This window comes from Stegodyphus dumicola, chromosome 10, assembly GCF_044657685.1.
Source record: "Stegodyphus dumicola isolate Sdum_Otavi_A_Nest chromosome 10, ASM4465768v1".
Classification (NCBI taxonomy): domain Eukaryota; kingdom Metazoa; phylum Arthropoda; class Arachnida; order Araneae; family Eresidae; genus Stegodyphus; species Stegodyphus dumicola.
The window spans coordinates 164,485,000-164,691,239 of NC_140777.1; the positions used below are offsets into that span (position 1 = coordinate 164,485,000).

General features: G+C 33.4%; 2 protein-coding genes across 5 annotated transcripts; one reads left to right on the forward strand and one right to left on the reverse strand.

Moving 5' to 3' along the window:
- Positions 1-1,380: 1,380 nt before the first annotated feature.
- On the forward strand, positions 1,381-107,468 carry LOC118197776 (LETM1 domain-containing protein 1). 2 transcript variants are annotated; one of them, XM_085825805.1, is made up of 9 exons: positions 1,381-2,035; positions 13,501-13,664; positions 22,148-22,260; positions 22,377-22,459; positions 48,253-48,439; positions 55,276-55,377; positions 59,038-59,181; positions 103,895-103,991; positions 107,257-107,468. In XM_085825805.1, exons 1-9 carry the CDS (start codon positions 1,998-2,000, stop codon positions 107,334-107,336), a joined length of 1,008 nt encoding a protein of 335 aa, XP_085681931.1. In that variant the 5' UTR covers positions 1,381-1,997; the 3' UTR covers positions 107,337-107,468. The 2 variants fall into 2 exon arrangements, with proteins under 2 accessions (XP_085681931.1, XP_085681932.1); XM_085825806.1 differs by lacking the exons at positions 103,895-103,991; positions 107,257-107,468 and adding an exon at positions 66,714-69,745.
- A 2,620-nt stretch (positions 107,469-110,088) lies between these two features.
- LOC118205696 (uncharacterized) lies at positions 110,089-202,738 on the reverse strand. Of its 3 annotated transcripts, none has more exons than XM_085825808.1 (9): positions 202,641-202,738; positions 184,490-184,547; positions 181,519-181,599; positions 178,577-178,627; positions 161,481-161,528; positions 136,535-136,663; positions 136,342-136,397; positions 130,852-131,073; positions 110,089-110,967 (listed from the first exon to the last, which is right to left on the reverse strand). In XM_085825808.1, exons 1-9 carry the CDS (start codon positions 202,641-202,643, stop codon positions 110,929-110,931), a joined length of 687 nt encoding a protein of 228 aa, XP_085681934.1. In that variant the 5' UTR covers positions 202,644-202,738; the 3' UTR covers positions 110,089-110,928. The 3 variants fall into 3 exon arrangements, with proteins under 3 accessions (XP_085681934.1, XP_085681936.1, XP_085681935.1); XM_085825810.1 differs by having other exon boundaries at positions 110,962-111,080; XM_085825809.1 differs by lacking the exon at positions 110,089-110,967 and adding an exon at positions 122,290-122,470.
- Positions 202,739-206,240: the final 3,502 nt, after the last annotated feature.

The window sequence follows — 206,240 nt, forward strand, 5'->3', positions numbered from 1 at the left end:
TAGATGATTTAGAGGTAAATGTTTTTGGATATTTTATTTATTTTATATGTGAAAATGTTCATATTTGAAAAGGGTAAATACTTTTTCGCGATCAGGTAATTTCATATATGTTCTTTTTACCGGGTTTAAAGATTGAGAAAATTGTCATGTATTTTTGTGAAATTTTTTTAATTTATGAGAAAAAAGCAGTGTACATGGATATAGTGAAGAGTGTGCGCAATGCCATTTTTGTGCAATTCTGGGATGTTTTTTTAGGTAAAAATAAGTCGACGTGTACATGGTTTAGTGATATTTTAATTAAATGATAGTTATTTTGTGAATTTTATGTTTGTAGGAATTTGGTATACGTTTAAGTTGAAGTAAACGTGCATGGAAATAATTTAAATATTTGACACTAAGTATTTGTAATGCTTGCGGTATGAATTCATTGGTGACGTGTATAATGTAATAGATGATTTAGAGGTAAAAGTTTTTGGATATTTTATTTATTTTATATGTGGAAATGTTCATATTTGGAAAGGGTGAATACTTTTTCGCGATCAGGTAATTTCATATATGTTCTTTTTACCGGGTTTAAAGATTGAGAAAATTGTCATGTATTTTCGTGAAATTTTTCTAATTTATGAGAAAAAAGCAGTGTACATGGATATAGTGAAGAGTGTGCGCAATGCCATTTTTGTGCAATTCTGGGATGTTTTTTTAAGTAAAAATAAGTCGGCGTGTACATGGTTTATGTGTATGTGATATTTTGAAAAACGCGTAAGGAGTATGGTATTGTGCACTTTTTCCCAATTTTGCAGTGAATATTTGTCATGATTAAGCAGTTTTGTTAGATAAAATTTCTAGCATAAGTGTAATTCGGCGAGTAGATTGTTGGAAGAAGTGTTTAGTAGATAAAAAGAAAAGAAACATGTCTTTACTTCGTGAAGAAAAAATGGCGGCGGGGAAAAAAAAATAGAGGGTTGCTGTAGGAGAGTTGGTCGCCAAATTTTCGCCAAAAAAACGCCAAGTTACCATAATGTAAAGATCAACTAAAATTTCTTTTAAACATTTACTCTTTTCAAAAACGAGGTGGAAATGATCAAAATCAAAACTATTTAAATGTAATTCTTTCTAAATATCAAAATGATTACAGAATATATATACTTGGGAAGTAATACAGAAAAACTGTATTTTCATAGTATTTAAAAAACTAAATGCAGATCATAACTAATAACAAATTAAATAATAACAACAATTCAAAATTTTTCCTTTTTTTGCAAAATATGACTAGAAAGCATCAGAACTATAATCTATAACGATATACAAATATGATATATATGTTAAATAGCATAAAAATTTGAAGAAAGTTATAACTTTTGAAATGTCTCTTACCATTGTCGCACATAATGATGCTCCAAAAAGAATGAAATACGTTATTTTTTGAAATTAAAAATTTTAAATGATAAATGAAGCACATTACTTTCATTTTCATATACAAATGACCGAAAGTTTAGATAAGATTAAACAGGAAATGATTGCGACAATAGACATCAATACAAAATTTTAAAGATAAGATGCCTTATGAAGATCCAGCATGCAGAATCTAAACAGTAAAATATTCGTAACACTTAACAGTAAAATATTCGCAAACTCAGCAAATTTCAAACTTCATTTTCATATAAAATTATCAATAATTATCCTTCAAAAATATCCAATGATGTATTTTTTTAGCTAATAAATGTTATCCCACGCTCACCCTTGTAATTTGACATTGACTACGACCGCGTAATTTAAAAAAAAACTGTGTGTACGTCTTATGCAATACAAGGCATGTTTTGCATCGTGAAATATTGCATATTTTTGGTCCTAAGATTTCGTGAACAATCCTGAGCAAAGCTTTGCTTTTATGTTAAACTAGTATGTTAGGATTTTGTGTATGAGATTTACCATACACGGCTTTTGCAATGGACATATAGCTAATAACTATGACCGCCTAATTTGAAAGAACTGAAACTATGAATATGCAATACAGATCGCTTATTACTAGTTTACGGTATGTTAAATGAAATTTATTTTAAATGGTCATTATCAGTGGAGATCATTTTGATAATCGATTATGTACTTTGTAGAATGAAGTGATTATTGGTTTGAGTAAAATTTGAATGACTAATTTCTCGTTTGTGTCTTTAAAAATTGCCTTTCTAAATTGACAGATGTCAACATTATTTAATATTAAAGCTTTCAGAAATGAAACTATCAGAATAGTGATTCAAATATGCTCTGAAAAATGTTAGGTGAAAGAAACGCATGCACTGCAGACTTAATTAATTTAATAAAATTTGCTTTTCATCGTTTATAATTGCATTAGCAGAGAATAAAATAAGGGAGAACAATTTCAGGATGCATGAAACTTTTTTAAATTGAATCTAGAATTTCAGATTTTTTTGTATTTACTGTTATGTTTCTCTTATATATTTATTGTTACATTTTGCTTATATTTATTCAGAAAAATCTGAAATTAAAATTTATTTAAAAATTTTAAATATTTTTGGCTTATTTGATTTATTCTTTCATAATAGTAATAATTTGCCTAGAGCTTTAAGTTAAATTCAAGACTTTTCTCCAGCTCATGTAAATCCCTTATAAAGCAAGCATGCATCCTCACAAATTAAAAATTATTGTGCTTCCTGATTATCAGCTTCAACTTGCTGACTCCCAAGAAGTCAGCAAGTTGCTGGCAGCTAATTTTTTGCTAATCTAATATGTGAAAGGCAATAGCCATTTCTTAACTGGCAATTCACTAAGAATTCCATAAAAGAGAAATTAACCAGTAAACTTTAAGAAAAGCTTAAAACATGCGTAATGATAATGATAAAACACTTAGCTTAGCTTTATCACACATGATAAAACACTTAGCTTATTCAAGATATTTGTATGTAATTTTTTTGCATTGTTCTTTCCATGAACATTGTGATATGCTTTCACGTTGAAAAAGTATCAAAGAATTGCACAAATTTGGCATTGCTCATGTTGTTTTTCTTCCCATGTACACAGCAACCTACTTAAAAAAACATAAGTTAAATGCACAAACTTAACATTGCACACTGAACCATAGAAGTAATTATAACAATCTATGGTTGTAATTGGGAATAATTCCATGGTCTTACGCTTCATTGCTGAATGATGTATATTCTTTTATTCAACAATAAATAGAGCAAATAGCTGTTGTAAATGAGATACAGCTATCTTCAAACCAATTTCCAATCTACGTTCTAATATTTCGGTTACAGTCAAAAGTCTTTAATCCTGACACGTTGGGACTTCGGTGATTCCGGATTATCAGTTTTTCCCGATTATAGATCATCAGTTTAAATGTGGTAAGATGGTATGCAGAAATTATAAAATTAAAAATATGAAACCATAATTTATGAAATAAAGAGCTATTATGATCAAAGGGTATCAAAATTTACAAAAAAAAAAGCTTAATATTTATTTGTATTTTGTTTTTACAGTTTTTCACATTATATTTCCATAGTATCTGATCACTTATAAGGGTAAAAATATATTTCAGGTATTGGTAAAATCCTAGTATACGGTGCAGCCTTGGCGCGATTTTGAAAATTATTGCCAACACCAAAAATGATTCAACGTCTATATATATATACTATATACACTATATACATAGTACAGTCAAAAGTCGTTAATTCGGACACCCATAATCCGGAATAATCTATAATCCGGACTTCAAAGCTACAAACTTTCTGCGCATGCGTCGCGTTGACCTTTACCTTTACGGCTGCGAATATGCATGTGCGCGTGCGCAAAATACGTTTACGAATGCGTGTTTAATGTGTAACGGATGGTATAAGCTAAACTAAAATTATCTAATTCATTAATGTTGCAAATTGCATTGTTCCTTAATATTCAAATTGGGTTCGGCTTATTATTTTTTGCAGACTGTTAGAGCAATTTTATAAAAGTAAACTTGAACTTTCGATTATGTCAAATAGAATTTCTGATATATATTTACTAATATGTAAAGGATCTACAAAGCGAAAGTATGTTTCGCTGTGCGTTAAACAAAAAGTGGAATTGCTGCAAAAAATGGATAAAGGCATATCCTTTGTTTATCTAAACTTTAATGTTTGTTTATCTTTAATGCTGCGGCGCGCAATGAATTGGAAGTTGATCGGTCAGCACTATCCTTATCTTCAGGGCAGATGTTTTTATTTTATTTGGCTTATAATTCCTTACTAAATGTAGTATTTCATCTCGATGTACTCCGTCTTTTATATGATTTAAATCAAATCCCTCGTCACTATAATTCGCTTCCGATAACGAAGAAAGTGACAGAGGTTATTGAAAACAAAAAAATTTCGATTGACAAATTAGTCGGTATTCTCGACACAGCAATTATGGGACTTGAACAGCGGAACTTTGTAACTGAACAAGAAATTATGTCTATTTATAGAATTAAAGAGAATGTATTATCACTTAAAAAACGAAGCAACTTAAACAACTTACATTGAAAGAAATGTTTAATAAAGTAAACAAATAAATATTAAGCTTTTTGTAAATTTTGATATCCTTTAGATCATAACTGTTCTTTATTTCATAAATTACGGTTTCATATTTTTTATTTTATAATTTCTGCATGCCATCTTACCAGATTTAAACTGATGATCTATAATCTGGAAAAATCGATAATCCGGAATCGCCGAAGTCCCGACGAGTCCGGATTAACGACTTTTGACTGTATATAGTATGTATAACTATATATATTCTTTGAATGACCCGTTTACTACTCATTGTGTATGTCGCGTTTTTACTGCTCATCGTAAAATCGCCAAAAGTAGCCAAATCCTGTGTGCACCGGATACTAGGATTAAACCCAGGTATTTTTTGGTGTCATTCCTGTTTACGTCCAACGCCCTCCCCAGTAAAATGGCATCCAAAACATAATGCAATGAAATATAATTTTAAAAAATACATAATCTCAATAAATTGCTTTTTAAATCAAATAAGGAAATAACACAAGAATGGAAATAGATGTTATCTAATCTATGGAGTACAGAAAGGAAATACAGTCAAAAGTCTTTAATCCTGACACGTTGGGACTTCGGTGATTCCGGATTATCATTTTTTCCCGATTATAGATCATCAGTTTAAATGTGGTAAGATGGTATGCAGAAATTATAAAATTAAAAATATGAAACCATAATTTATGAAATAAAGAGCTATTATGATCAAAGGGTATCAAAATTTACAAAAAAAAAGCTTAATATTTATTTGTTTACTTTATTAAACATTTCTTTCAATGCGCGCATGCATAAAGCATACATTGTGCATAGTCGAAATTAGAAAATTGCAACCAGAAAACTATTTGATGTGTATTTGTGATATTTATAATGACGAGGAATTTGATTTAAATCATATCAAAGTACATCGAGATGAAATACTACATTTAGTAAGAAATTATAAGCCTAATAAAATAAAAAGATCTGCCCTGAAGATAAGGATAGATCAACTTCCAGTTCATTGCACGCCACAATGCCCCCCTCCCTGCCTGCAGAGCAGCGTGAAATTGATAAACAGATTTCGGAATGGTTAGAGAAACAAAGAATATGCCTTTATCCATTTTTTGCTGGAATTTCACTTTTTGTTTGATGGACATCAAAACATGCTTTCGCTTTGTAGATCCTTTGGCAGCACCAAAATAGGAAATTCTATTTGACATAATCGAAAATTCAAGCTTTTATAAATTTGCTCTAACAGTCTGCAAAAAACAATAAGCCGGATCCAATTAGAAGATTAAGGAACAACGCAATCTGCAACATTAACTGAAGTGGATAATTAGATAATTTTTGCTTAGCTTATACCATCCGTTATACAATTAATGCACATGTGTAAACATATTATGCGCATGCGTAAAGGTATTATGTGCATGTGTAGGTGCATTATGTGTTTGTGTATGTGCAGAAAGTTTGTAGCTTTGAGGTCCGAATTATGGACGTCCGGATTAAAGACTTTTGACTGAATCCACTTACCTTATTTAAAAATTTCTGTTTCTTTGATATTTGTGACACACTGAATTCCTTAACAGCATACAAAAACTATTTAAAATTATCTAAACTAGAATTTATACTGCCATCACCACATAAATTCACAAAAGTAAAAATGAAAAATATCCTCCATATTGCCGGACTGTTGGTGGCATTTTGTTCAAATCCCTTTTTATTACACCCTACGTACCTTCAATAGTGTTGATATGAGTTCTAGTTTCCAAATGCTTAAATCTCACTGTGCTGCTTACCGAGAAGTGAACGTAGCTATTTAAATCTTCATTTACACACCAATCAGTCAATCAATGCTTTCTAGCCCATTCGTTCTAAAGCATACAGAAACTTCAGGTTAATCATACCACCAGCAGGCATTTTATGGTGTAAAGCACAAAATAAGCAACGTACTTCCTAATCAACATCCAACGCATAAATAAGCCCTTACAAATATTTTCCCAACAGTCTAAATCACCGCAATCATACATTACAACCAATCACATCATAATATGGTTTCCATAACATTCAACGTAAAATACTAAGGTTACCATAAATGAAACAACAACTTGGCAGTAATCCAATGGGTACTCTAAAATATAGACTAACTCTCTTAAGACGTACAACTTCACAGACTGCACATTTTTGCATTCTGAACTGTTAGACAAAACACCATAATTCGAAGAAATGCAGTACTTTCGTTTTCATCAACCAGCAAATTCCATAGTCCCATAACATTTGGTTACAGAGGAAAAAAAAATTACCAAATGCAGTTAATCAGAAAAATTACCATTGAATTGGGGGGGGGAGGTGGAAATCTGCATGTATTGAAAATTGTCTGCTGCATGCTTGCACATACCTGGGTTGCAACATGAATATATTTTAGCAGTCTTATGGGTTGCCACATAATTGTTTTGACAATGTAGTGCATAATCCCGGGAATATGTTTCAGTGCTGCAGGTAATCGGAAAGAATCTAAATTATCTGTTTCTTCTGTCATTCTGTGAAATAAATGCAAAACAATTTTAAATAGATATTTGATTTTTTGGAGAGAAACTTCTACAGTTAATTAATAAATTGGCTTTGTGCATCAGGTGCATAAATTCCCTGCAGCTGTTTTCCTTAATGAAAAAAGAATCATGGTGTAGGTCTTTCTTTAAAGTGAAGTCTTCCATTTCGTGCTAAAATTCAGTTGCATTAACACTTAAAAATTTATGTTGCATGGGAAATATAAAAAGAGTACTGAAATCCTTCACCTTGCATTTTCACACTGCAGTTTTATACACTGTTTAGAAACATGGTATATTTTCTCAAAGAAATGCATTAAATAAAATAAGAAATATAAATGGCTAAAGTGAAGTATTGGATGCATGTCAAATTTGGCGATTTCTTTGTTAATAAGGATTTTAATCTAGTAGCCTTACTTTTATTGTTAGATTATGATATTCTCCTAGCAGCTTTAATTTATTTATTTTTCATTTCTTTGATAACTCAAATGAGTGGGATATTTCTCTTACATTCACATCTATTTTGATTGCTATTTGTCATTTTTAAATGATTTTAATGGTAAAGCAGAATCTCTCTTCTATTTTCATTACTTTGGAGGTTTATCTGTTTTGGGGCATTGAGGATCAAAACCAGTGCACAGTGCCGAGTTTATGCAATTCTCCGATTTTTTTTTTTTTTTTAACAAAAACAGATTGTTGCCTTTCTTAAACGAGAAAAGTCTGAATTTAGTAGTAAAATTGTATGCATTTCAGAGCAACTGTTGAATTACCAATGCACAAAATAATGTATTAAAAATCTTTGATTTGTGTCAGATTCTTTTTAAATGCACATAACGTTTTCCAAACAAAATTTAAACGCCAGTCTAAGATTTAAATTTTATCTCATTTTACAAGCACTATTATCATTATTTTACTTATTTAGAAAAAGTTTTAATTTACAAAAATCCTATACATCTATTTAGAATAGTCAATGTTCATGTTTGGATAAAAATTCCAATATTTTCATCTAGTAACTGGTCATTTGCCGATTACATAAACTTCATGTTTAAGTATCTTTAACAATGCATATTTTGATATTTTCAAAAGCAAAAACATAGTATTTCGATTTATCCAAATGTGAATATTTGTTTAATAGTTCCATATAATAACGTTATTCAGCACGTTGTTAAATAAATTTGTTCAGCTACATTATACTGAATTTTATGAGGGGAAAAATACTGTTATAGAAATGAGCAATACCTTAGCTATTTAGGCATACAAACCGCAATGGACGAAGAATGTACTAGCAGCTAACATGATTTGAATAAATAGGAATATAAAGTGGTCAAAGGTCATCCAAGTTATTCTCTGAATTTCAAAGTTATCGGTCTATATTTTATTACACGATTATTCACGCTCAGATTTTTAGAAACTAGGAATAAATTAAAAATTGGAATTCTGCGTAACCAAGTTAAATAATTATAATACAATAAGTTTATTTACTTTTCCATTCTGATACGTTTTAGGCTAGGAATGCGAAAAGTTCCCACATATGATTTATTTGGAGTGCAATTTAGAGAGTAGAATGAATAACTTTCTTTAATTTTGTTTGGTTTACTTGATAATAACAAAGCGCACGAAAGTTATCTGCCTAAGAGAAGGGTTCTCTTCATGGAGGGCTTCCTAAGGAAAACTCGCTCGTCACCACGTTATATAGGGAGAAAACCACGAAAAGCTGCTTTGCTAGGAATCGAACCCAGATTTAACAACCAGTATTCAGCAACTTAACCGCTTGGCTGCTTTTAAGTTTCCATAAGCTTTACACGTAATTCTGATTAATATAACTACGATGAGTAAAAATCCTTTCTAAGATATCCATCCATGTTTCAACCATGGAGGTAAGAAGTAAGAAGGAGTCGCCCTAAACAAGTTTCTCCGTACCCTGCTCTGAAGCACTGGCGATCCCTACGTGGTGACCAAAACATTGGGTCATTTACCATTGAGTTCTATGGGATTTGACGCGTTCGGGTGTAAATATTTTGTAATTAGATCGCAAATATACATATAAATGTATATATTTTCTTTTTCTACAACACTTCAGAGTCCTAAGTATGTGAAAACAACATATTTTTAAACAACATTTCATTCTGAATGGAATTAAATGCTATACTTTTCACAGGACAGTTTTCTCAGAATGGTTTAATTTGAATGAAATATTTTCACAAGTTTTTGTTAATTACATTAGAAAACAAAATTAAGGTAATTCGATTTTATTCGGTTAAGGTACAAAAATTAAGATCAAAGTTTATTGTATTATTAATATTAAAATTATGCATTATTTCTTTTCTATTTATAGAGCTTCTTCCTAAAGTACTTTCTTAAATATGACATGATTTTTTGGCTTCTTTTAAATCGAAAAATGTAAGTCAATTTATAATTAATGCTCTATTCGGTTCATTTTAAATTAGAGAATTATTAGGAAAATAGTATTTGACTTTCTCTGAACATTTCTGAAAGGGAATAAAATAAGTTTTTTTTTTTTTTTTTTTTTTTTTTTTTTTTTAAGTATTATTTAAAACTTGTAACTGAGTTATTATAAAATGTAAAGGGAATAATTCTTTTAATTATACTTATCAGATTTTTTTTTTTTTTTTTACCCTTCATTTCAACAATACATATTCCAAAACTCTTTATTACGTTCTTAAGTGCGCATCTCATAGCATTTGCTTTACAATACCTTTTAACAGATTGCTTTCCAATACGAACAATTCTTGCTTAAATAGTTTTATAACGTATTTGTCAACAGGATTTCAATTTATGTTTACAATTCAATATTAAGGTTATTATATATTTAGATAACATTTATAATCATTATAAATTAGATACATTTAATCATTAGATTTCTTCACAGTACTATCACAGTTGTTTATAAGTGAATAAATTCTTCATTTCAAATACATTTATAAATAATTTAATGAATATTTAAGTATTTTGTCAAAGGCAGATACATGCTTTTTGCAAGCACATGCATAAATACCCATACATATTTCCTATTTATCATTTCCGGCATGTGCAAATCTTTAATTTCTGTGCATTCACTATATTTTTCGTGTAGAGTAATTTACACTAATTTAGCATACACCCGAAAGTTTTACATAAAAAATATATATGAATATAATTTGAATGAAAATTATAAGTATTATTTTTAATACCCACTCAAAGGTCAGTTTTTCTTCAAAATTCCTCCACGATGGCATCTCTCTCTTTAGGCAGATAGCCCTTGCATACGTTACTCTATTTAATAAAAACTTAATCTGACCTATGTGCCTAATTACAAATATTTTAACATACGTAATTTTATATTTACATTTAGCCATCAAGTTTCAAACTTTTCAAATCTTCTAGAAAATAAATTTTGGCAGATCTCTTTTTAGCAATTTTCTTAAAATCTATATTTTTTTAGTGCAACAGCTTAGAATTTTATAAAACAAATTCATAATCAAAATCGCTGTTGTTAGTTATCGAAAAATAACCAAGATGTGATTTTTGCGTAAATGTCAGTAAACTATACAAATTGCTATTATCCATCACACTATGAATGTTTCTTTCATGCGAGAGTGTCCCTTTTTCGATTTCTATGGAACTGTCGTGTGTCGAAATACCATCAGAATTTTGTCAAGCAAGCTTCTGAATGTAAACAAAAAACACCCCGTCTGGTGACCCAAGCTTCAAAGCAGTGCTTCACTTCTAGCACGGAATGGCCCCTCCTCCCTTTCCTACCTCCATGGTTTCAACCAACCCACCAGCAGTCGAGTGGTAAAGACGCTGAACACTGGTACTTCCGTCCGAGGTTTGAATCCCGCGAACGGGCTGGCTGCATGGACATTTTCGTGATTTTCCCCATGTGTAATGTGTACACGAGCCAGTTTCCCTTGGAAAGTCCTCCACGAAGACATCCCTCCCTTTAGGTAGATAACCCTCCATTTAGGGAGATAGCCTAAGGTCCCTCCCTTTAGGTAGCTTTGCCGTAATTGAATAATCCTAATCCAGCCATGTTTCTAGTTAATTTTTGGTATTCTGTGGAGGTGATCACCCTAGAAAGATGATGTTCAGTGCAAGCGTTTGTTTATACCTTTAGAAATGCTGGTCACTTTTGGAAATGATCGTCTTAGGGAGATGGTCGCCAATCATTTTTGGGCTACTAGATGGTCCGGCTCTGAGTGGCTCACGCATTGGTGCATTGTAAAATGCATTAAATCTTCTCTAAGATGATCATCCACGTTTTTTATTATTTTGGTCTTTGGTGGAAGTGGTCGTCTTAAAGAGATAATGCTCGGTGCAAGTGAATTTCTACTCTGGGAAATTCTTTTGGAAAAGGTCGCCATAAAAGGGTTCATAGTATATTAAATGTTTAAATCCAGATCACATGGTTATAGGATCCATTTTAATTAGATTTTAAAATTTTAATAAAATAAAAACTCTGAAAGGTTTCAGATTTTAAATTATGTCCAAAGGGACCATTTTTATAACATTTTGTGGGCTACCTTTACTTATTAAATATCATGTTCTTTGCACTTAAACCATAAAATTCAGTTCAAGAGCAGTATTGCAAAATAATTTTAAATTGAGCATATTTTTAGAATTTCCGATACACAGTTTCACGCGCTGGAGATAAAATTTTTTTTTTCTGTACAACGTTGCCATTGCTCGCTTTGAAATTCTTGAGTTTGTTAATCAAAAATTCATTAAAGTTTTACAATATGAAATCTATAAGAAAACAGATTCCATAGATACATATGAAATCTATAAGAAAACAGATTCCAAATTTCAAATTTGGGCTTTCAGTTGCTCGTATTCACAGTAGGATTACAACATTCAAAATTGGATGGCTCTAGGTACTGTTGTTTTATCACAATGCGAGAAATATACATACATATATGCAGATTCTTCATTATTTAATTTCTTCAAATACAGGGTGATACTATTTGGTGGCAACAGTTTGAAAAGTGAAACGGACATTCAGAGTGATTCGACGCAAAATCGCAAAATGGAAACAAAAGTTGATCAGGGACAAAGCCCCTTTGGACTAATAATTTTGAAATAAACCTCTTAATTTTTAATAACTGTGATATTCTTGTTTTTAAACTTAAGTGCAAAATTAAACAATTGTTTCCTGTGAAGATATGTTACTTTTAATTAAAATCAAATGAGAAAAAAAATTATGGGAAAATTAATTAGCTAAAAAATTTAGTTCTTATCTCAAACCGTAACTTGAAATTGCATCTACAACTGTTTCTTATACCAAGGCTCAGATGAATTCGTTTTCTGTTATGTGTCAATCAATGTTTCACTAAACCGCAGCTTAAGGCTATAACTACATGCAGTGCGAGGAGAGCAATTACTAATGACCTGACAATGACAGACACTGAACAACACGCCTTCCCTCGCTGTCTTCTATCGCAAAAGTTTCCCCCGCTTCCTTTATTTTTAACCTTAACGGAGAAACCAGCAGCTAACAAATCTTCCTGCTTCTAACTCGCACATGTTTTCGGTAATCCGAAGTTATGTTTGTTGAGATAAAACTTTTATCACACAGCTTGGCGATCTTTCTAAACATGCCTTATATTTCCCATTACAAGGACTGGGGGACTTATTTTCTGTCTCTAATTTTCCAGTGTCTTTCTTTCTGTTTCTTATTTTCTGGGTGACATTTTTTCCTACAACCGGAGAACAACAGTGGCAAAAAAATCACAGAAGAAATTTCTCAAAAAAGGTTGCTGCTTTTTTTAAGAATCATATCAACTTAAATAACTTATTTAATTATTATAATCTGTATTTTACATAACTAAAGTGTGTTTTCTTGTAGTATGTTAATGTTTTGTTGATGTAAGATAAATATTCATAGTTTGGCGATCTTTTTAAAAAAAGTCAGCAAAACCTCTTACTTGCAACCAGTAAATAACTGTTAACATTGATATTAAATTTCTGATATTAAACTGTTATTATTGATATTGATATTAAATTGCTGAACTTTCTTGTTAAAGTGGCTCTACATGTGTTTTAATGAAATTTAATGAAAACTTTTTGCAGGATTCTTTTTTCGGGTAATTTAAAAGTAAAGCAAAAGATACTTTAATTCAGGGGTCCCCAACCTTTTTGTCCCTAAGAGCACATGCTAGAATATCTGTTGAGAGGCGGGTACCATTTATATTTTCGAGGTGAATTTATAGTTGAGTAGAGAAAAAGAGATCAGTCGCATTTCATTTTGTGCTGTCATCTGTGTTGAATGCAATTTCTATTTTATTAAAAATGAGAAATCTTTCACATAGAATTTTATTAAAAACAAATATTTTTATTGTGATCGCATAGCAACGGCTACATGTTAAATTATCGGCGAGAGCCATGGTGCCTGCGGACATAGGGTTGGGAACTTCTGCTTTAATTAAAAGCATTATAATCACGTATCTCTTATATTACAGACCATACTGCAAACAGGCTACTCCTGGAAGTCGTTATGTAAAGCCTTTGTCTGGTCTTAAAGAATATCTTGTTCAGAAATGCTTTGCATTTATTGATGGCTATGAAAGAATACTTGAAACCAAGTTTCCAAGTGCCTTCAAAATTTACCAAATTTTTTCTGTTGGTGAGAAAAGTTTTCAGTATTGTTGCTCAAAAAAAATCTCCAAAACCTTATTGGCAAAATGTTTGATTAATGGCTCATAAATATAGCCATGTGAAATATACAGTAATTTGGCAAAATATCATGAGTAATGTGAATTGAAAGTATTCATTTTAGAAATTTGTTATTCTAATTATTGTAGATATTTTTAGTTTTTGCTTTAATCTGTTAACTGGGTATGACGAAATTTTTCGTCATATCCAGTTAAAAATTTCGGAAGACTCTTTCAATGGATATGACGAAATGTTTTGTCATGCTGGGAAGACTATTTCAGTGGGTATGATGAAATGTTTTGTATTTCGACATACCCACTGAAATTTTTTTATTATTATTATTTTTTATTATTACACAATATTTCGCATTTGAAATAGTCTTCCCAGCATGATGAAATGTTTCGTCATGCTGGGAAGACTATTTCAGTGGGTATGACAAAATTTTTGTCATGCTGGGAAGACTATTTCAATGGGCATGACGAAATTTTTCTTACATTTTTTTTGCGATCTGTCACTTTACCGTTGTTCAAGAAAAATCAATCAATGGAAACACTTGTCCGCTCATAAATTGTGATAACACTCCTAATTTGCACAACTTAATTTCATTTTAGTCTGCATTTCAGTATTTTACATATTAGTAATAACTTGTTGATTTGAGTAATTGTTAGTTTTTTATAAATATGGCTAAAAATTATTGTGAAGCAGAAAATATTTTTGAATTGTCTGATATTTTTTAATTGTCTGAGGATGAAATATTGCCCGGGAGGTTTGGTAAATGACGTCGAATTCTAAGAATAAGTACCAGTTCGGAAGAGAGCAATAACGACTTCTTTACTGATGGTCCGGACATTGAATCAAAGGATGATGATGTTATAGACCAAAATACTCAACTGACATCAGCTGAATGGAAATGTGAAAGAATATTGCGATTGTCTTTCCCGTTTTTATCTCAATCTAGACCTACCTTTGAAGGACCTGAAGAAAAGGATTGCCTTTTTTAGTTCGAGAAATTTATCGATGAGAATTTTGTAGAACTTATTGTGGAACAATCAAACAAATACGCCGGACAGTTTTTTGAAAAAATACTTCCATGAAACCGCGTTCAAGATGTCTCTCGTGGGTTGACACAGATGACCGAGAGATGAGAGTATTTATTTTTTTACTAATTTTGCAATGAATAATAGGAAAACCTTCTTATCAGCTTTATTTCACAAAGCGAGAAAGTCTGGAGACTCCATTTTTTTTATAAAACTATGTCAGAAAAAAGATTCCAACTGTTAGTAAAATTTTTACATTTTAGCGATAACAATGCTTTTGACCTAAAAGTGTGCAACAAAAAAAACCTACAAAATCGATTCCATTTTGAACTATTTGAGAAACAAATTCAAGGTGTTATACGTACCAGATAAGGAAATATCTGTAGATGAGGCTCTTTTGCTATTGAAAGGAATACTGTCTTGGAAACAGTACATTCCATCGAAAAGAAGTCGATTTGGTGTTAAATTGTATAAGATATGTGAAAGTAAATCCGGATACATAAGTGATTTCATTATATATACAGGTAAAGACACGCAGTATGGACAGGAAGAACAGGGACCAAATCTTATTGTTCTTCAGTTGTGCCACGATTTGTTGGATAAGGGATATATGCTGTATCTCGATAATTGGTATACTAGTACTGATCTAGCTGAGAAGATGTGCAGAAGAAAAACCGATGTTGTAGGAACAATGTGAAAAAATAGAAAGGGAATACCATCTGATATCAAAAATTGTGTTTTGAAAAAAGATGAACATATTGCTAGGTACAGAGGCAAAATAATGATTATGAAGTGGAAAGATGAAAAGGATGTAATTATAGTGAGTACTATCCACGACAATAAATTTGTAGAAATAGAAAAACGAAGGAAAATGATATTAAAACAGGAAGTTATCGCTGACTACAACAAAAATATGGGAGGAGTTGATCTTGCTAACGGACAAATGAAAACTTATGAAATCGCTAGAAACCAAGTAAAAAAGTATTACTATAAGATATTTTTTCATGCACTAGACATGGTGTGTTTGAATGCATATCTTTTATGCAAGAAAGATGGCGGTCACCTAGATAGGCTTTATTTCCTTATCGAAACTGTAGAAAAAGGTGTTGAAAAATATAGAGACGGATCGAAGTTGCCATCTACTAGTACAGGACGATCATCTTTGACACCAAAACCATCTCGACTCTTTGAAAGACATTTTGCAGACTATATACCATCCGACTCTTCAAGAGTAAATGTAACGAGGAGATGCAAATTATGCTATTCCAAAGGTCTTAGGAAAGAATCGAGATTTTAGTGTCCCGACTGCAGTGTTGCTTTGTGTATGCTGCATTGCTTTAGGGAATATCATACGAAATAATTGTTTAAATTCGTTCAATTAATTTGTTTTTACGGATTAAAAATATTTAATTTTAATATTTAATATCATTAAATATTTTAAAACGATTTTCTTTTATTTATTCCTTGCGATGTGCTGAAATTACTGCAAAGGAAAAAGTCCCCATTGTGAAACGATTTTACTGAAAGCTTACTCCCCAGTTAACGGATTAACCTCCAAACTGCCCAAATGATTGCCTTTTTCTAAAAGTCCAAATTTACCCCAAATTAATTTTTAAAAAAGGTATTTTCCTAGTCATTTTTCTAAAATGCCTCTACTGTTTTATCCCTTCATTATTTTTCTTCAAGTGTACATCCTTAATAATAGTTTGGATACATTTCAAGATGTATTACATGTAGTTATTTAGAAATGTCAGCAAAAATATTCTTGAACATCTATATTGTCTATGGAGTAAAAAGTGTGAAATCCAGATCTCCAGATCACCTGAAAAAAATAATAATAATAATTTTTAAAAATACAAATAAAAAACCTACTAAAGGCTAGGAATATGAAGAATATAATAATTAAAAGAAGCAGATGTGCCATAAATGTGATTTTTCTCCTGATGGACTGAGATGCCTCCATGTCACTTTCAAACACCTACTTGCTAGGAAATCACACAGTGGCCAATGATAATACATTGATTGATGTTGACTGCAATAACTCTTTTGGCCCTTGAGTGATTGTGGGAGAATGGCATTTTTCTGTCTGATCTAAATGATGCAGAATAATAACTGAAGAAGACTTGTCATCATATTAGATTAAATCTGATGATCTAAAATCCAAAACCATGATGATTCTAGAACTCTGACTTTTCTGTATACTGCCTATATGACTGCAATATATTTTAAGAAAACTATTTTATTTGGGTACTTTTTAGTTATTGGAACTGGATTCAGAAATGTGTGTATGTATGTAAGAACGTACGTGTGGCACACACTTGTTTGCAAATGCATACATACACACATTTCTGAATCTGCTTCCAACAACTGAAATGTACGTTTTCTTTTTTAAATTAATATGTAGTAAAAAAAGCTAATGAAATGTAGTAAAAGATAACATCATAATAAAGTTACATTTTTAATTGCTAATGAAGTGGAATGTTTTTGCTTTCCTAATTATATCTTTATAAAGCTGAAACAAGTTTTGTGGCTTTTAACATGTTGAATATTTTAAGGAGAAATTAGGTAAATATTACTTGAATATTTAAAACAAACATATGTTTTTAAGTTTACAAATAATAGTAACAATTGAAATTCTGTTTTCTTATCGCAGTGACTTTTATTATAATAAACTTTCAGGGGCTAACGAAAAAGGATACTCTGTGAAATAGTTGTTGTGTAGAATATTTGTTTAAAATCAGCAGAAAATACTTTGTCAAAATATTATTCCATTTAAATTTTAAATAATAAAAATTTCATAACTTAGGTAAGCATAAATAACTTTTGTAACGATATATGTCATGAATAAAACATTTTTGTGCCAAAGTAAGGATCATTATTGCTCTTTCTGATAATGCATAATTTGAGATTCGCTGTAAATGCATTAAAAAAGGGCTGGGACAAATCACACTTAAATTTGTTTCTCTAAACTGTTTAAAAAAGAAAGAAAAGGAAATACTGATCACTTAAAAATCTCCTGTTTTATTTTATTCACGTATTTGTAAATGCCATTAATTATAATGTAATTTTGCTTACTGATGGGTTATTATCTTGAGAGAAAAAGTGGCATTATATTAATGGAAAATTAGTTGATCAGTACTTTCTATCAATCCTGGCACTGGGCTTTTTGCTGCCCAGTGCAAACACTTCAGTTCCTTACAAATTTTGCCATCCCTAAATACTGCCACCTGGTGTGGCTGAAGCTGTTGCACATGCTCTGACACTGGCTCTGTTTCTTATGAATCATTATATCAAAGCATCATTAAATTAGTATTCATATAAATGTAATTTGACTGTAATGTGTTTTGTTTTTCAATTATGAAAATGTAAATTGTATCTTAGCATATAGTTTGAGAATTAGCGGTAGCAAATTTTGTGTAATATTAAATACAGGGTGTTGCCGCTCAGTCAGTATAGTGGTCAGGGAAACTGACTACGATGCCGAAGGGCCTGGGTTCAAATCCTGGAGAAGGCATGGTGGTAACTGTCCATCCCTTCATAGGAAAGGCGATGGTGGCCCACCTATTAAGTGCCTCCATAATAAAGAGACCACCAGATCTGGCCTTGTATAGATTAATGGACTGGGTTACATTTGTAATTGTTCGCTATCTGCCATTAGGGAAAAAAAAAAAAATGCAGGGTGTTTCAAAAGGAATCATCTGATTTTAAAAAATATTAACTGTTCAGCTTTTAAGCCGCTTTGATCAAATAATGTATAGGTAGAAAGAGGAAGTTTCATGCAGTTGGCGACAGGTAGTGGTAACACTTTTCCTTTGCCAGCCACTTCAATGTTTTTGTAGGTGGGGGACTGCCCAAAAGAATTCATTTTGCGTTCTATGCTTCATGAAAGGGAGGTCTGTAACAACTGTTCAGTTTGATTTTTGTCATCAATACCCTGGTGTTCAACAAACCTACCACTCAGAGCATACAGTGATGATATAAACAGTTCTAGACCTAGGCTGTCTGTGTAAAAGGAGATCACCTGACCATTCCCATGTGTCAGACAAAAGTGTGAAGTGCATGTGACTGAATTTCATATGTAGTCCACTCATCATGCTGGTAAGGAACTTATTCCTACAACATCTTTCTGGCATCTTTTGTGGCAATGTTTGTTTCAAACCATACAGGATTCAGTTGCTGTAAGCTCTTTATATGGTGACAAAGAAATGCATGTAAAGTTTTGTGAATTATCCTTCAGAATGTCTCTTAAGATGACAATATTTTAACAGACTTCATATTAAGTGATGAGGCTACTTTTCATCTAAGTAGCAAGGTCAACTGTCACAGCATTAGAATATGAAGTATAGAGGAGCTATATCAAGTTGTATAACACGAGAGAGAGGTGCCAAAAGTTAAAATTTTTTGTGCTATGTCTAAAAAAATGTTGCATGTTCCTTTTTTTCCCCACAGATGTCATTCTTGTGAGTCACGTATCTCAGTATGCTTGAAAACTGGCTTTCGCCACTGTTAGAAACTATTTCAGATAACTTCATTTTCCAGCAGGACAGGGAATCATGACACTGAAGATTCAACATTTGAGAATTTTTGAATAATCACATTCCTTAATGATGGATCAGTCATTCGAGATCTGATCATTCAATTAAACACCACTGACTTCCAAGATCATTGTACTTTTCAGTTTAAGATTTCTTCTTGCAGCAGTTTATAAAAGACTTCGTTTAGACTATGTACCTCCAGTTTCAGCTACATTATCCGAACTGAAGATAACCATAACAGCCGCGGAAGCAGTGGATGCAAATATGCTCGCAAAAGTTTGAGACAAATTTGATTACCATATAGACATATGTTATGCCTCCAAAGATGGAATATAATGAGCATCTTTAATTTGGCTGTAAAAACCAGCTTTGAACTATTGAGACACTCCCAGGCCTTTCCCTTAGCGTCATTTGATAAGTAGGAGGCATTCTAATTTAATAAGAATTTTTCAGAATAAAAAGTCATATGGCTATTACTGCTTTGCAGAATAGTCATTCCCTTCTTTGCCAGGATATCGGCTCTTTCATTTCCCTTGGTGTCACAGTGAGCAGGAATCCACTGCAAGACAATTGTATCGGCTAGAGTGTTAAGAATCTTCCTACATTTGTAAATTCATTTGGAAGAACAAAATTTATTGTTGGAGATTGCCTGCAAAGCGGCTTTGCTATCGGACCAAATAACAACCTGAGGAAAATTACTTCTCTGAGTACTTAATTGGTTCAGAGAAATTAATATAGCCTTAACTTCACCATCAAAACTGGTAATATCTCTTCCCACTGCCTTATAGAACACAATATGATTACAATTACAACAAAATGGTTTACCGCTTTAGGGGCAAAGCATAACTGTTTTTTTAATTTGTTTTCCCAACTCTTTTTCCCATCTCTTTTGAGAGCAGTGCTGTTGATAAAGTTATTAAAATAGTTATGCTTTGCCACAGAAATTTTTCTTCTTAACAGTACAATGCTTTTCTGCAATCTTGAATATTGGCAGTGTCTTTGATTTCCTACACTAGACAACGAGCCCTTATAGATTGTTTTTTAAAATTTTCCAGCTGACGTGTCTAGAAGGGCTTAAATCTTTTTATTTTGCCTCTTGGGATCCACTTTTTTGCTGATTATGCAATAGTGGAAAAAAACAAGAGATGGCAGCATGAATATTTTTATCTCTACTGTGATCAAAATTGCGAAGATTATGTTCCAGATCATTTTTATAATTCTTCCAATTTGTCTTAATGTTCCACTTGCTCTTAATATTTCCATTGCTTAAATTTTGGGTTTGTTTCTTCTGCATATGGATGTATTTGTAATGATCATTCGATAGCCTGAGCCAGGATTATACAAGACATTTCTAAAAGTGTTCAGAGCCATGTTTTGAGATACAGTGACTAAATCAGGTTTAATTTGAGTTCCATTATAGCATAAATAAGAGGCAGAATCTCCTGTAAGATAATTAAGTCCTAATTTATCAAAGTTTAAAAGATCCTTCATGACTGTGCCTGTGGCATTACTGTCATTATAGCTCCATCTTTTACTGTGTGCATTACACTCTCCAGTGTGACAGCATTTTGTAGGGAAGGAAATGAAGCTAAAATTAAACTTCTTATTGCCTGGAGAGCTATAGCATGTAAAGACAGTAAAGGCATTGTTGTTTTTCCAGTCATTAAGTTTGGTTAATTCAGCTCAGATACTCTAATGACAAAAAGAAGAGGTTAGGTTTTGCCTTATGCCTATCAGGATTCTAATGGCAATTCTTTTTGATTTTGGCAGAAGATGCAAATAAAAACCAGGGAATGAGTATCTACATAAATCACCAAAGAACGGGTTAACTTCGAGAATGATAAATAAGTCAAGATCTTGAGAATGAATGGCATTCATAATCTGGGTCTTTGTATTCTGGGAAAAAGTCACCTTCATTCCCATGCAAGATTCACAGCCCATTCTTTCCCATAATGTAATACAATCCAAATGCTGAAAAGAACAAGGAAGTAAGACAACGCTACAACAAATGTAGTGTTAACCAGGATGCACCATGAGGAGGCCTGTCTTGTTACACCCCTTAAAACAGATGTATAAAAGTATGTTTATTAAACCAGTTTTATCTCTGGCATTATTTATCGGCTTTGGGAAAGGCACTGATCTCCCGTTTGGTACTTCCCTATTTTGAGGATTAGCCATCCCATATTATAAACTTTCAGTTTTTTTTTTTTTTTTCTTTTTGGTTTGTTTGTTTGTTTTTTGTTTTGTTTGTTTGTTTTAGAAATAAAGGAAGAATCTGATACAGTTATAAAATTGATTAATACTTAGATTTTTCAAATGTAAATTGAACATTATATTTCTTCAGTTACTTCACTGAAAACTGTTTGTTTTGGCATTTTTATTAGCTTTTTGTACTCATGATAGATATCTTTACATACATGTTGACTTTATCAAGAAAAATATAAATAAATACATGAGTATTCTAAAACTAAAATTTGGTGATCATTGTTTTCTTAATTGTTAATATCAAAAATACTAATAATTAAGATCTTTATATCTGAGATTAGTAATTCAGTTTTTCTTAGCATTTAATGTTAGCTGTTTAAGACAAATGAAAGCAATATAAGTTTAAAGTAGTTTAAATGAAAAATTGTTGAAGTAATGTTGAATAGGAAAATTGTGAGTAAATTATCTGTTAATTAAATCCTTTTATTTACATTAATTATTCACATATTTCATTATTTGATCTATAATTTAATTGCATTGTAAAATAAAAAATATCAAACGTATTTCTTAATGCATATCTTTCCATGAAACTAATTATTGAAGAAAATTTTAGTTCCTGATAAAATTATTTCCTTAAAACTCAACATTTTAATTTACTATATATTATGTTTTTCAAGGTACAAAATGCTTATACACTGACATCAAGGAGTATATTCGAATCTCATCTGCTTTGAACAGTGGTAGATCTGTTAGAGATTTACAACGAAAAGAGCTTGAAACCTATTTTCAAGTAAGTGGTTTTATGTTTTTAAACTTCTGTATATATTGAATTTTGATTATTTATTGGTTCAATATAAAATGGTAATAATTAAAAAAACTAAGGAATATAGATATATCCTATTGTAGGTTCCTAAAGATTTGGTGAAAGTTGGCCCAGTATTACTTCTTGCTGCTCTTCCATTTGCCAATTATGTTATTTTGCCTGTGATGTAAGTATAGAATTTTATAGTTATCAAAGACACTGATTGCCTTCACTTTGTGCATTGTATTAAAATTATATTTGTTGACATTATATTTTCTTTAAATTTATGTCTGCATGAACATAAGATTTTAAATAACATTTCAATTATCAAGTAGTACCTCTTTATGTATAACAAAAAGTCTGTTGTGATCATTATTTCATTCTAAATTTTTGAATGTACCATATGAAAGTTCACATAAATGAAGTGGAAATTTTATGCTGAATCCATTTTTATGCAGTTTGTTGATTAGGTTAAAAAAATAACTGCTTATCTTTTTCCATCTTGTCTAATTTCAACCTCTATTTTGAATTAATGTGCATTTTTTATATTTTAAAATTAAGTCTACTAAATGTGTGGTTTTTAAAATAGTAGTTAAATCTGTTTTATTTAAAGTCCAAATTATATTGTTTATATTTTTTAAAGTTTTTATTTTTTAAACCTACACCAGACCTAGGCATTACCATAAGTCTGTGACAGGCAGCTCAATACAATTCAGAAACATTAAAAGAAGTACAGTTATTTTTTACAGCATTAGCCTTTGCCATATCAGTAAGTCCAGAACAAGTGTCCAAATGGTCATCGCATATGTCATTAATATCACATAATGGGCAAGATGGAGAGTCTGCTAAACCAAATCTGCGTAGGTGTTTCATGAGGTAGTCATGTCCAGTTTTTAATCTACTAGGTTGGTAGTTAGCAGTTTTTAATCTAGTAGGTTAGTCCATGAGGTAGTTGTTCAGTTTGGCAACACTGACAGGTCTAGGTACGTCGCAAGGAATGGAATTATCCATTAGGGAACCCCAAATCATCCTCTTCACAGGGTTCCCATTCTTCTCTCGAAGATGAGCTCAACATCTGGTTTCAATGATTCTCTTAGCACTGTGATAGCAAACAGGAGGAAACTATATCCAGCCTTGGCTAGAGTATCAGCTAACTCATTACCCGTGATTCTACAATGACTTGGGATTTACTGCAGAGTAATATTGCAACCATTATTTATTAGAGAATTTTTCACAAGCTGACAATTTAGAGCAGACCCATTGTTTGAAAGTATGACTGAAGAAATTGTTTTAATGATGGCCTGTGAATCAATAAATATCACAATGTTCTGATCATCTCTTTTACTGATTTAGTCAAGGCCATTTGGACAGCAGCCACTTCATCATCATAGTCGGTACAATTTGCACCAATAGCTCCACTTATATGTGCCAAGAGTTAACCCATGCACCAGCATTACTATTAGCACCTATAGCAGAACCATCGGTGTACACATGCAACCAGTGTGTTGTTGAAATCTTTCTCCAATAGTGCCCAAAGCAACAATTTTCAGTTCTGTGTCAGTGTAGGATTTTTTACTGGCTAGCAGAACCAAGTCTAAATTATAACTTGCGTAGTTCAAATGTCTTAGAAACGCGCCAGTCTCAAGTAGTGGCTGTCTGTTAAAAGAAGGGATATTAAAAAAAAAAAAAAAGTTCATTTGTCACATGTAAAAAGGTAGGTTTAACCTACTCTCTGCAGGATTGTACATCTTCCAGAAATCACCACACCTCATCAATCCAATGAGACCAATTTGAGAGCCCTTATTTTTCTTCGACAAGTCAGAGGTTCAATATCTGTTTGCAATTGTATGGCCTGGATAGGCATTGAAGTATATTGTTTATAAATAGTATTTCATATAGAATATTCTTTTATATATATTGTATTCTTTTTGAAATTGCAAGAATGTGTAATTTTTTTTTAATATTGTTGTGTGTGAGGTATGGATTCTCAGATCCTTTTAAATAATCATTTGGATAAGTAATAAGAAATTTATAAGTTATTACAACAAGTCAAATCTTACATCAAAATAAGTAACTGTAAAAAGCTAAAGAAGAGAGAACATGAATACAGTACAAAGTCCAAAATCCGGACTCGTTGGGATTTCGGCGATTCCGGATTTGGGATTTTTCTGAATATTAGATCATCAATTTAAATCCTTTAAGAATTAAAAAGATGAAATCGTAATTTATGAAATAAAGAACAATTATGATGTTAAGGGTATCAAATTTACAAAAAAAGAGCTTAATATTTATTTGTTTACTTTATTAAACATTTCTTTCAGTGTAAGTTGTTTTAAGTTGCTTCCACAAAAAATTCAAAAAGTTCCTTTTTCCTATATCATATGTAGTTGACTTTCCAATGCCATACTCTTTGCATAATTTTGAGATGAATATGCTTTTATCCATTTTTTTTTGCAGCAATTCCAATTTTTTTTTTTAATGAACATCGAAACATGGTTTCGCTTTGTAGATCCTTGGCAGCTCCAGCTTTTTTTGACATAATCGAAAGTTCAAGCTTATTTTTATAAAATTGCCGTAATAATAACAGTATGCAAAAAATAATAAGGTGAATCAAATTAGAAGATTAGGGAGCAGCACAGTCTGCTACATTAACTAAAATGCCTTAGCATCATCAGTAAAGATAATTTTAGTCTAGCTTAATAGCGTCCATTATACATTATTGGCTATGTATCATAAGATTAGCAATGAAAGCCAAGTGGTTTCGCTAAATAGTGTCTTGCTCCTATTGCGTACTGAATTAAGCCTGAATTGTATTAGTTTAGTTTATTTATTTATTTCTTGCACATGCTTAAAACTAATCTGAGTCCTGAATAAACTCCCACATATACCTAAGGCTTTATCTAGGGCCGGTGTTAGATACCGCCTGGTGCAGTCTCTATGGCTCCTAAATTCTGCTACAAAGCACCTTCCTAAGTTCTAAATTTTCACCGCTTCTAAACTTTGGATCCCAGTGCTTTCCCTAAATCATAAAAAACTTCTCATTCCTTAAATTTGGTGCTCGGTGCTTCCCCAAATTCCAAAAATTTTGTCTTCCCTAAATTCTGCCGTCCGATGCCGACATATTCTGCTGCCGCTTCTAGGTTTATGATGAATAACATATCAGTTATTTTTAATTAAAATAGCACTAAATATAATCTTTTGGCCTATGAGTTTCATTAACAAAATTTATTTTTAGCATATGAAAAGAAATTTTTGTTGAATTTTTCATCGTCAACATTTCTTAGAGCACTTAAAAATCTATAATCATCGCCAAGCGTAATGTTAGTATAAAAGGTTGCCATACTCTTGTTATTCAATTACTAATATAAAAAAAAGTTTAGACATCACTGCATGAGTTATTACTGAAGCTGTCATGTATTAATAAACATGAGGCGATGAAAGTAAAATATAATAAATAATTACTCACCAAGTCAGTGTCAGGGATATAAAATAGGTGAATGTTTCGGTTTGTTAAAAAAGAAGAATCATGTGTCATCACGCATAGAAGGTATTGTTAAAATACATTTTATCTTAACTGAGATGAAGGAAGTTAATTTTACAATAATTTTTAGTTGTTTTCTTGAAATTTACTGTAAATTTAAAATTAATAAAATCAAGAACAAAATCTTTTAAAATAGAAACCTTGTTAAACTTCTTGGAGGAAATGCTAAAGTTGAAATAATTGTTAGTAAATGTGTATAAAAGTTTCAAAAGATTTTTGGTAAAGCTGTATTCAATAAATTGTTGAACTGTGTTTGAAGTTTGTTAATATCTGAAGAAGGAATATTACTGTTTTTCTTTCTACCTCATCTTTTTGCTGTGATGGTCTTTTTCCTGAAAATTTTAACCTAGCTATTTGTTGTACTGTTAAATTCCATTTGTTTTAATTTAAGAAGATATATGTGAAGTCCATAAAGATAGAGTGTTTTATGTTTTAGAATGTGATTCTTTAAAAAATCTGTTTTGCAGATTAGGAATAATATCCAAAATTTTAATTGTAATATTATTTAAATAATTAAAATGTTCCAACTCTGCTGTGGCTTGCAATAAACTAGATTTATGCCGTGGTTGTAAAAGTTTCTTATTATATGATCTGTGATTATTAATCCTCAAATTGAGGTTGTTTTAGTCTAACTGATATATTTTAAACTACACATATTTCAGGTAAATATAGTTAAACATTTTTCAAAGAGACTTTTTGAATTGTGAAAGGGTTAGTTGGTGTGGCATTAAATCAACAAGTAAGGCATTTGGAATTGTTACATTCCTATATTTCAAAAGAGTGTAAATGAGCCCAAGGCTGCTTCACAAACTTTTATTTCTCATATGAAATTTATTTTTATTTGCAAGAGTTTAATATTAATTTAATCTTAAGTAATTTCAAAAATCATGACCTGTTGAGTAATGATTTATTTGCATAAATTACATTGTTTCCAATTATCTCAGTTGTGTTAATATTAGATGTTTGTTTTGAAAGTCATAATTACCTTTAAAAAATTTTTATGTATCTAAACCTTTTTGTTTACAATATTTCTATATATTTGTCATTCTAGAAATTTATGTGCTCATGTGAATCATAAATAGTCACCACCCTATTTCTCTTTTCATTATAATATTTATCTCCTTTTTCACAGTCTTAATGTAAATAAATTTTAAAAAATTGCACTTAATACATAAAATATTCATACATTCTGCATGAATGCAAGCAATATTAAACCTACTCTTATATATATATATATGTGTGTGTGTGTGTGTGTGTGTGTGTGTTTTGACAGCATTAACAGTATATTAATAATGTAATATCATAATATGGTGAATACTCACCTTAAAGTTTCTTCTACCATTTCTATAAATGAGTTCACAAATGGTGAATATCTTCTTTGCTGAAAGCTCAACTTCATCAGAATTCATAACAATGATCTAATACAGTCAAAAGTCGTTAATCCGGACTCGTTGGGACTTCGGCGATTCCGGATTATCAATTTTTCCGGATTATAGATCATCAGTTTAAATCTGGTAAGATGGCATGCAGAAATTATAAAATTAAAAATATGAAACCATAATTTATGAAATAAAGAACAATTATGATCTAAAAGGTATCAAAATTTACAAAAAAAAGCTTAATATTTATTTGTTTACTTTATTAAACATTTCTTTCAATGTAAGTTGTTTAAGTTGCTTCATTTTTTATGTGATAATACATTCTCTTTAATTCTATAAACAGACATAATTTCTTGTTCAGTTACAAAGTTCCGCTGTTCAAGTCCTATAATTGCTGTGTCTACCGACTAATTTGTCAATTGAAATTTTTTCGTTTTCAATAACCTCTGTTACTTTCTTTGCTATCGGAAGCAAATTATAATGATGAGGAATTTGATTTAAATCATATCAAAGATGGAGTACATCGAGATGAAATACTACATTTAGTAAGGAATTATAAGCCAAATAAAATAAAAACATCTGCCCTGAAGATAAAAATAGTGCTGACAGATCAACTTCCAATTCATTGCGCGCCGCGGCGTTAAAGATAAACAAATGTTAAAGTTTAGATAAACAAAGGATATTCCTTTATCCATTTTTTGCAGCAATTCCACATTTTGTTTAATGAACTTCGAAATATACTTTCGCTTTGTAGATCCTTTACATAATAATAAATATATATCAGAAATTCTATTTGACATAATCGAAAGTTCAAGCTTACTTTTATAAAATTGCTCTAACAGTCTGCAAAAAATAATAAGCCGGATCCAATTCGAAGATTAAGGAACAACACAATCTGCAACATTAACTGAAATAGATAATTAGATAATTTTAGCTTAGCTTATACCATCCGTTATACATTAAACGCGCACTCGTAAACGTATTTTGCGCACACGCACAAGCATATTCGCAGCTGTAAAGGTCTTACGTGCATGCGTCAAAGCAACGCATGCGCAGAAAGTTTGTAGCTTTGAGTTCCGGATTATGGGTGTCCGAATTAATGACTTTTGACTGTATTTTGAAGACATTTAATAAAGCATTAAAGTTACAAGTAGACCATTTTACAGACAATATTGTGCATAGAAAATATATGCAGCTAAAAGTCAAAATATAAACTTTGAGTCTATTATAGTCACAGTTACAGAGGTAAGAGAACATTTGTGATATTCTCTTTTTGAAATTCAGAGATTTATAATTGAAGCTCAAGAATATTCAGGATTACAGGTTCATTCATTGTCTTTTTTTTCAATTAATCAAATAGTTATTTTTTTAATCTCATTGACAAGGCATTCAGGATTACTAGGAGCATTTGCGAAAGGAGTTGTACTGCGGTCACTGGTCACTATATCAGGATCTTTCTTCTTTTAACTATCTGTCATTGTCTTTGACTTCTTACAGATATCATTTCTGGACAGGTTTCAAATAAGTCGCATGTTTGGCCTTGGCTTCTGCCACATGTACTTCCCATCATTACCACCATCGGTGAATTTTAAAAGCCTTGGCTAAACACCAGTTTTTTTTTTCCTTTGTATGTTATCATCTCAAAGAAGGACATTATCCCTTTCCTCTAAACTGTATTCCTTTGCAGTCTTGTTATGTTCTCTTAACTGTCCTAAATATTCAGTTCTAAATCATTTTTTGAGTTGTTCTCTAATTCTTTGTCTATAAGCATAATGCTTATTTAGCATTGTATGAATAGACTAGATCTAAGTCTGGAATTCCCACTTCTTTTATTTCTTGAAAAAACATTATAGAAGTTAAGAGTAATTTTCAGCATTGAAGAGTCTGTGTCTCTTCAATGCTTTCACATTTCCTACAGGTCTTTCACATTTCCTAAAACAGTTCTAAGTATGTTTTTTAACATACCTATTAGATGTTCCCAAAAGCCACCCCATCAGGTTGCTGATGGCAGGTTGAATTTCCAAGTATTACTCTTAAACACTGTGAATTCCTGCAGTCTGGAGTAGTCAACTCATTTTAATTCATTAGCTGTTCCCACCAAGTTTGTTCCATTGTCGGAACATTAGGATTGTTTCCATTGTCAGGTAGCATTAAGATGACTTCTTTTCACGATAAATCCCCTCAATGCTAGAATGAAACTGTATGTGCACAATGATGTTCCTAGTTCTATGTGAATATTTTAATAATTAGATCCATTTCTTAAAAATAGGAGACCACAAAAATCCATTCTTATGACTATTTTTTCAGTATTAAAAATTAAAGATTCTCGAACGTGATCTTGTGGTAAAAATCCTGCAGATATATATTCACTTGTTTTACATTGTACTTTTTTCAAACAGAACCATGGTTTTAAAAGTTTTCTTATTCTGCAATATCAAATAATTTCTCAACACTGACATTAAATACTGTACAGCAGAATGTCCCAGTTCTTATTGTTTTCACATTATTAAACTTTTAACAATGTGATGTTCAGAAAGTAATGCTACACGAAGTGTAAAATTTTCATCTTTTTGCATATAAACCTCTGTCTTCACTCTTGATAATCCTTCTGCATCTTTAACCCACGAGAACGCACGTCGGGTCATACAGGCCCGGGCGAATATTCAATGGGTTGCAAAACCTCTCCTGTTTTGTGAAAATTGTTGAATCTACCACTACCTGCTTCCAAGAACACCCTCTTTCCTTTGCATAGAAGCTCATACATCTCGAAACTCATATTTTTCTATAAATTGGAAAACAGCGCGGACAATGTTGTTATGAGACTTGTCGCAACTATTTTCAACACAGGAAGAAACCTCACTGTTGACAACAACTGGTATGCGAGTGTTGGTCTAGCTAAAGACATTCTAGGAAAAAATATTACTCTTGTTGGAAGGATAAGAAAAAATAAAGGATAAATACCAAAGGAATTCACTTGCTCCAGAAAAGGAGAATTGCATTCAACTCTCTTCAGATTTCTGAAACATATGACTTTAGTGTCATATACCCCCAAAAAGAATAAATCTGTGCTTTTATTATCAACTATACATAATGATGATGCTATAGATCCTTCATCTGCTGATGTCAAAAAACCTAAAATTATCACTTTTTACAACCTGACAAAAGGTATAGTGGATGTAGTAGACGAAATGTAGGCCCTTATATTCTACAGCTAGTATTAGCAACAGATGGCCGATGGTTATATTTTTAGTATGTTAAATATGGCTGCTATCAGTGCTCATGTCTTATTATTGTTAACTGATAAACCCGCAGAAAAGTACTGTAAAAAAGGCACTTTTTGAAGGATCTTGCATTAAAACTTCTAAAGGAACATAGCGAGAAAACAGAAGCATTCAATCTAATATTCCTAGGAGCTTGCAAATGGAATTAAACAGAACGCATCCAGAACAAGTTGAGGGACCTCCATGTAAAAGATTAAAATCTGCTGCAAGAAAAAGATGTCATATATATCCCACTGTAAAGAACAGAAAATCTAAACCATCATGCACAAAATGTGAAAAAATGTTTGCGGGGAGCATAACTCCATAGTGTATAAAATATATATCAGCCAATAAATATATATCAGCATCGAGTTTGTAGATTCATATCTAACTATTTTTTTAGTATTAAAAGTTTAAATGCATTAACACTAGAACAGCCGAATTTCAGACTAACCGAAAACCGCCATTGGGGGTCAATTTGACCCTCATGAGAAATGTAAGTAGAAACACAGTAAATGATTGAAATGACCACATAAAAGAGTTTTTAGAGGTTTTTATTTATTTTTTATACTTTAGAATTTTTTTTTTTTCATGCAATTAGCACAAATTAGCACATATCTTGCAATGTAAGATTACAAAAGCAAAAACAAAATCTTTAAAAAACAAACAAAAGATACAAATGCAAAAAGAGAAAACTAGAACATAGCAAAAAACTACAAAAAATATAAATTGGGAATAAACACGCAAAGTTTTCCAAAGTTTGTTGTACATTACCGCAGGTGATACAATATAAACGCTTGACAGAGACATCAACACATTTACCACAAATTGGTTTCTGGCACCCCTCACAGCTGACAACAGTCTTGTTTTGTCCCTTGCAACTTTAAAATGCACATTTCTTTCCTTTAAGTGTCTGTATTTGAGCAATTGGGGGGGGGGCATCTGTTGTGTATTGCACCAACTCGTAGTTCTTCCATGAGTGCAAGAATAAATTCTCGACGGGAAATAGAGGTGCCCAAGGATTCTTTGAATATAATCCAAGCATTGAGTTCAGCAATGTCAAGGACGTTGTAAAAAACATGTACAGGCCACCTGCGACTTCCACTACTTGTACTATATTTCTTCAGCATATGATCTGCGACATCAATGCCACATTGTGTACTGTTGTAGTAAGTGACAGTGCTCGGATTTTTCTGTATGCTGTCGTCAACAAACACATTACTGTGCATCGTGCTCAGAATCATGACATTCTTTTTGCTCTTGCACCTATATATTGTGAGTGTTTTGTCTCCATTTTTCAGTGCAAAAGATGAATATTGTGCAGAAGAAGTGTCACGAGCAATGGGGGTAATTCTCGCTTATTCAGAAGCATCGTCTCCACAATTGTGGTTTATTTCGCAGAAAGTTCATCTGCAAGTTTCACAGAAGTAAAACAATTGTCGTTTGTGACATTGAGTCCGGAGTTTAGATGTGGTTGCAGTAATTTGAGAACTACACTTTCCTCAAGTTGTAAATTAGTTGGTCGTTCTTCATCCTTGCCCAGATAAGGATAACCATTCAAAACATATTTGGATTTTACATCAGTTGCTAGCCAGAATTTGATGCCAAACTTGTCTGGTTTATTCGCCATATACTGAATAAATCTACATCTTGATTAACAAGGCAACAATTGTTCATCAACGGTTATTTCTGGTCCAGGATTATAGCATAAATAACAGTTTTCCATTAGCTTGTACCAGGTTACAGAAGCGAGAGCAAATTTGTTAGTGGCGAGACGATCAGCTCTGGTGCTTCGGACATCGAATCTGAGATACCGCATTATTTCATGGAACTGATTGCATGACATTGTTTCTTTGAACACAGGTGGTCCTCAATTCTTGTTCCACAAATCATCTGCACAAAGTTTTGAATGGCCTAGTGCTCCTAGTGTCGTTTTTCTTATGAGGGTCAAAATGACCCCAGTTGGCTGTTTTAGGTATATCTGCGATTATTTTTTTAAATAATTAACGTAGAAATATGAAAAAGTGACATAGTATACTTGGAAACATTTTAGAAAAAGTAAAAAAATATCAGCTTCGAAGCTCAGCCGTATGTTACAAAAAACGCGTAAAATTGGAAAAAAAGGTCAAAATGACCCCAACGGCGCTTCTAGTGTTAATTCATTAATTTAGTTACCTACTTCAACTACTCAATTATCTTACCTTATTCTGTTATCTTATTCAACATTATATGTGATTTAAAGATTTAAAGAAGATTTTTCTAAATATTAATTCAATGTTTTCAAATATATAACCTTTCTTGATTTTTTATGAATCGTGGTACACAAAATATATTACTGGTTCAATGATAAGTTGCATTAATTAAAGAAAAGTATGCACAGGCCAATGCACATTCTCGCATTACTGTTAGGACACGTGTGTTGCCGGGTTAATTGTTGATAAAGATTTTAGTCATCTTTCTCAAGTGAAACGTCTTCTTGAACTTTCTTTTAAATCTTTTCTGCTTTCTGAGTGTCACCTCCTGCTAATAGCCCTTGGTTGCATAACATGACCAGGGCTATTAGCAGGAGGTCCTGTTAAGTCATCTGGTATTGATGACCTGTTAAGTCATCAATACCAGATGACTTAACAGGTCATTTGATATTCTTGAAGAATCTGTCAATCTGTGCTGTAATTTCTTATATGAAGAAATTCGATAGAAAGTCTGTTTTCTCTTCATTTATAAAGGATACTATAATCTTCCTTTCTGAATTAGTAGTTTTTTCATTTGGTATCAGTTTGAAATTTGGTCATTCACCTCTTGAATATTTTAGCCAGATAGGACCTTCCTATGATTTGCCTTTAACTAGTTTTTTTCAGTAAAGATCCTCGAGATGGAAGATTGGCTAGATTTTGTACTCCTGGTATACAATTCCATTGATCAGTAGATATGAAACTTCTAATTTGTCACTCTATTAGAAACAAATGCTACCCAATCATCCTTCTTCTTAATTCAGTATAGAGCATCCATTGAATCAGACCAGAAGAAATTTTCTATATTATCTCATTTCAAATCCTTTCTAAAGCCCCGTTCCCATGCAACACTTCTTGGCACAACTGCCATTGGCAAGAGGAGAAAATAAAAGACATGAAAGAGTTTCGTCTTTAAGACCCATTCAGAAGACCACCCTCTTCCTTCCCTTTACACCTAAGCCTCTGTGAACAATCACGTCTCCAAACTGGCAGATTTCTAATACTGTTTACACATTTTTAACGTTGTTTACTGTTGTTAATTTTGTAATCTGTACTTTCGCAACGGGTACCTGAACTTTCGTAATGGTTCCTGAAAAATATATGCTTTTTAATTATTATTATTTTATAAGTTGTTATTTAGTTCACTCCATTTGCTTGTCGCTATGGTTAAAAGATGGTCATCGATTTTTAAACTGCTTCCCGATAAGATATAGAACTCAAATTTTGTACATACACTGCTTGTGGATGTGATGTCATGCTTTTGATTTTTAGAGGATTAGATTTTTTTCAAATTTAAAGTTGAAGCGATTTTTTACAAATATTAACAAATAAATTGAGAATCTCAGAATGTTATAGTTTGCACCATAACACACTGTGGAGGAAAAAAAAATAAATGAAAGTTTTAGCATAATTTTTTTTAAAAATATTTTGAGAGAATTTTTGAAAATCGTTCATATTTTAGACTTTCTGACGCCCATTAATTTTAAAATTTCATATCTAAAAATATATCGATTACAAACTTCCGACATTTTCACAGCTAATAAAACAAACTTTTCGCATTTTAAAAAAAATTATAAAGGAAATTAATTGGATGACTTTTTTACTTTTTTGAAAGATATGCAATGAAGCAGAATGGTAAACATTGGTTCTTCTTGGGCATCAATTCAAAACACCGGTTTCAAAGTAATAATCTCATTTTACCACACTATTTTTATGACATTATTTATGCTAGATAAGTTGTTATTGTTGCCAGTTGTTAGTTCAGCGTGAGGTTGGAGATACTTCTGAGTTAACTTTCTCTTAAGATGCGTTTTGCATTCCGTTGTGTTTAACGTTCTTATTAGATTGAAGCATAACTACTGATTATACTTAGTGATATTCTAAACACTTGTACGAGTATTTCTGTGAAAAATTTCAGAACTTTGAAGTGTTTCTGTTGATAAAATAAATTTAATTAAGCTATCATCGGATTTGAGTGCAATGACAATCATTTACGAACTATTATCAATCTAAATCATAAAAACAACCTTGTATTTAGCGTAATTATATTGAAACACTCAATCGATTTCGAGGGCAGCTAAAGGTCCCTCCTCATCAGGAGAAAGAAATACATAGAAAGAAGAAAAATAAAGGGTAGGAAGTCACAGAAACACGTGGCCCTTATCAGCACTGCACGTGGTTATAAACCAGATTTTTAATCAGAGTTACACTGGCTGCCTACTTTTACTGAGCCAGGCTATCTAATCAAACGTGTAATACAAAGGAGAAGAAAAATTAGTGAAGTTAAAATTAAGGAGCGAGGAGCAACTGCTCCTTCACGCTGAAAATCTGAACTTCGAATAATGGAAAGCAACCACTGAATGGATTTTTATACCCTCTGGTAGTATCTTATGAGATCAAACGCGAGGAGGTAACGCCATCTATCGGCAAAAATAACTGAATTAAGATAGTAGAATTTTAAAGGCATTAGGAAGGACTGGATTGGACTTCAAATCATTAACTAAACCTGCTAAATCTTTGTGAATATGAAAATCCTCAAGAAAATCCAATTCACCTATGGAAGAAGCCTTTTGGATAATTTTTGCAGACCCGAAGTCAAAATTATGGTTGAATGTCCAACTATGATATGCTATTGAAGACTTGTTAATTTCGCCTTTTCTGACATAAGATTCATGTTCCTTGATACGAAACTTCAATGCTCTTTTTGTTTGGCCAATATATCTTAAACCACACTGACACGATATACTATAAATTCCCCAAGAATTCAAGACAGAAACACAATCTTTTAGAATCGAAGGGTGAATTTTATTAATAGGGAGAAACCAACTTGAAAATTGAATTTCTGGAGAATCCGTGCAATTTTATAGCTAACAGAAGGATAAAATGGAAGCACGACAAGCTCATTAATATTATTTCTAACAGTGGAATGTCTTCTTTGATGGGAATCTGAAAAATTTTAGCGGCTTTTAGCTGCCCTCGAAATCAATTGAGTGTTTCAATATAATTACGCTAAATACAAGGTTGTTTTTACGATTTTGATTGTCACATTAGTGTGTTTCTCTTCTAGTCTATTATCAATCTATTACAAACCCGTACGCATGCAACAATATTATAATTAATTAATGTATTAAAATTGTTTTGAACATGTTTTACAAAACAAAAAACAGGTAAAGAAAAATTCTGCTTGCGTTTTATGAGATTTTGCAATTTTTCTGGCAACATAAGGTTTTAAAAAAAGGTTTGTAATTTATGTTTATATTTGCCAATTGAATAAATAGCACTAGGTTTGATTTATATATATATGTGTGTATATTGAAATTCAGTAATAAAATTTTAAAGATTTGAAATGATTAAATGTCTATTTAGACAGTTTGTATTCTTTAAACTGCAAATGCAAACTGAGAAACCTTTTGCATTTTTTTTAGTAAATCCTTTTACTTAAAATCCTAAAACATGTACAGGTATGGACTAAATTTTTTATTATTTTTACTGCTTATTTAAAATTATATACTTTATAGAAACAAAGGTGGGTTTTGAAAAATACTGAAAGGAAAAATTATTTGAAATGAAAATGTGACTGAGATCATATTTTTTTAAAGATTTTATATAAAAGTGTATTTTTATTTTTTTCTCAGGAACTAATTCATTAATTGCAAAATCATTCCTTGAAGTTATTGAGAACACTCTAATAAATACAATAAAAACACTGGGAGGAGACATTGAAAATTGTAGGAGAAGAAAGATATTTTAATTGTAAAATTTTTCTTCAAAAATTTAAATTAAAATAAATTACTAGCAAAAACTTTTTTTTCAGCTTAAAATTATTTTGTCTCACAAAACCATTTAAAAATATTCATAAAAAGTAGATGAAAATACTTAAATTTAAAAAATAATAATTCAAAAGGTACCGAATCCCTTGTCGCGTTGAAGCCAATATGCACTTGTCTTAACTTAGTTTTAATTTGAACGATATTTCTGGAATACCTTGCATCAGATAACCTTGTCTGAATTTGTCTATAATTTCTGTATCTTGTACAGTTAGTTCTATCTAATTTTTCTAACATCTATCAGCGCTATTGTTTCGCTGACAGTCCAGCGAGCAGTAACTAAAATTAAGTGAACCGTGCAGTATAGTACGGGAAATCTCCCCGTTTGCCCTGCTCCCGAGAGGTAAGGAACATTCAACCAAGTTTTACCTCCAATTCGGCGAGGCAGTTAATGCTTGTCGCATGTGAACGGGACACGTTGGAAGAACCGGTTTTCGCTACCGGTCGAACCTGCTCTTGTGAACGGGGCTTAACAGTGTTAGCTAACCTAGCAGCGATATTGTCAGCAAGTAATTCTAACTAGCTTATACTTTCATTTTTAAGATGAAGTACTTTAAATCTTGCTTGCACTAGTTGACAAGTTACTGTATTTCTTGTTTCCACCCTACAAGACTTTAAGATTCTAACATTCCCATGGCAATAACATTGGAATTAATGTGAAGAGCAGCTGAAACTTATGAGATCAAAAATTGCATGAACCAAAGAGAGGATCTTTCTATTAGTTATTGGAATTGTTTCTTCATCAGTGAATACCTTTAAGTCAATTGAAATGTATCATTGTGCACATTATTCCAAAACAGTCGTAAAACTGGAATGTCTTTTCCTTTGCGATCATTCCATAGGTCGGGTCGGCAACCTTTTGAGTCAGAAGAGTCAAAAATTAGAATTTACAAAATTTCAGAATCAGTACCTAATCCTCATTAATCGATTCAGAACGATTTTTAAATGTTTTTCTTTTTAAAAATAAATAATATTTGCGTATTGAACTAAAGAGCTGCAGCTTTATCAGGTTCAATGTTTCTTCTAACTTTCTTCGGAAACATACAATGACCTGACTAGAACAGAGAGCTTACTAAAGCTATGTTCACTAATTGTAGTAAGTGGACAGGATACAGACGAAGGGTATACAAAACCCTTTATTTTTTTCTTTATATACAATGACTTCCGTACTTCGGAATACAATGACCCTCCACTCGGGGTCTAACTTAAAAGATATCAAAATAAAACTAAACTCTAATTTAACTTTAGAATAAGATTGGCCTTATAATAACAGAAAGCGTATGTAGCACAGAGACTGTGAACACTACAATACGTTTAATTTATCAAGAGGATTAAAACCTCTGGCCTGGAAGGCAAAGTAGCAACTGCGTAACTTCTAAGGTAAGCGGCCTGCTTCGAACTCACGGCTTCCTCTCTTCTGCTTGGCAAAAAGGCCACACTTAAATACTTGGCGTTCGCCAGACAACTTTGCATAAAACTCCTTCACGCTTATAATTCTGGCCGGAAGTAGAAAATAAGAAGTGATAGTAAAGATTTAAAATAAAATAAACGTTAGTAAAACTTAAGATCCTTACATACTTCCCGCCAGAGTTAATTAATTTGAAACTGAGGTCTAAAACGACCTTGTTGAAAACTTTTAGCTCTAGAAACTAACGCGAGACCAACCTTTTACAAACATAACTTAGCTAGAAACTAGAAAATTTTAAAAGAAAGAAATTTGTTACAATAGCAGCTCCCGGAATATACAACAATCTTTTTTCTTTTTCATCTGTACTGCATCAAAACAGGAGCTTTATTCAATTCTGGTTCCTTCCAGAGATCTGGAAGGAAAACTAGTTTAATGAAATGTTACAGAATGACATTGTAAATAACATATAGAATATACTTTTCTTAACATTCTTATTTCATTCATGACTATTTTAATTATCTCTCCCCGTGCTCTCTGACATGTGTTGTAAAAACACCAAACACGAATGTGTTTCTGTCTATGTGTTCAACACTTCCTCCTACAATCAAAACACTAATGTGTTAAAATTCAACATACGAGACCTCTTAACACACCCTAATTTCAACTCTAGACCCTGAGGTACTATTCTGAAAGTGGCTAACTCTAAAGTGTAGCGTCAGAGAGCCTAACTACATCATTCAACCTTTAACACATATTCACCATGATTTAATCTTTACAGTCACACGAATAACAAATTTTTTAACATTACTTTCACTTTTACCATATCACGGTATTTCTAAACATTCAAAATAACAGTTCACATGTATACAAGAACATATCAAGATGCCGTTAATTTTACACATTTGAAAACATACATTAGTAGTACATTGTTAACTTCTATTCTTTTCAAAGCAAGTGCCAATTCTTTCTACATTGAAATAATAGTACATTTCAAAAAGTCTTTCAGACTAAAACTTCTTTCTTGTTAGAATGTTTTAAATAAAATTTATACAATAACTTTTTACAATATTTAAGTCTTTATACAACGCTATTATACATCAACTTTAGTTTTACGCGCGAGTAATTGAAAAACATAATAAGAAAATCGGTCACAACTCATTTCTCGCCCTTTTGGCGATAAAGGTAGACCTCGCATGAGGTAAAACTTCTTCAAATCTGCCACTTGCAGTAAGAATGAAAGATTAACTTAAGTTTGTAAAGTAACACAAAATTTTACTTATCTTTGTAATATTCAGACATCCTTTTCTGGGCCCAGTCTTTAAAGGTGCTGCAAACCGTAGCTTGGTTGATCCTCCTTCTTGTACGGGCTCGCCCTTCAGTGCTTTCCTCTGGAAGCTTCCGTTTTTCACCACTACGGCCACCCTTGAACATCTTCCTTCTGTCCTCTGCTTGTGGTCTTGGCCGTTTGAAGGCAGCTGGTCTTGGTGGAACCGGGAAACTTCTGTCGTGATCCTGCTTGGACCTCGTTGTTGGCCGTTCAAATTTTTCTTGTACTTTTTCCTCCGCCGCTGATGGCCCTTCCGCAGTTCGGCGACTTTTGCTGCGGAGAGTTCTGTCGGATGAGTCAATCTTCCGTTTCACAGCCGGGTTATAGTTGCCGTCCTTTCTCCCGGTCTTTTCCACATACGTCATCCTTCTCCCTTCTTCATTCTGGGGGTGTTCGTGAACTCTGTTTTTTGGACGGTGGAACGACTTCTTTTTCTTTGTACCTTCAATTTTTCCGCGGGGCAATTTTCTTTTCACTTGCTTCTGTCTCTCATTGGCTTGCCCTTGTACTTGTCGTTTTCCCACCTCTGGAACTTGTACCTGCGGTGTCTGCCGTACCGGATCCTGCAAAAGATCTGAAAAGATTTGCATTTTATTACGGTCATAGAATGGTTTTATCTGGTCAATGTTTGCGGAACAGGTTTCGCCATTTCTTGCCTTTAATACTACAACAGCGTGAGTTATTTTTTCTATAACATATGGTCCTTCAAAGCGTGGGAAAAATTTGGCAGTTTTATCTTCTGGTGCTGAAGAAAGTGAATGCTTAATTTTTAGTACTTCATCCCCTACTTTATAAGTTACTCCCCGTCGTTTCAAATCATAATAGAGCTTCTGTTTTCTTTGTGCTACTTCCGTATTCTTCTTTGCTTCCTTAATTAGTTTTTCTATATCACCCATTTTAAATTCTGGGGCTCTTTGTTGCACATAAAATAATTTATCTAACGGTGTTATAATCTTTCTGCCTAGAAATAACTCAGCAGGAGTTTTGCCCGTTGTATCATGTTTTGCGGTCCTAAGGGCGAAAGCAAATTCATTGACATAGTTATCCCAGCTTTTATGAAAATTTTTAACATAACTACGGATAATTTTCACTATATTTCTGTTGACCCGTTCCGCTATATTTGATTGCGGCCGATACGGGACCATTTTTAAATGACGTATGCCCAGTTTTTGGCACATGTCTTCAAATATATTACTTACAAATTGAGGACCATTATCCGATATAACTTTTAGGGGCGCCCCGTATTTTAAAATATATTTATTTAAAATAGAATCGGTAACTAATTTCGCGGAGGCTCGTTTTAAGGGAACAATTTCGGTCCATTTACTAAAATGATCAACTATAACAAGGAGATAGCGACTTTTGTTTAACTGACTTTTTGGGAAAGGGCCCAATAAATCGATACCGATTATTTCATTTGGAAATTCGGATTTAATACTATTTAGAAACCCGGCCGGGCGGAAATTAATATAATTAACGGCTTGACATGTTGGGCAGGACTGGACATACGCCCTTGTTAACTTTTGCAGTTCAGGAAAGTAGACTGCCTCGCGTACGCGTTGAGTAGTTTTTCGAATACCAGCATGAGAAGCTAAAGGGCTGTCATGGAGCTCTTGCAGGATATTTAATCTAAGACTAGCTGGGATAACAGGTCGAAATTCGTTGTTGGAATTCGTAGTTTTTGTATAAAATAATAGACCATCTATTAGTTCGTAATGGGCCGCCCTATTTCTTATCGCCACAATATCTTGGTGGCTAAAATTTTCAGGATCCTTCAAATACTCATAAATACTTCCAAACTCAGGATCCTTACCCAGTTCGGTTATTACAGTTTCTCGGGAATTTATTGTACACGCTGTCAGCATTGCAACTTTTACGGTATTACCCTGTTCGTCTAATTTAATTCGTGACAGGGCATCTGCTACGATATTTTCCTTTCCGGGGGTATGCTTGATTACCAGATTATATTCTTGCAGCTTGAGTGCCCATCTTATTAACCTTGGGGATAAATTTTTTCCAGAGTACAATCTAGTTACCGCCGCATGATCAGAATATACTGTTATCGGCGCCTTTCCAAAATAGACTCGGAACTTTTGCACTGCTAACAGAACTGCAAGTGCCTCTCTCTCGGTCGCGGAATAGTTTCTTTGTGTTTGATTTAAAGTTCGGCTAAAAAATGCTACTGGCTGCTGATTTTGCGAAAGTACCGCTCCTACCGCATAATCCGAAGCATCCGCTGAAATTTCTAAATTTTCATCCTTTTCAGGAAATTTCAACACAGGGGCTTGCGTTAATGCTTGTTTTAATTTTTCGAAAGCACTATTGGCTTCGGCCGTCCACGAGAATCTTGCCTTTTTCCTTTTTAATTTTAACAATGGCTCAGCGATAGCCGCAAAATCTTTTATAAAGGACCTATAATATGAACAAAGTCCTAGAAAAGAAGAGAGCTTCTTTGCCGTGTTTGGAGTCGGATACTTTTGTACAGCGATTATTTTTGATTCATCTGTCTCGATCCCTTTTTGCGATATTTTGTAACCTAAATATTTTAATTCAGGGGCTGCAAATTTGCATTTTTCGACATTAACTTTTAGACCGGCCTCATTTAATAAAGAAAACACCTGTCTTAAATCCTGTACATGTTGGTCTAGATTATCACTAGTAATAATGATATCGTCTAAATAGATAAATGTGGACTTTCCGAGAACAGGTCTTAACACAATGTCCATGCATCGCTGAAATGTTGCTGGGGCGCCTGAAAGGCCAAACGGCATTCGCAAAAATGCATAAGTGCCAGACTTGGTTATAAAAGCAGTCTTAGGCACGTCCTCAGGCCTGATCCCTATTTGAAAATAACCATTCGTTAAGTCTAAAGTTGTCATAAATTTGGTTGATTTTATGTTCCTTAAAATTTCTTCTATAATCGGTAACGGATATACCGGATATTTCGTTATGGAATTTAATTTACGGTAATCAATAGCGAATCTCCACCTTTTTGGATGCTCCAAAGGATAATCATTATTTTTCTTACATAAAACCACCGGACTAGCATAACTACTTGAGATAGGCGTTACGATCTTTTTACGTAGCATATCGGTAATATGCCATTCTATAATTTTTTCCTTATTCTTATCATACCGGTATGGTTTTTGACGAACCGGCAATGCATCTCCGGTGTCAATACTATGGTTAGTAACCTGGGTAAATCCTGGAATATCACTAAATAAGGAAGCAAATTCACTTACCACTTGTCGGATTCTATCTTGCTCGTCATTAGGCAGGTGGTCGAGATTTACCCTTGGCGGTTCAACCTTTTCTACACGCACTGGCTTCATCGTCAGCTTAAGAGACGCTTCATTAAAATCCAGTGTAGCTTGTGCGTCTGAAAGAAAGTCTATTCCTAGTATTAAGTGTGCTTGCAAATTCTTTACTATAAAAAACATCACCTTTACTTGTTCGTCCTTGATACGGATGTACAAAGGTACTTTACCTACGCACTTACATTGTTCTCCTTGCGCCGCTAATACTGTTGTATTATCCGCATTATATATGCGGTATTTGCGAAAATACTTTCTAAAAAAGACTTCTGCCACACAGGAACACTGCGCGCCGGTATCCAGGAGTGCGGTGGCCGGGATATTATTTACCAAGACTTCAATCTTCGGAAGAGTTAAATTTTTCACCATTACTGTATTTAACTTGTAGGAAGAGGGGTTTTCGTGGCCTTCGGATTTCCGCACCCTCTCGTCAGCAGAAATCCGTTTTAGTTTAAATTATTTTTTCTTTCGGTGCTTTCCTTCTTTCTCCACTGGCCTTGAGACTTTTTTCCTGGGTTGCTATTGAACTGTCGACGTTCGCCGGCTGTTTTTGAATGCTCGGGTTTCCTTGCCCACTGATTCGCTTTTTCTCCGTAGCCATGTGCTTGAGTTTGCTGTAGTCTTGGCGTACCAAATTGGTTTCGCTGTTGATATTGGCGTCTTCTTTCGACGTCCGCCGTTCTTCTACTTTCAAACTGGATTGCTAGCTCAAATAATTTTTCCAGTGTAGTCGGATTTCTCAATTCAATAAAGTCTTGCACTTGGGGTAGTAACCTCGGCAAAATCACTTGAATTATTTCAGGATCCGGACGGTTTCCATACAAGAGCTTGAAAACGTGAATTTTTCTTAAAATAAACCTGGAGAGGTTTTCCATTCTTTGTTGATATATACTGAAAAGTTCTGTTTCTAATTTCGCACGATCCCTTACAACAGGGAAGGCTTTTAGTAGGGCAGTCTTGAAATTTTCGTAGGTATAGGTGGGACTTCCTGCTTGACCCAAGAGACTTCTGCCGATACATTTGAACCAGTTAAGCGCTTGGCCCCTCAAAGCGCTGGTAGCTAAGGTAACTTTTTGAAACTCGTGCACGGGGTAGAGCATGAAGTGGTCATCCAATTTTTCCAAAAAACTGGTTACCTGTGAGTTTCCATTAAACGTTGCTTCCGGTTTCATCGAAGCGCGCATGGTCTGGACAATATACCCAAATCCTTCCAGGGCGGCAGCTGGCATTTCTGGATTCTGAGCTGTTTCTGCAGGCAGCACAGGTTCTTCTTGAAACTCGGCCATGGTTATTCTTCGTCGGGCGCCACTATCAGGTTCAATGTTTCTTCTAACTTTCTTCGGAAACATACAATGACCTGACTAGAACAGAGAGCTTACTAAAGCTATGTTCACTAATTGTAGTAAGTGGACAGGATACAGACGAAGGGTATACAAAACCCTTTATTTTTTTCTTTATATACAATGACTTCCGTACTTCGGAATACAATGACCCTCCACTCGGGGTCTAACTTAAAAGATATCAAAATAAAACTAAACTCTAATTTAACTTTAGAATAAGATTGGCCTTATAATAACAGAAAGCGTATGTAGCACAGAGACTGTGAACACTACAATACGTTTAATTTATCAAGAGGATTAAAACCTCTGGCCTGGAAGGCAAAGTAGCAACTGCGTAACTTCTAAGGTAAGCGGCCTGCTTCGAACTCACGGCTTCCTCTCTTCTGCTTGGCAAAAAGGCCACACTTAAATACTTGGCGTTCGCCAGACAACTTTGCATAAAACTCCTTCACGCTTATAATTCTGGCCGGAAGTAGAAAATAAGAAGTGATAGTAAAGATTTAAAATAAAATAAACGTTAGTAAAACTTAAGATCCTTACAGCTTCACATCCAAAGAGTTGCATGTGGCTCGCGAGCCGCAGGTTGCTGACCCCTGCCATAGGTGAAGGGGGGCTAGTGTTCTCTAATCCTTGTAGATCAAATTTAGCTAAACAACTTCTGAGATTTGGAGTGGAAAAGATTAACATCTTAAAAAGAATTCACACTTGTTATGCAGTTGTTGAAGTACATCTTATTCACGATTTTACTTGCCAGTTCCTCTTTCTCAGTTACTTGATCTAAATGGTCTGTCAGTACAACAGCTAGAAGAGAAGGGCTAAAGAAAAGACCAAATATTACATGGTGATGTCTCTAACAAATTTAAAAAACTGGATTTCCCTATTTCCATCATCAAAACTGTAGAAAATTTGTCTTTTCATTTAAAACTTTGTAAGAAGGCCTTTTGGATATCTGCTTTAACTCCTGTCTTTCCCCATCTGAAATAGTTCAACACTGAAGGATGAGTTCAATCAAATTAGGTCCATTTTCAATGCAGTCATAGACATCAAACTACGAGTTTTAGCTGATCCATCAAAAACAGGTTGTATTTTTATCTTGGAATTTTCTTTTATATTAGCTTCATGTGGCAAGAGATGAATGCATAAGTTCTCCTCACCTTTTATTACTTTTTCAATAATATCTTCCTTTTCCTACACATTAAATACTTGTTGATAGACTTTTAACTTACATGCAGAATTAAGGGATCTGACTGTTTTAAGTTTTTTCTTACGTAAATCTTTATTCTCTAACAATGGGAGATGGTCTAACCAGGGGATTCTTATTTGATAAACTTTTTTATTTCTCTCAGCAGTTTCCTTAAAATGTTTAAAAGCAAGCTCCATTTTTATTTTATTTTCAGTAGAATCAGTTATTCCCAAAGAATATAAACTTGACAGATCTGATATCTGAACATTGCTTACATGAATAGAGAGCACTAACAGGGAACTGTCATTTTTGTTTTCTTTGGTATCCTTGCCCAAAATTGTCCAGCCTTAATTGGTATTTCTGGCTATTAAGTTCACTATTATTTCCTATGTATATAATTTCCCAGCCAAATCTGCTCCTGCAAGACCATGCATTTTATTTAGGATTTTTTTTTAATATACATCTAAAATTCCATGTAAAGTAATATCACTTATGAATATGCCAACTTCTTTTAGGTTTTTATACAGTTGCTATCTCCAGTTCTAGGAATATCCGACCAAATTTTCTTTCAATCCATGGCCTCAAATTGTACCTGATATATTTTTTTAAATCAATACTAGATAGCTTCATGAGATACCTTTTGTGTTTTTCTGTTTTTTCAATATCCCCAAGCAAACCATGTATCACTATTTCTTCTCCTAGGAATTTATTCCAGTTTCTCAGCCTCAAATCTGCTTATGTAGTTCTGACTTCCTGAGGCTATGATTATGCATTCCAAATATTCTTTCCCATTTGCTATTATATTAACAATTAAAATCTGAAAGTACACTTCCTTTGTAACAAAACAGTATGTTCATCTATTTCATAAACACATCTAGCTTCTGTTTTCTTGACGAGATTATTTTAAGTAGAAAAATACATAATATCAAAATGTTTTCCCTTACAAAACAAACAAATTTTATTTTACATTGTCTTGATAAATGTTTGTTTAGTTCCAAGCATCTGAAGCGAGCCCCTTTTTTGCTTAAAATAGATTTTTTTTAATACTAATATTGCAGGCATAATCACATCTTTCAAAACTGTGAAATTTATTACAAAATACACAAGTATTTTTTCAATTTTTTTTTCACCTCTGAACTTGGCAGATCAGCAGAATTGGGTATTTTCCCTTTGCCCATACAATTAATTTCTTGTTTAAATTTTCCTGATGTGTCAGTATTAATGCTCTTTTCAACTGCAAATGGTGAAAAAGTTTCGAAAGTCATTTGGTGAAGTATCAACCTACACTCTCATGCTTAACTGGCTATTGAACAAGCTGATTAAATTATCAACTTTACATCTGAAGTTATTGATTTCTTTATTAATTTCTAAAACTAGATCTGAAAATAAACATTTAAAAATCACGAGGCATAACAAATTTCCATCTGTGACTAAATTTTAAACTATATATTTGCATCTGACAACTATTTAATAATTTTCGAAAGCTTCTGCTATCGTAAGAATGTTTAAGAGGGGAAATACTTAACAAATTATTCATGTGAACATTTATCAAAACATCTTTTCTTCCCTATCTGTCAGTTAATAATTTGATAGTGTTATCATAATTATCAGATATAATCAAGAAACTGTTAATAGTATTTAATGTGGAACCACATAAATGAGCCCTCAGATAACTGAATTTATCATCTTTTGTATGTTTTCATGCACTGCAGATTCATATGAAATCCAAATTGACTCCCATTAACTAGTGTGACCATAAATTTATAAATCGTGAGCTTAGGAAGTTTTGAATTAACATTTTCATTGGAAAAATGTTCTCTCAGAAAAATTTGTTCACTTAAATTTTGTTAGCTTTTCAAAGGTGAATGAATCAATAAATTTTTAATCTCAGTAATTTTCTTGGTGGCTCTGAATTTGCATAAAATTATGTTTTCTAGATATTCTTCACTGCAGTTTCTCCCATTTTTAAAATATCTTCTAACTCACTGTCAGTAAACTTTAGATTATCAACTTTACAGTTCAGCAGTTCTAAATGTTCTTCCGGTTCATTTATATTCCTGTGAAAAGCTCAGATCTTATTAAGAATTTTAGTAATTGCTTCTCTGGATGTTCAATGCATCTTTTTCAATTTAGAAATAATTTCTTCACTCATTTTTGACTGATAAAAATTCAATACAAATCAGTATGTTTGATGAATACATTAGATTTTCCAATAATATCAAAGTAATATTATACCATTCCGGGTGAGATACCAAAAAAAAAAAAGGATTCTTTAAAGGAACTGTGAATACTTACCTTGATATTTTTTCTACCATTTCTGTAAACAAGTCCGCAGTTGTCATCTATACTGAAATCTTCTATACTGAAATCTCAAATTCATCAGAATTCACAACAATGGTCTAATATTTTGAAAGCATTAATGTTACAAGCACATTTTACAAACAATATTGTGCACTCAAAATTCATGCATCTATAATCTGAAATTGAAACTTAGAGTCCATTATAGTCACAATTACAGAGGTAGGAGAACATCTGCAGTAATCATAAATGAGCAATAGCTGATTTTTTTCTTATTTTCTGGACTGCTAAATTACAATACAGTTAATCACTAATTTATAAATATGACTTCTGTTACACCGAACATTCTTCCGAGTTGCATTGGAGGCTGTCTCATATTGCCAAAGATATTGTTGAGGCTAACTCTAGTGTAATTTTTCACTAATGCCACAATGTGTTTAGGAAATAGAAGATTACTTGAAATATACCAGTAAAGAAACTATAGCATTGTTATTTTTGAATCCAAAGAATAGAGTAATAGCATGTTTTTGAATAAATTTCAGCAGCAAAAACACAGTGCCCAGCACTACAGCTTTCCATATCGAATAAACAAAACAAACAAAAAAAAGGGGGAATGAATAGAATCATCTGATGTGTATGTTGATGTGTGATGTTTATTGCATTATACAAGTCAAATTATGTTATGAATGCTGTTACACTTATATATCAAATGATATTTTTAAGCATTTTACTAAGCTTTCCATCACAGTTTATAAATAAATGTTATTTAACTGAATGCCATTATTTATAGTTTTTTACATAAAAATAAAATAAGAATTCATACAATGTTTTTTTTTTTTTTTTTTTTTTTTTTTTTTTTTATGGTTTTTCAGATACTTATTTCCAAGAAGATTTCTTTCATCTCATTTCTGGACTTTGCAACAAAAAGTGGATTTTGCTGTTATAAGTCAGAAAAAGAAGTTGTATTATTATAGGCCTGTATTTCGTCAGTTACAAGCCAAAGTCCATAATATTGATGACTTAGCTTCTAGAAATAAATGTCAGGACATTTTTTATAAGGTGCTTATCAAATTATTATTTTTAGTATTATCATTTTATAACTGAAAAATTGACAAAAAATTTTGTTTTATTAAATAAATAAGTGCATAATTGTCATTTTAGTATTAATTGTGTTTTTGTTTTAAAACATGTTTTGCAAATAATTTTCATTCAAATGTGACAGAAAATCTCTGAATTCATAATAAATGTGTTGGTGTTGATACTTAATATGTATAAGAAATTTTTTTTTTTTTTTTTTAACTATCCCATTATTTGCCCAACACTGTCAAAATCACGAGCTAAAAGCGCTATGTCGCCAAAGTGCAACCCAGAATTTTGCAAAAATATATTTATCTGGCAACCCACTGGTTGTTGCATATGCATGTTGTATTAGTGCATAATGCCACCATACCTCAATATTGGTGGTAATGTGCGCAGTTTTGAAATTTGAGGATCATTTTATGATGTCTATTTGTTGCGATTAGCGTGTGTAATTTTTTTCTTGTAATGAATCTTAAAGCTACTGTGAATGAAAAGAAAGTATAGCACTTTTTCAAAAAATATAATGTTTTTTGTAGTAGAGTATAGGAATGCACATTCCATTTTTGTAGTAGAGTATTGGAATGCACATTCCATAAAGTTTTTTTTTTTTTTTTTTTTTTTTTTTTTTTTAAGTTTAAACAAGTTAATGTGAGAGAAGTGGGAATTCACTCTGTAATGCCAAGAATGATGTTTTTTAAACTAAAATATATCCCAGACAGAAGACCAGGAAAAGAGAGAATTAAACATTTTGTTGTGGATGTTTGTTGCATTTTTAATTTAGTGAATTTGTTGCTGTTTTATGTGATTTTGAATGTTTCATTATAAATGTTTGTTTTAACTAATTTTAATGTCTCATTATGCATGTTTCTTAAGCTTTTAATATTATTAATTCTTTGCTGTTTCATGTAATTTACAGAACACCACCATTTTTTAAAATGGCTACTGTTTTCCATTTTTGTTTTTAATAGCTTGGTGAAAAATTAGTTGCTAATCATTGCTGATTTTGTGGGAAGATTGGCTGTATAATTGAATAGTATCGTTTTTTTGTTTTAATGGCATTTAAAATTTGCACATATTTCCATTTAAAATTAGGTATAATAGCAATTTTAGATTCACCTAGAATTTCAATAAAACTCTATTGATTTTTAAGGGGCAATCAGATACAAATCCCTCTTCAGGAGTAAAAAAAATTTTTCCTCCTAAAAGTGATAATAAATAATACACTAAAATCAAATAATAATTTATCGTTAAATAAATTCAGATAAATATTTTCCTTAACATATGATTGAAAAACAAATGAACAGAATTAAAATTTATGAAATTTCAAATCCTTTGTAAGGTATATATGTTTGTAATTATGGCACTTTTTTTTTTTTTTTTTTTTAAATTGAGAGCACTTAAAATCTGTCAGATAATTTTCCTGAGAAGTTGATAGTAAGAATTCTTGGCTTCATCTCCTTCGACTCTGTTAGTCAAACTGACATGAAGCTTAAAAAAATAACTCTTATGTGCTTTGCTCATAAGCAGTTCATTCCAGTCCTGTGACATTTCTAAGTCACAGGATTCTTTCTTGCAGTGTTTAGAAAATAATATTGGCAGATGTCAGAATGGGCTAAAGCACGTTATGAATGCAAGGACAAAATTTTCATGTGCCAGTTTTGAAGCAAGAGCTGCATAAAAAATATCATCTTTTATAAACTATGCACAACCCGCGATTTCCATGGGGGATGCAAATTTTGCTACTTCTATGTTGCCTGTGGAAATCACGGAATATGCAGCGAGAGGGTTAAAGGAAAAAAAACCACACAAATACAGATTAATGGAAATCATACATAGAAAAGAAGGGAATTTGGATTAATAATACAAGAAGCTCTTTACTATTCTCATGAAAATAGCTGTGCTGTACCCACGAAAAGAAAAACTATTTAAAAAGCTTTTAGTAGGCTGAATTACTATTGTACAATGCCTCCAATGATGTTAAAGAATCTTGTTGCTTTTTTCTGTATCAACAATACTGTCCTCCCCTAAGAGCCAGACATTAATATTGTTTTATCAAATGCTATGGCTAAATCATTCATTGGTTACACTCCTCAGAAATTATGGCCAAATTCATCTCTCATTTAGCCTTCTCATTGTGGAGAACACTAACCAAGGTGCACCATATAGGACCAGCAATTTTACTCCCATAAGAACGAGAACTCTGTCCCAACTGTAATTTGTTTATTTAACTGTGCAACCCTCTCTTTTCCCGTTAATGGTTTCATTTCGACTTTTCTGTGATGTTTAATTATTTATACAGATCTGAGTTAACAGATGTCATTAGTTGTCCATATTTTTGCGAAATATACAAACACATTTTGCACCATTTCGCACGTTCTTTTCAAAGCTCAAAGATGTCCGTAGTTCAACTCTCAATCACATGAGACTAACTGCTCGACATTTTGCTAGATATATAGCCCCCAATTCCATCAAGAAAGAAACTCGTAGACATTATGCTGTTTGTTTCTAAAAAAAGAACTGAAACTAGCAAAAAAATTTTCAAAGAAACGTGTATTTGATGCAAAGATGGTGAGGTAGGAAGTCTCGAGCATTGTTTCAAAGTTTATCGTTTATCGTATTTCAAAGTTTTTGCGTACACTTCATTTCTAATAAATGTTTTATAAATATTTTGCGTATTTTCATTAGTATGTACATTATACCATTATATTTTGTAAAATAAATAATTTAACCAAGATTAATTTTCAAAATGTTTCTTTTATATGATTATTCCTCAGTTTAAACTTTATGACAACCTTTTTTATGAGCTAATTCTGTACTGGAAAAAAAAAAAAAAAAAAAAAAAAAACTCTTTTACAAAAACTTTTTGTATGTTTTAACCTCTAAAATATTGTAGATTTGAATTATGTAATTGATAAATTGCACAATTTTTAACCAACTTTGATAAAAAAAAAATTACGCAGCGAGAGGGTTAATAAAGTTGATGTACAATTGATGTTTTTATTATACATATAACTTAACTGTGTGCAACTTTCAATAATTTCTAAAAATTTCCTTTTTGTGGTTTGTATTTAAATATTTTGGTAAAATGATTTTATGATTTCAAACAAAATTAAAGCCATGTTCTTATTTTAATCAGCTGTTGCTATTTGTGATTTATTTCTTAAATTCTTACATAACATATATATTATTAACTTTAAAATCACTGAATGCTGGTAGTTCATCCTGGTTTTGAATCCAAGCAAACTGGCTGAGTGCATGAGAATTTTCATGGTTTTCTCCATGTGAATATGGGATATGGGCAAGTCTTTCATAGAAAGTCCTCCACGAAGACATCCCTTCCCTCTCTGGTCTTTGCCATAATAAAATAAACCAAACCTAAAAAATGGTATATGTTATTAGAATTGCAGATCTTTCCTAAGTTATTGTGCTTTGTGTATATGACATCCATCAGTTCACTTTTATAAAAATGTTATTTCAAATAATTTTTCAGCATAAGGATTATTTTTCTCACGACTCAGAAAGTGAAGTGGACTTTGATACTGACTAAGGTACAGATAGAAATGATTTGGAAAAATCAGATTCTGATGTTAAGTGGTGATGCTTATTAATAAATAAATGCTAATGTTAATGAATCTAATTCTGTTGCAATAAAAGTGTTTGCTATAGGCATTCATTTATTTTCTTACAATCCCCTTTCTCTTCAGTTTGATGCTGAAATGTAGAAATGCATTCTGCAATCAATAGTGTCTTAGAATTGAAGAAATATCATACTTTGAAAATAGTTCAACTTGTTCCCTACTTCTTGATCATATCTGATCACTTAACTGAGATATTAATACACTTTCCTCCAAGTGCTGGTATTTTTAAGATACTATTACATCATACAATTTCTGTTTGACTTTGCAAGCCATTGTTTGGTTTTTGAATCCTATTCTCTTATCAGATTTTCTCAGATGTAATGAAATGAATGAGAAAATAGGAATGGAAAATGACTATAAACTGTCACAAGTATTCTCAGGACAAAATTGTACCTATAGTTGTAAGGCATTTCTCTCTCCTTGCCACATGCATTTCTAGTGTTACTGAAAAGCATGTCCAGCAGGCAATTGGAAGGTCTGAAGTTTGAGTTCTGATGAAGGCACTGCACATTTTTTTACGTCTTCTACTCTAAAATAAAAACCTATTGACTCAACAATTTTGCATATTTTTTTATTTAATTTCCCTGAATATTGTTTTACCCTAACAATAATAATTGTGTTACAGTATATCATTCTGGTTTTAGCACAATAATTGGCAACATTAAAAATCTTAATTATACTGAGAAAGGATTAAGACAGGAAGACTCACTATCAACCTGCTGTTTAATATAGCTTTAGAAAAGACCATAAGAGACTCTGGAATAAACACAAGTGGAACCATCTTGCACAGAAACATTCAACTGCTGGCTTTTGCCGATGACATTGATATTATTGGGCAATCAAAACGTGCTGTGGTCGAAGGCTTTTGTCTCACTTCAAAATGCAGCAAAAAAGATGGGCCTAATCATTAATGATGACAAAACAAAATTTATAATTGCATCTAATAAAACTGTTGATTTATCCCCCTTGAAGATAAACAGTTATACCTTTGAAACCGTAAAACATTTTAAATATCTGGGCACATTGATCACAGGTTGCAATGATATAAAAATTGAAATAAAGAATAGAATATATATGGCTAATAGATGTTACTATGATGTTACTATGGTCTTTAAAAACAACTTAAGCTAATTGGCATAAAAACTAAATTAAATTTATTTAAAACTTTAATAAGGCCTGTTGCCATTTATGGAAGTGAATGTTGGATACTTAACAGAGTAGAGAAAGACTTGATTTCCACATTTGAAAGAAAAATCCTAAGAAAGATATTTGGACCAGTACAACAAAATGGTATGTGGAGGGTTATAATCATGAACTATATGGAAAATATTGGAAATATGGTGAAAATGATATTGTGAGAATCGTAAAGACATCTCATATCACATGGCTGAGCCATGTGTTTAGATATGATAATGCGTTTCCAACCAAAAAAATTACCTTTTCGAGAATTGAGGGAGTAAGACGAAACAGAAGACCACCCACTAGATAGATAGCTGATGTCAAGAAAGATTTAAGGTGAATTAGACTTAACCAATGGAAGGCTATTATGCTGAATGGGGTCAGGTGGAGGAAACTTGGAGAAACAGGCTGTGGATCTCATGAAGAAGGAAAATCTTAATGCAGTTCCTGAATTCTGATATGGTTGAACAAAACTGTATTCCTGAATTATATTTTAAAAAAATCTTACCCTGTTTTAGTGGCCAGAATTATTGAAAAAGCATGGTTTTTAAAAAATATTCTTAATAATCTTGAAAATTTATATCATTCAGATATTTAAGTTCTAATATATTCTTATTAAAGTACCTTAATCCAGTGATATTAATTGGGCATCAAGTAGAAACTGAAAATCAGATGATGTTTCATTTAAATTTTTCATTATCTCTGCTTTAATTCTGAGATTAAACATTCCTTTATTTCTACTTTAAAAAAAAAATATATTTTTCTGAAAAATTAGTTCTATTATCAAGATTCTCGACAATCTGATTTATTAACCTTTCTTTTTCAATTCTTTTCATAGTCTGTTGATATATTAATCTTAAAAGCAAAATTTTTTGAGAATATTTTCTCTAATTTTTTTTTTAAAGAACATGAAAAATCTTTCTATTATGATTTTGTTTAAATAAATATGACAGATTATACAAAAGCTTTTTGTCTAAGGAGAGGGATTCTCTCATGGAGAACTTTGTAAGGGAAGCTGGCTTGTATTTATGTTACAGGTAGACAAAACCATGAAAATACCCATGCAACAAATATAGTTGCCAGTATTCAGTATCAAGTTAATCCCTGTATTGAGGATGCAGCTTTATGTATAATTAAAAGGTTTCGATATCAAGGCTTTATTTACCTTGTCGTTTTCTTGCAACAGTAAATTCTACAGACATGTATAAGAATTTAATTGATTTGCTTAATGAGGCTATTAGGTTTCAACCCATTGCAATAATTTATGATTTGATGCCTTATGTAAATCTGAGGCATTTGTATAAGTATGAATCAATAATAATGAAAGTAAATTACATAAAAAATATGTAATAATTTTTCTGTCTCATTTTAAATATTAAATAATTACTGGTTACTTAAGTTTTTGATTTGGTTTTGGTTAATCGGAGTAAATGTGTGCAAATGCTTAAGAATATAGCATAATTTCATCACTTTAAGTGTGATAGTTTAAAATGATGCTTCTGGATATGTTTCAAAATTGAAATCTAACAATCATGATTGCATTTCTAAAATTTCACAGCTAATTTGGTGCTCCTTCTAACCATTCATCCGAGGCAAGTGCCTCCTTTTCTCTGCGCATAATGGTGGCTATGGTAATAATATTAGAGTGTAGGTGAACTGGCCTAGAGTCAGTATAACCTGAGCTCATCCAGTTTGCTTAAAAATTCAATTACACTTAAACAGTGTGCATTTTCAGAATCAGAAAAAAATATTTTATTGTTTTTAAGTGTGAGGTAAAAATTTACTGAAAAGTGTTATTACAGAATCTGTTTCAAGATTAACTGTTACAAAATTCTTTCACTAGTCTGTTAATGACACATCACGGTTTAAATTATATTTTTATTAAACAGCAATTTTTTTAAATAATTGAATGGTAACAAATTTATTGAAATGCTTGTTTGGTTATTTTTTATCACTTTTTTTCCTGATTCTTAATTTTGATTAATTTGCTATTTACAGTTAGGAAGTGGCTTGCATCCAACAATTGATGAAATTTTAGAAGTTAAACCTTTGTTTGTTGATAAACCATATGGTATATTTTCCATAACAAACAGGCACTTGGTATGTTGTTCTTTTTACTTTTCACAAAAATGAAGAATTAAAATAGATTGAAATAAATCATAAGAAGATTTTATTAAAAAATTTGGTTATATTAATTAAGCATTGCTGTTCTTCGAAGGTTTATAAATGCTGGTTTTACAAATTCTATTTATAGCTTAATATTTTTTAACTAATGTTAATTAGTAGTGATGATGTTTCTTCTTTGTATGTTTCTTCTGTTCTCTGTAAATGTCAAATTGTATCTTTTCTCTGTTTCTTTTTTTTTTTTTTTTTTTTTTTTTTTTTTTTTTTATTCTATGCAATTTTTATAGAGCAGATATTCTTAGCATGTATTTCATACAACTTCTTGCAAACATTCATTCTGATACAGTCAGTCCTCAATAATATGTCACTCTGAAGACTGATCAAAAAGGGTCTCATTAAGCAAGGTAATTTTTAGAGCAGATTAAAAAAATTTTGAATCAATTTTGAGAATTTTCTTATGAAATAAACAATCTGATCTAGAGAAAGCTAAAAATATTTTATTTACTTATGTACTATTTTCACTTTGTTTTATAATAACAAATTTTCATTGGATATAATTTTAAAAAATTAATTAATTAATATGTAAAAAAGTAAATTAGAAGGAATGTACTAAGTGTATTTAGATTAAGCTCAAATTGTTGATTATTCAAAAGAGGAAACATAAAAATTTAATCTTTTTTTTTTTTTTTTTTTTTTGAAAAAAGCTTGTTATTTTTTTAAAGGCTTATTTTTAAATATATACCGTATTCAATAAACCTTAGGAAACTAAAATTATTAAAAATTTTAAGAGCACTGTTTTATGATTTTTACAAAACTTTGTATTTAGCCATAACTTAAGGCATATAATCAAACTTTTGGGGGAAAAAGTCTGATTTTGTATTAGAAAACATATGTTAGTGCAATACTCTATATAATTCTCTGTATCTTAAGCCATCCCTTCAAGATATGAAAAAAGGTAATTTAATTTTGTCACTCTACCATCTGGAATGGGGGTATAAAACTACTCTTTCTCTCCACATTTTTTGGGGAGAGGGCACAGTGTATGTATGTATCAGAGTGTTAGATTTTTTATATGTATATAAGAATTATCCATGCACAAAATTTTATTTTTTTAATAATTATATACCTACAAGAAATCATACTATGTCATTAATGAACGCATGTTCCAATATTTCAAGTTACTTCATCTTCAAAAGCTGCTGAAAACCATCTGTAAAACTGAAGTCAGAATATTTTGGTATGCTTGTGTCTGTTTATTTGATTATACTCGTTCAGTCAAAAAAGAGAAACAATCAGATTAAATATATGTTTATTTCTATTTCTTCACTGAATGAGTATGATCTGAATAAAAAGCTATCTATTTTAAAATTTTATTTGCAATACTGTATGATTAATTGGTTAGTAATGCAGACTGTTCTTACTAATATACATATACATTGTACTACAAATTATACATTAACTAAAAATAAAAAATCACATGCCAAAATCTACATGACATACATCTAAAGACTAAAATAAATTTGAATGTCTGCAGTTGCTTCAAATACACTCATGTCCATAAATTAAGGATAATGCAAAATCAGGCAAAGGAAGAGTTAGAAGCAAAACAAATTTGACTTATTTGTAAAGCTTATTTATTAAACAAAAGGTAAAGAGCAAAAAAAAGATGCTATATATTTGATATTATTAAAAAAATTAGCGATTTTTTCTCCCCAAAGCAAATTACAAAAAAAAAAACCTATTTACAAAAAACCAATATTACATGGTTGGTATGATTGTTAATACATTGTATGTCTCCCAGACGATGCAATACAGTCCGTACAATGCCTAAGCATGCTGAGTATCAAATTATCGATCTGATCTTGGGGGATATTACACCACTCAAAAAGCAATGCTCTCCGAAGTTCCGGTAGACATATAGGAGGAGGTTGACTGGCTGCAACTTGTCAGCCAAGCATGTTCCACACGTGCTCTACTGGATTCAAGTCCGGTGAGAATGCTGGCCAGTCCATACGGGTGATATCCTCCGATTGAAGGCATTCGCTTACGATGTTTGCATGGTGAGGACGGGCGTTGTCATCCATAAACACAAATTGTGCGCCCATGGCACCCCGAAACAAACATACATGTTGTTCCAGAATGACGTCCCGATAGATTTGGCTTGTCATGGTTCCAATTTGAACATGCAGGTCAGTTCTGGAACCCAGAATAATTCCACCCCAAACGAGCACTCCTGCACCACCGTAATGGTGTCGTTCAATGATGTTTTCTTTGTGGTAATGGCTACCTGGAGCTCTCCATATGGAAGTCCGGCGAGAATCAGACTGCAAGCTAAACCTGGACTCGTCGGAAAACATCACACAAGCCCACTGTTTCAGTGTCCACAATGCATGCTCTCTACTCCAGGCTAACCACTGGCGACAGTGAGTTGCAGTAAGTGGAACGCATCTGACAGGTCTATGAGCATATAGACCAATCTGCCCTAAGCGTCTGTACATTGGTCTGCCTTGAAATTGTCCTACCAGTGGCAGAAGAGAGCTGACGAGACAGGTCTGAGGCTGTGCTTCGCTTGTTTCTTTTAGAAGTAACTGCCAAATACCGGTCTTCATTCGGCGTTGTAACTCTGGGGCGATCTGTGCTGTGATCACAGATGGGCTACCAGAGTGGGACTCATCATGGATGCTGTCGCAGCCAACTTTGAAGTCTCTGCCCACTTAAATACTTTGCCTTCACTCATGGCAGCAGCACCATAAACTTTACAACTCTGCTGGTGAATGTCTGCAGCAGACAAAAAACATATCATTGACCGTACTTCGTATGGGACAGCTATTCGATAATCTTGAACATTTTAAAGACACAGAACAAACCTTGCAGATTACCTACACAGTTGTTTCCAAGGAATGCCGGAACACGATGCAAGCACTCATTGCAGCGTGTCCGCCACCTATTAGCGTATACAACAAAATCAAAAGCATGCTACTTATTTGTTGAAGTTTGCATTTTAATTCAATTGATTTCCAATTTCCTTTTATTTTTTAATTCGAAGAAATAATATCTGGCAACTTCCTGGATTAAAGCTGAAGTGATTCAAATTAATAAGCTGATTCAATCATGGTCACTTGGTTTTCAATGAAAGTTGCTCTTTGTAAAAAACAATTTTAATAAAGTTGTAATGAAAGTAACGTGTAAAAACAAAAATGTTAAGTTAGAATTTTTATCATTCTTTGGTCTTCAAAAAATTTTTCATTAATTTGAATTAAATATTTGATAAATTGTTAAAAGATTTTATGTGTATTAAAAAAATAAGTTAATCAGAACTCACTTCTAGGGAGTGTAACTTTCTTTATTAGGAGGAGGGAATGATTTTATAAAGTTATTATACTAACCTAAAAAGTACAGCTATCTCTAATTGAATATTTTCCCTTTAGAAAGAAAAAGAAACACTGAATTTGTTTTTCTTAACTGACAGTCAAATTTTGAGCAAAGCTGTTCATTTTCAAACTTTTTCAATTACATATGATTTTTTAAAAAATGCATGTATTAGAAACTTCTTAATGTACCATGTGAAATTTTTTCTGTTTAAAATTTTAAAGCTTTTCACTCTGTAGAAATAAATTGATTTATTATTTTATTTAGCATAGTCTATGTCGTATGCATGGAATTTCAACTTTACCTGGTAAACAGTGGAGGTTATGGAGGCATGCAGGTTTTATCAGAGAAATGGATTTAGCAATTCACCGAGAAGGCATAGAAGCAATGTCCCAACATGAATTAAGACATGTAAGAAATTTAAATCTTGATGCAAATGTGTAGTACAGTACAAAGTCCCTAATCCGGACATCCATTATCTGGAATGATGTATAATCCGGACCTCAAAGCCACAAACTTTTTTTTTGTATACTTTACACATGCGCGTTTAATGTATAGCGGATGGTATAAGCTAGGCTAAAATTATCTTTACTGATTCTAAGGCATTTCAGTTAATGTTGCAGATTGCGCTGTTCCTTAATTTTCTAATTGAATTCGGCTTATTATTTTTTGCAGACTGTTAGAGCAATTTTATAAACATTAAGCTTGAACTTTTGATTATGTCAAAAAGAGTTTCCAATTCTGGAGCTACCAAAGGATCTACAAAGCGAAAGCATGTTTCAATGTCCATCAAACAAAAAGTGGAATTGCTGCAAAAAATGGATAAAGGCATATCCGTCTCAAAATTATGCAAGGAGTATGACATTGGAAAGCCAACTGTATATGACATAAGCAAAAAGAAAAAGGAACTTTTTGAATTTATTGTGGATTCCGAAACCCCACTTGCAATGAATAACAGAAAAAGGGTTCGTTATGCTAAAAGTGACGATCATGACAAAGTGATGATTGAATGGGTCAGACAGCATCACAGCAAGGGCGTGCCATTGATGGGTCCAATGCTAATGGCTCAAGCCAAAATATTTTATGAAGAAATGAAATTAAACACTGAGTGCACATATTTGACAGGTTGGTTAACCAAATTTAAAAATCGCCATGGTATAAGACAATTAAAAATTTCAGGGGAAAAAGCTTCAGCTGATACTGAAGCTGTTGAACAATTTGAAGATGAATTCGTTGAACTCATTACTAGTGAACAATTATTTCCAGAACAAATTTACAATGCTGATGAAACTAGTCTTTTCTGGCAATATGTATTGTGAAATACCTTGGCAACCTCTAAAGAAAAGGCTCCAACTGGTGTCAAAGATTCCAAAGTGAGACTAACAATTTTAGCATGCGCAAATGCTGCAGAAACACACAAGTGCAAACTTTTCCTAATTGGGAAACATGCACGACCTCGAGCATTTAAAGGAGTAATGATTTTCCCCATTATATATCGCATAAATAAAAGAGCATGGATGATACAAGCGTTGATGAATGATTGATTTGAAAATCATTTTATACGCGAGGCTTGGCGACATTTGAATTCGGTTGGTTTACCTGATGACTCAAAAATAGTCCTGATTGCTGACAACTGTTCGGCACATACTTCACTTAAAGTTTTAATGAAAGATAATGTATCCATATTATTCTTCCCTCCAAATTATAATAATAAAGCTAAATTAGGACTTATAAAAATTATTACCAATTTGAATAATTATGTATATTTCGATCCTTTTGTTTAATTGCTTAAATTTTTGAGTTGAATTGCATAAATTATAATGTAATTTGTATACATACAATGTATAATTTACTGAAAACTGTAAATGCTTATTGTTCGTTAAGCTGGGCAATATTTGTATTTTATAATTGTTGTTTAGGTTAGCAGTTGTCTTGAGTTCAATTTAGTCATTTTATGTTAAGAAATAGGTGGTTTCTATTCTGAATGAAGGTCGAGATGACCCGTTGGTGACACCGACACATCTCCAGCGGAGAATGAGTTTTTGGATAAGTAGTCCTTATTCTGTTGTAGTGTTTATCCAGTTATCTTTCGGTTTGTTTCTTTTAAATTGCCGGTTGTGCCAATTTCGGCGGTACGGCTTATTTTCTTAGATTAGATTAGATTCCCTCCAAATTGTACGTCTATCATTCAGCCTATGGATATGGGAATAGTGCACGCGCTGAAATGCAAATAAAAAGTAGCATTTTTAAAATCTATGTTAAATTTCTTGAATAATGACAAGACTATTCAAGACTTTTTGAAAATGTTTAGCATAAAATCTGCTGTGTGGAGCATCGCAAGATTGTGGGAGGATGTGTCTCCAGATACGTTAAAAAATGCTTGGCATAATTTATGGCCAGCTACCATATATCATGGTGAGGACAATGAAGATAGCCGCGAATTTGAAGGTTTTCGGGCATCCAGACTGAAGGTGAAATTTTTCAGTTATTGGATTTTGTAAAGAAATGTGGAGAAGCGGTAATAAATGAAGTTGATATAACAGAAGTTTTTCATTGCAACAACAATGCCTCAATCATTAATCAATTAATGGACGGCAAAATCTGTAGTATGGTTCTAGATCCAGAAAATACCGCTTCCGATAGTGAAAAAAGTGACAGAGAGGTTATTGAAAACGAAAAAATTTCGAGTGACAAGTTAGTCGGTATTCTTGACACAGCAATTACAGGACTTGAACAGTGGAACTTTGTAACCGAACAAGAAATTATGTCTGTTTATAAAATTAAAGAGAAAACACAAAAGCACAAAAAAAGAAGCAACTTAAACAACTTACATTGAAAGAAATGTTTAATAAAGTAAACAAATATTAAGGTGTTGTTGTTGTTTTTTTTTTTTTTTTAAATTTTGATACCCTTTAGATAATAATTGCTCTTTATTTCATAAATTACGGTTTCATATTTTTAATTGTATAATTTCTGCATGCCATCTTACCAGATTTAAACTGATGATCTATAATCTGGAATCGCTGAAGTCCCGACAAGTCCAGATTACTAACTTTGTACTGTATTTTGCATTGCACTTTATAAAACCAAACTTGACTCATTTGACTTTACTTTTTGTAGCAGGCGCTGACTGACTTGCCTTAATTGTTGCTACTGATAATTATAGTATGGTGTTAGTTTAAGAAAAAAATGTGTATTTTTTATTTTTATAAAAACTGACATATTTTTTGTGTTTATTTAATGTGGAATACATCATTTCCAAGTATCCTTTTTCTTTTTTATGACAAATTTTTGCATCTGTATTTAAAATGATGTTATTTATACATTGTTGGGTTATAGCTTCTCCTCTTTCCTTTTTGATTTTCCAGTTTTGAAATGCTTTATACTAAACCAATGATTTTGAATGAAAATTGACCAAGGAGTTACCTTAATTTTTTTCATGTTTATTTCCAGAATTTTGTGACCCTTACACAGGCAAAAATAATTATGCTTTTATTTATTATTTATATTAATTCAGTTTTTTAATCATTTCATATTATCTAATGTGAATAGTGGGTTTCAAAATTCTTGGCAGTAATTTGAGATATAACTCGGTTTTTGATTTTTTATTGTGTGAATACTAAAATTCAGTCAACTTGATTTTGAATGAATGAATCTTTTTGTTTTCTTAGTGTCCTGGAAGTTTGGAAGAGCATTAAATTTATCCAAAATAGAATTCATACTTTGCAAATATAAGAACATATATAAGACCATAAGTTGATATTTCAATAATTCAAATAATAAATAAAGAATAAATTTCCATAATCCAATTAATTTTAAACTCAGTTAATTTTAAATACTTCAATCAGAGTAAAATAGATCTAATAAATGATTTGCCAGGTCAAATGTGGTTTGTAGACTGACTCTCATTATGCTAAATAAATATCCCTAGTTTGTTTCAAGTAAAGAAGAATTACAAATTAATACAATTTGCTTAAAATTTAAAATGTCACAAATGTGGATTTTTAAACTGAATTATGTTCAGATGGATAAGTAAATAAAGCTGATAGAAATTTTGCTTAGAAATGTCAGAACTCTTACTGAATGTTTAACTATTTATCCAGTGATATCTGCTTAATCCTTTTTTGGCAAACTGCCAGTATCATCTTCAATAATTTTTTTGATCAGAATTTCCAATGACTTCTTTATACTTTCAGCCATTGGGGGAAAAATTATTTTGAGAAATTGTAGTTCTAGAATTAAGACTTCTTTTAAATAGAATACTTTAACTTTTTGACATCTTAATGTTACTCACATAAGTTTTATTTGATGATACTAATAAACACATGGCAACATAATTTTAACTATCAGCTTCAAAGTACAGTAAAAGCTTGACTATCTGGAAAGCTCGGGAAATGCCAAATGTTGGATAAATGAAAATTCCTGTTAGTTGAATGTGTAAATAGTGCAATCCATGCTAGAAAAGCCAAAGGATTGGAAGAAGAAATTCCTGGTCTAAAATTTAAAAATGTCATCTTATTTTGTTATCATCTTAAATATCAAAAGTGTGCATTTTAAATTATGTAAGATAAAGAGTAAAAACTGCTTTAAGACATAAAAGCCAATGTATTTCGTACAGCTTAAACATCTTATCCAATTATGAAATCCCATCAGACTATGAAAGTTTATGCAGAAGTTGACAAACTCATGCCAGTCATTCGAGCAGAAATTTAAAGCAATGGATCATTGTTTCTCGACTGGGGTGGTGAACTTGTTTTGGGCGGAAAAGGGACAATGAGCATGTTTTGACATTTGGGCATAATTTTAAAACTCCCCCCCCCAAAAAAAAATAATTAAATCTATTATCCAGCTTGCACCATTTGTAAAAACACACTTATATGACAGCTACCCTCACACAATTTAAAGAATGGCAAGACGAATTTGAATTCTAGGTATGATGACCTTGAAGAACCCAACACTGCAGTTCTCTGATCCCAACTGGCACAGCACATGTGTCACCTGTTCCTATGTGCCATTAATCACTGTGCATAAGTTGAGCTTCCTTTTAGTATGAATATTTGATTTGAATAGTATTTCTTTTACTTTCTTAGCTTCCATTTTGCCATGTTTCTTTTGCTTCATTTCAGTTTCTTTTCCCTTACTTTTGATTTACTTTCATTATTTGTTTGACCAGTCGGCTAGGTAATTGTGTTTATTAGTTCTTTATGTGATTGTGAATTAGTAATTTTGATAAATAGTTATCTTTCCCTCATCATATTTTGCTGCCCCCAATGATTTTAGTTAATAAATGAAACTGTCGCCAATACAATTCTACATACCTGAAGTGTTCCCGTGTGTTAACTTTGTAACAAAGTGACTAATGAGACAATGAAACTGTCTCTTTTGCAGGAGCATCTGCAAAAAATTCAACCTGACAAGCAAAGTAAAGATTTGTTGCTTTTCAGGAACATCAGGGACAAGTTTCTGAAGGCACCGTCTGTCTCAGGCTTACTGACAACCTCATCAAAAAAATGTGATGATGGTTTGATAGCCTCTTAAACCTTTTCAGATGGGCGTCCCATATACGCATTCCCTAAGAACATCTCTCACAGCCAGGTGTCCCATTCACACATCACTAGAGATTAAATTCAGGGGACGGGCAATGCGTATATGCATTTTAAGCTGGAATATTTTTTAAAAAGCCACTAGATGGCACCCTATGTCCATTACTTTTGAAATGAACAGTTTTAGGTTCCTGATCTTCAGGTTTTTATTCATCAGCTGTTGCGAGGGTGGAGGGGAAGCATAATGTAAACAAAGTTGGGCTCTATAAATCGCCAGGTGCTAATATAAACATTCTTGTGTCTGATTTATATCAGATTTTTTTATTCTTTTCTTCCCTCTAGTATTTACGATTTTTAGGGTTATTATGTGGAGCTTTGTTACATTTTGCATTGCCTTTAGATGTATTTTTGGTCCTTCCTTTTTTATTTCCGAAAGCGTCAACTCCAGTCTGTTATGGCGCAAAGATATTATTTATCAGAGGCAGAATACACTCGTATGGTGAATGAACCATTTACTAACACGGATGAGATTGATGATTCATTTTCTAAAGAGTTAGAAAGTGATACTTATAGTGATTCTGATACATTTTGTCAGAAACAGAACTCAGTGAGTGCCTGCCTTCAACTTCGCGTGAAAGTGCGACTCAAGATACTTTATCTTGGACTCTTGCGCTTGGGAATTGCGTCCCCATACATTTACTGGAACACCGGGAATAAATTCTGAAAATGCTGAAAGAGAAATTGATTTTTTAAATATTTTCTTTGATGATGTTCTTCTAAATTTGATTGCTGAAGAAACAAACAGTTTTGCTCAAAACACTAAAAAAGTGCTTTGTCAACTTCTAAGTCAGCCAGATTTTCAGATGTAAATACTGAGAATATAAAAGTATTTTTTGCAATGATGATACTGATGGGTATTGTCAAGAAACTTAATTTGAAAATGTATTTCACTACAAATGAAATATTTTCTACTTCGTTTTTCGATAGAGTTATGCCTGGAGATACATTCCTTAATATTTTTAAATTCTTGCATTTCACCTCAGACAAGAGCGCTAAAAAGTTGGGAAAACTAGGACTAATTGTAGAAAATCTAAAAACTAAATTTAAAAAAAGCTACATACCCAAGGAAAATATTTGCATATATGAATACCTTTTTGCTTGTAAAGGATGTCTTGGCTTTCGACAAAACATTCCATCCAAAAGGTCACATTACAGTGTAAAAATATATAAGTTATGCGAATCAGTTACCGGTTATGTATGGAATGTTTTTAATTTACTGCAGGAAGGACACAGAAATGTTAAGCAGCTATGGTAAAGAGTTGTGAAGATATTGATGAGCGACTTATGTGAGAAAGGGTGTAATTTATATTTGGATCACTTCTTCATTTCTCCATCACTTGCGGAATACTTGCATTCCATAAAAACGAATGTTTGCGGAACAGTATTAAAAACACAAAAAAGGATGCATAAAGACTTTCCAGGAAAAAAAACTAAAATAGATTGAATTGGAAATAATGCAGCAAAACAACATGAACACCATTCCCTTTAAAGAAAAAAAGAAAGATGTTTTTATGCTAATGAGCATATATGGACCAGAAATGGCTAAATCTGGCAGAAAAGATAAAATCACTGGAGAAGACATTTTAAAACCTAAATATATTATAGATTATAACAAAATCATGGGTGGTGTAGACATGGAGACGCAGTTATGACACGTTATTCATGTTTTCGAAAATCAGTTAAATGGTACAAGAAATTGTTTTTTTGGGCTGATGCATATAACAATATTGAACTCCAGCATTATTTTTGACAAAAAACATAACATTAAAATGGTGTTTCTTCAATTTAAAATGAAACTGATTGAACAAATGTTCAAGAACTATGGAAATTATCAAGAAGAAAAGCAGTTTGCTGTCAGTTCTGTACCAACATCTATCCAATTATCTGGTAGGCATTTTCCTGCACTTTGTATGAATGAAAAGAGAGAAAAAAAACCAAAGAAGGTGCACCGTGTGTTCACAAACCGTTCTAAAACAAAGAAGAAAGCAACAGACATATTATGCTTGTGGAACGTGCCATGTAGGACTTTGCGCTTCTCCGTATTTTGAGATTTACCTCACTCAATCTTCATTTTAAATTTTGTTACTTCTTACTGTAATAGTCTTTATTGGGTTGTTCTATTAATGAATCTTGTCAGTAAAACCTTTGGAATAATTTGAACAGCACTACTGAAAATTATTTTACGAGATAAACAATTTTTTAAATATATTTTCATGTAAAATAAAGAAAGAAAGGTTATTAAATGCTAATTTTAACATATATAAGAGCTCAAGTAATAATCTAAAATAGTACCAAAAATTACGATGCCAGAACTGAAACCTTTTTTTTTTCTAAAATTAGGCTTAGTGGTGCAAAACCCCATCCTGTGCGGTGACTGCCTTCAGTTCCTTTCCAACCCGCATGAGTGTCTTAAACAAAGGTGCATCATCGCAAAAACGTTAAATAATATATCAAAATTAGTTGCTAAATCGGGGAAAGCTCATACCATCGGTGAAGAATTGATACTGCCGGCTGTCAAGGAAGGTTTAAAAACGGAATCACACCATCCAGCCACATCCAATTTTATTGTTGCATAATCGAGAAAATATTGTTAAGAATTCTATTATTACTATTTTTATTATTATTGTCTATTTTTCAAAAGTGTGCTTTTGTTTTATTATTGTGTGAAGTTGTAACTATATGTCTTTTCTTGTGTGGCAAACACGCTTCTGTAATCCTTCAATTTGAACTTTTGGAAGTGTGCCAAGTAGTGCTGTAGAAGTAACGAGAAATTGTGTACCCGTATGTATTCGTTACTCGGTGAACCAGTACTCGTTACTATCGTATCGTTACTCGTTACTTTCGGTAAAATCCATCGGTATCCGTATCCTGAGCCTATTTTATCGGTCTACGGCCCTAAAAAGGGCCTTGAAACGTCGCATCGCATTGAATCACGTGAGCTTTTCTACCCCGCGGGAACTGGGTAGTGCTGCGATAGGGAGTTTTGCGTCACATTTTTGAGTAGAAATAATTCACTTTATTTTGGCTATTATTTTTTGGTGCACTGGATATGATTCATTATTAAATTTTTTATTGCTGTCAGGGCTTAGTTTTTAAAGTCAGAAGCGCCTACGGAAGGCCGTCAGGAAAATAGGAAAAAATAAAGAAAGAAAGGAAATAAATATGACAATAATAACATTAATTAGTAATTAAAATAATAAATTAAAAAACTTCATAATTAAAATAATAAAAAATAGTGATTAAAATAATGAATAATTAAAGTAACATAATAATTAGCAACTGAAATATAAAATACTTATAAGTAAAATTTAATAAAAATGTAAAGACAAATAAAAATTTAAATAATTCTTAAACTTATGATGAATAGTTAAATAATAAAGTAAAATACCAGACCTTGTCTTATTGGCTTAGTACCGTTTCGTCCTTTCTCATTTCATCCAGAGCTCGAAAAAGTGTCATTTCGTTCGCTGCCTTCCCCCACCAATTCCCTCTTTCTCGTTTTATCCGCTGTTTGAAAAATAAGTGTTTACTTTACGATAAGACGAACGTCTGTTTACTTCAATTAAAATGGTTTAGAAGAGATGACTGTTTCTACTTCGACTTAGCTTTTGATTTCTGATACTATTTAATATTTTATGCAGACAAATTATGCTGAACAGAATAATGAATTTCCGACGTGTTCAAAAGGTGTGTATCTGAATATAATAGGCCCACCAGCAGCCGAGCCGTAAAGACGCTAACACTGGTAGTTCGGTTCGAGGTTCGAATCCCTCGAATGGGCTGGCTGCATGGGCGTTTTCGTGGTTTTCCCCATGTGTAACGTGTATACGAGCCAGTTTCCCTTAGATTCCTCCACGAAGGCATCCCTCCCTTTAGGCACATAGCCCTCGTGTGTTTAGCCATAATTGAATAATCCAATCCAATCCAATCTGAATATAATAACATTTTTGTTATATAGTATCCATATTTTTAATTTCACACATTTCTAAAGCAACAGAACCATGGTATCACTATTTTGGCACACACACCAAAAACATGTTTAATTAAGATTAAAGTTACATTCTTTATTAAAAGTAATGGGTCCTCTTTAAATGCAACCATTCATGCTTTTAGAGCATCTTACATGTGGTGGTCTTAAAAATGTGATGTTCACTACCAATGTTTGTTTATGTTCTCAAAAATACAGATTCCTTAGAAAGGTGACCTCTTAGAGATGTCGTTTAAATAGATGATTTGCAATAATTATTTTCTAATAGATAATGGAATTAATGTAATTTAAAAAAAATGAGCGATTTATGGCTCTAATTTTTCTTTCGCAATTAGCTGTTATGCGAGTTTAATTCTTTTTTATACTTTTTATTATACATAACTGAAATATTTACTTTGAGACAGGCACACACACACGTAATAATAGTAAATCCTACATATACAATAAACAAACACAAAAAATATTCTCTATTAAATTTTTATTTCAGCACAGCAGATTTAAATTATTTGGAAATTAATATGATATCTCTTTTTGAAAAAATCTCTACATATCATGAAAGAAAGTGTCTGTGTGTGTGTCTTTCGTTCGCGCTGCGCATAAGCTAATAGACCCACGGCTACGAAATTTGGCACATAGTAGGTGCATCTAGTTAAGAGCCAGTGTACCTCGAAGCAGTTTTTTCGAAATTAGAATTAGAATTTATTTTATGTTTTGTGACGAAATCACGTCATTTTGAGACATAATGGGCTATAGGAAAGCGAGATTTTACTCTACACACTCCATTTTCACATCGTCATGAAACGTAGGCACTTAGCTATTTTACGAACTTAAAATAAATTCGTCTTTCAATAAATCGACTCAGTACGAATTTATTTAACAAAGGGAGCTTAACACCATTTCAACCGGATTTTTTATAAAAAGGGTTTTTTTTTTTTTTTTTTTTTTTTTTTTCTTTAAATGTACAGTTTATTTTTCTTTGATTTTTGGAAACATTAAACTTTCATCCTTGCAACTGCTTTTGCAAAAGAATTTTGGAAAAATAATAATATATTGTATTTTTAAAAATTTTTTTAAATGAAGCTTCAGAGTACACTTCTCAGATCTTTAAAAATGTGATTTTGGCAACAATTTTCCTGTCTTATTGTTGTTGATAGATTTTTGATGAAATCGCATCATTTTAAATTGTTTCATTTTTTTTAGAAATATGGGTTTGGCAACAATTTTTCATCGTATTTTTTATGGTATTTCATCGTTTTTAAGAGATTGGCATATTTCATTGTCATTTATATATATATATATAATACATTTTTATTTTGCCCTGCAGAGTAAAATTCCGCGCGGATTTTTTTTTTTTTTTTTTTTTTTTTTTTTTTTTTGTTTGTTTTTTTTTTTCATGTTATTTTTTGTTTATTTCATTGTTTGTAAGATATTGAAACGTTCCGCATGATTTTTTCCCTTCAACGAAAAGTTGAATAATTTTTTATTAGGATAATTAATATTTTTATTAAGGGATATAGCTTATTTCATTGTAATTTTTTTCTCTTGAAAATATAAGATAAAATATCATTAATTATACTTTGATTTTCAGAATTTTTTGTTTTTTGTATTCTTTTATGTTATATATTGCTCATTTCACAGTTTTTAAGATATTGAAAAGTTTTGAGTGATTTTTTTAGGAAATAAAGTTCTTAACCTCCTTTATACCATTTGAGTTCTTAAGATTTTGCAAAGGGAAGTTGGTTAATTTATTTATTAGGATAATTAATATTTGTATTAAAGGATATTGTTTATTTCTTTGTAATTTTGTTATACATAGTAACTTTTTTTTATGAAGTTGTTCTGCAGAGTAAAATTCTACGCAGTTTTTAAATTTAACATTTGGTGTTCCCTTCAGCCATTTTTCCGGTACATTTAAAAGCCAGACGAAGGCTGGCAGCGAAGCTCCTAGTTAAAAATGAAAATTATTTTCTTCGAAATCTTTTCTCAACTTATATCCTTTCATACGTTGTTATAATAATAATTCATGTGCACACAATAAAGTTCGTTCGAATACAAAAAATTGTTTTTGATTACATTTTTATTTCGGCACAACAGATGTAAACGGTTAAAAAACGCAGTTCCTTTTTCAGAATATTTTTTTCAGCATAAATCATCTACTTTTTTCTTGTATGTGTGAGGGCCAATAAGGGCCCGAGCGATAAAGTCGCTGAACACTGGTAGTTTTGTGCGGGGCACGAATCTCAGTGGACGGACTGGCTGCATGAACGTTTTCGTAGTTTTTTCCATGTGTAACGTGTATGCGAGCCAGTTTCCCTTAGAAAGTCCCTCCACGAAGGCACCCCTCCTCTTAAGACAGCTCTAGTGTAACAAACCAAACCAACTAGTATGTGTGTGCGCGCCGAACGCACATATGATGACTTTTTTTCAAGTGTTTTTAAGTTTAACAACAGTTTACACTGAGCAGCGAATTACTAAAAATTTTCTTAAATGAATAAAACTGTGCTTATTGCATTATGAAATAGTACTGATTGACAAATTTTGAGCTTTCTGTTATCCCTAAAAAAAGTTAACATAAATATTTTCTTACCTTTTAAACATTTCTTTTTTTCTTGATTCCTACTTCATTTGTATATTTGCAAATGTGTGTATCGATGTTTGGTACATAGTTGACATTTGCTATGTAATGTTCCCTATGTCAAGAAATGTGCCTCTCAAGAACGACTTTTTGAAAGGGGGGTTGAATTGGGGGAAAGTCCCCCGTCCGTGAGTAGGGGTATTGATGAGGGGGTGTTGAAAAGCAGTGGACGAAATGGGAAATAAATTGTCAGTAGGGGTGTCTAAAGAGGGGATGAGGGATAGCAGCGAATAAACCGGTACGATTTTAATCACAGGAGGAAACCGGGAAATCTTCGTCTTAATTGGGGATGTGGATGAAATTACAATTTCGCAAGAATTAAAGCTCAGCCGAGCATTTGCTAAATTTAGGCTCTGAATGAGCAAATAATATAATGACTCAAAGGATGATAGAAACAAAGACCATGATTTTTACGGCATACCAATGAAGAAAGGAAAACAATCAAAGCTCCACTAATGAGAATATAGAGAATGCTGGAAATAGTACTAGTGTGTGGATGGAAATTTGGTTACGTAGTCCTTTCGTCCAATTCTCCCCCATTGTCCTAATCTCAGCCCATGTGCTAGATGGAGAGAGAGAGATGGAGGATTTTTTTTTTAACTCTATCTAAGTCTTCATTACTTCTGTTTTCTTATCTTTAACTTACTCTGATATCTACAGTTAGTAAACTATTTTTTTAAATGAGTTTCATTATTGTTAAAATACCTTGTTTAGATTCTTGTATTTTTTATTATTATCTTTTAATTTTAAATCAGTTATTGCTTAATTTACATATTTTGATGATTTATTTACATATGTAAGCGATTTTAGATCATAAGCGTTGATAAGAAACACAACAATTCTTACAATAAATAAGAATAGTAACATCCTTTTCATATATAAAATTTCCACATACATATAAAACAAAGTTTACTTTTATGCAATAACGAGGCATTATTTGTTTTTCATTCCCATATTCTCTCTATTCAATGTCAAACGCGATTACTGCAGAGTAATATTTCGAGAATGGTTATTATAGATACTTTTTGAGCTAGGGGAGAATTGAACTATTTGATTAGTGCAATGTAACATTTCCTGAATACCGAAAATTAGTCACTCACTGGGGAAAAAAATTACTAGACGAATATTATTTTGATTAAAGCCCTAAATAATAAGTTAGTATGCTAAAAATTTCTTTTCGTCTGCCTACATTTAAAGCAGAAATAGCTTAAAATTCCTTGAATCGAAAAAATTTGCATATTTTCATGCAAAGTAACTTAAGTAAAAGACTCGCAACTCGAGATTTTCCATATGCATAACGGGAAGATTATTCTCTTTCCGGTAAACAGCATTCTACGAATACAAATCTTCTGCTAGGCTGATAGTTTTCATGTATCCTGCAATTAATCAAAATTCAATCTTCCTCAAAGGTAGACACTCCAGTCAAAACTATTTTGTGCTAGTTCCCAATCAGATCCGCATTCGTCTTCTCAATTTATTTACTGTTATATCTTTATTCTTGAAATAAACGTAAGAAAACTTTGTCTGTTCAGGTAGTCATATCTAGAACGAGGTCGATCGTGAGCTACTAGTACATCATCACAACACTCTTAATAGCTCACATATAAATATTTTTTTAAGGTAATATAAAAAATAATATAATAATGACTACATGATTATATACTAAATTCAAATCATAACTCGAAAGTTGTGAGATAAACACAGCAGTTATGTGACTTAAATGAATACAGAGTCGGCATTGCGCGACTCTCTACTCTACCAGCATTCTTCTGTCCACTTGATATCTTTGCTTTGGTCTATACAGCCGAAGATTAATTTATTTGCGGCAGTAGTTAGAATTTTGGGCTAGCTTGTTAGCTAATTAATTTAGACTTATTTGTTATTTACTTAAGTTCTGATTTTGCGTTATTAGCACATTGTGTGCGGATGAACTTGTGAGGCCAAGTAGGCGAGCTTTGTTAAATTCTTCTTGTAAGTGAAAGGTTGATTTATGGCTTGGCAAGATATACCTGCATGCAATGAGTTAAACTACCAGTGCTCTACAGTATTATCCATTCAACTGCTGATGAACACTAATTATGAAAAATGGTAACAATTTGTCGGAGTCTGAAAGCTGTTTGTCTGTTTTATAGAACGATTTCCACTTTACTTTGCAGCAATATCTTTGGATAAAGTTACGATTACATGATGTATCATCATTGGTATTTTTTCATTTCAAAACTGATTTGGCAGTTGCATTTTCTTTCCTTTAGAAGAATTATTCATAGTAGTAGAATAACTATATAAATATGATTATTTATAATTGCTTTTTTTCAAGCAGATTTAATAAACTATCATCATTCAATTCATTATACTATCTACTTTATCACAAATAGGTGCGTATTTGAGAATAACTATGCACTTAGTTACATAATTAACATTAATTTACTGCTTTACAATGGTTACACTAATGTTATGTTTTCAGAATATCTAATGTGTTAAATGGTCTAAAGTCTATTTTGCTTAGTTTAAGGTTGCTTTCTAAGAACCATTATAAAATTTAATTAATTTGTTAATAAATTGAGTGTGAAATATTAAATTAATACAAAACTACTTATTTGTACATAAGAAACAAATACTTGAAATATTCTTACTTCAGGTTGTATTTTGTGATTATACATATGACACCGTGTGCAAAATATAATATCTCTGCTGAAAATTTCTAAGAACAAACATAGAATACTATTATGAAAGTTGGTAAAGATAACATATGAAACCTTTATTCTCCTAAAAAGTACAGCAACAAATTTTTTAATAGAATGCTATATTATTTTACACACTGTAAATTTAGAAATAATTATATATAATGTTTAAAATATATAAAGAACATACATGACAGGCAATGTATTCATAGATTGGTTGTTATATAAAATAGTTAATGTGCATGTTACCTTGCTTATTTTAAATTTTATATAATTATTTTAAAAATCTTTCGCGGAGCCGGATTGATAGTCCTGAAAAAACATGCAATGAACATTTTTGTTTTGTTTTATTTTTTGAGATACAACACCGTAAACAACATACAGTAATTTATGTACAAATGCATTTCTTTCTTTTGATCTCCAGAATTTCATTACCCATTTCACATGAGTATTCTACAGATTTTTTATTCACTTCGGTATCTTTTCTGAGAATAAAATCTAGAAAATTATTACAGAAAATTATACATTATTAAGTCATTTATTTCTAAATAAAAATGATAATATCAACTCAGATACATAAAGAGGCATTTGAGTGAGAGACGAATAAAAACCAACCCCTTAACTTGTTGATATAAAAAACTGCTCACCAAGAGTAGTCTCCGGCAGTGTCTTATTCTGACTGGGTCAGTTTCTTCAATTACCGGTTGGTTTTAGCAAACTTTGTACATATAAATATTACATATTATACATAATTTACACATTTCTGTATTTTGAACTATTCTTGTTTTGTTATTCTTATTCAGATCCCTTTTTATGTTGGCCTATTGATAAATCAATGATTATGATTATAATATGATATGTAAAGCATTATGTTTGTTCAGGTCGATCATAACAATTCCTAACATTGTTTTAAATGACATTCGATTCGACAACATTAGGAAAATTATATATGGACATTAAAAATTAAAAAAACTATGAAACATTTTATGCACATTTTAAAAAACTTACAAAAATAATTAAATTAAGCATTACAGAAAGAACAATTTCATATTATTTTTAGCGAAGTAATCTTTTGTTCATGTTTAAAAATAAAACTTTTTTCATTCGTTTTGGTTGAATGGAACAACGTTTTTCACTTTGTATTTGCCCCGATTTCGAAAACGTTCTTTCGGATGGTCCCGAGGTAGCCATGATCGATAAATATTTCTCTGCTAAAATTGAAAGTTCGGGGTAGAGTAATGCCCGCGCCTGCCACCATTTTAATGGGCACTCATTCCTAGAAAGAATGCGTTCCTCAAAATATTGCCTCATAGTGACGATGCTGGATACAGTTGAGTTTGAGGCGGAGTTTGATGTCACTCTTGCATCAAAGTCTTTCCATATTGAGTCCTCGTTAGTGTCAGTGAATATTGCTGGCGTGACTTTATTTGATTGCACTGTCTGCTGTTTGTCAACATTAAAATATTTTTCAAGTTCAGTTTTCAGCAGAGTTTTAGCACACTCATAATTTGATTCATCAGCTAGTCTGAATGCCAACTTCTTAAACCGCGGGTCTAATAGTGCTGCTTTAGATAATATTGGGTTTCTATAACAATTTTTGAACCTGTATTTGAATTCTGTTATTATTTTATTAGATAGATTTTTTCCAATTTCTGTATTAATATTTAAATTTAAATTTTCAAACATGCTAATTACACTTTCAGTCGCAGCTAAGACCATTGAAACAGTAACCTTATTTTCAGACGACATTTCTTCAGTTAGCTGCTTAAATGGTCTTAAAATTTTAATTACATCTGGAAGAGCCTGCCAGTCACTTTCTGACAGATTTGCAACTGGATTGTGTAGGAGTCCAAGGGCCGCTTCTAGAGGCTCCTGAAGGATACACATTCTTTCTAGCATATCCAGGGTGCTGTTCCATCTGGTCACTATGTCCAGTTTTAATTTAAGAGGCTTTTCGCCAGGCCTCAGCTGCTTTTGCACCTCAGCAAATTTTTTCGTTGCCAACGGACTTCTGTGAAAATGCTCCACGATTGTTTTTACTTTTTTTTATGAGGCAATCTAGTTCAGCGCCCTGAAGTCCCGCACGCACAATTAAATTAAGCGTATGCGCGACACAAGGCAAATGTTCAAAATTGGCCAACCGTATGGCTGCTTTCATATTTGCTGCATTGTCTGTTACGCAGACAAATATTTTATTTTGTAAATTCCAATGGGACAGCAAGTTACATAATTCCTTCTTTATATATTCGGCTGTATGTCGCTCATGACATTCAAAACAGCCCAATAGTGCATACTTCAGCTCCCAATTTAATATATAATGGGCAGTAACGGCCTGATGTGAAGTCGCTGCTCGCGAAGTCCAAGCATCGGTCGTAATTGATACAAAGTTTGCACTCTGCAGTTCTTCTTTTAATCTGCTTTGGACTTCAAGGTACTGAGCGTCCAGGAAGGTATTACTAAATGTGTACCTTGAAGGTAATTTGTAACCAGGTTCTAAATAATTAATTAGCTCTTTAAAACCAGTATCTTCAACGACAGAAAAAGGCTGTAGGTCTTTGACTATCATATTAAAAATTAAGTCATTTATTTTTTTTTCCCATACTACACTTATGGGGCGTTTAAGGAAAGTACTCAGCGTCGTTTGTTTTAAATTTGTTTGAGATATCAGTTCTATTGAATGATTAATATGTTCAGTACTTGTTGCTGATGTTGATGACACAGGAACTTCTTGAATTATTGTATCCGACATGGAGCATAGAATGACGTTTTCGTAAGTTGACCTGTGTTTTTTTAAATTTGTTGTTGAGGCACCTTTTACTGAATATAGCGAGTGGCAAATATCACATTTTGCCTTCTCATCGGTAGCCTGTGTAAAAAACCTCCATAGCCGACTTCTCTTCCTATCCATTATAGATTGCACTGTAACATAAAATAATAAAAGCTCGTTAAAAATGTTAGTGAAAATAAGTATCAAATATAAATAATAAATGCAGTCTATATAAGTTGAAATCAGTAAAATCTCATTCAGTCAGTCTTAAAATAAATTACTTATATTTGCATAATGAAACTCAGAATCGTAAGAAGTGAACGTGCGCCAAGCTATATATTGGCTAGAGACTGAAGGTCGTAAGATCGATCCTCAATTTGACTACCTGTATCTTGTATAGGCCTTACACCTACCTTGTACTTGAGCCAACGGTCTCCATCACTCAATATTTTCTCTTTCAGATACTGTATTAAATCATGTTCCTATTATTATTGCTAAAATAGGTAAGCCTGATGATATTTAGGCCTGATAACGAGTCTATGTAAGTTATTTTTTTAACACTTCGATTTGAAATGTCTGTGAAGATTATTAATTTAATCTTCGTTATACTTAAGCAAAATTTTTTTGAATAGTATTATTATTTATATTTTTAATTACGATTGTATATACTTTCTAACATCCCTTCAGGAAGCTATTAAAATTTTATTCAAAAATAGTCTATCTGATAATTACTGTTTAACTTAAATTAAAATCTTAAAATCTAGAATATTTCCTTACGTTGATACCGATATTTAATGACAACAGTATTACACTTAAGGAAATACATCTTATTGGCTGGTACTGCGTGAGTCAGTAATGAAAATATGAATAAACATCTAATTTCTTCCATGTAATCTTTAAAGTAATTTTTAAGAGCAATAATATTACTAAACTAATCTTAATTTTCATTTTACACAATAGTTTTGGTTCTAGACACAACACAATAAAAACTTTAACATATAACGTAACAAATTACTTTTATATACCATCAGAAATTCATAAACCCTAATTTTTATTGATTACACACAATATTGATCCTTAAGCGTTTGTTTACTGAACCCCCCCCCCCCGCAGTGCAAAACCCATCTAGGTAAGAAAGGAAGGAACTCTGCACTACAAGTGAAGCACTGCTCCGAGGCTTCTTTCTCCAGATCGGGGGGGGGTGTGTTTACATTCAGAAGCTTCCTTGACAGCGCTTTGATAGTATTTCGACACACGACAGTTCCATACAAATCAAAAAACGGAACACTTTCGCATAAAATAAACATTCATTGTGTGATGGATAATAGCAATTTGTACAGTTTAATGACATTTAAGCAAAAATCACATCTTGGTTATTTTTCGATAACTAACAACAGCAATTTTGATTATAAATTTGTTTTATAAAATTGTAAGCTGTTGAAGTACAAAAATATAGATTTTAGCAAAAATGTTCTTCTTAAAGAATGTGTGTGTGCGATTATGGCAAAGCCTCGAGGGCTATCTGCCTAAGGGAAGGGATGCCTTCGTGGAGGACTTTCGAAGGGAAACTGGCTCGTATACACGTTACGCATGGGGAAAACCACGAAAAAACCCATGCAGCCAGCCCATTCGCGGGATTCGAGCCTCGGACCGAACTACCACTGTTCAGCGACTTTTCCGCTCATCCGCTGGTGGGCCTGCTTAAAGAATGAAAAATACCTTACGTTACCTTTAAAACTGTATACGCCTTCTGATACCCTTGATAGAGTATTCGCTGCTTTTATTTTACGCTCCAAACGCCAAATTTTTTTAAATAAAATAAACTTTTTTGTTATTCACATATCATTATAATGTGTACTTTTTAAAAATTTTTAGAGAACAGGCTTTATAGTTGCTCATTTTGAACTCATCATTTTATTTTTATATAATTGAAAAATAATCACTTTGGGTTTCGAAGAAAATCTGATCTTTGAGTGGGTATTAAAAATAACGCATGTAATTTTCATTCAAATTATATCTATACATATTTCTTATGTAAAAATTTCGGGTTTATGCTAAATTATTGTCAATTACTTTACTCGAAAAATATAGTGAATGCACAGAAGATTTATACATGCTGGAAATGAAAAATATGAAATATGTATGGGTATTTATGCAAATGCTTGCAAAATGCATGTATCTGCCTTTAACAAAATACGTAAATATTTATCAAATTATTTATAAATGTGTTTGAAATTAAGGATTTTTTCATTCACAAACTCCTGTGAAAGTTACTGTGAAAAAATCTAATTATTCAATGCATCTAAATTTATAATAACCTTAACATTGAAATGTACAAATAAATTGAAATCCTGTTGACAAATCCGTTTATAAAACTATTTAAGCAAGAATTTTTCGTACAGGAAAGCAATCTGTTAAAAGGTATTGTAAAGTAAATTCTATGAGATGCGTACTTAAGAAAGTAGTAAAAAAAAGAGTTTTAGAATATGTATCGTTGAAATTAAAGGTAGAAAAAAAATCTGATAAGTATAATTAAAAGAAATATTCCTTTACATGTTAAAATAACTCTTACATGTTTTAAATAATATATAAAAAAAACTAAAGAGTTGGTTGCTTTAAGAGTTCCGCTTTAAAGGTATCAAAGGCATGTTGAACATCTTCTAACCATTTAAATTTTTCCTTTTTTTAAGTCAGTTTCGTCAGAAGTCTCTTTAAGCAAAATTTAGAATAAATTTACGATAACACCCAATTAATCTCAAAAATCTTCTAACTTCCTTTTTGTTTGAAGGAGCTTATATTTTTGAACCACTCTTAGATTCCTATCGTCCGGTTGTATAATTCCTTTGGACAATTTATATCCCATATACTTCACAGTGAGCTATAAGAATTTGCATTTGTTGGTTTGAGGCTATGCATATTTAACCAGTCAAAGAAAAATTTTCAGTTTTTCTAAATAATCCTCAATGCTTTTGAACCCTTTTACAATATTATTGTCAATATAAATTCTTATTTGTAATGGGAACAAGCCGGACAGTGTCCATTAACCGCTGAAAGGATAGAAACTCGAAGCGTTTTTAAGACCGAACACCACTCGAGACCATTCTTAATGTCCTGTGGCAGCGAAAACCTATATTTGAAGATGCCCGACGGGTGCACCTTCATCTGAAAGAAACCTAAAGTCGAGGATAATTCAAACAGCCCCCCAATCCTTTCATTAACCATAATGTGTTCGGAAGGGAGAAACTATCTTCCACCGTCTTTTCGTTAGCTTCCTGAAATCTGTGACTAATTTGTGGGTATTTTCGGGCACTATAAGCAGAAGTGCTTTCCCTAATGATGTCTGAGATCTGTCTATTTAATTTATCCCTCAGGTGACATGGCACTTTGACGCGCTGAAACGCTGTCGCGTAACTTAATGTTATGAAGTATAGCTAGACATCTCGACAATTCCAATACCGATAAGGTTAAAGATATGTCTATAACGACTCAATGGATCTTGCAGCTTTTCCTTCTGAGCTGTGGGTAAATGTGATAGATCAAAATCACTTCTCCAACTTTCAAAATCTTCTCCTACTTATTTGGATTTATTTTAATTATGGGAAAGCTTTTGAGGACAGTCTGCCTAGGGGATGCCTTCGTGGAGGCCTTTTTAAGGTAAAATGGCTTTTATACACGTTACACATAAGGAAAACCACGAAAACGCTCATGCAGCCAGCCCATTCGCCTGAAATCGAACCCAGATCGGAAATACCAGTGTTCAGCGATTTTACCGCTCGGCCGCTGGTGGGCGTAATGAGAAGGACTTGTGATTTTGGAGAAGCAACAGCCTCTTGAGATGGGGGAACAGTCCTTGTGTAAAAACTGACAATAACAACTCCAGACGGTGTGCTTCTGAAATTGGATCTTTTTGTCTATCCAAGATTACATTGTTATACGATAAAGCTTCGACGCGAGCTGCATTTTGTCAAACTGATTCCCGAAGCTTCTGAAAGGCTTAGATCAAGGCTCTGTAAAGCGAATGCAAATTTTGAGTGGTAGAAAATCTATGTTTAAGAGATTCTAACACAAATTTTAAATCCGTTTTTCTTCGTAATCTGGGATTATTGCGAATGAAACTCACGACTTCTCCTGTTAATGTTATTCTTTGGCCATCAAAGTTTCTGAGTCAGATTACCCAATATGCGAATCTATAAGGTTAACTCTATCTATAAAATTTTAAAAATAACAATCTGAGTTGGAGCCTGAAAACTGTGGACTCTAATGGATCAAAGCCGAAAACACGACTGAAACGATCCTCGCTTGTTACCCCGAGTACATCTTTTTGTCTAACTCTTCCCATTTCTTAAGTTTTTGAACTCACATAGCACCAATACATATTTCTAAATATAATTTGTACTTAACTTTCTAGCAATGTTTTTGAGAACAACTCAGTACCAAACAACAAAAGAAAAATCATTAAACAATAGCTAAAACACATATACATAAGTTATAAACCACTAATGCAATGGATTGAATAAGTAAATTCCTAGTTTTCAATAACATATTTAAACAGTCAACACTCTCTCCAATTATGATGAGACTCTAATGTTTATCGCTTATTTTGGCGGCGCTCTTCGCACTACTTCATCACTACAAATGCTCAACCTAAATTAATACAAGCGAACAGCCATAAAGTTAGGTACTTGTTTCTAATGAGATGATTCGATTCGATATTTAAATAGGTCAGTTCTAAAGTTCAATTCAATATGCACTCGTAATAAAAATAAGTACTTGCAAACAATACACAAGTTATAGCAATAGTCATAACAATGAATGAACACGTTTTAACAATGGATGAACTGAATAATTAGGTAACGAACTTTCATTAAATTAAGTAAATAAATAACTAATTTTCAGTCGAATATTCATACACAACACAATAATCTTCATAAAATTATTTGTAATTAATTAAACTAACCATAAATTAATTTTATCTGTCCACTCAGATTTACATTTAACTTGCAAATCATATTCAGTCTGGTAATTAGGGACTAATATTATGGTGAATTTTTGGGGTGAAAAATATCAGTCACAAAATTGTGAAACATATTAAATCACTTTTTCCGAATGAATAATTAAATAATCAATTACAACTGGAAATAATTAACAAAAGGTTCTTTCACATCTACAATTTACAGTTCCTTACGGGAACATTGAAAGTTAGCATAACCGCAACATTACAACACTTTGATAAATAATATACAATTAACAATACGTTATTGTGTTGTAGTGGACAGAAAACATATTCTTAAATAGCCACATATCCTAGTTATAAATTATTCATTTTTATGTATAGAGTCCTAAATAACATATTAACACCTTAAGATCACAATAAATATAGGAATAGAAACATTTCCTTAATCTCGGATTTAACTCTTTAATACATATTAAAATATCAATAATAGTTTATATATAGATCACTAAATGTAAGAGGAAAAATTGTACATACCTTTTCAGACTTTGTTCCCACACAATCAATAAAATCAAATTTCTCAGCTCTGAAAGGTAATACACTAAGAGTCAGGCTATGGATGAATTTTTATATTAAGTCCTATATAATCATCGACTCATACAGTCAGTCTTTAATTGTAAGGCTGGTTCACCGCGGTCAGGAACTTTTATCGCTCAGTTGATTTTCAGCTGGAACTCTCCTTCACAATCTTTTTCTCTCCGTCTTGACTTAAAAGTCTATAAACAAGTACAATCCATCTTAAAGTCTATAAAACATGACATGATAAAACAGGAGCCTCTATGAATCAGTCTAATCTAAGTCATCTCTCCTTAAGTCATTTATTGAATATCTGCAAACCATCTGTAATCATTCGGACAGGAAACTTTACCAGTCCAAAACTCATTTCGTAAAGCAAAAAGGAAGAGAAGCCCATTTCACCATCTTTAAAAACTATATTTCTTGCGATTTTTTCAATTTTCTAACTCAAGGCCCAAGCAAAAGGACAGGCATCATTTTTCCAAAATCTTCCTATTTTCCTCACTTTTCAAGGTAAAGCGACATTTCATTTTCAAGTCTCCAAACCAAATATAGGAAGAAAGAAAAAAAAGAAAGAAAAACTCAGACTAAAAACTCTTTTCGACGAAATTTTTCCCTATTTAACTCCCGACCTAATTATTAATTAAAAGTCATCTTCTGACACACCACGCCTCACTTGAATTTAATTGGCGAATTCCAGTTTATCACAATCTACTCTAGGCCAATTATAACCATGCAGAAATTAAAATTAGGCGTCGTGCAAATCTTCACAGTGTCCTAAAAGCGAGGGGCTAAAATTTTCCTTTTTTCGTTTGCCGTGGGAAATTCTCAGTGATTCCCGTTCTGACAAAATGTCTCTTTGAAAATAATAGGTTTGTCTATTCTTCTGTTTGCTGTTAGAGTAATGTAATATGGAGACAGAGTAAGATCCGATTAAACAATAACTGACGCCAACATTAGATCAAGTTTTTTTTTTTTTTTTTTTTTTTAACAAGGCCGCCGTATCCGTTTACCTCTTACGACGAGAGGCTATTTGACAATTTTACACATAAGAAGCTTTTTTCAAAGTACTCCTGCCCCCAAGAACAACCCTATGGTCAACTTCTCATTAACGGAGGAGCAAAGTTACTCTCTGTTGAAATACTCAGAAGAGAAAAGGGATATTTTTCTTTTATTCGCAATCTAATTGTTTAATTCTTACTGGCGTTCCCGCTCAGAAAAAAACCCTTGAAGCCAAATTCGCGACATATCAGGGTAGGTGAGGATAATTAGGATCATAGTACTCTAGTGATACGTACTGTTTGTTGTCTGTGAGATTTTTACTTTCTTTTCATTCATTAGATGGTAATACTAATCAATAATAGGTTTGTCTATTCTTCTGTTTGCTCTTAGAGCAATGTAATATCGAGACAGAGCAAGGTTCTATCGTCCAAGGTCCGATTAAACAATAACTGAAGACAGTGCTAAATCTTTTTTTTTTTTTTCTTTAACAAAGCCGTCGTATCCGTTTACCTCCTCTTAGGACGAAAGGCTTTCCGACAATTTCATACATAGAAAGCTTTTTTTCAAAGCGTTCCTACCCCTGAGGAAGAACCCCGTGGTTCATTTCTCATTAAGGAAAGAGAAAACTTACTCTCTATAACATACTCAGAAGAGAAAAAGGATCTTTTATTCCCAATTTAATGGTTTAATTTTTACTGGCGTCTCCAGCTCAAGCCCTTCCTTTGTCGGCCTTTCTTGTGGAGGAATCCACAACACTGAGGATAAACCTTGAAGCCAAAAGCGTGATATAACAGATCTTTTCCTCTTCTGAATTTAACAGGGTGGGTGAGGATAATTGAGATCATAGTATTCTATTATGATATATACTTTCTGAAACTTTCTTTCTATTCATTAGATAATAATACTAATAAATAATATTTTTTCATGTTGATTTTGCATTATCCACATGTTTTATTTTCATTCTCAAATACCCTTGCTCACTTGACATTTTTATTTCGATGTTTAGAAACATTTCATAGTTTATTTCATAGTTCTAGACTTTTATTTTATGTTTTAAAAACTTTATTGGAATTATATTAAATTGGGACAGCAAACATTATTGAATTTTCAGGAGGAAACTGATAAGTGATGATAGTTTCTTATGAAAGAGACTAAAGAGATGATTCTAATGTGATTCATATCTTGCAAGTTTGGGGAAAAATATTAGCCCAAAAATGCTGTTAGTCTCGAAACATTAATTTTGCATTGTTTCACTTTTCATTCGAAAACCCCCAAGATATTATTCTGTCATATCTAATCTGTTACTAACTAACAAAGATCTGATGTAAACACCACACACGGCATCCTTGTAGAGCCTTTTAAATTGCACACATTTTTTGCTGCACTTCATTTAAACGTTTTTCATTGAATTAATCTAATATAATAACTGATCTCACAAGGCAAGTTAAAAATGACATCAAAAGCTCCAAATCTTGAAATTAAATAACATGGTCAATTTTTGCCGCACGGAAGTCAAATTTTTTGCATATTTGTTTCTTCATAACGGGTATCAAACTGTCTCAAAAATAAGTATAGGAATGAAAAGATCACATTAAAGTTAGATTTCGTTATTTTCCTAAAATATATTTATTTTAATTTCACATTACTAAATATACGTATTTCCGTCATTTAAAATATTTCTGCATTTATTTTTTCTGCACTTCATTTGAACTTGTTTCCTCAAATTATTCTAACTTAATTAACCGATTCCTGAACGCAAGTTGTGAATGACATCAAAAATTGTAAACTTTAAAATTAAATATCCCGGTCGATTATTGTTGTACGGGAGTCAAATTTCTTGTATTTTTACTTTCTTATAAAGTAAAAAGGAAGTACTGTGATTGCGAAAAATTTTGGGTATCATATTTCAGCGGAAATCTCCACTTTGACCACTCCCGAATTCATTTAAATGATTTTTTTTTTTTTTTTTTTTTTTTTTTTTTTTTTTTTGTGTGTGTGTGTGTGTGTGTGTGTGTGTGTGTGACATGTGTACGTACGAACGTAATAAAGATTCTTTCTTCCAAAATGGTTGTTAGATGAATTGAAAAAGAATTTTTTTCATGACGTCTGTACGTACGTATTCATGTATGCATAACTTAGAAACTAGAAAACTTAAAAGTCGTAGAACGTTGAAATTTTGTATATAGGATTATTATAACATCTAGACGTGCACCTCCTTTTTTTATTGCAATCAATAATACCAAACGTACACTCACACACACACAGAGTCGTAGCTAGGGTTTTCAGCGCCCAGGGACAACTGAAGATTTCGCGCCCCCTTCTGCTTGCAAGGATGGAAAACATTTAATTCTAAAATGTCGTAACATCAGTTTGGCGCCCCTTTGATTCTGCACCCGGGGACAGATGCCCCCTTGCCCCTCTTTAGCTACGCCCCTGCACACACACACACACACACACATATATAATGAAAGTAGAAAGATAACATGAACTATATATCTATTCTCCCCTCCCTGACCTGGCTTTTATTTTCGCAATCGTTGGTCGTAGTCATACATTCCCAATTACAGAAGTGCTTTAACTCATGAAAATATTCATGGTTTGCAATGTCAAATTAAAATAAAATAAATTCTGAGCAGATAACGAAATCTATCTTTTAATGCTGTCTCCCTATTCATATACTTATATTTGGGAAAATTTTATACTCGTTATGACAAAAAAAAAAAAAAAAGATGTTTGACTTCCATACGACAAAAATTGATCGGCATATTTTATTTAAAAATTTGCAGTTTTTGATGTAATTTTCAGCTTGCCTTGAGGGTCTGGTGAATTAATTAGAATAACTCGAGGAAGCAAGTTTAAATACGGTGCAACAAAAATGCAGAAGTATGTTAAATGACAAAAATATTCATATTTTGTCAATGTCAAATTTTAAAAAGAATTAATTTTGGACAAATTATGAAATCTAAATTTTAATGTTTTCTTCTGGTTCCTATATTTATATCTGCCAAAGTTTATACTCATTATGAAAAAATAAAAATACAAGAAGTTTGAGTTCCGTAGGACAAAGATTGGCCGAGAAATTTAATTTCAAAATTTGCAATCTTTGATGCCATTTGTAACTTGCCTTCGGGTATCGCTTAATTAAGTTAGAATAATTCGAGGAAATAAGTTTAAATGAAGTGCAGCAAAAATAAGCATAATTTAAATAGTCATAGAAGGAAGTCGTGGTATCCATATCAAATATTCACTTTTCATAATGACCATAAAACTTTCCCAAATACAGTACAGAAACTGGGAGACTGCATTAAAGATTAGATTTTGTTATTTGTCCGTTACTCGTTGTTTTGGTCGCTGCTTCCCCCCATTTCTTTCATCAGAACCGCTAATGACGAAAATGTGAATTTTCCCCGATTTACCCCCTTTCCAAAAACTCTTTGTTGAGACAAGGAATGCTATATGATAAATGTCAAATTGCTTTTTACACTTAACAATATGATCGATAAACACATTTGCACATGTATAGGTTAAGTACGAATTAATAAAGAACATAAAAGAAATTTAGAAATTTAGAAAAGGTAGGAAAATTTGTATGTTACTTTATTAGAGATAATAGTGAAGCACTAAATATTTCAATCGGTGTTATTTCATAATATTATGAGTATAGCTTCATTCATTTAAGAAATGGCCCACCAGCGTTCGAGCGGTAAAATCGCTGAACACTGGCATTTCCGACCTGAGTTCGATCTCAGGCGAAAGGGCTGGCTTCATGGGCGTTTTCGTGGTTTTTTCCACGTACCTGCTTACAAGCCAGCTTACCACGAACCATACGAGCCGGCTTTCCTTAGAAAGTTCTCTACGAAGGCATTTTTCCTTTTAGGCATATAGTGCCAGTGTGTTTTGTCATAATCAACTAAACCAAATCATTTAAGAAATATATCAGTTGATCACTGCTCAGTGTACATTTGCTGTTTGCTTACAAAACACTTTGTAAAGACATTTCCATTATTTTGCTAATAATTCTGGAAGGCTCATAAAATCTGAAATTATTTTACACTAGCTAACAGAGAACTTAAGACTTAAGTCTGCTTAATGCAACAAAAATTTGCTTAACTTGCTTTCATGTCTCTGGGAAACTTAAGTATATGCAGAAATAAATATTAAAATCTATCACGCATATTTGTAAGGATGTAAAGCATACTGTTTTGGTTCACGATAATGATAAATATGCATCATGTTACGACAGTTTTAAAAGATTACAAATAACTATACATATGCTAGACTTCTAACAAAATTTCTGTTACAATATGAATACGCATTTATTATTATATGAGCCGATAAATTCAGTATTCATTATTTTTAGATTCTAGGTATACGACAAATTTTTTTTTTTTTTTTTTTTTAATTTTCGTCTTGTTTTTAAAAATTAATTCACTTCCTTTTCTTCAATTTATTATAAAGGAATAGGAGTTTAAAGTTTGATTTATATATAATATAATATAAATTCATCATTCATTAATAATATTATGTATAACAGAAAAATTATTATTAATGTTTCAAAATTTAATTTTTTAAATGATTTGTCTTACATTTGTTGTTTATTTGTTGAATGTGTAACTAAATATTTCAACTGTACACAATAAAGATTATACAGAAAACAATTCAGCTAGCATAACAGCTAATTGCGAAAGAAAAATTAGAGTCTTATTGCTCTTAATTCTTAGTACAAGCAGCCATTTTTAAATTGACGTTAAAATAAATTAATTCTATTATCTATTAGAAAATAATTATACTCTATCATTTATTGACGACTTCTAAGAGGTCGCTTTCTGAAAGAGACCCATATTTCTTGAGAACGTAAACATACTTTGATAATTGAACATCGCTTTTTTAAGATGGCAGAGCAAATGCACAGAGCTCCCAAATCATTCTAAAAGCATAGACGGTCACGTTTAAAAAGGCTGACTACTTCTAATAAAGCATGTATATTAATGTTCATTATACATTTGTCACAATTTTACTTTCTTTCAAAATAGCGATACTATGGTTCAATTGCTTTAGAAATATGTGAAACTAATAAAATGGGCCCTATCTTTTAAAAATCTAATTATATTCAGATACACACCTTTTGAACATGTTTGAAATCCATTATTCTAACCAGAATACTTTGTCTACAGAAAATATTGAATCAATATTAGAAATCAAAAGCTAAGATTAAAGTAGTAAGAATCATATCGTCTAACCCATTTTAATTGAAGTAAACAGGTGCTTGCTTTACCGTAAAGTGAACACATGTTTTTCAAACAGCGAATGAAACGAAAAAAGAGCCCAGCAGCGCTCGAGCGGTAAAGCCGCTGAACACTAATAGTTCGGTCCAGGGTTCAATTTCCGGTTAACGGCTGGCTGCACGGGCGTTTTCGTGGTTTTCCGCATGTGTAATTTGCATATGAGCCAGTTTCCTTTAAAAAGTCCTCCACGAAGGCATCCCTCTCCGTAGGCAATAGCCCTAGTATGCTTTGCCGTAACCAAATAAACCCAAACCGAAAACAAAAGGGAATTGGTGGTGGAAGGCAGCGACGAAACATCGTTTTAGAAGAATGGGCTACATAACCAAATTTTTATCCATACTGTGGTAAACAGTACATTATATGCTGATCAAAAGCCTAAATTTAGCTAATGCTCGGCTTAGTTCTTAAATTGCAATTTCAGCTACAGCCCCCAAACAAGACAATGTCTGGTATTTTATTTCATTACTTAGTTATTCATCATTAATTTAAAAATTAATTAAATTTTCTTTGTCTTTAAATTTTTATTTGTCTTTAAATTTTTATTTGTCTTTAAATTTTTATTGAATTATAATAATAATAATTTAATATTCTAGTTGCTAATTATTTTATTATTGTAATAGTTATTTTATTTATTTATTTATTCATCTTTACTGATGGCCTTCCATAGAGCTCCAACACTTCTAATTTTAAAAAATAAGTTCTGACTGCAACCAACGTTTGCGGTTTTTATTTTCGCCTTACTTGGCTTTTATTTTATTATATATATATATATATGTACTTTACGTTTCATTATAGCCCACCAGCGGCCGAGCGGTAAAGTCGCTGAACACTGGTAGTTCGGTCCGAGGTTCGAATCCCGCGAACGGGCTGGCTGCATGGGTGTTTTCGTGGTTTTTTCCATGTGTAACGTGTATACGAGCCAGTTTCCCTCAGAAAGTCCTCCACGAAGGCATCCCTCCCTTTAGGCAGATAGCCCTAGTGTGCTTTGCCATAATTAAAATACACCACACATTTAATTATAAGGACATATATATATGTACTTTACATTTAATTATAATTTATTTAATATATATATATACATATTTATGTTTGGTAGTATTACCGATTGCAATAAAAAGGAATGTGCACATTTAGATGTTATAACGGTCCCATATACAAAATTTCAACGTTCTACAACTAATCGTTTTTGAGTTATGCGAAATGCATACATAGGTACTTACACATCACGAAAAAATCCCTTTCAGGTATCAACTTAGAGTAAATGGGATTACATTTAACAATCCGTTTTTGGAGGGAAAAAAAAAAAGAGTCCTTCATTGTGTTCGTACGTACAGACGTCGCCCAAAAAAATAATTCACATGGATTCCGTAATAGTCAAAAATGGATATTTCCGTTGAAATATGATACCCAAAAGTTTCCTGGATTACAATACTTACTTCCTTTTTATTTCGTACAAGGAAGTAAAGAACCTATATTAACCTACATATTCTTATATAAACAATACCTCAGTACAGTATATAAATATTTCAAATCAATAAAATCTCACCATGGTACGCTCAAGAAAAAAAAAATCAATAATCATCTAAATTTTCAAATTACAAACATAATATGCACTATAAATCTTAATGTAAAAAGAAATACAAAATAACGCTTCACGCTATCAAAATTGCTCATCTTTTTAAATATCAACTAAATAATATTTCAACTAAAACACATAATGTAAACAAGAGTTTTCCCGATGCCCAAAAGAATTCAAAATTATCAATGAAAAATACGAGCGCATTGTGACGCAACTGTATCATTCGTATTCGAACAGCAACCGCATCATTCGTATTCGCACGATAACTGCATCATTCGTACTCGAATAAACCGCATCGTACGACAGATGCGAGTAACGAAAAGATGCGAGTAACGAAATGGATTTGTGAGTACCGAATCGGTACTTCGAGTCAACCGATGTACCCGTTACTCAGTAACGAATACATGCGGTTTGCTCCAGCTCTAGTGCCAAGTTTGATGGCGTAATCCTCTGGTGAGAGCGTCGATTGATTGTGTAGATGAAACATGTTGTTTCAGATCGTTATTTCTTTAAAATATGTAAAATAAATGTTTTGTTTTCTGAACTCGGATTATGCAAACGTTATTTAGTTTCAACATAAAAATTTGGCGTCCGTTTGACAGGACGTTTGTGTGATTTCGAGTAGTTTTGATTTAGGCGTTTTGTTAAAATGGAGTTGTTAAAGGCAAAACGTAAAAGTGAACGTACTTCGTTTACGTTAACTACGAAGATTGTGGAAGAAGAATTGCCTACTTGTACGGATCCTGAGAGATTGCAAGTGTTGTTGGGGCAACTAATTGACAAATTTGAACGCTTGGACAGTACTCAAAGCAGTGTTTTAGAACAAACCAAGGAAGCGGATTTCGAGAATGAATTTAATACGGCTGAAGGATACAGAGATTCCTTTATAGCTTGAAGGTGAAACTTCAGAATAAAATTGGACAATTGAATTCGATGAATGTTACTACAGATATTGCTTCAGTTTCGATTTCGGATCCTAAAGAAAATAAAAACAGGAAGTTCAAACTTCCTAAACTTGAACTGAAAAAATTTTCTGGAGATGCAAGAGAATTTTTAGGCTTTTGGAGCCAATTCTCCAAAATTCATGAAGATGCGAATATTGTGCCGGAAGATAAATTTTTGCACTTAGTGCAAAGTGCAGTACCTGGCTCAAAGGCAGCTCAACTTTTGAACAGTTTTCCTGTTACCGCCGCGAATTATCCTAAAGCTATCGAGCAGCTGAAAGAAAGATTTGGTAGAGAAGACCTTCTGGTGCAGATCTATGTAAGAGATTTGCTTGGGCTTGTTACAAAGAATGCTACAACAGGCAGAACGGCGTCGGACTTAGGAGTACTTTATGATAGTATAGAAAGTAAATTACGAGCGCTGGAAAGCTTAGGACGCACCAAGGAAAAGTTTGCTGATTTCTTGGGACCTTTAGTGGAGTCGTGCCTACCTGAGAATATTCTACGTGCCTGGGAGCGGAGTCGAACTTCTGAACAGGGACAGGAAAAGAGTTCTGAAAGAACGCTTGAAAAACTAATGTGTTTTTTAAGGCATGAAGTAGAATCGGAAGAAATGATTAGATTAGCACAATCAGGATTTACTCATTCTGTTAAGCGTCTTAATAAAAATGTTATTTCAGGTAATTCAGATTTAGCAACAGCTGCCGCGCTGGTAAGTACAAATGAAACCAGTAAAGGTAAGCAAAATGTTTGTATATTTTGTGGTAAGCCTCATATGAGTGCTAAGTGTTTTAAAGCTGAAAATATGAGCTTAAATGAAAAGAGGCAACTTGTACAAAAGAAAGGTGTTTGTTTTTCATGTTTAAGAATTGGCCATTTAAAAAACCATGTAATGGCAATGTAAAGCCAATATTAAATGCCCCATTTGCAGTTGTGATCATATAAAATTTATGTGTCCTCAGAATGTTAGTTCTGTAAAACAAAATGACTCTAAGTTGGATGTTTCCCTTTCTAATAACAGTAAGAGCGAGAAAGTTTATTTGAAAACTTTATGTGTTCTAATTAAAGTTAAAGATCGAGAGAGAAAAATTAGAATTCTCTTGGATTCGGGATCCCAACGATCATACGTTGGGGAGAAAATTATGAAGCGAATGAAGGCTGATCCTATTCGACAGGAGAAAGTAATTCATGGTTTGTTTGGGGGGAGGGAAACTGCGCCTGTAACCCATTCTGTTTTTGCTATTGACATAAGCAGTTTAGATAACACTTTTAGGTGTTGTTTTGAAGCTTTTTCTGAAAAAAAGATATGTGGATTTGTTCCAACAATCAAGAATGCTCAGATTATAGAGGAATTGAAAAGCAGGAAAATTGAGGTCAGTGACACATTTTGCGAGGAAAGTGAAATTGATTTATTGATAGGTGCAGATGTCATTGGTAAACTGTTAACTGACGAATACCTAGAATTACCCTCTGGTTTAACTGCAGTCAAAACAAAACTGGGTTGGACGGTTATGGGTAAAGAAAATGATACTGTCAGGGATAATGCCCTAATAAGTCTTTCCTTGCATGTAAATAATGCTTCTTTGAAATCTTTATGGGAGCTTGAAGTTTTGGGTATTTCCGACCCGACGGAAAATAGTAAAACGAAAAATCTTCATTGCGACTACGAGATTGATTTTCCGAATAGATTATCTATTCGGCCCGATGGTAGATATGAATTAGAATTACCCTGGAAATGCGAATCTACCAATTTATCAGATAATAAAAGCATTGCTTTGACACGTCATCAAAAAATGATAAAGAGGGCAAAAGAAAATAATTCTTTGAAGGAATATCAAGAAGTGTTTAGAGAGTGGGAAAATTTAAATATTATAGAAAAGGTTCCGGAAAAGCAATTAAGCAATAAATGCCACTTTTTACCACAAAGACCGGTTATTAAGATGAATAGTGAAAGCACTAAGGTAAGACCCGTTTTTGATGCTTCATCTTGTGAAAAGGGAAAACCATCTTTGAATCAGTGTTTATTGAAAGGACCTAATTTAATAGAATTAGTCCCTGATATTTTAGACAGAATGAGATTTTTTCCTATTGCTCTGAGTGCAGACATAGAGAAAGCATTCTTGCAGTTAGGAATTTCTCCGAAGGATAGAAATTACTTGCGATTTTTCTATCCAAGTGATGAGGGAGAAATAGTGTATAGGCACTGCAGAGTAGTTTTTGGGGTTTCCTGCAGCCCTTATCTACTAGGTGCGTCTATTAAATATCTCTTGAATAATTGTCCATCTGACTTTTTAGATGTGGCTGACAAATTAAAAAATTCGTTCTATGTAGATAATTGTATTACGGGTGTTTACAATATTGAGGAACAAGAGGATTTAATTCAAAAGGCCAAAAGTCTTATGTCGAGAGGCAGATTTAATTTAAGGGGATGGGAGAGCAATGTTGCTTCCAAATATACTACAAAACATTCTGGGGACACACCTCTTTTAGGAATATTGTGGAATTTAGACAATGATACTTTAAGGTGTAATATAAATGTAAATATGATAACTTGTGATACTAAGGTAACTAAGAGACTGATTCTGTCTATTGTACAATCAATTTTTGATCCAATTGGAATACTTGCACCAATAACTTTGCTTCCAAAACTTTTGTTACAAAAAACATGGAAGTTGAAATTTTCTTGGGACGAGGTATTGCCTCATGATTTTGTAAGTAAATTTTTTGTGTGGTTATCTGATATACTTTTGTTGAAAAATGTGGCAATACTCCGATTCATTGGAACCTTTGCAACAGTTGAATTGCATGTATTTGTCGATGCCTGCAAATATGCTTATGCAGGATGTATTTTCGCGAGAAGTGTTGATTCATGCAGTGTAAAAATTACTCTCTTAAGAGCAAAATCTAGAGTAGCTCCTATTAAGAATTTGACGATTCCTAGATTGGAATTAATGTCCTGTTGCATTGGATCCCGATTATTATATTCTGTTTGTAAAGCTCTTAATGATTTTGATATAAATGTAACTTTGTGGTGTGATTCCACAGTCGCATTATGGTGGATCAGAAATCCCGGTAATTGGTCAAACTTTGTAAGCAATCGTGTTAAAGAAATTACTAAGTTGACAAAACCTGAATCATGGAGGCATGTGCCTGGTAATGTGAACCCAGCAGATGTGTTATCTCGAGGTTGCTCTGCTAAACAAATGATTAACTCGGAGTGGTGTAAGGGACCTCTCTGGCTAAGAGAAAGCCCTGAATTTTGGCCTACCAATATTGTTTGTCAGCCGAGCGAAGCTGACTTGGAAAAGAGGAAGGTAAAACTTATTAATGTTAACTTTTCAGAGGATACCACTCCTTGGTATGCAGAAAGAGTTTCTGATTATGAAAAAATGATTCGTGTAACCGGTTGGGTGTTACGTTTTATTTCTAACTGTAGGAAGAAGTCAAATTTGTGTAAAGAATCTAAACTAACTGTTGTTGAAATCATAAATTCCGAAAACGTTTTGATTCGGTTGGTTCAAAGCTCAAATTTCCCTGACATTGGAGCTCTTAATCCACTTGATGTATTCATTGATAATGAAAATATTATAAGAGTTAAAACTAGAATATTGGAACGTAAAGACAATTCTGAATTTTTAACACCAATTTTGTTACCGAGTAAATGTATCTTTACTACATTGTTAATTGAGTCAGTTCATAAGAAACATTGTCATGCTGGAACTCAAATGCTTCAATCTATTTTAAGAGAAAGATTCTGGATACTAAAACAACGTAAAACTGTGCGTAATGTGTTAAAAGGGTGTGTAATATGTCAACGATGTAAAGCGAAACCGATGTCTTGCGAAGTGACTCCTCTTCCTGAAGATCGCGTAGGAGATTATAGGGCTTTTGAAATTTTGGGAGTAGATTTAGCTGGCCCATTGTTTTTGAAAGACGGTAAGAAGGTTTGGATGGCACTCTTCACATGCGCTGTGTACAGGGCAATCCATCTAGAACTGGTGACTTCGTTATCAACAAAATCTTTTCTTTTGGCTTTAAGACGATTCATAGCCAGACGTGGCAGACCACGAACTATTTATTCTGACAATGGGACTAACTTCCGAGGAACGTATAACGAAATGTCTAAACTTAACTGGGACATAATAGAGAATGAGGCAAAAATAAAGAGAATAGTATGGAAATTCAATCCACCAACAGCCTCCTGGTGGGGAGGTTGGTGGGAACGGCTAGTTCGCATGGTTAAAGAACTTTTAAGACGTTCTTTGGGAAAATCGGTTTTATCTTATGAAGAACTGGAAACCTTAATTTGCGATTGTGAGTCGGTAATTAATTCTCGACCTTTAACATATATTTCGGAGAACTCTGAAGATGCTATCCCTTTAACTCCGTCAATGTTTTTAATTGAAAATTGTACTTCGAATGTAGCAGATATAGATAAAATTGACTCTCAGCATTTTTTGAGAAGAATTAAATACCGCACAAAACTTCTTAAAGATTTAAGGAACCGTTTCCGAAAAGAATATTTGGGGCAATTAATAATGAAACAACCACAAAATAAAGTAACCCGGTTGCCTAAATTGGGGAGATAGTCTTAATAGGCGATGATTTCAAAAAACGCTTGTATTGGCCTTTGGGTAAAATTATAGAGAAAATTCTTGGTCGGGATGGCAAAATTCGAACCGTTAAACTAAAAACTCAGAATGGGATTTTCATAAGGCCCGTTCAGCGTATTTATCCACTAGAGATACAACTAGATGAAAATTATTTAGTTGAAGAACCTAACGTTAACGACGATAAGAAAAACGATCAGACTGACGTACAGCATATAAAACAGAAATTTACGTCGTCAGGACGGCTTGTTAAGAAGCCTAATGTACTAGACCTTTTTAATAGGATAACATATGTTTTTGAGTCGTTTGCCACTGACTCAAAAAGGGGGGAGGATGTTGCATAATCGAGAAAATATTGTTAAGAATTTTATTATTATTGTCTATTTTTCAAAAGTGTGTTTTTGTTTTATTATTGTGTGAAGTTGTAACTATATCTCTTTTCTTGTGTGGCGACAACGCTTCTGTAATCCTTCAATTTGAACTTTTGGAAGTGTGCCAAGTTTGATGGCGTAATCCTCTGGTGAGAGCGTCGATTGATTGTGTAGATGAAACATGTTGTTTCAGATCGTTATTTCTTTAAAATATGTAAAATAAATGTTTTGTTTTCTGAACTCGGATTATGCAAACGTTATTTAGTTTCAACATTTATAAAAGACATGTCCCATTAAGCAATGATACAGTGTGACGACAAATTGATGGGATAGCTGAGATAGCCAAATTGATGAGATTGATGTTGAAGCTCCCTTATGCAAACATTTGATACCCACTGAATTTTCTCTTCAGGTTGATGAATCAAGTACAAATGAGCCTTTATTGTTAGCATATACAGTCAAAAGTCGTTAATTCGGACACCCATAATCTGAAATGATCTATAATCCGGACCTCAAAGCTACAAACTTTCTGCGTGTGCACATTCACATAATACGTTTACGCATGTGCGTTTAATGTATAACGGACGGTATAAGCTAAACTTATCTAATCTCTTTCAGTTAATGTTGCAGATTGCATTGTTTCTTAATCTTCGAATTGGATCCGGCTTATTATTTTTTGCAGACTGTTAGAGCAATTTTATAAAAAGTAAGCTTGAACTTTCAATTATTTCAAAAAGAATTTCCGATTCTGGAGCTCCCAAAGGATCTACAAAGTGAAAGTATGTTTCGATGTCCATCAAACAAAAAGTGGAATTGCTGCAAAAAATGGATAAAGGCATATCCTTTGTTTCTCTAACCATTCCGAAATCTGTTTATCAATTTCACGCTGCTCTGCAGGGGGGGAGGAAACATCGCGGCATGCAATGAATTGGAAGTTGATCTGTCAGCACTATCCTTATCTTCAGGGCAGATGTTTTTATTTTATTTGGCTTATAATTCCTTACTAAATGTAGTATTTCATCTCGTTGTACTCCGTCTTTGATTTGATTTAAATCAAATTCCTCGTCATTATAATTCACTTCCGATAGTGAAGAAAGTGGCACAGAGGTTATTAAAAATGAAAAAATTTCGATTGACAAATTAGTCTGTATTCTCAACACAGCAATTATAGGACTTGAACAGCGGAACTTTGTAACTGAAGAAGAAATTATGTCTGTTTATAGAATTAAAGAGAAAGTATTATCACATAAAACGAAGCAACTTAAACAACTTACATTGAAAGAAATGTTTAATAAAGTAAGCAAATAAATGTGAAGCTTTTTTTTTTTTTTTTTTTTTTTTTTTTTTTTTTTTTTTTTTGTAATTTTTGATACTTTTTAGATCATAATTGTTCTTTATTTCATAAATTACGGTTTCATATTTTTAATTTTATAATTTCTGCATGCCATCTTACCAGATTTAAATGATGATCTATTATCCGGAATCGCCGAAGTCCCAACGAGTCTGGATTAACGATTTTTGACTGTATATGGTTTTTATTCAAGAAAGGTCTTTTGCAAAAAGTTTGATTGCAGACACAAAGGTGAATCTATTTTTAATACTGGCAAAGATTATTTTTAAGAGAAGAATATTTTTCTTGGGAACATTATGTCTGTTGCCACAAATGATGCTCCTGCTACGATGGGTCGTTATTGTGGGTTTATTGCCCTTTTGAAGAAAGAGCTGTTGACTGTATGATTCATAGACAGCATTTAGTTGCAAAAAGCCTCAGCGACCGTTTGCATCAATCATTACGATATGTCATCCCTACTGTGAACAAAATTCCCAGTAATGCTCTCAAAGATCGATTGTTCAGGCAGCTATGTAAGGACAGCGATGAAGAATTCAGTTGCTTGCTTTTACATATCAAGGTTCATTGGCTCTCCAAAGGTGCCTGCCTCAATAGTTCTGAAATTTTTATAACTCTGAATCTGAGTTTCTCGAAGAGTAAGATGCATCTCTGAAAGACAGATTTCTGCAATTTAAGATTGATGTTGCTTACATGACCGATTTATTTGCAAAATTCAATGGAACTAATTTGCAGCTACAAGGCAGAGAGCTTAATTTGATCGCAACAAAATCTATTATTTCTACTTTCTTAAAAAACTCACTTTGTGGAAGCAGAATTTTGGTCACAACAAGTTTAGCCAATTTCCAATCTTGTCGGATCTGCATAAGAGCAGTGAATTCCCCATCGATGAAACACAAATTTACTGTCAGCAAGCATTTTTTACTGTCAGCAAGGATTTTTCTGTTTTGAGGATATTCTGTCTTTGGGAGTCTCTCAGGTGGGTCATGAACCAACCCTTTCATGAATACTGAGACAGCAGAGGTTCAGATTCAGGAGGAATCGATCAAACTTTCAACTAATGAAACTTTGAAAGCCAGCTTCCTGAATGGTGATTGCCTCACAGAATTTTGTCTTCAAAGTAACTTTAGTCACCTCTACCCAGGATTGTGGACTATCGTCAAAAAATTTTTAATTGCCTTTCCTTCCTGTTACCTTGTCAAATGAGGATTCAATACTGTGACTCATTTAATTGTTAAAAAAGAGAGAGAGAGAGAAAGAGAAGTTGACACCAGATAATGGAAAGAGTGGACTTGCGCCCTTATCTCTAAAATTATTGAACTAAATGTTCAGAAAGTGGCTCTGAACAATCAAGCACAAAACATCCCACTAATCATATTTGGTTTTTTCATTGATATTTCTTTTTTAATGTATTTTTGCTGTTCTTTTTTAATCATTTAATTAAGAATTTCGAAATAAAAAAAGTGTTTAAGCATTTTTTTTTTTTTTTTTTTTTTTGGTATTAGTCATTTTAATTTTAACAAAATGAATATAATTATTATACAGGGCATAACTATTGAGTTAAATAGAACAAATTTGGTGTGTAAGTCTGCTGAAAAAAATTACTTGAGACTTTTGCCTTTTAAGATCCTTAAGTTACAGGATTTTAACAAAATTGACATTGAAAAATTTTTTGCTCCTTAAGGGGGCCAGCAGATTTAAAAAGGTTGAGAATTCACTGGAATAGATATATTCTTTATTTAGTTAAATAATCAACAGATATAAACTACAGATAATTGCAAAATAAAAGCAAATAAATAGAAATTAATAGTACAAAGTCCGAGAACCAGACTCGTTAGGATTCTGGATTTGCAATTTTTCTGTGTATTAAATCTTCAGTTTAAATCTAGAAAGATGATATGTAGAAATTATAAAAATTAAAAATATGAAATACTGATTTATGAAATATTCTCAACAAATTTTCATTTTCTTCACTATTGACAGTGATATTTGACCATACTACAGATTTTACCATCTGTTAGTTGAGTGATGATTGGAGCATTGTTATCACAATGTTACACAATTACATTCTTATCACAATGGAAAATCTTATGTTATATCATTTTCATTTACTACCACTTTCCCACATTTCTTTAAAAATTTTATTAAATGGAAAATTTTACTTTCTGTCTGTGATATCTGAAAACCTTCAAATTCATGGCTATCATCATAATGTTTAGTTAGCATCAGCTATACGCTAATGGTTATGTATCATGAGATAAGAGACTAAAAACATGTTGTCCACCAATTTTCCTTTTCTTCTTTTCCTTTTCTTGCACATTAAAGAAATTATGAATTATATTAGTTTATGTATTTATTATACTTATACTATTTTTAGGGCATGCTTAAGGCTTATCAGAGTTCCGAAGAAATAAATTTCCATATGTACTTAAAGCTTATCCATGTTCGATACTAGACATTTTGTAGCTCAGTGCAGTCTCTGCAGGTCCAAAATTCTGCAGCCAAGCATCTCCCTAGGTTCTAAAGATTTTGCCATCTCTTAATTAGGTTGCTTGGTGCTTGTCTAAATTCTAAAAATATTGGCCTTTCCTAAATTCTGCCACCTGGTGCAGCCGCACCAACTCTGACACTGGTCCTGGACTTGATAACAAATAAATTCAAACAGGGCTAAATGTAATCTTTTGGCCTGTGAATAAATATCATTTGCAAAATCTTTTTTTTCTCCTCCCACATAGAAAGAAATTTTTATTAAATTTCTCCTCATCAACAATTCAACGCACCGAGGTTAGTTAGTTTCTAGTAATCAGCGAGCATAATATCAGCATAAGAGGTTGCCATACTCTTTGATATTCTATTACTAATATGAAAAATTTTTTAAAGTTTACACATCTCTACATGAGTCATTTCTCAAGCTGCAGTGTGCTGATAATCATGCTGTGAGAAAAGCAAAAAATAATAAATAATTACTTGCCAGGTTGGTGTAAGTGCTGATAGGAAATTAAGAATCAGGAATCTCCAAGTATTATGTTATTAAAAAAATCTGATGTGTACACCACATGACTTCCTTGTATTGGAATATTAAATTATACACATTTTTTCTTGCATTTCATTTCAACTTATTGGATTGAATTAAATCTACTTCGCCGACAGCGCATAAACCACAATAAAATAAATGCATTCTTTAAAATTCACTCTAGTATTTGTTTACCATAGCGACACTCTGGCGCTAGATTCACTTAACAGTATTAATAATTATATAACAGTTAAGTTATATAATAATTTTATAACGGAAACTAAGTTAACTGTTCTACAATCCAATAATTATATAACAGTTAACTTAGATATTTCGTTCATATTATAACTCATAATGCACAAAATTTATATCATTTAAAGAATAGAATTATCTAATCGTTGCCACATGTTCTCTTCAAATACTATAATAAAGCTGATGTATAAAAGAAATTAAGCAAACAAAACAAAAAAGAAACAGTTTTTCACAGACGATTGAGTATTTCTCATTTAATTAATTCAGTTCTCACTTCGAGAGAGGGCAAAAATACATAAAAACTCAAAATATCTATATTAAAAATTACAAAGTAAATCTTAAACGCTTATTTCCTCAAAAAAATTCCAGAAAGGATTAAGCATGATTTGAATAATAAATGAAAGCGTTATCTTTGTTGTTGCGAGGCTAAGTTTCTCTAGATTGGCAACAAATCCACTAGTCTCCTGTTTCAAATGTAAACATCAATGGCCGCCATTAAAAAAGGCTTAGCGGCAATTAAACAACTTTAAAATTGCTGATAATTCTAAAAATATTGCACACAGATTTACTAAAGGCATAAAAACATTAACCGGATAATTCAATCATTTTTAAAGCAAAAAAATGTACAATTTACAAACATATAAGAATAAATAAACTGAGATCACTGAGCCGGGTAGTAGAGTGGATATATATATAAATATATTTATATACGTTTGGTGCGGCCGATTGCAACCAAAATACGAGGTGCACATTAACATGTTATAGCAGTCCTATATACAAAATTTCAACGTTCTGAGGCTACTCGTTTTTGAGTTATGCGAGATACACACGTACGTACATACGTTCGTACAGACGCCACGAAAAATTCTCTTCAGAATTAATTTTAAAGCAGTTTTATAATTTTTTTGAAGGAAAAGAGTGTTTTATTCTGTCTTTACGTACAGATATCACGCAGAAACATCATTAAACTGCATTCGATAGCGGTCAAAATGGATATTTTCGTTGAAATATGCTGCCTGAAACTTTTCGCGATTACAATACTTCCTTTTTACTTCGCACAAGGAAGTAAAAACATCAAATGCACAATGTAAAGCATAAAAAAAAAAAGAAAGAAAGAAAAGAAGAAGGGTTGCTGGTGATTTGGAGGTTGGGATTTTAGATCTTTCTGGATATTGGACATCTGGATTTCAGACCTTGTACTGTATATTCTTCTTTACAAAAAGCAATTGGCTTATCGAGAGCTATAAACTGATTTATATAAAACCACACTGAGGATCTTACAGTTATGTTGTAACATCACACTTACCCATTATTTGCGCTAACGTTTCACTGTTTGGTGACAGTGTTCTCTAACATGCTTGCTTACTGTTTCGAAGGAGGCAGGTCTAAAATTCTATAATATTCAGGTTAGTTGATGCTGGATAGGTGAGCTCTTACAATAAATGTTACTTATTGCAATAATGTTAAAAAATAAAAATGAATTGCTTCATTACAACTTGAATAAAATTTCAGGGTATGTTCTGATTATCTGCACCCTGGCAAGAAGTTTCTTCCACGAAGCATTTACAAACTCATTGGTGACTAATTTTTTGCAAAGCTAATACATGAAAGGCAGCAGCCATTTTCAAAATGACAGCACACTAAGATTTCCATACAAGAGCAATCATTCAATAAAATAAAGCAGAAAATATCACTAATAAAACTTACCTTTTTGAGAAATTGTCTCTTTTTTGTGCTGTTGTTATCTCCATGTGCACAGCGATCTATTTTCACTTTGAAAACATCAGAGAAGTGCACAAATTTTGCATCTATATAACTTCAGTATTGCACACCGGTCAAAACAGGCATGCATTATGTGGATACGTGGGTTGCCACATACTATTTTAGCAGCATTCTGCTTTGCCTGATGAATACTCTTTCACAACTTTTTGGTAATGTTGCAGATAATCAGAAAGTGTAGTGAATACTTTGAAATGTGATGCTAAATGTTCAAACAGATAATAAAAAAATTAGTGTAAATAGTTTAAGAATATGATATTTCATAATCTGAATTAAGCTTATGTGAGTAATACTCTATGCTGAATTCATGATTGACTGCTATTTATCAATTCATGATTGACTACTATTTTAATTTATTTAAAATATTTTTGCTGTTATAGCAAAAATGAAAATATAACTTTTCCATACATCTGGTGCACGAAATAGTTACTTTGATTTGTGAAATAATACATTTTTATAAGTGCCTCTGTATGGTCTCATCTGGATTTGAAAGAAATAATCTTAAAGAATGTTATAATTATCAAAACAAATGTTTGTTTATGCATGAAGCAAAAATCAGTGTAGCAAAACAATTAGTAAGACTATTTAATGTTGACTTCTAGAACATCCTATGATATTAAAATTAGCTTTTTATCATGAAAAATGACATTTGATATTAATCAAATTCATGAAAAATGGCATTTGATATTATATGAATAATTTTCTTAAATTTTTATGTATTTTTATGACTGAAAAGAAAGGTAAAATAAAATTCTGCCATTTGAAAATTCCATAAAGGTGAAGAATGTGTAAGAAAGAATTATACAAGGAGTTTTTAATTCATGAGAAAAGAGTTTTTAAACTCCTTTTATTTCTTTATCAGATGTATTTTGTTGGAAAAATTGTATAGTAACTGATATAAATAAATAAATAAAAGACAAGCTTTGAAAGTAAGAATGAGTAATCTGCTTTGACAGACATGTTGGTAATCCTTTCCCTTAAGTAATAGCTCTTTCCTTTTTTTATGGAAAAACTGACTAGTGGCATAAGGAAAAAGAAAACATTTAATCTCATAACTAGGAGCTTCAGACCCCTTTGACCTTTCTCTTTCACTACTACTGAATGAGTTAAATATAATGTTCCCAAAATGCTTCTCTCCCTACAAAAAACTTCCACCTTCAAAATATTTTAATCTGCCTTCACATTATAATCTTATAAATAGACATAATGGAATTGTGGATGAGAAGTAGAATTCTAACTTTACCTGCATTTAGCAGCTAAACCATTAATATAATTCTAAATTTAATAAACATTATTATACAATTTTTTCAAAAGAAATGTATATATTTAATCTCAAGAAAAAGAATTTTATTAATTGTGGAAACATGTAATTAATTTTATTATTCTTGTGATGTTATATCAAGTTTGGTTTGGTTTATTTTACTATGGCAAAGCATATGAGGGCTATCTGCTTAGAAGTAGGGATGGCTTCATAGAGAACTTTCTAAGGGAAACTATCTTGTATCCATGTTTAACATGGGAGAAAGCACGGAAATGCCCATGCAGCCAGCCAGTTCGCCAGAATTCGAACCTACTGTTTAGTGCCTTTACTGCTTGGCTGCTGGTGAGCACTGCAATCTGAGGAAAAATACAGTTAAACATAGGGCTTGGAAAATAGTATGTGCTGATATTACAGCTAAATTTAAATATTCTTTTTCTTATATGCCTGTGATAATTGTCAATAAATATTTTTATTTTTAGGCATGCTTTTTAAGGGGCCTGAACCCTGTTGGGTTATCAAAAGAAGAAATGATCACATGGCTGTCTCAATGGATATTTATTGCGCAGAATATTGAAAGTAAGCTGGCTGTATAAATTTTTAAAAAAGTTAAAATATTATGTATAATGTTAATAAAAATGTGAGCAGGAGTTTTATTGATAAATCTTGATAACATTCTGTGGAATTAGATATTTTTCTTCCGCATTAGAATATTAGAGAAATATGAATCTGAAATCCAAAACTTTTTAACAGATATTTAGTAACTTTTTTAGGATTTTTTATGAATTATTTTGGGATGTTTTATATGTGAATCCATGAAACAACAGTTTTCTGTTTATTTTATTAAATTATGTTGAAATAAGCTGCAGGTCATTGAAAGTTCAACACCATGAAGAACAGATGATAGCAAAATCATGCAGTAAAATATTTTGCAAGCTCTGTCTTAATATACACTGAGAAGGTGACAAGTTACTGAAATGGTCAAGTTTGAAAAGATGAGTTTTTCACAAATGGTAATATTTCGCTCAACACTCAAATCCATGGCAGTTTTATTAATATTTCCCTTATTGTTTGTGGAAATTGTTTCGGTTATCAATAGATGACACTAGCATTCAGATGTTTAATGTGGCATGTTGCTTCTCTAGACTCCCCACTGCACATCCTCTTTTGTAGTTACCTTTGATTTTACACCCCAGTTGGACAGGAGCAATAAAATTCCTTTAAAATGATTTGATTTTTTGTTCGTTAATGTTTTTGATTCTGTGTGATTAATTAAACAAACTGCCAATAAATGGAAACATTAAACATTTTGCTTTTTAAACCATTTGATGTTGATCATTTTATTACATTTTCCAGCCTTTTAAGGCATCCAGTTTTATTTCTGTTGACATGTTGGTTTGTTTACTTTTCTTCTCGCTCCACATTACCACTTGCAGAGACAATGCAACACTTACAAACCTGATATTAACTCAGAAACTCTACCCAGAATAAACTGAAGGTTTAACAATAGAGTTCAGCTGTAACCTTCCAGCAAGCCTGTTGACAGCTAACAACAGGAATGTAAGAGATAATCGACAACAGCTATTTTTTACTGAGAAAGTACTTTACTGAGAGCTACTTTTTTACTGACATTTGCAAAGAAGGATACAGAGATGAGAAGAACAAAATGTATTAACAAATTCATCATAAGGGTTCCAGGAAAACCAAATAGTGAAAGAGATAAAATTTGCAAAATTGGAATAATGTAACAAATCTTTGAACAGAAAGGAAAACATATACTTGGGTACTTAAATGCAGATATGTTATACAGAGCTTCTACTGCAGTTGCAGTATTTCCCTGTAACCTAAATTGTTATCTACTATAGGCCTCATGTTGATAGTTACATGAATGGGTCCCAAGGTGAGTGATCTTGCAGGAGAGAGAGGAAAACATGTGAATATTCATATGCATAAATATGTACTGTAATTATAATGCACTTATACTATTTGCACCATATAGGCGATACTAGAACGTATTACAGCTGAGCTATAACCACATTATTTTGAAGATAATTTCAGCTTGACCTGCAGAAATCATTCAGCAACTGAAGAAACAGGTGATTGTCGAGTTTGTGGAACTCTATAGTATTTGTTTTACAAATAACTTATATTCATAGAATGAAATGATTGCATTTCCAGGTAGTTTGGAACCACAGAATGTGTAGGGAACAATAACACATGTAGCTTCAATAACTGCTGTTGTATGGTCTGCTGTAATGTGAACTGACTCTGGAAGGCAGCCTAGACTATTGCAATATTTCAAGTTTAAATTCTTTGTGAAATTTCATCTGTTATAGCTTCTAATAATCATTGTCCTGTCAGTCACTGTACAGCAAATGTATTAAACTGAACAAAAATTTGGTAAGCACACTGGTCAGATCTGAATTGTATACCAAAGAAATGTTTCACATAGCATGTAATGTGCAGTAATGCATTGTCTTGTTGGCTCTACCAAGGCTCTGAAAATGTGGGGCAGCTGCAAAAACTAATGCATTAATGATATAATGCTGGTTAGTCAGTGTATTTGATGTGGGTATTAAATATGAATCAGACTCATGTTTGTTGCCATTCATGTCGTTATTCTGGTGCTGGCCTGGTATTACAAGACATAATATAAGACTCCAACAATCAGTCCTTATAATACTCTCATGCATGCCATGACGACTAATTCATGAGCCTCATTCTGTGCAACAATATAGCCACAAATATCTGTCTTTTATGTAATATTTCTACAGATCATTTCAGTGAAACACATTACTTTGTGCAGTTTGAAAATTAATTTTGAAATGTAAAAGCATTATGCACATGTGATATAAAATTTATATGTTTACAATCATAATGTCCTTTAGCAACAGAAAATTGCATGCTGGGGAAAAGTTGTAAAATATTGTATGTTTGTCGCTTTTGTTTTCATGATTTTATTTATGGATAATTTCCAATAACAAAATTTACAGTATTGCAGTACAAAGTCTGAAATGATCTAATCTCCAGATCACTAACCAAAAAAAAAAAAAAAAAAAAAAAATTATTTCTAATGACAAGGCAAATACAAAAGAACATTAAAAGTGACCAAGTCATTGCCTCAAAAGTTCTCTAATACACCAGTAAAGCCATAGCTACTATATAAGATGAAACCATAGCTACTTGCAAATATTCCATGGTGCTGGAGATAATGTTGCAACATATGAGTGAACTTTTTTATGGCTCTACCCACTTTTGTTCAGGCTCACAATTATGCTCTACATTTTCATTTTAAGATTTTACATTTTTCCATTTATTATAATTATTGCATGAGTGGAATTGTATTTTATTTTAATGAAAAATTTGAAATTTTTTCATATGAAAATGCTAAAGATGAGAAATAATTTTAAAAAATTAAAATTTTATTTTCAAATTACTGGAAATTAGATTCATAAATATGCTGCACAAACAAATGTTATTGAAAAATGTATGTGGTGTTAAATTTTGTTTATATATTTTCCACGCATTAATTTGATTTTTTTTTTTTTTTTTTCCTATTTTGAGTGATTAGAGAAAAATTAGTAGGCTATTTTGTCATAATCATGGTTTCCGAAGTTATAATAATAATAATTCTTGGATTTTCTGTTTGCCATTTAAATGCGCTGATTTTAGTCTGAACTTGCATTTTTTAACATATTTAAATGCAGTCAAAAGTGCTACATATGCTTAGCTGAAATTAACTTCAGTTATTTTAAAAGTAATAAATTATTCTTTTGGGGACATAAATCTTCTGATTATATTTTTTTCATAATTTGTAATTAGTTTTCTTTTGTAACTTTTTCAGGTAAAAGTCTGTCTGTCCTTTTACATTGTCCAATATTTTTGTCTTATAACTATCCTAACAACTGGGTTCTCATTCATTAGAAATATGTAAAAAAGAATTTAAACTGTTACAACATCTATTTATATGCAACAGAACTTTTGTATATATTTGAAAATAGACATTTTGTGTAAATCTGTAAATTTCTAAGTGTAGTAAATAAAATATTTATTTGATTTGGTTGTCATTATTTTTATCCAACTGTAATTGAGTTTAATAAAAGAATATTAAAAATTAAGTAATCCTTTACAATAATTAATTTTAAATTTGATAAATCTTGTATTATATTTTTGGTATAATGCTACCATATTTCCAAACAACCACATTCAGAAACTTTATATGAGTATATTTATAAGTGAACATTATATATGGCAGTAGTTTCTGCATCATACATTATATGCATGATTAACATATATGGTGTATATTATAGTTATGTTATACATATATTTATGCATGTTGTGATCAAAGATTACACACATGTTTACACATACAAGATGTATCATAAAATCCTTAAAATACCAAAAATACATTTTGAGCACTGAAAGCTAAAGTTGTAAAATTTGTGAATTTCAGTAGTACTGTGATTAATCTGTGCCATATGAAACTGATTGCAGTTCCCACAGAGGAAAATTTTCTAAATTAATAATCTTATCATGAAAACTTTGAGAGATAGTAAAAAATATTCAATAGCAAACTTGCAGAACATCTCTAATGTAGAAGGAAGGATTATTTGAACAGATACACCGAAGTGCAAATCCTCCGTATCTGATTAAACAGGCTCACACTTGCATATGCAGCCAGTGGACATGTGCTAGTCTATGCTGTTGCTCAGCAATCTGCAAACATTTTTGATCACATACCCATAGGATTAAAATAATTATAAGTTATACCCCATATAATATAATGGAATGTATTATGCATGCACTTTAAAGCCAGTGCAGTTATGAAAAGCTTTACAGATGCTATTGAAACCAGACATAGCAGCCACTGAGAGAATCTCATATTCACATGATACATGATTATACACTTAGAAGTGACCCTGCATCTATTTATTTGATATATCCTTAAGTATCGCTTTTTATACCTCACTCTGGATACCACTGCTGTAGCCAACTCTCACTATTCTACAAGAAACATCAGTACAGCATGTGATTTTACATTTAGTTATGTATGGCAGATTTTTCATGACTTACAAACTCACCTGTACAGTACAACCAAAAAATTAATGCATGCCACACTTAATATGAAACAAAAAAATTTACTATTTATGAAGCTATATATTTAGTTATTTAATTTTCTTTTTGTGCAGTTTTCTTTTTATATCCTATTTATGTAATTAATTTTTTTTTTAATTTTCTGTTTATGTGTAGATATCTAAGTTACTTCACATGGAATTTACATATTGACATTTTTTTTATTTAGTGTATTAATTACATACATTCTTGTATAAAAGAAAAACACTAGAAATATTCATTTTTTATTCTTACTTGTTACTATAAGAATTATTCTTTTAATTTCTGCTGATGAGTGAAGAAGATGCAACATAGTTTTAATTATTATTGTTAAAAGAGAAAACATCTATTTTTCTATATAATTCTTTATTTGAAAAAAAAAATTTTTTTTCTGTACCTTTCCAGGGAGAGGGAAGAATTCTTTACATATGCATTACTTAAAAGATGCCACTTTATTTCAAAATATCTGTACCCGTTTTCTTCAAAAAGATGTGAAAAATTTAAAGCTTCAAGACTTTAAAAAAAATTGCCTGACTTGGAATTTAGCATCGTTTAACTTTTAAAAGAGGATCACTGAAATTTATTTATTTAAAACAAGTACTTTGAAATATTTTGATGTTATCATTCTAGAACTTCATTCCCATCAGAACTTATTTTAGAAGATATTCTCTGTGTCTAAAATTTGACCATTGTTGGTTAGATATATCTTTTCAATTGGTATAATTGATAACACATTAAGATTTCATAAAATATTTCATGATAATTTTCATTTTATTTACTAATAATTAAAGTTAAGCAATGAAGGAGATATTTAACTAACATAGCACTCTGTATATATATTTAGAGAAAGTTGAGGGCTTCATAGAGTAGTTAAAACTGATTTGATGATAAACATACTAAAAATTTACAAAAGTAGCATGAAAGTACTAAAAGTGTTCACTCTCAGTGCGAGTTCTTCTGTGGAAAGATTATCAGAGATAGTACAACTGCTGCGATGACTGAGTGTAAATACCTCTAATCATATGTGTGAGATATCATAAGTAAAAAAAAAAAAAAAAAAAAGTGTCAGCAGGGTACACTTCATTTTAGTAAGAAATTCATACATCTGTGGGATATTATTATGAAGAAAAATTCAATATAATATTCTAGAATTATGAATTAATAGTTATAAAAACTGCATAACTCAAACATGCAAGGATAAATCTGGATGAAAGTTCTTGATTATGTGCTTCATTTCATTTTTGAAATTGTAAAAACTGAGGTAATTACTTAAATTACTAATTTTACTTTATAACTATTTTGCATATATGAAGCATATACTCTATGAGATTACATGACTACAACTTTATAACCATGTTCTCCTAATATTTCTATTACCTTGTTTATAATTTTAATTTGATGCTAATTCCTTCCTAAAATTCCTTATGAATTTCCATTTGATGTTTTTTAACTTCATCTCATTATGACTGTCTTTCTAAATTTTTATGTAATTTCTACAATTAACATGCATATTAAAAAATGAAAAATATTACAATAGTTCATGCATTTATTTATTTGAAAAAGCATTTTACTGTACATACTCTTGGTAGAATTTAAGGAAAATAATTTGAATTTATAAAAAATGTGTTTTGATTAATTGTATTAACAAATCTAAAAATTGAAAGGCTTTAAAAGTTTTATAAAATAAAATGTTATAGAGAAATTATGTAAAACATTTTGACAAAAATAAACTGTCATCATGTTCTGAAAATTGCTCACTTGTTATCAACAGTATAAATACTTCAAACAGATGTAACTGTAATATTTCTACAGATCATTTCAGTGAAACACATTACTTTGTGCAGTTTGAAAATTAATTTTGAAATGTAAAAGCATTATGCACATGTGATATAAAATTTATATGTTTACAATCATAATGTCCTTTAGCAACAGAAAATTGCATGCTGGGGAAAAGTTGTAAAATATTGTATGTTTGTCGCTTTTGTTTTCATGATTTTATTTATGGATAATTTCCAATAACAAAATTTACAGTATTGCAGTACAAAGTCTGAAATGATCTAATCTCCAGATCACTAACCAAAAAAAAAAAAAAATTATTACTAATGACAAGGCAAATACAAAAGAACATTAAAAGTGACCAAGTCATTGCCTCAAAAGTTCTCTAATACACCAGTAAAGCAATATTTCAGAGTTTCCAAGAAATGACAGACATTGACGGAAGTGGTCTCTATTCACTAGTTTTGCTGAATTACAGAGAGGACAGCCATGGTTCGAAAAGATTCTAATGCAATGGAGGTACTTTGCCAAGCAGTCATGTCCAGTCAGGAGCAGGAACTGGGCAACAGCTTCCAGGGATGGACTGCTGGGAATTGCTGAACGATCTTCAATTCTCCAATGCTTTATCCTATCTTGAATTTGCAATATTACTTGCTTGACACAAAGCCTATTGAAATGGAAAAATTATGTCTAAATTTCCATTTATACTAGTCTCAAGCCCCTTTTCGCAAGACGTTAGGCCTATTTGTTCCCAAAAATGACAGAATGGCCAGGTACCTACTGAAAAAAAACATGTTTCATTTTTAAAGCCAACTCGTGTAAATAATGCATTGGAAGATTTCCTCCAATGAGGGCAAACTCGAGGAACTAGTGGCCTGAATTACAGCCTGGAAACCAGAAAAAAATGACTGCTGTAGTAGTAAGAAAATAAATAAATAAGCACTTTTCCCCATTTCAAAATCTAGGAATGCAGACTATAATACTCAGCGAAAAGGAACAGCTATAAATTTTATGTTTCTGCCAACTGAGATTTCTGCATGTCACTTTCAAACACATGCTGACTAGGGATATGGATATGGTGAAGTGTGGTGACAACCAACAACTAACTTGTTTAAACATAGGCAGTGTGGCTATTGTTCAGCTACACTAATTATCCAAATAACTGCCCTTCAAAGGGCCCAGAAGTGGCCCCACCAGGCATTGCATAGCACTATGCCTTTTGTGAACAGAGAGTTCATTATGTTTCTGATTTCCTTTTTTCAGATGTTTCTTCTTGATTAGCATACTTTATAAAAGTATTGAGTTCACTTTTTGAGTTTGGAAGTTTTATATGATATTCAGCTGTGACAAAGCATTTAAAGAAGTAGAGTTCACGGCTGCTTCTTTCTACACCTGCACACTGATCTGACATAGCCAAGTTCCTTTCATAAAAGTTCTTTGGAAAGAGCCATGCCTCAATCTGAACCATGTTATTTCTGTTGTTATTGAACTGGGTGCAGTGCCTACTTTTGGGAACAGTTGATTGGTCCTTCTCTCTTGTTCGTTGTTATTCCACCAGATCTAGATCTGTCATTCAGCTTCAGATTTGTTGGTTATACATTTTTTGAGGTGTAAGCCAGTCCATGGCACTGATATGTTTTATGTGTTTTGACCCCTAGCTGCTTCTTTGGCTAAGATAGGATATCGACATCTTCACTGCCTTTTTCCCTGCATGTACTTTCAGCTGAGTGACAAAGAAATGTTGATTTTGTGATAAAGAAGTTCTTTTTGTAATCTCTTGGAGTAATTTTGATCTGTGGTGCAGGTTAGCAGTGGAGTGCAGTGCTGAAAGACTGTCTGTGAAGACAAATGATGTTTTTTAGGGAGTTTGTGATGCTCTGTTTTATTGTTTCAGTTGTAAAGTTGGAGCTAGGAATATTTTGATTGTGCTGCATTTTCCTTCTACGCCAGAATTGTCTATATAGAACAGGAAATTTCTTTTCGTTTGTTTCTTTTTCCATGCTTAGTGTGATGTTAGTTTTCTTTCCTTGGTGGTGCTCATATGAGTGTGCTGGTGTCTCATATTCCTCTGCTAAAAGTTCTAGGGAGTTGTAGTTCTTTCACAGTTGCAGTACTTTTGTCTTATGGAATTCTTGTTCAGCCCGTATAAAAAAAATGGTATGCTGTTAGCGATTTGAAAGAGGGCTGTATTTAATATTGTTCTGTAGCTTGCAGTGAAGTTGAGATGGAAAGCCCACTGGATTGCATGATGCTTTTTTTTTTTTTTTTTTGCTTCCTTTTTGTCATCGGTTCTGGCCATATGGCTGCCCCGTTTAGCGCAGTTTTCTCATTTACTATGTGGTAGAATCATAGCCAATAATAATGCTGGATAGAATTATACTTTCGACCCATGATTGTTTGTGCGAGGAGGCAGGACCAGTGCTACACATTTTGAGAGCTAGTGGGATCTCTGCGAGTCCTAAATTAAACTGGCCGGCACTCCCTAAATTCTAAAAAGTTTACCGCTCGTAAATACTGCAAGCCATTGCTTCTCCTAAATTCTAAAAATTTTCCCATCGTTGCTGATTGGTGCTCCTCCAAATTCTAAAATTTTTGCTACCCCTAAATTTCTGAGGCAAAGTGTGGCCGCAACAACTCTGGAGCCAGCCCTACTGGAAGATTAGTATTTTTTTTATCTGACTTAAACAATAAGTGAAGCACCAGTGTTGCCATGTCTACATGTCATCGTATTAGATTTAAAGGGACATTCTAAAATCCTTAATTGCCGAAGAATGATTACAGATTTTGTACCGTAATCATACTGTTATGATTCTCCATAACTTTTTTTTCCCAAATGTTGGGAAATTTGCATTCTTCCTTTGCTGCTGTGCTGAGCAGGAAAAGGTAGAGTACATAATCCAGCAGCAGAAACCAAGTAATGTTGGTGAAGAGAGCGTGTGCCCCAGAAGTGGGTGAAGACTTTGTGTCTTTCCGATATGCTCATCTCGAAAAGAGATGAATACGAACGAAAAAAATGAAGGAACACCTAACGTCTTTCTTCGAAATTGTAGACAAACTCTCAGAAATTGGAATTCTTTGAGAATTTCAGATCCTAAATATTTTGCCATTATATAGCTTAACTAAAGAACTGACTTAACACACTAAAAGTTAAATTACTAACAGAATCTGAAAGTCACCAATTTAAAACGCAGGAAAACAGCCAAATGCAGGATGCATTAATAATTAGTCAAGGCAACGCGAAAAAGAAGTCAAAGAATGCGAAAACTTTCAGGTGCTGTAACTGTAACAATAAAGACTAAAGAACGTCAGAATGTAAACAAAATAAAAGCAAAAATCCTAATCAAGAATCCTCCAAATCAAGTTGTTCTCTCATCATTGTGAATACAACGCCAGAATTAGGAACACATAATTGGTACCTTGATTCAGGAGCAACAGCACATATGACCAATGACAGAAGTAAATTCACGTCAATAACTGAAATAAAAAGTTCAGTTAGCAAATAATGAATTTTTAGAAGTTAAAGGAAAATGGAAAGTTGAAATTTATGCCAGTGCCTATTCCACTCGACACATCATATTTAATGATGAATTAACACGTCCCCATCCTAAAAAGGAACTTAATTTCAGTAAACGTAGTAACGCAACGTAAATGTACTGTCTACTTTAGAAATAACCAAACGGGGGTTAAAAACAAAAAGACATGCATAGTCTTAAATGCAACTAGGCAAAATGACCTATTTGTTATAAACCAACAATTGACAGTTGAGAGCAGAGTCTGAATACCCGTGCGGCTTACTGGGACTATTCGGGTCTAGTCCAGACTCCACAAATATCCGGGGCAACACTTCATGGGTACCATAAGAACATACAAGGATCCAGTTTCATAATACATGCTTACATAGTTCATATATACACGTGCTTACATAGTTCATAATATATGCTTACAGTTCATAATAGATGGCTCTTATCATAACTATGCAGTGGCGTAGCGACGGGGGGGCAAGGGGGTGCATGATGCCCCGGGCGCTGCTCCTAGAGGGGCGCCAAATGGTTTCCAAACAATACTTTCCGGAAAATTTCAGTTTTTATTTTGATCGATTTCTGGAAAATATATTTAAAATTAATAACTATTTTAATATAATTAATTATTTATTTTCTTGATTTGTCTGATAAGATGTGTAATAAAATGTTTGCAGTACATCAACCAAAACGTTCTTTCTGACCATTTTATTTGTCCAAAGTAGAGATATATTTTTATTTTTTTAAACGAAATGCACGTATATCTCCCGCTTTTTATTTTAAAACGATAACACGACCTTGTCCCGAATTTCTCAAACATATCCAGTTTCCAAAATCCGATTCCATAATCTGGAAATAACATTTTTTGAAAATCCTAACGCTTCCGCTACAATGGATTGCGTTTGACTCTCCTGTAAACGACTGATGGCCTTCCAGTCTACCGATTCAACTAAGTCATCTTGCTAAATCATCGGACTGACTGCTACAAACAGTCAACTCTTTTTCAATTGTTGCCCACCAGCGGCCGAGCGGTAAAGTCGCTGAACACTGGTAGTTCGGTCCGAGGTTCGAATCCCGCGAACAGGCTGGCTACATGGGTGTTTTCGTGGTTTTCCCCATGTGTAACGTGTATACGAGCCAGTTTCCCTTAGAAAGTCCTCCACGAAGGCATCCCTCCTCTTAGGCAGATAGCCCTAGTGTGCTTTGCCATAATTAAATACACCACCACACCACTTTTCAATTGTTTTTAAATCTCCTACTACAAAAGGAATGCTGCAGGTCGCTTGTCACTCCTTATCTTAAACACATAGTTTTCGACGTCACAGACTAAATTTGCCTATTCCCAACTTTGTAAACAATATAATTTTCCTTTATAATCTATTCTATTTCCTGTTGTTCAAAAAGATTGTCGATTATATGGTTATTTCATACCGAATCCACAACATCCCCTAATTATTTTTGAGCAGTGAATGTGACTGCATGACGTTACTCCGCAGTAGAAAAGAAACGGAACCTAAAACTCCACTACAGATCTATAGAGAAAATGTTTTTCCAAACCTAAGAGTCTCACTTCAAATACTACTTACTATTTCATTATCAAATGCTAGCTATGAACGTTCGTTCAGCTAATTAAAATACATTTTCACATATTTATAATCAACAATGGGACAAGATCCCCTAAGCCATCTAGCATTTTTAAGTGTGGAAGGAAAAAAATTTGAAAGGATCGACTTTGATGAAGTAATGATAAATTTGCTTTTCAAGACTTTGATGAAGTAAATGACAAATTGGTGGAAGATATGCTTTTCAAGAGGGTTTGTAGTTCTGAATCCAGGTGTTGTTCATCCGCAAGGGCAGCAAAGTTTATTCGCGAAGGAACGGCTAGTTGTTCAATACGAGACAAGGTGTCTGCAACAATGTTCTGCGAACCCTCAATATAACGGATATCTTTTGAAAATTTCCCTATGAAGTCTAGGTGTCTCATTTGACGAGGAGAAGCTTTATCCTAACGCTGTTGAAAAGCATAGGTTAAGGGTTTGTGATCTGTTACGATCATGAAAACGCGTTCCTCTAGCATATGTCGAAAATATTTGACAGCTTCATAAACTCCTAACAATTCGCGATCGTGAGTGCTGTATCTGGTTTGTGCTGGTGAAAGTTTTTTTTAGAAAAATGTGAAAGTGGTCTCCATAATTCTTGATCTTTCTGTTGTAAAACTGCTCCTATAGCTGTTGTTGATCCACGCTGAGCAACGTCAACGTGGAGAGACATTAGGTTATTTTTGGGAAGCAGAGGATATGAAAAATATGCTACGCCTTCGCCGGGAATCGAACCGCGGACCTCTGGAGTACCGGCCCAGCGTGCAGAACCACTACACCACGAAGGCAGGCTAGGAAAGAGGGAAAAATACCTTATAAACGTAGAGTGATAATAGTTTAGATGCGGAAGGATACTGCAAAATTTGTTGCCGAAATTAAATCATTTTTGCATTTTTGGAACACTTCGCGGGATTCTGTGGTCCAGGTTATGTAACACGTTTATCGTTTTTCTTGCTTCAAACCAAAAAAGAATTTAGAGGAGCTTGTATGGTCGCTGCATAAGGTAAGAAACGTTGATAAAAATTGAGCATAGCAAGATTCTTAAGTCCTTCACTGAAGATGGTACGGGTATATCGGGGATAGCGGTGACTGTGTCTGGAAGCGGTCGAACACCATCAGCGGAAGTTTCATGACCAAGAAAGGATACTCTCGGTTGGCCAAAAACGCATTTAGAAGGATTAAGACCGACACCGTACCTTTGAAAACGTTCAAAAACTGTTCTCAAATGTGGTAGGTGTTCTTGCTCTGAAGAGGAGGCGATTAAGACATCATCAAAATAAGGTACACAAAAGTCGAGGCCGATTAACATCTGATTCATGAAGCGTTGGAACGTTTGAGCAGCATTGCATGACCCGAAACTCAAATGGTCCAAAAGTCGTAATAACCACAGTTTTTGGAATATCAGCTGGGTTAACGGGCAATTGGTGATACGCCCGCCCAAGATCAAGGGTTGTAAAAATAGCTCTTCCCTCTGAAACTTGCATACAGTCTTGAATGTGAGAGACTGGGTAACGATCAGGAATTGTAGCTGCATTTAACCGACGATAATGGCCACACGGGCGTCAGTTACCATTTCGTTTCCGAATTAGATAGAGCCCATGAACTTTTTGAAGGACGGCAAATTCCCTGTTCTATCATGTATTGAAATTCTTCTTTGGCAGCTTTAAGCTTGTCCGGAGGTAAGCGTCTTGGTTTAGCTACAATTGGAGGTTCGGTAGTTTCAATATAATGTAGTACATCGTGCTTGGGTTCGAAAATACCTATAACTGGGCGCGTGTTTGTAGGGAATTCTCTGAGGAGTTGATGCCATGGGGAGTTACCCGAAATCAGTTTAATGCTCAAATCTTGACTAATGCGAATTACTCTCGGAATATATCAAACGGTGATTCTTAAGATCGACAAGCAGAAAATTTTTGAAAAAAGTCAGCGCCACTAATAGGACTTGAAACAGTAGCAATAATGAATGGCCATTGGATGTTGCGGCGCAATTCTAAATCAACAGATATCAGGCGTTCATCAAAAGTTTGAATAGGAGTTCCATTTGCTACATAAAGTTGTAAGTTGGTAAGGCGCTTTTGTTCGTGAAAATGTGGTGGAATGACAGAAACATCAGCCCCGGTGTCTACAAGAAACCTCAAGTCCGAATTCTTTTCGATAACGAAAAGGCGTGCAAAATTCCGGCCGCTGTCGTTCACAACTTCGAGCAACGGCCCTTCTCGTTTCCCTGGTAGTTATAACGACACGGTGGGCGGCATTTGTTTGCCTTGTTTCCAAATTTGTGGTGGTTAAAAACAAATACTCGGGTTATGAATACCCGGCTTTCATAACGTTTCCTCAGTGGGCTACGACGTGTATTTCGACCACGTGATGTGGAGCGGTTGCGCTGAAATGTTTCAGCTTGATGGCTACTAACTGAGCAACCTGTTTGGACAAATCATCAATTTGAGCCTGTAACGCCACAATAGCAGGAGCCTGCACTGCGTTTATTTGAGCTGGAATTGTCAGCTCGTGAATTTTATCAGCGGTTTCGGGAAGATTTTTAAGTGGCTTCGTACTGGCTGCTAAAATGGTTTGCATGTTAGATGGGAGCCTATTCATCCATATTGTTTTGAGAATGTTATCCGTTAGGTTACCGGCGGCTAGACATTTTACATTTTAGACAGCGATTGAGAAGGCCTCATATCACCCAACCGTAAATCGTGCAATAATTGCTTGATTCTGTCTCGGATTCTTCATAAACAGAAATTAATTTTTTTTTAAAGATTTGTATTTGTCCGTCGCCGGTGAATTCAGAATTATTTCACGAGCTGATTGCAGTACCTCTGATTCTAACGCGGCGATCGCTGTATAAATTTGAGTTTCGTCGGCAGTAATGTGACTCAACTGCGCATAAAATTGAATGAACCATAACGATGGGTCTCGGCGACAAAAAGGCGGTGGCTTGCGACTCGCGAAAATTGTAAAGCAGCATCTTTGTCATCCACTTTAGATCAATCAAATATGCACAGTAATAATATGTATAGAAAAATAATCACTATGTATATAGTGACACAGTTTCTTGGTACTTGAAATCAGAGAAATTGGCGGCTCAAATACAGTAGACGATACATATATCCGCTGAAATTATGACAGAAATATGTTGAATCGCCGGAATGCGGCACAACGCTTGAAATGACAGGTGAAATGTCTTACTTGCATCTCATCACACTGGATAACTTACTGCTGCTCAGAATTTTGACATATAAACTCCATATTCGTGCAACATTGAAGGTTGCTATTCGTAATAAATACGTGTCACCAATTATGGTAGTACAATTTTTTGAGACAGATCGTTAAATAATTATAACAATTGAATAGAATAAATATGATTTTGTTTTTGGTTGCTATGGGTTACCAGACTGGCAGAATTGAGTTGTAGTAGGCAAGTTGCCACATATCTATTTATCTATAATGTATATTAAACTTTTAATTGTTTAAAAACTGTACTTTTTAAAAACACTTATATAAATATGTAAAATAAATAACACCTTTTTAACTAATTCTAGATCATCGTACGTCTGATTTTTGTCACGACACAGATGCATTTCCTAATCCAAGGCTAGTAGTTAGGTAGTGATTATTCTTAATATATTTTTGAGTATTTTATGGCAGATTCAGCATTTTATTATTATTTGCATTATTTTCTTATTGAGAATATATTCTATATATTATATTACTGAAAGTTTTTAAGGGGGGCGCCAAAAAGGTATTTTGCCCCGGGCGCCAGTTATACTTGCTACGCCACTGTAACTATGATATGTCTCTTCATATTTAAATCAAGTTTGGAGAAATTTCCTAGTAGAGTTTAAACTGCTACCAACAGCTACAGCTTTCCTTCTAACATTTTTAATATGGTCTGTCCAAGTCAGAGGTTTATGAATGACTACGCCGAGATAAGTAGCTTTCTGTACAATTGGAATTACCTCGTTGAACAGATATAGCTTTTTAGAAAAAAAAAAGTGTTGGGATGCCTGCGGCGAATTACCAGTAGTTGAAATTTATGCTCGTTTATCGCAATTTTCCAGTTCTTGCACCATAATTCCTAGCTCGGCATTATATCTTGTAATTTGTGGATTGCATGATCCAGCTTTCTTGACTTGATGATATGGCAAAAGCCGTATCATCAACGTAATACCCTAAAAAGCCCGTGATCCCTGTGATGAATATGTGATTTGGGAAGATCTGCAGCATAGAATAGATAAATTATGGGACCTAAAAGGGAACCCTGGGGAACACCGGCTCTTATGTACTTCTTATCAAATGAATCTTTGCCCATATTGACGTAGAAAATCCTATTTTGTATAAAAGAGGTGAGAAGAATCATTTCTCTATTAAAGTTAAGTTGAATTAGCTTGTAAATTAGCCCTCATCCCAGGTGCGGTCGAAAGCTTTCGCCACGTCTGTCATGATTAAAGGCAACACATAACTTGTTATGGAGAGCACTACCGATGAACTCGAACAGTCTAACAAGTTGCTTCGTGGTGGAAAGTGAGCGTCTGAAACCAAATTGTTCCTCAAGGAGTAAACTCAAATAAGGTGAAATCTTGTAAGAATAATTTTTTCAAAAATTTTGCCGAGGCTTGCAAGCAGGCTAATGGGTGTGTAACCATCTGGAACGGTTAAATTTTTTCCCGGCTTTGACAGTAGGATAACTTTGGCATTTTTACATGCACTCGGAAAGTATGAATTTTCCAGGTAGGCATTTAATATGGTCGTAAACTTCTTAATCACATTCAACGGAAGATTTTTAATGGCAAAGTTCGAAATTGCATCATGGCCTGACGTTTTCCTATTTTTCACAGATTTAATAAAGTTTCTATGTAGTGATATCAATCTTATTCTTTACAGTGGGCGCTAAAAGCCATTTATTAATAAAATTGTGCACATATTGAACAAAGTCAGGATTGCAAGGATTCTCGTTTGGTGAGAATTGCTTTTCTGAATAATCAGCCAAAACAATTGCTTTTTTCCTCATTATTGCGTGCAGGTTTTCCTTCAGGATAAATGGATTTGCTAATGGTAGGTTTGCGCTTCAAATTGCGAGCAAACAACCAAAAAGAATTTTTAGTTTCATTAAAATTAAAAACTTTTGTCTTCCCATTTTTCTCTTCTATAAATTCTGATTTCCTTCTTAATTGCTCTATCCAGCTTAAAAAAGGAGTAAATAAGCAATTAACTCCTTTTTTAAGCCGGGCTCCCAGAGCTTTCGTATTTTATTACTAACTATAATTTTCTCTCCAATACAAGGGGGAAGCCTGTCAGCACAATGATCAGTAAGGTAATGTTTTAGTAGCATTAGTAAGAGCAGAATTATTTTTTCGGTGAGCAGATCGACGACAGCATTTATATCACTGGGAGTTTTGAGACTTGTAATCATTGGTGGGTTATTGGTAAGAAAATTATTATATAGTTTCCAATCTGTAATTTTCTTCGCAATATTTCAGTTTGCGTAGTGGTTCCTAGAGTGATAAGAACAGGAAAATGACAAGAACAGTTAATTGTTGCTAAACTTCAAGAACCACTGGGATTAACGTAGTCGTGAGAACCAGATTCAAAATATCTGCCTTCTGATGAGAACCACGGCAGTAGGTAATTTCTTCAGAGCATACAAAGTAACATGATTATTTGTAATGAAATTTGCTAATTTTTTCACTGCTTTTATTGGTGCGTCTACAATTCTAAAGTGTTCCTTGCATTTAGATCTCTGCTAAAATTGTTGGCTTCTTAACAGGGAGAAATTCAGCGAGATTTTCTTTTAATATAACATTTAATAATATATAATTATATATATATATCTATGCTAAAATACACGTTATCATAATTAGATAATAAAAGAGAGACTATGATACGCTTGTGACCATTTCTTCGATCATCTGAAATAAAACATGACTAATAAATTCCGTACGAAAATTGCGGCTCCCCACCCCTGTGCGTAAGCCTATCACAACGATAGCATCGATAATTTGAGATTTTCATGTTATAACTGGGTGCAGCATCCGTCTCATATAATATAACAATATCTATCTCCGAGAAGAAAGAGCTCATAAATTTTATCATGAACGCCATGTGCGTTCCAAGCAACTAAACGTATTGGAGCTCTGTTTATTATGACTCTACCCATTATTTATATTATTTACGGCGGGAATTTCTTGATTAGTTTAAGTAATTTGTCTCATTTGTTGGGTAATTGGAAAAGTAGCAGTTTTAATAAAAGCAACGAGCTCCGCTAGATCAGAGATAACTTTTTTTTTTCTTCGCTGATTGTATCTGTGTATAATCCTGCAGAAAGCGCTTTGAAGACATGTCCTTCCGATGTGCTTTGTTGACGTGACCATAAGCCGTGAATTATTCCAGTGTGGTGTGGTGATTTCAAGGCATGTAAACTGCAGTGGGATATAACTACGGAAGACTAGATTGTAGCAAGAATCTAGCACAGTATCCCGTAGAATTTAGTACGCCGACAAGTACCTGCTCAAACTAAATGAATTGTCAAGTAGACTCAACTCATGTTGCACCAATCAAGTACATTCATTGGTTATTCATCGTATCGTTTTACTAACGTGTCATAGTCTGACAGGATATATTCGTCTATTTTGTTAACTCAAGAAAAGCAATTAAAAATGTTATTAATTCCTTACTTTGCTTGATTGGTCATGCAACATGATCAATATAAAAGTGAGGTATTAAATAACGATATGTTCTAAAATGATTTGTAACAATTTTGAGAAAAGAAACTTTAAAAAAAAGTGCGAATTGCATCGCTTCAATTAATTTGCAGCATCTGAATGTTGTCCATTATCAGTCGGAATCAAATTAGAAATATAAAGCTCTAGGTACAGCAAAATATTATTTATTTGCTTACTATTTTTAAATTTTTAAAAGAGTAAAGGATTTAATGTATAAAATGTATTTGTCGTATTTGAAACAGCGCATAAAGAAAATCTGTCTTGCAATCAAGTTAGAGTCATTTCTCCAAATGTTTTGAGTCGAATTCGTTTGCAACATCCTTTTATCCCTGTTAAAAGAAAAATACAGGTAAATAATTTGATCATTTTCTATATACAGCGAACTCATGCTTTTATGAACTTCCAATTTACGAATTGCTTGTTTTTACGAACTATAGGGATACTTCCAAAAGTTATCTTGTAGAATGAAATCTACTATCTGTTCCGATTTAGAAACTAAAATTACTCATTCTCTCCTTTTTAAAGGACTCAAGTTCATCCTTTCTTTTCATTTCTTTCCCTTCCAACTTTGAAATTTCCTACATTGAATTTCAAATAAAATTTCCCAGATTAATTGAATGACGGCATTTTCCCAAACACACAGGTTTCATTAAAGATAAAAATACCTCAGAAAAATGTATTAAAAAGACTGATCCCGAGCATAGTAGAGATAAAGACTTGGAAAGAATTTCGTCGATAGAACGCGTAAATTTTTTTACACCAAATTACTCAGCTTTTAACTGGAATTTTAACGAGTAAATATTAGTGAAATTTGCATACTTATAGTTCCTTAATGTCATTCTAGTTACAAATTGTTAAGGTCTGTATAAATTCATAAAACTGAGGACTGTGGAAAACTGATTTTGTGGCAGAGCCACACACAAGGAGCCTAAGATCCACGGCTTGCAGACCACTGGTCTAGCAGAATTGATGCATAAACTCTTCTAAGACTCCAGGTAGGCGAAATTTATAATGCTTTTTAGGAAATTTTTTCTGGAAATAATTTTAATAACACCACAAAACATCTGGCTAAGAAATTAAAAATTTTGAGTTTGTTTGTGTATTTGTATTGTGACACAAGATACTAAGTTGTTACAAAGATTCCGGAAACTAGAAAAATTCATTATTTTACAGACTTGAAAAACTTTGAACAACCTGAATACAATTTTAAAGGAATATCAATCAGATAAAGGCTTCAGTGACATGCTCGTAAATGCCAAAGAATTAGCACCTTTCTTGGAAGTAGATGCGAAACCCAAATGTCTAGAAGTTTTAAGGCCACGAAAAATGTTTTTTTAAAAAAAGAAAGAAAGTACGAAGTAAAAGTGATCAGCCAATTGGATTGAAAATTTTGGCAAGTATTGTGACGAAAATAAATTTAATTTTTGTACAAAACCTAAAGAAGCTTTAACTGACAAAAATGAATGAAAAAGATGTAGACGGAACAGAACTTTTATATGAATTATAATTTAATCGGCAGTAGAAACACTCAAATACATTATTATAAATAATTTAACTTACTCATTCCCAAACATTACAATTGCATTACATATATTACACTCTCCTGTTTAAGCAACAAAGAGAAAACACGGAATACAAAAAACAAAAAAAATTAATAGATATATGTGAAATTGGTATTACTAGACTATATAGCAAATAATATAACAAAGACCTACAAAAACACATGTATTGCGACCATAATATCGCGAATAACCATATGAGTCGGAAGAATGTGCTAAAAACGGCTATGATACCCTCTAGCTGAAATGCATGCTTGAGAACGGCAAGGTAATAGTGTCGTTGATCGCTCATTGTGGCAGTAGTGCCTATTCTTCTAGTAATGCATGTCGGAGCTTATGGAGGATGCCTGGCGGCGCACTGCAACCTTCTATCTGTCGTCCTAACATGTACCACACATGCTGTATGGGATTTAAGTCTGGTGATCCAGCAGGCCACTGCAGGTGATTAATGATTTCACTCTCCAAATAACTCCGCACCTCTATGCGGGCGTGCCTTTATCGTCCATAAATATCGCATCAGTACCCAATGCAGTGATATGAGTATAGAATTTCGTTGCGATATCGAACGGATGCCACGGAACTACCAGAAATCACATAGAGGTTGATGCGGTCGTTCCTTTCTATCTCAGCCCATACAAATAAGCCTTTTTTATATAATGGCCTTTTTCGACAATGTTTGGCTCCCGATGGCATGTTCCTGGCTCTCGTCATATCACTGCCTTTCGGGAATTGTCTGGATGTTAAATCGAGACTCATCAGTAAAGAGAATGTGGCACCACTGTTCTGGTGTTCTACTGCAATGTTCACCGACCCAACTCAACCGCGCTCTTACATGCAATGGGAATAAAGGAACCAAACCACAGGTTGTGGAGCATACAGTCCATCTTCCTACAATCGAAGCGACACAGTTTGGCGAGATATTGGGCTGTACAACAGTAGCGGATAGATATGACGCCAGCTGGCGGGCTGTTAGTGATGTACGCAGTCTTTCACATAGCAACAGGAAGCAATCGTCTGACGATGTGGTAATCCTCCGGCGTCCAGACCCATGTCTTCTACAGTAGTTTTGATCCCTTTGGTAACGATTCCACTCATTGATTGATGACACTACGATGCACATTCAACACTCTCGCAACAGCGAATTATCTTGCACCAGCTACAACATCCCGACAGCATTCCAGCGCATTTCGTGCAGATGATGTCTTCCGCTTTGGCTATCTCGGATTACATTGTGCCAGATGATGTTTACCGCTCATGCATTCCGCTTTGGCTCTCTCCGATTACATAAAACTGTCGCTGCTTGCGAAGTGACGCATAGGTCCGGCATGCGTCTTTTTAAGGCGTTGTGGTGCGATTGCGTTTTTTGCTAGTTTTGGTTGCCTGTTTTCATTCGGCGATGCAACCTCTAGGGCCAAGGGTGGTTAGAAAATCTTGCTATCATTTCTATAGAGTCTGACTTTATAAAGTAGCTTGATACTGAAAAATCTTGTTGATGAATTTGTTAAAAGTAAAGCTCGAAAATTCCAATTTCTGTAAGACATTTCTGTTGTTTTCCATCATGTATATCTATTTAAAAACATGTGAAATCTAAATATATATATTTTTTGACCTTTTGTTTTAAAATAATTTGGAATAATGTTTAATAAATTTAATACTGTCTTTTGTTTTGTTACTGTTGTTTCATTGTGAAAAAAAAATTAATAATATTTTTTCCTGTATGTGTGTTAAATTCAAATGAAAAATACATATCAGTATTAACAAGTCTAAAGAGTTTGTTAGAAATGTCAACATCGAACTGTGGAGGAGTGGATAGTAATTTTGGCTCAATACATGATACGCAATGCTCTATGAATAAAGAAAAGGCGTTTATTAGTATTTTACACGACAGAGTCGAAGATGCTTAGCGCGTTCCTGTACACTTTATATACAAGTAATATAACGTAACACAATAATATCTGTATAATATTTACATGTTCAGATACATTAAATTTGATACTAATAATTAAACAGCAAATAGTAAAATTTGATACTAATAATTTAATAATTAAAGACCTAAAATTTGTAAATATTTTATTTTATACTACGCTTTTTTATAATAGCTGCTGATGAGAGAGTTTGTTTGATTAATAAAAAGCAATTTTATATTAAAATTAATGATAATGACTTGATTTCCATTATCTTCTTTATTTTTATTAGTTATGAAATGACTTGGTACCTCCGCAAATTTACACTTCAAATTGCCTTTTTCTTTATAAGTAAAACTTCATTTCTTGAAACCATCAATTGTAACTTGCACCTTTTAAGACTGAAACTAATCTTGAAATTTTAGTTTAAGAACTTGCATTTCCTTCTTAAATTATTTATCCATGAATTCAATTCTCGTTTTTATTTTTATTATATTTATTTATTCATTTTCTTAATCTTGTTTCAACTTCTCGGTTTGTGTTCGCGTCTTCTAATATCTTATTCCAGGTCTTTGCTTTTTGACTTATACATTCACCAAAACAGAACAGCCTCACTGCATTAAAGGTAGTGTATGTTTACCTAAATATAATTATTAAATTCTTTGTGGCATAAATATATTATTTAGAAGCTGAATATTTAGACTTCCCTCCTCCTCCAATCAAAAAAGACTTCTGCAGCCTTATGGATTAAATTTTGTCGGTGTTTTTGATATTCAAAAATTTTCAAGTTTTTAGAAAAAGGTTCTAATTTTAAACACCAATAAAGCTGTTTTTTTTTATCACATAATCAGTTAATTTTTTGTTTTTTCCATATTTTCATGTTTTATATTTAGTACTATTTTTATCATATTAAAATATTTGATATTTTTCATCTGATACTTTGTACATTACTGGCACATACATTCCGTACTTATTGATAATTTATATTTAAATTTTCCCACAGTTACACAAATTCTGTGACAATGAAACTATTCATTATAACTAGATGTATGCAATAGGTGTAAAGACAGGCAACGAACAATTAATAGTAAAAGCAAGAGAAGAGATTGATTAATAAATATTAACCCTAAGGAATTAAAAGTTATTCGTATTTTGTAAAAAGAAGGACTAATACATAATCGGAATTTCTTGTTAAAATCAAATTGGAGCTGCCTTAGAGTTTTATAACATCCGGAGAACTAAATTTTACTAAAAAAGGATACATGCATGTGAATTAAATTCATAAAAGAATCCCAATTATTAAAATTTACAATACGAATTGATATTTTTATATTAATTATTTAAATAAATCAAATTGAAAATTACTTTAAGGAAATACCAATAAAACGTAATCATTTTATATAGCGTGTTCAAAATTAAAAATTTCCATATTTTGGCAATTTTCTTGAAAAATCCAAGCAAAAGGTACAAATTATTATATTGTTTTCCAAAGCAGTACTAGAAATGAAATTCTGGAGTATTTCTCTTTTAGTGATAAATTCTGAAGTCATAGTGATCATAATTTAATTGACATCCATATTTTTCAAACAGAATTTCATTGAAGAAAGGCATAGCAAGAATATGAAGCTTGCAGCGTTGTAATTTTTTAAAATACTCTGCCCAGAATAGAAACGATTTTTTTCTCAATTCAATTTAGCATGACAATTCAGCGTCTCGTTAATTCTTCACCTCAGCAATGACTGATTGGATAAGACAGCTAAGCACAGTTAGTTCAATCAGGGGTCTTACCTTTTGTGTAAAATAGCGTGTGCATTTGTGGTATTCACACATGCATCGCTTGAATAAGAGCCAGTGCTCTTGTTGTAACATGCATATATGCCAATTCCTCTCTTCTGAAAGTTTGTCTTTCACAACTGTATACTTCCTCTTAGAGTGATAGCCGTAATATTCTTAGCCGTAATCCAATAAATCCCAAATCTCTGCTCCGAAAATTCATATGACTACTCCGATAATATGATTTACATAACACATGCCTTCCAGCCCAATTTGATGCCCAGGCCCGAATGCCCCGTTCTGGTTACGCCACTGGTTACTGTTTCCAGAAGACTACATTAGAGAGGTCTGTTTGCAAGAAGATCTGCTACTTGAGCACCGCTGACTTCTGCGCACAGGAGAAAGCATGGTGCAATGATCATCGACTTAAACTAAGCACTAAACATTAGTTGGAGTACTATTCACAGATTCAGTCTCGATTCGGTTTAATCACTGTTTCTCGATGTACTTCAACTGGTGAGAGTCAGGGACCCACTATCTATTCTCTAAGATACGAAAAAGGAATCAGTATGGGGTGGAGGTTTGATGCTTTGGCTAGGCATCACGTTGGATGGCCGTCTCATGTCTCTCTACAAAGGTTCTGTGATTCTTGAACGCAAAGCTGATGTTCGCATTTTCAGGGATGCAGACCAGCCTCAATTCATTTTTATGAACGCCAGTGCTTGACCACATAAGACTAACTTTGTGGGAAGTGAACTGTTTTCTTGGAAGTGAGGATTTTAACCGAATAGATCGGCCAGCATTACCTAAACCTTACAGAACTTATTTGGGACGCTCCTGGGAGGGCAGCTGAACTCGCCCTCACCCTCCCATAATCGTCTATGGCCTGGAAATGTCGTTGTTGCAGAAATCAGGCCCTCTGCCATAGGGTTTCATAAATTGCTTCATTTCCATGTTATGAAACTGTGCCATTATCAGCGAGGACAATAATCCCAACAGCTACTTTTTTTGTTTGATCATACAATCCTTGTATTATCCTTGTCCCATGCCAATGAACTTTATGCTCAGTCATGAGTGTGTGGCATCTTTGTTGTTTGGTGTATTTTTTGTATTACATCAACCTATCTTCATATCAAATTTCGCTAAAATCTTTCTACAGTTCTGGAGATAAAAGGACAAATGGGCAAATTCTCTTAAATTTTGCACATCAGTGTATTTAAGACACTTAAGGCTCCTCACTCAGATTTAGACACTTAGAAACACTTAAGGCTCCAGCAGATGTCTACAAATTTATTTTAGGATTCCAATGATTTTGATGTCGAACCTCAATACTGAAAATTTATCAATGGAAACTCTCACCGTACTTATAGCTGAATGGAGAATCGTAGGGAGAAAAATTACGTGGGAGTGCAAAATCTGATGTTTTAGAAAGGTGTTGCCTTCTGTGATTTCTTATGATTTTATAGATTGTCGCTATTTTCAGTACTTCTGCATCCTAAACTTATTGTTTTGTGAGAAATACGAGAAAATTGCAAAATGTTTGAAAAACTGCAATGCAGCTCCTTAGAATGGATCCAATTTCTGATCGAATTTTCGTTTTATAAATAATTATTTAGGTTTAATCCCAAACTATACTTTCCTTGATCATATCTGCACCTGTGCTAGGAAATTTCTTTGTAAAGTTTGCAAAATCGAACGATTTTGTATCCTTTGCATTAGGAAGTCCTTCACTTAAACACGTTGTAGCTAAATGAAATAAAATTTTTCAGAGTTGTTAGAGGAAAGGTTTTTAGAGAAATATATATAATTTCTCAGGCTTCATATGTGCTGTATTAGGTATTAATCTTCTTTGGGACTAATGATGCACAGTTTGCCCGTTACTTTTAAGTGTAATGGTTTTTCTTGACTCTATTATCCGATTTGTGAATTATTACTACAAATGGGTAGCATTTTGAATAGTACAATTCCAAGAGGAAAAGCTATTTTTCTAAATTATCAGAAAAATCAAAAATTGCTATTATATTTTTCCTATTGGACTTTTCAAATTTCCATAGATTTCTTTACATTGACAGCACGAGCTAATAGTGCGCATAAGAATTCTTTCTCTTCAGTAATACATACAGCTTGATTTGTCTTTAAAATTAATTGGAAACCTAATTGCAAGCATGAAAAGAGCTCAGATACGTAAATAATTGAATTCTCTTAATTTAAACATATAATTTACGCTTAAGTATTTCCGCGTATTCTTGGAACGAGTGATATCAACGACTGAAATTATTCAAAAACTAAACGTTAGCGTACATAAATACTACGCTGAAAACCAACTTTGCGTATTCTGTGAAAAAGTTCTTTATTAATCAATATTTTATTAACCAAGAATTTTAGAACTATCGTCTGAAGCTTTACTCCTTACACATATTTGTACGGTTCTGACAAATGAATGCATACGAATATTAAGAAAGCAGCCCATCAAATGTAATTTCTATACTTAAAAAAAATCCGTACTGGCTTCGAATATGACTCGAGTTCAGATAAATGATAACCCTGACCATGTCAAATGCTTTAGATGAAAAACAATTAAAAAGCAATATCATTCCCTTAAATGCAAACATTAAAGAATAAAAGATAAAACTAATATGTTTTTTAAATGTTAAACTGCTCTTGTAAAACACGTATGGTTGTTTAAAGGGTAAAATACAAAGAACAAATTGTTTGTAATTAAACCAATATTTTTTAAAATTTTAAGCAAGATTCTTTAATAACTACGAACATTATGGAAGTGTATTATACAGGGTGTATCAATACAGCGTTGACAAACTTTCAGGAAAGATAGAGTTCACCTAGACGATGGGAAATCACATAGGAATGCATGGTCGGAAACGCTTTCCTGGCGCGGTAGTGACGATACAAAAGTCAAAGAAAGCACACGAACGGGGTAAGAATACATGTTTATTTTTCGGAGTACAACAAAAACGAAGAAAAAACAACATAGAGAGACAACTATCATCATCAAAGAATGTGTTCGAAATTACGACCCGGACCGTGATGCTGGAACCGCGCGTCATGCATGTTCCATTCGTGATGCAGATCTTCCACGCGCTAGAGAAATGAAGCCTGCATCGCGGTCCGGGGTCGTAATTTCGAACACCTTCTTTAATGACGCTCGTTGTTTATTTTTGTTCTTATTTGTAGGTTTCCGCTGTCTGAACACAGTAAAACATGTTTTGTCTCACTGTTTGTGTCCTTTCTTTTTTGCTTTTTGTGTCGTCACCACCGCGCCAGGAAAGCGTTTCCGAGCATGCATTCCTATCTGATTTCCAATCGTCTAGGTGTACTCTACGTCTCCTGAAATTTTGTCAAGGCTGTACTGATACACCTTCTGTAATATACTTAAGTGGACTAACATATATTAATCTCTTATTATAAAACAAAAAAAAATGTGCTCTTTCAAAAATTTAAAAGCTGTTAACTTACCAAGTCTAGTCGCTCTGCAATAAAGTCATCTATTACTTCTACTATTGCATTGGAAAAAGTTCTATTTTGTGACCAGAAACGTCGTACAAGAGAAGTGGTTAATTCACATGCCATAGCTAATTCTTCAGTAATGGTTTGTCCAGTGCGCGAGACGAATTGCAGCGCAGCTCGCATTGTGCGAAACGTTAAACAGTTACTCAAATGTTCAACAGCTCTGGAAACCTGTTTCCAACACAATATAAGATTAATACAAGTGTGACTTCTTTAAGGAGCTATGACAAGTAAAATGCAATTTCAAGATTGAATGTTTAAAAAATTATTAAAAAATATTATGAGAATAAAAATAGAGGCGATCAAATAAGCTGCGTGATAATATTAAAGTTTTGTATGTTAAATAAATTTTAAAAAGTGAAAATATGCGATTGAGAGAAGCTGGTATAAGTCCATACTTTACGATTCATTCACACAAATATGGTATAATAAACTACTCGTATTTCAAGTTTAACTAATTGGATCATGTATAGACCAATGTTGCTGATTTACAAGTCGCTGGCTTTTCTGGTCCGTTGCAGGAGAGATGTATGAGGTTTGATCTTTTTAATAAAGCTATTACATTCCAAAGATTTATTGATTCTTTATGTAATTGAGTTAATATAATTGATCGATATAAAATTGCTTTAGTCTAACTTAGATATAACTCAATAAACCCACGTAAGTAGGTTATAAAATATAATCTAAATTTATTTACATTTAAAATATCAAATACGTTATATGCGAGTATCTGCAATTTCCACTGAAACTGTGCATTTGTTCAATGTGCATTCCATTCGCGCCAATCACACTTTCAAAGTGTGTTTAACAGCAGCGCTAAGAGTTTCTAAATCAATTGCACTAACATGACGTGTTGCTGTAATTGATGGAGATTTTGCTTTTAGTTCAGGCATAGTCCGATGCTTTCTCTCTACTCATGATCTTTTAGGAATCCTCGCAACCAGAAATCACAGGAATTCAAGTCCGAAGAACGAGTCTGAATTCAGAAAATTCACTAGACACTCGAAAGACTTCTCGAAATTATCCGATCATCTCTTTGTTGGCACGAAACAGTGCCTTCACTAGTCCGGCAATGTGAGTTGTGCACCATCTTGTATTAAAAGAGTAGTCTCTAAATATTCTCCCTCTTGTAAGGCAGGAATAACTTGTTGCTGAAGAAGTTCGTAGAAGAGGGCACCCGTGATGGAACACCTTTGAAGGTCTTGAGAAGTATTCTCTTAAAAATAAAGACCAAAAATGAAATCACCAGTAAATTCACACCATACCGTAATGTAATCAGGATACAGAGATCGTTTATGCACAACATTAGGACTTGCCCCATATGCGACAGTTTTGAGTATTAACTGCTCCGTCTAGGCTAAATGCGATTCGTGTTCCAAGGTAGTGCAATGTCAATGGCTATTCTGGCAAAACGAAGGCTAGCAAAATCACTGAGTTTGTCCGAGTCTGCAGGATGCAGCTCTAGCAGAACTTAGATGTTCTATTTATACCACTTGAATGGATTACAGAATCTTTCGACCAGGGGACAGACAAATTGCGTAATACAACTCGAGCACTTGTCAAAGAAAACTGGTAACCAGGCACTCTTTCGACCACAACAAGAGCAACTTCTTCCACAGTTTCATTTGAAATCCGTTTCCGTTCTCTTCCTCACAGCACACACAACTCCTCAGTCTCTTCAAATTTAGTAGTCACCTTTTTCAAAGCCTGACTCAATACAGGCCCTGTTTGCAAACTTTTCAAGCATCAATATTCTCGCAGTGCAGCTGAAAAATTACTGCAGTTCTGATAAGACCACTGAGTCCTTCTCTAAAGGAATGGTGTAGAATAAATTTATGGCACTGAATACTTGCTTTTTAAAACACTTCCAATATGCATACTACATTGCATGAAAAGTGCAGTTTATCTGTCGAAATATGAAGTAGTATTAATTTCTGTTATAGATTTGCTTTCCCCAAAGTCCATGTAAGACATACACTAAGTTTCAACGAAATAGGTCTTCCAGAACAGACTCTACATAGGTTTAAGTAGGCTACCTTTAATTATAAGCTTCTCTGTATTTTTGTTGCTGAGTCATTTCACACGTGAAATCGATAAAAAGATGACGAGTCATATGAAACGTAACTGGACTGTGATACTAGATTAACAGCATTAATGTTTTTTTTCTGTCAAACATAATGCTGAGGGTTCAAAAGTATCTTCAGAGTTGCATACTGTTTATTGAAGAAGATGTTGAGCATTGAACCGTCATAAAAGGCCAACTGTTGATCAAAGGAGCATATTTTTTCTTAGATATATTCAACATTTTTATTGTTACTTCATTACACTTACGAAATTGGAATTCTTTCTGTCGACTAGAGTGAGTCATTTTGAGATTCTTGTCATGTCTTTTTCTGTATTACCAAGTACTTTACTTCTCAAATTTGCTAGAATGATCTCGCTACTTTTCTCTATTTCTCTCTTCTTTAATTACTGTATAAAATCTTCAGCTGAAAAATATATTAAATCTTTATCATTCGGAGAATTATGTCAATATGCTAAGAACGTTGCATCCGGTGTAAAAAAGACTGCAAATTTTCAGTGAACAAGCAAAATACGTCACTGCTAGGACCAAGGACAAAGGCATTTTGTTTACGGAGTATTTTCGCAATATAATTACAATTACCTCCACATAATCGAAATCAAAATTCAAATAATTAAGACGGAGCATTCGCTAAAGAAAGAAAACACCATTACGTGTTTAAAAGAGGAGTTACATAAGAGGTCCCCGAGGACAAGAGCAATGACATCCTGAGACGCATGCACACAAAAAAAGTGATAAGTATGTTGCGTCTCAATCAATAAACATGCAGATGACTCTTTATTGTTAAATCATTGATTGTAAATAGATTACCTATCTATCTACATTTTGATCTCCCTCCCCGTTCAATGAAGAACACTGCGGGAACACAATTTTAAATCCTGTTCCAAAACTGCCGAAACAATTGATGAGCCATCCTCTCAACATATTCAGCTGTTACAAAATGTACAGAAGCGGGAAGAGAGTTTCCCCGCAAAGCAGTTTTAGGGTTGCCATAAAATGGCAAGGGAAGGCATGGTTGCCACATTCGGCGAGAAATTGCCCATTTGGCGACAAAATTGGCGATATGCCATGAACGGATGGAGAACTTTCTGGAGCGAATTCTTACCGGTTTAGACCAGAATGTTCTCGAACACAAGCCGAAAGCTATATAAACCCTGATGGTCCACAGTCATTTAGAGTATCCCTCGTTGAGAGGGCGAGTGAGAGTGCCTCGTAAATTGCGAGATAGTCAGTATCGAGTTGATGTATCGTCTAGCGAGTCAATTTTTACGGAGTCGATCGAACTGACGGCAGCGAGTGCCGAGTGGGTCGTCGAGTTCACCGTAGGAGTCTCTTAGTGTATCGCGGTTAGTGCATTGACGAGAGAGCGTGTTGAGCTCCAGGAACGACTGAACCGAAGAGTCGGGAGCCATGCTCTGTGTCGTCGAGTGCATCGCGAGTTGTAGCTTGGAGAGTCTCGAGAGTACGTATAGTTCCGAGAACAACCAAGCAGAGTCGGGAGCTGTACTCTGGTGCTTTGCAGTGAAGCTGTCTCTACCGTGATAGCTTGATAACCTGAAAGCTGTGACAGCGTGTTTATAGTAGATTTTCGACGATTGTAAAAAGTGACTTTGGAGCTGTCCTGATCAATATCGGCCAATAAAGTGTGTTTCGATACTTCATTAAGTGTCGTCGTTATTCACTCCAAATCTACGAACCCCGTACGAACGTGAAGGCAGAAAATAACGTAACAACTGGTGTCACAGAAGAAAGAAAAACGCAACACAGCCATAAGGTTGGAAGCATTAATATTGATTAACCGCATTAATTGGAAGTTTGATTAACCTCGTCAGCGAAACCCACAGATCCTTTTTTAAACATATAAAGTAATAAAATAATAGAGTAAGGAAGGAAAACTTATGCAGCATATATAAACGGAAAGAAGACTTGACATAATTTTCTTTGGTGTCCGCCGATAACATCGCGGCAAAAACATCGCGGACGAAAACGTCGCAGAGAAAACAAGGCAAGGCGAAAACGTCGTGCTACAAAACATCGTGGGAGAAAACATCGCAAAAAGAAAACATCGCAGTTCTAAAACATCGTGGTACAAAACATCGTCGTCGAAAATAAAGCGGTTCAAATACTTCGCAGTTTAAAAATATCGTCGTCGAAAATATCGTGGTAAAAAATAAAGTAACTACAAATCATCGCGTGACGATAACATCGCAGACATGCTTTTTTTCAGACTTTAATAACTGTAAATAGATATTCCCATAACAATTTGTGAGCGCAAAATAGAAAGTAGGATAATTTGTTTTCATATTTTATATTAACTAATTTTTGCTGAGGAAATAAGAAGGAAACTTAAGCATAGAAAATTAATGCAACTTATAGCACTTAATAGAATTTTAAACCGACATAGTTAACTAACAAAGACCATTAATAAATAATTTTTATAAAGTTTTTACTGGTAATTTTTCATAAAAAGTATAATCTATAAGTTGCATTTAATTTTCTATGCTTATGTTTCCTTCTTACTTTTTCAGCAAAAATTTATTAGTTAATCAAAAAATGTGAAAGTAAAAATTATTATTCTTTACATCTTGCGCTCTCAAATTATTATGGGAATATCTATATACAGTTATTAAAGCCTAAAAAAAGCATGCCTGCGATGTTATCGTCATGCGATGATTTGTAGATACTTTATTTTTTACCACGATATTTTCGACGACGATGTTTTCAAACTGCGAAGTTTTTTAACCGCTTTATTTTCGACGACGATGTTTTGTACCACGATGTTTTAGAACTGCGATGTTTTCTCTTCGCGATGTTTTCTCCCACGATGTTTTGTAGCACGACGTTTTCGCCTTGCGTTGTTTTCTCTGCGACGTTTTCGTTCGCGATGTTTTCGGCTGTAACCATGATTGCAAATTCTGGTAAATGCTTTGCTTTAATAATTGAAAGTAATGGACATTGCCATGTATAATGTTTAGCATCCGCTAGATTTGCTGGTGGTCTGCACCCACATCGTGCATTTCTTCTTAAGAATCGCTTGAAATTAGGTGAAAACTTTCCATGATTTGCTGTTAATTGTGCTAGCAGGATTTGTTTTTATTCTTTTTAGGGATACTTTTAAAGATCTTTAACAATGTTTGTATTAGTTTAATTGCCCTTTCATTTTGCGGGGGTGGGGCGGAGGATAATATCCAATTGAATCTATCTCTAAATGCACCCTTATTAAATAACGCACGATATAACTGAATTAATGAAATAGCAGAATTAAAAGAAACATTTGTCTAACGGAAAGCACTTAATTAACTCCTGTTATTGGCATTATCTAGTAATTATTTGATAAAATAAAAAAATGTACTTACACTAAAGCCATCAGAATAAATATTTCTCATAACTCTACTTTCATCTTCATTTAAACCTAAGAAGGAAAAATCCATGTATTTTTGAGCTACATAAAAATACAGGAAATTACAAAATATACAAAGAACAAATTGTACCTTGAATATATACATAAAAATACAGGAAATTACAAAATATACAAAGAGCAAAATGTACCTTGAAGCTGATTTTCACGTTCAGCTTCTGACAATGCACGTATTCTTCTGCTGTTCAAATTGTCAGCTACACGTCTTAAATTTCTAGCAATCATTCTGATTCTTTGTCTCTGCTGATTATTTAAAGGAGCTGGAAAAATTTTCATACATAGTGAAATAAAGTAAAATATTTATTAATCAGTCAGTGTGCAAAAATTTTCAAATAATAGTAAGTAAAATCCTAGTTAAGTGAATTTCACTGAACTACAACCCAGCTTCATAGAAATAGTGTAGAAAAACATTATTAAAATGTATGAGTTGAAAAACCAGTCGTTAGCATTTATTTTCAACAGTAATTTTTTTCAGTGCACCAATTTTAGCAGTAATACATGTAATAAAGTGAAAACAGTATATTTTATTCAAAATTTGTGATCTTTAAAACCATTCCAGCCGATTATTTTCAAGTATTTGCGTTCACTGATGGATTGCGTCAAATAGTAAAAATAAAATAAATTGAAAGTAAAAATAAAATAAATCTTAGTCGAATAAGAAATAGTAAAAGATGTTTTAGAGAGTTAATTAGTTGCCAAGAAATATTAAACTCGATGAATTTTAAAATATATTTTTACGTTGGAACCGAAATAAGGTTTTGGTATTCTACGAAGAAATATATCAATGTACAGTATCAAAACTATCATTGATGATAACAAACTTCTAGAAAAGAATTTAAGAACTTGGAAACTTAGTGATTTTTGAATTAGAAACTTATGTTCAGTAGTCTTATATAACAGATAAGTGCAAGGTAAATTTTGAGCTAAATTCAAGTGCTCAGGTAAAAAGCAGCTCAAAAGATTATATACGTATCTCTTTTTTATTTTCAAGTGTGGGCCCACCAGCGGTCGAGCGGTAAAGTCGCGGAACGCTGGTAGTTCGGTCCGAGGTTCGAATAGTGGTATTTCACAGTCTATAAATTAATCTGTAACTTTCATCAACTTTTGGAATTTTCAGTTTTGAAAGTTACACTAATTAGGTAAACTGAAAATTGTGTGTTAAAGAATTATTCAGTCTTTGTTGAAATTGTTTAGCTATTTGGAATTGCAATACTGAATTTTTCTATAAATGAAAATTTGTATGGAAGTTTGTTATCCAGTAAAGCAAACATCAATTGACGGATAGACTAAAATTTGCCAAAATTTTAATACACACAAACTTTAAAAGAAGACATATCAAATGACCCTTTATTGAGTCAAATGTAAATAAACATAAAGAGAAATCGTATTTGTCTAAAATTAACTAGTACACAGTCATTTAGTGACTGCCACTTATTGCTATTATTCTATGAGCTCAGACATTGTGAGCAGCTGCTTATATGGTCACTGGTCCAGAATTGTTCATTCTGTTGTACTAGAATGCTATTACATTTAGTGACGCGATAACATAAATCTCTCGTCACTGTCGGTTATTTTTCATTGTATTTTTTATAATATAATAAGTCTTGTATTCAGGTCTTCAATTCATGCTACGCTTGTTCTTAAGATGTGGAGAAACGTTTTGACACTTCAAGAATACGTTGAACTGTGTGATACACTATTGAATGTCTAATACAAAATTATTCAGGACATTTTTTACGAAACTGAGTGTAACTATCTAACATAATAATTTTTAGGACATTTGTGATGATTCTTTAGTGTATAATCTGCCACGACGAAACATATGCTTGATTGCACTTACAACGTGTATAACAGAGCAATCATTATGTCTCTTGTTATCAAAGCATGTTTTTCTGCCTGCAAATAAAAATAAATGTCTTTAAGCATTTTTTTTTTTGAGTTTTAAAAATAATAATTATACAGTGTGTACCCACAAAAGAACCGAGTTTAATATATCCAATAAAATACTTTTCTTTTTTAGAAAATGGAAAATATTTTAATATACTTTCAAAAGGTAAATGTTCCAATCTAAAAATGCAAAAAAAAAAAAAAAAAAAATATATGGCATATGTGGCACCGCACTCTCTCGATGAAATTCGTAATTACTTTTTCCCATAGCCTATCGAGGTGGCTGATGGTACATTCAATTACGACTTTAATTTTTTTTTTGTTTGACTTTAAGTTCGGATTTTTTGGGACTTGCAATAACACTGCCACTCCGAATAGTGGTGTTTTCAACAGACCGGCTAGATCTAGATCGATGGCTTGGTGATTTAATATCTGCTGTCAAACCTGTGCCTTCAGCTTTGTTTATCAGTCTATGAGTTGTTTTATTAGGTTCACTTGCACTTCCAAAGATTTCATGAAACTTCATAATAATCTCTGCATAACACTCGCCATTCTTGCAATGAATTTTCACAATCGAAACTCATTGTTGCTTTGTGTAGCGCTCCACATTGGCATAGCGGCAACGAAATTGCGAAATGAACTGACAGTGATAAAGTGGCGATGTTGCCAGGTTAAAGCAAACTCAAGATTCTTAAATCGGAAAATTCATCTGTTGTAAGTACGTAAAAATATTTTCCATTTTCTAAGAATAATGCATTTTTTCGGCATACTAAATCCGGCGTTTTTGTTGGGTCACCCTATACAATATCTACATTATTTGGCGATCTGTAAGATAATACTGATGTAGATAGCCAGATGATTCATCTTTAAACCTATGGTTTAAATTTGTGGTACAAATTAACATCACAAGAAAAGATGTTATATATAATGTTTTTTTTATTTTTTAATCTATTAACTTATTATTTTGCCAGTACTGTACATTTACGTTCACCGACAGTAGATAAAAAGTGGGGGTTCTGCGACACGGGGTGTGAGGTGTGGGCGTGGTCAATGACGTCACACAGAGGGCGGGGCTAAAGGCAACGTCATCACACTAGGAGGCGTGGTCGCGAGTGGAGTTGAGTTGTTTTTAGATTGCTGATTGAGTTGTAGACCTCCTGCTTTTCATTTAAAGTTAGTTTTTTTATATTGGCAAAGGGAAATATTTTCTGCATCTTAATTTTGATGATATAGCGATGCTGCCCTCTCTTGACGAAAAAGTGAATTATATGTTTTAGAAATATATTTTTTAAGTCTGGTGTTAAATTATTCAATGCGCGACTCTGAAAACAATGTAAAAGAAACAAATATAAAAAAGACTTTCCTTTAATGAAACTACAAGATAATTTTTTTTATTACTCAATTTTATTCTGATACTTTTATTCTTTCTAGTTTTCCATGAAACTTTAACTTATTTTTCAGGTTTTCTGTTCATAATAACATATTCATTTACTGTCATATTTTTTAATACTTAACGTTTCTAATTTGTAATATTTTATTTAATTTCCACATACTATTTTTTTTTCATACCTTTCATAAATTTCAGCATACCCTGATTTTTAACTTATATATTATATTTCACAAACGTTCTCGCACATGCTGTTTATTTGTTACATTACTTAATTTTAGATACAATTTCACACTTTTTTTAACGTTATAATGTTTAATATATTCTAAATTTCATTTACTTTTTTTTAAACCATTCTAGTATTCTATACACACTTTAACTTAGTGGTTTGAAATTCTATTTAAAAAGAAACGTTTATTTTTCGTGATCTTAGTTCTTTTACTAAATTTTCTACAGAATTTCTAATTTCTTTCACATGTTCAACAATATCTTCCTTACATTACCGAATATTTTTTTTAAAAAAACTTAAGTCTATAACTGTTAATTGCTTTTCTTACGTTCATGATTTCCCTTCTGTGTTTATATTTCTTAATTCTAGTTTAACTTATTTATTATAATGTTTTTATTTCTGTCTCATCACTCGTAATTCCAACATTTTATCCCTTTTTATTCATTTTAACGATATGGATTGTTTTCATTTACTCCATATTCAAATATTTCCTTACAATTTTTAAAATACTTGTTTTATTCTCCGATCATAATAGATCATCTACAGGTTTTACTCAGAAATTTCCATTCACAACTTTACAGTTTAATACCATTTATATCTAAATGTATTTCTTTCTCATATAATTTTGCGATCTTCAAAGTTTCTAACATCATGTTTAGTTTTAAATCCCTATTACCTTTATGTGTGTTGATAATTTTCATTTCTAATTTTACAACCACGTTCAGTGTTTCATCCACACATACCAAAATATTTCTTACATCTTCTGATATTTAGTCTATGTCATATTTCAGTACTTCAAATGAATTTACACTGCTCACATTATTATTTTTTCATGTTTTAGAGACACTGACTATACTAATTTTACTATTTTTCCTACACTAATTGCATCTATGTCAGCACTCATGATAAACTAGCAATTGTTTTGCATCACATGCATAAAGAAATTCTTGAAACCAACTTTTTCAATATCGTACTCAAATTACTGTTTTCCAAATGGGAAATACCAGTATTCTTTGGTTTTACTCTGTTACATCTTTCTAAATTTTAACATCTTACTTTTAATTCTAACATACATCTTTTGAACAGTTTTTTTTCTTTTAATGATAGCCTTACCTTATTTGTTCAAATTAATTCTTTCATTCACCTTCTTTACTACCTTTCAGTACCTTCATAATTCACTATGCAAACGCAATGTCTTTCACTGACATTCTGTTTAATAATACTACAAGTTTCGTTAATTGACAAAAAGCGAATTATTTCTCAGTTCAAAATAGAACTACTATATTTTTGCACAAACATTACCTTTATCCATTCAAGACACCCCTTAACCTGTAACTGACGTAGCGATAGGAGACTCTTATGATATGCTCTTTCGACATTTGAGGTTTCTAGAACTTCTTTGGCAAGTATATCAATACCATCAGAAAATATATTTAACATTTTTACCCAGTTTAAAGGCAACATACTGTTATAAGAATGGTTTTAGTTAAATTTATAAGACAAATAAACACATTTTGTGCTAAATAGGCATAAACATTTAGATTCAGAATATTTCTTTTAAATCCGATGTAAGACTTGAATTTCATTCATGATACGGATTGTCTCTTGATTTTCTTTTTGTTTACCTTACACTAATAGAAAATTTTTATTTTACAAGTTCAGCTTTTAACGAAATAAAAACTACGATACACCTGCTGTTTTTAAGAAAAGGAACTTTGATATATTTCTGGAAATGTAAATGCTTTTAGAGTTTTTTTCTTTCAATAACGTTGATTTTCATTACTTTACTAACTTCAATAATTCTCTTATTAGCTAATATGAATGAAAGAAGATTGTCAAAAATGTGACACAGTATAACTCTTACGAACATACGTACCTTTACCAGCATACAGATATTACCGATTGAAATAAAGAAAGATACAGATATTTTACTCCAATATACATTAAATTAAAAAAATATTTAAACTTTCATACATTCCAAAGAATAAACGAAAACTCAATAGATATTGTCATGTTTGTATATATGAGATAAAAGTTTTATGAATGGTATTTAAAGTAATGCTTAGAACTTCATAAAAGCGAACATTCACTATATACTATGTTAATACACAATATCATCAGTTATTTACATTAATCAATGTAATATTAATCATTACATGTACTATATGCATATATATTTAAAGTTTAATTGTCTTACAATTGAATAATTAACTATTGAGAGAAAGAGATTCATATCTTACACTATTTAATTCACATGGAACAAATTTTTCCATCAACCACATTGAACCACGTTTATTAAATTCTCCAAAGCTCTTTTATTTCTACATTTTCACACTCACGACACATTTTAAATGTAACTATTGATTACCATTTCAAACACCGATATCATAACTCAGTGTAAAACTACATCATAACTCATTTTTTCCCTTCTAACTACAATTTTATATATTCAAGAAGTACATCTATAACGTTGCGCGCCTCTAACTAGCACGCAACCAAGAGGTGACTGTGAAAGCTTGTATAAACCACAGAGTCTTGTAAAGGGTTTAAGTCCCTTTTTATTCAACGTACTAAATTACAATTGCGTCCTCTTGACGCTTACAAACTGTGCCAACTAGGCAGTCAAAATAAAAATAATAACCTGAAAAGAAAGTAAAGACAATATTCTAACTACGAGGCTCTCTAAAATAACTAACTCACCGCGTTTTACAAAAACCGCAGCTAATTCAGCAGACTTGAAGCTCACTGGAACAATTGCAACTACTTCCCGCCAAGCACATAGGCCGCAACGCGGGGTTCTTCAATTCTCGATTTCTACCTCGGCGCTCGCTAAGTAAGAATAACTCTCTCCGAACTTGTTTCCTTCTATTTAAATCAGAATACTTCCGCTGATAATTTGAATCCTTGCGCGTTCTACTCAAATTTACATATTCTGGAATTGGCAGTTCCAGGGGAAAGTAAGGATTGACAGGAAAGATAGTTTAAACTTAAATGTTAGTTAAAATAAATATAAACCCTACATTTGCCGCTGCCAGAATTTGGAAAACTTGGAAGCAGGTCCTACAAACGACCTGTTGTAAGTTTATCTAATTCTGAACTAACTGGCGAAAGCCTCGTTTACACAGAAAAAATCTTATGTAACAATTATATATTAAAATTCTATTAGTCGTTACAAAGCTTTCTTCTTACAGCAACTTTTCCTGGACTTCATCAATCAATCTTGGTCTTTCCTTCCAGCATCTGGAAGGAATAAGTATCAGTATCTTTCTACATACATTATAATTTACACTTTCTTGACACAATAAATTTTTGTTTTTAACGATTCGTTTTTCTTAGTTATTGCTTACTTCACATTCATTCAATTTTTCAAGCATTAATTTAACTTTACTCTGGCTCTCCACCGTGTGTGGTGTCAAACGGGAATATTCGTGTTTTAGTCTTACAACACTTCCCCTAACCACCATGATTTGTTAGAATTCAACAACCAAATAGACACACCTTACTCGACATTCTACAACTGAATGAGCTACTTTAATAGTCTTAAAAATTCAAATGTAGGTGGAGAACCCTACAAAACACATTCATTCTAACTTCCCCCTCATTCATCTTTAGACATGCAGGCTTTCGCTCTAAAGCATGACTTTACAGTTTAATACTTAAATTTTGACTTCATTGCTTTTAAGCATTCACTTTTAGCATCTACAATTTTATGCTTCTAGACTAAATTCTACTTTTACATAACATGCAAGTATTTACATACATTTACAAAAGTTTAATACATATGCTTTTTACAATTTACCATAAAATGAATAAGAGAAAATAAATTTTTACTTTACTCATTCTTCGCCAAGCTGGCGGCACTGGAACTAAAATTCTTATTAGTACAAGAATACGAAGTTATTTTTATCTTCGGCCAAATTTTGGCTTTAACATAACATAATTAGTCTTTCGACCAACAGAAAATGCTTGTTTTTAGCTTTTACACTTAAAGAAAATAATACTTTTGCCTTAGCTAAATAAAGTAAAACAAAACTAAGTCTCAACCGAGACATATTGACTTTCGTCAAAACATAGAACTTCGTACTTATGCATAACATTTCGGAACAAAAGAGAAAAAAAAATTATAGAAGGTTTTAACTTATCTTTGAGTTTTCGATGCTTGAAACTCCGTCATCCGTTTTTGACAAAATTGATCCCAAGTTAGAGGTGTCATGGATGTCAATCTTCTCCTTGTTGATCTCCGCGTGTCGTCCCCGTTGATCTTTCTTTTGCGTCCTCTACATGCTGGCCTCTTGACGGAGTAATCGTCTGGTTGTTGGCCTTTGCGTTTCTGCCTGGGACGGCTGGTCTTGACGTCCTCCGGTCTGGAGTCCTTGAATTTCTTCTGTTCCTCGTACTTCTGTGCCTCCTGTTGGCGTTTCAGTTTCCGGAACGGCGGCCTTGCTGGCACCTAACTCTGTGGCCGTGTGCGCGTTCTCCTTGATGTGTAATTTCTCCTGCCATCTTTTGTAGGTGGTGTTTTCGTCTTTACCACGGTTTCTTTACCCGGTTCATCTGTATTTTTGTTTTTCTTAAACGCCGGAGTTTGAAACTCATTTTTTTCTTTTTGATACCGACGTCCGGGTTGTAGAAGTGCTAGGTCTCTCTTCAGTCCTCCGTTTCTTGGGTGGTGGAATAGTTGTTGCAGTCTCTGGCCCTTCTATTTCGTTTAGACTTGAGTCCTGCAAGAAACTTTTAAGGATTTCAAAATCATTTGGATTATAATATTTTTTCACCTGGTCGGGACTTGCTTTACAGATTTCCCCTCTCTCGTTTTTAAGATATAAGACTACTCCTTTGATTTCCTGAATTACATAGGGGCCTTCAAACTTTGGAGTTAGCTTTGCCATAAAATTGTCTGGGGCACTTGATAAAGAAAATTTTCGTTTCAATACTTTATCCCCAACTTTAAAATCTGCTTCACGGCGTTTTCTATCATAATAAATTTTCTGTCTATTTCTTGCCGTATCCGAAGTTTTAAGCGCCTGATCAATTAGTTTTTGCACGTCCTTTTGTCTAAATTCCTGCTCTCTTTGTTGCACAAAGAATAATTTATCTAAAGGCGTAATTAACTTTCTGCCTAAAAATAATTCTGCTGGAGTTTTTCCCGTAGTATCATGATGTGCCGTTCTTAAAGCATAAGCTAATTCATTTATGTAGCCATCCCAGCGCTTGTGATGTGTACTAACGTAACTGCGAATTATTTTTACAATGTTTTTATTAACTCTTTCTGCTATGTTAGCCTGTGGTCTATACGGAACCATTTTGATATGGCGTATATCAAGTCCATTGCATATGTTTTCAAATATTTGACTAATGAATTGTTTTCCGTTATCGCTAATGACTTTTATCGGTGCACCGTATTTTAAAATGTATCTGTGTAAGAATGCATCTGCGACTGTTTTGGCTGACGCGCGTTTAAGTGGAACAATTTCTATCCATTTTGAAAAATGATCTACTATTACTAAAAGAAAACGATTTTTATTTAACTCGCTCTGGGGGAAGGGACCAAGGAGATCTATGCCTAAAATTTCATTCGGAAATGTAGCGCGAATGCTATTTAAGTACCCGGCCGGGCTGTAATTAATATCATTTATTAACTGACATTGATTGCAGGACCTGACATACGCCGTTACTATTTTGTATAATTGCGGGAAATATACCGCCTCGCGTACCCTTTTTAATGTCTTTCTGACCCCGAGGTGGCCCGCTGTTTTTTTTTCGTGCAACTCCTTCAAAATGCTTAATCGAAGCGAGGCTGGGATGACTGGCTTATACTTAAGATTTTCGTTCGTTGTTTTCGTATAGAATAATAAATTATCTATTATTTCATAGTTTTTTGCTCTATTTCTTATCGCATCGATATCTGTATGCTCAAAGCTTTCGGGGTCTTTCAAATAAGCATAGATATTTCCAAATTCAGGATCAGCTTTCAGTTCAGTAATAACCGTATCTCTAGAATCTAAAATTTTTGAAGTCAACACAGCGCATTTAAGTTCATTACCTTCATCGTCCAGTTTTATACGAGAAAGTGCGTCAGCTACATTGTTTTCCTTACCCGGTTTATATTTTATTGTGATATTATATTCTTGGAGTTTTAAAGCCCATCTTATTAACCTGGGCGTTAGGTTTTTTCCCGAGTAAAGTCTACCAACCGCCGCATGATCCGAAAAGACTGTTACTGGCGATTTGCCGAAATAAACTCGAAATTTGTGTACAGCCATTAATACGGCTAATGTTTCTCTTTCTGTAGCTGTATAATTCCTTTGTGTTTGATTCAATGTTTTACTAAAAAATGCCAGCGGATGGTTATTTTGCATAAGAACCGCACCCACCGCATAGTCTGATGCATCTGCCGCAATTTCCAGGTTTTCCTCCCCCCTCAGGGAATTTTAAAACAGGGGCATTAATAAGCGCTTCTTTTAATCTTTCAAAAGCTGTGTTCGCTTCCGCTGTCCACGTAAATTTACTCTTTTTTCTTTTGATTACTAAGAGTGGTTCAACAATATTAGCGAAATCTTTTATGAAAGATCGATAGTAAGAACATAGTCCAAGGAAAGACGAAAGTTTCTTGGCGGTGTTGGGCGGTGGGAAATTCTTAATAGCTTTTATTTTTGAATCTTGCGTTTCTATACCCTTTTGCGAAATTTTATAACCGAGATATTTAAGTTCTTTAGTTGCGAACTTGCATTTTGAGGCGTTAATTGTAAGACCGGCCTCTTTTAATAATTTAAAAACTTGTTCGAGGTCATTAATATGTTGTTCCAACGTACTACTCGTTATAATTATATCATCTAGATAAATTAAAGTTGATTTTCCTAGGACAGGCTTTAGAACAATGTCCATAGCTCTCTGGAATGTTGATGGGGCCCCACACAACCCAAAAGTCATGCGTAAAAATGCATAAGTGCCCGATTTTGTTATAAACGCGGTTTTATGTATATCTTCGGGTCTCATAGCTATTTGATAGTAGCCAGACGTTAAGTCCAAAGTAGACATATATCTCGTTGATTTGATCTGTCTAATGATCTCGTCTATAACCGGCAAAGGGTAAACTGGAAATTTAGTTATGCTATTTAGTTTTCTATAATCGATAGCAAACCTCCAAGCCCTTTTATCCGAAGGAGGAAACTCGTTCTTTTTCCTACATAGTACGACTGGACTCGCGTATTCACTATTTATGGGCGTTATTATTTTATTCTTTAACATCTCCTGAATATGTTCTTCGATGATTAAGTCTTTTTGTTTATCATAGCGGTAAGGTTTAGTCCTACAAGGTTTTTCGGCATTTAATTGAATCTTGTGAGTCACGATCTGACAGTTTCCCGGTTTTTCTGAAAACAAATGAGAAAAATTACTCACCACTTGCTGTATTGCTTTACTTTCCTGGTCATTCAAATGGCTAAGGTCCAATTCAGGTGTCTCCGCAGGTTCCACCACCCTCTGGTCCATCTCCAGCACCACGGAACTATCTTGAAAATTTAATTTGGCCCTCGCGGCCCTTAAAAAGTCCATACCTAAAATAAGAGAGTGTTGGAGGTGTTTCACTACAAAAATTAATACTTTGAGATTTTCCTCTTTTACCTGTACGTTTAATGCTACTTTCCCGATGCAGTGACATGTTTTTCCTTGCGCCGCTATAATTTCCGTATTTCTGGTTTTAAAGAGTCGTATCCTATAAAAATTCTTTTTGAAGAACTTTTCACTCATGAAATTTCCTTCTGCCCCTGTATCGATGAGGGCTTCTACTGGTACATCGCCAACCAGGACTTGTATAATTGGTAGCTGTGAGTTTTTTACGATGACTGTATTTAGATGTCTATTTGAGGGTTTTTCTAAAACTTCCGGGGTCTGGACCCTCCCTTTCACAGGCCCCTCTAGTCGTTTAAAGCTTTCCTTTCAATCTGTGTCTTCTGGGTACGCGGATGCTTATTTTCAAATTTTCTTTTTGGGCCTTGACCTTCGAGTTTCGATGCGTTAGCTGGATAGTTCTTTCCCCCATATGAGCGATTTCCATTTCTGGTTTCCTCCTTCCTTCTGGTACTTTGAGAATATGTTTCCCCTCTCGCTCTTTCCGCTATTCTGCGATTTTGAAATTTCACCGCCAATTCGAAAAGTTCCTGCAATGTGGTTGGGTTTCTAATTTCAAAGTAGTCTTGGACAGCGGGTAACAATCTTGGTAATATTATTTCAATTATCTCCGCATCGGGTTTTTTCCCATACAACATATCCGTTAGCTTGATTTTTCGTAAAATAAAGTCCGTCAATTGTGCTGTATCCCGTTGATAGAAACTATATAGCTCGGCTTCCAGCCGTGCGCGATCTTTCACTATGGGGAAGGCCTTTACTAACGATTTTTTGAAATTTTCAAATGTATGCGTCGGGCTTCCAAATTCACCTAGAAGAAATTTTCCTATATTTTTCCACCATAGCGCGGCCTGTCCTCTTAGTGCTGATGTGGCAATAGCAACTTTTTGTCTTTCAGGCACAGGATAGAGCTGAAAGTGGTTTTCTATACCTTCTAAAAATACGGACACCGAATTTTTTCCGTCGAAATAGACGTTTGGCTTGATTGATGCTCTCAAAGTCTGGACCAGGTATCCAAATCCTTCTAACTGAGTTGTCATTTCTTGGTGTTGTCCAGCGGCTTCCATCCAATTTTCGGTCATTTCAGTTCGATAAGTGTTCGGGCGCCAATATAACGTTGCGCGCCTCTAACTAGCACGCAACCAAGAGGTGACTGTGAAAGCTTGTATAAACCACAGAGTCTTGTAAAGGGTTTAAGTCCCTTTTTATTCAACGTACTAAATTACAATTGCGTCCTCTTGACGCTTACAAACTGTGCCAACTAGGCAGTCAAAATAAAAATAATAACCTGAAAAGAAAGTAAAGACAATATTCTAACTACGAGGCTCTCTAAAATAACTAACTCACCGCGTTTTACAAAAACCGCAGCTAATTCAGCAGACTTGAAGCTCACTGGAACAATTGCAACTACTTCCCGCCAAGCACATAGGCCGCAACGCGGGGTTCTTCAATTCTCGATTTCTACCTCCGCCCTCGCTAAGTAAGAATAACTCTCTCCGAACTTGTTTCCTTCTATTTAAATCAGAATACTTCCGCTGATAATTTGAATCCTTGCGCGTTCTACTCAAATTTACATATTCTGGCATTGGCAGTTCCAGGGGAAAGTAAGGATTGACAGGAAAGATAGTTTAAACTTAAAATAAATGTTAGTTAAAATAAATATAAACCCTACACATCTAAGACATGATCATTTTCTATGTTCTAGCAAATCGATTCAATTGTAAACACACTATTAAGACTTGCGATTTTAGATGACTTGCATGTATTAACGATGTCACCGTTTCTTCGTTTTTGTAAGATTCGCATCAAACCATGTAGAATTCGAATGTGGTGTAAGAGATCACTTTTTCTTTTAAACACTTGTAAACAATGGATGCAATTTATAAGAAGAGAAGTATCATGCTGTTTCAAAACATCATCATCAGCATATTTCTGTTTCTTTTGACACAGCAAAATTAAAAAAAAAAAAAAAAAAAAGGTTCGTGAGATTTTCTTCAAATTCTGTTTTACTTGAAAAAATGTCCGAACATTCAATACGATGTAAAGATTCATATTGTTTTAAATTCTTATGCTCACTAAATATTTTTTATCATGATTTACTCTTAAAAGTAACTTTATAAGTTTTCATATCCTTTTTACATGAAAAGAACTTGTGATTATTCACTACAAAATTCTAAGACCAGAAGCTTCGCGACTTTTCAAAGTATAAACTTAAATTTCTTAGGACATACACTTTTCTTTCATGAGATTTCAAATATCTCTTCAGATTAATCGTATTCAAGAAACCTTACAAATATATCACATAAGTTCAGCGAATAATCGCTTCATAAACTCTTAAATTTTCAACACGAGTGAATCACTTGAAGCATATACTGCACTGTAAACATACAATACTTAAAAAAAATTGTTATAAAAAATAAAAATACATTCATTTTACCAAGAAGCTTTTCTATTTAAATACATTTATTTATTTCCAAAGAACAAGTTTCTGTATTACACATAAAATATACTTAGAATTTTCTTACATTAATTAACATCAAATTAACAGCAATATCCATTTACTGACATTTGATATACATGTTTGCTTTAAAATTAAAACTAAAATTTCAATATATTTCTATTAAAAAAACATAAGGAAAAAAAATAGTCATAACATCAAACAAACACAGAAATTTAAATAGAATAGCTGTACTTATATTAATGCATTTTTATAATCTTCATAACATTTCAATTCAAAAAACATATCGCAAAATAAATGAAAAATTTTTTTCTGCCTTAAGGAATCTCTTATATTTTTAAAATTAATACATAAAAATATATCTTCACCAATATATTTAATTCTATTATCAACACTTATTATAATGCAATCATGTCTCGTTTGTGAAGGATGATTTACAATGCAACCTTCGCATTTAAATAGTTTTTTAATCACTGAATTTAATTCAGTTTTGATAGAGTTTATGAATTCTTTAAAAAGTTCATCATCATCACTTGCCATATCCGAACAATTGTTTTTACATTTGATTTGCAACGGTAAAATAATTTCAAAAATACTTTTATATAAAGTATTAGATACATCAGGAATAATTTCTTTCAATTTTTTTAAAATATCACAGTTTACGGATAGGTATGTAGGTTTTAGTTTAAAAGAATTTTCATCTTTGTTAAAAACTTGTTGAAAAATACACTCACCTTCTTTGTTGAAAACTACCAACTCATTATTGCAAATGATGCTGGCACTCGTATAGACAAGATTAAATTCATATATTTTTGAGGAAAATTCTTGCCATGTTGCATGAGTTATGACAACACCGCGTGTAGTAGGGTATAATATTTTATTTTTCATTCTGTTTTCAAACTGATTTATGGACACAAAATATCCCCAACCAAGAGTCCACTGTGCAATCAACTTCGAACTTTCTTTTTTCTGTTCTCAATTATTCGGCATGAAGATATTTTCAGGAACAGATTTCATATAGTGGGCAAATAGTGCATATAGTCATCCTCTGGAAGTTCATCCTCATTATCTTCCAAGCGTCGTTTTTTAATTTTGGAAATTTTTATGTTTCGGAATGTGATACTAATTCTAGGATCTTTAACGTCAGGTTGAGAGGGTATTCCATGCATCCAAAATTGATTCGTTGGGGGTTTCATTACAAGGAAAGTTCCATGAGTTAAGTCCACGCTTCGAGATGTGAAATTTCGCCTGGTAAATACCATTTGACGTTTTGCACCTAAACTGATGATAGGTATATCACTTTCAGGTTCGAGACAAGTTTCATTGTCTTTATGCGTTGAAATTTTCGCCACTCCGTCAGGATAATAGTTCAATAAAGCAAAATTATATTTTTTGCCAGTTATCGTTTCAACATAATCTTTTACATTTAGAAGAGTTAAAGTCCATGGTTCTGCACAAATGCTCGTTCCAGAGAATTCGTAACTAAGTCCTTCATCACCAAAACCGAGTACTTTTTTTCGTGGAACATACTGAGTCCCATTAATTTCAAAACTAATATTTTTAAAATCATAATTTGATATTTCATCTAGCAAAATATCAGCTTCATTTCGTGAATAAAATTCTTCGTATAATTCCACATTTAACTCTGTATCACATATATTCCTCATATTCGCTTTTGAATCTAACGACAATTCTGAATGATATAGAAATACGTAGCATTCTTAAATAGCAAAAATTATCTAAAAAATACATTAACGAAATGATTTCATCAACACTTATCGTAATACATTCTTGTCATGTCTTGTTTGTGAAGCCAGTCTTTCCGGCGTCATATGTGTAAAAATAATCATGATAGGATAGTGGGAAAGAGTTATAGTGTCCTAATGTTGTTATTCTGAACCTCGATATTACATATATGCATAAGGAGAATCTTAAAAGCATCATCCACTTATCATGATAGAGTAATGGAAAATTTCTAAAACTCTGATAATCATACGCGAAAGAATGTATTATCTTAAGGCTGTTGTTGCTATTCCAAGTTTGACAGTACATACAGAAGTGAAGGAAGACCCTTGATAAGCGCTGCACGTTATCATGATAACGTGAAGTCTACAGCCTAAAATAACCTACAGCCTAAAATAATAAATAAATAAACCTACATACATAAAAGTAAACTGTGATATTTTAAAAAAATTGAAAGAAATTATTCCTGATGTATCTAATACTTTATATAAAAGTATTTTTGAAATTATTTTACCGTTGCAAATCAAATGTAAAAACAATTGTTCGGATATGGCAAGTGATGATGATGAACTTTTTAAAGAATTCATAAACTCTATCAAAACTGAATTAAATTCAGTGATTAAAAAACTATTTAAATGCGAAGGTTGCATTGTAAATCATCCTTCACAAACGAGACATGATTGCATTATAATAAGTGTTGATAATAGAATTAAATATATTGGTGAAGATATATTTTTATGTATTAATTTTAAAAATATAAGAGATTCCTTAAGGCAGAAAAAAATTTTTCATTTATTTTGCGATATGTTTTTTGAATTGAAATGTTATGAAGATTATAAAAATGCATTAATATAAGTACAGCTATTCTATTTAAATTTCTGTGTTTGTTTGATGTTATGACTATTTTTTTTCCTTATGTTTTTTTAATAGAAATATATTGAAATTTTAGTTTTAATTTTAAAGCAAACATGTATATCAAATGTCAGTAAATGGATATTGCTGTTAATTTGATGTTAATTAATGTAAGAAAATTCTAAGTATATTTTATGTGTAATACAGAAACTTGTTCTTTGGAAATAAATAAATGTATTTAAATAGAAAAGCTTCTTGGTGAAATGAATGTATTTTTATTTTTTATAACAATTTTTTTTAAGTATTGTATGTTTACAGTGCAGTATATGCTTCAAGTGATTCACTCGTGTTGAAAATTTAAGAGTTTATGAAGCGATTATTCGCTGAACTTATGTGATATATTTGTAAGGTTTCTTGAATACGAGTAATCTGAAGAGATATTTGAAATCTCATGAAAGAAAAGTGTATGTCCTAAGAAATTTAAGTTTATACTTTGAAAAGTCGCGAAGCTTCTGGTCTTAGAATTTTGTAGTGAATAATCACAAGTTCTTTTCATGTAAAAAGGATATGAAAACTTATAAAGTTACTTTTAAGAGTAAATCATGATAAAAAATATTTAGTGAGCATAAGAATTTAAAACAATATGAATCTTTACATCGTATTGAATGTTCGGACATTTTTTCAAGTAAAACAGAATTTGAAGAAAATCTCACGAACCTTTTTTTTTTTTTTTTTTTTTTAATTTTGCTGGTGTCAAAAGAAACAGAAATATGCTGATGATGATGTTTTAAAAGATTGAAAAATTCGTATACTTGAAATCATTATTGATAGGGCAAGCATATAGTGTCGTTGAAGGATTTCAATTAACCGAACATAATTACGATTCGTGTTTAGAACTTTTAAAAGAACGCTATGGAAAACCAGAGAAAATTATAAAATCACATATGAATAATCTTTTGGACATAGAACCAGTTAAAAATTCTTCTAACTTAAATGCACTAAGAAGATTACACGACGCTTGTGAAATAAACATTCGAAGCTTAAGTAATTTAGGAGTAACTTCAGGTTCGTACGGACACTTGTTAAATCCGGTATTATTGAAATTATTGCCTCACGATTTGATTCTCGAATATCACCTAAAGCGTGATCCAAAAGAGGAATCTGATGTGACAGGTTTAATTGCTTTTTTGAAAAACGAAATTGAATGCCGCGAACAAACGTACGCAGTTAAATAACCGGAACCGAAACTCGTTCCGTTGAACGGAAAGAATAAATACTTCGACAAACACAAAAGTAATTATAAATACATAAACAATAACTAATTCAGAAGTCAAACAACAAAAATCAGCGTTATATTCACAAAATTTTCACAGGACTAGTTTCGATGGTTTTACCGAACCATCATCTTCAGCTGCAAAACCGCAAATGAACAAGATAGGAAATAATGATTAGATAAGATACGAAGCCTGGACAAGAATAAGAAAGTGGCGCCATCTGTTGGCGAAACCAGAACTAAAACATAATTTCTCTAAAAGCCGAAGGCAAATTTGGATTGGAATTAGGATCGTTAACTAGAACAGAAAGATTTTTATGAATGTGAAATGCCTCTAGAAAATCCAGTTCTCCAATGGAAGATGTTTTTTGAACAATTTTGGCAGCAGAAAAATTGAAAGTGTGATTTTCGGACCAACAATGTTGAGCAACAGAAGACTTCTGTGTTTCCTTTTTTCTAACATATGCATCATGTTCTTTGACGCGAAATTTTAAGGCTCTCTTAGTTTGGCCAATGTAAATTAAACCGCACTGGCAAGGAATCCTATAAATACCCCAGGAATTCATATCCGGAATGGGGTCCTTGAGTATAGAAGTTGGAATTTTATTGATGGGAGAATAAACAACTCGAAAGTTAAATTTCTGCAAAATATGTGCAACTTTATAGCTAATTGATGGAAAGAAGGGAATGACAACAGAATTTTTATAATCTCCTAAAATAAGAGTGTGGCTTTTAGTGTGTTGAGATGAGAATTTTTTAACTGCTTGATTAATAATGTTGGGTGAAAAGCACCTGTCAATAGCTATTGCTTTTAAATAATTTAGTTCTTCGTCAAGGGCTAGTTTGGAGGAGCAAACTTGAAGAGCACGGAAAACATAGGAATAAAATGAAGCTAACTTTTGTTTAGTCGGATGACATGATTTAAAGTGTGGTGGAAGGCAAACCGATGAAGGTTTACGGTAAACTGTAGTACTGAAGTTGGATGTGTTACGTGTGACCAGAATGTCGAGAAACGGAAGAGAATTGCAAGTCTCAAGTTCAAAAGTGAACTGAATAGCAGGATCAATAGAATTCATTGTTGAAAGAACTTTATTTAAATCATCTTTATTACCTTCAAACAGGGTAAAAGTATCGTCTACGTAGCGGAACCATGCCGGGAAGTTTAAAGTTTCAAACAATTTTGATTCATAATAATGCATGTAGATATCAGCCAGGATGGGACTGAGGGGGCTTCCCATGGCTAATCCCTCAGTTTGCTTGTAATATTTATTTTGGAAAACAAAATGTGTTTGTTTCAAACAGAGTTGAGTGAGAGAAATTAGCTCATCAATTTCGATGCAAGAGAAATGAAATTCACGAAGTCTGGTTTCTAGACATCTTAATGCACCCTCCACTGGGACATTGGTGAATAATGATTTTACATCAAAAGAAACCATGAGTAAATTACTAGAAGAAATGTTTTTAACCTTTTTTACAAACTCTATTGAATTTTTTATGGTGTAAATGTTATTGTCTAATAGAGTGGAAAATCTAGAAACTAAATATTTAGCTAATGGATACGAGGCAGTACCTAAATTTGATACAATAGGGCGGAAAGGAATACCACTTTTATGAATTTTGGGAAGAGCATATAATCTGACACAATTCGCAACAGGTGGGATAAGCGAATGTTTTAAGTTGCTTGAAATGATTTGCGACCAATTATGAGTTGAAATTAATGAGTTGGTTTCGCTTACTAAAGTTTCTCTAAGTCAAACCCACTTTGTTTTCCAAAATGCATATTTTCGTCAAGTTGAAGGATTGGCTATGGGTAATCCTCTCAGTCCGGTACTTGCTGACATTTATATGCACTATTTTGAGATGAAATTATTTGATAAATTATCTTTTCGTCTTTGGATTCAGTATGTTGACGACACTTTCGCACTTTTTGACGGTTATAAAGAGGATTTATCCGAGATTCTATCTATTATGAATTCAATTGATCCAGCCATCCAATTCACTCTTGAAATTGAATCCAACAATTCCCTCCCCTTCCTCGATATTCTTATAATCCGCAATGAAACCGATTTTAGCACCACTGTGTACCGTAAACCCTTTGCAGTTTGTTTACCACCCCATGCCAAGTCATGCCACCCTGTTAAGCAAAAAATGGCTTCTTTTTACTATTATGTTTTCCGCGCGCTAAAAGTTTGTTCCTCTGAATCTTTGCTTACCAATGAACTTAATTATTTGAGAGCAGTTGCGATTGACCGTGGATTTTCTCCCGTGATTATTGATAAAGCCGTCAAAAAATTTTCAGATTCCCGTCAAAGAAGACATTCCACTGTTAGAAATAATATCAATGACCTTGTCGTGCTTCCATTTTATCCTTCTGTTAGCTATAAAATTGCACGGATTCTCCAGAAATTCAATTTTCAAGTCGGTTTCTCCCCTATTAATAAAATTCACCCTTCGATTCTAAAAGATTGCGTTTCTGTCTTGAAGTCTTGGGGAATTTATAGTATATCATGTCAGTGTGGTTTAAGATATATTGGCTAAACAAAAAGAGCGTTGAAGTTTCGTATCAAGGAACATTAATCTTATGTCAAAAAAGGGGATATTAACAAGTCTTCAATAGCGTATCATAGCTGGACTTTTAACCATAATTTTGATTTTGGGTCTGCAAAAATCATCCAAAAGGCTTCTTCCATAGGCGAATTGGATTTTCTTGAGGCTTTTCACATTCACAAAGATTTAGAAAGTTTAGTTAATGATTTGAAGTCCAATCCAGTCCTTCCTAATGCCTTTAAAATTCTACTGTCTTAATTCAATTATTTTTGCCGATAGATGGCGTTACCTCCTCGCACTTGGTACTACCAGAGGGTATAAAAATCCGTTCAGTGGTTGCTTTCCATTATTTGAAGTTCAGATTTTGAGCGTAATGTGCATTTGCCCCTCGCTCCCTATTTTAACTTCGCTAATATTTCTTTATGCTTGATCAGACAGCCTGGCTCAGTAAAAGTAGGCGGCCAGTGCAACTCTGATTAAAAATCTAGTTATAACGACGTGCAGTGCTGATAAGCACCACGTGTTTCTGTGATTCCTATTTTCTTCTTTCTATGTATTTCTTTCTCCTGATGAGGAGGGACCTTTAGCTGCCCTCGAAATCGATTGAGTGTTTCATTATACCTACGCTAAATATAAGGTTGTTTTTCACGGTTTTGAACGTATCTTTACTCATTGGAGCGGATAATTATTGGAAATTAGTAAAAGACAAAATTGAACGTTTGAACTCAACATTAGTTACAATGGAAAGCAAAATGGGTTAGATTTTATTGGGAAAACTATTTGATCGTATTGAAGATGGGGAAAATGTAACTAATGCCGTCGCAGTGACTTATTAATTCACACATCGAAGATTGAAAATTTGTGGAAATTAGATTTATTGGGTATTCGAGATCCTGTTGAAACAAAATGTAGAAAGGAAATGGAAATTGCCGCATTGAATCATTTTAACGAAACTGTTACCTTTAAAGAGGGAAGGTATGAGGTTCAGTTGCCATGGGTAACAGAAAAGGACTGTTTAAGTCAAAATTTGGATATTGCCAAACAGCGTTTAAACAGTACGACACACCGGTTGATACAAAAGGGCAAATTCGAGGATTACGAAAATGTTTTCACAGATTGGTTAAATGAAGGAATTATAGAGGAAGTCCCTGAACACGAAATGAGTAATCAGTGTCACTATTTACCACATAAAGGGGTATTCAAAGAAACTTCGACCACAAAATTGCGACCGGTTTTTTGATGCTTCATGTAAAGATAAAAATTCGCGGTCACTTAATGATTGTCTAGAGAAGGGTCCAAATTTGCTGGAACAAATTATTCCTATAATTTTAAGATTTCGCAAGAATAGAATAGGAGTTATATCAGACATAAGAAAGGCTTTTTTGCAAATGTCAGTGAATAAGAGTGATCGAGATTTCTTACGATTTTTATGGTGGAAAGACTTTGACAAGAAGGAACTTAGAGTTTTTAGAAATAAACGCGTTGTTTTTGGATTGAATTGCAGTCCGTTTTTATTGGCTGCTGTATTAAGCCATCACATTGATCTAAATTCATCTAAATATCCTGAAACAGCGGAAAATTTAAAAGAATCATTCTACGTAGATAATTGCATCACATCCGTTCCTGATGAAGAAACACTTACGCGATTCATCGAGGAATCGAAACAAGTAGTAGATTCTGCGTCATTCGATTTGAGAGGATGGGAGCACACTTTTCTTTTGAAATCTGAGGACAGTATAGAACCTACTCCTGTATTTTGTATCCTGTATTTTGTGGGATAAGGAAGATGATAGCCTCTTCTGTGAGGTGAAGACTGCTACTGACAAACCAGTGAATCTTACTAGAAGAAATATATTGTCTGCGGTACACCGCATTTTCGACCCCATGGGTTTTCTCTGTCCTATAACGCTAACACCTAAACTACTCATACAAAAGACATGTGGTTGTTAAAAATTGGTTGGGATACAAATATACCCGAAGACTTAAGAAAATAATTCTGTTCGTGGATTGATGATTTGTCACTTTTATCCAGTATTAGAATTCCAAGAGCTTTAGATATAAATGGAAATGAAAGTCTTAGTCTTCATACGTTCTGTGACGCAAGTAAACAAGCTTATGGATGTGTGATTTATTTAAGAAAAGAAACAAGTGAAAATGTATCGGTGTATTTTCTTCTAGCCAAAAGTAGAGCGAGTCCATTAAGAAAAATGACCATAAATCGTCTAGAATTATTATCCTGCTGTATAGGAGTCAGACTCGCAGCTCTTGCTTTACAAACACTCAAATTAGACAACGTTCCAAGGAACTATTGGACAGATTCGAGTACTGCTCTTTCTTGGATCAAAAAAGATGACCATTGGGCGCCATTTGTCGCAAATAGAGTAAAAGAGATACGAAAATTGTCATCGAAATCTGAATGGCGTCACATTCCAGGAAATTCGAATCTAGCAGATATACCATCACGAGGGTGTTCGATTAAGAGTTTTGTGAAATCTCGTGGTGGCAAGAGCCAGAGGCTTATGAAGAACGATGAAGAGTGGCCAACTAGTGAAGTGATTACTAACGAAGAAGAAATTATGAAAGAAAAGCGAAAAAACATTATTTCGACTTTGGCTAATATCACCGCTGAAAAATGGTATCTGATTTACTTTTCAAGTTACTTTAAAATTGTAAAAATGATTTCTTGGATTCTAAGATACATAAATAATTGTAGACATGGAGGAAGAAATTATGACAAAACCCTGAGTGTTGAAGAATTGGACATTGCTGAGAAGAAATTAGTGAAGATTGTCCAACAAGAAGCATTCTCTAGTGAAGAACAGTTGAAGGGACATTTTACTTTCAGGGATGAAGAAGGGATTATAAGATTGAAAACGAAGATTTTGAGAAGACATGACGATGAAAACTTCCGGTGCCCCATTGTACTTCCATCCAAACATGAATTAGTAGGAAGAATGATACAAGACTACTATTTACAACTTTTACATGCTGGTACTCAAGTTCTCTTGACCAATATTCGTCAAACGTTTTGGATAATAAAAGGAAGAAAAGCAATACAAAGAGTCATATCGAAGTACGTTCGGTGCAAGAGACTCTCGGCGAAAGCTCTTGATACAGTGCCTTGTCCTCTCCCAGAAGATCGAGTCAGAGATGCTTATGCATTTGAGGTGACAGGTGTTGATGTAGCAGGACCACTTTATTTAAAAGAAAATAGAAAAGCTTGGATCTTGCTTTTTACTTGTGGAGTTTATCGTACGGTTCATTTAGAATTAATTGAAAGCTTATCGACTAACGGATTTTTTCTCGGATTTAGAAGATTCATAGCACGAAGAGGACGGCCTAGAGTAGTATACAGCGATAATGGCACAAATTTCGTAGGGGCAAGGAATTTGCTCCGATCTGCTGATTGGAACCAAATTATCAGAAGTTCTTCGATAATGAAAATTCAGTGGAAGTTAAATCCACCAACCGCAGCATGGTGGGGCGGCTGGTGGGAGAGACTGGTTCAGATGATCAAGAAATTATTGAGAAGAGCCCTGGGAAAAGCATTACTTTCATATGAAAAAATGTTAACTATCCTATGTAATGCAGAAGTAAATATCAATTCCAAACCGTTAACATACGTGTCAGAAGATTCCACCGATTTATGTACACTCACTCCATCTATGTTTATTCAGGATGTGCGAACTGAAGGTCTGGACAGTTTGGATAAAATCAACTTATCGAAAAGATGGCGATATCACCAAAAGTTACGTGTGGAATTTCGTAAAAGATTTAGAGATGAATATCTTGGTATGTTAGTACATCGACCAAAGACTGTACCTTCGCGAACCATCAAGAAAGGTGATTTAGTGTTTGTAGAGGACGATAAAAGGAAAAGAACAGACTGGCCTATGGGTCGTGTGATCGAAACATACCCAGGAAAAGACAACAACATCAGAGTGGTGAAAGTAAAAATATCTAGTGGTGAACTGTTAAGACCAGTTCAAAGAGTATTTCCAATGGAGATAGACAATAAAGAACCTATCTTCGAGCTTAAAACTACTGAATCATCCACATCTTCGAGAAATACTGGTAAAAGGAATGGTTTAGTAATTGATACCAAAAAATGTGAACTTGAAAATTCTGATAAAAACATTCAGTTTAGTAGATATGGCAGAAAAATTGTGAAACCAAAGAACTTTAATTAGTTTAATTTTGTTTTCAGTACCACTATTATTTGTTTTCTTTATTCCTTTCTTTGAATTTAAATTTTGTATGTAATTTGATTTTCCAGTTTATTGAATTAATCTCTTTGCTAGTATTTTTCAGAAAAGAATTTTTTGCCTATTGTTTAAAGAATGTAAGTTGCAGAATATTAAGTAAGTTAAAAATATTCAAGATATTTGTTACGCCTAGATAAAATCGTTGATTTTGGTAAGATTTAAATTACTCATCTTACGTTTTTCAATTTTCATTTTACAATTGTTTTGATTTTTTCATACTTTGTCAAAAATCAAAAGGTGGGAGAAATGTTACAACTCGAACGTGAAATGAGCGAAAGTTTCTCTTCATCCAGTGGCAACGGGGAGTCGAAAAACGAACTCGGAAGAGAGCGGTCGCTCATTCGATTTCTCTCGATAGAATTTGATACGAAGGGGGGATAATCCCCATCTTTTGATTTGAAATTAATCTCGAATTATGTATATATTGTAATATAAAAGATCGGTGTAAATAAAAGTCATTAAGACTTAATTTAAATAGTGATTTGAATCGAATATAGAGATCGAAACTCTCCCAAATAGAACTATGGATTTTAGAAATGACAAAATGTCTAGATTTTTCTTTAATGAATTCAGGGCTGAAACTTTACCTTCCGTAATATATCATCAAACAAAATTATTTTAATCATTTACTATAGAAAATATGATATACAATAGAATGTTTTATGTATGGGTTGCATATATTTTAATACATTATTTAAATATTCCTGAAAATTTGAATATATTCCCATATGAATTAAAATGAAAAAAGAACATTATATTTTTAAAAGTACATATATCAGTTAATTAAGCGAATTATGATTTACAAATTACCTCCATGTAATCCTCTTCCGACTACTCTTTCCAAAATCTGAGGCTCTGCTGCAAATGTTAATTAAAAAAATATATGAATTTAACAAACATTTATATCCCAAAGCATTTGACAGTAGTTATTATGTTATATACATATAGCACATCTACACACATATATATAATCAAGAGATAATAATTAAATCATAAATTAAATTAAGAAAGTGGTTAACAGTGAGTGGAAGTACAAACATAAAACTGAAACAAAAACAATTCAATAAAATAACATAATGAAATTAATGTAATAAATTAGGTTTTTTTTTTTTTTAATTTTGATTTATGCACATCCGGTTAGACTGTTCACCAGTTTCTTGATTTAATTTTTATCTCTTACCTCTTTAATCAAATTCGCAGCATACTGCGCGACTTTAATAATTTAACATTTTAATTTGAAATTTATGAACTTTTTTTTACATACATATAAATATATATATATGTATACGTATGTATGTATATATATATATTATAAGTAAGGTTGTAAGAACAAACGAAAAAAGAACAATTTAGGTCAAAATGTTGCGCATTGTGTTGCAAAATTAAGGAATGGCGTGCTTACTAAAATTTATATATATAGTATATACACACACATATAACTTACTAAAATTTATATATATAGAATATACACATTTATATATATAGTATATACGTATCAAGATTTTTCAGATCATTTAAATATCTTCCTCAACAAGAAAATAAGACTTAGCTGATAAGTTACATATGAAGTGTTCAAACTTTTCAGATTTATTTTTCGTGAAAGGAAATTGGAATATGTTTATTTCCACTTGAAAGATGTAGAAAAAAGAGATAGAAGGCGCTGCGCCGCCCGTATGTTTAGCTAATTAAGAGTTTTCAGCAGAGAGGGTTGAGAGGTAGATGAGAGTGGTTGAGAGAAGTATAAACCAGTTATCCTGTAATCTGTATATAATATTTGTACATAGTTCTTCTCTTCATTAAATAGATTTAGTTAAAGGAAAGTGTCTTTGTTTGGCCAATAGAACACAAGAACCACCGATAATAGAAGGTGGAAGTAAGTTATTACATACATCAAGTTTTTGGTGCATCGGCCGGGAAGGTGAGTCATTTCATTTATCTGCATGCAATTTATCTTTGATAATGAGTTTTGAAGAAACCGTCGAAGGAAACAGAAAAATTAGAGGTTCGTTTCGTACCAGTGTAACAAAATTAATAAGGAAATTGGATGAGGAATTGCAAAGCGAGAATCCGAACCTAGAAGTGTTGCAGGAATCGCTTTCAGTGTTAATCGAGAGAAAAACTAGCTTGTTAAAATATGATGAAGTTATTAATGCTCAAAGCACTGTTCAGGAATTAGAGACAGAAGTAGAACATTGTTTAAAATACAGAGAATCCATCATTAGATGTAAATCGAAAGTCAATAGATATATTCAAAATGTGGGTAAAACCGGAACAACTTCACAAGTTTCGGAAATCAAAACTAATTATAATACTAAATTGCCTCGCATTACCTTAGAAACTTTCAGCGGCGATTTATGTAAATTTACTGAATTTTGGGCTCAGTATAAAGCTGCCATTTACGAAAACAATACGCTTCAAGATGTTGAGAAGTTTAACTATTTAAGGTCTTTATTCACCGGTTCAGCTGCAAAAGCTATAAGCGGATTGCCATTAATAGGAGAAAACTATAGAAAGGCCATCGAAATCTTAACTGACAGATTTGGGAAAAAAGGAATATTAGCGCGCATATGAACATTCTCCTAGCTATGGAGCCAGTACGCCGTTCAAGTGATGTAGCCAGTTTAAGAAAACTATATGATGAAATAACAGTTCAAACAAGAAGTTTAGACATTAGATATTAATTTTAATTCTTACGTCAATCTATTACTTCCTATTTTATATAAGTGTATACCGCAAGATTTAGTGTTACAGTTTAGTAGGGAGCAAAAGGTCGACACAGAGTCAACAGTGTCAGATTTATTGTTGTTTCTAAAGAGAGAAGTAGAAGCGCGCGAAAAGTCATTAACTCTTGAGTCTTAAACAACAAACACTTTCGATAACCAGTGAAAGAAATACCGACAACTATCGTAAAAGTGTTGCTCCAATTTGAAAAGGAAATGGTATCAGCGGCGACGCTTAATACATCAGTCGAAAATTATATGTGCGACTTTTGTCTTAAATCTCACCTCTCAAAAGACTGCGACTTAAGTATTTCAGAGAAACACAAAGCGTTATACGATCAATTTAAGTGCAAGCGCTGTTTAAAAAAGGGTCACAAGAAACCATTTTGTAAGGCAAAATGGGTTAAATGTTGTCGCGTTTACTTACTAGAACTTTACTTCCACGGACGCCCTCTGGCGAAAGAGACTAAAAGTAGTCAGTTGAACGGCTGACGCGTCTAACAGATGTATAACGATAGACCGTCTCCGTATAAATTATGCTTGTAATCATTATAAATTGTAAATATTTTGTACATATCTTTCATATGAATTAAAATTTCTTAAAAAGTTTATAGCTGTGCTTGCAGTGAATCGAAGTTCATCATAGAGACGGATACCGACAAGAAGGAAAGCAGGCAGTTCAGGGCAGCCCTATTTAGAAGGTAAGTGAACTTTCACTTATCTATTTAATGATCAAAAAATTTTAATAGTACAAAGTTGATAAAAATTTTTAACATGGCGCCCGAACAGGGACTGCCATTAACTGCTATTTTGCTAACTATTGAAACTGTCTAAGTTAATGTCAGTTATATAGATGATACATAAGCATAAATAATTAGTGAATTGCTGATAGTTGTTGGATTATTGAATATTAAACAATGACGGAATTCATCGATACATTGAAAAGAAAACGCGGTCACATAAGGGCTGCCGTTACAAAATTAATTGGCCGAATCGAAGCTGAATTACGAAAAACAGAAGTGAATGCAGAGGAACTAGAAATTTCCTTAGAAGTCTTAAATGAAAAATCGACCGAGTTAAAACAAATAGATGCCGATATAGAAAAATTAATAGACATAAAGGATCTAGACCAGGAATTAAACGGTGTTGACGAATATCGTGAAAGAATAACTACATTTAAATACAAAGCTAACAAAAAATTGAAAGAAATTAATATAGAACAACAAAAATTTAGTGTGTTAAGAAGCACTGAACAGTTAAGTGAAAATATTATAGAAAACGTTAAAATCCAAAGTCATAATGTGAAGCTTCCTAAACTTACGATTCCGAAGTTTTATGGCGAGAGCATTCCGAACTTACGATTCCGAAGTTTTATGGCGAGAGTTGCGAATGGCTGACATTTTGGAACACTTTTCATCAGCCATACACCAAAATAAAACGCTTGACGCTATAAGCAAATTTAATTATTTGAAATCCTTTTTGGGAGGTACTGCTTATAACACCATTGACGGTTTCGATTTAACCGAAGAAAATTACGAAACTTCAGTTAAACTCCTCACAGAAAGATTTGGAAATAAAGATGTACTGATCAACGCCCATATCGATAAATTACTGAAAATAAGACCTCTAAAAGATTGTAATGACATTCAAAATTTCCGTAAGTTATTCAATTATATACAGAAACATATTCGATGTCTTGAATCATTAAATATGACCTCAGAAACATATGGAGCTTTATTAACACCTATTTCGCTTAAAACATTGCCCCCAGATTTGGTTTTGGAGTGTAATAAAACAGTTCGAAAATCAAATTACGATTTGAATCACCTAGTGGAATTTCTTTCTGAACAGTTAGTTGCGCGGGAACGTACATTCCAGACGGTCCAGCCAAAGGCGGCGCCGCAAAAGCATAACAAACTGAGTGAATCCAGACCTATTGCGAAACACACAGCTTCGGAGTTAACGAACGCAAGTTTGCGGGGGGGACAAACACCATGTGTTTTCTGCGACTCTTCTGATCACGAGTCTATAACGTGTAAACAAGCATCTTTATGGTCTACTGAGAAAAAAAGGGAGAAATGCAAAGCGAAAGGAATCTGTTATCGCTGTTTACACCCTCGGCACTTTAGTTTTAATTGCACTTCTAGAATAAGGTGTGAATTATGTAAACAACGACATGCCACTATAATGTGTTTTAAAAACCAAAACGGAGAAATTAAGGAAGAACAAATTGAAAATAAGGCCTTAACGAATAATTCATCCTATGAAAGTGTAATCTTGCAAATTTTAATTGTCAATGTTTACGTAGATGGTGAAAGCAATTTTATACGAATAATTCTGGATACCGGAAGTAGCAGATCATATATCAGCACATTTCTTGCGGAGAAATTAAAACTAAAATCTTTAGATCAGGAAAGTGTGACTCATGGGCTTTTTGGAGGTATAGAAAAAAGGGAAAATAACAACAAGTATCTGATTAAGTTAAATAACCCAGAAACAGGATTCACATGCGAAATGGAAGTTTTGAGCCAAAAAACCATATGCTCACATATTCCAAAATTGGAGGATAGGAAATGCTTAAAGAAACTCAGAGGTTACAAAATTTTACCAGTGATGTAACTAATGAGAATTCTTGTTTATTTGAAAAACACCCTAATGAAATACACATGCTTGTAGGAGCAGATTATGCCGGAAAACTCTTTACAGGGGAAATAATACACGTAACGGAGAGTTTAGTAGCGATGAATACACACCTTGGTTGGACTATATTAGGGAGAACGAAGGTAAAGGGAAAGAATTTTAATGCAATTCTTTTATCACTACACATTAGTGACAGAAAAATTTGTGACTTGTGGTCTCTTGATTCTATCGGAATAACTGAACCAGCTCTTTCGCAAACAAAACAAGAAATACAAAAGGCTACAGAAAATTATTTTATCCGTACTTTAAATAGAGATGACGCTGGAGGGTATCAGGTGTCACTGCCATGGCTTCAAATTCATCCTGAGTTGCCAGATAATAGAATCCTTGCAGAAAAGCGTCTGAAGTCTTGCATGAAAACTCATCAGACAAAGAATTCCTTAGAAGCCTACGAAACTGTTTTAAAGGATTGGGTAGAAGAGGGAATAATTGAACCTATCGATATTTCGGAGGCAGAAAAGATCAAAGGACATTATCTGCCACATAGAGCAGTGTTTCGGGAAAATTCGACTACCAAAATTCGACCAGTGTTCGACGCATCTGCAAAGGAGAAAAATTCGGTATCTCTGAACGACTGCCTGGAAAAGGGTCCTAATTATCTTGAATTGATCCCCAAAATTTTGACAAAATTTCGAGAGAGGAAGTATGGAGTGATTTCCGATATAAAAAGAGCATTTCTTCAGATAGGTGTGAACCCAGCGGATCGAGATTTTCTCCGGTTCCTATGGTGGGAGAAAGGACAGCCTGAAAAACTGACTATATATCGGCACCGAAGGGTTGTATTCGGCGTAAACGCCAGCCCCTTTTTACTCGCTGCCACGATTAACTACCATTTGGAAAATGTACCAAAACAACATGAGGAAATAGCTTCAAAGCTAAAGAAAGCCATGTATGTGGATAACTGCGTAGCGAGCGTGGAATCAATTGAATAATTAAACTCATTTATCAAAGGATCTAGAGAAATAATGGCTACTGCAAAATTTGACCTAAGAGTTTGGAAACATAATAGACTTAAAAATGAAACTTCAATTCTAAACCTTTCTGATAAAGATTATGAAGATGTTGTGTCAGTATTGGGATTGAAATGGGACTTGTTTGACGATACTTTGTCTTGTCACGTAAAATATGAAGAAAACCCTGCATTGAGCAAAAGATCTGTTCTTTCCGAATTGAGTAAAATCTTTGACCCAATTGGGTTTACTAGTCCAGTTACTCTCATGCCTTAATTGATTCTGCAAGAGTGCTGGAGACAGAAAATTATTTGAGATACTAATCTGCCGAATGATCTAGCAAGGAAATTTTTCACATGGTCATCTCAGTTAAAATATTTGAAAGACATCAAAATTCCTAGATTGCTTCCCAAAGTAGACGAAAGTACAATTATTTGAGATACTAATCTGCCGAATGATCTAGCAAGGAAATTTTTCACATGGTCATCTCAGTTAAAATATTTGAAAGACATCAAAATTCCTAGATTGCTTCCCAAAGTAGACGAAAGTACAACTTTGCATGTATTTTCGGACGCAAGCAAGGACGCGTATGTGACCTGCATTTTCCTTAGACACAGTGGTGAGTCACTTGTCAATTGATACAATCTAAAGCGAGAGTTGTTCCCCTAAAAGCACTTACCATACCTCGACTAGAGATACTCGCTTGCACTATTGGAGCCAGGCTCTCTCATACAATAAGAGAAGACTTGAAACTAAAAGCGGTTCCAGTTTTTTACTGGACGGATTCCACAAATGCTCTCTTTTGGATAAAACAGAAAGAAAATTGGTCCACTTTTGTAGCCAACCGAGTAAATGAGATTCGAAAATTGAGTAACCCAGATCACTGGCATCACATTCCCGGAAAGTTTAATCCTTCGGATTTGCCATCACGCGGTTGCTCTGCAAAAGAATTGAGGAAATCCGAATGGTGGAAAGGACCAGATTGGATTTATCGACCTCCAGAAGAGTGGCCTACTGCAGATGGAGAACATCCTGACTTCGATATAGTAAATGGAGAGAGAAAACGAACTGTGGTTTCAGCCAGCAATAACACGAATACAGATAAATTTAACCTTTTTGACAATATTTCAAAATTCGAAAAGATCATAAAGGTCGTATCTTGGATCTTTAGATTCATTAAAAATGCTACAACACCACCATCTGAAAGAACTCATGGGAGAATTTCAGTCGAGGAACGAAAAGGAGCTGAAACAGTGGTTTTCCGACTCATCCAACGAGAATCTTTCAAAGGATTGAAAGATAAAAGAATACGTGGTCTAGAACCTAACCTATTATGGACTCCAACGGCCTTATAAAAGTGAAGACACGTATCTTTCAGAGAGACGATGATGCTGACTTTCGTTACCCAGTTTTACTTCCCTCAGAACATCCATTAGTATTAAAACTGATAAAATCTGAACATGAAAGGCTAAGTCACGCTGGAGTACAATTCGTTATGTGCGCTTTACGTGAAAAATATTGGATCATAAAGAGTAGGAAGACCGTACGCAAGGTTATCCAAAACTGTGTACGATGTCGAAGGTTCGACTCTGATTGATATAAGATTCCTCAAGCGCCACTACCTGAAGACAGAATAAGAGATGCTTTAATTTTTGAGATTATTGGTGTTGATCTGATGGGTCCCTTAATTTTAAAAGGAGGCCAAAAAACATGGATCGTCATTTTTACTTGCGCAATATATAGAGCAGTTCGCTTAGAGCTAGTCTCATCTCTATCAACCGAAAGTTTCCTGCACGCGTTCAGGCGATTCATCGCTCGAAGGGGTAGACCTGTCACTGTATACTCCGACAATGGAACCAATTTTGTTGGATCAAATAATTTGCTTAAGACCATAGATTGGAATTCTATCTTAGAAAATTGAATGGAAATTTATTCCCCCTTCCTCGCCATGGTGGGGAGGGTGGTGGGAAAGATTAATTGGAGTACTAAAGAGAATTCTTCGAAAGGTACTAGGAAAATCTTCTCTGAACTACGAAGAATTGTTGACAATCATTTGTGATTGCGAGAGCATTATGAACAACTGTCCTCTCACGTATTTGTCAGAAGACGTAAAGGATTTAAGAGCTCTCACCCCAGCAATGTTTCTAACAGAAATTCCAGAGACTGGAGTTCCTGAATTAGATCTTTTGGATTCTAAATCCATCATTAAAAGATACCTTTACAGAGCCAAATTGAGAAAAGATTTCGATCAGAATATTTAGGGCAACTAAAACAAAGCTCAAAATTCATCCGCGAACCATCTTCTGTGAAAGTTGGTGATCTTGTAATTGTGTCCAACAACGAAAAAAGGATAAACTGGCCCTTAGCTAGAATCCTGGAAATTTTTCCATCCCACGACGGATACATTAGATTAGTGAAACTGAAAACCGCACAAGGGGAGATTGTAAGATCTACTAAGAACCTCATACCTCTTTAACTCAACTTTACACCTGAGTCAGATATGCAAATGAGGTACAGAACTCGACGTATGACGAAATCTCAAAAGACTTGAACTACAGGTCAGTTGAGGTTCATCCTCTGCTGATACTGGACCTCAAGGTGGGAGTGTCGCGTTTACTTACTAGAACTTTACTTCCACGGACGCCCTCTGGCGAAAGAGACTAAAAGTAGTCAGTTGAACGGCTGACGCGTTTAACAGATGTATAACGATAGACCGTCTCCGTATAAATTATGCTTGTAATCATTATAACTTGTAAATATTTTGTAGATATCTTTCATATGAATTAAAATTTCTTAAAAAGTTTATAGCTGTGTTCGCAGTGAATCGAAGTTCATCATAGAGACGGATACCGACAAGAAGGAAAAGCAGGCAGTTCAGGGCAGCCCTATTTAGAAGGTAAGTGAACATTCACTTATCTATTTAATGATCAAAAAATTTTAATAGTACAAAGTTGATAAAATTTTTAACAAATGTAATATTTGCAAATCTTTGTCGCATTTAGAGAGCCTGTGTGATGCAGATGGGCAAGAAAATAAATCCATTAAAAATACTGCGAGCGCAGCAAAAGAGACAAACGTTAGTTCACTATTCCTCGAAACACTGAGCAAGTAAATTCCTAATGACGTGATTTATTATCAAACACTGAGAGGTCAACTAGTAGGAAATTATTCCATATTTAACGTTAGGTTGTTATGCGATTCTGCTTCCGAAAGATGTTATGTTTGTCAGTCTATTTCCAGAAAAGCAAGTTTACCAACTATTGGTACAGAAAGATTAAGAATTCATACATTTGCATCTTCGAATCCGCCAGTGCGAGAATTTAAAAGAAAAAGACTTTCTTTAAAAAATAAGACCGGGTTCACTCTAATCATCGAATCATTCGAAGTAAAAACCATATGTTCCAATGCATTACCAAGGCCATCTGCAGAAATTATAAACAAGCTGCGCCAACAAGGATTTCACTTATCTGACAGCTGCGATAGTGAAGTGGCAGAGGTACAGATTTTAATTGGGAATGATTACTTGAACTGCATTTTAACGGGGAAAACACATCGGTTAACAGACTATTTAGTACTGCATGAAAGCATATTCGGTTGGACGTTGAGTGGTAGAGTGGGGAGAGAGAGTAAGATGTTAAGTTCAGGGTCAGACTCCACCGGCTTGTTTATACACATCGATTCGGAAGAGGAATTAAAAATATCGGAACAGATTCGTCAGCTTTGGGAGATTGAAAGTCTAGTAATCTCTGAATGCGCATCGGAAAGGATTGCTGGCGATGAGCGAATAATTAAACAATTTGAAGAGGATTTGAAATATGAAGACGGAAGGTATGACTCTCGCTTGTTGTGGAATAGGAGTCCAGAGCATTTGGAAAATAATTTTGGTTTAGCAAAAAAGCAGTTCGAAAGGGTGCAGCGAGAGTTAAAAGGTAACAGCTTTGTGAGAGAACAGTTTATGGAAATAATTAAATTTCAGACACAAAACAACATTATTCAAGTACTTTATGCCATTCCGAGCAGTGATGCGTAAAGATAAAAAAAGCACTCAAGTTCGAATGGTATTTAATTGCAGCAGTTGCGAAAGAGGAAAGCTATCGTTAAACGATTGCTTAGAAAAGGGCCCAAACCTAAATCCGAATATTTTGGATATCATTCTTTCCTTTCGAAAATTTAAAATTGGATTCTGCGGTGACATAGAAAAGGCGTTTTTGATGATTGAGATAGCAGACAGGCAATATTTAAAATTTCTCTGGTATCCTGATAATGACAGTGAGGACTTTAAAATTATGCAAATGAACAGAGTATTATTTGGATGTAATTGTTCACCGTTTTTATTGAGTGCAACGATCAAACATCATTTAAAGAAATACACGGAAACAAACAAAAACTGTGTCGAGATGTTAAATAGCTCACTGTATGCAGACGATTTGTGTTATGGAGGGGAAAGTGTAGAATCAGCTTTCAGTCTTTCATCGGAGGTGGTATCTATTTTGAGAGACGCGAGTTTTAATTTGAGAAAGCTAAACACTAATTCTAAAGAGCTGTATGACTTGTGAGTTCAGAAAGGGTTGTGTGAAGAAAGTAGGTCTGAAAGAGATAGTAAGTTGAAAGTGTTAGGCTTGGTATGGAACTTAGAAGAGGATGGTTTGAGAGTAGATGTTACATCATTGTTGAGTAGTTTAGAATCGTTGAGAAATAGTAAAAGATCGGTGTTAAGCACAGCAGTTAAGGTTTTGACCCAGTCGGATTTATTTCTCCATTTGTGGTGCGAGTTAAGAGACTGATGCAGGAAATATGGGAGAGAGGTTTGGAGTGGGATGCAGAGTTGCCAAAGGAGTTACGGTGCAAATGGATGCAAGTGGTGCGCTGAAATTGAGGAATTAAACGCATTGAAAATAGAGAGGTTCTACTTTCCAGAAGTTCTAGGTAAAGGGCAGTCGGTTGAAATTCATATTTTCAGTGATGCGTCAGTAGTGGCATATGGAGCGGTGGCATATTTTAGATATAAGAATGAGAGAGGAGAGGTATGTACGTCGTTAATAATGTCGAAGAGTAGGATAGCTCCGTTAAAAAAGTTTTCCCTCCCTAGGTTGGAATTGATGGGGCTGTAGTTGCAGCTAGGTTAGGGAAATATTTATTGAAAATGTTTCAGGATTTGGTAGGTAGGTTCTGTGGACGGACTCCGAAATTTGCTTGTGGTGGATAAAGGGGTCAGCGCGTGAGTGGAAGCAGTTCGTGTCGAATAGAGTTGCAGAAATACAAGACTGTACCTCGCCTGATAAGTGAAAATATTGTCCAGGGTCGGAAAACCCAGCAGATAAATTAACTCGTGGTGAAACAGCAAATGCATTGGTGAAAGATAATAACTGGTGGCATGGTCCATCATGGTTGAAAGATTCTAAAGATCAATGGCCTGAGCAGAAGTTTAAAGTAGAAACTGATACTCAAAATTTGGAACGTTTAAGCACTTATGTTCAGGTGACTATTCCAGAAGAAGAAAATGCGTTAGACATTACCAAATTCAGCAGTCTCGAAAAATTGTTGAGAGTTACAGCTTGGGTAAAGCGGTTTGTCGCCAAGCTAAGAAAACGTGTCTGTGAAGAAGGTCCTCTTATTGTATTGGAGATCCAAGAAGCTGAGGAGTACTGGATAAAACAAGTACAGAGAGCGAATTACTTTTCGGATATTTAACAATTAGAGAGGAATAATCTAATAACACCAGATTCTAAGCTTTACAGTTTAGCACCATATCTGGACAGTAGAGGTATTTTGCGTGTCAAAGGTCGTTTGGAACAAGCAGAATTAATAGATGACGAAAAACATCCCATTATTCTGCCCAAAACGAAGTTCACCGAACTAGTGATATTTAGTGAACACATAAAAGTATTCCATTCAGGAGTCATGGCAACATTGTCCAAAGTCAGGAATAAATTTTGGATACCTAAAGGAAGACAAGTAGTAAAGAAAGTTATTAACGCTTGCCTGGTGTGTAAAAAATTCGCAGTGAAGCCCGCCAGACAGTTAACGGGTCAGTTACCCAGAGATCGTGTAGTCCAAAGTAATCCTTTCACAGTTGTAGGCATCGACTTAACGGGAGCAGTTACTATTAGAGAAAAAGCGGATAACCACAAAAAGGTGTACATAGCCTTATTTACATGCGCCGTCACTCGTGCTGTACACTTTGAAGTGGTTTCAGATATGTCAGCAAAAAGTTTCATTTTTTCATTACGACGTTTTTTAGCAAGAAGAGGTAGCTGCAAAGTGATTTATTCAGATAATGCCAATGCCAAGAATTTGCGCAGCACATGTGAAATAATTAAACGATTTAAAAGAATCAAAGCAGATCCAAGTGTGATTTCTTGACATCCAAAGAGGTAACATGGAAATTCATACCTGAGCGTTCCTCATGGTGGGAAGGGTTTTGGGAGCGTTTGATGAGAAGCATCAAGGAACCTCTGAAGAAAATCTTAGGGAGAGCATTACTGACTTTCGAAGAGCTCTCTACAATATTAACTGAACTCGAGTGTATGCTAAATAATAGACCTCTAACATACGAGAGCAACGAGCTGGGTGAACCTTCACAGTTTTTATTGCCAGGACGTGGTACATTTAACTTTCCCGAGCATTTCTTGGAAATTTTTAATAAGGTATCCGACGAAGAGACTTTAACTAGGAGAAGCTTTACCAATCTAAACTCTTAAAATTAACATGGATCAAGTGGAAAGAGCAATACTTACTCCATCTTAGAAATGCGCATAACTTTGCAAATCCTAAAACTGAGCGGAACATTAAGACTGGAGACGTTGTGTTGGTAGAAGGACCAAAAGAATCCAAACTACTTTGGGACATGGGTGTAATTGAAAACGTGATTATAGGAAGAGATGGACATGTTCGAGCGTGCCTCGTTCGCACGCCCAAAGGAGAATTCAGAAGATCGATCCAGATGTTATATCCTTTCGAGATTTAGTTTAGAACTTTTGATATTATTCAGTTTTTATTATATTATTAATTATTATGTTCATTTGTGGGTTTGATATATACTAGTATAGATTATTCTTTTATATTATTCATTTGTATATGTCGTACCATTTAGTATTAATCCATTATTAATTAATGTTGATATTGTTATGTAAGTAAGTTTGTGTACTCTTATTAAAGAGTACAGATGGGGAGTGATGTAGAAAAAAGAGATAGAGGGCGCTGCGCCTCCTGTATGTTTAACTAATTAAGAGTTTTCAGCAGAGAGGGTTGAGAGGTAGATGACTGTATATAATATTTGTACATAGTCTTCTCTTCATTAAATAGATTTAGTTAAAGGAAAGTGTCTTTGTTTGGCCAATAGAACACAAGAACCACCGATAATAGAAGATGTAAGTAAGTTATTACAAAAGAAATTTTAGTTTGACCTCTTGCCCAACAATCTAGTGAAACAAATGCACAACTACGTGTAATTAAATCTTTATATATATATATATATATACAAGTAGTATTATATATATATATATATATACAGTCGTGTGAAAAAGTTTTAAGACAACACATAGAAAAACTAGATTTATTCGAATTCCGCCACAAAAACATATGTTATAAATGAACAAAATAGACAGTATTTTGTCGGACCTCCTTTATTTTTTATGACTGCTGCAATCTTATGCTATGCTGCAATCTATGCTATGAACAAGAGAGTGGCAGTAAGCTTGAGAAATCTTTATACACCACACATGCTTTATTGCTTCAACAAGTTCTGTAGCCCTGGATGGTAGCTTCTCCGCGACTTTATTTTTCACAATACACCACAGATTTCCTATTGGATTCAAATCTGGTGTGTGTGTGTGTGTGATTATGGCAAAGCCTCGAGGGCTATCTGCCTAAGGGGAGGGATGCCTTCGTGGAGGACTTTCTTAGGGAAAGTGGCTCGTATACACGTTACACATGGGGAAAACCACGAAAACGCCCATGCAGCCAGCCCATTCGCGGGATTCGAACCTCGGACCGAACTACCAGTGTTCAGCGACTTTACCGCTCGGCCGCTGATTCAAATCTGGGCTGTTACCTGGCCAATCAAGCACTTAAATCTGAGTAGCCGTCGGATAGTCCTTAATGATCCTTGCCCTGTGACACGGAGCCCCAGCATACATGAAAATTGAGCATCTGTGAACATCTGTGTGAAGATTCAACTTGTGACGTAACAAATTAAGGTACCGACTGCCGTTTATCGTGTTTTTAGGTGGCAGGAAGTATAGAGCAGCAGTACCAGACGCAGACAATGCATCCCATATCATCTAGCTTGGAGGGTGTTTCACTGTTGCAATCGTATATTTGTCATCATATCTTTTTCCAAACGGGCGGAGAATACTCTTATGACATGCAGAAAATTGCTGCACACTTGACTCATCGGAGAATAACACTGTACTCTATTGTTGTTTGGTTCAATTTTGATATTATCTGGCGAAAGTCAGTCATTTCGTTTTCATGTTTTGAGTAAGTCGAGGTTTCCTTGCAGATTTATAGAAAAATAAACCATAATCTTTAGTGAAACGGCTTGAAATAGTACTCGAACTGACGCTAGTACCCTTTGCAACCAGAGCAGTTCTACGTGCGCAATTTTTTCTTGGACGACCGCTTCTCTTAAGATCCGTATAATTTCCCGAAATTTTAAATTTACTGATAGATTGATGCACACCTGTCTTCCTGATATTTACCTTCAAAGTTCAGAAAAGGCAACTTTATACAGATCTACTATTTTTGCCCGTTTTTCAACAATAAGCGACGGTTTTTTACCCATTACAACAATTATACAACGGCACTCTGGACGCAAAATCCAATAACGAACTATTGATAAACGAGATAGGCATGTCATATTTATAGCAGTAGAAAGCGTCTGATGCAATCAACGCATGAGATGATGCAATCATGAGCGAAAATGATGCAATCTATTAAAATACAGAAAAACGGCTACTGGTCTTAAACTTTTGTACGTGACTGTACATATATATAGTATACACATACACACACACGCTATATATATAGTATTAGTGGTTAGCGCTGACGTACAGAAAGGAGGATTCTGCATATAGATTCTGTTAGCGTATATTATTTTGTTTTCCCCATGTTTTGTTTCCCGTTACTTTTGTTTTTCCATTTATAAAATGTATTTTTAGAAGAATAACTCAGAATGAGTGGAAACAGTAATTTTAAATTAAAAAAACCTCACTTTTCTTGTATTTTTATTATTTACATTCTAAAATTGTTAACAAAAAAATCTATTCTTCGATGAGTCGACGGCTGCATGCTTTTCTTTTCTGAGTATATGCTGGAATATCCATGACTCACAACAGAAGGCAAAATAGAGAGAGAAAATTAAGAATATTAATAGAGCATCCTTTTTGATTTTATATTTAAGAACATTTTAAGGATTTATTTAGAACATTTTAAGGAAAGTAATTAAAGTTTACTCATTGTCTCGTTGCCAAAATATTTCATATTTTATTAATATAAATAAATTTGTGTTTTAAACACAATAAATCAACCGAAAGAAAATTTTACTTATTTCGAAATTTTCTGATCCTATCATATCTTTAATTAAAGCATTTTGTGAATTACTTATTTTCTGGCAAAAATGAAAAGGAAAAGAAGCGAAGTAGTATTTGTAGATTACACGTAAAGCTAATGAATCGGAAACATATATGTGAGATTTATTTAATTTGTTTAACCTGTTATTTTATGTTTGGAATCTTTACTGTCACTTCTGTCTTTCTGTTTTCGCGCCAGAATGCAAGTTAGTTCGTGTGTATGTAAGTGAAGGTTTGAGTGTGTTTAGTCAGAGCATGTTCTCTCTCTTGAAGGCTACGTTAATAAGTTTGATATTCTGAGATAAGAGTTCTTGTCTTCGTCCTTGCATTATATTTGCCGATAGTAAAGTTACGCCGTTGAAGTTCGAAAAAATTTCGAGATAGATTATTCTGCGTCACCTTTGGCTATTAATAGTTAAGTTAAACCACTAGGTCTTCTTCTGTTATTTTAAAATAAAAGTTCTTATACACTTTTCCCAAGTTTCTGTTGTAATTTCTCACATAACGATAAATTGCGTTTCGTTTATAAAGGTTTGATGACAGTTTACAGTAGCGAAAGGTTTCACACCTTGCATATAAATACATAAATATATTTATAAATTTCCTCGTTTTGGAACTTCTTTCTTTCTTTTATTTTCTCTTTTCTTTCTTTCTTTCTTTTTCCTTTTTTTTACCCTATCGTTTGGTTAAAATTGAAATTCCTACATTGTGGTTCTAATATTCGCCAAGTTAGAGACAGCAGATTTTTTACTTTCTGCTAGTTTCTTCTCTTTTTTCAGTCATGCACAATGAAAGCACTTCAAACTGAAACGCAACAATTTTGGTCTTAAAACCGTTTCTCTGGAATAAAAAATCCGATGTGGACACCCTCTGATGTAATAGACTTGTCTCATGTAATAAACCGTACGAGTACACATGACGTCCTCGTACGGTCTATTAAATTATGCACATTTTTGGCAAGAGGGTGGGTGTCTATCTATCTACATATATTTGGTGCAGGCGAATGTAATAAAAAAGAGAGGTGCACAAATCCATTTTACAATCCGTTATGGGGGAGAAAAAAAAAAAAAAAAAAAGAGTCCTTTATTCTGTCCGTACCATACAGATGTCACGCAAAACAATCGTCCACGTGGGTTCGAGAGTGGTCAAAATGGATATTTTCGTTGAAATATGATATCAAAAATTTATCGCGATTACAATACTTCCTTTACTTTTTTACAAGAAAGTAAAAAGAGTATTTTGGAAGTTGTATGTTTCTTTAGTCAATAGCTGGCAAAGGAACAAAAATGCTGTGTTAACAAATAAAATAAACTGCAGGAAAAATAAATAATTTTCACTGTATTGAAAAAAGGAGCATTTTAAGCGCAATTCTGCAATACATACTTACGAACACATAAGCTAAATAAAATATTAAAGAAATATAAATAATTCATTTTAAATATGATGTAAAATTTTAAATGAACATCAAAAAATGCTGAACACTGTGAGTTATTACGATTTATGAACACAAAAGTATATAAGGATATCTTTAAAGTTCTGGGAATTTCTTCTCAGTTCTTCTCAGAAGAAATCTCAGGATAATTTTGCTTAATTTTGCTTTTATTTACCTATTTGTATAAAATGCAAGTTTTATGACACTTAGTGTAATTCAAAGACATGCAATAAATTGGTATTTGATTTAAGTAACCAAAAATACGATAATGATATATTGTGCGATCTACCGGTTTTCGTTATTTATTTATATCTTAGATGTTGTATTAAAACCGACTGTTTTTAACGATTTCCTTTTCCCGCCATTTTACGGCGCATTCGAATTTAAAAATAGCGTTTTAGTGGCGCCACGTAAGAAATAGATAACTAATTAAAAGCAGTAGATCGCATACCACATCATTACCAAAAATAGTTGAGCATTAACTTTTTTTTAATATTAGTAGAAAATAAATATACTGTTTCAGATTACTAACCCTCGTCCAGATGTAATCCTTTCAGGCTAGGACCTTGGCATACGGTAGCAGCTGGAAATACATAACAAAAAGCTAATTAAAAATCCTCATAATTTATTTTTATAACATAATAAATCTTCATAATTTTTTTCTTCATAATTCCTATTTTTCTTTTTTATATAGAATATTAGAACAGAACGGAAAACATATTTTGTTCAAGATATATAACACGTGACGATTTTTTAGTTTAGAATTTTATCCGTCCTCTCACGAAATTTGATATGATGGTTATAAACACCAAACAAGATGAATTAACTGAAGTTTCCTGAAAGCACTGATAATATATTTTCCTGAAAATAATTGAAATATGCTAGTATTTATTATAACATCTAAAGTTACATTAACTGTTTTAGAACTGAAAACGGAACAAATAAAATTATACTCTAATGCAGGGTTTCTTAAACTTTTTTCAGTCGCGATCCCCTTTTGTCTTTAAGATTTTTTCGCAACACCCAGGACCCCATGATATTTGCGAAAATTTTGTGAGACCCTCTTTGTGGGACATTTGCCCATTGCGCAAATCCGACACACGCGTGTGTAAAACTCTTAATTTTTTCACTTGTACTGTAATATACATTGCAATTTTAGGTCATTAACTTTTATATCTAATTTTAAGACAAAGAAGAATGGGAAAATTTTAAATAAGTAACAGACGAAATGACAGCTTCATGTTCAAAGTAAGTAAAATGAATGTTTCTATTATAAAAAGAATGCGTGAAAACGTTTCCCCCCCCCCTTTTTTTTTTTTTTTTTTGTCTGTGTTGTCTTATCTTTATCTTTCATATACATTGTGTAAAATATTTGGTAATTGTAAAATTATTATAAGCTAAAAAAATATCAAAACTGCTAAATTTTTTGGCGACCCCTAGCTGTAGGTCCCGCGACCTTCCTGGGCATCGCGACCCACAATTTAAGAAACGCTGCTCTAATGCAAACTATTGGATTTGCTTTTAGATAAACTGCTTACTGTATTCACAGATACTTTAAATTCTAAAGAATATCTTTTTGTGAAACGACCAACGGATATAGCATTTCCTAAAACTTTTGATTAGGAGAATTAAAGACTTTTTTTCCCCAATTTACGAATAGGAACTTTCGTTTATTTAAAGCATATTGACAATCACATTAGGTGTAGGAAAAGGAACATGTAAAATAACAATCATCTCATATGCATGGTTATGACCCAAATAAATAAAGTAGAAAGTTATAAAATCAAAATACTGTAGTTTGTAACTGAATGGTGGCTATAATACTATTACTACTTAGTTTAAATATCCATCTACAGCTTACGTCATTATCAAACTACTGCACATGTATGATTATGACGAAATAAAATATCCCCCAAAAAGTTGATTAAATGTTATAAAATGAATACAGAGTTGTAATTATTTTCTGCGAAAGTCTATCAAAGAATCTAAGCATAGCAACGCTTTGAAACCTCTTAATATAATGAGCAGAATAATTATTAATCACAAAGAAAAGAGAGCAGGAGAAAAAAGTTGCTCGCTTTTCCTTGGTATAGTTCAGGCATAGAAATGTAAAAGCAATTGGCATGCGTTTTTCAGAAAAACTCGTCTTTGTATCAAAATACGTATCTTATAAGAATATTGCATTTATGTATTCATGAGCATGATATATTCAAGACATGAACCTAATACATGAACGTATTCGACACATAAAAAATATAAGTTGAATTTTATCGGTAAACTGACTACTAGAATGAAAGCTAAAGAATTTCTTCTTACCTTAATTTACTTTAAAAATAGTGCAGATTTATTAATAGCATGCAGGTATTTAAATGCTAATTTTTTTAGGGGGGAGGGCACCATGATTATATAAAGCTCAAAATTAAACATCGTACAATAATACGACCAAAATAAGTCTTCGCTTAAGATGTTATGCAAATGAAAGTAGGAAACCTTTATCGGGACAGGACCCCCCCCTCGAAAAAAAAATTCTCTTAATTTCACCATTACTTTTTATTCATACTTCACAAACAAATATATACTATCAAGGATTGTAATGCATTTTAATAACCTTAAAATACATGATAATCTTCCACAAGATGGGCGTAAAATAATGATAATACTCACGTATTTTAAATTTTAACTAGCATCACTGAAACAAATAATAAATTAAATATTATCTGAATTGTCGTATTTCCTTGCATATCCCCTCCCGCCTGTTTTTCTCATTAGCGCTAACGTCTGAAAATTTTAAGAATTTTCGCGTAATTTTTCCTTCTATCAGTGCGTTCAGAGAGCGAGTTTTTCTAAATTTTAAAATTGATTCGTCCACACAATGATTGTTTTCCTCTTACTAACAAAAAGAAAACTTCGCAACTTATCTGCTGAATTCAAGCCGAACTTCTCTCTTCTAACGATTGATATTTAGGCCAGCCTAATACAAGAACCAACCCATCACAGTGAAGCAAACACAAACTGACATTCAGTCTACGATTTTGCTGAGTCAGCTGTACAAACATATTCTCTAATTATGAATAATTTAAGGCCTCAGAAGTTTCAGAGACAACATTAAGAATGAACTAGATTCAGGTTACAGGGAAGTAGAAATGAAAATATCTTATTAGATATCGTAATATTAATATTACTGTGTATTCTTACTAGAATGTGGGTTTCTTTAAAGAGATAATATTTTGATGGTTACGTGTAGTTTATCCATGGCTACTTTTTATTAGTTGCGTTCTTACTGTGACTGCTTCCTTCGGAAATTAAATTACTCGCATAATTTTCTCATCTCGATTTTTGAACGATGAAATTAGTAAAAAAAGGGGGATATTAGTTAAATACGGTATATCTCCTACCACTGGAGCATCGTTTTTAATATAAATATTTGTCACTCATAAAAAGAACAATCAAATGGAGTAAAAGATCGTGTATTACCTGGGGCACTCGGAAAAATCTCAAAGAAAGCTCGGAAGAATTGAAGAACAGGACCACCGGAGGATGGCTTCTCATCACTTTCTGTGAAAACCATACATACGAAAATTCATAATTATAAGGAACATTTTATGCAAACTGAAATACATTTAAGCAAAAAACAATGATTGGCATTACTGTAATTAAACTATTATTTTAAAGGAATTCCTTGGTGATGAATGAAGTTGTTAGAAAGACGTAAGAAATCATTCAGAGCAAAAAGTATTAAAATCATTTTAATAGAAACGCGATGAGTAGAACGACTATATTTATAATATGCAAATTTAATTGGATGCAGCGCAGTATGTAACATTTTATCAATAAAGCAAGTAAACCAAAATCTTTTAAGCTTTTTTAAACAAATGAGCCAAATTTGAGTTATGTTAATGTTATTCTCAAGATTCTTAGAAATTAATTTTTCTCTGTGCACTAATATTTTTGAACTTTTGATTATGCATGGGTTGATAATGAGATATGTCGCAAAGAAGTATTAGTATAATAATATAGTCATGTATTTTTTTCATTTAACTTAAAGGAACTATACACGTAGAAAACTGAGTTTCACTTTTGAAACATACCGACAATTAATATGCATGAAAATATGCCGTTTTCTGAGTAACAAAGCTTTGACGTATAACTTTGTATATAAGAACTTAAGCTATAATATTTTAACCATCAACAATTTTGCGCTATTGCCAGCACTTTCAAAGATATGAGAAACCTTACGTACAAAAAGTTAGTGATGCGTTCCTCTAAGAAGATACAAAAGAGATATTAAAGTCCTTGCCTTGGTTATCAGACTTGTAGTCATACGGGTAAAGAACGAATATGAGGAAGAATGTACTAGGGTGCAAATGCGAAGAATACTTCAAAATTAAAAATATTGATGAACTGATGTAAATAAGTGAATATATACAGTTATGCTCAAAAATATTTTACCTGTTGGCTGATCATATGTAGGAGTTGGGTAGGGTAAGATCTGAGTATAAAAAAGTTACGAGCTCGTTATAAGAATCACTTTTCCTACAGCTGCTGCTTATCTTGAAGAATAAAATTTAGTGTATGATTTTAAAAAAAAACTGACAAAAAGTAATATTTATTCATAAAAATGAATTTAAGAAATTTGTTTCATTAGGTTTCTATAAATTTGTATGCAATAAAGACTGTAAAGTTAAAAATAAAATTAATTATTTCTATTGTTACTTCAAATATTTTATCCTGGCGTTTATTTTTAAATATGATATATAAAAATAATCGTAGACATAAAATGCCTGCGGACGGTAATTGCATTTTGTTCACTTTTACGTATTCAGAGCAATATAACCATTTTGTCCCTTGAACACTTATCAAAGCCTTCTAGAATTCAGAGCACAATAAATTATCTTTATTGCTATGTTCTAGTATTCTAGCATTATTTTATTTCACTTGGCATCAAAACACATTTACTTTTTAACGCGATATATAGCCATTTGTAATCCCTTGTTAGCAACTATCCAGCAAAGAAGTATCAAGTGTCATGGTCTGAAGGTATTTCTTGTTTACACTTTTAAACGTGACGTCGAAATCACATAGCAGTGAGTTTTTATTTAGAGATCGTAACTGTCCACACCAATAAAAGTATCAATAATGTTCAGAGAGTCCTCAATTTCTGAAATCATTTATTAGCAAAAATTCTAACATTTCTTTAAAGAAAAGGCTGCATATTTATAAAGTAATCATTCGAACGATATATTCATATACTTCATCTGCGTTGATCATCTTAAGCAATAGGAATCTAAATAAATTACTGTTTCTACAAAATAAATTTCTTTTGCTTATTACAAATATTTCTTATTTTATGTGCAACAAGGGCCTCCACAAGGACCTCAGTATCAAGAACACTTCACCACCACCAAGAACTAACTTCTTCCAACAAAATAATATTTTCTACAATAAAGCAGTCAGCTGCGAAAGAGTATCCTATAAAACACAACTATAGAATTTTCGAGGAAGATATGCCATGAATTATTGAACACTAAATAAACTACCTCTGCAGTGACTTCTGCTTGTTCCATTACTTTTTGTTGAGAGATGCATTACAGCTACGATTATTTGTTTCAGCCTGTAGTTAAGGGGCTAAAAGCGATGGACTGCAATGAAGAAGATCGTCAGGTGGGATTTCTTTCTTAAACTTTTTCATTTCGCAGGTTTTTATTTCTCCTCTCCGCGTTCTATCATCACAAGCTTTTATGAACCCATTTTTTACTCTTAATCAAAATGATTTTATTCTTGTTTTATATAGAGTTCGTTTTCCAATTTCTAATTTTAAAATGTAAACGTAAACTGTACATGTAACGTAGACGTAAACGTAAATGTAAACGTAAACTGTACATACTAAACAGTAACCCGTCATACACTGATTTATTTGCACCTCGTGTACAAACTATTATTTATTTTTATTTTACTTTGCCACGTATTTTGTTCCCTATATAGTTCTGGAGAACCCCTCTAAAGTTTGAACCTCAGCCTAAATATTAAAGTGATGAATATACACTAACAGAGACCTATTATTAAATTATTTACATAATTTTATTATAGGTCATTTTATTATTTATTAATAATAAAACTAACGAATTATTACCAATTCTTTTGTCTGTTTAAAGTCGTCGCAGATATTTTATGTCAATAAGAACTAATGTAACTGAATCAACGTTTCTACTAAATTCGCATTTCCTTATCCTTCGTTTGTTTACAAATAATCTCAATAATCTATCTAATCACAATTTTGTTAAAAGCGTGCTTGATAAGTGACTGATAAAAAAAAAAAAAAAGTTGTATTACAAGACAGAAATCTGTACAGCTGTATTAAATTTCGCTATTTGTGAAATAAGTTTATGCATAAAATAAAATGATAAAGTTAAAAAAAATTATCCTTATAATAATTAAAATACATTACCTTTAGGAGCATCTTTCTCATCCATGTAACATTGTAGGAGATACTTCACTTCCGGTCTCTAAAAACAATTACCATGTATGTATCACAACGTTTAACATTTTAATAGCTATTTCACAATGCAATTTAATAACTTTGCATTCGATGAAGAAATATATTTGTTTCAGCCTGTATGTTTTCAAATATGCTATAATCGATATATTCAAATTTTTCACACATAAATGCAATAGCAGCGTTTCGCTTACATTTTTAACGTTTAGATACATCCTTTGTCAGAAGAGTTCCAGGCAAAGGTCTTAAAAAGTAGAAAATTTCATTTATGAAGTAATGATTCTAGCTGCTATCAGAGTTGTCCCCTCGGCTATCTGTTTGCAACTGTAAACGTTTCTGGAGGTCTTGGAAGCAAGCAGGAAAATCTTCAACTGCGAAACTACACGAAAATCTTCAATATTCTCAGTTGGCTCAGCCTGTTGGATGTCTGCAATAATCTTGACGAAGCTTTCCTTTCAGTTACCTTTTCACTCACGGAAAAAGAAAAAATCACAATAATGTGGGATCACGTCTGGCCTCTATCCAATAATTCAGCAGAAATTCTTCGCCTTTCCTCTTTCTATTCATCTATTAGTAAGGGACGATTCTTGGATTAGTGTCCGTTTCCCTACATTTTCGCGTAAAATCTTATGACACACATCACAATTCAACTTCAGTTCTTCTAATATCATATGCACAGTTATACGAGGGTCTTCTTGCAATAACTGCCTTACGCGCTCCACGTTTGCATCAGTATGAGCTATAGAGGGGCGAACAGCTCTGGGATCGTCTTGCACTGAATTTCTGCCTTCACGAAACATTTTATGCCACTCGAAAACATGACTTCTTGAAAGTGCCTCACCTGCATATGCTTACTTAATCATGTTCCACATTTCACTAAGGGTTTTTCCGAGCTTAACGCAAAACTTAATGTTCACTCTTTGCTCACAATCAACATCCATTGTGTCACCTTAACGAATGCAGCAACAATCCCAGCAGTGTGTTGCTAAGCACAACCGTATCACCTAGCAAGTTTGAGTGGAAACATGCCAAGGTCATGGCAAGTAAGATACATACTAGGTAACGCTCATATAGTAGGTAAGATAGAATTAAAACTTACTATTTACTTGCTTTAAGTATTTTTTTAAAATTTTTTATATAGGATTTAAGTATTTTCTAGATATGAAATTATATTTTTAAGTATATATTTGTTTTTTAAAATTGGGAATTGGTTCTTTTTGTTTCTTATTAGTTTATATGGATTATGTATAGTTCTTTTTTAGTTTCTATTTATTGATATGCATATTCGTGTCGGGGAGGTTTCTGTAGACAATGGTTTCTAAAATACATTAGTTTCTAGATTATTTTTTATAAAAAATTAATTTTTTTAAAAATTTAATTTTTTAAAAAAAAGTTTAATTTAATACTTGACTTTACTTGCTTGTTTCTCAAAAGACTTCATTAGTATTTTCCTTTTAGAACTTTAATTCTTAAATGCTAATTTCTAAGGGTACCACTTTATTGGTATTTCTTTTTGGACATTCTTCACTTTTTACTTTTGGTTTTGACTTTCACCCTTGCCTACATGAATGACGAAACACGAATTGAATGATTGGAGAGTTAGGTTTGGAGGCAACTTTCCCTTGATAAGTCTGTCTCCTGCCTGCTCAACAGTCATTCACTTATGCATTTTTAAAAAATTGTTTGGATTAATTTTAATTTGCTAAATTAGTGAATTTATTTTCATGGATTGGATTTTCACTTGATTTGCTTATGCTTTTGAATTTAAATGATATTGTAGATTAGTTCAAGAATTAAATCTTTTATATGTTTACACATTTTTTTAAATATTTAAAAAAAAATTTTTTTGGCTTTAAATTTGCTTTTTTACTTTTATACGTGTTTGTTAAAATTTAAATTTAAATTTGTTTAAATTTAAATTTCATTCCTTGCAGCAAAGGCGCAAAGAATTATTTAATTGGATTTGTATTTAAATTAAATTTAATTTAATTCAATTTATTCTTATTAAACAATTTAATTAAATTCAATTTATTCTTATATATATATATTTAAATTTAAACAAATTTAAATTCTTAACAAATACGTATAAAAGTAAAATATATACACTCATTGCCATAAAAATTTGCGCACCAAGAAAGAGTTTTTAAAATGAAACGAAATTTTACATATGTAAGTATTACTTTGATAAAAGTAAGTGATTAGAAAATCAAAGAAAAAGGATCATTTATTGCAAGAAAAAGTACACATGAACGGAAGTTTTAGTCCTCTGTTGGACCACCTCTAGCGCGAATGTACGATGCGATACGAGCGGGCATTGAGGCATACAAGTTCCGTATGGTGTTTTGAGACATCTCGTTCTACAGTTGCTGTAAACGCGTCTCAGGTTGTGCCAACTCGTAAGCTGCCCAACTAGCTGTCCCGAATGATCCCAGATATGCTCGATTGGTGACAAATCTGGGGATCGAGCAGGCCAGGTTGTAAGGATCTTAAGTTTTACTAACGTTTATTTTATTTTAAATCTTTACTATCACTTCTTATTTTCTACTTCCGGCCAGAATTATAAGCGTGAAGGAGTTTATGCAAAGTTGTCTGGCGAACGCCAAGTATTTAAGTGTGGCCTTTTTGCCAAGCAGAAGAGAGGAAGCCGTGAGTTCGAAGCAGGCCGCTTACCTTAGAAGTTACGCAGTTGCTACTTTGCCTTCCAGGCCAGAGGTTTTAATCCTCTTGATAAATTAAACGTATTGTAGTGTTCACAGTCTCTGTGCTACATACGCTTCCTGTTATTATAAGGCCAATCTTATTCTAAAGTTAAATTAGAGTTTAGTTTTATTTTGATATCTTTTAAGTTAGACCCCGAGTGGAGGGTCATTGTATTCCGAAGTACGGAAGTCATTGTATATAAAGAAAAAAAATAAAGGGTTTTGTATACCCTTCGTCTGTATCCTGTCTACTTACTACAATTAGTGAACATAGCTTTAGTAAGCTCTCTGTTCTAGTCAGGTCATTGTATGTTTCCGAAGAAGGTTAGAAGAAACATTGAACCTGATAGTGGCGCCCGACGAAGAATAACCATGGCCGAGTTTCAAGAAGAACCTGTGCTGCCTGCAGAAACAGCTCAGAATCCAGAAATGCCAGCTGCCGCCCTGGAAGGATTTGGGTATATTGTCCAGACCATGCGCGCTTCGATGAAACCAGAAGCAACGTTTAATGGAAACTCACAGGTAACCAGTTTTTTGGAAAAATTGGATGACCACTTCATGCTCTACCCCGTGCACGAGTTTCAAAAAGTTACCTTAGCTACCAGCGCTTTGAGGGGCCAAGCGCTTAACTGGTTCAAATGTATCGGCAGAAGTCTCTTGGGTCAAGCAGGAAGTCCCACCTATACCTACGAAAATTTCAAGACTGCCCTACTAAAAGCCTTCCCTGTTGTAAGGGATCGTGCGAAATTAGAAACAGAACTTTTCAGTATATATCAACAAAGAATCGAAAACCTCTCGAGCTTTATTTTAAGAAAAATTCACGTTTTCAAGCTCTTGTATGGAAACCGTCCGGATCCTGAAATAATTCAAGTGATTTTGCCGAGGTTACTACCCCAAGTGCAAGACTTTATTGAATTGAGAAATCCGACTACACTGGAAAAATTATTTGAGCTAGCAATCCAGTTTGAAAGTAGAAGAACGGCGGACGTCGAAAGAAGACGCCAATATCAACAGCGAAACCAATTTGGTACGCCAAGACTACAGCAAACTCAAGCACATGGCTACGGAGAAAAAGCGAATCAGTGGGCAAGGAAACCCGAGCATTCAAAAACAGCCGGCGAACGTCGACAGTTCAATAGCAACCCAGGAAAAAAGTCTCAAGGCCAGTGGAGAAAGAAGGAAAGCACCGAAAGAAAAAATAATTTAAACTAAAACGGATTTCTGCGGACGAGAGGGTGCGGAAATCCGAAGGCCACGAAAACCCCTCTTCCTACAAGTTAAATACAGTAATGGTGAAAAATTTAACTCTTCCGAAGATTGAAGTCTTGGTAAATAATATCCCGGCCACCGCACTCCTGGATACCGGCGCGCAGTGTTCCTGTGTGGCAGAAGTCTTTTTTAGAAAGTATTTTCGCAAATACCGCATATATAATGCGGATAATACAACAGTATTAGCGGCGCAAGGAGAACAATGTAAGTGCGTAGGTAAAGTACCTTTGTATATCCGTATCAAGGACGAACAAGTAAAGGTGATGTTTTTTATAGTAAAGAATTTGCAAGCACACTTAATACTAGGAATAGACTTTCTTTCAGACGCACAAGCTACACTGGATTTTAATGAAGCGTCTCTTAAGCTGACGATGAAACCAGTGCGTGTAGAAAAGGTTGAACCGCCAAGGGTAAATCTCGACCACCTGCCTAATGACGAGCAAGATAGAATCCGACAAGTGGTAAGTGAATTTGCTTCCTTATTTAGTGATATTCCAGGATTTACCCAGGTTACTAACCATAGTATTGACACCGGAGATGCATTGCCGGTTCGTCAAAAACCATACCGGTATGATAAGAATAAGGAAAAAATTATAGAATGGCATATTACCGATATGCTACGTAAAAAGATCGTAACGCCTATCTCAAGTAGTTATGCTAGTCCGGTGGTTTTATGTAAGAAAAATAATGATTATCCTTTGGAGCATCCAAAAAGGTGGAGATTCGCTATTGATTACCGTAAATTAAATTCCATAACGAAATATCCGGTATATCCGTTACCGATTATAGAAGAAATTTTAAGGAACATAAAATCAACCAAATTTATGACAACTTTAGACTTAACGAATGGTTATTTTCAAATAGGGATCAGGCCTGAGGACGTGCCTAAGACTGCTTTTATAACCAAGTCTGGCACTTATGCATTTTTGCGAATGCCATTTGGCCTTTCAGGCGCCCCAGCAACATTTCAGCGATGCATGGACATTGTGTTAAGACCTGTTCTCGGAAAGTCCACATTTATCTATTTAGACGATATCATTATTACTAGTGATAATCTAGACCAACATGTACAGGATTTAAGACAGGTGTTTTCTTTATTAAATGAGGCCGGTCTAAAAGTTAATGTCGAAAAATGCAAATTTGCAGCCCCTGAATTAAAATATTTAGGTTACAAAATATCGCAAAAAGGGATCGAGACAGATGAATCAAAAATAATCGCTGTACAAAAGTATCCGACTCCAAACACGGCAAAGAAGCTCTCTTCTTTTCTAGGACTTTGTTCATATTATAGGTCCTTTATAAAAGATTTTGCGGCTATCGCTGAGCCATTGTTAAAATTAAAAAGGAAAAAGGCAAGATTCTCGTGGACGGCCGAAGCCAATAGTGCTTTCGAAAAATTAAAACAAGCATTAACGCAAGCCCCTGTGTTGAAATTTCCTGAAAAGGATGAAAATTTAGAAATTTCAGCGGATGCTTCGGATTATGCGGTAGGAGCGGTACTTTCGCAAAATCAGCAGCCAGTAGCATTTTTTAGCCGAACTTTAAATCAAACACAAAGAAACTATTCCGCGACCGAGAGAGAGGCACTTGCAGTTCTGTTAGCAGTGCAAAAGTTCCGAGTCTATTTTGGAAAGGCGCCGATAACAGTATATTCTGATCATGCGGCGGTAACTAGATTGTACTCTGGAAAAAATTTATCCCCAAGGTTAATAAGATGGGCACTCAAGCTGCAAGAATATAATCTGGTAATCAAGCATACCCCCGGAAAGGAAAATATCGTAGCAGATGCCCTGTCACGAATTAAATTAGACGAACAGGGTAATACCGTAAAAGTTGCAATGCTGACAGCGTGTACAATAAATTCCCGAGAAACTGTAATAACCGAACTGGGTAAGGATCCTGAGTTTGGAAGTATTTATGAGTATTTGAAGGATCCTGAAAATTTTAGCCACCAAGATATTGTGGCGATAAGAAATAGGGCGGCCCATTACGAACTAATAGATGGTCTATTATTTTATACAAAAACTACGAATTCCAACAACGAATTTCGACCTGTTATCCCAGCTAGTCTTAGATTAAATATCCTGCAAGAGCTCCATGACAGCCCTTTAGCTTCTCATGTTGGTATTCGAAAAACTACTCAACGCGTACGCGAGGCAGTCTACTTTCCTGAACTGCAAAAGTTAACAAGGGCGTATGTCCAGTCCTGCCCAACATGTCAAGCCGTTAATTATATTAATTTCCGCCCGGCCGGGTTTCTAAATAGTATTAAATCCGAATTTCCAAATGAAATAATCGGTATCGATTTATTGGGCCCTTTCCCAAAAAGTCAGTTAAACAAAAGTCGCTATCTCCTTGTTATAGTTGATCATTTTAGTAAATGGACCGAAATTGTTCCCTTAAAACGAGCCTCCGCGAAATTAGTTACCGATTCTATTTTAAATAAATATATTTTAAAATACGGGGCGCCCCTAAAAGTTATATCGGATAATGGTCCTCAATTTGTAAGTAATATATTTGAAGACATGTGCCAAAAAACTGGGCATACGTCATTTAAAAATTGTCCCGTATCGGCCGCAATCAAATATAGCGGAACGGGTCAACAGAAATATAGTGAAAATTATCCGTAGTTATGTTAAAAATTTTCATAAAAGCTGGGATAACTATGTCAATGAATTTGCTTTCGCCCTTAGGACCGCAAAACATGATACAACGGGAAAAACTCCTGCTGAGTTATTTCTAGGCAGAAAGATTATAACACCGTTAGATAAACTATTTTATGTGCAACAAAGAGCCCCAGAATTTAAAATGGGTGATATAGAAAAACTAATAAAAGAAGCAAAAAAGAATACAGAAGTAGCACAAAGAAAACAAAAATTGTATTATGACTTGAAACGACGGGGAGTAACTTATAAAGTAGGGGATGAAGTACTAAAAATTAAGCATTCACTTTCTTCAGCACCAGAAGATAAAACTGCCAAATTTTTCCCACGCTTTGAAGGACCATATGTTATAGAAAAAATAACTCACGCTGTTGTAGTATTAAAGGCAAGAAATGGTGAAACCTGTTCCGCAAACATTGACCAGATAAAACCATTCTATGACCGTAATAAAATGCAAATCTTTTCAGATCTTTTGCAGGATCCGGTACGGCAGACACCGCAGGTACAAGTTCCAGAGGTGGGAAAACGACAAGTACAAGGGCAAGCCAATGAGAGACAGAAGCAAGTGAAAAGAAAATTGCCCCGCGGAAAAATTGAAGGTACAAAGAAAAAGAAGCCGTTCCACCGTCCAAAAAAACAGAGTTCACGAACACCCCCAGAATGAAGAAGGGAGAAGGACGACGTATGTGGAAAAGACCGGGAGAAAGGACGGCAACTATAACCCGGCTGTGAAACGGAAGATTGACTCATCCGACAGAACTCTCCGCAGCAAAAGTCGCCGAACTGCGGAAGGGCCATCAGCGGCGGAGGAAAAAGTACAAGAAAAATTTGAACGGCCAACAACGAGGTCCAAGCAGGATCACGACAGAAGTTTCCCGGTTCCACCAAGACCAGCTGCCTTCAAACGGCCAAGACCACAAGCAGAGGACAGAAGGAAGATGTTCAAGGGTGGCCGTAGTGGTGAAAAACGGAAGCTTCCAGAGGAAAGCACTGAAGGGCGAGCCCGTACAAGAAGGAGGATCAACCAAGCTACGGTCTGCAGCACCTTTAAAGACTGGGCCCAGAAAAGGATGTCTGAATATTACAAAGATAAGTAAAATTTTGTGTTACTTTACAAACTTAAGTTAATCTTTCATTCTTACTGCAAGTGGCAGATTTGAAGAAGTTTTACCTCATGCGAGGTCTACCTTTATCGCCAAAAGGGCGAGAAATGAGTTGTGACCGATTTTCTTATTATGTTTTTCAATTACTCGCGCGTAAAACTAAAGTTGATGTATAATAGCGTTGTATAAAGACTTAAATATTGTAAAAAGTTATTGTATAAATTTTATTTAAAACATTCTAACAAGAAAGAAGTTTTAGTCTGAAAGACTTTTTGAAATGTAGTATTATTTCAATGTAGAAAGAATTGGCACTTGCTTTGAAAAGAATAGAAGTTAACAATGTACTACTAATGTATGTTTTCAAATGTGTAAAATTAACGGCATCTTGATATGTTCTTGTATACATGTGAACTGTTATTTTGAATGTTTAGAAATAACGTGATATGGTAAAAGTGAAAGTAATGTTAAAAAATTTGTTATTCGTGTGACTGTAAAGATTAAATCATGGTGAATATGTGTTAAAGGTTGAATGATGTAGTTAGGCTCTCTGACGCTACACTTTAGAGTTAGCCACTTTCAGAATAGTACCTCAGGGTCGAGTTGAAATTAGGGTGTGTTAAGAGGTCTCGTATGTTGAATTTTAACACGTTAGTGTTTTGATTGTAGGAGGAAGTGTTGAACACATAGACAGAAACACATTCGTGTTTGGTGTTTTTACAACACATGTCAGAGAGCACGGGGAGAGATAATTAAAATAGTCATGAATGAAATAAGAATGTTAAGAAAAGTATATTCTATATGTTATTTGCAATGTCATTCTTTAACATTTCATTAAACTAGTTTTCCTTCCAGATCTCTGGAAGGAACCAGAATTGAATAAAGCTCCTGTTTTGATGCAGTACAGATGAAAAAGAAAAAAGATTGTTGTATATTCCGGGAGCTGCTATTGTAACAAATTTCTTTCTTTTAAAATTTTCTAGTTTCTAGCTAAGTTATGTTTGTAAAAGTTTGGCCTCGCGTTAGTTTCTAGAGCTAAAAGTTTTCAACAAGGTCGTTTTAGACCTCAGTTTCAAACTAATTAACTCTGGCGGGAAGTATGTAAGGATCTTAAGTTTTACTAACGTTTATTTTATTTTAAATCTTTACTATCACTTCTTATTTTCTACTTCCGGCCAGAATTATAAGCGTGAAGGAGTTTATGCAAAGTTGTCTGGCGAACGCCAAGTATTTAAGTGTGGCCTTTTTGCCAAGCAGAAGAGAGGAAGCCGTGAGTTCGAAGCAGGCCGCTTACCTTAGAAGTTACGCAGTTGCTACTTTGCCTTCCAGGCCAGAGGTTTTAATCCTCTTGATAAATTAAACGTATTGTAGTGTTCACAGTCTCTGTGCTACATACGCTTCCTGTTATTATAAGGCCAATCTTATTCTAAAGTTAAATTAGAGTTTAGTTTTATTTTGATATCTTTTAAGTTAGACCCCGAGTGGAGGGTCATTGTATTCCGAAGTACGGAAGTCATTGTATATAAAGAAAAAAAATAAAGGGTTTTGTATACCCTTCGTCTGTATCCTGTCTACTTACTACAATTAGTGAACATAGCTTTAGTAAGCTCTCTGTTCTAGTCAGGTCATTGTATGTTTCCGAAGAAGGTTAGAAGAAACATTGAACCTGATAAGGTAAGGGTGTTAATGTGGCGCAGACAGTCTTGTGAGATCGTACTGTGTGTGGCCGAGCATTGTCTTATCTAAAACAGGCTCCTGGGAGCCCTGCCGTGAGTGGCAACACATGTGGCTGAAGGATGCCATGGACGTACCGCTGCTATGGATCAATATTAGGAGTGATCGTGTATCGTAAGAATGGCACCACATACCATCAGACCAACTGTAGGAATGGTGTATTGTTGTAAAGCGAAGGCAGGATTGAGGCGTTCACCACGAGGCCTCCACACACGAACACGATTGTCATCACTGGTCAAATTGAATCTAGATTCGTCGCTAAAGACGACCTGGTTCCATTTCGTTAAAGACCAATCCTGTCGTGCGCGACACTACTGTAAGCGGAGGCGTTGGTGGGTGGGTGTCATTGCAGCACACGTAATTGCTAACGCGATACCTTATATCCTTCAACCAGACGCCTTGCGATGGTTCGGGAAGACACAGGGGCCCATAATGAAGCTGCTGCTTGTGTCTGGATAGCGGCCAATGAGGCAATTGGCTCTATGCGTGCGTGCGTGTCGTATGATGTGACGATCTTCTCGACGACTGGTCTGTCGAGGATGCCCTGAGCCTGGTCGCCGTGTAAATGACGTCTCTTCTGTCCACTGGTTAACACCTCCTCACAGTAAAATCAGAATGGCATACCTGACGAGCTACTCGCCGACCTGACCCCCCAGATTCCATCACCCCGATGATTCTTCCCTTCTCAAACTCTTACAGCTGCTGATATTGGCTTCGACGGTGGCATGTCTAGCTCATCGTTTCCTTAGAAAAAGATTAAGTACAAGCAAACAAGCTCTGCTTCCCTGTGTTATACTCCAAAAAGAACGAAGTGCCCTCTAGTGGCATTACGCAGTGCGTAATCACGTTGCATTTCTAATCATTTGCATATCTACCCAACATGTAATTGCATGCTAAGTTTCGTTACGATCCCACAATTATTTCTTGATGCGCAAATTTTTATGGCAATGAGTGTAATATATAAATTTTACAATAAAAGTAATTCTTCTTTTCCTTCCATAAAATTTGCCAAACTGTGTTTAGGTGGTTGAAGTAATAGTTATGTGCCTTAAAATGTAAAAAAACATTTTTAAAAAATCTGAAAGCTTTCAGATTTTATATTTCGCCCAACCGGGCGTTACGGTTAAAAATTAAGTTACAGTCTTTATTTCTTGTTAAGGTAGATATCTAAGGCATTTGACCTTTTTTACTGACGTTTTAAAGAAATAATTGAGTTCTCTTAATAGAAACCCCTCAATACTTTGAATTTAACTAAAAATGTAGTTCTGAGACATCATTAAATTACGCAGTTACAGGTTCGAAAATATATTTTCCTTGTAGTCTTTAATAAGAATCATTAAGAAACAAACAAGCCGCGAATAACTTCTGTAGAACATTAATGCAAATAGAGTTTTTATTAAACACAAGCTGCAATGAACCAGAGAGATTAGTTCACATTATTGAGTTTTATAAGTGTAGAAAGATTTTACCATTTTTATGTGCTTTATAACAAATTAGAAACCTAAGTGCAGCTTGTGTAAAATAAAATTGATATACGTTCATTGTAATAAGAGCTGTGATAATGCATAATCCCTATTAACTGAAAGTCTTTTTGGTAAATTATTAGATCTCCATAAATAATTTTTAGTTTTTCAATAACAGTTTATTATGTGTCACATGTACCCTCATAATCATTTTGCTTACCTTGAGTGTCTCCATTTGGAAAACGGTTCTTTATCATTTGGAAAACGGTTCTTTATCATTTGGAAAACTAAAAGCACAACATTTCGCGCCATTTTTGTAATTTCCATTACGCTTTGGTACAACACTGGTACATAATAAAGCTTTTTTTTTTCCCCTCTTTCTTTTCTTTCTTTTTTTTTTTTTTTCCCTTACAATTATCTTTAAATATACAGAGATGATAATGCAAGCAACAGAAGTCAGTAATTCAAACGTGACGTGATACAGTACAAATGAGTGTGGCTTTAACTTTCAAGTCCTAACCTCAAGTACAGTGTACTAGAAGTCAAGGGCGTCGCCTTAAAGCATGCGATGTATGCCTGTAAATTTAAATCTGATAAAAATAATTTTTGTTTAATTCCAGCATATGTTAAATCAGTACTAACAACTTTTAATTCGTAACTATACATTAAGTCATTGATGTCCTAGTCAGATATTCAGAACGAAAAGAATTGCCCGCAACAAGTCTCGCTTTCTCTCCTTTCCTCCCACAATGCAAGGGATTGAACAGATATTGTGGTTTTGCATGCTGTCGCACCAAAACTAGGCGGTGAGAATATTCACTGTTTACCATTGAATTTAGAGCACTTTATTACTATTTTTTAGTATGCTAGTTGCGAGATTTGTGTTGTAATACGCACTTAATTTAAGGCTCAATTGCCACTTCCTTCAAAGTTCCATATGACAATGCATTATTCTGTAAATTTAAGAGGAATATCTTTTCTACAATTTGAAGCAAAATACACGGTTCAAGAAAATTATCTGAGTAGTAGTTATTATATTAAAAAGGGGTTTTTCTCTTGGTTTCTATTCCATTGTTTGAGCGTGATAGAATAATTGCTTGGTCTTAAGATGAAGCAACCAAATTCACCGTATCAATGATGAAGTAATTCAACAAATGGCAAGTATTGCGCAGGCACTTTTTTCTCGAGGACTTTATTCCCTTTCAAGAAGACTTTATGTGCTGGTGACCGGATAGCATCATCATTGGAAAATTTCAATACTGTTTGCATTGCGTGTGCAATTAAAGCTCGGAAGTTAGGAAGAGAAAACTTTGTCAATCAAAAGCCACAAATTTTGATTTGCGTGTATTTTGACTGCGATAGCTTTGCAGCTGCAGAGAAGAGAGGGATTGTCATTTCGCTCGCTTAAGTCCGATTTATGAGTGCGTTTTAGCTAGGCCAATCATAATGTTTTTTGCTCAAATTTTATTATCATAGTAACACAAATGTTTGATCTAGGTCTGCTTAATTTTTCGTCTATGGGCTTCTTAGAATTTCCGTAAAATAGTATTTTAATTAGTTAACGTTTTCTAAAAACATTTCAAGAATCGTTGAAAATGGAAAGAAGGGTGGGATATAAGACCTAATTCAAAAACCATTTTTGCCTTTGACCTTTCTTTGGAAAAAGAAAAGAAACAATCAAAAACGCTAGACTTTGCCCTTCTTTAACCAATTTATTTTGTAAGCTTAAGAATAAAAAAATAGAAATTTGTTAAGTCATTTTCATGCTACTTAGTACACGAAAACTAGCTGTGGGGTGAAAGAAACGTTGTTCTGCTAACCTTGTCTGCTGCTTAGTATTGACGAAACAAGTGCGTAGACTAAAGACGGGTTTAATAATTTGAACGAATTATCAATATCCATTTAAATACATGAAAACTCTGTTGCTCATGTGAAAGCAAGTTTACAGCTTTCCACATATAGACGATCAAGAATAGATTTCCAGTTAAATCAACAGATTCATAACGAGGCCTTAATACAAATAGAGAAATTTTAAAACGATTAATAGATTGTGTATGCTTCTTGAGTAAAATAGGAGTTGACATTTAGAGGCCATGATGAGCCTATAGAGTCAATGTAAATAGGGGAAACTACATAGAATTGCTATATCTTCTCAGCTTGTATGATGCTATGCTCGATATTTACTTGAAAGAAAACATTCCGTGGGACAAACCCTACTATTCAGTCTGGCCCTATAATTTGCATTTCAAAAGTTCACATCAATATTATTAAAAAAGTAGCGAAATCTCAGTTTGTTCCAATCTCTCTAGACAAAACAGTAGATTCAATCAATAAATCACAATTATCTTACCTACTTCAGGTATGCATATGATGAAAAAGAGCCCCAAGAAGTATTTATAGGCTTCTCTGACGTAAGTGCCGATAGTTCTGCTAAAGAACTATGTAAGTATATTTTCAAAATTGCAAAAAAAAATTGATTTTGAATCAAAGTTTATTGGACACACCGAACGATGGAGCAGCAGTTATGACAGAGCAAGTAAGTAGACTGCAGAAACGAGTACAAGAAAAGTATCCTCAGGCGACTTTCACACATTGCTACTGCCATGTTTTAAATTTGGTTTTTCACCAATCTGCATGCGTTATTAGAGAAAGCCACATCTTTTTTGAAATATTGTCTGGCATGTCTGCAACTTTTTTTAATGTCTGTAAAACGAATTTATGCATTTAAACAATTCATGGAGAAAAAGTTACCTAAAACTGCACCTACAAGATGGAACTTTTGCTCAAGAATAGTTAATACACTACATGGAATAAAAAAGGAATTAGCTATGTTTTTGAAGACTTTATAGAGAACTGCGTTGATTGGGATCCTTTATGTATATCACAAGTACGTGAATTCATTAAATTTTTGGCTGAATGTAATAACATTTTTTCTCCTGGAGGTGTTTTCAACAATATTCTGTCCCTCAGATATACTTTTAAGCTTTTATGAAAGAAAACCTTATTATTTCTAACTGTGCAAAAGAAATCGTTAAATTTTATTATGTGCTCATGTCGTATCGAAATAATTTCAAGCGATATGGGAAAAAGCCAGCGCTCAAGAGATAAATGAATTGTTAGAAAAAATTGTGTGTTGACAAACTTGAAATCAGGAGACTTTAATTTCAGATTTTAGACAACGTATTCGATCAAATCCCAAAGCTTTGGTTCCCTCACTAAACTTGAGTTTATGGCCTTTCTGAAGGAAAATAACTTTTATTCTTATAATTGAAATTTTCCAGAAATATTACTAAATAACTCAAATGCTAGTCCATATTGCAATATGTTTAATTTTGTAAAGCATAAGAATGAGCTGATTGCTTTATATTCTTCTTCGGAGTTTAAAAATAGGCTATTATATGAATTAGTACCATATATAAATACTAACAATGCGTAAAGCATTAACAGTAAACTTACAAATTATCTTCAATGATTCTGTCGATACTAGCTTCACCTGCATCAGTAGAACGATCATTTTCACCGTTGAGAAGAATTAATAATTATGTCAAAGTAACGCAGTCACAAGAGATTATGCACTGAGGACGTTGTGTGTTACGAAACAACTTCTTCTGAGAGTTAAAGTTCATTTTTTGAAGACATTATAAAAGAATTTACTATCCTAAATAGAAGGAATTCCCATTCAAATATTTGCGATTCTAGTCAGTGTAATCTAAGTGTTATTTATTGACATTTGATTGAATCTCAGGCTTCATGTCTGTACTGTTAGTTCCACAAACGAAATAATACATGTATCCTTAACGCAAATTGTTTATAAATATTAAAAGATTTGATAATAATCACAAGATACTAAAACTAGTGAGTTTTAAATGTTTATTATTTATGCTTTGCAGAGCTACTATTGCTTTGCATTAAGCAGTTATTTATAATCTCAACTATTCCCATAACTTTATTTTTCGTTTCCTCAACAAAAATGTAAATGAGTTATCTGAGGTTTATGAGTATTTAATTTGAGTTTTTTTTTGGGGGGGGCGGTTGTAAGGCAGAGCGTGTTTCTGCCATTCGAGGCCACAGTTCTTAGTTTTGGAAGCTCTGCTAAGATTGTAATTATTCGTCTTTGCGTTATAGCTGCCGTCAATTAAACTGTTACGCCGGTGAGAAATTCTCAGCCGACTTTGATTTAAATAATAATAAGTGTGTGTGTGTGTGTGTGTAGTCGTTGACTACTAACCTATGCTTTAAATTAAATTTGACTGTTTTTTTAGTTTCTTAAGTGGTAGTTGTTTTATTGAGCACAAGACGGGCTCTTGTGTTCAAGTTTTTGACAAAAATGTAGTTTTAAACCTTTTCAAGACTTTATATATAGACAGACACAGCCAATGACCTTTGTTAAGAATTTGGATCTTGTTTATGCTTCCAAAGAAAGTCAAACTCTGTAACTTTATAATTTTATTTATGTTTTAATATATAAATGCATAATAACTAAATATTGAATATGCTTAATGCTAATCCCCATTTCTTAATATAGACATATTTTAAATTCCGTGTTTAACGGCATGCAGTTTATGAAAAGACAGCCTTTATGAAGCCCCTGCTTCTAATCCACTTTTGATGACGCCACACGCTTTCTCGGAGAAAAAATGGCCTGATGTATTGTCATTGGCCATGATTCTGACCTCACCTCGGCTATCAGTCTGTATTTAGCCCTTGTACAGCTAGCATTTTACTATCATTTGTAAAAGCTCTGTTCAGATGCATTATTATGTATTTTGTTAGTGCAAATTTAAGCATGCTTATACATTTGTCCCCAAAGGAAATCCGCAAGAAGACAAAGATAAGAGAATAAAATTTACATTAGAATTAAGTATCAAATCATTAAGGGGCGAGGATAGGTGTTAGCGTAGCTGACTTAGCACCCACATATAATCGGTCTACATCAAGGATGTGCGCTATCCTCAAAAACAAGCGTAAGATTAATTTGGATAAATGCTTCAAAGTGTGGCACAGTAATTTCTACCCAACGGCCACGTATTTTCGACGGTGATAAAAGAATGCTTCTCACATGAATCAACGAGAAGCAAATGCAAGGCGACACTATTAACGAAAACATAATTTGTGAGAAGGCGAAATTAATTTTTGCCCACCTCATTAAGAAGACATCAGGATCATCAATTGACAAAGAAAAATAAGTCAAAGCAAGTCGTAAATAGTTCGAAAAGTTTAAGAGAGGAATCGCCATCCAGAGTGTTATGACAAAAAATTACATTAAAAAGGAAGGGCAAAGAGGAAAACATGTGCATGGCGTGGACGCACTCAGCTCATCAATATTTATGTTTAAAAATAAAATGAGGGCAATTAGAAATAATTCGAGAGAGATCATTAAGCCGTAAAAAGCTTTTAGTTCTATCCGACGGCTCGGAGGTTTAACATTAACACTGAAAAGTGAAATATTTTAGTTTTCTGAGTGAGCGCGACGAGTTAACATGATTAAATATCATTTAAATACTAACATATCAAAAAGAATATTCGAGGCAGCTCATTGGGGATTGAAAACAAGAGTTGAACGTTGGACATAGGTACATTGATTGGTCATTTAAATTTAAATAATTTTTTTTGATTTGTTAGAGAATTGTGGGCCCACCAGCGGCCGAGCGGTAAAGTCGCTGAACACTGGTAGTTCGGTCCGAGGTTCGAATCCCGCGAACGGGCTGGCTGCATGGGTGTTTTCGTGGTTTTCCCCATGTGTAACGTGTATACGAGCCAGTTTCCCTTAGAAAGTCCTCCACGAAAGGCATCCCTCCCCTTAGGCAGATAGCCCTAGTGTGCTTTGCCGTAATTAAAATACACACATACACGTTAGAGAATTGTAGGCTTATTAGTAATTGCTAATAATTTAAGAAGCAAAATAAAGTGTATTTTACTCTTTTGTATTTTTAAAGACTTTATGGTGTAAGGTTTTACTTTATTCTAACCAGTTATTTTTAGCCTGACTTTTCTATTTCTCCTGATTTCAGTTTGCTGGCGGAGTGCTCATTTTGTATGACGTAGATGTAATTTTAAACGTGTTTCAGAAGCAGTATTTAAGCAGCGTTGCAAAAGTTCAAAGAGTAGTAGCGGACTTAGTTCCGATGTTTATGCTGCGAGTTTAAGATTAGCTCTCTATAGTCGGTGTTCGACACCTTTCAGTTTATACTGATATTTTTGATATTTTCTCGGCTCGGCTTTGCTGTATGCAGCCGATTTAGCGTTAGTTAAGCTAAGGAGCCAGTCATTAGTCATGAGTAACAGTTTATGAAACATTTAAATAAAAGGGTTATTTAAACCTTTCATCTGGAGTACTTATTTTTAAAGGCATAGAGAAAATTCGTTACCTATTCTTCGAAAATAGGGTTTAAGAGTGTATGCTCTCAAAGAATACACACAAACTCTAAACTCTATAATGGTACTTTTAAACTTTCTGCACTTTTTATGATAGAAAATTCAATAGATTAAATAATAGATTGATATGTTCTCAACTGTTACTCAGGAGTTTAGCATAGAAATGATTGAATTTTGATAAACGAATTCCTTTGATCATACTTCTGCAACTACAGAATATATTTCAGCTTCGCTTATGAGGAAGACTTAAGGTTCACAGCATACAGTGATTGTTGGAAAATTTCCAATCTATATGTTTACCTTTATATATATATATATATATATATATATATATTTTTAATCAAGTAAGGGTGCAAAAAGCTCCATTACGAGGAAGCATTTATTAAGTTGCAGAATAATTAATGCGAATTATAATAAATTTTCCAAACTATATCATTTTCAAGACGTAAGTGAAAAAATAATGTCAAAGCAAATTAAATGTAAATATTTTTAAATGTTGAAAAGGTAAAAAAATTACAATTCATATTATATGAACAGTGGTTAGGAACAAAACGAATTTTTTAAAATATTTTAGAAGATTAATATATAAATTATATTAACTAATGTTATAAAATTAGGATTTATGAAAAAAATATAAGTGATCAAAACATTTTCAAATTTGCGTTTTACTGTGAAATAATCTTCAAATCACCTATTAATCTATTGTGAATTACAAATGCATTAAGTACTTCAATTTGCAAAGAAATATGAGAAGAGGTACAACTTTTACTGATGTTATAAATATTAAAATTATTTCTTACCATCTTCTGATGTGGTGATGCTCCAAAAAGAATCAAAGAAGTTATTTTTCTGAATCGGAAATTTGAACTGGCACGTAAAGTAATGTTACTTTCATTTTAATAGGTAAATTATTTAAAGTATAGATAAGATTAGACAGGAGTGATTGCATTACCGTAAAGTACAAAGTACCATTATCGTTGCAAGTAATACCTAAGACACATAGATAAGGTTCATTACAGTTTATATGTATCAAATATTTAGTGCCTAAACATTTATATATTTAATAGATTAGACGTTCAGATAGGACTTTCGTAATAGATTAAATATACACTATCTGACAGAGAAAATGCCATATCATGAGAGAATGACTGGAAGCAATTAAAATTTTTTCGCATAGAAATTTAACCAAATACTTAAAAAGTCTTTTTAAATGTAAAGATGCTCAACGCTGAATAGGGCATCAATAAGATTTGCAGCCCTATTTCGGGCAATACATCCTTGAGCACGTCGTTGAATCGGACTAATTGGATGCATGAATCATGCCCCGTGGTATCACGGACAGAGGAAGCCATTCCTTCCATCAGAACTCATGGTGCTCAATATTAAGGAAGAATATTTCTCCATGATAATGATGTGGTGTAGTGGCCAAACCCGCTACCCAAAGTTCCTGTTATAATGCAGGGTTGAAATGAATTTCCAACTCAACAACATGAACTTTAATGAAAACAAAACTTTTGCATGTGTGGTTAATAACGATCTGGAATTTAAACACTTATTCAGTTCAGTAGTTTCAGAAATTGTTACACAGGAGCGTGCTAGGTCAGCAGCACACCCAAGAAGTCATAGTTCTTGCAGGCAAAAATGTTCATAGCCTGAGCAGGAAGGTTCAAGCTGGTGCTCTCTTGAAAACCACCTTTGCCTCTCGCTGCAAAAACTTGACTAAATTTCACGGTGTCGCTACTTCTCCGCTGAATCCGAGGGGGAGATTCCTCCTCTGATAGGAACAAAAGGCGACTACATTCCGACCCCGGTTAAAGAGTTTTTAATCCCTGGAACCATAGGTGACCTTGGAGGTGAAACCAGAAAAATTATCAATGGAACCTCGTTGCAACAGGGTTCCTCTTCTGGTCTGAAAAAGGCGCGATAGCATTCCGAGTCTGATCACCTAGGCGAAGTCAGACAAGAACATCTATGCAATGTTGTTACAATGAGCAACACGCGTTGTTGATACGACTCCACAAATTCATCTTCGTTTCTAGAAGATGACGAGGTATTCAGCCGATGTCCATTCATGTTCCACAAAAACTTGATTAGGGAACTGATCTGGTGAAGTGCTCTCTAGCACAGTAATCTCAAACTGGCGGCTCTAGAAGTAATTTTTCTAGATCCGCGAATATATATCCCGTAAATTAATCAATATTGTGATGACAAGAATGTATTATTATGCTGAGAAAAAGTTTAAGATTTTAATGATTTGAAGCTCAATTTTACATTATTTTCATTACTGTTAAAATAAACTTAAGTAACGCCCTCAAAATCGAGTTGATTTATTTATACTGTAATATAAATCTTATTCAAAGATTTCACGATGCAGATCTCATTAAATTTTTTTCGTACTTGTCCAAAGATAAATATCCTCAGCTACGAAGTTTTTACAGTAAGAATAATCGCTTTATTTGGGAGGAAATTTATTTGTAAAATGTTCTTTCTCCAGCTGAAAACTGGTACCAGTCTAAAAAAAGATCAGATTGGCTGGTGAGCACCTACCAGTTGAATGAACCTAATGAAGATAGTTTCCAGTAATTTTTTTCCAAGTTTACAAATTCCATCTAAAAGCGCCACAATGTGTTGTAGCTGAAAGTTGCAGCAAGAAATAAATAAGTTTATAGTTATTTACATACAAATAGATATATTTTTCTATACGCGTCAAAGAAATATTAGCTTAACACTAGCTTTGGAGAGAAATTACTAGAAATTATCTTCATCGGGGATTTGATTCTCGTTGGTTCAATCGGATTCTTTTCTTATCAGTTTTCAACTGCGGAGAAACGCTGTTCGCACATATATGCATTTCCAAACAAAACGAATATTCTTAGTAAAAAAGACTCTAATTCTGTAAATCTAAGAATAAGATTGATTTTACACTATAAATTAATTAACTTTATTTATAGATTTTCTGGCCCCTTATTCATGTTCGTTTATAATGGTAATGAAGCTAACAGAAATTCGAACGTAAAATAACTAATATCTTAAAATCTTGCAACATCGTATTAACTACAAACACATAATTGAAATGTCTCCTCGTGGGCCGCATTAAATTGCTTTATTGGTTGCATGCGGCCCTGCAGCCCGCCAGTTCGAGAATATTATTGCAACGCATTAAAGGGAGCCTAACAATTTGTAGCTAAGCGTTGTCTCGTTGGAAAAATGAAATTCAGGGTACTCTAAAAATACGGAAGAAGGTAAAGAGGCAGCATATCGTCAGCATAAAAAAGTGCAGCTAATGTGCCTGCAATGCTTATTAAAGACGAATGGCTGTTAGCAATAATGGCATTCCAAAAAATTATTCCACGTTAATGGGTTATGGTGCCTCTGGACAAGGGCAGAGGAATTCGCCTCGGGACTACGGCGTCTCCCCACCCTCATTCGCGAATAATCATTTGGGTGGCAGAAGCGAGCTTCGTCAAAAGACTTACTCCCATTTCCACGCAACTTACTCTCACTCAACAGTCCCAAGCTGACATTCCACGCAACTCTTCAACCATATTGTAAACATTCATGACGACAGATCGCTGTTAATAGAAACCTTCGTAAAGCACAACTGAATATCCAACTTGCATCACCAATTATCACAACCCAATCTAAAAGCCAACTGTCGCGAAATTGTCAACGTCGACACTGGAGCAGAGAAAACATTTTTTACACTTTGAAAAGTACCTCCAGTGGCATAAACTGCGAATGAAGTATGGAGTAGTGACTTTGCGTATGGCGATTAGTAAGCCCTGACGTCCATCCTATTGCATCGAATTCCTTACGACGCCCAAATTCCCTGCGTTCATTGTCAAGTTTTCGTATCCTTTCTTGATGCGAATTGTTGTAAATATAACATCATAATAAATGTAAAATTAATGATGACATTTTAAGACATTAAAATAATTTCCATCCTTATGTATAATAACTAAGATTGGTTACTAATATTATGTCTAATTATTAATATTACTATATATTAGTTTTTATAATAAATATAGTTCCTACATTTTAATATCTCTGCAAAGAAACAAACCTTTCAGAACCTTAATAAATGTTATTCATTTAGCTATGTTATGTTCAGAAAATTGACTGTGGCACCAGAGCGTCTGCCAGTCTCAACCTGTTGCGGGATGATTGTCACGAGGTGATAAAAAATAAAAATAGCATAAAATTGTTTGCCAGGAAATAGCTTGTGAAGTTTTATGGTCCCCTTTTTCTCCAATCTTACTAGCCTTTCTCTCTAGAGTGAACCATGTTCACAATTTTTTTATACATAATAATGCGCCCTAAATTTGCACACGAGTTTGCCAGAAAATGTTAGGATGTGAAAATGAAAGTAGGCGATAAACAGTGGTATCAGAAGTTTTTGT

Bases quoted from the DNA above. Each gene is read 5' to 3' on its own strand.
- LOC118197776 (XM_085825805.1), top strand. From the start codon at position 1,998: ATGAATATGCAATACAGATCGCTTATTACTAGTTTACG. The intron at 13,665-22,147 runs GTGAGAAAAGTT...ATGTTTTTCAAG, and splicing joins TTACCAAATTTTTTCTGTTG to GTACAAAATGCTTATACACT. The intron at 103,992-107,256 runs GTAAGCTGGCTG...TAACTTTTTCAG, and splicing joins TATTGCGCAGAATATTGAAA to GTAAAAGTCTGTCTGTCCTT.
- LOC118205696 (XM_085825808.1), bottom strand. The intron at 136,664-161,480 runs GTAATTTGTAAA...AAATTTTTCCAG, and splicing joins CGGAAGAGGATTACATGGAG to CTCCTTTAAATAATCAGCAG. The intron at 136,398-136,534 runs GTACATTTTGCT...TTTCCTTCTTAG, and splicing joins ACGTGAAAATCAGCTTCAAG to GTTTAAATGAAGATGAAAGT.